Genomic DNA, 241,359 nt, shown 5'->3' on the forward strand with positions numbered 1-241,359 from the left:
ATCACAATTAAACAGTTGGTACTGGTGTTCTCTTTAAAGAAAGAGGAAATTACAGCATGTGAAAAGGAGAAATAACCTATTAAATTAGTTTGTTGAGAACTACACTTCCAGCTAAATTTAGCTTCCTTGAATCCCAGTCAGTCACACATACATACTAAACACAAAACCTCATCAACTTGGATTCAGTATATTGTATGAAAATTAATCTGATTTTCAAAGGAAAACATGCATCTCTCTTGTATTCTCAGGTGCCAGTTGGTTGAGATAAAACCAAGAGTTGACCAGGGCAGGTGGTCATATGTCCCTCTGTCTGCTTGGTTCTTAGAGAAATCTTTTTTGTAAACTCTTGCATTTCCAGTCAGGGAAAGGAGCCTCCAGTCAGCTGAGCCAGTGAAATTGACAGCAGGTGGACTAAACACTGAGGCCACTCAAGGCTCACCCATTACAGAGGGAGTCTTTTGAAATGGCCAGTATTTTGCCCAATTCACTTCCTTGAAAATAGAGGAATTGATGTAATGAGCAGTTCATAACAGTAAGGACAAAACCATCTGCTCTGGGACAGAGTTCTGTAGCAGAATCACACATAAATTATATATTTTAAGATTTGTGGAAGGAAGTATGAGAGGTTGTCGGGGGGGTTTAACAATACATTATTAACATTCAACTACAGAACAAATACGGTATGTGGACAAGGTAAATGATTTTAATAAATGAAGTGACACAAAGTCATCAAGTCCCACTGGTTACACTGCGCCAACACAAGAAACATTTTGGCAGCCTTTTACAAATGTTTTTATAAATGTTTTCGGGATCAGTGGACTTTTTTCCAGAAGAACGCAAGAGGAAATAATTCTCCATCGCAGCAATCTGTACTAACCACCTTTAAAAACAAAAAAAGTAAAAGCAAAATTAGTGCTATTGCCTAAAAAATTACAACCCATTGGGTTTTTGGCTCTTTGAAGTTAACAACTGTTAAAGATCCTTGTCCTGCTATCTCCCTGGTGTAACGCTCCTAACCCACTGGAGTTCAGCCAGGCATGGATTTGGCTCAAGCCCAAATTAAACAACTAAAAAAATGTAGGGATCAGGGCCCAAACTTGCTAAACACAGTATAAGCAGTTATGACAAAAGCTCACAATAAAACATACCAGGTGCATAAAACAATGGGAAATATAAGGGGAGATAAACATACCTAAGTACCACCCACTCACCCACCCTAGCCAACCAATATTTAACAAAGATTTTTGACATGGTCCCAAAGATTTTCTAAAGTCTTTTCAAAAGCCATTTTGCTGCCCAGAAGGCATTTTTAAATGGGGTTCTACATGAGGTCCCTGTGCGCACTCTGCCTTCCCTTTGACTTTCTCCACTCTGCTAAATAAATGCCCATTAATTTTAAACCTTTCCTTGGACCGAACTTGGCTCTAGGTTGCTGTTTAATGGAGAGATTATAACAACAAACCCTGCAGCGAAGGGAATATGTTCATGTTGCACACAATGGGGTTAGATAAGCGAATCCTAACTGTTAATAGCTGTTTATTTTTCACCCCTGCGATTTGCCTCATTGGTGGAATGCAATCCTAAATACAGACTTCCTTTGTGAAGTGCATTGACATCTACTGAAAAGCATTAGACAAGTACCCCAGCTGGCATTATTAAAGGCTATTTAGCTCCAAGAGACTGGTTTTCACTGTACCACTTCCAAAAATATTAGTGAGGGTCCATTACTAGTCTATTAAATCGCTTTTGCAAACTAGCACGCTGGCAATTTTGAAAAGTTTAACCCACAATCATTTCTGCACAATAGGCCAAGATAGTAGCGATTGTGCATGGCCCAGTTCATAGCGTCAGAAGGGACCACTGTGATCACCTAATCTGACCTCCTATATAATGCAGGCTGCAGGATTTCACTGAATTCATTGCTGTACGCGCTAAAACACATTTTTAAGAAAACGCATCCAGTTACGACTTTAAAAGTTTCCACTGCTGGAAAAGCTGCTACACTGCCTGATCAGCTGTTGTTGTCTGATTCCTGACACTCATTCAGCCCACTTATCTCAGGAGCTGTGGCCTGAGTGAGAGAAAGGACATATAGGAATTAGCATGCAAAGGAAATTAATTTGCACCCCCGCATGTTCTGATGCATGAAGAGTCACAAACTGGCTTGTGATTAGCCATCCCTCAATAGCCCCTGCAAGGCCCAGCTAGCTGAGGTTTCATGCAGCTTTATGGTGCATTCAGACCCCAGAAGGCTGCATGTGCTGGCTGTGCTCAGCCGATGCATTGGCCTTGCATGTAAATCCAAGGAGGCAGCTCTAAACTCAGTCATCGCACACCTGCTTTGGGGAGATGCTTGTGTGCATGAGCTCACTTCCACGTTGGCTTGGCATGCTGGTGAGCAGGACCCTGCTCCAAGTCAGCAGATACAACTTGCCTCTCTCCAGTCCCGCTGCGTAGCTGGCACAGGCTCTCCGTCCCGTCACAGAGCTGGGAGGAGGCGAAGAGCTCATGAGAAGACCCTCTGGTCGCTGGCCAAGCACCCATGCAATGCTGCTGGGCACCTTCTGCTCCACAGCCATTTAAAAACACTTTCCTGCCTGCCTGAAATCAACCACCTGCCATCTAATGGCACTACTGGACTGTTGTTTTGTGTCCGCCAGCTGCTCCCACAGCAAGGCACTTCCTCAGAGCAAAGGCACTTAGGCTGCCAGGCATGTTTGTAAGCCCCCAGTCCTACAGCTTGTACTACTGGGGCCTTCCTTTTGCAACCTATAGGTACACAGCAAGAGCCTTAAGCCAGGTCTACACTAAAGCTGAAAGTCAATCCTACGTGCACAATTCCCGCTACGCCATGTGCATCGCTGGAATCAAAGATCAACTTCTCAGGCCACCCCCATGGAGGGCGGGCAATGGGATACATGCGCCCATCAGCCTCCCTTATGCTTTGCAATAAAGAGGGTCAATGGTCAAGCCCTGGTAGTTTGCTGTCACGCCTCCCCACAAGGCACAAGAAATCAAGACCCCAGAAGATCGACCTTGACTGGGTCAAGCTTCAGGTAAGTAGAGAGGTATGGGAAGTTTGGTCAGTACAATTACCCCATGAGCATTCAACTGTGAGCGAACAGCATCTTCGTGACATCTATAGCAGCATTTAAGAAAGAATTAGATAAATTCATGGGGGATAGGTCCATCAATGACTATCAGCCAGGATGGGCATGGAGGGTGTCCCAAGCCTGTTTGCAAGACACTGGAAATGGGCAACAGGGAATTGCTCACTTGATGATTACTGTTCTATTCATTCTCTCTGGGGCACCTGGCATTGGCCACTGTTGGAAAACAGGCTACTGGGCTTGATGAACTATGGTCTGACCCCGTATGGCTGTTCTTATGACATGATCTTATCGTTCCAGCTCTCTTGTGTGTGTTTACATGGAGTAGACTACGCATGTCAGTGACCGGCCAGTCCTCCCTTCACAGCCCTGTCCTGAGGCTCAGTCCTATGTGCAGGCCTCAACTGGCCCAGGCCCAGCTCCTGGGCAGGCAACACAATGAGGCCAATCCCAGAGTCAAAAAGGCCCAAATCCTGGTGCAGGGCAGGGGCAACAAATAAAGATCCACTATAAAGTCCAGAATATACACCCAGGTCCTGGTGCAGGGTAGGGGCAGCAAGCAAGCAGAGAACATAAAGTCAATAAACCCGGGCTCGTTTGCAAGGCAAGGCAGGGCAACAAACAGTCAAGACATAGTAAGCCCTGGCGCAAGGCAGGGCAGCAAACAAAAAGTGCCCCAAAGCCCAGGCACACAGCAGGGCAATAAACCAGCAGCCAAAGTCAATATAAAGTAAGCCCTGGCACAGGCCAGCAAAACAAACAGTCAGCAGAAAGTGAGCCCTGGCTCTCATAAGCAGACAGAGGGCTAGGCAACCCAGGCATATGCCTGGCCCCATGGAGAGAGGCTATGAGCCACAGGTTAAGGGTGGCAAGAGAAGCACAGGCCCACCTACTCCACTGCGCCCCCAGCCCAGGGCTCTGTTAGCAGCAGCAATCTGCTGCCAGGGTCAGCGGGAATCCATACCACAACATACCTTGTTATCCCTGGTGCACTTCCACCTCCCCCATCCTCATACCTGGCCAAGTGCTGGTTGGCCTTCTCTGGTCCAGCAGGGTGTCATGGTGAGTATTTCCCTCTCCAAGTGTTCTGGCAGGGGTCCCGGTGGTCCAAGCCAGTCCTCTGCCTCCTGGAGCAAGGGATCCTCCTCCCAGCCTGAGCGCTCAGAGCCTGTCCAGCTTCTCTGATGGCAGGGCCCCAACTGAAATCTGAGCTGGGGGTTTTATGCTGGTAGCCCCATCCCTTGCCCTCCATCCAGGGAAGGAATTGGGGTTCAATTCTGTCCACCAAATTGCAGAGTGGGGTTCTTCCCCTTCTGGCTCAGGAACCAGCCACTCCTGCTCCCTACACGTGTACATAGAACCCATAAAAATCAGGGTACAACTACACTTATGGGAGGAGCAATGCCCTGGTGGCCCATCTTCCTGAGTTCGAGTTAGTGCACCTAATGGTGATGTGCCAGATTGAACTGCCACAGCACCACCATTGACCCCAGTACTCCTCCCAGTTGCAAGGCGCAAGGGAAGTCAATGGGTGATGACCTGCCACTGTGCGGATAGTGGCGAAAACAGGTTTCTAGCAACATTGACTTCAGCTGCACAGTCCTTGTAGCTGGACTTGCATCTCTAAACCGATTTTTCCGCCGAGTGTAAACCAGGCCTCAGAGAGAAGGGAGAAGCAAGAGGAAGAGAACGTGCAGCTCATGTGGGGACAGAGAGAAAGCTGTTTCCAGCAAGCCAGTGAGCGCATGCCTGAAAGTCACAGGAGCATGTGGGTTTTTCGTCCAGTTGCAATTTCCAGTCGAAAAGTGTGTGGGCAGCTTCTGCTGTGCCTGCACTGGCTCGGACAAATTAAGGGGGTAAGTAATTACTGGTTTCATATCACCATGTCTAGAGTTGTATGTGTTTGGATATAAAGGCAGGAAAACCTCAAATCATTATTTCAGCTCAATCCTCAGCTACTGCAGCGGTTTACGCTACGCAGCACCCCCAGCTGCCGCATAGCAGTTCTTTATTGGACACGTGGAGGGAAGACCGGTCAGCCCCAGGGTTGACAAGCTGAGCACCATGTGCAGGAGAGGGACAAAGTGGCAAAGTGGAGGGACCCAATTTTACACTCCTGGACGGGGCAGGGCCTCGGAAGCAAGGGGTGGAGCCGTGGCCCAGCGTGCTCCCCGCTTCCAGTTCTCAGAAAGACAGAGTGTGGCACACTCTAAAGGCAATTGAAAGGGTTCCAGGCTCTGGCCATTGCCACAGTAGCAGCAGCTGGGAACCCTGGGCCCATTTGAATTGCTGGGCCCTAGGGACCCTGCCCACCCTGTTGATGAGCTTCATCTTAGCTCTTTGCAAGAGGATGCAGCAACTTGAGCGTGCAGCAGCCGTGCCTGCACGCTAATGCTAAAACCAACAACGTCCTGAGTAGCAGGTTTATTCGGTTTCCCTGTAGCCATGCTGGTAAAGCCACACGTGCATTTTATGATCCCGCTAATTTTCTATCTGTTCAGGGAGCTATAAATTTTTCCTGTGTTTGTACGCTACCTTACACAAATAAAAAAGCCTTTAACACACAGAGACGCTTTTCATTCCTTAAATACGCAATTAATATGAGAGGCAAAATGTCCTGGTTTGCAAAGGATGGCAATATTAAATGGGCTCAATCAGCCAAACCTAACAGCCTGAAGGGTGGGTGGTTCTGGGTTTATAAAGGAGTGATTTGATAGGATTTCCTTTCTAAAACAGAGCAAATAATGTTTCATTTGTTAAAGCACCAGAGTCCCTATTTATTACTGTATTCGTTCTGATACCTTTATGCCTGTTGCCTGACACTTTGCTCCAGGAGTAGCCCTGGGATAACTGTGCAGCAAGCCCCAAGCAAATCATAGAATCATAGAATACTAGGACTAGAAGGGACCTCAGGAGGTCATCTAGTCCAGTCCCCTGCTTCAAGCAGGATGAACCCCAACTAAGTCATCCCAGACTAGACTTTGTCAACCCAGGACTTAAAAACCTCTAGGGATGGAGATTCCACCACCTCTCTAGGTAACGCGTTCCAGTGCTTCACCACCCTCCTGGTGAAATAGTTTTTCCTAATATCCAACCTAGACCTCTTCCTTTGTAACTTCAGACCGTTGTTCCTTGTTCTGCCATCTGTCACCACTGACAACAGTCTCTCTCCATCCTCTTTAGAGCCCCCTTTCAGGAAGCTGAAGGCTGCTATCAAATTGTCCCTCAGTCTTCTCTTCTGCAAACTAAATAAGCCCAAATCCCTCAGCTGCTCCTCAGAGGTCATGTGCTCCAGCACCTTAGTAATTTTTGTTGCCCTCCACTGAACCCACTCCAATGCGTACCCCTCCTTTCTATATGGGGGGTGGTGTGGGGGCCAGAACTGGATGCAGTACTCCAGATGTGGCCTCATCAGTGCTGAATAGAGGGGAACAATAACTTCTCTAGCTCTGCTGGAAATGCAGATGGCAGAACATTGTTGTGCTGGCCCTGGAATAAACAAGAAGGCCGATGGTGACTCCCCTTCTTCTGGGCGGAAGTAGAGAATGTTTGCTCTTTTGCCTTTGTTTTGTGTATCTCCCCAACATGCCAGCATAGCTACAGTGGCCTTTTCATTGGCATGTTGAGGTCCTACCCACCCCTCAGCCACAGAAGGTGCTCTCCTTCCTGAACGGTTCAAACAATACAGGTAGTGGATGCAGGAGAGTAATAACTCCTGTTATTTCAAAATAACTTTGCAAGCATCTACTCAACGCAACCGCTATTTTGAAAAAAATTCAAAATAGCAAACAGCTTATTTCAAATGTGGTAAATCTCATTGTACGAGGAATAGCACTTATTCCAAAATAAATATTTTGGGATGGGGCTCTGTAGACAGGGAGTAGGGGCTATTTAAAAATACGCTATTCCAGAATAGCCTATTCCAAAATATTTTTTCTGTGTAGACCTAGTATTTCGGATTTAGGCACCATTGTGTGTAGATATACTGTTTTGGAATAAGCTTTGCTTATTCTGGGGCTTCCTTGTAGTGTAGATGCGTTATTCTGGAAAAGGATATTTTGGAATAACAACTCTGGAATAAATTATTCTGGAATAACTTTGCTGTGAAGACATACCCTAAAGGGCCACAGCACAGCCACAAAAAGGCTGTGTCTACACAAGCCCAAATCTTCGAAATGGCCATGCAAATGAGGTGCTGAAATGCATATTCAGTGCCGCATTAGCATGCTGCCGGCCATAGCTCTTCAAAATTGCTGCTTTTCACTATTGTGTGGCTTGTCCAGATGGGGCTTCTTTTTGAAAGGACCCCGGGAACTTCGAAATCCCCTTATTCCTGTCAGTGACACATTAGTAACCTTCTAAATGGCCATTTGCATGCCCATTTCGAAGATTTGGGCTAGTGTAGACCTAGCCAAACTGTCACAATTTGGCCTAGAATAGGGTTCTAACCTGAAGGGATCTGGATATCCAGACCAGGACTAAAATGGCACCTCTCACAAGAGAACTAGCACAAAGTCTCTTCCCCAGAAGGTCGGCCAGCTGATGCACTGTACTGAGACACATAAGAGGAACAAGGGCACATTTCACATGTCCTGATGACGTCATCAGCCGGGTACACTAAACAGCAATGAGCACTCCACATTTGTTGGCCCTTTATTTCCTAACCACAAGCACCAGGCTTTTCTCTTTGGTAGATGTTTGTAATGGAATGGAATGGAACGCAATGGAATCCAATGCTAGCTGCCAACAGGCTGACAAACAACACAATTGTGTCTTCAGCAAAAGAGAAAGACCTCGGACAATGTGGAGAAGATGTATTGAGATTGAAGGTCAACAACTGGGGTTCTCCTGGAGTCAACTAGAAGGTCTGTCCTGAGAGAGAGTGAAGTGGAGGAGACTTGTAGATGACCTATGCTCCACTCAGAGTACAAGGGTTTCAGTAGTAGTAGCTGCACAAGTGCACAGTTTACAGGGGATGCTGGTTAGGAGATTGTCTAAGAAATTCAGATATGTGGGACTTTATTGTACATTGGAGGAAAGGCTGCCCTGAACTAACCCAGGGTATCAAGGGAGAGATCTTCATTCTCTTCTTTGTGTAATGATTTGCTTTTCCCATCAATAGATATAAGACATTTCAGAGACTGACATGGTGATTCAACCACAGTAAACTGCAAAGGGCATTAGCACCAGAATTTCTTCTTTTCTATGAGCTGTATGAGCAACTTGTGTACAAACAATGATTCAGAGCTTCACTCACTGAATGCCATGGAAAAACCTCTCGTCTTCAGCCAGAGTAGGACTGCATCCAATATGTTGTTTTGGGAAATTATACTCTGACCACACAGCAACAAGCAAACTTTTTCCATTCTCCTCTCCTTTTGGCATGGAACAAGAGTAGCTTGTAAATTGCTTCCAGGGATTTCACATCAACATCAGGGAAACAAGGGAACAAAATGATCAACAGCTATTGTGTCAACTGCTGCATCGGGAAACAGTTAGGAGACTGAAATAAAGGTTCTAAAGTGAACTAGAAACTTTCCTTTTCATGATCATTGCACCGTGTAGATGCATTTTCCACAAATCAGATGCACAACAATAGTTTACCCTTTTCCTTCCACTGTCCCTTTGAAGTAGCTGTTTTATGAATGAGGAACTTGAGGCTCTTAGATTTGCAGATGGTCATGCAAGAGCGTCTAACAGAGAACAGATAAAATTTAACTCTGATGTCTTGACTCCAAAATCTTATGCGTTCACCCGATAGCCACATATGCTACTAGTCCCTTTGTATTTCACTAGTACTTTCATTTAGTTCATCCATGCTTGTTCTGTGCTTGTCCTAGAGATTAGGCTGTTCTTTGTTACAATATGAAAAGAAAGTTCATAATTAAAAAGTATACAAAGATCAGTTGCTAAATTACCTATTGGTCTTGTAAGGGGAAAAAAGGAGATATAGTGTGTTGGTACTCCTGGAAATAAACATTTTGCATAGAGGATCTAGAATGGGTGAGAGTCCACAATCACCCACAGACCACCATTTCAAATCCTGCCCAGGACATTAGTGGTGAAAGGTCGCCAAGTTGTGCCGCATCAGTTCATAGATAGTCACCCACCATCTCAAAAACCACAATTGTAATTGGCCCCATGCAGACAGATTCACCCAAGCACACACACATTGAATGAGCAAGGAAACGGTAGTGCCCTCTAGTGGTCCCACCTGGATCTGGCTGAGGCTTATGAGTAGGTTACTGTGGGGAAACTTGCATTATCATTGCCCAAGGTGTAAAGAGAGACCTTCAGCAGAGTACTGGTGTATAATGAGAGGGCTTCAGGAGTCTGCTAGCTGGTAACCTAACTACTAAGGCCATGGTTTTCAACACTGGAGTGCCGTGAGAACTGTCCAAGTGTGTCACAAAATTTCATCAATTTCCCTTCCCCATGGCTCTCTGCAGAGCCAATGTGCAGTTCGTCAATTTCCTTCCCCCTTCCCCCCTGCCGTGGCTCTATGCAGAGCCACCATAAGGGGAAATGCTGACCCCTTAGGACCCTGTTCACACTGGGAGGCAGCTGAAATGCTGCTTACTGGCCTGAAGAAGCTGGTGAGGAGCCTGCCCTCGGTCCCCACTGTGGCAAGGGGGAGGGCAGGAGGCCAGGAGCCTGTTGGAGCTGGGGATCGGTTGAAATGCTGCGTCCTGGCTCCAATGGGCTGGCAGGAAGGGGAGCTGCTTTCAGTGGTTACCCAGTCACTCAACATCTCTATCACAGCGTTGAGCAGATTTTGAAAATGTGTCTGTGCTCACTGTCTGAGGTGGTGTATTCTGTGGCAGGTCTGAAGCATTAATGCATTTGACCCTTGTTTGGCTTGTTGTATGCACTGCTGTGTTGCAATCCTCTCCAGTGAGACTGTGCCCATAGTAAACGTAAGTAAATGTGGCATTTATGAGCAACGATTCAGCTGAAAAAGGTAGGTGTGCTGTGGAATTGTTTCATTGACGTGCACTGTGTTACTGAAAAGCTTGGGAACCATTGCACTATGGTATAGTATAAATGGTAGAACCTCCGAGTGTAGATGCACTTTCACTGGCACAAAGCTGCTTTATGCTGTCAAAGCTGTTCCCTTACGCTGTGCCTACACTACAAAGTTTTGCCTATAGAAAAGGCCGTTTGGCAACAAAACCAGGGAGCGTCCACACTGCAAACGCATTCTGTCTAGAATCTGTTGACAGAACACAACCTTTTTTCTGGCAGAGTTCTGTCTTGAAAGTTTCAGGCATAGCGCCTTTGATTCTGTAAACAGAAAATTAGTATAGACGCTCCAGGGCCCCTTTGCCCACAGAGAGGGCTTCTGGTTCACCTGGCAGCCCTGTTTGCAGAGCTTCTGGTTGGCTGTTTTGTTGACAGAGGGCTGGGCAGTCTGGCCACTCTTTGTCGACAGAGGGCGTTGACCAGGAGAGCCCCTATTACTTGTGGACGTGTTCTGCATACAGAAGTTCTGTTGGCAAAACTCTGTCAACAGTGACTACTGTAGACTGAACTTTGTAGTGTAGGCCCAGCTTTAGGGGGAATGGAGAATCAGCTATCCAAGTATAAGACATCTTCATATCAGTGTAACTGCACCCACATTAGGAGAGTATAGTATAGCCATTTGCTTAAAATAGTCTACCCCAACCAAAATAGCATCATCACTCAGATCTTGCCAACAACTCTTTGACTGCCAGACCAATACCTTTCATAAGCAATAAATTCTCTCAATGCTTTCCCAAATACTATAGATGGCTGAGGCTGCAGTGTCATCATCTCACAATTAGAACAGTATTCCATTCCAAAAACAGAGGGTCTGTTTGCAATTTTAGCCGGATGGAAATTAGACATGAGCCAGGCCTTTCCACAGATCTGTGTGGAAGGTGATTTCAAGTAACACATCACTGTAAATACCCGCAAAGGCCTACTCTAATACAATTGGTTAGTTTTTTATGTGTCCTCCACTCCGGGGTGCAGCTGCTGACTTTTACTCCTGCTTTTGAGACAAAGAACTGCTTCTGTTAGTCTGTTCAGCACCTCTGTTATAAACCGGAAATGCTCTGTGTTTGTGGCTTCCTAATTTCTTTTAAGAATAAGGGTTCTTTCAAAAACAGGGTTTATTTTCAAAAGAGCCCCATCTACACTGCTTCTTTTCTTTCAAAAGAATCTCTTTCGAAAAGAGATTATGCAAATGAAGTGTGAAATATGTAAATCGGCATTTTCAATTTCTTCCACTTGCATTCCGCTTTTGAAAGGAGGAATGCAAATGTAGACATAGCCTACCAGTAAGAAATTTAAGTTATTTTTACCGCTGCTATAGAGGGATAAATGCTTCTTTCTGACACATGATATACTTGGGATGTAAAGTAAAAGCTCAGGGATTACAGAGAGAGAAAGTCTGAGATGCCCCTGCACCTGGGAATAGTTCAGACCTGCACACTAATGTAGGCTTGCTGATTTATGACCGTACATTTTTGCCAAAGTTATCAACACTTTGCATGCCTCTGTATATGCTACTTAAAAAGGGGGCTAAATGATTTTGGAAATCAACTCAGGAACAAATGCTTCAGGCTTTTAAATACTTGCTGCAGTCCTGGGCCATGATAAAGCGAACAAAGAGCCCAGCTTGACTGGTGCTACATCTCTTTATGGAACGAGCACTGTTCTAGTTTAACAGATGGAGGATGGGACAGAGAAAGAGATTGCATTTGTGTTCTGGATACTGATTATTGCGTGAGATTGAGAAAGATTATCTGTTTCACAGATATTTGTTATCTTTACAATTTGCAGCATCCCATATCCTGGATCTGATTGTTTACTGAGAAGTGTCACAAATGGGAGCACCTGGAGTTGGGCTGTGACTATAAGAAACTAGGAATACACCATTGTACACAAGACAAAAACCGGGAAATGCAGTTGTTTGCAGCCATCTGCCTTTACCAAAAACATGGGAAGAGAGAATATTACTAATGGGCTATTTCAATACTCTTGTGGGGACAGCATTAAGCTGAAAAAACAGCCTGATAAAGTTCCAGTACTCATAAAAATTAGAGTTCATGATAAGGGAATGGCCAAAGTTGATTAAGGCCTCTCACCTTATTACAAGGGACACAGTGAACTTAATGTGCAAGATGGGTGTGCATGATGGGGAACGTTCAGTATCATTCCAAAGCAGAGACAGGAAGTAATGCTGGGCTGGCCGGGATGGCAGGGACTTCACTGAGCATCTGGGACCACCATTCCCGGACGCTTGAGCACCAGCTCTGTAGCCTTGGGTGCACTCTGGCCACACACCCGCAGGATGCCAGCAGCATCCAGAGCCCCACCCCCACAGCCAACCAGTCTCTTACCACTTCACCGCACTGGGTGGAACTGACTTATGTTCACCTTTGCTCACACAATTGATCTCTGCAGTCATTGCTTGCAGAAATGCCATGGATTGCCAATGAAAAGCCGAGTGCAAAATGACCCTTGAGGACACAAGAATGGCTAACCGCAGTTTCCCGCATGCATTGAAATCCAGTTTTTGAAAACTGTTGTGCTTTTTGAACACACAAGCTGACAGAAGAACAGATGAGTGTAAACTGATTTTTCTTTAAAGGTACCCAGGCCTATGTCACTACATCCCAGTGTGTTACATTATGCAGGGTGATAGGAAAATACTTACCTGCTCTGTGACTGGGCAGATGAGTTCTGGAAAAGGTTCAGCCAGTATTGTTTGGACTTCAAACAATAAAATTAAAATAAGATACAGCACATGAGACAACATATGGCTCAACGCATGTCCCAGTGGATACAATCGTCGGTTAGGGAGCATCAACCTTTGCCTATGTGTGGTGCTGATGTAATCCACTGGCCTAATAGGGAGATATCTCTGTAACAGGTCTTGTGGTGGAGTGGGTGGGACTGAGCTGTGTCAGGGTCATTGTTGCTAAGCAGATGCACATTTAACACTCCGCATCCCAAAGCTTCCATAAGCTTGGGTAAGATACTTTTGGGTATGTGCTAGAGCAGCATTTAAAATATTTTTCCATACCTAATTTGTTTTGTGTTTCTTTTTCATAAAAATCTTTTATTAAGCTTTAAGGAAGGACAGTCCTTTTTGAACAATATTGTCCTTTCTATTTTTGTACAAAAGAATGACACTAACCATCCTTCTTTCAGCTGTTATATTGCTGTTCTATTTTGGGTTTGTACTTAATTTTTAATTTTTATACTTAATTATAGGTTTGATAACCATCCTCCTGTCAGAACATTAGTTGTTCATTCAGATGATTTTCTTGTTATTTTTTGGAACCAATCAGAGTCTTTTACAAGTATTTTAATAGGAATCTAGTGTCCCTCTTATGAGTTTTCACCTACGAGCAAAAAGTTAGGAACCAATTGTGCTCATATAGCAAGGGATGAGTTTAATATCCTTCAAAGTCTGTGATTAAAATGGGTTTAAAGCAACCATGTCAAGATGAGGGGACTTGATAAACATGTTTTCTCAAGACAAAGGAAAGATGTCAACTCATCAAACCAGGTGTGGGCCAAATTCAGTGGGCTATCCATTTGTACCAAAGATTGTTGGAGGAGATCACTTACATTGTAAAATTGCAGCACAACACATCACATTAGAACATGTAAGGAAACACCTCCATCAAGAAGTTAGTCCCCTGGATAAGACAGGAGACTGATCCCCAGGAAATCAAACAGCCCCTTGAAACAAAGGCAGACATTAAGATATAAAGATACATAGAAAGACTGGATTATCCTTCACACTAGGAAAACCAGCATGTTCAACTCTGTGCAGATCTGGCTCAGAGTTAGCCAGTTATTGCTAGGAAAGGAAGATTGATGAGGAAATGCTTTTGAACATAGACTGTAGCTTGTAAAGTGAGGGCTTAGTGATTAACAGGCATATAGTGGCTTCTGTTTGTTTATAGCCTTTTCTCTCTTTATTCCTTCTGCTTGGCAAGAATTTACCTATGGTTTTGTATTAATAAACTTGTTTTAGTTTTACTATGAATCAGCTCAGTGCTGTATTTGAAGGGAAGGGTGTATTTGTCCCCACTCATTTCAGAAACTGCAACATACTGAGTCTTTAAGACAGCAGTGAATTAAATATCTCCTGTGAATGTATAGTGATAAAGGCTGTGCACTGCAGAAAAACATATCTATGGAGCTTGAGGGCTGGCGTTCACTGGCTGTTAGTTGATACATAAGCTTTGGGCTGCGAGAGTCTTGAGGAGTTTGGTGGTGAGGGAGACAGACTAGTATGGCAGGGAACTGGTGCACAGTCTAATCTCCAGCAAAGTTCACTTTTGCTGAGGCAGAAAGGGAACGGTGTGACTCACAACTCTGCATATCTCCAGCAGCTTGTTCCAGGCTTATAGGAATTGCTTGGGTTCCAGGATAGCAGCAGTAGGTTGACTGCTTTACCACAGAACACAAATGCTAATGAAGCCAAACAGTGGTGATTTCACACTTCAATGCCCACTGGGAGATGGAACGTACTCAGAAGGCCAGCCGCTCACGTCACGTATGAACTGATGTTGCTCCATTGGTCACAATGGAGTTATCATCATTCACATCCACTGACAATCTGATTCAGGAACTTTCCACTTCAAGGTAAGTACAACTAAAATCGAGAGCTCTCCCTTGGTTTGCATTAGAGAAGTCCAACACACTGCAGAAATGAGGCTCTGAGGCGGAAATCCTCAGATGTAACAAAAACATGTTGTGCTTCATCTACCCGCCCTAAAACATTTTAACAAAGAGACACACAGACAGAAGGATTTTCCTATTGATGACAACACTAATTACGTTCATTGAAGAAAAATACATAGAACAGGAAGATGAATACCTTGTGTGGGAAATAAAATTCATCTGTGCCAACTGCACTGCAGACATTTTTCAAGACTATCTCAGCCATGCAAAAATATGTCCGCCTACTACTGCCAGGATTAGTGACACCTCAAATAATCTGCAGCACAACTGGTAGTTTGGAAGCTAAGGAAACACGGTATATGCTTCATTTCTTCCAAGGTTTCTGTTACAATTAAACTCCTTAAATTGCATGCAATAATTTACTTCTTCACCCCGCCCCCCATCCCAACCCCCAATACTTCAGACTTTTGTGCTAACTTTTATCTAAGACTCTGAAGAACACTGACTTTTATTTGGATTTCAGCAACCTCATCTGAGACCAGATCGCCATGGTGGTTGTCACACTGTGAGATAGTCATTGTCCTGAAGGCCTCAAATCTACTCACATTTACAGACGTGTTCAAATTTACTCAGCTGGATCAAGCCCTAACTTAAGCTTCACAATTATGCATTTGTTTGGTACACATTAGCCTTTTACATGTGTGTAAACTTAAGCACAGAGCCATCAAATGAACTTGCCAAAGAAGAGCTGTGAGTATGGAGGAAATTAACGAGAAGAACACTGGAATCTTGGCGTGCAGACCCTTCCCTCTCACCAGACAACACCATCTCTGTTACACCTGTTCAGATCTCCTTTAAAAAGCTCAGAAAGATGAACAAAAAGCTGGGAATATGTTCTGACCTCTGTTAAAGAGAAAGAACAAAAACAAAAAAAAAAAACCAAAGTGCCATACTAACTGAAGAAGTGCCCAGAATTTATCCAATTAGGAAATTATGAATTCCTCTCACTTTGCTTGACAACCACACATTTTCAGAGCAGAGGAATACGTGGAAGCTTATGTGTTGGCATTATTTCCACCCTTTCAGAAGCTCTTCCTGGCTCTTTTAGGCCATGCACAAACATGACTCCCACATCTGGCAATTTTCTCAAGATGCCCATCAATTTCTTACATGAACATTGCAGCATTTGAATGATGTTTCATGTCCTGTCACTTTCATTAGAATTGCTCAAGACCCCAAGATACATAGGGCATAACCAAAGGCAAAATAGAGCAGTCAGTGTACAAGCTAGAAGTGATACCTTTGGAAAATGATCCCGGAGTTGCAGAACACTGGGGTATTTGTTTGTCCAGACAGAGCACATCAGTTCCACTGGTCCTAAAATTCCCCAGTGCTGTGTTCACTTTTCCCCCTGCAGAGCAGAACAGGGTATTCAGCAGGGTTCAAGACTGTGCCAGTCTCTTCATGTAAAAACACTCAGCTCCCTCTCAACCATTAAAATGAATGAGGAGCAAGAGTGTTTGGATAAACATCAGCCAAGAGAAACCTTGGAGGCAGCTAGAAGGCTACTGCTTCATACAACGTAGGCCATGTTTCCAAAAACAAATATTACACTTGGCAAAGGCTGCCCTTGGCTCCATGAGTTATGTTGCCTGTTTTTGTTATGTTGGAGTTTAGGCAAGAGGTATAAATAGCTAGGCTGGTAGTAAATGGGCTTTTCATTTTTTTTTTCAAAATATTAAATGGGTCCTGATCCCTGGAGCCAAAGCACACGATGCTTTTTTGTGCCTGAGTTTTTGGTGCTGAGTCTCTAACAGTTACAAAAATATTCCACAAAAACCCATGTCCAAAGTGCAAATGTGAAAAATAGAACTTTCCTCTGCAAAATCCTAGCCAGAAACCTGTAGAAAAAAACATATCAGGATCACTATCAAATGTGCATGCGCACACGCATGCCTGCCTGCTTACCTTGCAGAGGTGCAGTTCGTTACAGTTGTTAATGCACCATGGCCTGGTCCACACTGCAGAGTTCTGCTGGCTTAGCTGTGTCACTCAAGGGTAGGATGAGCGTAACACTTCAGGGGTATATAATGTACCAGTGAGCATGAAAGGAATAAAACAAACTGGAGAGCATCTCTGTTGGATTGCTGCACACAGCCATGCAGTCTCCCCACACTCTGTCTTCAGGGCATGTCTCCACTTGTTGGTGCTCATAAAACTCACCCTTCTGAGGGAACCTCTCTAAATTACAATCTTGCGCATACACATGTCTATGGCTGGGGCTACACGGAGGGGTAGCGCTGGCATCGTCATGCTAATGAGCAGTCTCACATTTTCAAATGGCCTCTCATTAGCATAATTGCATGGCTAACTAGAGTAGCCGCATGAGATCTCGGTGCCAGCAGAAGCTGCTGCCACCTGTAAACAGGCATAAGGAGCTGTTGACAGAGGAGGCTTTTGCCGGCAGAGGCACATCTACACGGCCTGTTTACTGCCAGCAGCAGCTTCTGCCAGCACCAAGATCTTGCACAGCTATGCTAATTAGCCATGCATTTATGTTAATGAGTGGACATTTGCAATTGTGAGATCACTCATTAGCATGACGCTGCTGGCGATACCCCTTTTTTGTAGACCCAGCCTATATCTTCCCTCCAGCAGGGCCAACAGCCACCATGGGCCCCAAAACAAGATGGGATGGGTGGTTCTGCTCCCCCAGAAGGGGCAGGACCTCTGGCAGAAGGGGAGGGACCAATGGCAGTCTGCCTGTAGTGCCACCCAGAATATTTCTGCTTCCACTTCTCATTGTCTTTCATCTCCAGCACAGGTTAATTGTTGTGAGCTTTCGGCAAGTAGACCTGAGCCTTCTTCCCATTAACAGCTGAGCTGGAGAAAAGCCATTCTCCAGGATGTACTTCAGCAAACCAAATAACATTTTATATAAATTATCCCCACTTTCAAAAGCCTTTTTTGTCATAAGCTGCTTTATTGTCTGTAGAGCTCTTTCTGCAAGTCTACTTCATTGGGTATAATTTGGACTTGACATGTTGAGATAAAAATCCCAATCTACGGCAAACTGCCTAGAGCCTGCACAGGAAAATTGTGACCTGTTATGGTTAAAGACTTCACCTGGAATTCCATATCTGGAGAAGATCTTTGCTGTCGTCTATCACTGATTTACTGTCAGTACTAAGCAATGCGGTACAGAGAATAGCTGGGTATAGAGAATAATGATCTGTGCCTATTCAATAATCCTTTGATTGCCGGGTAGATAAGTCACTGCCTGTCTTCTCATTACACTTTCATGGAGCTCTGTGAGGTCTCAGTGACCCTGTCTTTGGGCTGGGCATGCATTGCAAACACAAAAATCAGCTTGCTACCACATTAGTGAACTCATGATGGATCAGTGGCCAATACAGCTCCTCTTATGCTTGTTTTCATTTTTCAATTTCTAAATGACTTTTGTGGCTCTTCCATAGCACTGCTTTTCAGAGGCTCCTTGGAATTACAGCCTTATTGCCCTTGAAAATCACCTCATCTATCACAGTAAATTCATGCCTGAAGGTCCAATAGTCTATTCTACTTGGACTTGACTTACTTGACTCAAACTCTTGTACTCCCGAGTGGAGCATAGATCATCTATAAGTCTCCTCCACTTCATTCTTTCTCAAGACATAACTTCTAGCTGACTCCAGGAGTATCACAGTTGTTGTCCTTCAATCTCAGTAAATCTTCTCCACGTTGCCTGAGGTCTTCCTCTTTTGCGCTTTCCTTGCAGGTTCCATTTCAGAGCCGGACAAACTATGATGGATGATGGTTTTCTAGCCATCCCCACTTTCTTCTCTTGATTTGAATGTCAAATGGTTCTTGTCCTGCTCTGTTCTAAAGCTCCTCATTTGTGAAAAAAGTCTTGCCACTTGAGGTGAAGGATGTACCTCAGGCATCTGTTTATGAATGTCTGTAGCTTGTGATTTCAAAGCTTTTTAGTACGCCAGGTCTCACATCCATACAAGAGCACACCCTTCAAAATTGTGTTACAGATCCACAGTTTCGTCTTCACAGATATAACTTGTGAACTCCCTATGGGATGAAGAGTGTTGAATGCGGCTGTTATTTTCCCTATCTTGGCACTGATATCCTTGTCTGTTCCTCTGTCTCTGCCCATAATACTCCCCAGGTAGGTGAACTGCTCCATATCTCCCAGTGTGGATGAGTACTTGGACAGCAACAGCTTATTCGTGCAGGCCACCCTTTATTATTTCTTTAACCTTTCCCAGTGTTACAGCTGTCCCCATTTCCTCTCTTATTTGTTGTAATTTCCTGTTAAAACTTAACATGCAGCAACGGAATGCCCCAGGAGCAAAACAGGCTTGGCCAACAGAAAAAGACTCAGCAGACCATGAATTCGCTCTGAAGTTGAGAAACTATGTTGAATGACTGAAGGGGAGGAGGGAATGACATCAAACCAAATGCCACAAAGGGAGGGAGGTTGCAGACCATCAGCACCTTCTGCCCAACTGGGCCCATGCTACATATACAGCTCCATTTGAGATCAACAGGGATGCTCCAGATGGATTGTCTTTGGCATACAAGGGTACCACTGGCAGAGCATTCTAGTTTTCCTCTGGAATGCTCTCCATCCTCAGTTGTGACATAGCCTGTCTAGATCTTATGGGCCTGATGCAATGCACATCATAGCAGGCACTGGTGTACAGCTGACACAGTTACAGGCTGGACTTTTGCCTGGGTGAAATTGTGGTTGGTATTGAGTTTATGCAGTGTGGAGCAAATAAGGTGTTTTTGGTTCAGTGGCCAAACCTTAAAAATCAATCAATTATTCATTTTAGGTCCACAGGAAAAAATCAGTTTTTCATTTCATTTCCAGGTAGCTTGTTTTTCTTAAATAAGCCAATGATTCTGAATTTTTTTTTGTCCAAAATTATTTGCTGAATTCATCCTAAATGTGCATATAGTTTTGGTTGCTCCAAAACTGCATTTTTCAGCAAATAAATTACTCTTAAAAAATCACCCAGCTCTAGGCTTAAGCTGTTTTGGGAATGAGCAATGATCAGCTGGGAGAAGGAGCAAGAAGCTGATATGTTCAGAGAGTTGTCGGTGGTACTAGAGTTGAACGCTAAAGAAATAAAAATAAATGTAAGACCCTTTCTTACCACACATATTAGCTGCCCAGTTTTTCGGTGCCCACAAACTCATGCGAGGTGATAAGTTGCAAAGGTGTAAAGCTTTGCAGAACTTCGCTTATTATTTTGCAAGTGTCTTCTCTTGCATCAAGTCACAAGAGAGAGAGGAGTACTGACTCTTTTTGATACAGAGCCTAACACAAGAATATAAGGAAGGTTTGACTAATCCCTTCCCCCCAGGGAGGATGGTTAATTTTAGCTCCTTACACCACTGTATGGGTGGTGGTGTGCATTATGTCTAGCCACAATGCTATAGGGTTGTTATTACCGGTCAATCCTAATTAAAAGTCTTCCTTGCATCTTGTAATCAAGTTTCCTTGACCTCCATTTTCCGATCATTTATTTGGCTGTGAGGATCTGCCTGTTTTCCTGTCAGCATGATGATCCCCAGAAAATGTGCTCAGAGAGGGTTAAATAAGAGTCTTTTACTCTGCTCCATGCTCATTTTATATGAAAATAGCCATTCCCAACCGAAGGTGCGAGACAAAGAAAATATTGCCATGGTTCAGGAAAAAGCCACATTCTATGTGAACAACCTACAGACTCCGACCATTTGAAAATGCTTATATTTTTAACGCCACTCAGTTAGTACAGGGTGGTTAGCTTTGGGCTGTCATTAGAGGTTGCCAAACAATTCAACATCTCTTCTGTCAGTAAGTAAATGGGGGTATTAAAGTGTTGAATAAACAAGCAGAGTGACTGGGTGTCTGTTGGACTCCAGTGTGGCCTTGGTCTGGGAATGGGAGTCAAAAGAGGATTTGTGCTCTTTTCTGTTCTGCCATGCTACCAAGTCCCTGGGCAATGGCCCATCAGCACCCCCGGTTCATAGCATGCTCGGCCACAGGCATTTGAAGATGACCAAGGAATCAGCTACTGACTTCACCACCAGTCGAACACCATGAGTTGGCACAGATGCACATGAAGGGAGACCAGCCACTGGATGGACACACCAGTGCTAATGAGTGAGACCACTCAACTGTTTGGGCACCAACTGTCAGGCACAACAAGATACAGAGGTGTACAAGCCAAGAGGGATGTTGAGTGTCCTTTGTTTGTTTTCTGTTCCCTAGTACTATGCTGCCACCAGACCTCTGCACAGGGCCCCTTCTATCCTGACTAGTGGAATGGGCCCAAGGTTGCCCTGTGGCTTGTGAGCCCTGCTGTGCCGAGGAACAAGGCAGGCTGGGGACCAATGAGAACTGCTGATACATTTTGGGAAGGGAGAGGTGAATGGTGTCACGGTGAATGATGTTGGGGAGGGTGAAGAGGTGACAGGGGATACAGCATTACTGGGGGTAAGTTTGTGCACTCAGCTGGCGAGAAGGGTGCAGTAGTAGTGAACAGAGTTACTGTCAAAACAAACAAAGCAGTCAAGTAGATACTTTAAAGACTCTGTGGATCTGGAGTGTTTTTATGTTAGTCAACATTTTAATGGAGTGGGCCATTCTGTTAGTGACTTAAGGGTTTGCGTGTTACTGAAGAAAAATTTTCACACCACTCTTGAAAGGGAGACTGCCAACCTGTCTTTTATATTCAAATTCGCCACATTAACACGTGGTTTGAACCAGGATGGGAATTTTCTGAGTCACTATAGGGGCTCGTTTGCATACTTGGCTTAATCTAATTCTTGACCTTCCCCAACTCTACCCCTCTACTCTCTGATTTGCTCACCTTGATCATTTTTTTCTGATTTGTCCACCTTGATTACTGTTTTTGGTTCCCTGTGCCTTAAATATTGAGTCTGTTCTGGTATGGCTATGGTCTGAAGAAGTGGGTCTGTCCCATGAAAACTCATCTAATAAATTATTTTGTTAGTCTCTCAAGTGCTACTTGATTGCTTTTTTTTAAACTATTGGGGAGCTTTCTTTCATTAAAAAGTACTCCTAGTATGTCTTCCAGCATGAAAACTTTGCTCATAGACAGAGGAAATTTGGATAACATCACATAGCAGAGTTAAAGGTTGTCCTCACTAACCAACCCTAACTCACAGCTTTGTTAATACCTGGGAATCAGGACACTCCAGCTAGGAGTAGGCTCCTGGTTTGCCTGTAGGCCCTGCTGTAGAAGTTCAAGCAGAACTCATCCTGTTCATTCTCTCCCATCTCCATTCCCAACAGGCCTAGTTTATTGACTTTTGTGGCAGGATTCAAGGCCTATATCCCTACCTCCCCTGCCACTGGGAGGACATTGGTGGGAGATAGGAAGACTTTAAGTATGTTTTCGGCTATGGCATTGCGGCATATGTTATTTCTTGGTCAAAGTTGTGTTATTGGAGCAATTTCACAATTTTTTTAACAAGTCAAAGGCTAACCATTCTTACTGAATGAGTGCAGAAATAACACATTCAGCTCTTTTATGACACATCCTAAATGACCGCTACATGCCCTAGAGGATTTGTGACAGTGACTCCCACATAGACTGTAGAGGAAGAAAAAAAAAGGAAGATGGGCTAGAATTCTTGAAGGCATAACTAAAAGGAGTAATAAAGGAAATTGTTATTTCTCAGTTTAAAACCCTGCTGCTGATCACTGTTCTAAAATTACCAGGTCCTCACAAGACAGCCAGTCTTCACCACTCCACACCCTGCCAATATTAATGCCGCCCCGAGTATAAATAAATAGTTGAGCGCAGCACATAGGCCCCTTTTAGCAGAAAGTGGACCCACAGATGAGAACTGGTTACAAGAATTTTGTTCCCTGGTACAGTAAACGCTTTCACATCTGGCAGGCCCAGGGACCAGAAGGTTGCTGGACAGTCAAATATTCTGGATAACAGAGAGGTATACCTAGCAAGGCATAATGCTAAAGAAAAACAAGATTAGATATTAAGAAACTAACAAAAATGCATGTAGAGTACTTTATTTACCAACAACAGTAGTATTTTAAACTCATACTGCACTTGTATTTATTTGTATTTACTTTCACTAGACTGTACTTATGGAAAATATAACTCAATTTTACTCATGGTCAAAATGCCGATTATTTGAGAGTTCTGTATCCTAGAAAGCCAGATGTGAGAGAGTTTACTGTATTTGCAATGGCTGTTGACTTTCAGAGGTGAGATGTTTACTTTGCATGGAGTGGAAGTTTCCCCACCCTCCACATACAGATGTACTTCTGCCCAGAAACTCTGTAAGCAGCGGCTCCTGAGACCACTGTGTGCTGCGTCTATAACTCATGCCCTGGACACCGTTGCAAATTTTGTATAACCTGAGGATGAGTCTAAGGTTCTTGCCTAATGTGACGTTGAAATGATTTATTGCATAGTGCTGCTGAACAATCCAGCCAGGCATGGTTTATTATGCAGCCATGAATCCAGGTTGGCAGGGGACTGAATCATGCCTTTGCTGACTCACATCACTGCATAACTCACTGAGTCCTTCACACACCTGTAAAATGCTTTTTCAGCCTTTTCCTTCCAGCACATCACTCTCCAGTTCAGCCATCTCCCACCAGAACAAGGCCTCTACCCCCCAAAATTCTCACCCTGATTAATCCCCACACTGGTTAATGCCCCCTCTGTTAATCATTAGATGCCTTATTTTGTGAACTTCTTGGAGTAAAGACTGTCCTTAATGAAGTGCTTGGTAAGCACCCAGCAAGTATTGCTGGAACCAATGTAAGTATGATCAGCAAAACTTGCTCCAAGGGCAAGAGAATTTCCCTTATTTCTTTCAGGACTTTTAACTTGTTCCAGCATGCCGTGGAACTCTCATTGCACTTCACACGAATGGCAACCAAGCCTAAATAGGTTAACAGGAGAGAGAACTACTCTAACCACTTGGAACGCTAGGAAATGGTCCAGATGAATTTCCTGAAAGAACCTTTTACCTTGAATGAACAGCGTCGGAGCTCACACAGAGGTGCAGAAGATAAACTGGTTGTTAGTTCTAGAAATTCCATGCATGGGCAAGAAAATTTGTACAAAACTGAGCAAGGGAACGGTTTCCACATCTGGTCACAGTCATGCAAACTGAATGGAGAGCCTGGAGGGCCAATACAGGAGTTCCTCAAAGAAATACAAATTATGAAACCTTTCTTTGTGTAACTGGCCTACAGTCAGGAATGTCTGATAGAATGTTAAGGAGGTCCTCTGAAAATAGATGAAGAACTCAAAGGACTGAAGTACTTTGAAAGAGTTAATCAATATGAACTGATAATATGGGACTGCTGCCAACAAATCATCACTGACTTGTCACAGACTGGCCAGAGTTGTCATCAGGCTCGTGAAAAAAACAAGAAACAGGAGAAAAGCCAAAGGATTAGGAATTAGAAATGGCTCTGCAAAGCTGCAAAAAGCAGGAAGGTTGAGTGGCACATGAAAAATGGCAGAGGTTTCCTGGTAGGACTATGAAAATCCTGAAAAGAAGTCTGTCAGAAAACTAGATTTCGTTCAGAAATGGGTTTCGCAACCAGTTAGTTTAGAGCAGTGCTTCTTAACCTGGGGTAAACGCAACTCCTTGGGGCTGCATGATGCCCTTTCCGGGGGTTCAAGACATGCCAGAATTTTTTGGAAGGTAAATCCTCCCCCACCCCAAAAACATGACTGCTCAGAAAAGGAGCAATTAGTGGTGATGAAATTAGGTTCACACAGCTGTTCTTCAATGACTGCTCACCAGTGAAGAGGGAGGGTGGCTGACAGGCGAGGTGAAGGAGGGCAACTTGAAAATTAATGGAAAGGCTCAGATGATTGAGAGCATACAACCTGTCTGAGCATCAGAGGGAGCCAACTTAGTCTGTATTTTCAAAAACAGCAAGAAGCCCTGTGGCACCGTATAGACTAACAGATATTTTGAGCATAAGCTTTTGTGGGCAAAGACCCACTTTGACAAAGCGGGTCTTTGCCCAAGGAAAATTATGCTCCAAAATGTCTGTTAGTCTATAAGGTGCCGCCTGCCTGAGGTGAATTTTTTTGGCTCAGAAGGATTAAAACTACAAAGAACAAAAAAAAGCCTCTAGTTTAAGTGAAAAATAGTACCCCACCTTTTTGCCACCTCCCCCTCCCTCTCCCCGAGCTTACAAAGGTATCTTATTAAAAGATTGGATTAACCACCTCTGAAACGGCAACACTGCTCCTAGTGGTCCACCCACCCTGCCAGTTGCAAAGATCTTGCTGTGTTGAGCATGACCATCCTACATTCATGCAGTAATAGTTCATGCATTTTCAAGCCTGCTGAAGTAGTTTCACAGTCAGGCAACAAAATGGTGCACTCATAATGCTGACATTTTAGCCATGGATCCCAGCTCTTCTGGCTACCCATTGGAGCTGGCAGGCTCAGACCGTGAGCAACGGGTCCCAGTCAGCAACATCTGCAAAACACTGCTGTCATGGTAAAAAAAGGGTAGGCAGGGCTGTTCTGGCATATGCGAAGGAAAACAGAAAGAAATGTCACTCTCACTGTAAACTCCAGCTAGGGTGGTCTGTTGGCACATGAAGGCTGCCAGTGTGGGCTGGGCAGCTCTGCTGCCTTTGTAAGAAAAGCCATCGGTAGGTGTGATTCAACCAGCACAGGAGGCTGGATTAGACCCCACAGCCTTCTTAAAGGCCAAAGACAGAAGAAGTCTACTGGCACTGCTAGGCTAAACTGCAGCACTGCGTCCTGTTAAAATAAGGCCGTGGTAACACGGAGGGCTGAACTTAACCCCCCTCCCTCAACACACACACACACACTCTCTCTCTCTCTCTCTCTCTCTCTCTCTCTCTCTCTCTCTCTCTCTCTCCTGGCAGATTGGGCCTCACAGCAGTGCCGCCTCATGGAGGCAAAGCCAGGGATAGAAGTACACAGATCCCCCTCAGAGTACCAGGATGTCATAGTAACTGCTACCAAATAGAATGAATCTGAGCCATTTCTGTTTTGTTTTGGGGTTTTTTGCTGTACTTTTATTTTCAAACCCTGGGGGAGTCCGAGCTGCCGTCATGGAACGGGGGTTACAAGAATACATGAGAGGACTGTGGCGTAGACCAACAGATATAAAGACAAGTGAAGACCCTTTCAGGACAGAATTTCCATGACAGCCTGAAAGGGGTTTGGAATGGGGTCCTGTGGGTTTTTTTCTACCTCTCTGTTTTACCAGCCTCTTGGATACGCTTCCAGATGCCTTATTTCACCCCAGTCAGCACAGATCAGCTCTGGCTCATTGTTCCAAAACACCAGCTCCTGCTGATGAATTTTCAACCCCAGAGGCTTTTTAAAGTTCTCCAGATAGCTGGAGACTATTGTGTGGAGATTCTGCAAAGGCAGCTCTGCTAGTGAATTCCTGCCCTGTGCAGCGTAAGGCTCAAATGACACATCGCTACAGAATGGGCAGCATGCACCTTACTGCACATTTGAGGTGCGTTCAGGAATCCCTTTGACCTCAGCTGGGCATGCCAACACTGCCACGTTTTCTCCTCCTACGCCACCTTCCTGCAGACTCGTATTCTCAAAAACACCTCTCTGGGGAGAAAGAAAGGGAGCCTACTTCACCAGGAGGGTGGTGAAGCATTGGAATTCATTGCCTAGCGAGGTGATGGATTCTCCATCCCTTGAGGTTTTTAAGTCCTGGCTGGACAAGGTCCTGGCTGGGATGACTTAGTGGAGGTTGATCCTGCTTGAAGCAAGGGGCTGGACTAGATGACCTCCTGAGGTCCCTTCCAGCCCTGTGATTCTGTGATTGTGAGACTGTAAAACAATGGGAGGGGTGTCTGCCTGATCAGAGAGAGAATGGAGATCCAGAGAAGTTGCCTGCTTCACAGAGCAGAAATGAGCCAATGGGGACAAAACAGGTGTGAGAAACACGTCTCAGAAGAGTGTCGCCTGCTGCAATACAGCTGTGAGAAGTAATTTTTGGTTGATTAGTTTTTAAAAAGAGCCACCTGGTTTGGGAGATTAGGAGGAATAATCTAGTTATTGGTCACAGATTAACAGGTGCTCAAGAACAAAAATCTTTTATAAAGTGAGTTTTCTGGACTTCACTAAACACTCCAGGGAGAAGGCCAGCCTCACGGCCCTAGATTCTCCACATCAGTCATGATTTTATAGACCTCAGATATCAATCCCCTTGGCCATCTTTTTTTCAAGCTGAAAGGTCCCAGTTTTATTAATCTCGCTGTATGTGGCAGCCATTTCGTACCCCTAGTCATTTTTGTTACACTTTTCTGATCTGGGAAAAGGGAGGCGGTGCAGCAATGGACTCAGCAACCTGCCTGGAGGCTTCCTCCAGCTGCTCTGATTGGCTGGAATTCCGGCCAATCAGAGCAGCAGAGGATGGTGCCTGGGAGTGGATAAGCTGCAGCCCCAGTGCCCAGACCTCACGCCCCCTCAACTGCTCCCTCTCCCACCCTGCCTTCCCACCTGCACCGTACTCCTGACCCCCTCACTCCCAGACCCTTCACCCCCACCCTGATACCTCCAGTCCAGACCCCATAAACCAAACCCTCCTGAACCTTTCCTCCCACCTAGTCCCACACCACCAGCCTGCCCCTACGCCCCCCCCTCCTGCCAGATCCTCCAACCACAGCCCACTCATGCAACCCAATCCAACCCAGATCAGCCACCTCAGCCAGCTCCTGCTCCCTCCTGCCTAGATCCCATAGCCACGGCCCCCATACAGTGAGGGACCACATCAGAGAAGTTGGGGGGGGGTTTTCTCAGTTGGTGGCTCCCAAATGATTTGTTTATGGGTCAGTGGCCCCTGAGCCGAAAAAGGTTCCCCACCTTTGGTTTAGAGGAAGAGTGTGGGGATGGGTGGGGCTACATTCACCTAACGTTCCTTAAGCTTCTTTCAGCCAAAATGATCTGATTTTAAAAACATCAAGAAAAGAATATGCTCTACGGGTATAAAAAGAATGCAGACAAGAGCCCAGCAACCGAGTGAGGGCTATCTTATGTATAACTCCCAATATAGCATGTTAGCAAGTAGCAGCTTCAAAACAAACAGAAGGACGTATTCCCTCACACTACTCACAGCCAACCTGTGTAACTCTTTGCTAGAGGATGTTGTGAGGGACTAGATTATAACAGAATTCAAAAAAAGAACTGGATAGATTCATGGATAACAAGTCAATCAATGGCTATTAGCCAAGGTGAGCAGTATGGTGTCCCTAGACTCTGTTTGTCAGACCCTGGGAATGGGCATCAGGGCATGAGTCACTTGGTAATTACCTGTCCTGTTAATTTGCTTGGGGTCACCTGGCACTGGCCACTCTTGGAACTTTGGTCTGACCCCATATGGCCGTTCTTATGTAATAAATGTTGAAAATGGAGAGAAATAAATAGTGGTGTCCCCATGAGTCTGTACTGGTGAAGTGCTGTTTAACGCTTCAATAAATGATCTGGAAGAAAGAGTGAACTGCTGAAATTTTCAGATGATGCAATATTTATTCAGGTTAGTTATAAGTCCAAAGCTGACTGCAAAGAGTTACAGCAATATTTCACATAAATGGGTGATTGGGCAACACAATTATAAATGAAACTCAGGGTTAATAAATGCAGAGTAATGCACATAGCAAAATATAATCCCAAGCAGACACATAAAATTATGGGATCTAAACTAGATGAACCCATCAAGAAAGAGAACTTGGAGTCATTGTGGGTAGTTATCTGAAAATGTCTGCTCCACATGTAATAATCTCCCCCCTAAAAACAAACAATCAAACAAATAAAAGTAACATTATTAGGACTCATTTGGAAAGGGATAGATAAGACAGAAAATATCATTTTGCTTCTATATAAATCCATGATACTCCCACATATTGAAAACTGTACATATTTGATCACCTCATCTCAAAAAATATATTTTGGATTTGAAAAAGGTACCAGAGGATGTTGTGAAGGCCAAGACTATAAGATGGCTATAAAAAAAAAAACTAGAAAAGTTCATGAATGGCTATTAGCCCGTGAAAGGCATAGATCCAACACCATGCTCTTTATGTGCCTCAGCTCTGTTTCCCAGAAGCTGCACTGGTTGAGGGTTCGTGGAGAACTCTGTGAGGATTTGCTTCAGCCTGTATGTTCTGTCCCTGCGGGTTCCCAACTGGAAAGCTTCCCAACTCTTACACTTGTGTGTAAGATGCACCTCCCCCAGGCACTTATGCCCCTTTATGCATAAACTTCTGGCAAGAGATGTGTTTGCCCATGGGTCTGAGGCATGCCCCTGCCCCAGTGAGGGTGGAGGAAGAACAAACACACTCCCCCTAACAACTAGCTAGTAACACCTAATTGTTAACTACCTACTAACAAAGCACCATTTATGCTATAGTAACTATCTACACACGAAAAGAGGAGATGCACTTGCTTGAGCCAAGAGAAGGAGACGTTCCAATGACCACCACATGCAGCAAGAAGGAAATGAGCATGGGCGAGGTGGGGGTGGGGGCAGCTGTGGTATATATATGCTATTACCTTGGCACCAGACTAGGGCTATGTCTACACTAGAGGGTTTTGTTGACAAAAATCCACACCATGTCCAGGTTCACAGGGTGTTTAGACAACAGTAAACTGAAAGGCTGCAGCACTTTTGTCGACAGTCTTATCCCGCTCCCCATGAGGCACAACGTCTCCATCTACAGACAGCTGTCTACAGATAGCCACTCTGGACATTTCAGGGGGCCACTCTGTCAACAGAAAAGGCCTCTAGGGTGCCACGCAGATGTCCCAGGGTACAGCCTGTCCACAGCAAGCAGTGGTCTATGGTGCCTGCCTCCAGCTATCCATAAAGCTGTGGGGAGAGCGGGAAACCCTGTGGCAGGAAGCTGAGTGTGGAAGCAAAAGAGCTACAGCCTGCAGTCTCCCATGCCCTCGCAGCCATTCCCTGAGACCAAGCCTGCCCAGAAGGCAGACAGCCAGGCAACCTGAGACTCCCCCACCAGGCCCTCGAGGGACCAGCCTGAGGGGTCCCAGAAGCCAACCTGAGCCATGGAGTGTCAGACCCCCTCATGGACTGGGGCCAAGGGCCAGGCCCTCCTGGACCTACAGGGTGAGGAGCTGATCCCAGGGCCAAGTGGCGGAATGTCCCCGCCTATGCCTGAATGGCCACTGCGCTAGCTGCTCATGGCGGAGGGCAGGGTCTCAGAGTCTGTGTTGCAAGAATGACTCACCATCGCTCCTTGTCTTCCATACAGCTGGACCTACATTGACTGAGGGCCAGGCCCTCCCCATATCACCACTAGGGTGAGCCAGTCCCACCCCAGCACCAGAATGAGGCAGCCCTGAACCATCATCAGGTAGAACCAGCCCCACTGCACCGAAAGGGCACGTCTGCAGCCAGAGGGGCCATCACTGCGTGTATGAGGACCTCCAGAGGGGTAATAATGCTGCCCTCTGGAAGCTCACGAACCTCCTGGAGCAGCAGCTGCAGGATGAGTGGGAGTGGCAGTTGAGGACCTAAGACCAACTCATGTCCCTCTTCAATGCTGCCACTGGCATCTGCAGGCCATGTTGGCCCAGCCACCAGTGACAGCTGCCCCCTCCGCCCCTGCCACGCTGTCCCTGCTGGCCATCCCACAGGACATCTTCAACCTTTAGCAATGGCTGAGGGCCATGCCCACATCCCCTTGCTCCTGGCCCAACCCAGCACTTACAGGGTCACCGAACCTGTGGCAGGAGGGGATTCAGAGAGCATCACCCCTCAAGGTCCCACTCCCCCCTCAGGTTCACAGCCCACACCCTCTCCATGGACTGAGGCCCCACCACCCCGTCCCAAGGCCCCCGCCAATTTCTGATGCCCCCACCTGTCCAAAGCCCTCCCACTGTACGTAGTTCAATGTTTTTACACTTGCCTTTGATGTACATAGTTCCTTATTGCACCAGTTCCATTTCGCACTGTTTTATATTTGTTTAAGTAAAGTAGTTCTTAAAACATCACTCCTGCATCTCCCTTTATTGGGCAGGGGTTGGGGAGGGATGATGGGATGACAGGAAGGGTCATGGTGTGGATCAGGTAGAGCTGTGGGCCTGAGGCCCCCACTGGAAGAGACCTGGGGAGAGTTATCTGGGACCGTGGAAGAAGCTCTCCCTCATGGCCTCATGGATCTTCAGCCCATCCTGATGGACCTGACAGATCGGAGCTGTGCCCAGCTGCTCACACCGAAGGCTGGCATCTGCCCTCTACCCCAGGAGGAAGGCTCCGTCTTCCCCTCCACAATGTTGTACAGGACACCAACATGTAGCCAGAACTTGGGAGGCCTTGTGATCCTCCACATCCAGGTGGGTGAGCAGGCACCTAAAGAGTGCCTTGAGGAGGATGAAGGTGCACACCCCCTGCATCAGGATGTTTTCTGACCTCTTGTAACACTGCATACAGAGGACAGGAGGAGAAATTACTTATTGCTGAGCAAGGCGAGCAATGTTTCTGTGCCAGACAACAAAATCAAGTTCCATCTTCCTGCCTCAGAATTAGGCCGATTAGCAGCCATAGACTCACAATACTTTTAGCTTACTAAGGGCTGAGAGACGATGTTGTTTATTAATAAAAGTTTTTATGCCTTTTATGGAAAACCCAGAGGCAGACTATTCACTTGTGGCGTCTGCATTCCACATGATTAATTCTATTGCCGGAGAACTCCCATTTTAATGGGACTTGTAAACTAGTTCTAATGGGTACTGAAGTGACACATCCTTTTTTCTTTAAATTTCCTGTTTTTCTCTCTTAAACCTTGGCTCTAGCAGGACACTAATCCTATGCTGAGTTTACCAAGACCAGTTAATGTGTATTGAAGGTGTAAACCAGGGATGCCACTTCACATTTTGGTTGTGGGGAGGGGCAAATTTAACCATTATTCCAGGGGCTAGTTAGACAGCTGGAAACTCTAATTTTCTGACAGATAATTTAACAGTTAGATGAGAGGAGCACTGTAGCTAATTCCTATATAAAAAAAGACACATATTAATCCCACTCTGCTGTAAGTTACTTTCACCTGTTCTGCCCAAAGCTTTGGCTCCCATTTGCTCTCGTTCTCATTTTTAATCTATTTATTTGTGCTGCCTTCTAAACAGAGCTTTGTTTCCTGACTCAGGCACTTTTTAACTAACCTTTCCTTCAATTGATGGCCAGCCAGTCCAGGACCCTTGACTCCCTCGTACAGCATTGCCCTGCCAATACAGTTTGACCAAACAGCAAGATTCTCTCTTGACCTATATGGTCACACAGACCAGTATGAGAAAGCAGTGATTGAAATGTGTTAGTTCCAACTATAGTCACACTTTCCCGGTAGTGATCACTGTGGAGTTGTCACAGCAGGGAATTACAGGTCTAAATTTTGCTACTGTAGGCAAAGACCTTGAGAGCCAGAGGCAGCTTTTTTTTCTTAGTAGAGTTGGGAAGGACGTAATAGTGTACAGTAGGCTCTTGACATTTGCATGTGCCACATTCACAAATTCAACTATTCGCGAGTGGCCTCACTTCCCAGGGGCTCTGGGGCCGGAAGCGCTGTGGCTTCTCCAGGGCTGGAAACACCAGTGGCTGCCATGGGATCCTTGGGACCCAGGGTGGGGAGCACCAGCAGCTGCCTCTTCCCCAGGGCCCCAGGCGGAGAGTGCCAGCAGCTGCAGCTTTCCTGGGGCTCAAGGGCAGGGAGCACCCACACTGCTGCTTCCCAGGCCTCCAAGCCCCGCCCCACCACATTCATGAAAACCAACATTCGCGAGCATTCTGAACACCGAACCCTCATGAATGTCAAGACCCTACTGTATGTGCTATGTGCAAAGCCCAGCTATTTGCAAAAAAGACATAAATCTCCATCCACATAACAGACGGTGATAGATTATCATCAGTCATCTGGGCACACGGTGAGTGGATCTCAGTTTGTCTTGATCTTGAGAGTAGACATGATTGCTAAAGGAACGCAGAATAATTCCACTGAATATTCAAGTTATTTTCCAAAAGTAAATCTTGAATAAAGTTTGTTGACGGCTCTGCCCCCTGGGCTTATAAAAGTCCATTTACTGCACTTATTCACAGCATTTTCATATGCATTCAGTACTTAAACACAGGTGGCATTAAGTAACTGCAGTACTTTTTAAAAATCATGGTTTCAAATTCAGTTCAGATTTACAAAGTTCTCTTCCTTCCCCACCTCCATCCCCCAATCAAACAGAACATTGAAGATCCCTTCCAGAATGCCTTGCACTTCCATACTTATTTCCCCTTTCTCTCACCTTTTGGGATCTTAGCTTTGGGCACCCCAGTTTGAAAATTTTGCACTAAGTTTTTAAATCCATTTTTGCCACCTCAATATATGAATTTCAGAGTACAGCTTAGAGCCCCTGGTTTGGAAGTTTTAACTCTTTAGTCTTCAGTGGCAGCTTTCTTCATAGTGGTCAATCAATCCATTTCAAGACTCTGCTTTTCTCTGGCATACAGCATACATTCCTTTCTCTAATAAGCAAAGCTCCCAGAGTTTCCTATGTTTGATTTTCTTCATGCACAAACTTCCTGCCACCCCCGACAGTAAAATGATTTTTGAACTAAAAGGTACATAACTATTGTGCAGCTACAAGGCATCTTAAAACAGGATGTCTATAAAATGAAAAGCAAGGAGCAGTTGAGAAGTAAGCCCAGGACTGGTTACTGAACTCCATAGCTGTTGTAGATCACAACATCGCAGATCATTCCATTTTCTCCATTGCCTTGTAAGTACCGTTACCAATTACCACTCCAAGAAAAGTGCATGTAATTTCAAGGCAGAGTAAATGATAGTCCTCATTTAACTGGCTTCCCTCACTGTGGTTACAGTCATGCAGCTGTTCCCTCTGCTGAAGTACCAGCCATGGTGGTATTTTTTTCCTTTCAGTAGCTCTCAGTCTGGTCCCAGTGAACCACCTTTGGCTTGGATTTAGGTTTTCAGGATATTGTAAACACTAACATTTTAGTTCTTCACAATCTGGCCAAGCCAATTTTATAGTTAATCCTTTCTTCTGTTGTAGATTTTACAGCCAATGGCATTTTTGTGCTGAATTCCCACAGGGCCAGAGAAGGGGTCTTTGCTTTGTTTTGGCTGGGATCTGGAGGAGTTTAATTGCACTCTTGAAGAAATAAATACTCTGTGACCTATAGGTCTCATCTATATTAGCCCCCTCCTTCGAAGGGGGCATGTAAACAAGCACGGTCAGTGAATAGCAATGAGGTGTTGCACTGCACATACAGCACCTTATTAGCATAATTCTCACCACAGTAACTTTGAAGTTTACGTGGCAAGAATTATGTTAATGACGTGCTGCATATGCAGTGCAGCACCTCATTGCTAATTAGAATCACAGAATCATAGAAGAGTAGGACTGGAAGGGACCTCAAGAGGCCACTGAGTCCAGGCCCCTGCCCTCATGGCAGGACCAAGCACTTTCTAGACCATCCCTGAAAGCCATCTATCTAACCTCTTCTTAAATATCTCCAGTGATGGAGATTCTACCCCCTCCCTTGGCAATTCGTTTCAGTGTTTGATCACCCTGACAGTTAGGAACTTTTTCCTAATGTCTAACCTGAACCTCCCCTGCTGCAATTTAAGTCCATTGCCTCTTGTTCTATCCTCAGAGGCAAGGAAGAACAAGTTCCCTCCCTCTGCCTTATGACACCCTTTTAGATACCTGAAAACTGCTGTCATGTCCCCCCTCAATCTTCTCTTTTCCAAACTAAACAAGCCCAATTCTTTCAGCCTTTCTTCATAGGTCATGTTCTCTAGACCTCTGATCATTCTTGTTGCTCTCTTCTGGACCCTCTCCAATTTCTCCACATCCTTCCTGAACTGCGGTGCCCAGAACTGGACACAATACTCCAGCTGAGGCCTAACCAGCACAGACTAGAACGGGAGAATGACTTCTTGTGTCTTGTTCACAACACACCTGTTAATGCATCCTAGAATCATGTTTACTTTTTTTGCAACAGCATCACACTGATGACTCATATTTAGCTTGTGGTCCACTATAACCCCTAGATCCCCTTCTGCTGTACTCATTCCTAGGCAGTCCTCCCATTCTGTATGTGTGACACTGATTGTTCCTTCCTAAGTGGAGCACTTTGCATTTGTCCTTATTAAACTTCATCCTGTTTACTGACTGGGCTCATTTACACTTCCCCTTCGAAGAAGGGAGCTAGCGTAGACGAGCCCATAGAGTTTCTGTATCGGAAAATTTGGGCCTTTAAGGGTTTGCGGGGGGTGAGGCATTTATTTGAGTTGGATGACAAGACTTTGCTAGACAAAAATAGAACCACAGTCACTTGTCAGCTCAATAGAAAACATGGGTGGCATATTTTGCGTCATGACCAATGTTTCCTCTAATTTTTTCCATCCATGTATCGATTGTTTCCACCCAGCATGGAATAAACTTCTTTAGGTGCACTGAGGCAAGTGCAAATGTGTACACCCAGTGGAAACAAAAAACCTAGACGTGGGCTAAATAGCTGGGCAGCATATGAATCTCTCCTGGGCTCTTGCACAAGCGTACCGCTTACAGGGAACACTGGTCATAACCACCATATTTCAGGGGAACTCCTGTATTTTATCATCTGTGGTCCACTAAGGAAATCTACTCTAAGCTCCCAGCTCCACTGCCAGCATTTCTCTTGGGTAGAGACACATGGCTCCCTGCATCTTGACCATCTTGTTTGTGCATGCTACACTGTTCCATGCCTGTGTTTTGATATTCCCAGTAAACCAGACTGTTCAAATAGATCACTGCTCTCTCTCCAAGGGCTATGATCAACATAACTGCCAGCAGGTAGGAATTCCACACAGCCTTTTCTAAGGAAGCACACGTATTTCCAAGGGGAAAGGACTACGGAACAAGCATGTTGAAAACAATAAAAGAACCCACAGCCACCTTAAGTTTATAAGAAATCCGCCATGATCTTCAAGAGGGCCTCTGCTAGGGGTTGGACCTTCAGACTCCATAAAGAGTTTATTTTATTTTTCTGATGTTACCAGTTCCTAAGAGCCTTAGGTCAGAACAAGCACCAGCATAAATAGTTCCTTTATACTGTATAGGGCCCTAACAAAGTCAATTTTGGTCAATTATATGGTCATGGGATTTTCAGATTAGTCAATTTCACATTTTCAGTTGTTTACATCTGAAATTTCACGGTGTGGTACCTGCAGGGGTCCGGAACCAAAAGATGGTCATGCGGTGAGGGGTCATAACGTTGTTGTTTTTAGAGAGATTGCAGGACTGCCAGCTGCACCTTGTGCTGTCCTCAGCCCAGCTGCACTGTGAAGGTGATATGGATATTGAGCTTCCTGCAGCAATAGAAAGTGCCCAGAGGAGGGGCTGATCTTTCTCCAAAGGCAGCCATGGAGGAGAAGAGGCACTGGACGCATTATCATAATCCAATCTTAAGTACTTAACTACAGACCTGCCCTCAGCCTTTAGATGCATGTGAACCTAAATCTTATTATCAGAGTTAAAGACGACTACAGTCTTTACATCTGTGGTGTCCAGTATGTTCGCCACTTGCCACATGCAGCAAATAGGACACTGCATTGTGGCGAATATGCGGGCAGTCAACCTGCATCTTTTGGAGACTTTGACGGCAGCTCCTCCTAAGAGCCACACGTGGGGAGTGCTGTCTGCCCACTCCACACATGTGCCCCACAGCTTGGTGGGAGAATCATAGAATCATAGAGCTGGAAGGGACCTCAAGAGGTCATTGAGTTCAGCCCTCTGCTTCAAGCAGGATCAACCCCAATTAAGTCATTCCAGCCATGACTATATCAAGCTGGGACCTAAAAACCTCTAGGGATAGAGATTCCACCACATCTCTAGGCAACGCATTCCACTGCTTCACCACCCTTCTGGTGAAATAGTTTTTCCTAATATCCAGCCTGGACCTCCTGTTCTATAACTTGAGAGCATTGCTCCTTATTCTGCCATCTGTCAACACTGAAAACAGTTTCTCTCCATCCTCTTTAGAGAATCTCTTCAGGAAGTTGAAGGCTGCAATTAAATCACCCCTCAGTCTTCTGTTCTGCAAACAAAATCTCTCAGCCTCTCCTCATAGGTCATGTGCTCCAGCCCCTTAATCATTTTCATTGCCCTCTGCTGAACCTGGTCCAGCACATCCACATCCTTTCTATACGGAGGGGGGGGGCCCAAAACTGGATGCAATACTCCAGATGTAGCCTCAGCAGTGCCAAATAGAGGGGAACAACAACTTCTCTAGATCTGCTTGAAATGTTCCTCCTAATGCATCCCAACATGCCATTGGCCTTTTTGACTACAAGGGCACACTGTTTACTCATACGCAGCCTTTCATCCACCGTAATCGGTTATTATTCATAATCTCTAGGTCCCTTTCCACTGTACTGCTGCTTAGCCAGTCGGTCCCCAACCTATAACAATGCTTGAGATTCTTCTGTCCCAAGTGCAGGACTCTACATTTCTCCTTGTTGAACCACATCAGATTTCTTTTGGCACAATCCTCCAATTTAACCAGGTCACTCTGGATCGTATCTCTACCCTCCAATGTATCTACCTCTCCCCCTAGCTTGGTGTCATCCACAAACTTACTGAGGGTGCAATCCAGTCCCTTATCCAGGTCATCAATAAACATGTTGAACAATACTGGCCCCAGAATTGAGCCTTGGGGCACTCCACTTGAAACTGACCGCCATCCAGGTATTGAGCCATTGACCACTACCCATTGGGCCCAACCATCAATAAGTGCATGGTGGCAGTAGTGGTAGCCACAGCAGTGGCTCCAGTGAGTCGCTGGCATTGAATTAGAATGGGGGATAGGGGGGTGCCTGGCTCTGGGGAAGTGGGGGCATTTATTGAGAGGCAGAGGCTGGGAATGCCTGGCACTGGGGAAGCCTGGCTCTTGGAGAGTGGGAGGGCATTTATTTAGAGAGAGTGGAGGAGCCAGGAGTGCAAATAATGTGGTGAATATGGAAATATGACAACCACAAGCACAGCGGTCTTTGAATTCCTATTGGACACCACTGCTTTAGATATATATAACTTAAAACATGTGTCCCAGATGAAGACCATAAGAGAGCATATTTACAGTAAAATATTCAAAACATAGGAAATACAAAAATGAAGGTTGAGTGTTCAGCTGTGATACCTGAAGGCTCCAGTATCAATATTTCTTCATAGTTTAAAGAAAAATAGGTGGAAGGAACATAAGTAATCTCCTCAGGACAGGCCCAAGCCTGCCAAGGTCAGCTGGCGTTTATCTACATCATGTGTAAAACACAGTATAGATTTAAGAAGCGTAAGTCAGCTGAATGGCATTTAAGGCTAAGGTCTTGATCCACCAATGCACTTGGGTAACTTTAAGCACAAATAGTCTAAATTGCTCTTAATAGGACTAACCAGAAGCATAAGTGCTCTGCTGGATAGTGGGAGGGGGTGCTTATACATTGTCACATATACACCATAAAAATGTTGTTTTAAAAAACCCATAAGGTATATTAACCATTTCCTACATCCTTGCCAGCTGTCCGGTCTCCTCATCCCTCCAAGATGTATTTTCTGGAAATGTTTTTTAGCTCTCAGTTTAGCTCAATACAAGGCCATTACAACTTTATTTAAACAGATAAAAACAGAGTAGGAAGGGAGCAAAGGGACAGGAAAGTGAAGGCTAGATAAATAAGTTTCTGAAACTCAGCTGCTGCCTTGTATCCAATTTTGAGACCTATACAGAGCCACATATATATTGTATATCAATCTAAGTACTTTCGTTAATTTGAGGCACATGTTTAGCATAAACGTTCAAAACCAGCCAAACACAGTGCTGCATCTGTTTACAGTTCGAAAATATTCTTCATACCCATAAGTGTCATATATTTTGAAATGAACACAAGTTCTGTAGAAGATGGAGCCCTCAGAGAAATGCTGATTCAGCACGTGTGTCACTGCTTACTGGCTCCATGTGATCCCTTCATAGGTGTTAATTTCTGCTGCCATTGATTCCACAAGGGATTAAGAAAGGGTTGTTTCCTTTTTGTCTTGATAGCAAAATATTTGCCCATATCTGCTCATCTTCCACCTTTATTTCTGAAGCATCCCCTACTGGTCTCCCTGGGATCATGATCGCCCCCTCCAAATCTACCCCAAAATATGATGCTAAAATTATCTTCCTCATCTAATCACACCATCTCACTTTCAGCTTTGAACCTTTCCACCTCTTCTCCCAGCTATCCAGAGCAAGCTTACATTTCTAGTCCTCTCCTTCAATGCCCTGAATAGCTCTAGCCTACAACTGGATAACATTCACATTATCCTATTTAGTCCTCTTCTTGGGGAAGCCTATATGGCAATTAGAAACCCACGCCTGGCCCATATCAAGTGGTTTGGGCTAAGGGGCTGTTTAATTAGAATGTCAAACTTTTTAAAATGCAATTTAAGTTTTACTGCAACTTCAGGTTCTCGGCAACAGCTAAATGACTCTTAAAACTAAACAGGAAACTAAACAGGGAATCATATATATTTTTCTTTTTTTTTTTAAAGATAAAATATTCCGAAAGCAATATTCCCCAATCAGTAAGATGCATATAAAAATATACATCAAAAAGAGCTTAATTCAACATCTTATTTTAATGTAATCCTTTTAAAGGACAGGAACAGTTACTCTTTGAAGAGAAACAGTATAGTTTACCACAATACAAACCCAAAGGAGCACAGAAGCAGCTTATTTGTTTTCATCACATCCCTTCCTGGTCCCTTCGTTGAAATAATATTAGTCTAATGAGAGGTAAATCAGCTGTCAAAAGCAGACATAACCATGACAACCAGAATATAATGGACTCTCACCAAATATGCAGATGAACTGGAAGGATGGAGTGGCTGCTTCTCTCTCAAGTTATAATGCTCAGGAAGCAGCAGGGAGCAATGTGTGTGCATTGTGTGGGGTGAGGGTGAAGAAGAAACAAGATTTTACAGTGGTGAGATTTTCTATAATTGCCCAAAAAACACCACACAAACATAAAATACAGGTTGGAAATAATTCTATATTAATTCATGTCAGAAATCCTTATAGATCTGTGTCTGTACATCTGTCACAATGCAAAAATTATCCCTGAATGTGCAGTGAAATTACCTTCAAAATGAATCAGGCCATTTTTTTAAAAATATATTTATTACGAATTTTTTCCATAAAACGTTGATATCATCAATGCAACCATTTAATGAGAATCAAATATTTCTGTGATAAGCAGGCACAATACAAAAAAAGAGATGAGTACAATGCCGGGTAAACTGTATTTTACTTGACAATATATTTATCCTGTACTTCTGGAAAAAAGTAACGAATATATTCTGTTACCAAATTTGAACAGAAAAGAAGATAAACCTCCCACTGTTTCTCTTTGGCCTATCCACAGGATATTGAACACAAGTTGCTCATGACAAAAATCTTACGTTGTCATCATTGCCAACAGCAAGAAGGCTGTTGAATGGATGTTTGAAATGTAGAAATGTATCTTCAGAACTCAATGATTTGCTAAAATATCAGAACTGGTGTCCAAAGATAACTGACTATTTATACTTACAAGGCAGATGCCTAAATAGTTAAATGAATATGTAGCTCTTTAGCATGCGTAGGGAAAATACTACAGTAAATTTATGCATAATTCATACACATTACATACAGTAACATACACACATGCTGTAAATGAACTTTGAGGAAGTCACTTTTTCAAGAGGAATGCCGCTATCAAGTCTCTCAATAATAATACACATCTTAGCATTCAGTAATATGTTTATTTCTGTACTTTTTTCTTAAAATATATATTTAAACAAGAAACAAAGAATAGTATTGAATCTTTCCATAAACTCTTGTTTTCTTATTTACATGGTAATATTCCATTATACACAAAGTAAAGACTGCATTACGGTACATTATCTTTATATAGCATTTTTTGTTATACATATAGCTTGAAGCTATGTAACATATTAGCTTGGAAAGAGAGATACAACTTATATTATAAGACTATTTAAAACAATTCTGGCCATAATTTTGCTCTATATTGTTTCACTGAAACCATTCTTTGTCAAGAAAAATGCCCCACTTAGGGGATGAAGCAGCAGTGTTTTAAGTCACCACTGGATCCATTTAAACTTAAAAGAAATGTGCAAACCACAATCACTTTTGCATTACTACACAACCACCTCTGAAGCCTGTTACTTTTTAATATAGAACATGAATGTCAGTTACTACCACATCTTTAAATTACTTTTTTTCTGCACTTTCAGGGTATTATTTTTTGAATGGTAAACAATGAAAATGTAAATGCAACATTTATTATATGTTATCTTCACCTGCACAACTAAGAAGGGTTCTGATTTGTTTGGGAGAAAACGAGCATGTACACACCCATTCCACCCAGAATGAGTATAAACAACAGCAGCACATATCTCAAGTTATGGTGCACGTGGTTGCAATAAGGAGTGTAAAATGAGAATAAAATTCCCAACATCTGTTAAAACACAAAAGAGCTTATTGTACAAAATGTCATTCACATTCTCTACATTGAGCTGAGGAGTGAGTTGTTCAGTTTGCCGGGGTCTCCAGCCGACAGACCCCTCCTTCGATTGCCACTGACTGACCTGCCACTGCTCCTGGAGGAAGTCTTGAAATGTGAGTCTGTGGAAAAATTGTGAGAACTTTAGCAACTGTGAAAAAAGAGAAAAACTGAAAAGTAGGTGGAATGGCTGGACATGAAGACATCTTAAAAAGCCCACTGAATGTTTAGCTTGCCAGTATGAACATATATACGTGCAAATTACAACACAGGTGCAAAAGCAACAGTTAGTATAAAGAGGACATTAATAGGAGAGTACATGGTAGATGTATGCAAAATAATAAACAGCACAGAGCAGGTGAATTGGGTGCTGCAGTTTACTTACTGACTAAGACGGGGTGGCTAACCTGTAGCTCTTTATGCAATTAAATGTGGCTCCTTCTTGGAGCTGTGCACCAGGCGTGCTGTCCACCACTGTGGCATGTGTCCCAGGGCTTGGTGAGAGAAGTGCATGGCAGCAGCTCCAGTGAGTCACCAGCAGGGAGTTTGAGTGGGGGACTGGGGGTGGCGATCTCTGGGGGAATGGGAAGATATTGGATTAGAGCCAGAGGACAGGGGGTGCCTGGCTCTGGAGGAGTTGGAGGGCATTGGGTTAGAGTTCTGGGGGTGGCTGGGAGTACCTGGTTCTGGGGAAAGGGAGGGGAATTGGGTTAGAGTGGGGAGCTGATACTGCCTGGTTCCGAGGGACAGGAAGGGCACTGAGTTGCATATTATATATTTATTTTTATCTATCTGTCTACAAAATGAATAAACAAATATATAATACGTGGTTCTTTGCACTCTACCCATGGCTCTTCTTCCCAAACTGGTTGGCCACCCCTTGCCTAAGTGGACAAATCAACTCCAATAACATTGACACAAAGTTAAAACTGACCAAAGGAAAACATTTTTGCTGTTTTTTCACAATATGGAATTTAAACATGCAGCTCTATGCCAGAAGATATTATTAATGACCAAAGCTTAGAGGATTAAAAAAAAGGGTTAAGACTCAATATAAATAAATAAATACACACAGTTACATTAGCGAACAGAAAATGTGCATGGGACAAACTCATGCTTCAGAGCTTAAAGCCTACTCTAACTGATGAAAAAGTTAGGATGAAACTTCTCCAACATGCACTTTTTCAGAAAAAAAATAGTTAAATTGCAAAAATGTTTGAAAAAAATTATGGACATGATAGTATTTTAGCAGGAAAGAGCAAAACATCCATCTAATACACAAAGGGATTGTATCACATGTCAGATTGCTAGATGGATTTAATATATTATTTTCTCTTTACATTGTGGTAATGAACAACAATCCTAGTCATACAGGATGACTCCAACCCTACCACACCGAGCTACTTATTACTGGTTGAAAAACTGCACTAAAGAACACCCAAGTACACTTTCCATCTATTACTTTTCAACTTTAGTAATTGCCAAAAGTTATCAAAGTGACATTGTACAACTGCGAATGGAGGAACAGGTGGCACAACACACCATTAAGTTGTGCTCCAACTATGAAAAAAACAGGGTTTGGTGCAGGAGAGGAGGGTGTCGCTAACAGCTTTCTACAACCATTATGTTCACCCGTGAGGCCGACTGCGGTCTCCAAGGCAAGGTGGGAGGGGTGGCCCAGCTCCACGCCTCAGTAAAGGGTCGGGCCAAGGGTGGAAGGGCAGGGCCTTGGGCAGTCAGCCCTTAGTGCTGCCCAGACCATAGCACTGGGGCTCCCTTCCCCCCGCCTCAGAGCCACGCAGAGCTCAGCAGCTCCGCCGCAGCACTTCCAGGAGGACCGGGAACTCTGAGCACTGCTGCTGCCAAAGCAGCACTGGCGGAGGCCAGAGTTCTTGGCCCCTTTGAAATGCTGGACCCCAGGGCAGCTATCCCTGTTGCCCCACCCCTTTGCCAGCCTGATGCTCACCCATCAACTCTGAGAGCTGCTGTTTAGATTCTGCTGCAACTTAAAATGCTAGTGAGATTTTACTTCCCAGACTTCTGTGCAGCATGGTACTGAGTACAAGGCAATGACCAACAGCTCTGCAACAGTCCTCTTGATTGCAGCTCTTGCTTATGGCACTTCCTAGATTCCATCCACCTCCTTTTTGAGGGAAGCATGCATGCGCTACACTCCTGACTGCACTCAGTTCTGTAAACATTCTGGCTACGTCTACACTAGCACACTACGTCGAAGTAGCCTATTTTGACGTAAGAGCATCGAAATAGGCTACTTCGATGCATATCGTCTACACGTCCTCAGGGCTGGTGCCATCAACGTTCAACGTCGAAGTAGCAACAGAGAACGTCAAAAGGAGCCGCCCTGTAAGGAACTGTGGAGTGTCCACACACACAAGCACTCCCCTTTGAAATAAGGGGCCAGCAAAGCCCCAAGCTGCTCCCTTAAAGGGCCCCTTCCAGGCACACACAGCCTGCATGGCACGAGATCCACAGAGCCAACAACCGGATGCAGACCCCGTGCATGCAGCATGGACCTCCAGCTGCTGCAGAAGGCAGAAGCCCTGGGCTAAGGGCTGCTGCACGCGGTGACCATAGAGCCCCGCAGGGACTGGACAGAGCATCTCTCAACCCCTCAGCTGATGGCTGCCATGGAGGACCCCGCTATTTCGATGCAGTGGGACACGGATCGTCTACACATGCCCTACTTTGACGCTGAACGTTGAAGTAGAGCACTATTCCCATCTTTGGATAAGGAACAGCAATTTCAATGTCTCGCCACTTAACGTCAATTTCAACGTCGAAATAGCACATGGTGCGTGTAGACGCGACGTGTACTATTTCAACGTTGTGCCAGCTACTTCGAAGTAGTCAGCTAGTGTAGACGCACCCTCTCTAATGTGCTCCTCCATGTCACATGGGAGATGGGAACCAGTTACTGTGATGTCATAGGCATCCTGGGGGGAGGTCAGAGACAGCATGTGGGATATCGCTGCTGGGGAAAAGAGGAGGCAAGCTGGATGGTTTGGCAGGTGTCCCCAGTTTGCTTAGTGGGAGACGAGCGGTGTCAAGCTGTGAGTCGATGAGCATTGGAGAAATGTATTTGTATTTGACAATTTTTGAAAGAAAATTGAGGAAAAGGGACAAAATTGCACATATACTTAAAACACTTCCAACGCAGAATTGATCTGAATGGGGCTGGGGAGCAGAGGCTGCTGCTTACCTGAAGGGAAGTAGGCATGGCCACTGTTTGGATAAAGTCAATTTTCTGCAAGACTGCTTTAGCAAGACAGTAACAAAAAGTACAGATCTGAAGCTAAAGTGTTCTTCAACATTGTGAGTGCTGTTTTGTTCCCAGATGTGCACATAAGAACATAAGAACATAAGAATGGCCATACTGGGTCAGACCAAAGGTCCATCAAGCCCAGCATCCCATCTGCCGACGGTGGCCAATGCCAGGTGCCCCAGAGAAGGAGAACAGAAGACAAGTGATTTATCTCCTGCCATCCATCTCCTGCCCTTGTTATGAAGGCTAGGGCACCATACTTTATCCCTGGCTAATAGCCATTTATGGACCTGACCTGCAAAAATTTATCAAGCTCTTTTTTAAACCCTAATAGAGTCCTGGCCTTCACAGCCTCCTCGGGCAAGGAGTTCCACAGGTTGACTGTGCGCTGTGTGAAGAAAAATTTCCTTTTATTAGTTTTGAACCTACTACCCATCAATTTCATTTGGTGTCCCCTAGTTCTTGTATTACGCTTAGTTATTTGTATCCACAGTCATGTCCGTTTAAAAAACTAACTGCCCTGTATATAACAGGGTTCAAAAAGTAACAGAGAGGTAGCCGTGTTAGTCTGTACTCCAACAGAACAAAACAGCAGAAATGTAGCACTTTAAAGACTAACAAAATGATTTATTCGGTGATGAGCCTTTGTGGGACAGACCCACTGCTTAGCTATACCTTGACGAGGATAATCCTTGACAGGATTATGGATGTTGCCGGACAAGAGAGCCCTGCATCAGACAGAGTTAACCCGCATTATGACTGCTACATCCTGACAGGTTAACCTAGTGAATTGAGTGCACTTACTGTTCCACATCAATAAGGTGAAACCTCCTTACAGGAGGATGGCATTCTCTTCCTTTACTCTTCTTTGGTCCACATCTCTGTTCAGGCCCTTCCGCCCTCTTCTTTCTCCAATCACAGATCTCTGATTAGCTGCATGATTGGCATTTCCACACTTCCTCAATTTCCACCTGGCACACCTCCCTTTGTCCTTTCCAGTAAGCAAGGTCAAGTAATTGGTCAAGGTATAGCTAAGCAGAGGGCCTGTCCCACGAAAGCTCATCACCAAATAAATCATTTTGTTAGTCTTTAAAGTGCTACATTTCTGCTACTTCATTTTGTTAGGGTTCAAAAAAGAACTAGATAAGCTTATGAAAGACGGTCCATCAACACCTAGTGGCCAGGAACAGCTGGGATGGTGCCCTTAGCCTCTCTTTGGCAGGAACTGGGAACAGATGACGGGATGGGCCACTTGATGATTACTTGTTCTGTTTGTTCCTTCTGGGGCACCAGGCATCGGCCACTGTTAGAAGACAGGATTCTGGGCTGGAAGGACCTTTGGTCAGACCCAATATAGCTGTTCTTACGTATGTACATGGGAAGGGTGTGTGAAAGGGTGAGGAGTGCAGGCTCCAGTTGGTGCTTACTTCAAGGGCTACCAAGAAGTAGTGACAGGCCACTTTGATTCCTAGGAGTATGCATGGCCAGAAGACTTTGTGCACAGCTCGCTCACAGGAGCTACCCAACCCCCACCCCCTACTCCTACTGGCTGTGGTTCCTGGTCAATGAGAGCTGAAGAGCTGGTGCTAAGAGCGTGATCAGCAAACATAGACCCCTAGTTGTGCTGTGCCTAGGAGCCAGAGGGAAATTCTGGTCACTTCCCAAGGGCTGCATGGAGCTGGATAGGGAGACGGCCAGAATTTTAACAGCCCAGTCAGTGGTGCTGAGCAGAGCTGCTAGGGTCCCTTTTTTGACTGAGTGTTCTGGCCAGAAATCAGATACCTAGTAACCCAATGAATCGGAGGTAGACTGAGATAGCCTATCAACACAGTACATGCCTCACTCTTCCTGTTGGAAATATGCAGATTAAAATATTAACTCCTTGGGAATCATTTAATTTGCTGTCCCCCTGGAAACGAAATCCATTGGTTGAGGTTGGAAGGGCAATAAAGAAGCACAGCTCCCAAAGCAAAGGCTGTTATGTGGACCAGGCAGAAACATAGCTGTCCTTGACCTTGATGGGTTCAAAGTACCAAATCTCATGTATAATCAAAGAGAAGGCACGAACACTACATGAACTATTTTTGTAGGAAACTGAAGCTTGCACTAGTGATTTTATTTATTTATTAATAACTACCTATATCCTGTCTATAAAAGGTAGCATCTGTTATTACTGGGTTGTGAACTATTCCTTTTAAAATCCAACCCAAAAGATGGTCTGAAGAAGTGGGTCTGTCCCACGAAAGCTCACCTAATAAACTATTTTGCTAGTCTTTAAAGTGCTACTTGACTGCTTTTTGTTTTGAACCCAAAAGATAGTCTTTCTGGCTTGGAATAATTGTTAATTATTAAAAGACCATTACAGGAATTCTTCTTTTGGATCAACGGTGTCTGTTCAAATCTGAATTACTTGGTTTTAGAATAATTTTTTAAACTACATATTTTATGCCAAGAGTATTGTTATTTGTGCCTCATTTGATAAAGTATTCTAACATGACTTGAAAAGTGAAATGTACTAGCTAACGTAATAAGCATTTACTAAAGTCTTAAAAGGAAAAAAGCAGTTTAAATGCTCTCCAAAATGATGTCACTTTTTTTTTTTAAAAAAACACACAAAAGTAATAGTTCTTGTCAATGGATTAGACCACTTTTCATTAAAGCCATAAACACAATGTGAAATGAACACGAGTAAGCCAGAAGTGAAACAGTGCTTCATGAGAAAGAGACAGGGCTCATCACACACTGCAAACTGGCATATAGTGTAAGCTAGGACAGTGCATAACGACAACATTTTCAGGACTTGTGCAAATCTAGTGAGTGCCTTGCTTATTTTTCAGATAATTTATCATATAGGGAAAGTGTGTTTTCGTTCCAATTTTTTGTTTCTAGAATCATCATTCTGCTACCCAGTGTATTTTTGAGAGCTAGAACAGTGTCATTAACAACAAATGAAGAATAAAATCACTCAATTTCATTTGCATTCTCCCTTATTACTGATTAGAGAAAAAAAAAACTGTCTCTTCAATGTACTGAATACAAATCATTAGAATTGTAAGTAGACCTTGAGTTGACTTGAAAATCAAGAGAACTCCAACAAGAAAGCTTTAAAATGAACATAGCAACTCTAGACTATTTTTACATTTTAAGCAATTGTTTAAATCTCTCTCCATTAAGTGAACTCCTAACATAGCTGATAGCCTTGTTTGGCTAGTTTAAAAAGACAAATCATAATCTTATCATCCAATGATGATTTGGGACTCAAAATATTAGATAACCCAGATTAGTGAGGTTTATATACCAAACTCAAAAATATACCGAAACTCAAGATTTTCACTATCCTATGTGTTATAAAAGCAGAACCAGATGTACTCATACTTACATTCCACTGTAACTATCTGCTGCAATTATAAATATGTAATGTTTAATGCAGAGGAAAACAGTGCATATAAAAACAAGCCCAAATATACTTGCCTGTTCCTAAAGTGTGGAACATATCTTGTGTCAATGTCGACTTTAATGATCACTCACATTCAAAGAGCTGGAAGGGACCATCAGAAGTCATTGGATCCAGTCCTCTGCACTCACAGCAGGACCTATCACCATCCTTGACAGATGTTTTTTCAATCTAACATGCCCCAGACCCTTGAAGGCTCCCTAAAGGATTGAGCTCACAACCCTGGATTACAAGGCCAATGCTCTAACCACTGAACTATCTCCCACCCCACTCCCAAAGTCAACATCAATATGGAAATGCATCATCCTCTGAGCCATGCAAGTTCTGCTTTTGCCTAGTTGAAACAAATGGTCTTTGAGAACAGGGGCATCTATCCCAAGACAAAGCTCCTTGTATACCATGCAGCAGTTGTTCCAACGCTACTGTAAGCATGTGAACCCTGGACAACATACAAGCATCATTTCATGGCACTTCATCATCATCATCAATGCTGCCTCAGGAGAATCCTAACTATCTCTTGGGTGGATAGGTGCACAAACACTAGCAACCAGGAAGAATCAAACATGGCCACCATTGACACCATTATGATTCATCAACCACTTCGTTGGACGGTCACGTGGCTCGGCTGTCTGATCAGCACCTCTCAAAACAGATTCCGTTTTCCGAGTTGGAGGAAGGAATGTTGGAAGCCAGTAGAAGTGATATAAGGACATGTTGAAGGCACATGAAAAAATGCAGCATTGGTGTCAACATTTTGGAGACCCTTGTCCAAGACCATCCACAGTTGAGAATGTTAATCCATGAGAAGGAGGCACAATTGAAGACGTTCTGCTACAGTGCAGGTGAGGACAGGTGGAGAAGAAAAAACTCCCCCGCACCCCTCCGACAGCTACTAACACCTGCCCCTTCTGTGATAAGATCTGCAGCTCCAGAATCGGGCTGACTAGTTGACTCACAAATTGAAGGGTGTCATGAAGATGTCCTACTCATTACCAAGTGACCACCACGAAGAAGAAAGGAGGATCATCTTGTCTGAAACAAGTACACAATATTGACCAGAAATGTAAATAAGGGGCCAAATTCAACATGCAGAATTTGCCCAAAGCCCAACAAGCATTCCAGCTGGATTCAGAATTTCATCATGCAGTGGAATTTCACTCCAGCTACATTTAAACTGGAGCAAGATTTAGCAGGACTAATACAAAGCAGGCAGCTGCACAATCACACGTGTGTTTCAATCATTTAAGGTATGTCTTAGCTCTGCTATGTGGACAGTTCTAGTTATATCTTAACACAAAATCAAATCCACAGTTTAAGGAACAGCTTGTCAGTAGGTGGACAGCAGGCCAAACCTGGATCACCTGATGCTTTTGAATGGACCTCAAAATCTTAAAATGAATTATTAGTAGTACTATTATTTTTGTGCTGTTTTCTCTAGAGTCTGGATCTGGGCTTTGACTTCATTAAGAAATTTGGACTTCATCAAATAATAATTTATTACCCCAGTCAAAGGCATGGTGATCCAAAGTGGAAAGCCTCCTACATTTCCATCTTTAAAAGCAAAAGAATTGAATATAAAAACCTTGTGGTCCATTTCCAGATCCCAGAACACAGTATTTTCCTGGGGTTCAAATAAATCTGGAAGCTGAAGCTAGGTAAAAATTCAAACTGGAAATACGACACATACTTTTAACTGTGAGAGTACTTAACCATGCAACTGATTTATCAAGGGTCTTTGGAGCGTCTCCATCACTACCAATTTTTAAATCAAGCCTGGATTTTTATAGTTAAAAAGAATTTGTTTTAGGGGAGTCCTATGGCTTATGGTATACAGGAGATCAGACTAGATGATCATAGTGATCCTATTTGGCTTAGGAATCAATAAATCTCTGTTCTATTCAGAAAATATTGTAACCTGTATTTTAGCTTAGGATGATGGTCCTTTCAAACTAAGCTAGAGTGCTGAGCAGAAATTTGGGTGTTCTAGTACATGCACAAAGTTGTTTTCTAGCAAGAATCATAGAAGTCTTCTTCAGTCAAATCCTACATACCTGAGTGCTAATTTAAAAGATGAGCGTGACCTATACGTTTCCTATTTCATGCGTGTAAAACAGCTACTCTGTAGTATGACTAAATAACTAAATATAAGATTACTCAGTAAAATATCTCCACTAATTTCAAATTAGGATTATAATTAAAACATACATCTCTTTCTCCAGTGAAGATTGGTTAGGGGTGTAGAAGAATGGTTACTTTTAAATGTCCAGGGAGGTTAAAGTGTTCCCCTATAGGTTTGTGTGTATCCCAGTTCCTCATGTTGGATTTATGTCTATTCATGCTTCGGCACAGAGACAGTCCAGTTTGTCCAATGTACATGGCAGACAGGCATTGCTGGCACATGATGGTATATACCACATTAGTGGATGTGCAGATGTATGAGCCTCTGATGGTGTGGCTAATGTGGTTAGGTCCAGTAATGGCGTCACTAGTACAGATATGTGGACAGAGTTCACAATGGAGTTTGTTGCATGGATAGGTTCCTGAGTTAGTGTTTCTGCAGCTTCTTCTACAAAAGGATTTTACCACAAGATTACAGGGGAAGACATCTGAATTGGAATTCATTTGCAAATTCGACACATTTAAATTAGGCCTTACGAGAGATCTCAATTATCTAATACGTTACAAGGACAATTTCCCCACCTTTAATATTGGTGGCAATGACCCACGTCTCACTTAATTTACTTTGCTTCGTCTACTGCTCCAACTAGTGATGGGTACCCCTTTTTCTGTCCTCCTTTCCCCCAATCCCTCTCTGCTATATAAACTCTGGATTCTAGCTTTCTACTCCAAAAATCTGAAGAAGTGGGGCTTACCCCTGAAAGCTCATTACCTAATACATTTGTTAGTTTTAAGGTGCTATAGGACTGCTCGTTATTGGAGAAGATAGAGACTAACATGGCTACCCGTTTGAGACTTTTTTACTGAAGCGTCCTACATTAAAACTCAACACCGCTTACTGTAATCTGTACTTGTCAAACACATTACTTCAGACATTTTAAGGGTGATAACTGTTAAATTTAGTAAAAATGTCTAGCATTTTAATAGCAGTAATGAACTATAAATCTGACATTTTGCCTCTGTTTGTTCCATTGCCCATCATATTTTTCAGAGAGATTCTTTTTGTATTGAAGCTACATCACTTCTTGTAGACAGTCACAGCAGCCAGCATTCACTGTACATACAGTAGCACATAATTCCATACCCCCTACCTATTCAATTTTCCTATGCCTTGGGCAGCAACAGAAACCCTATCAATTAGAAAATGGAAAGAATGACACACAGTAGTTTAATATTAAAACCAGCCCCACAATAAGATTTACAAATTCATGTCACAAGCTCTGGGCAAGGGACAGGTTTTAAATTGGCAGTTGATTTCAGAATACAAAAGCGAGAATTAGAGTGATTTTAAATGATCAAGTTGGTCGAAAAATCTAACTCCTACAAAATCAAATTATAGTGTATCAAGGATGTTGAGAACCCAGCACTTCAGGTTCTCAACATCTTGCAACTATGTTCAGTTTACTATTGCAAATTAAATTAAGGAAATTAAAAACATTTATCAATCATGCCTTGATAAAAATGTTAATTTTAAAAGGAAAAATGCTAAATGGGCAAAAATGTAACTTTATTTGTTGGCTATTTTAAACATCTGAGGAAAATAACTAACAGAAGACAGAGTATATTCACCAGATGTGTCTTCTCAAAGAGTTTGGCCTTCTAGCTATCTATTCCAATTGCTGAAACAGATTTCACCTCCAAAATAAGAACACTATTGAATGTAACTAGTTGTAAATGTGATAATCAGTGAATGGAGTAAACCAGTTCAAATCTTTTATACATCCTTCCACCAATGCCCTCGTCTTTACTTCACATATAACTTGTTTGTTTTCACTTTGAAGGCCCTTTACATCCTAACCTCATCCCTACTTGTTTCATTCAGTATCAAGAGGTCATAGACTCATAGAAGACATGGGTTGGAAGAGACCTCAGGGGGCCACCTAGTCCTAGCCCCCTGCTCAAAGCTGGACCAACTCCGAATACATCATTCCAGTCCGGGCTTTGTCAAACTGAGCCTTGAAAACCTCTACGGATGGACTTCCCATTATCTCCCTAGTTAACCCATTGTTGTCTCTGTATACCAGGAAGTAGGATCACAGCAAAGAAGAGTTTTAAGGAGGGATCTGGAGGACAAGTAAGTGGCTTTGTGGAAGTGCTCCACCACCTCCCTTGTGAAATAGGGTGGATTTTTTTGTTTGTTTTCTAATATCCAGGCTAGACCGCCACCATCCATCCTTCTGTCATCCACCGCCACTGAGAACAACCTAGTTCCATCCTCTTTGGAACCCCTCTTCAGGTAGTTGAAGGCTGCTATCAAACCCAACCCTCACTCCCCTCTCCTGAGGACTAAAAAGCCCAGTTTCCTCAGTCTCTCAGAAACCATCAACCCCAGCCTCTAATAATTTTCATTGCCATTGGTTGGGCTCTCTCCAATTTGTCCACATTCCATCTGTAGTTTGGGGCCCAAAACTGGATGCAGTGCTCCAGGTGGAGCCTCACCAGTGTCTGTTAGAGGTAAATAATCATTTTTCTCAATTTTTTGGCAATGCTCATACTTATGCATCCCAATATGCTGTTAGCCTTCCTGGCACCAAAGACATACTGTTGACTCACATGCAACTTCTGGTCTACTGTAATCCCTAGATCTTTTTCTACAGAACTGACACTTAACCAGTCAGTTCCCAGCATATAGCAGTGCATGGGATTCTTCCATCCTAAGTGTAGGATGCTGCACTTGTCCTTGTTGAAGCTCATCAGATTTCATTTGGGCCAGTCCTCCAATTTGGATGGGTCTCTCTGGACTCTGCCCTTCCTTCAACTAGGTCTACCTCTTCCCCATCTTAGTGAGGTACAAGCCAACTCATCATCCAGATCATTAATGAAGATGCTGAGCAAAACCGGCTCCAGGACCAATCCTTAAGGCACTCCACTTATTACTAGCTGTGAACTGGACACTGAGCTACCAATTGAGCCTATTGATTGAGCCTATTAATCTAGCCAACTTCCCATTCACTTTGTAGTCCATTCGTCCAATCTATACTCCTTTAACTTGCTAGCAAGAATACTGTGGAAGACTATATTAAAAGCTTTAATAAAGTTGAGATATATAATGTCCACAGGTTTCCCCCATATCCACACAGCCAGTTACTTCATCAAAGAAGGCTATCAGCTTGGTCATGCATGATTTACCTTTGGTGACTTCATGCTGACTCTTCCTGATCATCTTCCTCTCCTTCAAGTGGTTCAAAATGGATTCCTTGAGAATCCCCTCTACGATGTTTCCAGGGACGAAGGTGAGGCGAACCAGTCTGTAGTCCCCCAATTCACCTTCCATTTTTTAAAGCTGGGCACTATATTCATGTTTTACCAACTGTCCCAGACCATCCCCAATCACCAGGACTTTTCAAAGGTAATGACCAATGGCTCTGTAATCACATCAACCAACTCCCTCAGCTCCGTTGGACACATCTATCTGCTGCCACAGACTTGTGCATGTCATCCCCTGCATCTGCTCAGCCTCTGACGTCGACCTCCACCATCCAATTGCTAAACCTTCACACAAACACAATTTGTGTTTTCTCCCATACTGCCCTTTCACTTTAGAGGAAATTGCCACAAAATTCCACAAAGCCACTTGTCCTCCAGATCCCTCCTTAAAACTCTTCTTTGCTGTGATGCCTACTTCCTGGTATACAGAGACAACAATTTATCAAATCGACCAACATTGTCTCATTGTTTCGTCATGTTTTTGGCAGTGTTTAGAGCATAAGTTACTGAGGGAAAGGGTTATCTTTTTGTTCTGTGTTTATTCAGAGCCTCATAAAATATGGTCTTGATCTATGGCTAAGGCTTCTAGGGGCTACAATAAAAATAATAAATATTGATCTAGTTCAGCTTTCCACATGCAAAGAAAGGGACTGCAGTGATACAACAGAAGAAATTAAAACCTAAATCAACAAGGCCCACTAGAAATGAATAATGAGAACTAAGGAATTCTCTTCCTGAATACCAGTTCCCATATAGAATTTTTCTACAACAAGCTACCACAATTAACACGTACCATCCCCTCCTTCATCCTAATGCGAACCCACAACTACTTCCTGCAGGCTCCAAAGCCATTTCTCAACATTGCATTAAGTCTCTTCTACATGCCTATTTTGATCTTACTTCAAATGAAACAAGATGGGAATAAAGCACCCATTTAGGGCCCCAGCAAAGCTGAAAAGCAGAAACAGCAGGGACAATTGCAGTGTTAAAAGCAGTTGAGTTAGAACCCAAAACAGCCACTTCGGTGAAGAGATGGTTTCCTCTCCACCAGCCCTCTCTCATCCTCTTCAAAAACATATTTTTAACAAAAGGTAAATAAACCTGAAAGAATTCAATGGAAAATAACAGTAGTTACAAGGGTAATGAATTACTAACTTTTACTTAAAGCTCTTCTCATAAGCCAACTGTAAGAAGGCAGTTTCAGTTGAACTCCTTTAAGCCTAGAACTGGGAAATGTCCATCCTGAAAGCATTACATGCCAATGCATAACTCAGACCAGGTAGACAGAGTTTTTGTTTGTTTCTGTTTTTTAAACTGATTTAACTATTTCAGGTATAACTTGTTTTCGTTGGTTTGCTTTTTGAACCAAAATATTTAAACTGGTACAACCACTAATTTTTATGCAGTTATACTGATATAGGACACTTTTATACCCATCTATATGGGTAGACAAATTCATGGAGGTTAGGTCCACTTATGGCTATTAGCCAGGATGGGTAAGGAATGGTGTCCCTAACTTCTGTCGGCAGACAGGATACCGGGCTGGATGAACCTTTGGTCTGACCCAGTATGGCCGTTCTTATGTTCTTAACAAGAATGTAAAGGTGTATGAACCTTACTATTCCTACAGGAGTGTCCCATCTGGCTGAACCTAAGTTACACTTGAACCTGTACAATCTCACAACTCTGGAAACCTGGGCATGCCAGACGAAAGGAATTTTCAGGACAGAGAGGCTGCTGTGAGGTCTGGGAGTAAGGGGGAATGGGGGGGGGGCAATTGCCTGGCACCTCACTCCTGGGGACACCTATGGCTCCACACCGCCCCACCGCTCCCAAGCACCACCCCCTCACTGCTATAGGAGGGGCATGGAAATGGTTCAGATGCTGCATTACCATTCCCCGATGGAGGTGGTGGGGGGAGCACCAACCCACAGAGCTGCTTTCTCCTCTATATCATGGGTGTTCCCAAATTAGGGATACAAGGAATGCAGAGGTTCAAGTGTACTCTGACCCCTGCGTAAAACAGTTGTTATAATGAGCTACAAGAAAGACTGGAATTTACTCAACTGTCCAAATTACTTACTCACCTATAATATGGATTACTTCACTAACTGACAAATCAGGCAGCTCTTACTCAGATATCAAGTACCATCAACTGGAGTTTACCTAAGACAGACATGTGGATGTAGGCATGGATAGTTATTCTTACAGAAGAGAGTAACGTAGCAAGAGTCCATCTGAACCAGGGAACATTTACAAAAAGGACATGTATTAGAATGGATGCAGGCATATGTCTCCACCCATGAAGTTTGATATTTAATAATTCATCTGAAATAACATTCAGTAATAATTTCTTAAATAATGATACTATAATTTGTTGAGCTGTACATACCAAATAGTCCAGAGATTCTATTGGGTTGTTGAGGAAATAGATGAACCAAACTAAATTGTTTGCTAGAACAAAAATATGCCTAGACCCCAAAGCTGCTTTCTATTCTGCAAACCGTAGCTAATGTGTGTTTGGGGACATTTGAACCAAAGTTCTGCAATTCCCTCCTCCCTTTTAAAATAAGCAATTAATAATTCTGCAACCACTGTGGAAGACTGTATTCTTTTTGTTTCAAAAGTTCATTTTTTTCCTCTCTTCAGAAGCAAATGTCTGATTACAAACATCTAACTTGGGTTACAAAAATGCTTCTTTAAAAATTATGGAAGATAATTGTCCTGAATATGAAAGAACTATTTTGAATCTCATAGTAACATATAAAGATTACTCTATCGTTTGACTGAAGTTGCTGATAGCCACGCGAGCAGTGATCATGACCCAAGTACATTCAACATGAGCAGAGAACAATACCAAAATAGTTGGTACTTCAAAACAGTTCATTTCCCAAAGTGTGAAAAATCTGGAGCTAAACTGATGGGGAAGAAAAGTTTAGAGTGAAAAATATGAATGAAAATTGGGAGTCCTTTATGAAAAGTTTGTTAGATGGTCAAAAGACCACAATTCTAGAATCAAGGAGGACATAAAACAGGCTAAAATTGCATCCTGGTTTGGTGGCAAAGTAAAGACCATGGTTAGTAAATATAAAATTAGAAATTAGACACATTTTTAACAGTGAGGGAGATTAACTATTGGAAAAAATAACTAAAAGAAGAGGGCATCCGCCATCTCTTCAAATCAAGACTAGATGCCTTGCTGGAAGGTCTAATTTAACCCAACACACGTTTTGTGGCTCAGTATTGGTGACATCCTAATGCCGATGACATACAGGAGGTCACACTAAGTGATCTCAGGCTAGAAGACATCCTTAAGTTATTAATCTATAAAAACATATAATTATACTTTTAACATTAGTGTGCTCCTTTTACAACTCTTAGGTTGTGTCTACACTAGCTCCCTACTGCAAAGGGAGCATGGTAAGTAGGGTGTCGGGAGACTATTAATGAAGTGCTGCGGTGCATATGCCAGCACTTCATTAAGCTAATTCTCCCCCGCCGGAACTTTGAAGTGTTAAACTTCAAAGTGCCGACTCGTGTCTAGCCACAGCTAACCCGATGGTGCTTCGAAGTGTCTGGGCAACTTCAAAGTCCCTTTACTCCTCAAAATTTGAAGTACCAGCGGGTGAGCCGCAGCTAGACGCGAGCCGGCACTTCAAAGTTTAACACTTCAAAGTTGCCCTGGGTGAGAATTAGCTTAATGAAGTGCTGCATATGCAGCACAGCACTTCATTAATAATCTCCCACACCCTATTTACCATGCTCCCTTCAAAGTAGGGAGCTAGTGTAGACAAGCCCTTAGTATCTTATCATATTATAAGAGGTTACTATCAATGAACTTGCTCTACTAGGTACACTGCCTATGAATTCCTAGACCATTAACAGCCAACCTTTGGCTGACCATGATGAGAACTGCTTGACTTCAGGACGTATTTTAATCCAAGATTAGCGAAGGCTGCAAAACACTAAGAGAAACAGGAAAGAAAGTCAATTTTCTGCTACCCCTATGACTATTTCACTATACATGGAGATCCAGTACTTCCATATCACTAATACAATCATTCTTTTACAACAGCCAGACAATGTCAAAACTGCCAAACATTTACTCTTTTAAAGAAAAAAAAATGTATTTTGCAATATTGTTTTATTTCAAGCCTGGTTTTCCTTCTGTGACTTTGCCTTACTTGCAATACAACAAAATTCCAGCCTTTATGACAGAAGATTATTTTTTGATCAATAGAAGTCGGCAGCCAAAGCATTTGTGGTTTTTCTCTGGAAAGCATTTGCAGCCACAGGCTCAAAGGAGGAAGAAAGGGAGAGGGATTAACTTTCTTCAATGAAGGTCAAAAACATAATTTAAAAGCAAACCAAGAGAAGCAGCTGCGTCTGTCAGCCCAATCAAGACTACCAGCTGGAGAATTTACCAGCAATATGAAAACAATGTACACCAGATGTCAAACGACGCAACTGCGAGTAAGAAAACATCTCTTGGTATGGCACTGTTATGCTAGTGCTTGTTACCAACTAGATTATATCTTAAATACCAAAGGCTTCAGTAGGCCACCACCAACTAGGACCAAAACACTACATCACAATTAGCTCTAAGAGTCTTACTGTGTGAAATATAACCAGTTTTTATTTCTAATACAACAATTTAACATACCACTTCTTTTAAACGACCATATTTCAGGATCAAAATTGTAACGAATGAATCAAGTTACACATTCACTAATGCAGTACGCTGGGGCATCTACAGCCGGGCTTGTTCTAGCTTCACTAACTTGAGTCTGAGAAACTAGATTCTTTTAAAATAGAAATCTAAAGTGAGAACTCAGTGACACTTCACTTTTTTCCAGTAGATTATCCAAAGAAATGAGGAAAATGTGCTGTCAAAAAGCGTGTACCATTGACCACTGTGCCAGTAATCACTGTAACCAGCTGCTTTTCCTCCTTCTCTCAGGCTACTGTCTACATTATGAGTGAAGAGGTGTGACTCCCTTGCTCGTGTACGCTCACTCATGGTAGCTGTCACTGATTCATGTGGGCATGTAATTGGCACAGGTCTCATGTACCTTCACTGCTGGTGCTGCTGCTGTGACTACGCTGCTAATTATACTCAGGCTAGCTCAATGTGAGCTGGCAAGAGTATGTGTATGTGCCACGGGACTACCAACCCTGGGCTATAGTAAAATAGCTTCTATTGGTATCCTTATCTGTCCAGTTCTTCATACCCATTCCTTAGGTAAGCACATCTATGATCATGATCAGAGGGGTAGCTGAGTTAGTCTGTATCTTCAAAAACAACAAGAAGTCCTGTGGCACCTTAAAGATTAACAGATATTTTGGAGCATAAGCTTTCATGGGCAAAGACCCCCTTTGTCAGATGCATGAGAGGGGGTTCCAGAGAAGGGTTTAAACACGTGGGCTTATGAAAAGGAAGGAGTACCAGTCAAGAGGAGGAACAGAGTTGACAAGGTCAATTCATTCACAGAGGATGTGGCCCATTATCAGCAGTTAATGTAGAGTTGTGAACACCAAGAGAGGAGCAATCAGGTCAATTCAATCAAGGAGGATGTGGCCCATTATCAGTAGCTAATGTGGAGGTGTGAACATCTTATAAGTCTGCAAGGTGCCGCAGGACTTCTTGTTGTCTATGACCATGGTTTCAGATGCCACATTTATGCTAATTACTTGTAAATTTACCTCAGATAGAAATGCAGGACTGCACCGAAGGGTGAAATTGCTCTCCTTGATGTCCCGCTAATTAAACATAGCAAAAAGCAAATATCTTTCTGAACCCTCTCCTCCCCTCTTCTAACACTGCTGACAACTGAATGACACTGACCACTCAGGCTCACAACTCTTAGCATAACCTTTCTCACTTCTGCCCAAAGCATCCAGGTGGCTCTCATCAAATCCTCTCATCTTTCAATCTCTAAAACCAATCCAGCCCTGGGCACCAAGTTCCTTCTTTAGTTTGGCGTTTCCACACCCAATTTGTGCTCACCCCCAAGTTCCGATTCTACACAGCTCTGCTCCTGCCTGCATCTCCTCTTGAGGGTATCTTTTTACACTCTCTGCTCTGCACACCCTTCTCTCCAGGAGGCTGCATTTGCCTCTCACAACTTGTCTTCTTCCCACCATCTCATCATGCCTGTAAACAGCTCGTCTCATCCTTGGCATGCCACTCCTACATGGCGTATCCCTTTCTTCTGTTTCACATTCCATCTCTGCACTCAGATGCAGTTTGTTCTTCTCGTCTCAGATCCAAATATGTTGGAAAAAAGCAAAATCTTAAATTAAAAAATCCAAGAACCTGCAAGCTGGTCCAAAATCTTTATCATGAAGTCTCTAGGAATAAGCTTGGATCGTTTGTGTTCTCCCCTCTCCTCCTATTTCCCATCTGTCCTGGAGTATTTCAGCTTTTTATATATCACCTGCCTAAGAACTTGTCGCCACACAAAAGCTGTAGCATCTGACTACACCGGTATAGTCAAACAATCCAGTCCACCTAGGATTACTACAACCACACTGATCAGTCATGCAAGTGGGCTGGTATGGTCCAGTATGCTGTACCAGCAAGTTATTTTTAGCCAGTATGGCATACCACATAGACTCCCTGTTGGCCATTCCCAAACCCTCCACTATCTGCTGTGTGCCTGTTTACAGGGCTGGGATCTGGTGGGCAGGGCAGGGAGTGCTACATCAACTGAAGAAGCTGCCGGCATCCTGTTCCTTTCCCTCTCCCCCTCTCAATGGGGAAAGGAACAAAATTCCCAGCCACACCTGCAGTTTCTCCATGGCGCTCTGCTGGGAGGCGCAGCAGGGAAATGAACAGAACTGGCAGCAGCTCCTGCGGCTGCCACACCACCCCCAGATTTCCCTTTCCTCCAGGTAATGAGGGGTGAGGAGAGGAAGGAGGAGATGAGCATGGGAGTCTTATGATGGGGATGGGGCAAATCCATGGGGGGGAGCCTCACATGCCCCCTCCCCTCGCACTTAGCTGGTGTGTCCTCTTCCTCCCAAGCCAGCAAGAACTTTTGTTTACTTTCTCCACGGACACTACTACAGGTTGAACTTCTCTAACCCGGCACCCTTGGTGCCTGACCATTGCCCAAAGAGACAATTTGTCAGACCACAGGTCAATGTTGTCTAGCACATTACCAAAACTTCCACTGCTTATTGGGCTTTTAGAAGACATTTAGGGGTAAATTACAGCTAAATAACAGTACAGAACACCAAGCACCAGGACTGGTGACTGGAAACAAACTTTATGGGACAACAGGAAACTTAACCACACCAACGATAAATGGTAGTCGAGCTAACTACTATCATTCCAAATTATGGATGTTGCTGGACTACAGAGTTCCAGATTAGAGATGTTCACCTTGTACAGCCTTTCCTGTAAATGAATGGCAACAAACTACAGATACAAGGCACCTCTCTATACCACACACACACTGGCAGTTGTTCCAGTATAGCTACATCTGTCCTCAAAAAAGATCACACCCCAATCAAATCTGTACAAAACCACCACAGACCTTGTGCCTTACGTTTCTGAGAAAGGTGTTACTTCTCCTATCTGTGAGACATTGTGCACACCTATAAAAACCAGAAATAATGGTCACCAGAAACAACAAAGAGAGGAAATTCAATGTGATTGACGATAAAATATCCAACACTATGTGCTATATAGAACAGTATAGATTTAGTAGACTTAGTTAAGCAAGGCTTTAATAGTACAAGAATGTGAAGGACATGTCCTTGTAAAAGTCAAAGTTGTTCGTACCCCCGATGAACAGAAGTAGGGGGGTCTCACCACTATGTGCACAAATCTAAACTATCAAATGAACACAAGGCAACAAATGAACAAGAGTGGCAAACTGACAGACACACACACACAATCTGTATACTCAGATTCAGGAGACACACTAAATTATGCACTGATTCATAATATGCGGGTAGCTTTGTGTGGGTCTACACAGGCACAAATCTTTGAAATGGCCATGCTAATAGCCATTTTGAAGATTGCTAATGAGGCGCTGAACTGAATATTAAATAGCGGCGCGGCTACACAGGGTTTTTTTTCGAAAGGACCCCACACCTTTCAAAATCCCCTTATTCCACTCACCCTCTCTTTTTCATTAATTTATGCTTACAACTTTTCCTTCCAAACCTTTAGAGATGTGTGATCCTAAAGATATTCAAGGAGCAGAAAGTGCTTCATCAATGGCAAGGTTGTACGTAAATGAGCAATTCAAAATAAAACTAAAGCCACTGTAGAAGTTTTTAGGATACAGTCTATTTCTTATGGATTACCTTAGCTTTGCCATCCTGTGCCGACATATATCCTACACACATGCTCTCTGTTGTGTGACTCCACAAGAATTCCACTACAAGGAAAAATATAACAAGTCACCAATGAATGCATTAATTTTAAATGCGGAAAAACTTAATTTTTACCAAAATCAGAAGTTAAAGGGACAACTCAAACCTAACTCACAGTTTAGGTTTGGTGCTTTTATTTACAAGAAATATTTACAAGACAAAAAATTTACTGTAAAAGTAGTGGTTAAGTACTCCCAGTAATATTTGCAAATCAGCACTGTAGCACTAATAACCAGAAATAAACAACATATATAGTGAAAAGTGATATGCATTTTACATACGTATTTAAGATGTTATTTGTAAACTAGGTTTGGGGGTTTTTTTCCCCAAAATGACTAGTAAAACTGACTGTTTCTTTAAAGTTAAAATTCGGACACACTTACAGAATATTACCATGCTTTATTTTTTCTCCCTTAACAAAAATTTTTGACTGTCAAAATGATTTAATCTTAGGACTGGATAATTCCTGTTTATTGTGATAGACTTTTTGCTACTCAATGTATGAAAAAGTATAATTTTTGTGACAAAAATATCCAGTGTTCCTGCTGTTCAGAGCTCAGTTTCACTAATCTCCACTATACCCAATACCTGAAGTACATTGCAGATCCTTTTAGATTACTTACCTGTTATCAAATAATGTTTTAAAACAACTAAATCTTTCTCCATCCCAAAAGAAAAAAAAAAACAGAGATACTACACATTCTTCACCTAACAAATGATGTCTGAGTTCATCAAAATGTAACGTTCAATATTGAAGACTGACTATGCTTGGCCTTGGGGTAGGTATTTAGCTCCTTTTGAACAATTAATTCCATTCCTAACTTTACCTTCCAAAGTGGAAAGAAAGGCTAGACAGGAAATACTTGGAATACAAACAGATGGATTCTGATAATTGTTATAAATAAATGTGCAAAATATTACTAAGTTTTAAGGATGTATTATCCTTTATCGTCCACCATTGTCCACTTATTGTTCAAGTGACAGGTTGTGAATTTTACTATTGCACCTTCACAGATGAGTAGCTCTGTGTTAATAACACTGTTCATTAAAAACAAAAATCCTCAACCTCCCTTGTATGTTTACTGCAGCTCTTTAAAAAAACAGTTCTAACAAAATAGCTTAGGAGAATATCCAGCATGTGACATGTCATTTCTAAAACAACGATTTGTTGCCACCTCCAAGGACAGAGAGTGCATATAAACATCCCAATGAATCTGTTATAATGGGCATCATAATTTATTCTCCATTGAAGACTAAATGTGTACACATTTAAACATACACACACCCACAGGGGAGCTACATGCCATACAGCAAAGCCATTTCCAAAGCCATTTCTCTACAGCACCAAATGGATTTTCCTTCAATAGAAATAAATCAAACCATTTGATGAATCACTGAATTAATCAATACAGAACAGTTACAGTTTACTGGATTTTGCACCTCTTTCAGCAAAAACTATAGTTAAAGTGAAATTCATCCCAGTGTAAAAGGAGCCCTCCCTTGGCACAGGAAACATTTTTAAAGACAAAGAGGCTACTCTCTTAAGTGAGGCAGGACTAACTCTCAGCCTGGGACTGATGGAATTTTAAAGCCTGAAGGAAAATCTGTCTTAGAGCTATCTCCTACATAATACAGCTTTCATTCTTCTAACTTACACATGTGACTATTCACAGTAATGAAGTGAAAAATGTACGTAAGTGTTTGCAGAAGCACTACCTAAAAGGGGATGTACTGTCTATGCTCACTGATTTATACTGAACAATGTTATTTGAATCACGCAGCTTAAAACTCTGGTTCAAAAATTCCCAAGAGCCTTACCTCCATTGATAGAACTCTGAAATATTACAATAGGAAAACTTCTTTGGAAGAATCTTTGACCTGGACTTGAGAAATTCAAGTATATTCATTTTTCCCCTATATCATTTTAAAGAACTTTCCTGAGGTAAGCCTACATACCTTAACCCTATATCCTGAAACACAGACTTACAAAAGCAAGATACATCAGTGCCCTGTGATGGTATTACATTAAGATTTATTTAAAATTGCAGACAGCCAAAGTGATTATTTAGTACCAGCAAATTTACTCCACACTTGCTTGGACAAGATGGGGAGAGGGAGGAGTTTTCATATCTTAAGCACTGATTTAGCTGTGTCAAAACAAAGCGTTCATTCTCCATTTTATCTTTTTTCTGTAAGTTTTATTGAAGGAGTGGCCAACACATGGCCCGTGGGCCAGAATCCAGCCCATGGAGCCAGCAGCAGCACCATTTTGAAAACTGGCTGTGGGACGTGGGGTTGGCAACCTGCGGCTCTGGAGCTGCATGTGGCTCTGGATGCTGCTGCACTGACTCCTACTCCAGCTCCCTGCCCCGCTGCCCTGGAATAATGGAACTCAATTTAATTGATTTAACAGCCAGCAGGAGGGATCCGTCCGTTATACCAATTAAATTGAGTTCCATTATCTCAGTGCAGCAGGGCTGCACATGGGGGAAGGGAGTAGTAGGGCTGAGGGGAGCCATGCTGAGGAGGCAATGGAGGCCTGGCGGAGGTGTAGCGGGGCAGCGCACGGAGCTCCTATGTAAGGTAGGTGAGGGACAGTTTGGGGCTGAGAGAGGTTAAGCTTGGGGGCGAGAAGAAGTGGTTTGGGGCTGAGAGGTGATAAGTCTGGGGATGGGAGCGGCAGTTTTGGGGCTATTTTTGTGTTCGGCCCCTGGAACACATGAAAAAATTGCCATGCGGACCCAATGAATAGAGGTTGGCCACGCCTGGTTTATTGGGAAGCAATCCTATTTCACGTTCATCCTGTTTTTCTGGCTCATCTTTGTTCAGACACTTTCAACATTCACCCAGTTTTGTGAATTTTGAGGTCTGTACTTGATTTAGTGATTTCTCCCTTTTCTGTTTGGTTTTATGATAAGAAAGCCCATTCCAGGCACATCCTGGTTTCCTGGCACAACCAAACCCTCATGTTGCTTTAAGTTATACTAAAAGGAAGCTGTACAGTGAATTTTGTGGTCCTGTATCTTACCATTTAGGATGAGATTTGATCAAGCAGACAAACTCTACAATGTATAGTTGTCAGTCAATGTGTTCATAACAACTCAGTTAATATTGCAGATAATTAGATACGCAGAGGGCAAAATATTCTTAATACAAATCTAAGGCTACATGCTCATCTTGATACAAAGTGAGCTACAGATATAAATTGCCACTAGACACACATGACCAGGGAGTGTATGATTGCTTGGCATTACTGACTTGTAATGTGAAGTATGCCAAGTTCTTACAAACTGCATATAATCCTACTATTAATTCCCTCGGTATTTGTGTTGTGAAGAGTAAACTGCACTTACGAGTCCTTGCATAAGTTCAGCACTGTTCAAGCTTGACTTGCAAATTACACAGTATTTTAACAGCTTTGACTTTTTAATGATTAAATAACAAGTGGCCTGATTATCGAGGGTTCTGAACCTACAGAGGTACCACTGATATCACTGGGAGGGATGATAAGTCATTGGGAAAACTGGGCTATAAATACATTAAAATGGTAAAAATTAAGAAAAATGCCTCCTATTCATTCAATAGCTGTCCACGAATAATATCAACACTAAGGAACTATTATGTGCGAAAAGGCCCTCCTCCCCTCAAAAAACCCTCCCCATGTCCCTGTATGTTCCACTGTTCCTCTACATCCAATACAGTGCCAGAAGAACTGCAAGGATTCATTCGTGGATCTCTGGTTTCCTGGGATAGCAAGGCTTGGAAAATGTGATAAGGGAAGTGTGTTCCGCTGTTACGAAAGTGAGACCTCTTTGGCCGGCTGAAGACTATTAGATGACAACAAATATCTTGGAGCATTCATGGATGAGATAATATCTTCTATGGGACCAACTTCTCTGAGTACCTCATTATCCCTTCTAATCCTCTGATTCTGGGATGCTCTTGGTGAGAGAAACAAGTGTTCAAACCGCACAGAGCTCTTCAGGTCTGGGAAAAGTACTAAGACTATGCCTGTACTAGACAGCGTACAGAGGCAGCTGTGTTGCTGTACGATCCCTCATGTAGCTGTTCTATGGTGATGGAGGGAAGGTTCTCTTGCCAGCACAGCCCTCTGCACATGACCATTAATATGCCAATGAAACTTGTGTTGCTCAGGGTGTATTCAAGGTGAAGTGGCTTGTTATTACCACAGTACTCCCAGGCCAGAAAGGGAATTTAGTGGGTTATGGACTGTTGTAACAATAAACAAACTAGATTTAAATTAAGAATTTTAGCATCTATCAAAAACAACGAGAAGTCCTGTGGTATCTTACAAACTAACATATTTTGGAGCATAAGCTTTCGTGGGCAAAGACCCGCTTCGTCAGCTGAATTTGACAAAGCGGGTCTTTGCCCTCAAAATCTTATGCTCCAAAATATCTGTTACTCTATAAAGGTGCCACAGGACTTCTTGTTGTTTTTGAAGATACAGACTAACACGGCTACCTCTCTGATACTCAGCATCTACCAAAGTGATGAATGAAAGCTACCAGACTCATCTTCTGAGCAAGTTGTACAGGTTCCCTTGCAGCTGTGTGCTATTTATGTTAAATTCTCTTTTCAACTTCGTATTTAGCACCTCTTAGCCCTACAAAATTAGTTTGGTAAAAATATGTTGTTTGTGGTGTGAATAATCCACACTCCTGAGTGATATACTTATATCAGCCTAAGCTCTGGCATAAACAGCACTATCTCAGTGGGAGAACAAATACTGTTCTCACAGATGTGGAGTCATTAAGCCAACAGCAGAGCTCTCTGCTCAGTTTAGAGCATCTTCACTACAAGTGCTACAGCCGCACGGATGTAAATTTGTGGTGAAGGCCTGCTCTCTGTTCCTTTCCCAGATTTGAAGAACAGAATGTCGGGATATTGTTCAGGAGAAGCTGTGGGAAGGCCTATGATGTGTTACAGGCAGAAAATCAAAATGGTGGCTGGAGACAAGGACTACAAGGATGAACAGAGAAGATGGACAGTTAAAAAAACAAACTGCTCATGTTTGCAACAGGAAGTTCCCGTTTGAATCATTGGGAGGCTGGTTATGCCTTGACTATCTTTAATCTCCACTCCATCTTCAGTGTTTAGGTGGCTCCACTTCTTTCTTTTTATCCATATGACTATAGAATCGTTTACCATTAGTTTTAGTTTCCTTTCCAATTCTCTTTGGCTTTGGGAGGTTCTCACTTTTCCCTTACACTTTCTAAGCTCCAAGAGGTAGCACACACCCTGTTGATCCTTCTCTTCTTCCATTCCTTAGAGACTTTTGCTTTCTTTTAATAGCCTGTTTGAGATACTCACTCATCCAGTTTGGTCTGAATTCTTCCAGGCACATGTTCCCCCTCTAACTAATTCCAAGCCTCCTCCATATTCAGATCCTTGAGTTCTTGAGTTCAATTGACTTCTCTAAATAATTCCCTTAATTTTTTTCAAGTTTGTCCTTTTGTAATCAAGGACTCTAGCTGCACACCTATTTTTGTTTATTTTCCCAATTAGTTTAAAGTGAATTAGCTCATGGTACCAAGACCAGTGCAAATTCCCCTACTCAAATGAGTTTTTGATGGGAGAAATGCAGTAATAGCAGAAAGAGAATGACTCATCTTGTCTGTGTGACATCAGCCTGGGGGCACAGCAGGTGTGAAGTTCACAAAGCAGACTGAGTAGTTAGGCATTTCAGGAGCAAGCATGTATTTGCAGTGCGTTTTTTGTGCTGGTACTTGCTGGTACTGAGTACTGGCACCTCAGAAGCTCCAGCTGTAAGACTGGGTGGGGAGGGGCAGGGAGCTGTTTGAGTACCTGCTCCTCTTTACCTTTTTTTTTTTTTTGTTAAAAGAAAAACAAAAACTGTGTAAATGTCAGTTCTGTGGCTTATGAGGATGGATTTTCATAGGAACAGCAAAAGGAATTTCTGACTCTCTAATAATGACTCTCTGCCAAATTGCCAGATTTCAAGTTCATGTTCCAAGTCATCATACAAAGGGGTCTGCAACCAAAATAGCTAGAAGAGTCAATTTTTTCAAACTCAGTTACATACTCAATACTTCAAGAGCTGCGATGCATGTGAGTATGAGACAGTCCTTAATAAATAGTGTCAAGCCGTACTTTTTGTCACCCTATTTTAAGAACAGAGAACACACCATGATTTGTACCAGTTAGAAAGCTGTTACCTCCATCTCCAAGCTTTACCTGCCTCAGCCCCCAAATCCACCCTCCTAACACCAAGCATTACCCTGCCTCCTGCAAACCCACCCCTCATACCCCGGTTTAACCCCTCTCACTCTCAAACCTGTCCCACCTTCCTCCGGTTTAACCCGTATCAGCCCCAAACCTGCCTCTCCTTCCCCAGGTTTAACCTGTATCAGCCCCAAACCCACTCCCCCATCCCCAGGACTAACCTGCCTCAGATGATGAGCTCCACATGCTGCTGCTGCACCTCCATGGTTGTCGCCTCCCCCCACCCTGACCTTCTGAGAGTGGCTGCACAGCTGCAGCAGGGGCAGACTCAGCCACACTTCTCCCCCACTCTCCCGTTCACTTCCCGCACCTGCAGGACAGCTGGCTCCCTGCCCTGCCACCACTGAAATAATGGAACTAGAATTAATTGGTTTAACAGCCATATCCCTCCCCTGCCAGCTGTTAAAGCATTTAAATTTAGTTGCACCATTTCAGCCACAGCAGGGCAGGTAGCCACAAGAGGAGTCAGAGGCAGCAGCATCTGGAGCCACAAGTGGCTCCTTAAGGAGCCTCAGGTTGCTGACCCCTGATCAAACACATTTTGGTCTCCAAGAATGAAGAAGTAAACATTCTTACGTAGCACATCTTGGCATACATTGCACTAAGCAGCTTTTAACTGCAGATGTACACCCATAGATCTTTCTTGACCAGAAATGTGATGCTCTATATTGGGAGAAAGTGTTTAAAATGTTATAAATAAATAATCCGAGCAACTAAAATGAAAATGTGACTATTATCTACACACTGTCTAAAACTGGCTCTGGCTCCATAAACCAATACAGATCATATTTAAGTTCAAAATGACAATTTAAGAGACACAGTCTCGCCTCTACTTTTGAAAATAGAATATTTACAACTTCCATTCTGTCCCTCCGCCTGAGCATTCCTGTATTTCAGTGGTAGAAGTGTATCTTTTATGCTAAATGGACCTACTTATGACTTTCAGTTGACAGTAGTACATGATTTTTATTTCACCCCTTCCTCGATTTGTAAGTTTAGCTCCTCCTGGTCACAAGAAAACTATACAAGATCTTCTTACCTAGTAGAGTCTGCTTTTCTTGTAAAGAACCAGGGTCTGCAGAACATCTGCAAGATCGAAGAACTATCACTCCTCCGAGTACACCATCTTCACTGGCCAGAAAAGGTGAGCCTATGTAAAATTGGGAGGGATGGAGTTGTTACTTACAAAAGGATGTTTTTATAATTTGCCTTCCCCGCCTCCCCCTAAAACTTGCCACCAAGGGCAAAAAAGCCAAGTCATGATAATGATAATGGTTTTATATAAATGTAATAACTGCCAGTATTTCTGATGACTAAACATTGTACTCACTTAACAGGTCAGGCAGACTTAGGGTCTCCCTTGTCTACCTGGAACTGCCAAGGCAGGTTTAGCATAAATGGCTGAATATTCATTTTCTTCTTCAGAATGGAAATACAACCAGATTAAGGGATAAGAACATATATAAAAACACTTGACTGAAAAGTTTTGAACAGCTTCTCAAGGTCATTTTGTATCTTCTTGCTTGACTGTCTGGTGCACAATCACGAAGCTCTTATTTACTGCCACAGAATATATTTAAAAAAGTAATTAGACCCAGCCTTTAATATAAATGTTTTTAGTAATGAAATAGTTTGATTTCAAAGTGTTGATCCTGAAGACCATTGGATTTCAGTGGAAGTTGCAGGTGCTCAGAGGCCCAATTCTCTTCCCCATGAAATTAAAGTTGAGCCATCAATTTCAGTTGGGACAAGGTCATCTCAAATTGTGACACACAGTATCCTGTGGCTTAAGAAGGATTGTCACACCTGAGGAGACCACACAGGCTAAACCAAACTGATATTTGATCGAACTACATTTACTCCAAGAAGTCAGGGAATTCTTAAATTATTAAGTTTATTCTCATTTGTGATTATTCTCACACTGCTGACAACCTGTTCCACCCCCGACTCCCACAAAAAAACAAAAAGCTTCAGTAACATGTAGTTAAGGTGGCAAGCTCTCGAAGGTACCTTCCAGAAAAGGAAAGCTGTGCTGGGAAACCAAGAAATGTGGAATTTTGGTCCCCTTACAGGAAAGTTTTATGATTGCAATAAAATACACCGGTGATACAAAGTTGAGAAACGCAGTGTTCAAGCGACACTTAGGCTACACCACCTTAAGTCTGCCAACTTTCATCCCTGCCCAGAGGAATCTATATGGAGCATGCTTTAATGTGATGCTATTCCAAACAGCACTATACTAATGTATGTTAGGGAACCTTAAGTGTGCACCAAGATGACCAACAACAACCAATTAAAGCGTAACACTTTATTACACCTTAGAAATTACTGCCATAGGGAACACTGCCCCACCATACAGCACGCTCTTAAGTTTCAACATTGGTTCACAATGAGTAGCGTCTATAGTCCCATTCAGACTTCAGGCTCAAATGTGGTAAATGTTGTGCAAAGTCATTGATAATATCTAAACCCTCAAAGTTACCAACTCCTCCACCTCTCCGTTCAATTCATCATAATTGGTTGCTAATTCCTATTCAACATAATTGGCTGCCAATATAATTAAATCATTCAATGTATTCAGATACTCTGTCAGCATTTGTCTTACAAGAATTGACTTAATATGTTCTCTAACTTTCCTTTGAGGTATGTTGCATAAGTCTAATCCACATCAGGTGTGTGCATGCCCAGGAAACAATACTCAGAAATTTCTCCATTAGGGCCTCTTGTCAGGACAGAGCATGCATCTTTAGCACTCTTGTGCTCCAGTGCAATGATATAAATAGCAGAGCTGCCCCCAATCCTCCTTAATTTCTTCTTACTGCTAGGGACTTTGACTCGGAAGGGAAAGACAGTGGGTCATAGAATGGACACGTGCAACATTTCTTGAAGAACGACAGTCATAGAACAGTTTAGTAACCATTTATCTTTCCTTTGTGTGAAGGTACCTGAGCAAGGAAAGCTGAGGAGTTTCAAGGGCTATCAGCACCAAGTGGTTCTCACAATCCAGCAGTTTCTGCATTGAGGATGTTAGCATCTCAGCATGGACGCTCCTGTAGGCTCACAGGGAAGAAGCTGAGGTTGGTGTCAGGGAGCCACACTGACATACTATCTCCTATATCCAATGTTCTGCTAGTAGATGGTGTTGAAGATCTCAGTCCTCCCCCATTTGAGCAATGCCCTATTTCTTTGGCACAGGAGACAGAGATTAGTGCCTTCCCTCTGACAATCTCCTTTGGGGAGGGATGGAGACAACACAATGTCTGTGGGGACATTCCTTGCCAAGGTCAAAATATTAGGTGCCTGCACTAAGCAAGAAAGCACTGGTATTGGATCTGGAGTGGTCTGCAGAAGATTGTGTGCATGTTGTAAAATGAAAGCCTTACTTTGCAGTTCAATAGTTTCTGTAGCGTTAATAAAAGGATGAACTGCTTTTTAATGATGTGTTTGATGTAGTACTAAGCAGGCTGAGAACTCTGAACTACTGCAGAAAGTCCAGTTATGTACTATGCATGCTTATGGGAAAATGTTAAAACTTTTTGTCTACAGTGCCATTTTTTTTTGGTTTGAAAGGAATATTTTCCTACTATTCCCCTGCAGGTATGAAATTCTGATTTTTTTTTTTGGGGGGGGGATGTTATTGTCTAAATGAAACCACTGACGCTCCTCTTAGCTAGAGCAATTCAAAATGCTATAATGTTATAATTCAGTGGAACACAGCAGTCAAACCCAGTTCCGCATGATTATAGCGCCCTGGGTGGTGCTGTAAAATATCAAGCTGCAGGACAAGTGACTTTAATCTGACAAAAGCAACAATACTTTACAAATGTACTGTCGGTGCATCTCATTTTTATGTGACTAACAGAAAGTGGCATTTGCTGGGGACAGAGTTAATGCTAGCACTAGCACAGTTAAGGCACAGCTGGTGTTGTAACAAATCATTCAATATATAACAACATTTCCAAGTTGCTTTACTATGTTTTTAAACTGCCCGTATTGTGAATCACTGACAGGACGGATTTACTCGAAACAGTAAATTTTTGAATATGCACCAGGTAAAGCCCCATTTTGCAATGTAAATGATGTGTTTGCATGTCTGCTTTCTGCACATGCTAATTGACTTACTTTCAAAATTTTTAGAGTCTAGGATTGAAAATTTAGAAAAATAATGGTCATATTTTAAAATGTAACTGTTACGTAGTTTTGCAAAGCCCTCAAAAAATGAAGTGTCAGAAAATGGGTAGCACAACTATGCTCAAATTTTGCTGTTAGATCAATGTGACCACATTACCTTAAATAAAAGTTCCCCGTGAATATCTGACAATCGCGTTTACCTCATTGATATTGATTCTGTCAACAATGCAGCATCCTTAACGACTAACTAAAATGGGAGTTGAAAGTTCAGTAACATGCCAGGAGATGCTCGGTGCCTGCCAGAACTGGACCCTTAATGCAATATGCATTACACAAAAATGTGCTTCCCCTCATCCACCACCCAGTGGCGTTTCACATTGAAATAAAATAGATTGTGTTGTTTCAAATTACTAAAACTGGTTGACACCTCTTCCGTCTAAAGAACAGTTTCATTTACTAGTCATTACAACATTGGTCACTGGACCATCTGCAAACAATTAAAAAAACCTTTTTACACCACATAATTTAACTGGAGTTAAAATACTGTAAAAATACTGTACAATACAACCACATACAAATACCTAGCTAGTCATTACAATTCAATATGGAAGAATTTAGAGTTCTCCTTTTAGAAATCAGAACCTTGTTCGGTTTATTTTGATTTGGCAAAGTAAAAAATGTCTGATATTCACAGACATATTGTTGAACCTTGATTTAAAAGTGGCACAGAAGCAAATATTTAAAAACTGAAGACAGGGCTGGTCAGTGCTAAGTGAAGATTGGTTGGTAGTAAAGTGTTATTGTGATAGTAACAAAGGTTACCTAACCCTGTATAGCATATTAGCAGGGCCAATACAGCACATAACATTCTTGTGCTTTCAGCTGGGAGTTAATCATTCACTGTTGAGAAATTTGCATCCTTCAGCACTAAACCGGTTTTCGAAAGAAATGTTTGCCAATAAAGCCAGCCACACATGCCTTTACTTGCCCACATAATTTCACTGTTATCTGCATATAGAATTGTTATCCATCAGCTAACCAAACTTTGAGAAACATAAATAATTGATAAAAAGTCGTATTCCTGCTTAGTAAGAGCCCCAGTTGTAGATTTCCTTCCTTGTTATAGAATTAGTGCCAAACATTTAATGCTACATTTCCCTAGACCCTTTTTATTTTCATAGGGATTTTCTAGAACTTACTTGGAGCCTCAAAGTTATAATACATTCCTTCACCCCAAGTACACTTATTGGCCTGCAAATTAAGCAGGAAACAGGAGGAGAAATAGTATGTTTAGGTTTTTTTTTTTTCCCCCACAAAAACCTGCACTGAGTTGTCAGAATTTAAAAATATAATGATTACACCATATGAACTATTATAGTACAAGTTCCAAACTGGTTTTCATTAGCTTTTAATTCACTCATGTTGCATTTGAAAAAAATTGCCTTTAGGTTTACAGTTTTCCGTTTTCAATATGTGCCCAAAATATGATATTTAAAAAAAAAGTTTGGCAACAAAATAGGTTAGCTGATTTGGGGTTCTTGGAAAGCAGAACAAAACAAGGAAACAAAACAGTTTTCCTCACTGAGGGGGGAAGAAATTAAAAGATGTCTGAACTTGGAAGCTCCTACATGCTTTATAAATTATTTTAAAATAATACAAAAATATTTAAAAATGGGTACGTGTGGTTGAAAAATTTCCTTTAGCTGAAAGAGCCATTCTAAATTTCTGCCCCACACAGTTATGCATGCCTAGCTATGTTCCAGTCACTATCTTGCAAAATTTCTCTATATGCTTAACTGTAAACATATGGATAGTCTCATTGTCTTAAAGCTAAACTAATAATTGCAAGACCGGGTCCTCCGTGCAGGCTAGTTCAATGATCTTAAATAGGTCAGAGAGCTTTGTTTGAATTTTGTACAAATCCTGAAGTTAACTTCAAATCTGCTCCCTCTGTGCTATTTTCAATTTTCTATTAAGTTTTCTTAAAATCTAGAGAATTAAATACATTAACATGGCTTTTTGCAACAATAAGCTTGGATCCTTAATGTAACAGCAACCAGCAACTACACGATTTACAGTTCAAACAGCAGAAGAAATTGGGCAGCATTATACATAACCTTGCTCTTTTTGCTCTTATGGCTTTACATATTACACACCGACATGCTGCAAAAGACAAAAGATATGCAACTCAGTGTACCAGTAGTTACATGTCAGCTATCCCAGGAAGGCCCTTGGAACGGCTCTACATTTATTCTGTGCAGGTTGAAACTCTCTAGTCTGGCACCTTCTCAGGACCTTACTGATGCCCAACAAGAGAATTCGCTGAACCATGGGAGGTCAGTTTTGTTCAGCAGCATTACCAACACTTCCACTGTTTACTGGGCTCTGAGAAGAGGCAAATTACAGCTAAACAGCAGCACAGAACACTGAGAGCCAGGACTAGTGTGTGTAAACAAACTTTACAGAACTATGGAAAACTTGGCCATGCCCATGGTTAAGTGGTCATCCAGCTAACTAAAATCATGCTGGATTATGGATGCTGACAGACGAGACAGTTCCAGATTAGAGAGATTCAACCCGTATTACAGCGCGGCTTTTTAGAGGCTCCAAACAAAATCAGGGCCCCATTCTAATAGGTGCCGAACAAACGGATTAAGGGACAATTTGAGAAGTTTACAGTATGGACAGACAAGACAAAAGGGAGAGAATAGAAGTACTCTCCCCATTGTGAAAGCTGGGAATGGAGGCAAAATATATTTACTGATTTGTCCAGGGTCACCCAAGTCGTCTCTGGCTAAAGCCAAGAATTGTGGCCAGCTCTCTTCAGTCCAGCATTTAAGTCAGAAGAGGGGGGGAAGGGTTGTACCAATAACACTCCTCCTGTTGATATCCACAACACGTAGCTGCACCCGTAGAAAATTAACGTAAGAAACGCTAGCATACAGGTAAGGCCTGTGTTCAAGTTTCTTCAGTAGAATACATTTCTAGCCAAACTGACAACCCAAAACTGACCAGGACAAGCACTACCACGTACGAAATAAGGGATCACTGAAATATAGTATTTCTGCAGCTAGTAGGAAGTTTAGCATGTTTCACAGTTATTCTGAAAGCTATTCTTTTACAATTTTTGGTAGAGTTTTAAATCTTCAAATCCACTTTATCTGCTGCAAGTTACACATTATTACTGTACATGTCTAAAACAGAAAAACGACCCTCTTTACTGCATCTCATACACGAAAGGAGGGTGAAATAGTTAAAAGTGATTAAGAGTGGAGGTTACTTACTTGTGACACCTCTACATTAGCTGCTGGGAGTGGGCCACATCCTCCCTGATTGAATTTTATCTTCTCAACTCGGGCCTTGCTCTAGACTGGAACTCCCTTCTTTTCATGAGCCTGCATAATTAGACCTGTCTCCGGAACCTCCACTACATTGCATCTGACAAAGCAGGTCTTGGCCCACAAAAGCTTATGCTCTAAAATATCTGTTAGTCTATAAGATGCCACACGACTTCTCATCATTTTTACCTGTTACTGGAGGTTCTTTCATATATGTGGTCCCTATTTGTATTCCTTTGAGTTTAAATCTGAACCATGCTTCCAGAGCCAAAAATTTTCAGAGTCATACCGTCCATTGGCTCATGCATGTGCCCTGATCCACTTCAGGGTTTTGTCCAAGATGGTAAAGGACAAGACAGACCGAACCTGCTCTCATTTCCTTCACCTCTGTGAGGCAAGAAATCTGAAGCAGAGATGAAGGAGGGAAGGATCACACATCTCAAAGAACTCTCAATTACAGACAAGTAACCTCCTCCTCCACTTCCTTGAGTGATGGTCCATATGGTATTCCGCTGAGGATGATTAATAAGCAATAACTAGTTAGGAAAAGGGTCTGAGGAAGATGATACATCCATGGAACAGCCACGCTGAATGAGGCAGCCATCTCAAAGTCTTGTACCAAGGTGCAATGGGAAGAAAAGCTATGTACCAAACTCCACATGACTGCCACAACTATTTCTGGAAGATGCACATTGTGAAGGGCAGTCAAAGTTGATGTTTGCACATGCATGGAGTGGGCTCAGAAACCAAGTACTGTAGAGACTCCTGATAAATCAATAAAACATAAGCTCACTTGGAAATCAGCAGATTGGAGATGTCTTGCCCCTTAATCTTTTCCAATATATCAATAAACAGTCTGGTAGACTTCCTAAATGACCTAATCCTCTGCAGGTGAAAACCAGGGCTCCATGGATGCCTAGGGAGTGAAGGTGCCATTCCTCTGCTAAGATGTATGGCTCTGGAAAGAAGGCAGATCACCATTTGGGTTGGCAGAGGTGAAAGTGGAAAGCAACTTTTGGCAGAAACTTGGGTTGCAAACATAGGGAAATACTGTCCTGATTGACCGTGGTAAAGGGGGTGTGACAGGTTTGGTCATAGAGACCACCTTGAGACTGTCACCTGATGGGCTGGTCATACACTGAGTCTGCATACTTGCCCTCAGGACACCTCACAACCCTTTTCTTCTGGGCAAGAATCTCTGGTCTCCTCCAACAAAGGCAGAGTTTGGGTCACATCCTGCCACAGAGCAACACAGACACTGAGAGCAGCTCTGCTCTGGGAAGTCCACAGGGACCTGATACAGCACCCATAGGCTCAGCTCCAGTGGAATCAGGAGTCCAGATAAATCCATCTGTCTCTGCGTAAAAGTTTTATACAGTACAAGCTCATAAGTTGTTCATTCCCCTTATCAATGAAAGATACACACAGTTCTTTTCTCCACTTCCAGTAACAAGTATTTACATGGATGAAATAATAACAAGATATTTTATTAAACATAAAAAGTAAGGTTTAAGTGGCTGAAAGTAACAAACAGATAAAAGTAAGTTACTTAATAAAACAAAACATACCAGCTGAGCTTAATACTCTAACAATAGTTTTAATTTTCTTTTCTCACAAGCTAGGCAACCTCCTAGCTTGGGCTTGATCCTTTCCCCTAGTCAGTCTTAGGTGTTTCCAGCAATCATCTATGGGGTAAGCATGAGGTGTCTTGGAGTCGGGTCACTGCTAGCTCCTGAATTGTTTGGTTCTATGCCGATAAATAGAATTTGCACAAGGTGGGAATCCTTTGTGTTCGGCTTCAACCCTTTCACCCCTTCCCTCATTGAAAAGTACCATATCCAAAATGAGTTCCAGCATCAAGTGACCTTGCCACTTGTCTTGGCAGAACCAATCACAGTCCAGGCTCCCAGGAAAGCAAGACTATTCACAGATCATCGTATTCAGTAATGGGCCATTAAGTTCCTTGAATACCGATAATGGTATTCACTAGCACATCAAGGTACATAAACAGGTTTATACCTCATATTTCTAACTTCAAATATAGGAATGATACATGCATACAAATAGGATATACACATTCAGGGGATTACAAGCTCCTCCATGCTAAGTTACATGCAATATTTGGCATAAGGCATTTCTGAATTAGACATATTCATATTCAAAATATGTTTCCATGAAAACAAGGGACTGCAAAGTCACAAGTGGTCCACCACCATGCCCCCCCAATTCACTTACACTTCTCACTATAGTAAAAGCTACCAGGAAGGCAACTTTCATGGAGAGAAGAGACCGGGAGCAGGAGGCCAGAGGCTCAAAGGGTGATTTCATGAATGTTGTGAGGATAAGGCTGAACAGCCATGGTTGAGCAGGATGAGAAGTTCCTAGATGATTCTTTCAGATCCTGGCGTATGCAAAGACTAGGACTGTGGCCACACTAGCTCTCACCTTTCAGAAGGAACATGTGAATGAGGGATTTCAGAAGGTGCTAATGAGGCGCTGACATGAATATGCAGCGCCTCATTAGCATAATGGCCACTGTGTGACACTCAAAAGTGCAGCTTTCAAAATGCACACCATGCATGTAGCTGGGGGCCTTTCGAAAGGACCCCCCTGATTTCAAAAGCCCCTTCTTCCTATTTGATTTTAGGAAGCGGCTTTCGAAATCGGGGTCCTTTCGAAAGGCCCCTAGCTACACAGGTGGCATGAGTTTCAAAATCGGCACTTTTGAATTGTGTGCGGCCACCATTATGCTAATGAGATGCTGCATATTCATGTCAGTGTCTCATTAGCCTCTTCCAAAATTCCTCATTAACATGCCCCTTCCAAAAGGAGGAGACTAGTGTGGCCATAGCCTCTGTGTCCCTCCAGAGTGGGGGTGAGAAGTACAAATGGCTACTACATGAATTCTGATAGAGTTGAGAGCAAGTTCCAGCACCTTCAAGAACAGGAGACAGCTCAAGAGGAGAGGACTGCCCAGAGCCTCAGAGGCAAGACACTTCTGCTAAGCTCAGAAGTGAACTATTTCCACTTGGCTCAATAGGATTACCTCACAGATTCTTTCCTGCCACATGGAAGTATGTCTTGTACTGTCACAAAACACTCCCATTCTAGAAAAGATGTCTATCCAAAAAATGGAGTTGCCTGTTTCTGTAACTGGTACTCTTTGAGACAGGTTGCTCATGTCTGTTCAGCACAGGTGCATGCATTCGCCACATGCACTAGTTTTTTTTTCAGATAGAAGAGTGCTTTCAAAAGGAGGGTTTCCTTTCAAAGGAACCCCATGCACACAGCTGCTCTGGCTTATGAAAGTGGCTCTTTCGAAAGCCAGATCATGCAGGAATATGCAAATGAGACATGAGATATTTACATCTGCATATCATTTGCATTTCTAATCAGCTGCATTTGCAGGCTCTTTCAAAAGGGAGGGGTCACACAGCTACAGCTCATGACCGGAACTTAGAGTATGCAGCATCCTTCTTGGGCCTTGAAGAAGACTTAAAGGTATGCTTATGCACATGCTTCCTTGCCTCATGACCAGGCCCTGAACAGGGTCCATAGTATTGGTACCAGTGGAATCAGACTGTTATGAGATGTGCAGTGGGATATGAGCTCCTCAAGTGCAAAGGTTAATGAACAGGCGAGGGAGGAGACTTTCCCTGGCCAGGATCCAACAATGACCTCCAGATAACTCGGTGAGGTCTTCCTTGATGAGAAGAAGCCAGCTTTTCTGTGTACGGGCCAGGAAAGAGGCAGATAACACATCTAGATGTGATGCTGGCTTCCCACAAGCAGTAAAGGCAGTGTTAGTGCTTGCTGTGGATAAAGAATGAGCAAGGACAGGAAATGGAATCTTGAACTCTAGTATCTTTGACATAATCCAATAGCTACCTGTTGGTACTGGGGAAAGAGAGACCAGCAAAACAAAATCCCCAAAAACTTAAAATCCTAAAAACAACTAGTAATACAAAAACTACTATAAAAATTACTACCTACATACAAGAATAAAGCCCTCTTTTTTGTGTGTTAGAAAATGTACCACAAGAGATGAAAGAAAGGTAGAGGCTTTGACTTGGACCCTGAGGTTGCAAATGAGGGAACAGTTGGTCTATCCTGCCCTTTACTGTCTGGGATGAAACCAGGAGGCAGACCAAGGGATACTACTCTCAAAACCTCTGGTTCCACAATATGGACCATCACTCAAAGAACATACCCTTACATGCTATGTCTGTGTACATATATGCTATATACATACGCTAAGGGAACTGGTTTCTCAGAAACTGCATAACAAGCAAGTTCTGTCTAGAAAATGAGACTGGGTAGATAACCAATAAATTTTAAGGAACTCTAATTCTTATGCAAGATTGTTAGACTACAAGAGGGTCAGCAACCTTTTCGAACAGGAATGTCAAAATATGACCTCATGATCTCTATGTACAGTCGGCATGCCAGTGATACTTTTTAAAGTCACTAACAGTCCTATGTACAACAGCTTCATTAGTAAATAATTAAGATGCAGAACTTTACCGTTTAGCTGGTGGTTGATAGCATTAGCTGGTCTTTTATTAATCCACAGGCAGCGCGGATTTGAGCAAGCTCCCAGCTCCATAGGGGAGGAGATGACCCTTCCAGTTTGCTTCTGACTTTAACTACACCCTGGAGGGGCACATATCTGGCATAGACAAGTTGGCTTCCAAGTTCCGAGACTGACAAGAGTACCCAGTTTTTACGGTTATTTGGTGGTGGTGGGGATCTGCTTGTTAGACACCCAGACTTGGTGCCAGGTCTTCATTTAGAGAATTAAAGATCTCATATTGGATGATAGTTGTTAGCTAAATCCAATCTACAGCAAATGTAAAACTCAGCAGAAGTAGTATTCCATTTACTCTTACCAGCTCAGTCCCCCAGCATATTTATAGTACAGTAGGGTTTCAACATTCGTGAGGGTTCCATGTTGAGAACCCTTGCAAATGTTGAATTTCACAAATGCTGTTTGGCAGCCACTCCTGCCCAGAGCCCCAAGGAAGCCGCAGCTGCCAGCACTCTGTGCCCCGGAGAAGCAGCTGTGCATGGCCTCTAGCAAATAATTGAATTTACGAACCTAAGAGACCCTACTGTACCAGTCTACTGTCCGCCATGCTACAGGAACAACTACTAGCTTTCTTATAATTAACTTTTTATGTCTTGAGAATGTGGACATAAACCTTTATTCTGGAAAGATAAGAACTTGAGTGGCAACACTGTTAAGCAGTACTGATACAGTGCAAATGAAGTCATGTTTCCCTGTTTTAAATAATACTTTCACAGTATCTTATTAAAGAAGCGTCGGAGGCCATTAGTCACAAAGATGTGAATTATCTACTGTGCTACTGGACTTACTAAAAGCCTGTGCACACCTGAAATTGAAATGAAGTCATTTGGCTTATGTATGTTGATGCTATACATGACTCTAAACTTTGTGCTACAGCTACAGAGGGTATCTTTGATAAAGATAATTGATATAAGTATAAAATAAATGGAGAGTCAGCTTTTAATTTCATGACTCTTCATTTGTTAAATGGGTGAGCACAAAAAATGTCCGGATCCACAGATGTAGTAATTAAAAATAAAGTGGATTGTTAAAGAAACAAAAACCAAATACTCTGCTTGAGACTTTACATGCTAGTTTTTAAAACATTTATAAAGGTGAATGAAGTACATACCATTAAAACGTGTGTGCATTTAGGACAACATAAGCAGACCATTCTACACAGAAGTACAAGCAAGAACTGCTAAAAGTACCTTCAGAACTGTGTTTTTAAAACGCTCTCCAGTGTTAGCACAAAAAACCCATAGCACAACTCACAAGAGCAGCAAGTGAATCTAGAGACAATTTAAGAAGCCACATGCTCATTGTCTTAAACAAATGATGAATGTTTCAGAAAAGCTTTTTTAATTGTTTTCAGTGTTTTATTCTATTATGTTATATTACATAAAATAACTGGTAGTCTCTACCTGTCCACACATATTACATTAGAAGGATTATTAAAAAAAACAAAACACAAAAAACAGAAAGACATACAAATAAGTAAAACAATGCTGTTTTGATGGTGAAGACCTGTGCACACAAAGGAGAATCTTGACAATTTCAGATTTTCAGTTAAATTTATTAATCAGATTCTGGACTGAAGGAAAGGAGAGATGTTGGCTTCTTTACCAGTTAGATTAGGAGCTCTTCAAGGGTTCCTTGGGCCTCCGTCTGTTTCATTTTCATGGCAGTAAACTGCAGAGCTCAGCTAATAAGGTAGGTTGTGGGCTTTCAGACCAAACTTACCCATACATGGACTAAGTACTGGCAAATCCTGGTCCTCCATTTTAAGGCTTCCTTTCCATATTAATATTGTGACTGCATGCTAGTGTTTCAAGGTCGCCATTAAAAACCAAGTACTTTTTACTAGATTGTTGTAGGATTCCAAATTCCAAAAATGAAACTTTTTAAACCAACTAATGACTTTTATGGAGAAAATGAAAAAAAAGCATTTCAGTTCTCTTTTTAAGAAAAGAATCACTAGGCACCATGATCTGCTTGGAAAGAACCACCTGACTCAGACAGTCCAACCTCCTTCATCAAGCATTAGTTTAATAAGGTGCCAACTGAAGTTTCTCTTGGAGCACACATTCAAAATGCTTTAGTCTACACTGTTTCTATTAACTTTTTAGCCAGTTTCATTCCACAAGAGAGTGTTAACATATTTTAATTGTATGTAAGTTTTTTATTACTTAAGATTGTTAAGTATATTTATGGTTAATATATATAGTATGTTTCTCTCACTGAAGCATGGTACAGCCTGTTTTGAGCAGGATCTCTCCCTGCACACATGGGAAAGGGACAGCAATGCCTCTATGGCTGTTTTCTTCCTTTCCAGAACACCATGTGTGTGCTGCAAAGGTTGTGGGTGTTGGAATGGCCCCATGGCATAGCTAGGAAGTGGCCATGCTGTGTAACTTTGTCCCCTGGCAGTCTGACCACAGACCTTTTCTTCATCAATCACCACAACCTAATGGGGTATTAGGAGAGTTCCCACCCTGGCAGCTCCAAAGAACATTAAACCCTTCTGCCTAGAGCTGGGTTTGCAAGGTCCTCTAGGCAGACTTTCTGCCAGAATTTGGTTGCCTTTTAGAGTTATCCTCCAAAAGTTCTCAGCAACTGAAATGCAAGTATAGACATCAGAATACAGCTGGTCTAGTGGACCTTGACTCTCCATAAACAAATCAGCAACACATCTTCCATTAGCACCGTAGGTTAGTCAATTACATTTAGCGTTCAAGTTTAAGTCTTCAGCCTGCCTTGCTAAATTGTATTTACTACTAGTGTCCCAGGTGCAATCACAGAATGATTACAAAGAAAGATTTCAACTGGATGGTCCACATACATGTAATTTTAGGACACTGAAGACCAGTTTGCTAACACTTGTTAGCCCCTCCCTTAAAAAGTTTACTTTATAGAACAGTTATAATCTAGTATTAGAGACTATTCAAGAATTTTAAAAAGCATGGCAAGCACTTTTTTAAATGGATATATGCCATAATAAATTACAATGCCAAAAAGCAATGTTTAAGTTATGAGCTTGCAAACATCCCAGTATAAATCACAGAAGTGATGTTGTGGGAAGCAGAGAAGGTGAAATTCCTCTTGCTGAAGACAAGTTAGACTTAATGGGGATTTGAGTGGTGTGTAGGCCCTGTGCTGGTCTCTGTGGAGGCATAAATATTTCACTTCGAGTGAAAAACTTGTCTGAACTATAAACAAAAAATTAAAATCTATTTAAGGAACCTGGCATGGGTGTCTAAATTCCCATAAAAAGACTGGAGGCTAGGGGGCAATTTGAATGAGTACGCTAATGAGAAGCTTCATTTTTTCAAAGAAAGATAATTTCTCATAAATCCCTTATGGGATGTTTTCCACCAAGAATCACGAAATATAAGATCATCAGTAACTCAAGTAAATTATATAAAAAAATTCTAAAATACAATTTTTCTAAACATATTTTCCTTGGCAGTTGATACTGCTCCATTAAATAATAGTATCATTATATATTTAATCAACATTCTAAATATGGAAATAAGATTTCAAAACTTGGCCAGCCAGTAATGCATAACCAGCGGCCAGTTTTCCACCTCTCCCCTCCAGCAAAAAGATGGTTTGTACATGAGCGCATAAATGCGAAAGCTCTTGTGAAAGCAAGGTCAACAAAATATACCTTGAATTTGAAACAGAAGGGGGTGAAATTAACATTCTTAGGTCCTGAGAGAGTCTTACCCTTACTATATAAGCCATTACCTTGTACCTGAGGAACGGTATTCACAATTGTGATCTTCATCCCAGCACTTTAGGAGATTTTAGACATCCTGAGCCCAAATCATAAGGCACCTTGAAGATAAACACCAAGATCTTGAATCTAATGTTCTACTCTACAGAAAGCCAACAGAGATCATAGAGGGCAGGTTTGAGGCATGCAGCTGTATTATGTTTCCAAATAGCTGCTGTTTTCATAATCAGAATAAACTGTTTTGCTGCTGTCAAGTCAAGAGCAATAAGGAAGTACAATAACTGAAGTCAAGGTATCATCCACCAGAATGGGGTGCCGTCACACAGCCAGCTATAGAAGGCATGACACTTTACTTGCAGAAGCTACTGTGCAAGAACTTGGTGTACTTAAGGAATTCAAGAGCATTCAGTCCTCAAAGCATTTTCCTTTTCCAGTAAGTATGATCTCCAGCTTCCCAGTGCTCAACTGCAGCCAGCTGGTATTCATTCCTAAACTACTCTCAGACTGGCACCAGATATGTAATAATAGTTTGAAGATTAGGTAGACTTACACATTATCTTGATACTTGGGTTCACGTTCTCTCACCATTTCTGCCCGTGGTTGAAGATAAGTATTGAAGAAGAGCTAAAAGAAAATTGATCCTGTGAGACTCTGCACCCTTGCCAGCAGATGCTATCTCACTTGAAGTTCCCCGTCCACACCCTTTAGGGTCATCCCTCCAGGAAGATCTCAAACAATTTCACTGCCTTTCCCTTGACCTTGACAATCTCCCTCAGACTGGACAGAAGGATCATGGACAAATGCTACACAGAGGTCCACGAAAAAGAGAATAGAGTTCTGCCCTCATCCTCTGACATCAAGAGATTGTACCACAACACCAATAATTCTAATTTTATATTTTGGACTGAATCCAAATTACACAAAGTCACAAATAATGGATTTTTTTTTAAAGAACTTGAGCTGTAACCTCATCTTCATTTAGCTATTTTCTACTGAATTATTTAATGTTCTAGTTAAGTGTATCCAAAATGACACACAAAAGTTTCCCAGTGATAATTAACAAAAGCATATCAGTTCTCTCATGTACAAACAGAACCCTAAAATATGTTAATACAGTAACCTAAGGAAAAAAGACTCGAAAATATTTTCCCCTCCTAGGCCTGAACAGGCATCAGATTCTGTTTGTGGTTTTCAAAGGTTTTTTTTAATACTTTATAAGAAACTCTAAACAACAAGTCATAATATTTCAATGGTTAAAAGTCTGAATCTCTTGCCTGAGAGATGGCACAAGCATTTAGTCTCAAGTCTGCCTTCCACAAACTCAGCCACATTTGAAAGGAATGGATGGGAAACAAAATAACTGTTTTATATGAAATGTATTTGTGTTCACATTCCTATTTGTGCACCAATCTACTGTTCACCCATTCCATTCACAAAGCCTGCATTTAATTTCCCCACCTTCTACTCAACCAGAAATTGTGTTATCTGTAATATTTTGGCTCTAAACAAAGTGATGAAAGAATCACATCTGCCATTTGTTCATCACCTGCTATTTAAACAGCTCCAAGTGTCTAAACCAGGCATTCCCTAAAACTGCAAGAATCTCCAAGGTTCTGTGGAGATTTCAAGAGTTCTGTAGCAGGAAGCAACGATCTGATAGCAAAAGACAAATCACCTACTCATGGGTTCAATACAGCTACGGTACATTTTACCTTTTGACTATCCAACTTCAGTTCTGCTTTACCAAACCATTCTTTTAGGCTTGGTCCAGAAGTATTTCATTAGAAGTATAATGTGATCACGAAACACAGGCTTAAGAAGAGGAACAAAAAATGAAACAAAGTAACAACAACAAAAACACAGGCCTGTTGTCTGTTTTAGGCTATTAATCTGATTTATCTAGGCATTTCACAGTAGAAGGAAAACTTTTGTGGTATATGGTATGATACAGCTTTATGTTAGCGAAAAACAACATCTGTGAAAGTTCACAAGAAAATAAGAGTTACATAGTTTAATATTTAAGCATAAAACTTATTTTCCCCTTGGGTAATGTTTTGCAAGAATTAACTGTGCCTCTCTTTTTCAGAATTACCAAGCACTCTCAAAATTGCCCTGGTAAGTCTGAGACTCCAATGTTGATATGTTACTGGAAGCAGTAAGATTCAGCTGGATTTTCTGTATGTATTCACAGATGCCATTACACATTAATAGTAAGCATGAGTAATGGATCACCATCAAACATGCACCAGTATTTTCTGGAAAGCAGTAACTGAAATACATAATAACGCACATTACAAAATAAGCACACTTTTTTTCTTTATTCTTAACAAAAGGAATGTGCATTTTGACAACGAATGATATTCACCTTGTCTGCTTTTTTCTTTCCAAGAATTTTGGAAACAGGAGTGAGTTAACTCTCTCAACCTTGGTGAATTTGGGTATAAGTCTGACTATTATAAAAGGGGAAAACTAAGGAATACTGAAACAAAATGATCAATTTAAGTTCACAGAGCACGCTGGGACAAAGCCAGAGACTGAACTATGCCTGTAGTCAGAGAATCTTCATCTCCAGGAAGGATGATTGCCTTTAAAAAAAATGTAATCACAGTCCTAGTTCAAAAATTTTGTTCTGTCACACCAAATAAGATTAATCACACTTTTCATTCCACTTTATTCCTACATTGCCAAAACCCGCCTCAGTTAAATAGTCCAAAGTTTGCCACTAGTGAACGGCCTCTCTGTTCCTCCTGCAAACCAGCTTGTTTATCTATGGCTTCTGGCACATCTTTTACACAGTAAGATGTTTTTCCAATTAGTCACTGAAAGGAAGAGCTGCTTTGGAGGTGTCTCCTTAATGTGCAGTCAGTAGAGAAGATCCAGGGTAGACACACAAAAAAACAAAGATGCCCTACCATACAACACTCAAATAAATCTGCCCATCTCTCTCAGATTCTTGGACTGCACCTGTCAGAAGTATCAAGGACTGATATACCCTATGATAAAACTATATGTAAACAGTGTTCTTGAGACGGTTATGTCATAGCTTTACATGTCATAGCTTTTTTTTTTTTTTTTTTTTTTTACCACAAAAAACTATATTAAAAGAACTTTACTGGCTTTCTCAGGATCGTCTCTTTTTACTTTCTGTAACCTGGTATAGCTTTTCAGAACAAACTTAAATTAACAATCATAGCCCTCATTTTTTTCTTCTCAATACTTTTGCTATTTTCTTTCTTATTACTCAGTATTTGCTCCTTGAATATTGCGCTATTCTAACCTATTATTTCACTTGCGTTTCCTCCACAGCGCACCTTCTCTTCTCCTCCCACCCCCTTGCATGTAACAGCAGAGTCATGAAGTCCCAAAGATTATCTAGGCACTTACCACCTGCGTAGACTGTGACTATTATATGATACTGTCCTCTCATTATCTGGTTCTAAATGAACATCCTACTGACAATACATTCCCCAAATCTTCTACAACTTAAGCATGTCTTGATGTTGTGCTTGTGCATGAGAGTCCACTCTGAAAAATGCACAAGCACAGTTTTTAAGGAAAGCCATAATATGAAGAACTGCCTGACAAGAGAGGATGGGTAGGCAGGAAAAGACTTCAGCTCACCAAGTACTCGTAACTGTGTGCCTAAGTCCCATTGACTTGACTGAGGCTCCAGTGCTTTGCTGTATCTGGGATTCAAAGGGCACACCAAGAATTCATCCATCTGGACTCAGGAAAGAAATGCACTCAAAAGGGACAGTCCTGTTTTATGAACAATCCAGTTCTCTTTCTTACTTTGATTCCATTCTTCTCACTCCAGCCTGCCCCGGCATCCTTATTCTAAATATGTGGAGCCTTGTCTTTGGATACAACTCTAAAAGCTTTGCCTGACCTGACAGCCAGCACTGAAAAACTACCAACAAGTAGGAATATTCCAGGGGTTAGAGTTTACTAAAGTTGTCAAGTTCTTTACCAAGCAACACTTTTGTTTTCTCCATTACACTCTTCACTATTAGCTCCGTTTCTGAAGATAAAAGGCTAAGCAGAGTTCAACATAATGATGCCCTTTAACATTGTTTATACCAGATTTAGATTTCATACCAAAGAACACTGAATTTATCTAATACATGGTCACGCTCCCTGGAATCGCTCATGACTACGAGGGCTTAGCTCTGGGCTGACTATCAAAAGCAGAGAAAACAAAACAGTCACGTAGCACCTTATAGACTAACAGATTCTTTAGCCTTTTGAGCTACTACCAGTGTTACAAGATAGACATCCCCAAATGTTATGTTCTGTAAGTGATATAGTGACCTGGGAGTTCACATTTGTTACTGGCTTGGTGAAATCAGTCTTCTCATGGAGTCATAGACTGTTCCCTTAAAAGTTCCTCATGCAAGTTAGACTATGTGACAAATGGTCACTTGCATTAAAAATAAAATAAAATAAAATATTCAAATTGCACACAGTCCCTAGAGACCAATTACAAACACAGGTTGATTTCTCTCCTAGATTTCACACCAAAAGACAACGTTGGCAGCCAATTCTATAGTGCACGGGTCAGCAATCTTTCTGAGGCAGAGCGCCGAAATTTGACCTTTTGGCCTCTCTGCACAACCGAAGTCCCAGTGATACTTTTTAAAGTCACTAGCAGCCCTGTTTACAACAGTTTCATTAATAAATAAATTAAGAAGCAGAACTTTACCATTCAGCTGTGGCTGGTGGCAGGAGGGCGGGCCCTGCAGTGCAGAAGAAGTAGGGCTGGTATGTGCTGGGGGCAAGCAGGCTGAAGGGAAGGAACTGGGAAGCCTTGAGGAAGCAGGACCTCTGCACACCTTACTGGAATGAACCACCTGCCCGAAGCATGAGGGCAGTGATTGGCAAGGTACCAGGACAGAGAAGAAATGGAAAGCAAGAGGGCTCGGTCCCCATGCCAAACCGTGGGCAAAAGGACTGAAAAATCCCCTCCCCAGGGCAGATAGCAAGGCAGGGAGCAGAGGAACTCAATCCTTGTTGCTATGGGTGGGGAGCAGATGGCAGGCATGAAGGGGCAGGGGACTCAGTCCCCATCCCTGGGGGAGGTAGGTGCAGATGGCAGAGCTGGGAAGTTGGGGTCGGGGGGGGCTCAGTCCTGGTCCCTAGGGAATGAGGTGGCAAATGGCAGAGGTGGAGGAGCAGAGGGGACCATCCCCTTCCCCAGAGCAGAGCAGAGTAAATGGCGGGGGGAAGAAGGGGAAATGCAGCAACGGGTGCCGCTCTACCCTTGCCTCACTTTTAGCCTGAAGGCCAAGCCAGACTGGGGAGGGGACTGGGACTCTCTTACTTGGCTGCAGCAGCTATGGCACGCTGGGTCCTTCCCCTGAGGAGCTGGGCACCAGGAGCGGTGGCTGCAGAGGCTGCCTCAGCTGCACTGAGGAGGGCGGAGTGCTGTGCCCAGAGTGCAAGCCAGGAGGCTTTGGCTGTGCCCACAGGAAGCTCCCTAATGCACCAGTATCTTTCACCGTAAGGGGCTTGCAGCCACCAGCTGCCACTGCACTGCAGGCCACCAGGGAGCCAGTGCAGAACCACAAAAGAGCTTTGCAACATGCAGGCAGCTGGCACCATCCACCAGTGACAGGTGCACATCCCTCACCCGCCCTCCGGACATAGGCAGCAACTCCACCCATTTGCATCCCTCACACCCAGGCTGCCAGGCACTCGTGCCTGGCCGGCCAGTCAAAATCAGCTTGAGTGCCACTCCTGGCACATGTGCCAGTGATTGCTGACACCTGCAATAGTAAATTAACTTAAGTTTTATTAGCTAGGAAAAAGGAATGAGAGTTACTGAGAGGGTAAAGCAGGTAAAAATATATGTACGAATGAGTCCATCATTTTAACATGTGCGGAGATGTAGTAATCTGCCTGTTTCCAAAAGCATCTCAGGACTACCCAGAGTAACTCTGGGGATCACAATCTATAATTCAATTATTCTGCCCTGTTACAATCCAAATGGTCCAGAGATTAAGAATTTTTTCTTGTGTCCATACAAAGAGCTTCTTCTCACAGAAAAGAAGCTGGCAGGATGATGACCCATGTGGGCTCTTTTTTGATGATAGAGAAAGGAATGCATTCAGTCTTTCATCTTTGATCATCACACACAATGTACATTGGCCTTCAAATGCTCAAGAATTAGGACTTTTGTGTTCAAGTTCTTCATTTCCATTACACGAGCCTTCTTTCTTGTTAGAAGAGTTACTTAGTTATGTGCGAAATAAATATTTGCTATTACGTTATAACCAGAAACAAGTTAAGTGAAACCATGCAGTATTTGTTTTCATGCCCTTTAGACACTAAATACATTTACATGTTTAACCATTACTTTGAGCTCTACCAATACATGAATGAACTGGCCTGGTTTCCAGCTATGCATTTGTCAGCTGATGCCCAGGCCTTTGTCAGAGCTGGCACTTGGTGTATCTGTATTACATGGGTATATTACCTCCTTAACATTTACAAATAGAGCAGTCTACTATTTAAGACTGGTTCAAAAGCTTTTTATCACCAAGAAACAATAGGTTACTGAAGAATTACTGCATGAGAATTTTTGCACGTAGTAATTAACAAAAAACAAAACCAACATAAAATAATACAGTCTTCCCCCACTTTACGAGGGTAATTCGTTCCTGAAAAACCCCTCGTAGAGCAAATTCTCGTAAGTCGAAAATGTAATTACCATTAATTTCAATGGGAAAAAATTTCATGCATTCCTGAGCCCCAAAATTTACACCCATTTATGCTAAAACAATACCAAATCCCATTAAAATGAACACAATTACTTCAATAGTTAGCATTAGTTATCATAACACAACCTAACAAGGCATTTTCCCTTCATTAATTACTCTATAATATGGCTGTTTACCTGCTCTCGTTAAGCTCTTTTGTAGCTATTATGCACCCTAAACTTAAGACTTACAAACAAAACATACATATGATACTCAATGTTTATGTAATTCAACTTTTAATGCAAAAAAGAACAGAACAGTAAAGATAAAAGAAATCAAGGAAAACAAGGCAAATGATATCACACAGTGAAAAAGTTGACATCGCGTGGAAAGGTGAGAAGATGAGGAGAGTCACTGTTGTTCGTTGGTTGGTGATAGTGGCGTTGGTGAGAATGGAGTAGAAAATGAAGGCAAAGGTGAGGAGGACGAAGAGTGGCTGAGTTCTTCATACTCCATTTCTGGATCGTCACGTTGTCTTCTTCTTCCTCTTCTATTGCAATGGGAGGACGAGAGATGCCAGGATGTTGAAGGTTGAGGCTTGGAAGCAGCAGATGCAGCAGCAGCAGCAGCAGCAGCAGCAAGGGTGGCTGGACAAAAAAAAAAAACAAAACACTTGTCTGCTTGCCTTCTCACACATTTCTATCATACAGTTGTTTGTAACATTCAATCGATTCTCACATGAGAATTTTAGCTTTCCAAGCTCTTTCAAAATTGCCATCGTTTTCATCCACCAAAGCAAAGGCACTATCGATAATGGAGAACAAATTGTGTAACTGTTTCGTGCCAAATTCTTTTACTGGTTCTTCCTCTGTCGAATTTCCCTTCTTTCAAACTTTCAGCCTCCTCCTTCAAACGCTCTTCTTCTCATTGAATTAGCTTGTCATCCGTCAGGTCTTCAGAGTGAGATTCCAACACCTCTTGCACATCTTTAATGTCGACCTCGTCAAAACCTGTTTTTGCTGCCAGCTGTACGTCATCACAGATCGTTTTCTTCACAGATTCAAAACCTTGAAAGTTGTGCACAGCCCCAAGAAAAGGTTTTTTCCAAACAGCATTCATATTGTTCGTTGTCCCAAGCAGTTGCTATGTTTTCAGTGGCCATTTTTATGTTGTAATTTTTCCATAATTCCCTGACTGTCACCTTGTCACACTTGTCCAAACCATCAACGAGATACTTCATCACAAGCTGCACATAGTAAGCCTTAAATGTAACAATGACACTTAGGTCCATCAGCTGTAGCAAAGATGTTGTGTTCGGAAGCAAAAATACAACCTGAACATTGCTACCGTAATCAACAATTGTTGCTGGATGGCCTGGAGCATTGTCGATGATTACAAGTGCTTTGCTGTCTAGCTTATTTTCTTTGCAATATTTTTGGGCGAAAGGACAAAAGTAATTCTGCGTGTAGTCTAGAAACACTTGTTGGGTTACCCATGAGCTTCTACATGAACACCAAATCACTGGAAGGCTTATCTTATTGATACCTTTCAAAGCCCATGGATTTTCCAAATGGTATATGAGCAAAGCTTTGAGCTTTACGTTGCCCTCACCATTGCTACCAAGCAACAACATCAACCTGTCTTTAGAGGCTTTATGTCCTTTGGCTTGCTTTTCGTCTTTGGAGATGTAGGTACGAGACATCATTTGCTTCCAAAACAAGCCAGTCTCGTCCATATTGAAAATCTGCTTGTTAGTGTAGCCACCTTCTTGGATAATTTTCTTCAATTTTTCAGGAAAAGCACTGCCTGCTGCAAGATTGGTGGATGCTGCCTCGCCTGCAACCTTGAGGTTATGCAAGAATCCCCTCTTCCTGAGGCGGTCAAACCATCCATTACTGACTTTAAAGTTCAAATCCTTGGTCTTCTCATCACCCTCCTCAATTGCCTGTGCCTTCAATCACTCAAACTATGATAGTGCCTTTTCTCTTATGAGAAGAAAGCTAAGAGTCATGTGGCATTTCGTCAAAGCCTCTATCCATTGCAACAAAAGTTTCTCAAGTTTCTGCATAACGGGGTGCTTAATCAAAGACAACGTTGTTAAACTTGCACCACCAACAGCAGTCTCAGCAGTTTTCAGTATTTTTTACTTTTGCATGTAGATAGGACGCACAGTAGACGAAGACAAATGGAGTACCTGCATCACATCTTTGTTATGCTGTCCTTCACCAATACGCTTGATCACAACCAATTTTACACTTAAAGGTATGGCTTTTCTGTCTTTTTTTGGCTTTTCTAGCTCCTTACTTAGTTTTTTCTAGCACTTTCTTCATTTTAGGGGGCAAGATGTATGAGATTATCACGGCTATAAACTATCAAACCGTGAGTACTCAGAGAACTCAACGCAACATGCACCAACTATACAACTGCGAAGATGACCTCACAGTCGCACTCAGCTGCTGGCAAGGCATGCAAAAGCCAAATCAGTCCTTGTAAAGGCGAAGAAATGCCTCGTAAGCCCAAGTAGAGATATTAAATTAAACTCCTTGTAAAGCTGAATTCTCGTAACCTGAATGGGCATATCTCAGGGTATGACTGTATTTATATTACCCAACCCCCCCTCCCACACCCATTTGCTTCTTAACCAGTTCCAAAGCTTTTGGTCTATAATCAGCTAGTTAACATAGTATTATTAAAGAACCATTCTTGCAAATCATTTTCTTATGGGTACAGTTTGCTAACATGAAAAGTAGTTAAAAAGACATGAAATGCATTTATCCAGCCTACTGCAAATCAAAACAAAGTTCTGGGTCTAACAATATTCTTATTTAAATTAGTCTCAGAGAGGTAGCCATGTTAGTCTGTATTTGCACAAAACAAAAAATCAGTCCTGTAGCACCTTAAAGGCTAACTATTATTTATTCGATGATCAGTTTTGTGGGACACACCCACAACATTTTTTTTTCTATCTTTCTTTTAAATTCTCTTTGGCTCAATAATCAGGATACTCTGGATCTGAAGAAGTGGGTCTGTCCCACGAAAGCTCATCACCTAATAAATAACATTGCTAGTCTTCAAGGTGCTACAGGACTGATTTTTCGTTTTCTTTAAATTAGTAATGTAAGTATTCTAGAGAGCATATGCCATCTTGAACTGGGCCAGATATAATATTTCCTTTTACTTTTTCTCCCATTAGAATAAATTAGAACTGCCATGAACAGCTTTTCAAGACAAAGATTTGGATTGATCTGACTGGCATTTGCCCAACACCTTCACAAAACTGTTCCGAATTACACAATAATGTTACAAAAATGTGTGAATCCTGGCTACAACATAGCTTCTTTTCTGAAGCAGACTATTGCCCATTCTGTGTCAGTAAGCTCAGGGGTACATGCTTAAATGTACTAAAATATATATTTGTGATACTTAGATAAGCATTTTTATGCAGACACCGTCTTTGTTCTGTCTTTATAATGTGCTTAACACAGCAGGGTGCTGGTGCAGGCACTACTACGTTACAAATATTCCATTGGGACCTGAAAAACTGCGTCTCTCCCGATATCACACGCATGTAGTGGTGGAGACAGTGCTCAGGATGGTGATCAAGCTCTCTAAGTGGAGGAGTTAATAGCAAGACACTTGCAGTGACTATAAAAATTGCTTTCTTTGCCTTCTGAACATACTTATATGTACTTTCTTATCAATACAGGTAACTTCAAGCCTGATACCAGGCACATTACAAAATTTATCAGATTTTCACTGCCCTCTCTTTATCCCGTCTAGCTGCACTAGATTAATGATAATCAGACTGAAGTGGTTCAAGAAACCAACTTAGCAAATATCATATGCTGCCACAATCTGAAGATGACACATTAGAGAGCCACTTGCTGCTAGAACTCAGTTTGAGAATCACTGTGCTAAAGACTCTCACTCTACACATTGTTCTGTGTGAATGTTTAACATGGGATTTATAGATTGACATGAAAATAAATAATTAGTTGCAATGAAGAAGCTTTCCAGGAAAGTGCTGCCTTGACCACATCACCAAGGAGGAAGGTACATGCACTCTTAAGGGACGCATACCCTAAACCCAACTACATAGGAACTGAAACAATTCTCTTATTTCCGAATGCTAGATGATTAGACTACAGCATAGTCTGAAATATTACATATGCCAAAAGTTTCTTGTAACACACAGACTCTAGCAAAACAAAACAGCAGTCCAATAGCACTTTAAAGACTAACAAAATAATTTATGAGATGATCAGCTTTTGTGCGACAGGCCCACTTCTTCAGATCATAGCCATACCAGAACAGACTCAATAGTTGTGCCTTAAATATTGAGTCTGTTCTGATATGGCTACGATCTGAAAAAGTGGGCCTGTCACACAAAAGCTGATCATCTCATAAATTATTTTGTTAGTCTTTAAAGTGCTATTGGACTGCTGTTTTGTTTCAATAGTGTATAGACTAGCATGACTCTCTCTTTGTTACTATTCAGCATAGACTCTAGGTTTATCTAGAATTGCTTAGATGGTGAAAATCTAATGCAATCTTTGGATGCCATTTGTTTTCTTACTTTTATTTTACTTAAGTTTTGTACATACATTTTTTCATCCAACCATAAAACAAAAGTCAAAAATACAAGACACAGAATGACTGACCAAACAGGGTCCACAACCATAATCGTTATGGTGAGAGGGAAGAAGAAAAAACAACGAGCTTTTGCCTTTTCTATGTACTCTCTTCAGTAAAATATATATTTCTTTTTCAAGAAAAAAATTAATTATTTAATTCACAAACTAGTATCTATCCACACACAGGATTTTCAATCAAGAGAAAATGTCTCAACTTCTACTTGATTAAAAAAGGAGGAATAAAAAGTGCATTTTATAACCTCTGTGATTATTAAACCACTATTTCCTAACAAACTCACCCTATACTATAGTCAGTAATTCAGCATAGGAAATTCCTCCCTCTAAACTATCTGTTCCCTGGCACTTAACATTCGATGATTTCCCAACCAATGAATATATTTTCCTTTCCTGCATGTATTTTTCTGTGGTTTAATTTATCATTCATGAATGCATTACACCATACTATTTAATCACGGCCTACAGTTTCAGCACCACTGAGTAGCACCCTGAGGAACTGTAAAAATATATCTGATTATATTTTAATGGATTGTTTTTCTTTTCAAACCAAAATGATAGAACATGTACAGTTAGGCAGTGTTCTGATGAATTACATACTTACTAATAAACTTGTTTTGCATAGTCTCTAGCAGAGCTTGGTGGGCATCTTCTGTTTGCAAAGCACGTGAACATTCTCTGGCCAGTATAGTTCTTATAAGGTGCTCGCCACAACCTATACAAAAACCATTATCAAGAATGATGAGAATATAGTTACCACTGACAGTTATTTTATAACCACATAACAAAGAGCTGTACATGATACATGATTTCACTACTGTATTGAAAGGTCTGACATGGTTCCTCTTCAAGTCCAAATATCAGCAATCCAACCTGACAGTATACGCCATTGAAAGCACCAAGATAAAGATACAGGCAAAAGAGGCAAGGATTAAATACACAGGAAGCAAACAGGTGAGGAGGTTTATGAAGAAAAGGGAAAGTACCATGTTGTATGATCAATCATCTCCCTCTAGATTCTGAAAGTGCAACTCACATGGATAATCTACACCAGCCACGTCAAACATGTGGCCAGATGGCCACATGCATCCCAACAGATTTTTTTTGCAGCCTACGACTAGATGTTCATAAAACATCAAGGTGCAGCCAGCCCAGTCACACCCCCTTCTCTGGGAGCCAAGAGGGTTTTAATATATGTGCTGGACATGGACAGCCTGAGGAGCCGGGATTGGTGTTTGTCCCGCTCCCTGCCGCTCATATGTGGCAGAGAAGAGTGTGTGACCACTAAGGAGAGGGACAGTGAAACCCACATAGGCTAAGGCAAAGAAAGGCACCTGCCCGGGGCAGCTGCAAGTAGGGAGCTGCGGGGGGGGGGGACAGAGCAAGGGGCAGCCAAGGAATGCGAGGCAGTTATATGGGGAGAAAGTAAGGGGTGTGCAGTGCAAGCCTCATAGGTCCTGGAGGGAGTGCTTTGTGGGGCAGTTCAAGCACCAAGGGGTCTGGGAGGTACTCCATGGAGCTGGGGAGAGGAGAAAGGCCCAAAGGGTTGGGAGGGTAGTGCATGGGGGGGTGGTAATACAAGCCACAAGGGGTTAAGGGGGCAGTGCATTGAGGGGGGGGCAGGGCTGTGCAAGGCTCAAGGGGCCTGGGGGTTGGTGCACTGGGGGCTCCACTGCAGTGGGGAGAATACAGGCCCCAAAGAGTGTGAAAGGATGGGAGAACACAGTGCAATGGGGAATTGCAGTGTAAACCCCAGAATGTCCAAGAAGGACGTGCAAAGAAATTGGGGTGAAAGTGCAGTGTAAACTGGGCAGGGGTCACGTGTCTAATGTTTTGTTTATTTATTCCATAATAAAATCACAAAATGTATTGTATTATTTATATCAATAAATGTCCTTTTTTTTTTTTTCTTTGCAATCAAATGAATAATTACAGGTTAAGGCAAAATCTCAACCTTAAAAAGTATCTCAAATTTTCACAGAAGCCTGTTCTATTTGATTAACCACTGTCTATACTTTATTTCAACAAAACCGGTTATGTAGCATATAAAAATTAAGAAGTACCTTAACTTTATATGTAATTAAAAATTATACATGAGCAAATAATTTTATGCATCAAATTTTATGAATTAATAAAATCATAAACTATAAAATTCATATCAAGTATTAAATTCTCAATTTAAATAATTGTATTATATTCAAACAAGACTTGAGAAAATTATACAATATGCCTAAAACAATCTATAATCATAAATAATTACAACTTTCTGATAGAAGTACATTTCATGATAGAAGTACATTTTCTTTGGTGGCTCTGAAAGCTACCAGTTTTCATTTGTGTGGCCCTCACAAGGCTTTGAGTTGGACATGCCTGATCTACACACAAGTAATCATACTGGTCATGTAAACTATTAGATTAGAAGCATAAAGCACAGCTCTGTCTTAAATAGGTGAGCTTCTGGTCATTACCAAAATGATAGAATATTGTTAAATACAGTAATCTGAGTATGTGCTTTAGAGCAAAGAACTTCCAAATTTAATCCTGTCTTTAACACCAAATCCTCCTGTGATTCAGCCTTTCTGCCTCAGTTTTCTACTCACAACATGGGAATAAGGGAAGTTTACTTGCAATTCGTTTTTTGAGGGCATACAGGCTCTTGGTCTGCAGGTTTACTACAACTATATTTTCTTGGGCAGGAGCCTGGATTTGTGATACTTTCTGGACGCAAAACGTTACTATTCTCCTCTATCTTCCATGGGTTGGCAGGTTTCATTCCACTAAGCAGCTAGAAGATCAATCCGATAGTACAGTAAAACCCAGTCTTATACGCTGACTGCATTCCTACATAACTGTGCGTAAGTCGAATTTCACACTAGTTGAAGTGCATGGGTTAGAAACTCCACCAGCTCCACCAGGAAGCCAGATGCTCCATATGCCAACACCAGCCCCCGGTTCCCTCAGGTGGGGGAACCCAGGGAGAAGCCGCACCACCATGGCTGTCTGTCCCATAGCTGGGGGGGCTGGGGGACAGGACTGGCGGGGTTGCAGGGCTTCTCCTCAGTTTCTCCCAGCTGGAGGAGCCGGGGGGAAGATAGCAGCAGTGGCACGGCTTGTCCCTGGCTTCCTCCAGCTGTGGGAGCTGGTGGAGGAGCTGCACACCGGCCAGCTCCCAGCCCCTGGGAATCCCAGGGGTGTGTATTTGCATATACATGGGAAGGAGCAGCCACGGTTTCCCTCCAGATTTTGACTTGTGTTAACCCATGTTACGTGAAAGTCGAAATTGCATATATAGGGGGTTTGCTGTAATGATTTAAAAAGGCCTCAATTATCTCTCTCTAGGGAAACTGAAGTGGGCTATCAACTGTGTTCTAGTTAGCAAAAAACAGAAATAGGTCTTCTACAGAGCCCAGCTGAACTGCTGAGAGATGACAATGATTTAAAGTCATTTACATGTAGGTCACTGGTTACTGGCTTTGGCTGTTTGCAAATCCCATTATCAATCCTCTGATCCAACTTGTGCTTGGCATGGAAGCATCACATATATACTTCAAGAGCAAAGACAGTTACAATTAGGGTTTCTATTCTGAGGAATTTCATTTATTTTTTTCAGGCACGTGAAGGTCCAATGTTCAGTACTGAAAATCAGTTTTTAAAATCTGTATTATTTTCCTTGAATATCAAATTTTTTCATCTAAAACCACCACACAACATGCGCACATGAGAAACTAGCTGTTCTAGTCCATAAATAATTTTCATAAATGAAACAAGTGCAGTCACGCTGGATGGAAAATAGGAAGCATTAAATGAGGCTTAGTTAGGGCACAACTTTACCTTGAAATATCTAGGACTACCACTTCCAGTCCAATTTAGCCAATATTCATACCCCTTCCATAACGAGTACCTCCACTGAAAATTTACACCATTTTTTGTAGTTACTAAATTGACACATTTTAACCTAGCTGCCTGCTTACTTCCCTGGGCCTCAGAGCTGCCGTGGGGATGATGCAAAATCCACCCTGTCGTTCCCTTCTAGCCTCCAAAGAAAAAGAGGACTAGCATAATGCCCACAGTGAATCATGAAGAAACCTGATTCAAGGTGAAGAGGGAAAATGGGCATCATGAGCATCGCTACAGTGAAATTCTCTGGTCACCAGGAAGTACAATCTCTTCTTACTCAGTCCAATCATTTCTTGTATCTCCCCTTTTCTGTCCATACATACCTCCCCCTTCCAACACCAATAGCATAGGGATCCTCCCTTTTCTCCCAGTCAGTAGGACAAAGGAACCACTGCATGTACAAATGAGGACACTGTCCATTGACAGAGCATGGTAACGTTACTTTGACTTGCGGGTACTCCTATGGTTTTCATTACGTATGTTTTTTTTTTTTTAAAGTCCCATTAAACTAAAAATCAAGGAGATCCGGGGTATAGGTCTTGGGGCAGGGGGAGTCTATTATGTATTGCATCAGACTGCAAGAACTAAAAATATTATATACAAGTTTATCTATTTAGCTGAGGTTGTGCTGCAATGTATACCTAGATTTCCAGAAAGCCTTTGACACGGTCCCACACCAAAGGCTTTTATGTAAATTAGGTGGTCATGGGATAGGAGGAAAGGTCCTTTCATGGATCGGGAATTGGTTAAAAGACAGAAAACAAAGGGTTGGAATAAATGGTAAATTTTCACAATGGAGGGGGGTAACTAGTGGTGTTCCCCAGGGCTCAGTCCTGGGACCGATCCTGTTCAACTTGTTCATCAATGATCTAGAAAATGAGGTAAGCAGTGAGGTGGCAAAGTTTGCAGATGACACCAAGTTGTTCAGGACAGTCAAAAGCAAAAGGGATTGTGAAGAACTACAAAAAGATCTCAGCAAACTGAGTGAGTGGGCAGCAAAATGGCAAATGAAATTTAATGTGGGTAAGTGTAAGGTAATGCATGTTGGAAAAAATAACCCAAATTACACGTACTACATGATGGGGTCAAATTTAGCTACGACAGATCAGGAAAGGGATCTTGGAGTTATAGTGGATAGTTCTCTGAAGACATCCATGCAGTGTGCAGCGGCAGTTAGTAAGGCAAATAGGATGTTAGGAATTATTAAAAAAGGGATCGATAATAAGACAAAAGATATCATACTTCCCCTATATAAAACTATGGTACGCCCACATCTCGAGTACTGCGTGCAGATGTGGTCTCCTCACCTCAAAAAAGATATATTGGCATTAGAAAAGGTTCAGAAAAGGGCGACTAAGATGATTAGGGGCTTGGAAAGGGTCCCATATGGGGAGAGGCTAGAGAGACTGGGACTTTTCAGTTTGGAAAAGAGGCGATTGAGGGGCGATATGATAGAGGTATATAAAATCATGAATGGTGTGGAGAAAGTGAATATAGAAAAATTATTTACCTTTTCCCATAATACAAGAACTAGGGGACACCAAATGAAATTGATGGGTAGTAGGTTCAAAACTAATAAAAGGAAATTTTTCTTCACACAGCGCACAGTCAACCTGTGGAACTCCTTGCCCGAGGAGGCTGTGAAGGCCAGGACTCTATTAGGGTTTAAAAAAGAGCTTGATAAATTTTTGCAGGTCAGGTCCATAAATGGCTATTAGCCAGGGATAAAGTATGGTGCCCTAGCCTTCATAACAAGGGCAGGAGATGGATGGCAGGAGATAAATCACTTGTCTTCCGTTCTCCTTCTCTGGGGCACCTGGCATTGGCCACCGTCGGCAGATGGGATGCTGGGCTTGATGGACCTTTGGTCTGACCCAGTATGGCCATTCTTATGTTCTTATGTATGGCAATCTGGAAACAGTGATTTTTAAAACCAGTGCTTAGTATGTATGACTCAAGCATCTGCAAATAAAGTACAATTAATATGTAATCATTAAAAATATGAGGGTATTGCTTCTTACTTTCTATATGCAAAAAAACCGCAATTTTATCTGCTGATTCATTACAGAACCCCTTTAAAACTTTTTCATCTCTCCTGTGAAAAACCTTACACTTTGCACCTTGAGTGCAAAATTAATGACAGCAATTGGATCAACAACTTACTGTTTTTCTTCCCACAAACTCCAAGGACTCTAAAGTTTGGCCACTGCAAAGCCCATGTGTGATTTCAACACAAAAGGCTTCCACTCTGCTGCATCAAAACTTGAAACTCTGGCTTTAGCAAGATGCTCTTCCCTCAGCGGTACATAGAAGTAAGTCTGTCACTTCATAAACTCAGGTAAGTTGACCTACATTAATGTTTTACAAACGGAGAAAACAGCTTCATTGAAATAAATGGATAGAGGAATAGTAACGGCATTTAAGAGAAATAACTCAAATCAGGGCTGGAATTTTTGTGGGCCCCACCTCCTTGCTCTGCCCCAAAGGCTCACCACCATGCAAGTCTCCTCCCCCTGAAGCCTTGCCTGTGGCTTCTAGAGGAGGGAGGGAGCAGGGAGGAACAAATGGCGGGCAGGGCCTTGAGAGGAAGAGACTGAGTAGGGGTTGGGCACCTGGAGCCCTTCTGAGAAGGGGAGCCGGGTGCCCTAAAAACCCAGTACTGACTCAAACCACTGGTCAAATGAATTAACTGTTGATAGTACTTCAGGTTTTTCTTAAATACAGTCACGAACATTCTCATTCTACGATATTTAAAATATTGAACTTAGTACAAGTTACCATTGTTGCTTTGACTCTTCAAAAGGGAGCATAAATTAACGGGCTGAGCACCAGGCTTAATGCCAGAAACTCTTAAGTTTTATTTCCAGCACTGCTATTAACTTGTTCTGGTTATGAGTAAATCACTTTTAGAGTCCAATCCAAAACGTGCTGAAGTAAATGGAAAGACTCCCACTGACTTCACAGGTCCTGATCTGTGCTTCAGTATCCCCCATCATCTGTGTTGGAGGGCAATTAGTAGGTAATATTTTCAAATCAAGTAGAAAGATTAATCCGAAGTATTTTCTCTGCATTTGTATGAAGTGCATAATAGCCATTGAGACCAAATGCTAATGTGCCAGAAAAACAAATACGGTTCAGATCGTAAAGCAAAACGACTGATGGCACTCTCCCAAACTCAGCCTACAAACTGAGTTCTGCAATGTTAAAGTAAGATGCAACTTAAAGTATATTGTGCAGATTTTCATGTGATCAGTTAAACAGTTAAAAGCTAATACTTAATGGTTAGGCTTTAGCATTTCATACTCTGCATCTTTTTTAACCTGAAGGCAAACTCTAGCAGACAGCAGTACATTAGTTTATATTTCGCTCACATTTTTAATGTGTACTTTTACTCCAAAGAGAGAAAATGGAGCATTCTTACTCAGAACCACTGCTCCTTAGGAGTAAATCAGCACAATCTGCAATTGTGCATACAATGCTGGATACCCAAATTAACCCTGAAGATCCAGAGATAAGAATACTGTCTTATACATTCAAAAGATAAGTTGCAGTAATTTAAAGACAAGATTGCTTTTAAATGTCAAATAGTCAAAACACGGAAAACAAATCAATACAAAGCCTTCTGGTCTTTCTTCCTTACTTCTGTTTTGTGGGGGGCACCATGGACGTAACAGTGGGTGGGGTAACCTGGAACACAAATTATCTTGGAAATAAGGTCTGTAGCTCCATTATAGTGCTACAGTCCTGGCAGGTCAGAAAATATATATGCAGTGCCAGCCTGCCAGCATGTTTCCTGTAAGTGAGCCATACAGACTTGGCTTCTTGTTAAGCCAAACAGACAGATTTTGGATATATTCATGCAGATTTTTAAAGCGCTGAACTCATTAGGAATTACCAGCAAAACCTGGAAAAGAAATTTAGTATGGAAAAAAATTCCACTGAGGCCTGGTCCACACTAGGAGATCAGGTCGATCTTTGCTTAGACAATCAACCTACACCAGCTATCAGCCCACACTACAAGGCCCATTCCTGCAATTTTAAAGGCTCCTAAGGTTAACTTTGGTATTCTTGCTTTTCACGAGGAGTAATGCCAAAATCGACCCTGGATTCAATTGACTTCAGAGTGGTGCAAACAGATTGTTGTGAAATTCAATGTTCTTAGCCTCCTGGAGGTGTTCCACAGTGCCCCAATGTGAACACTCAGGCCACTACTTTCAGCTCCACTGCCCTCCAGGTGCACAGAAAATGGCCTGAGAACATTTGAATTTCATTTCCTGTTTGGCCAGTATGGCAAGCGGAGCAGGCAACAAAACTCAGCAGCACATCTGGCCATGAACCCCTAGGTCGAAGATTAGATCCAGCATGGGCATACAGGAGATCCAGAGCCTTATTACTGAGAGGGTGAGGAAGGAGGAGATGGAGCTGTGCTGGTGGAACAATGAAGTAGCAAAAGAAACACAGGCATCTATACCAAGATTTCACAGGGCATAGGGGAAAAGGGATCTACCAGGGATTCCCAGCAGTGTCATGTGAAAATAAAGGAGCTCCGGCTTACCAGAAGACAAAGAAAGCAAACTGACATTCTGTATCATTGTCACAAACATGCTGCTTCTATGCGCAACTGCATGGGATTCTAGGGGGAAATCCAACCACCGTCTCCAAAGAGTCCACAGATACCTTCCAAGACATTCCTCAGGCAGACTCTGGCAACAGCAGGGAAGACTTGGAAGATGAGGAAGAGGAGGATGACTGATCACTAGGTGAGCAAAGCAGCTGATCTCACTGACAGCCAGGAACTTTTTGTAACTTTGGATTTCATCCCCTCTTCCCAGGATGTTTCACAGTCGGACCCTGATGGTGATGAGGGCACCTTTGGCGAGTTCTCACTTTTAATCATACTACAAGTGGGTTAAGGCAGTTGAATGTGATGTGTTGCAAATGCTCCTACACAGTCTGGGGCCCCCAGAACAACTTGTCAATGTGTCTGGGAACAGCGCATCAATCCCCCCTGCACATCTGCATAAAGCTCTCGACAGATACTCTTTAATCCTTCTGATGAAGTTTTTGGGGAGGCCTGCCTTATTCCAACCTCCTCCATAGGACAGAGGACACCTTTCCACACCAAACCAGTAGTAAGTAATCTGCAGTCATAGCACCACACAGCAGTGCAGCGTACCAACCAGCCTTCTGTCCACATTCAGTCAACATCTGTTCCTTACCAATGTGTGTTATTCTAAGCAGGCTAACATCTCCCATGGCAACTGGAGGAAGCAGGGGAAAGCAGTATTAAGCTGTTATGATAGCACAAGCTTGCTCTGCTATGTCTAGACCATTACACCCTCCCTTCCTTTTCCTGGGCTCCTGGAGGAAGGGAAACTTTCACTGTCCCAGCCAAAAGGGGCGGGAAGCACAAAGAGACTGAGAAAGCCGCACAGCCCTGATAGCAAAAGCCACAATGCCATGAGATTCTCTAACCTGGCACCCTTGGGACCTGACCAGTGCTGAACAAGAGAATTTGCCAGACCACAAGAGGTCAAAAATGTTGAGCAGCATTACCAATGCTTCCATTGCTTACTTGGCTCTTAGAAGACACTGAGAGGTAAATTTGAGCGAAATAACAGCACAGATAACTGAGAGCCAGGACTGGTGGCTGAAAACTAATGTTATGGGACCACAGAAAACTTAGCCACACTCATAATATGTGGTCATGCAGCTAACTAAAATCATGCCAGATTACGGGGAGTGCTGGAGTAGAGAGGTTCAACATGGATTAATTCAACTGAAAGTAAGTCGGTTGCATGAATGTGGAATCACATACCAGGTCTACATCAGAAACTCTTGACAGTATAGTAATGTTGCTTAGGGTTGTGATTTTTTATGTGACATTTCCACCCTGGCAAAAGCCCTAGTGTAGAAGTAGTTATATTGGTATAAGAGTGTTTTTGCCAGTATGGCTCATTTTGCTTGCCAAACTGATAAAAGCCATGCCAACAAAAAGACTTGGCTGGTATAAACTGTAAATGCACTCAGAAGGTTATATACCAGTCCAGCTCTACTGGGAAACATTTTGTAGCATAGACAAGGCCACAGTCATAGAACCTTTATTCGATCAGTTTATTTGGTATTCAGAAACAATTTTATATTACATGCAGACGTAACTTGGAAAGTGTGCTAGCAGAAAGAGAAGTTACTCACCGTAGTAACAATGGTTCTTCGAGATGTGTCCCCGTGGGTGCTCCACGATAGGTGTTGGGCTCACCCCGGCGCCACAGGTCGGATCTTTTCAGCAGTTTCTGCCGGACCGCACATGCGCCGGTGCACACCACTCCCTTGCACGCTCCCAGCCACGTGCGTGATCCGGTCCCCGCCAGTTCCTTGACCAACCACCTCAGATGCTCCTGAAAAATACTAAACAGAAATCCGAAGCGGGGAGGATGGGCGGGTGGTGGAGCACCCACGGGGACACATCTCGAAGAACCACCGTTACTACGGTAAGTAACTTCTCTTTCTTCCTCGAGTGTCCCCGCGGGTGCTCCATGATAGGTGACTACCCAGCAGTAACCCAAGATAGGAGGTGGGTAATCGGTTTATGTGCAGCTTGTCCCCGAGAGGACCGCTGTCGAGAGACGGGTATCCTCTTGAAATACCCTGTGAAGGGCATAATGCTTGGCGAAGGTGTCATAGGATGACCAGGTCACCGCTCTGCAAATGTCTTTTAGCGCAACGCCCTTGAAAAAGGCTGTTGATGCCGCCACCGCCCTAGTGGAGTGAGCCCTAGGCGGGGCCAGTAAAGGAGTCTAAGTTCGTAGCACATTTTTATGCAGGATACGATGTGCTTCGAGATTCTCTGCGAAGAGAGACCTTCTCCTTTTGATTTGGGAGCGAGAGAGACTAGGAGTCTATCCGTTTTCCGGAAGGACTTAGTCCTGTCTATATAGAAAGCCAGCACCCTCCTCACGTCCAGGAGGTGTAGGCGCGCCTCTTTGTTGGAATTATGAGGCTTTGGATAAACGAGGGTAAGACTATAGGTTCGTTAATATGAAACTCAGAAGAAACTTTGGGAAACAAAGGCTGGATGCAGCCGTAAGGTTACCAACTCCTTGGAAATTACTGTGCAGGGTGGCGTTGCCATAACTGCTGCAAGCTCGCTCACCCTGCGAGCTGACGTGATTGCAAGAAGGAAGGTCGTCTTTATTGTAAGGAGACAGAGGGAAACCATGGCTAAGGGTTCAAACAGTGGTCCCGTTAGCGCATTAAGCACCAGGTCCAAGTTCCACGAAGGTGGAAGCGGTTTCCAAGGGGGATATAGGTTTACCAGCCCTTTGAGGAACCTGGTAACCATGGGATGGGCGAACACCGTGTGCCCTTCCTCTTCATGTCTGAAAGCCGATATAGCGGCAAGGTGGACCTTCAACAAGGATAGGGAGAGTCCGCCTCTCTTGAGGTCCAGTAAATACTCTAGTATTACAGGTATATGCGCAGCAGGGGGGGCTAATTGCTTGGTAGAACACCATGCAGTGAATTGAGTCCATTTTTGCTTACAGGGCTTCCTGGTGGAAGTCCTCCTGCTCCTTTCTAGGACTTGTTGCACTCCCTCCGTACATGTGCTCTCTAGGGAGCTGAGCCATGGATTAACCATGCTTGCAGTCACAGGCCTCGGGGGTGTGGATGCACTATGGACCCCTGGGCTTGCGTGAGCAGATCCGGCGCCACCGGGAGGGGCATCAGTGGACGGTCCAACATGCGCAGGAGTAAGGGGAACCATTGCTGTCAATCCTACGTTGGGACTACTAGGATTATTCGGGCTCTCTCTCTCCTGGCTTTCTGCAAGACTTTGTGGATAAGCACTGTGGGAGTAAAGACGTAGAGCAGGGGGCCCCTCCACGAGATCGCGAATGCATCCCCCAGGGACCCCCGTCCCAGTCCTGCCCTGGAGCAGTATTGTGGGCACTTCTTGTTGTGTTGAGTGGCAAACAGGTCTACCTGGGGAAATCCCCATGTGTGAAAAATCGGTCGTAGCAGATCGGAACGGATCTGCCACTCGTGTGTGAGTGCAAAGCGCCTGCTCAGCTGGTCTGCCTTCACATTGTGAGCGCCTGGTAAATACAAGGCTTTCAAGGTTATATTGTTGGCGATGCACCAGTTCCACAATCGGACTGCTTCTGCACATAAGGCACGGGACCGAGCTCCTCCTTGCCGATTTATATAAAACATGGTGGAGGTATTGTCTGTACTAATCCCGACTACTTGCCTTGTATATGGTCTCAAAAGTGTTTGCAGGCATTGAACGCTGCTCTGAGCGCCAGTATATTTATGTGCAGTGACTGTTCCGTGGAGGACCACAATCTTTGCGTCACCTTTTCGCCCATGTGTGCTCCCCACTCTACGTGGGAGGCGTCAGTAGTGAGAAAAACAGATATTTGTGGTTGGTGAAAAGGCACCCCTGTTAGCATGTTCTTGGGGTTCACCCACCATTGCAGGGATCTGCACACCTCTGTCGTGGGCGACACCACCCTGTGGACGGTGTGTGCTACCGGTTTGTAGACGCTCGCCAGCCAGTGCTGCATGCTGTGCCTATGCAATCGGGCATTCTGTACCACAAACGTTGCTGCTGCCATGTGGCCCAGCAGCTGTAAGCACGTCAGAACCGGCACCGTAGGGCTGAAGGTGATGACTTGCACAAGGGAACCAATGGCACGAAAGCAGGCATCTGGTAGATAAACCCTTGCTGTGATGGAATTTATACGTGCCCCTATGAACTCTATGTCCTGTGCGGGGTCTATCTTTGATTTTGCCAGATTGATGACCAGGCCCAGCAAAGAGAACGTGTCTGCTGTGACGCGTATCATGCGAAGTACCTCCTCCTTCGAGGCCCCTTTCAGTAGGCAGTCCTTTTTTTTTCCCCAGATATGGGAATATAAACACCCCCTGTCTGTGCAGGTAGGCTGACACCACTGCCAACGTCTTGGAGAAGACGCTGGGGGCCGAGGAGAGGCCGAACGGCAGAACCTTGTACTGAAAATGTTCTTTGCCTACCATAACCAGGAGAAAATGCCTGTGAACCGGGTCAATAGTTATGTGGAAATACACGTCTTGTAAGTCGAGGGCTGCGAACCAATCTCCATCGTCCAGTGCCGTAAGTATAGAGGCGACTGTGATCATCCGAAAGCGTTGCTTGCGCAAGTACCGGTTGAGGCTTCAAAGATCTAGGCTGGGCCTCCAGCCTCCTGTCTTTTTCTCTGTGAGGAAGTATCTTGAGTAGAACCCTTTCCCTCGGAGTTGCTCCAGCACTCTTTCCACTGCCCCTATAAGCATAAGATGGCCTACCTCCTGCCTGAGTCTCGCTTCGTGGGAGGCGTCCTTTAGGTGGGGTCTGGGTGGAGGTCGTGGCGGTGGGAGCGACTGGAAGGGAATCACATAACCCATGGCTATGATCTCCAGTACCCATTTGTCTGTGGTGATCTTTTGCCACTGGTCGTAGAATGGTCGGAGGCGATGGTGGAACAGTAGCTTCGGATGACATTGGGCAATGGTAGTGATAGTGCAGCCCTCGATCTGTGTGTCAAACTTGTGGCCTTTGGCCCTGCCCCGAGGACGCACGGCTCTGTTGAGAATGTCGTCTGGGAGTTCTGTACTGTTGGTGCTGTTGATGTCGCCCTTGCTTGTAGCCCCTGTGGTACTGGGGACGCTGTGGTTGATACTGCAAACAAACAGCTTCTGCGTGTCAAAGGGGAGATCAACGATCTTCGCCTGCAGATCCCTCGGGATACCCGATGTCTGGAGCCAGGACTCCCTGCTCATGACAACTGCCGTAGCTGTTGAGCGTGCTGCCGTATCCGCTACGACTAGGGCGATCTGAACTCCTGTCCTCGAGGCTGCGTAGCCTTCCTGCACGATGGCCTTGAGCACCGGCTTCATGTCCTCTGGAAGCGAGTCCATGAGGGAAGTCAGCCTGGAGTAGTTGTCGAAATTATGGTTCGCTAGATGCACTGCGTAAGTCGCCATTCTCAACAGTAGGGTAGAGGAGGAGTAGACCTTTCTGCCGAACAACTCTAGTTTCTTGGCATCTTGTCCGTTCCCCCTGTCTTGTACTGAGAAGTTTTCAACCTCTGTTGAGACAATTCCACCACCAGAGAATTTGGTTGCAGGTGGCTGAACAGGAACTCCATGCCCTTCGTCGGACAAAGTACTTGTTTATAGGCGGAGTGGACGCAGGGGTCTGCCATATTGTGGTGGCGGACTCCCTGATTGCTTCATCAGCAGAATAGCTATTTTGGAAGAGGCTGGAGGTCTCAGGTTTTTAAGGAGCTTATGGTGTTTCTCCTGCACCTCTGCTGTTTGGATGTCTTGCGTGAAGGCCACCCTTTTAAACAGCTCTTGGAACTGTTTGAGATCATCCGGAGGATGGACGTCCCCTGGGGCCGTGGCCTCGTCAGGGGAAGATAGCGAGGAACCGCTAGGGTACGCCTCTCTGGACCCCTCTGGGTCCTGTTGACGGTGATACATCCTCTCACTAGATACTTGCGAGGGAAAATCTCGGGGTTCCAGAATCAATTCCCCCTGAGATACCTGTGTTTCCGTTCCTGTCTGCGATTGCCCTCGAGGATATTGAAACGTCTGGGGGGATCTGTCCCTGGGAGTATGCCTATGGTGTCTATGCCCTGCATGATAGGGGCGACCATGGCAACACGGGCACTGTTCCGGAGATAGAGACCTGGACCACTCTGGAGACGCACACCCCCTGCGTCTGGGGGAGCGAGATCGTCTGGGTGATTGAGATAATGGAGAGACTGATTTGTGGCAGTACTCCAGGGGTTCAAAGCCCAGGAAGGGCGATGGTGGTCCAAGCCATGGTGATGCTAGCTGTAGGAACAGGAATGGGGGCTCAGGGTATACTGCAGGTGACCCCTGCCGCTTCGTTGGAGTCTGCACCATAAATGGAGGGCTTAGAGCGAGTAGCCCTGCAGCCCTGCCTGGAGAAGGGCTGCGGTGCCGGGTTTTCTGTGCTGCCTTTCCCCTCCCCTGTGGGGCTGGCTCCGCCCCTTTCCGCGTCGGGGATCTCGGCCCCGGTGTCTGCGCCACGCTCGGCACGCTCCGCTGCGGTGCCGCGCGGGTGGTCTCCCCCGGTGCCTGCAGGCCGCATGCCTGCGAGCTCTGCACCGCCGGTTCCTCGGGGGTCGGTGCCGCTAGCTGCGGTGCCGCCGGTTCCAGCGCTTGCCTGGCTGCCGCCCTGCCCACGGTGCGGGGCGGCTGTTTGATTATCGGAGGCTCAGCCTCTGCCACGTGCGTCTCCGCACCACCGCCGCTCAGCTGTGACTGTGGCTGGGGGTTATGCGCTCCACCCGTCCCGCTCGCTGTGGCTGCCAGCAGGGATCGGGTTGGTGAAAGCTTCCTCCGTTTTTGCGCTGATGGGGTTAGGGAAGCAGCTTTCCTTTTATGGGCCCCTGCAGGTCCCTCCTGCTGAGGCCGCTCCGGCGTGTCTGGCTGGAGGGCCTTGTCAAAGAGCAGCATTTTCAGCCGCATCTCTGTTCTTCCTTGCTCTGGCTGTGAGCTCTGCGCAGAAGGAGCATTTCTGTGCCCATCGGAGGCCGGCATTGCTTTGCGGCATGACTCACACTTTTTGAATCCTGAAGAGGACATTGTGGTGCGTCATTGAGTTGTTAATAGGGTACTTAGCACCTTCTCTGTGCCTGTTCCCCTCTCGGACTCAGCCTGCCACGGCAGGAGGCCTAATGGCCTTACGTCCCCGGGCCTCCGCTGCTCCGCTCGCTACTAAGGCTGTAAAACTTTACTTTTTACTCCCTTTTCTTTTTTTTTGAAAAACAACAAGATAACTTAAGCTAAAAACTGAAAAAGAAGCTCTAAACACTTTAAAAACATTAAATACACTAACTCTGACCGTAGCCTGAGCGGATTCCGTCTGCAGCCGATGGCGGTTAAAAAGGAACTGGCGGGGACCAGATCGCGCACGCGGTCGGGAGCGCGCAAGGGAGCAGCGCGCGCCGGCGCACGTGCGGTCTGGCAGAAACTGCTGAAAAGATCTGACCTGCGGCACCAGGGCGAGCCCGCCACCTATCGTGGAGCACCCACGGGGACACTCGAGGAAGAAGTGGTAATTGTGCTTCTTCTGAACAGTGTTATTTTGTTAATCCCCAACTCACCTTACATCTATTAGCTTCATTGCTATCTTCCACATGATGACACAACACACAAAAACAAGAAGTCCTGTGGCACCTTGCAGACTAACATATTTTGGAGCATAAGTTTTCGTGGGCAAAGACCCACCTCATCAGATGCATCAGTTCCTCATGCTTCATGCAACTCTGGCCTGTGCTGGAGGGGGGCACCTTTATCACCTGCTGGGAGCTGGTGGTCGGGGATGTGCACATGCCACTCTGCAATGTGGGGGATGCTGCTGACCCACTCCTGCCCCAGCTTATGAAGCCCTATACAGGGCAGCTGGCTCAAACGGGCATGGATGCAGGCTGAGTGTGCACCTTCAGCACCTCATCCGCCTGGACATGGAGGAGCACAATGTCCCACAAGTAGTGGCAGCATGTTGTGCCTTCCACAACATTATGGAGGGGGAGGGGGAGGCCTTCCTTCTCGGGTGGAGGGAGCGGGGAGGATGCTGGCTGTGACCATGCACAGCTGGGCACAGCTCTGATCCACCAGGCCCAGCAGGACAGGCTGTGGATCCTGAGGGAGAGCTTCTCCCACAGCCTCCTATGACCCTCCCCAGGGCACCCCAGCATGGACCTTGAGTCCACAGTCCCACCTGGTTCTCCCCACAACCCCTCCCTTTGCCCCTTTAACCCATCCCCAATTAAGAGGAGCGTGGGGGTGTGGTTGAATAATTTTTAAACAGCTTGAAAATAAACAAAGCAATAAAAAACTATTTACATACAGTGCAAAAACAGTGAACCATATACAGTGGGGGTGGCTTGGGCCGGGGGCTACATCAGAACTTGGATGGGGAGGCTTAGGACAGGAGATGGGAGGCATCAAGCCATGGATAGGGCGGCCATGACTCCTCAAGGGAGTGGGATCCCAAGTGGTGTTAGCTTCAGGATCTCCTCCCACCCCGGGATTGGGGTCCCTGGGATGGGAGCACAGGAAGATATGGACATGGTGTGGCTGCAGTGGTGTTTGGGTCAGCAAGAGGGGCCTTGGGAGCAAGGGGCAGGCATGGCACTCATACTTGGCAAAAACTGAAGAAAGCTTGGGGTTGGCTGGTGGGGGAGTGGGGCAGGGGTGGGGAGAGCAGGGACAGCAGCAGGTGGCTGGGCCAACAGGTCCCACCAAATGCTGGTAGTGGCATCAAGGTGGGACACATCAGTTGGTCCCAGGCCCGCAACTGCCATTCCTGGTCCCACAACTCCCACTCCTGGTCATTTTGCAACCGTTGCTCAAGGAGGTCAGTCAGCCTCCAGAGGGACCCTTGAATAGCTCTGGGTACACCCTGGAGGTGGCCTGGCTGGAGGGGCCTGAGCCCAGGGTGCTGATGCTGGCCTCAGACCCTGTGTCTGCCTATGGCTCCTGCAGGGGATGGATCCCAGGGTGCTGCTGGTCCCTCCTCAGGCTCTGGCTGAGGGGGTGGTTCCTTTCTGTGTCCATGAGGGAGGTCAGTGGGGAGGAGTTGTCTGCCCCAGGAGCTTGTGCAGCTCCTTGTAGTAGGGGGAAGTTACAAGTCCTGCTGCAACCTCCACCTGGTGTTACGAGCCCAGATGTAGCCCTGGTAGAGTTCTTTCACCTTCGCATGCACCTTCTCCATGGTGCAGGCGGGGTGGCCCCCTGATGCCAGGGTGGTGGCCAGCCGGGTGCATGCAGAGGCTTTCCTCCACTTTGCTGAGTGGCTGATGTTTTATGCTCTGGCATGGCTCCTAGGACTGCTCTAGCTGGTCCCTAGAGAGTCCTGGGGGGTATGGGGTGGGTAGCTCTCTGCCATATTTTATCAATCAGCTGCAAGGAATGGCTGTGAGAGCATGGGGACAAGCAGCCTGCGACTCTGCTGCTTTCATGCTCTCAGCTTCCTGCCATGGGGTTTCCAAGGCTCCCTGCAGCTTTAAGAATGGCTGGAAGCAGTGACCATAGAGTGCCAATTGCTGTGGACAGGGCAGCCCCTGGGGCAGCTGCCTAGGGCCAGGAGGCCTTTTCTGTCAACAGAAGGCCCCCCTGGAATGTCCAGACTGGCTTCCTGTTCACTGAGATCTGTCAAGAGAGGTGTTCTACATCATGGGGGGAACAGCAGAATGCTGTCAATAGAAGTGCTGCATTCTGTCAATTTACTGTCAACAGAATGCCTTGGTAATGTGGATATTCCATGGGTTATGTCGACAAAACTCTCTTGTGTAGTCATAGCCTTTGAATGTAAGCAGATGTTTACTAGTTAAAGATTTTGATGCAACATCTAAAAAGGGCCTCAAACTGAGATTAAGCACCTTTAAACAACATGTGTAAGATCATTCTTCCTCTTGAGAATGACTCCCTTCAAAAGCTCCGACAGTGATTTCGCCTTTTTTTTTTAAAGCATGCATGTCAAGCTATTAATAAAGCAGTAAACTTACAGAGTGTTGCTAATAGTACATTTGGAAATCTTTCAACACATCACATGCTAGTATTCTGTAGGGACAGATAAGTAATGAGAAGAATATTTTCCCAATTTTAAAAGGAAACATTTGTTACTTCAGTTTTCAATACAGCAACATCTATTTTTCAACAGGAGAATTTATTCTACAATACATCATCCACTCTTTGACAGGGCAAACGACGGGGGAAGGATTTACTATATTACTATGGAATGGATTACTTAGAATTTTGAAGGCTTCAAAAATAACAAAATGGGGAATCTAATAAGTATTAGATCATGTATTATTGTAAGCTTTCCACTGTCTCCTTTCTTACCCAAGCCTTGAAACTATTATATGCTGTGTAACAGACAAATACAGCAGCTACAGATGAAATAAGTGATGTAATGGAGAATCTTCTAACATTCTCTAGAACTTACAGTATAAATGTTTTGGATTCTAATTTGTGTCTGACTCACCTGTAATGCAGCTGTCAATATCAGCTCACTTTTGTGGAAGTTAAGCACTGTATTCTCCTACTGGCATTCCAGAAGCCAGATATTACCCACAAAGATCACAGAACAGCATTATAATCTGACCAGTCTCCATGATTTGCTTTATTTTTCCTAGCTGACGGTCAAACATCAGTTAAAAAGTAAATTGTGGATACACAGCACAGCACCACCCTCACTTCTCTGGGGAGGGAGGGAAGGGGAAAACCCAGTACAGAGAAAAGCTCTTGGTGCAAAATCAACAGCTCTAATGTTAAAGTCAGAAGATCTTAAAGTAGAGGCACTCTTCCCCTCACTCTATGAACTTTGCCAAGGACAGAGAGACTTCCTGCCTTAGGGGAGATATTCCCTCAAATACTTATCTGGACTGAGTTTTTAAAGAACACCCACCCACCTCCATCCATGGCAACATAGGTTTACGCTCCAGGTATAAATTGGCAAGTTTGTAATCCATTTCTTGTAACTCCTCTCCCTCCATCCCACATCTGTCACTCAACAAAATATGCCTATGTACTTTACTAGCCCATTCATATTACAAACTTGTGTATACTTGGGGAGATGACGGACACATGTATCTTAGTACTATGTAAATTCAATTCCACACACGACGTAATGTGATCTCATGAAATATGTACAGTGCTTGCATGCACGGATCTCATGCACTATGTACCTGATCCCATGGCATTATGCACGCTGATCCTTCTAATACTTCTCCCACATCCCAAAATTTGTCCACAGATTCCCGATCCCTTTGCTACCTTCTAAATTCTTCCTGTAACTTGACTGAAACATCAGATACAGATTGAATCTCTCTAATCCAGAACTCTCTCATCCAACAACACCCATAATGCAGCATTTTAGCCTGGATGACCACTTCTCATGGGTAAGGCCAAATTTTGTGAAGTCCCATACTGTTTGTTTCCGGCCACCAGCCCTGGTTCTCAGTGTTCTGTGCTGTTATTTAGCTGTAATTTACCCCAAATGTCTTCTCAGAGCCCAGTAAACAGTGGAAGTGTTGGTATACTGCTAGACAATAATGACCTCCCCTAGTCCAGCAAATTTTCTCATCTGGCATTGGTGAGGTCCCAAGGGTGCCAGATTTGAGAGGTTCAACCTTTGTAATAAAATCATTTACCATGAAAAACTGGGCCACAGTATAATCCATTCCTTTTTCAAACACTACCAAATCTTTGTTGTATTAATATATTTTCAAACGTTGATTGAATTCCTGCCTCAGTCTGTCATCCACAAAATTCTCGGCATTTCCTTAAGTTGAAACAAATATGGACAACACTATCACCTTTCTCCAAGAGTCACTGTTCACAGTTAGCACTACCTCTGCAAGATCAACAGCTCATGGGATGAACCTGCTACAGGAGCTGATTAATGAAATTCAGGGGACAGACTCAGACTAGCATTTTGATAGAAATTTAGAACACTTTTTGAAGTTAGAAATTTGTTAAAGATGAGAAGTGCTTCGTTTCTCTTAACATCCATTCACTTTCCTTCATGGAAAGATCTTTTCCTTCAACCACACCCAGCCCCAAAACTCAAGTCTCATGATCTTGCCAACATGCACTCATTTTGCTGCTTAGCTGTCTTCATTGCAACGCTGTATTTCCTGATTTGCAGAATGGCATCTCTATGATACTTACTTATAGTTAGGATTACTTAAAGTGAGGTTTCCTATAGTTACAAACCTCAAGGACTCACCCCACAGCTATTCAGCTGGGGGGGCTAATAGAACCTAGATCTTTAACTCATATTACTCATATATGGCAAAACTAGATAGTGATCTAGATATTTGTGCATTTTCCTGTTCTTCACTGTTAGGGTTATCATCATAAGTTGTGCAATGAGGGTTTTTCTGTTTTTGTTTTTTTCCTCTCTAAGCTTCTAGCTCATGGGCTCATGTGATTAGGACAGCATCTTTGCTTTTCTTATGGAAAAAATTATAGTCCTTGTAGTTAAGGAGAAAAGTTTGAAAATGACCCACTGAAGCATGGGTGAGCAATAAACACCAGCAATTCACCGGGGTAGCCCCGGAAGGCCACCACCACTATATTTACCTACAGCAACCCAGGTATGGGCAATTGCAGCTCCTGTTGGAAGTAAGATTGAAAGACACAGGCACAATACATTTGTCAGGCTAGGTCAGTCTACGTGTGTATTAGTGCTCAGAGAACACTGAAATTCTCAGTACATTCTTGAATAGCCCCCCCGCCCATATCTCTGAGTATTTGACTTCATGAAGTTGATTTTTTGAAATCTTCTCCTCCTGGAGTAGTCAGTTTGTTATTTATACATCAAGATATAAAGTATAAATAATCTGTTCAAGCCCTTCGGATATTTGAATAAAGAATGCCAGGCTCATTTCTTTAAGTTTTTGTATACCTCTGCTGTTATATTTAAGGCTTGGGATGCTTGCAAGTATTCTTCATCATTGTTAGTGGCTGCAGATTTCAAGATTTATTGTTCAGCTGAAAGTCCATTGGATTTCTTATTTAAGATCCACTGTGGCAAGATTCTACTCATGCAAATCCTACAAATGGACTGACCTGGCTTTGGCTCAAAAAAATATAGTGCTCATTCTAAGGATCAGACGTGGGTCTTTTACAATAAAAATAAGATCTGTGGCCCACCTTTTTGATTTGCGCTATTTACACGAGCCTATCTTGTTGAAGACGCACAATATACTGTATAGCTTGCTTTTCACATCTAAAATACTGCATATACTATATCCATTAGTGCAGACTTCTCCTGTCCCATCTCCAAAAGACAGTATAAGGAAAGGTTATGAGGATTAGTCTGTATGTATGACAGTATGAAGGATTAGTCTGTTACAATAACCTGTGCTAAGAAGATTTAACACAACTCACATAACAGCCACAACAGCAGTCATGTGGAAGACCTATACAAGTACTGTTTTTATGGCACTGAAGCTAGTTCAGCATACTTGGAATACTACAAACCTGTGACACTAGTCTTCTGTAAGTAGGTTTTGTCTGGTCTATTTATGTTATAATGCCTATAAAGCATACATTCAACATACATGTAAGCATCTCTTGAGGTTGATTTTTTTCCCCATCTAAACATAGACTTTCCTGTTTTCATTAGTATCCTTCTTTTAAACCATCTGTTTCAGACACACATTGAAATTAAGAAAGATTTTTTTTCTACAATAAAAGGTAAATACTAAAATTAACTGAGACAACATTGAAGACAATAAATATAATACAGTAATGCAATAAAACCATGCTCTACACCAGGAATACACACGCTGGCTGACCTAACATGACAACTGCACTGTGCCTGCTTCTTTCAATCTTACTTCTAAAGAGAAATTAATATTACAATGAAAATTAAGCCTTCTAGCTTAAGCAGCTCTTTGAAATGACTTATTATTTTGTGTTCCAAGACCAACCTAAAGTTATGATATTAAAACTGTCATACAAACTGCATTTGAATAATTGTACCAATTGGCAGTGAATGGAAAATTAAAATGACAGAGTAAATTACGAAAAGATTTCATGATTATCTTTAACCTTAAAGGACAAGATACTGCATTCACAACAGCATGGAATTATATTTCCAAAAGCCCTAATAACTGGCCGTACTGTTCAATGATTTACACGCATGCAGTGCCACTGGGGTTTCATTACAATTTCACACACAAATTAATATATTTTTTCTTTTCAGCAAAGAGTTCCTCCTATCATTCATGAAGTGGAACACACATGTGGACCTCAGGACTTCTATCAGCAAGAAGAAAATATTGCCCTTAAAAAAAAAGCGCACAAGGAGAAAAAGTTAACACAATGCTCAAAACTTCTCTCGGGAGAGCACTGAAAGCAGTAATCACAATATACATCTTCAGAGCACAGCAGTTACAGATAAGTAATTTCCTCTTCTCTAAAAATACTGTGGTGATAACTCTGAAATCCTGGCAAAACATCCATCCTCAATGGGATTTAAACACCCAGGGTCCTTTGAAAATACCAACCCTACATTTCTAAGATAAAAGTGTAGAGAAACAATTAACTGTCACTGGCAGTTAATTTATGTGCTGGGTTAAAAGCCCTTGAAACACATTTTTTCTTCTCTATGAGGACTTAGTATCTTCTACCAGTTTGTGTTTAACATATAAGAAGAGAATTCTCACAGAACAATCAGAGAAAACAAATACTATCCTAGAAAGTTGGCAGGAGATGGAAGAAAAGAAACAATTAAATGAACCACTAAGTTCGAATTATTAGACACAACCTTTTATTTATAAACAAAAAATCTAAGCAAAAGTGAAAACCTAAAGAATGTTTAGGCTGCTTCTTTTTGACCCAAGTGCCTATCCAAAATTCATGGCTAGAAAAAAATTTCATGGTGGATTCAGTTACCACTGATGAAATCCTGCTTTTCGCAAGGAAAGTACAAAGCTGCGTCTTTGACTACAGCCCAAGCACCTTTCAGCCATCACTTAGGAAAGGTCTACACCAGACTTTAAAGTCAATTTCAGGGATGCAATTCTAGGTGCAGCAACTGCATAGCTAGAATCGATGTATCAGAAATCGACTTATTTGATTGCCTTCACTAAGGAAGGTCAACAAGAGTGTTGCTCCCGTCGACCCCCCTCCTTGCGAAACTACTCCTCCCTTACTCGCATGAAATCGAACTCCAGAAGATTGACACTGACCAAGCTGATCTTCACCTAAGTGTAAACAAGCTCTTAGTCTAAAAGCAATCTGTTTTTCCAGGGTCATGTTCCCTCTGAATATTCATGCTACATACAGAAGTTACTTTTCTCTTCTCCCTCTTGTGGTTCTCCCTCGCTCACAGAGACAAAAACCTCCAAAGTATAACCAGCAAAAACTTCCTGCTCACACAGTTCTAATTCTTGGGAGCTGTGAAGGAGGATAATGAGGTAGATTTGCAGATGTTCCCAGGGAGTGCCTCCACAAGTGTGAAGTGCAGCATGGGAGAAAGCACAAAAATGCTTGTTTGAAAATGCAACAAGTGGACAATGGAAACTTATCACAGGCCAGTCAGATGTGTGTCCAAATCTCGACAGTGTGCAAGAGATGACAGGTGAAATTAGAACAGGTTTGGATAATGCTAAAAGTGAAAACAAGCAACTTATCACAGAAACAGAGGTAGAGCTGAAAGGGACCTTGCGTGGACATTTGTTCCACTCTTCCATGCTGAGGCAGAACTAGGGCTTTCTTTGACAGATGTTTGTCTAACCTGTTCTTAAAAACCTTCAGTGATGAGGATTCTAGGACACACCTGTTCCAATATTTAAATATCCTTATAGACAGAAAGGATCTCCCAATAGCTAATTTAAATCTCTCTTGCTACAGATTAAGGCACCTACTTTTTGCCATATATAGAAAACAAATCAATCACCATCTTCTTTATCATATTTGAAAACTTACCATATCTGAAGACTTACCAAGTCTCGCCTTAGTCATCTTCTCTCAAGACCGAACAAGTCTAATTTTTTTAACCTTTCCTCCTACATCAGGTTTTTCAAACCAGTTTTCAATTTTATTGCTCTCTTTTAGTCTCTATCCAATTTGTCCATATTGTAGCAGCCAAAACTAGATACAATATTCCATCTCTGGCAATACCAATCCTGAGTCATCATCATCAAGAACAACCATGGGCTCAATGCCCATTGTTGTCCAATGCCTCCCTCACTATTTCCTTCCATCTTTCCCTGTCCAGTGCAGAGTAGCTTAGTTTCTGTAGACTAGCTTTGCATCAATCTTTTATATCATCCACCCATTCTCTGTGGGGTCAGCTATTTCTATTCAATCCTGAGTAGAACAGGACAATTACCTGTGTTTACATACAACACTCCAATTAATGCATTCCAGATTGAGATTCCCATTGTTGTTTTTTTTTTTTGATACCTCAAGAATACTATTGGCTCACAATCAATTTGTGATTCATTATAACAGTAGTACAGTCTAGCTAGTGAGTTTCCTTTTTCCTTCCTAATCACAGTACTTTTCACTTTCCTTTACTAAATTTAATTTTGTTGATTTCAGATCAATTCTCCAATTTTTCAAAGCTGTCTTGAATTCTAATCTTGGAACATATTTTTAGAGATCAATATTCCCTGTTAAGCTGAGCACTTGAGCAGCAACAAGGGAGACATTCAGGTGCCACCCAACTGATTAGCAGAGAACCCACAGCTAGTAGCATGTATTTCTATGGGGGGAGGTGGGATTGTGCACATCCGCACATGCCTTGGTACGTATAACAAAATTCATTCCATACAGGGATGGAAAAAATTAGAGGAGACACTGGTCTACATGGGGTCTGGAAGCAGGGATGCAGTAGCAGGGTGGTGGGAGCAGGGTGAGGGATCTGGAAAGGGAGTGCAGGAGCAGGCAGGGCTGGGGGTGCAGGGTTGGATGTTTAACTGGATTTCAAGCATGTGCTTTCACCCCAGCCCTTTCTGGAATCTGTGAAACTAACCAGCTTCTTCAAACAAAGCATTTTTATATAATAGTCTGAACAAAGCACTGGGAGAAGAAAAGGCACTTTAAAGCAACAACCTACATGCAAACTCAATGTCCTCTAATTTTAAGCTTTACCATAAGCAAAGTCATAAAGGTTTGCTTCCTAAGTTACAGGAATGGAACAGGACAAAACCCAACTTACTCCTCCTAGCAAGCCCATACCCTCCTTCATCCAAGAGCCTCCATTTTTATTTGGTCTACTCTGCCCTTTCCTAACCTGCAGGTGTATTTACACTGCAGGTGCTGGACTTCTGCTGCTGGGAGTGCCATAATAGAGACACTTCCTACTTCGACAAAAGGGATTTTTTTTTTAATTAATGTAGTTAATTGACTTCTATTAAGCAGCACTAACTTGGTCAACAGAAGAATCTTACCCACATCAACCTCATAGTTCATAGGTCACATTAATTAAAGTAAAACCTCAGAATTACAAACACCTTCAGAAAGGAGGTTGTACCTCTGAAATGTTTGTAGCTCTGACCAAAGCATTATGGTTGTTTTTTCAAAAGTTTATAACTGAACACTGACTTAACCCAGCTTTGAAACTTAACTATGTACAAGAAAAATGCTCCTTTTAACAGTTTTAATTTGAATGAAACAAGCACAGAAACAGTTTCTGTATCTTGTTGTCAAACTTTTTTTTTAAATGTTTAAACCTTTTTTCTTTACTGCTGTGTTCATTTTTTGGGTTTTGGTTTTTTGTTGGGTTTTTTTTTTTTTTTTTTTTGTCTCTGTTGCCTTGTTATGTACTTCCAGTTTCAAATGGGGGTGCGATTGACCAGTCAGTTTGTAACATTGGTGTTCACAGACCACTGTTAGAGCAGAAACCTATGTTTCAACTCTACATAGCTCGGTCAATCTAAATTTTAAGATTAGGTCTAGGTTTTGGTACTCTCTAAAAACAGCAGGCACTAAGTCCACAGTGTCCAATACGTTGGCTACTTGCCACACGTGGCAAAACACCACACTATGGTGTGGCATTTCCAGGCTCTGAAGCCACATGTGGTTCTTGGAGCCTTTAAATGCAGCTCCTCAGAGCCACACATGGAGTGCCCTCTGCCCGCTCTGCACCAATGCCCCATCGCTCGGTGGAACAAGTGTATGACAGCGGTTCCTGCAGACCCAGCATGGCTCCTCTGGCCCCAGGCACCCTGGTGACCTCCACTCCAGTGACTCAGGCCCCAGCCATTCCTCTGGCCCCGGCCCCAGCACAGCTTATCCAGCCCCAGAATGCACTGACAAAATGCAAGTGAACCCACAATTTTCAAAAGGATAATCATTGTGCAGAAAATAAAATATTTATTCATTCAAACACAGTAAATATTTTAACACTCTTACACATCTCACATGGTGTTAGCTGAACACAAAGAACAGGACTAGGAGAAGTTTGCTTTTTGGACAAATTAACTGCACAATACAATGAGACCAGGAGCTGCATTCCTGTGTTGTCTATGCCTTATGTTGCTTCAAACTACTGATTATAAACTGCTTACTTGTTGCAATTCTTATGGCTACACACTTATAAAGCTTTGCTAAGGGTTCACCCTGTTACTATTTACTTACAAGAACAAACGGAGCCAGGGTACTTCAATGGCATAATGTTGGAGGAAAGCATATACTATGACACACCTGTTACAGAGAGGACTGAAATGTTTCATCTACTGGACTGAAAGAGCAGGTAAGCCATATCAGCATGGTCACCTGGAAGCAGTAAGTGTCTCCACTTTTGCAGAACAGCTTGCTAAAAGACCTTCTCTGTAGCAGGTGAATTAGTTATTTAACCACGTCCAACTCTCAGAAATCAAAATTACTGGTTTTCAAAATACTTCCACCATCTTTGACTTGAAGTTACTAAATTAAGCACATACAAATGTGAAGTTACTGGAATTCCCATGACAAACATTTGATCTGCTGCATCAAACAATAACTTTTGCTGTACCTCACAGATCACTTTATAGTATTAGGCTATGTCGACACTATATTCCTCTTTTGAAAGAGGAATACAAATGGGGAAAATCAAAAATGCAAATGAAGTGCTGATTTACAAACCTTGTGTTTTATTTGCATAACCTTGTCTGATCACTTTTTCAGAAGAGATTTTTTCAGAGGGAAAAAAGCAGTGTAGATGTGGGTCATTCGGAAAAAAACCCTTTTTCGAAAGAGCCTTTATTCCTGAAAAAAATTAGGTTTTTGTTTTGGTTTTTTTTTTTCAAATGAACCACGTCTACACTACTTTTTTTCTTTTGAGAAAATGTCTCTTCCAAAAAAGCAATCAGACAAGATTATGCAAATGAAGCATGAGGTTTATAAATCAGCACTTCATTTGTATTTTTGATTTACCTCATTTGCATTCCTCTTTCGAAAGAGGAATGTAGTGTAAACGTCACCTTTGTGACCACTGCTCCTTATTTAAGTTTCATGTTAGAAACCTTGAATTACACTATAGACTTTTCTAGGAAAAAAAACTTTACTAGTAAAATTCTAATGCTTGAAATAACCACAAAATGTACAAAAAAAAAAAACCAGCACGTCGTAAGACGAACAACCCATATTATGTGAGCTCTGTATCTTACAATAATCTTCTATCGATGGAACCAAGATGGCAAAGGAAAGCCTGCTGTAACACAAGGGCCTCTGAACAGCGTGTCAGAAAGAAATTGTTTTTCTACTTCTTTTGATGAGTTACGCTTTCAAGTCAGGAAATTAGAAACAGGTGTGCCAGAGGGCACACACACATCCATGCACCACACTGAAAAACACACGTTTTCAATTTTCAGACATGAAAGAGACTCCTGCTGAATGGAAGGAGAAATGAAAATCCAGCTGTTTCTGCAAGCCATATGCAGAGAGTTTACGCAGCTTTGACAAGCTGCCTAAGTCTATCTAGCTATTGTAAGGTACTGTACCTCAGAAGGAAAGCATAGGAACTTGTTTTAAAGGAACACTTCAGAATGGAAAATTAAACTATTGTGCGCATGTCCACATACATGCGCAGTCCACCCCATTACTCTTGCATGATTATTTTCTTTTCAGAAACTGTTTAGAGACTAAGACATGTTATTTTATTACCTGTTTGGTACATCAGAACCCTGAACCTTTTCTCTTCAGTCATTTAATTTCATTTGTATTTTTAAAAGTTTGAAAAGTAATGCCTGAACAAAAAGTTAGATGATATGATGAAATGTTATTAACAAAGCCTCTCATCTTCAATTTCCAAAAGTGCCAAGCAGTGGCATACAATGGAAGCAGACAGTACTTGGCTTTTATTTTTAAAAACTTTGGTTGTCATGACAAGCATTTCTAGAAAAAAGATTAAGAGCCAGCAAGCCAATGAAGTTTAAAAAAATAAATGTAGAAGTAGTATACTAATATAATTACAAGAACACAAAACTCCATGATAAGAATGTTATAGTTGCAAAGTCTACCATGCGATCATTAGAAAATGCCAGGATTAATGTTGACTGTGCAACTTCAATTCAATTTCCTTATGGATTATGACAGTTTTTGTTAATTGTACTCCTTTCAAAGTCTACCTCCTCCTATCTATATCCTAACAGAAGGAGGAGCTTTGAGGACAAAAGCAAAGCCTCCCTAATCTCCATTCCTGTGTTCAGGACCAAGAGAGCCACTGGCTGCCACAAACAAGGAATGACATGGTATTCCTTCTCAGGTTTTCGTCCTGCGACAGAGCGCTCTCAGGGTAGGTCTACAGCTGAAGTCAATAGATCTTATGACAGAAGTGTAAATTAGAGACCTTCCTCTCCCACCCCCAAGCAATGCAAGTTTCACGCTGTCCACACAGCACTGTGTCCACAGACGATATTTTCCAACCGTTTCCACTTCTTGACAAGGTGGAGTAATTATGCCAACAGGAGAGTGCTCTCCCGTCAGCATAACACGTCTTCACCAAAGATGAAACTGTGCTGATACAGCACTGTAGCGTAGGACTTGCCTTCGGTGAATCTCTTCACCGAATTCAAGTGTCAAACTAAGAAATCTCTACTAAGAGTGTGTGAAGTATATTTTTAGAAAATTTTAACTTGGCCAAATTTGGGCCACTTTTCACATAAATGAATGAAGGCACATCAGACACCAAAGCAACTGTTTGCCAAATTTGAAGCGCCTGCTCAAAAACATGGTAGCGCTAGAGCATTTGCACAAGACAGTTGTAGGAATTTAACATGGTAAAATAACCTGTTTTCTACCATTCTGTTTTAACCATTGTTCTAAAGAACAGATGAACAGATTTTGCTACAACTATTAGAAAGAACTAGAAGTATAATAAAGCCAATTTTTATGAAAGCAGTAAAATTTGTTAATTTCAGCAGAAATAAGTAGGAAAAAGCATTATAGCTCACAGATCTTCAGCTGAACTTTCAGAGGAAAAATATAACTTACCAAGGCTACGTCTACACGTGAACACTACATCGAAATAGCTTATTTCGATGTAGTGATATCGAAATAGGCTATTTCGATGAATAACGTCTACACGTGCTCCAGGGCTGGCAACGTCGACGTTCAACATCGACGTTCCGCAGCACCACATCAAAATAGGCGCTGCGAGGGAACGTCTACACGCCAAAGTAGCACACATCGAAATAAGGGTGCCAGGAACAGCTGCAGACAGGGTCACAGGGCGGACTCAACAGCAAGCCGCTCCCTTAAAGGCCCCCTCCCAGACACAGTTGCACTAAACAACACAAGATCCACAGAGCCAACAACTGGTTGCAGACCCTGTGCATGCAGCATGGATCCCCAGCTGCAGCAGCAGCAGCCAGAAGCCCTGGGCTAAGGGCTGCTGCACACGGTGACCATAGAGCCCCACAGGGGCTGGAGAGAGAGCATCTCTCAACCCCTCAGCTGATGGCTGTCATGGAGGACCCCACAATTTCGATGTTGCGGGACACGCAATGACTACACGGTCCCTACTTTGACGTTGAACGTCAAAGTAGGGCACTATTCCTATCCCCTCATGGGGTTAGCAGCTTCAACGTCTCGCCACTTAACATCGATGTTAACATCGAAATAGCACCCAACACGTATAGCCGTGACGGGCGCTATTTCGAAGTTAGTGCCGCTACTTCGAAGTAGCATGCACGTGTAGACACGGCTCAAATGATATCACTTTTGTCCTATCAGCCCTAAGAAATTAGACTCATTAGTCTGTAGTTTACAGATTATCCAAGCATAAATTAACATTCTCTTCCACCAAAGGATAAGTTTATCTACTAGAAAAAGCAGAGTTTAATTTTAAATTTAGGTTACGATTTTAATCTCATTTTACATTCTTGTTGAAAGCAAACTGTGTAAGGCAGGCCGACAGCAACAGGACTATATCTATCCACTCCTCTCCTGGCTAATGGATGGACAATGCCCCTATTTACCATCTCCCAGCATTGTGAAAGGTATGTCTTTCTAAAGAGCTATATTAGTCAGTAGATGGCCACTCATTTGTTCACAACACATTGTTCAATGAGGTATAATTAAATTCTAGTGCCCAGATCCATCCACTGGTAGCATCTAACCACCACCAAAGATAGCAGACACATACATCTACCATGAACACTCCCCTAAAGTAAGTTCAACCACAGCACTCTGAACAGCATGCACCAAAACTTCCCTATAGGATGGTTCTTCTATTGCATTTCTTCATCTCCTTTCTACAAATCTATAAACTTTATCAGTCTTACAAAACCACCTCCATCTGATACTACATTCTCCTTCTACAGGCAGTGGCCACTACCCTTCTGGGACACCCCAGGGAGGTTGTGTGTGCAAACTCCACAAAAAGGTACCCTTGACAGCAACCGGCTTCACAAGGATGAGAGAATTTGTCTGCAGGCAAATTTTTCAAAGCATAGTGGTGCTGCAGAACACCAAAAGCTGAACAGTCTTCCTCCTACAAGCCCAGTCAGACATCACAGTGCAGCTGAGTCTTTTCCACAGATAGCCTCTTGATTCTCCAAGTAGAAAAAGAGATTGCTTCAGCTCTTTGGAAAGCCAATATGCAGCAGGCCCAATAAATTATTGATGCACCCACATGAATCAGTGCTCTCAAGATCTCACGTTAGCCATCATGCCATCTAGACCACTTGGCAAACTGGGCTTGTTCTGACATGCCCTCTAATATAGCCAAGTATGCAAGGCACTTTATTAAGGAACAAGGAATGAAGGCAAGGACTGAAAATGAGAGCATATTCCCAGAATTCACAGAAAGTTCTTGCTGGTCATAGTGGAGAACCTCTCCAACATGAGCTCCCAAGCACAGGCCTGTGACTCAGAGATTTAACATAATTCTTGGAGGTACAAACAGTCGCTATCCTGTCTGAGCAGGGAAGCAGAGAATAACATTGCCTGGACCATTACCAGATTATTGCTTGTAGCAGTTATGTGCCCCCTTTTAAAAGGCATTGGGGAAAAAAAATAAATCAGGAAAATATTAGGACGACAGCCAAAAGAATAATCAGAAGTCTGGAAAGACTCACTGAGATTTCAGAAACTCAATCTTGTTTATCCAAAAGAAGGTTAAGGGGTGACTTGATCATGGTCTCCGGGAGGTATGTCTTCAATACTGGGAAAAATCAACGCTGCTGTGGTCCATCTTCTGGAGATTGATTTAGCAACTTGGGCGGGTGTGCTAAATCCAACACAGAGAGCCCCTGTCAGAGCCATTACTCCTGCCATTCCCACTGACTTCCTGCAGTGAAGACTGAGCAGAAGTTTGAAGTAAGGTATGTTGACTCCAGCTAGGTAATTAGTGTAGCTGCAGTTGCATATTTTAATTTGACTTTCCCCTTTATTGCAGGTCTGGCATAAGTACCCCAAAATATGCTGATAGTGAGCTCTTTGTAATCTAGCAAAAGCACAAGAAGTTTCAGTGGTTCAAAGCTGAAGCTATACAATGTTTGAAATAGAAATAACTCAAAAATGAAACAGAAGGAAAAATTAACTATTCAAAAATTAGCAAGCGATGCCATAGGTTCTCTTCTACTTGAAGTCTTCAAAACCTGAGTGGATCACTTTCTGGAAGTTATTGACTCCATATAGGAATTACTGGAGGGAGTTCTATGGCCAATGTTATAGGAGAGGTCGGATGAGATCATCATGATGATCCCTTCTGATCACAAACTATGAATTACTCAAAAACGTAAAAGCTCTACACTTACCTGCACTGCATATTATCTTGGATCATTTTTTCAGTACAAGTGATTGTCAGTGATCCAGATCACCTTAGTTTCTCACTGATTTTGACAGTTAAAAGGATAAATTCTTTCATGTAGCCACAACTTTTCTAGCACACTAGTCATAGTACAGGTTTTTCCTCTATATAAAATATGCAAGTTTTCAATTTATACAACAAAGGGAAGAAACATAAAAGATACCTCATGTATTTTTAAAATACATTCAGTCTGGGACCACTGACACAAAAATGTATCGGTTGCCAAGTAGTTTGCCAAAATTCAGGGTTTTGAAGGTTATTTCATTTAGCGGGAGTAACTGATGGAGTCAGAATTTCTTTGGTGCAATCATATCTACAAAGAAAGTATGCAGAGTCCTGTTCTCTTGAACACAGTAGGTTATCAAACAGCAGAAATCAGCATTTGCTCACAGAGCCAAGCCTCTTTCCATTTGACACTCTTCCCAAAAAGCTCCACCTCTGATCGTGACAACAGTTACTTTCTTGCTGAGTGCTTCTGCACACAGACATACAAAGTCCCACACCCAACAATCCCCAGACTCCTGTTTGAATTTAGCCTCCAGCAAAACCCTTCAGTCTGCATAGCTCAGCTTCTGCCTGGCCTTGCACATGCCACGTGTTCTGAGCAGCGGCTCCTATTGTTTCAGGCTCCTGATTCCAAAAAGGAGCTTAACTGCTTCTTAGTTTTATTCTAAATGAAGGGCGGTTATCTATTATGATAACCAGCAGTTTCAGCAAGCTTTCACCTGGCTTCCATCATAACACTGTTTATTAGATAACAATGAGTTAACCTTAATCCTGAGTTTTATAGGCTTATAATTCTTGATTTTGGGATACTTTACAGCATTATTTCAATATTTTTATCCCTAAATTTGTATATACATACTTTCAGTCTTCACTTCATTTTAAAGTAGTTTTCTGGGAATTGGACAAAATGTATATTTTATCTTCTGGAAATCTATAACTACTCTATTTTGCTAAAATACAATGCATCAAAAACAATTATTTTAAATGTCTCTAAGAAAATAGAGTTGAGATTGGAAATCTTCTGTTTATTGTTGTTTTAAGAGTGTAACAGTTGGAAAGGTTACATTCTTACAGGTGTTTTACTTATTAGGGCAGAACCCATAATAAGCAGTGTTTAATATGAAAACCAATGAATAAATTCCCTTCTTGAATCTAAAATGTGCTTAAGGAGCAGCTGAAATTCAAATAATTGTTTTACAAATACTTTCTTTTAAGAACCCAAAAGGCCAAATTGTGGGAAGCATTTTAACAAATTCAACTCCAAAAGAATTCTTGAATAAATTACTTCACAAATTATATATTTCAATATTTTATCACTTACTAATGTTCAATAATCCACAACTATTTTTGACAAAACTGAAATCCGTGATAAATTCAAGAAGCTCAAGAGTATTAATTAATATTTTGCATTTTGTATTAGGAATCCATCATGAGTTCTGTATCCTCACAGCAGGATCCTCACAGAAAAGTCCTACTGTACTACTGGATATAAATTATTTTAAGCTTTTCAATACATTAACAAGAAAATCTCAGTGCCCACTGGATATGTAAATTTTCTGTGAAAATGTGGATGTGGACACAGGCTACAAAATTAATATCAAAGTAAGCAAAAGGTTGATTTTTCATTCTAGTCCAAATCCTTTGGGAGCAAAAATTACAAACATCATCCAATTCCAATTAGAGTGGATGCAATAAGAAATAAGTTAAAAGGTTGCACAATGAACACCTGTGCACAGCCACAGAAATCTCTAAAAATTCATTTTATTGAATCCAGACAAATAATGTTATAGATGTGTTTAAAACCCTTTACATAAAGCTTATAAAGAAAGGAAACCCATTTAAATCAAAAGTCATATGTCCATCTCCTCAAAACACATCCACAAAGGTACAGGACTAAAAATAGTAAGTCAAGTTTGAATGATAAACAGCAAAAAGATCATAAAACAGTACCACAAAATGAGCACTCACTAGTCAATTGCAAGTAAGTAATGAAATCACATTCATAATCTTCAAAATAGCATCAAAACATCGTGGTTGTAATACAGACATATTAGCAACAGTAGAACTGTTACTCTTCTTCATTCACTCCTGTCCTTTTCTCCCTCTTTGTTAAAGGTGGAAGAGGTACTTGCAACTTCTTAGGACTGATTCACTGCAGATGAAGAAATAGTGGTACTAAGAGAGTATAAAGAAAGGTTACTCACCGTAGTAACGGTGGTTCTTCGAAACGTGTCCCCGTGGGTGCTCCACATTAGGTGTCGGGCTCGCGCGGCACCGCAGATCAGATCTTCCAAGCAGTTTCTGCTGGACCGCGCATGCGCCGGTGCACGCCACTCCCCCGCGCGCTCCCGGCCACATGCGCGATCCGATCCCCGCCAGTTCCTTGACCAACCGCCTCGGATGCTCCTGCAAAACACTAAACAGAGATCCGAAGCGGGGAGGATGGGCGGGTAGTGGAGCACCCACGGGGACACATCTCGAAGAACCACCGTTACTACAGTGAGTAACCTTTCTTTCTTCTTCGAGTGTCCCCGTGGGTGCTCCACATTAGGTGACTACCCAGCAGTAACCCAAGATAGGAGGTGGGTAATCGGAGTATGTGCAGCTTGTCCCCGAGAGGACCGCTGTCGAGAGACGGGCATCCTCTTGGAATACCCTATGAAGGGCGTAATGTTTGGCGAAGGTGTCACAGGATGACCAGGTCGCCACTCTGCAAATGTCTTTTAGCGCAACGCCCTTGAAAAAGGGCTGTTGATGCTGCCACCGCCCTAGTGGAATGAGCCCTGGGCATGGCCAGGAAAGGAGTCTTTTTGAGTTTGTAGCACATTTTTATGCAAGATACGATGTGCTTTGAGATTCTCTGCGAAGAGAGACATTCTCCTTTTGATTTGGGAGCGATAGAGACTAGGAGTCTATCCATTCTCTGGAAGGACTTGGTCCTGTCTATATAGAAAGCTAGCGCCTCCTCACGTCCAGGAGGTGTAGGCGCGCCTCTTTATCAGAGTTATGAGGCTTTGGATAAAACGAGGGTAAACAATAGGTTCGTTCGTATGAAACTCAGAAAGAAACTTTAGGAACAAAGGCTGGATGCAGCCGTATGGTTACCGCCTCCTTGGAAAAACAGCGCAGGGTGGCGTTGCCATAACTGCCGCAAGCTCGCTCACCCTGCGAGCTGACGTGATTGCGAGAAGAGAGGTCGTCTTTATCATAAGGAGGCAGAGGGAAACCATGGCCAAAGGCTCGAACGGTGGTCCCCTTTTCGCATTAAGCACCAGGCCCAAGTTCCACGAAGGTGGAAGCGGTTTCCGAGGGGGGGTATAAGTTTACCAGCCCTTTAAGGAACCTGGTAACCACGGGATGGGCGAACACCGTGTGCCCTGTCTCTCCGTGTCTGAATGCCAAAAAGGCGGCAAGGTGGACCTTAAATGAGGATAGCGAGAGTCCTCCTCTCTTGAGGTCCAGTAAATACTCTAATATCACAGCCATAGGCACCGAAAGGGGGGCTAGCTGTTTAGTAGAACACCATGCCGTAAAGCGAGTCCATTTCTGCTTGTAGGTCTTCCTGGTGGAAGTCCTCCTGCTACTTTCTAGGACTTGCTGCACTTCCTCTGTACATGTGCTCTCTAGGGAGCTGAGCCATGGATTAACCACGTTTGTAGTCGCAGGCCTTGGGGGTGCGGATGCACTATGGACCCCTGGGCTTGCGTGAGCAGATCCGGCGCCACCGGAAGGGGCATCGGTGGCCGGTCCGACATGCGCAGGAGTAGGGGGAACCATTGCTGTCGATCCCACGTTGGGACTATCGGGATCATTCAGGCTCCTTCCCTCCTGGCTTTCTGCAACACCTTGTGGATGAGCACTGTGGGAGGGAAAGCGTAAAGCAGGGGGCCCCTCCATGAGATCGCGAAGGCGTCCCTCAGGGACCCCCGTCCCAGTCCTGCCCTGGAGCAGAATCGTGGGCACTTCTTGTTGTGCTGAGTAGCAAACAGGTCTATCTGGGGAAAAACCCCATGCATGAAAAATCGGTTGCAGCAGATCGGGACGGATCTGCCACTCGTGCGTGAGTGCGAAACGCCTGCTCAGCTGGTCTGCCTTCACATTGTGAGCGCCTGGGAAGTACGAGGCTTTCAGGGTCATATTGTTGGCGATGCAGCAGTTTCACGACCGGACTGCTTCTGCACATAAGGCACAGGACCGAGCTCCTCCTTGCCGATTTATATAAAACATGGTGGAGGTATTGTCTATACTGATCCCGACTACTTTGCCTTTTATATGGTCTCGAAAGTGTCTGCAGGCGTTGAACACTGCTCTGAGCTCCAGTATATTTGTGTGCAGTGACTGCTCCGTGGAGGACCACAGCCCTTGCGTCACCTCTTCGCCCATGTGTGCTCCCCACCCGATGAGGGAGGCATCTGTAGTAAGAAAAACCAATGTGTGTGGTTGGTGGAAGGGTACCCCTGTTAGCAGGTTCTCGGGGTTTACCCACCATTGCAGGGATTTTCGCACCTCTGTTGTGGGCGACGCCACCCTGTGAACAGTGTGTGCTGCCGGGTTGTATACGCTCGCCAGCCAGTGCTGCATGCTGCGCATGTGTAACCTGGCGTTCTGTTCTATGAACGTCGCTGCTGCCATGTGGCCCAGCAGCTGTAAGCACGTCAGAACCAGCACCGTAGGGCTGAAGGTGAAGACTTGCACAAGGGAGCCGACGGCCCGAAAGTGAGTCTCTGGTAGATACGCCCTCGCTGTAATAGAATTTATGCGTGCCCCTACGAACTCTATGTCCTGCGTGGGGTCTATCTTTGATTTTGTCAGATTGATAACCAGGCCGAGCGAAGAGAACGTGCCTGCTGTGACGCATATTATGCGTAGTACCTCCTCCTTCGAGGCCCCTTTGAGTAGGCAGTCATCCGAATACTGGAATATAAATACCCCCTGTCTGTGCAGGTAGGCTGACACCACTGCCAAGGTCTTGGTGAAGACTCTGGGGGCCGAGGAGAGGCCAAACGGTAGGACCTTGTATTGAAAATGTTCTTTGCCTACCATGAAAAACCAGAGGAATCGTAGGTGAGCCGGATGAATAGTTATGTGAAAATACGCGTCTTATAAGTCGAGGGCTGCGAACCAATCTCCATCGTCTAGTGCCATAAGGATGGAGGCCATTGTGATCATCCGAAAGCGTTGCTTGCGCAGGTACCGGTTGAGGCCTCGAAAATCTAAGATGGACCTCCCGCCTCCTGTCTTTTTCCCCGTGAGGAAGCACCTCGAGTAGAACCCTCTCCCTTGCAGTTACTCCGGCACTCTTTCCACTGCCCCTATGAGCATGAGATGGTCTACCTCCTGCTTGAGCCTCGCCACGTGGGAGGCCTCCTGGAGGTGGGGCCTGGGTGGAGGTCATGGCGGTGGGAGCGACTGGAAGGGGATGGCGTACCCCGTGGCTATGATCTCCAGCACCCATTTGTCTGTGGTGATCCTTTGCCACTGGTCGTAGGCGATGGTGGAATAACCGCTTCGGATGGCCTTGCGACGGTAGTGATGGCGCAGCCCTGGATCTGTGTGTCAAACTTGTGGCCTTTGGCCCTGCCCCGAGGACGCACGGCTGTGTTGGGAACGACACCTGGGAGTTCTGTACTGCTGGTGCTGTTGATGTCGCCCTTGCTCGTAACCCCTGTGGTACTGGGCACGCTGTTGCTGAGTCCGCAACATCCAGGGCGATCTGAACTCCCGTCCTCGAGGCCGCGTAGCCTTCTTGCATGATGGCCTTGAGCACTGGTTTCTTGCCCTCTGGAAGCGAGTCCATGAGGGAGGTTAACCTAATGTGGTTATCGAAATTATGGTTCGCTAGATGCGCTGCGTAATTTGCCATTCGCAACAGTAGAGTGGAGGAGGAGTAGACCTTTCTGCCCAACAGCTCTAGCTTTTTGGCATGTTTGTCTGTTCCCCCACATTGCGACGACTCCACCACCAAGGAGTTTGGTTGTGGGTGGCTGAACAGGAACTCCGTGCCCTTTGTCGGCACGAAGTTTTTTTGTTTTTTTTTTCGCCCTCTTGTGGACAGGCGGAATAGTCGCAGGAGTCTGCCATATCATAGTGGCAGACTCCAAGATTGCGTCATCAAGCGGTATTGCTATTTTGGAGGAGGCCGGAGGTCTCAGATTTTTGAGGAGCTTATGGTGTTTCTCTTGCGCCTTAGCTGTCTGGATGCCTTGCGTGAAGGCCACCCTCGTAAAACAGCTCTTGGAACTGTTTGAGATCGTCCGGAGGATGGACGTCCCCCGGGGCCGTAGCCTCATCCGGGGAGGAGAGCGAGGAACCGCTGGGGTACGTCTCTCTGGACCCTTCCGGTTCCTGCTGGTGATGGTACACCCTCTCACTAGAGGTTTGCAAGGGAAAATCTCGGGGTTCCATAACCAGTCCCCCCTGAGATGCTTGAGTCTCTGTCCCCGGTCGCAATTGCCCTCGGGGGTACGAGATTGTTTGTGGGGATCTTTCCCTGGTAGATAGCCGATGGTGTCTATGCCCCGCGTGGTAGGGGCGACCATGCCAGTATAGGCACTGTTCTTGGGAAGGTGACCTAGACCACTCCCTTGGTGCATACCCTCTGCGTCTGGGGGAGGGCTGGAAAGAGCGATTTTGCATAATAGTCCAGCGGTTCAAACCCCAGGAAGGGTGAAGGTGGTCCCAGCCAGGGTGAGGCTGGTTGCAAAAAATGGAGAAGGGGGCTCCGGGTAGGCTAGGGGGGACCCCTGCCTTCTGGTTGGAGTCTGCAACATAAGCAGAGGGCTGTGAGAAAGCAACTCCACAGCCCTGTGCGGAGAGGGGCTGCAATGCCTCCTCTTGTGTGCAGCCTTCCCCCTCCCTTGAGGAGGTAACTCCGCCCCCTGACGTACAGGGGATCCCGGCCCCGTCCGCACCGAGCTCAGCACGCTCGAGGGCGGTGCCGCAGGTGCGGTGTCCTCCGGTGCCTGCAGGCTGCGTGCCTGCACGCTCTGCACCGCCGGTTCCCCGGGGGTCGGTGCCGCTGCCTGCGGTGCTGCCGGTACCGGCGCTTGTTTAGCCGCCGCTCTGCCTGCAGTGCGGGGCGGCTGGCTGATTATCGGAGGCTGAGCCGCTTCCACGTGACTCTCCGTGCCGCCGCCGATCAGCTGTTGCTGCGGCTGGGGGCTGCTCGCTCCTCCCGTCCCGCTCGCTATTGTTGCCGGCAGGGATCAGGCTGGGGAGACTTTCCTCCGTTTTTGCGCTGATGGAGTGAGGGAGGCAGCTTTCCTTTTATGGGCCCCGGAGGGTCCCTCCTGCTGCGGCCGCTCCGGCACGTCTGGCTGGAGGGCCTTATGAAAAGCAGTTTTAAGCTGCCGCCCTGCCTGCGGTGCGGGGCGGCTGGCTGATTATCGGAGGCTGAGCCGCTTCCACGTGGCTCTCCGTGCCGCCGCCGGTCAGCTGTTGCTGCGGCTGGGGGCTGCTCGCTCCTCCCGTCCCGCTCGCTGTTGCTGCCGGCAGGGATCGGGTTGGGGAGACTTTCCTCCGTTTTTGCGCTGATGGAGTGAGGGAGGCAGCTTTCCTTTTATGGGCCCCGGAGGGTCCCTCCTGCTGCGGCCGCTCCGGCACGTCTGGCTGGAGGGCCTTATCAAAAGCAGCATTGTAAGCCGCATCTCCCTGTCTCTCCTTAATCGCCTCTCGGCAGGACTCACATTTTTTTAAATCCTGAAGAGGACATTGTTGGTGAGTCTTTCAGTTGTTAAGCAGGTACTTAGCACCTTCCCTGTGCTGTTTTCCCCGTCCGCTGGCCTGCCTCAGCAGGAGGGCTGATGGCCCCATGCTCCTGGCCTCCGGCGCTTGTTACTGGGACTGGATTGAAGCTGTCCCGCTTGTAGTTTGTTTGTTGTTTTGTTTTTGTTTGTTTTTTTTTTTTGAAAAATAACAACCGGCTAACTTGCAGTAGCCTAAAGTACTTGAAAAACTTTAAAGAAAAACAGTTAAAGTCATTGAATACGCTACTTGGCCTTAGCCTAGTTCGGATTCCGTCTGCAGCCGACGGCGGTTAAGAGGAACTGGCGGGGACCGGATCGCGCACATGGCCGGGAGCGCGCGGGGGAGTGGCGCGCACCGGCGCATGCGCGGTCCGGCAGAAACTGCTTGGAAGATCCGATCTGCGGCACCGGGCGAGCCCGACACCTAATGTGGAGCACCCACGGGGACACTCGAAGAAGAAGCTGATTATCATCTTGTCCTCAAAACCATGGTGGGAGGGTGAAAGTGTTGTAAAATAAAGCAAACAAACAAACAAGGACTTCAGTATGGCATTAGAAAAAATGAATGCATGTAAGTCCAGACACATTAGATCTACTTAGTGATAGATTCAACCCACAGTATGTTGCCCTTTCTTGTCCAACATCCTTGGGACCCAACCAGTGCCAAATGAGAGAATTTACTGGACCACATAACGTCAATAATGTCTAGCAGCATTAATGACATTTCCACTGCTTACTGGGCTCTTAGAAGACACTTAGGAGTAAATTACAGTGAAATAACAGCACAGACCACTGAGAGTCAGGACTGGTGGCTAAAAACTAAGTTTACCGGACCACGGAAAAACATGGTAAGAGGTCGTCCAGTTAACTAAAATCATGCCAGATTATGGACGCTGCCCATTGAGAGAGTTCTGGATTATAGACATTATTCTTGAGAGAGATTCTCCACCATCCCCAATCCCCAGTTTTATCTTTGGGAAATCTGGGTGATCTGAGCCCCACTGGGTTTTTTGAAAGGAGGAAAAGCATGCTGAGTTTACAACTCAGCACTGGGGCTGCTACCCTGTCCCTGTGGGAAAAAAAATAGGGAGTTTGACCTAAAAGCAGTTGTTACTGTAGATGGCACTAGAACAGGGCCATAAACTCAGTTGCTGAGACTTCTTTCTACTGTTTGATACCGGGGTCTTTGATGGGTAGCTTCACCCCCAGCTCACATTGGGCTTGTCTACATCAGCTCCCTACTTTGAAGGGAGCAAGGTAAATAGGATGTCAGGAGATTATTAATGAAGTGCTACTCCTCATATGCAGCACTTCATTACGCTAATTCTCCCCCGTGGCAACTTCGAAGTGTTAAACTGCGAAGTGCTGGCTCGCATGTAGCCAAGGCTCACCCGCCAGTACTTTGAAGTGCCTGGGCAACATCAAAGTCCCGGCTTGCATGTAGACGTGGCTAACCTGCCGGTACTTTGAAGTGCCTGGGCAACTTCGAAGTTTAACACTTTGAAGCTGCCACGGGGGAGAATTAGCTTAATGAAGTGCTGCCTATGCAGCACAGCACTTCATTAACAATCTTCCAACACCTTACTTACCATGCTCCCTTCAAAGTAAGGAGCTAGTGTAGACACAACCATTTTGTTCTAACAAATATTTTCAGATAAATGTTTCCAACTCTTTCTGTGCTAGAGACAATCAACACATGGGCTGGAAGAAGGGGAGTTGGGAGCTCAACTGAAAAGCAGGGCACCAAGTGCAGGCTCTAGGTGGTCTGCATAGGGTTGGAACTCCCTGACCAAGGCAGGAGCAGCATTTGTAAAAAGGAACCTAGATACCAGGAGTCTGGTTACAGCAGCTAAAAGAAATTCAAGTGTGGAGGGCTTAGGGCACAAGGTAGAAGTGTGTGTGATGTGGGGGAGCACTCAGGGCAGCAGATGGGGAAGTCTGGGGGAGCTCAGGGCAGGGGATGTGGGGGTGCAGAAGTCAAGGCAGGGATTGGGTGGGTGGGGGTTCAAGCAAGGCACGTGAAGGGAAAGGAATGAGCTGTGAGCCGGGAGCATGGCAACTGCACTGCCCTCGTCACCAGATTTCTGTGGCTGACCCAGATGGAAGGACCATACTGAATGGCCATCAGGTCTCCGAGGCTGGCCCAGCTATCCAACTTATGGGGCTAGAGATCTTCCCACACCCAGCCACTCTCTTACTGATGTGCCTTATCAGGACACACTAGTTTACACTCATGTTTCGTTTTACACATGCTCCTGTGTCCCCTAAAATATTTCCTGCACAAGGAATGCAAAGTGACCAGAATGGGCAGGAGTGGAGTCCACCTGTATATGAACTACAACATACCTGAGAATAACTGAATACAGTCGTACCTCAAGATACATCCATTCGAGTTACGAGAATTCAACTTTATGAGGAGTTTCATTTAATACCCCTACTTCAGCTTACAAGGCATTTCTTCACATTTACGAGGACTGATTTGGAGGCTGGCAGCTCTGGTAAGCAAGCACCAAGTGGATGGAATCGGAGGTGTTGGTCTTGACGAAGAGGCTGTGCAGGGGGGCAGCGGCGCCCTGCGAGAGAGTGGCAGTCTGGTGTGGGGAGGTAGACTTGTCTGAGTCGCAGCAGTATATCATGCCATTCTGCGAGACATGGATGCTGGGCGCACAGCCCATCCCTACCCCGCTGCTGCCGCTCACCCTCCGGGTGGCTACGGGGCCACCGCCACCCACCCTGCACAGCTGTGCCTCGGGCACCACTCACCATCTGTGGCGCTCCCTCCCATTTAGCGCCTGGCTCGCCCGCCACTGCTGCCTCAGCTGCCACCAGCGAGCCCTCTCCGCCATGCAGCCCCGCACGAAAGAGGCATTGCCCCTCACCAGCCGGGGGCCCCCCTGTGTCTGCCTAGCTCCCCACATGGCCAGCCCCAGCAACGCCTCCTCCCCACTTAACCTAAGCTGCGCTCAGGCCGGGCTGCCTCCCAGTGTCCTCCTCTGCCCTGCCCGCCCCCTTGCACCGGATTTAATGGGATTTGGTGGTGTTTTAGCATAAATGGGTGCACATTTTGGGGCTCAGGAACGCATAAAATTTTTCCCTTTGAAATTAATGGCAACTACATTTTCATCTCACGAGAATTCACCCTAAGAGGGGTGTTTCAGGAACGAATTACCCTCGTAAGGCTTTGAGAAGGATGTAAAATGAACCCCTCTTTTAGCCATAGCATACGAAACAGAGACAGCTTTTATTAATGGTAATCTGGTTGTAGCTTTCCCACCAAAAGTGATTCAATCACTAGAGGAAGTGATTATCTCTCTTGGAGAAAAAATGCACAAAAGATCATTCTCCATGTCAATGCAGTTTTAAACCTCTGTGTTTCCAGTCAGTGATTATTTTTGGTTACTGGCTGAATCTCTCTAGTCCGAACCTCTCTTGTCCAGCAACATCTGTAGTGTGGAATGATTTTAATTAAATCATGGGTGTGGTCAAGTTTCCCGGGGTCCCATAAAGTTTGTTTATAGCCACCAGTCCTGGCTCTCAGTGTTCTGTGCTGTTATTTAGCTGTAATTTACCCCATGTATCTTTCATTTCAATAAGTAATTAAAGTGTTGGTAATACGGATAGACCAGGGTGTCCAAAAGGAATTCAAAGCTTGCCACACTTGTGGTTGTGGTCCTTCCATGTTCACCACATATTATACAAAACTTTATTAAATAATATTAGAAAAATAATAATAACCACAGACACGTATGGCAACATGACTTGTTGCAGCAAATAAAGGCCAACTACAGAAAAGCTTTGAACCCCACATAGCCTGTAACCGCCCTCGGTGCGGCTTGTAGTGGTGCGGCTCCAGCTGTTCCCTGCCAGTAGTGCAGACAACAGCACTGCCCCCATGAGTAAAGGCCATGATACCAAACCTCCACCCTTGCCATGCCCTGTAGTGCTCCCTTTCAGCATGGGTGCCCTCAGTGGCCACAGGGGTTCCCCATTGGCTTGCAGGCTGCCTCGCCTGGCGGAGCATGCCTGTGCTAATCATTTTGAGCATGTGTGATGAGATCAAATAATTATTTCTTGTGAGTTAGATATCCATGCATTTGCCACAACACTGTGTTCTATTTGTCACATGTGGCAAGTAGCGAATGTATTAGACACCATGGTGCTAGACAATACTGACCTCCCGTGGACTGGCAAACTCTCTCATCTGGTACCTGTAGCACAGATTGTCACTGGTTCAAATGTGACCATAGAGATGAAATGCTGTATCTTAAAGCAATTGATTTAGTGTCACTGTTCTTACCCCAACAGGCCATTATGATTTTCACCACCTGACTGGGCTCATGGTCAGTTTGTTTCAGAAAAGAAACCTTAGTAAAAGTTTCTAAACATTTCCATATGATGAAATCCGTATGTCGCTATGCTTACTGGCATCTTTAGTGTGATGAAAGGAAAGTATCACACAAAGTTACATTTCTAATGCTATAACCATTGTATAGACAAGAATGGTTAAACAGTCTCTACAGCCCCTAATCAGTTTTGTTGTTGACATTGTCGGATGAGCATATTTTAAACAAGAGTCAGACCTTAATATATTTTAAGTATGTCCTAAAACAAATTACCATTATAAATTAAAGCTTATGAGCTTCTGAAAATGGAAAAAGAATGGTATAAATTACAAGAGTTCTGACTTCCCGTAAACACCTCTCTCTCCCGCTCCCAGAGAGTTTAAAGAAAAACAACAGAAAAAAAGAGAGATTAAATACTACTAGCCTGACTTTCAAATCATTCAGTGTACAGATGGCAAAGGAGCACAGCCCATCAGCAGTCTATTTCCATTAGCTATAATTGATATTAATGTAATGTCACACAAATCAGAACTAACATATTTGAAGCAACAAAAATTTGAGACTTCAACAAGGATTGAACACATAACCCCTGGCTTACAAGGCCAGTGCTCTAACCACTGTAATATACTTACAAATAGCCATTAACATATTTACCACTGTAAAAATGGCACAAATATTAAAAAGAGACCTCTCTTTAAGGTAGTCAAAGCTAGAGATAGTTGCCTGCACTTGCATAGGATTTAACAAAACCACTTGGCCTTTTCTACACAGGCCACTTCTTTGGAAGTGGCATGCTAATACACAGAGTGAAAGATGCTACTGAGGTACAGATGCAAATTCCCCGTGCCTCATTAGCATAACGTCACGTGATATGGAGTCCGGAAGACCGTTCTTCTGGACTCCAAAGTGCCATGAAGAAGCGCGGCCCTTGGGGGGAGCTTCCGGAAGGAAGTCCTTCTTCCAGAGGCCCCTTCTTCCCAAAAATTTTAGCCTCATAAGCATCTTTCACTCCGTGTATTAACATGCCACTTCCAAAGGAAGTGGCCTATCTAGAAACGGCCCTTGACTATTGTAAAACATAATGTAAGAAAATTAACAAAAGCTGCCCTCCAATTTTTTAATCAAACAGCTTTCAACTTCAGGAACATGCTCACTAACGCTTACAGTCCCAATCCTGCAAACACATAAACAAGTGAGAAATTCCATCTAATTCAATGAGACTATTCCTTGCATATGCATTTATTAACTTGAGGTCAACTCCTAGATCCTTCAGCAGAAAAGTCTTCCACTGGGCTTTGCCTTCAGTGGGATGCTTTCTTAAATTTAGGAATACAGTACTATAATTGTTGATACAATAAGTCTGTCCTTTTCCTTCACATTCATGCATTTTTAAATATGACATCTATAGGAAGCCTAATAAAAAGGAGCATAACTAAGAGATTCCATGTTAAGTTTCTTAAAACACCATTTGCAGCATTCCATTATGCTAGATAAAACTAGGATAGATAAACCACAAAATCTGATACCCCATTTGCTTAGTGCAGGGTTCTCACACTGGGGGTTATGACCCCTGAGGGCACTGTGAGGATACTCTGTGAGGGGTCATGAGAAATGTCTCCTCAAATTTTTCCCATGCATGTGCAGAGTGAATTTTGTTATGCTCACCAAAGTGGAGGTCATGTGTGGTGGGGGTGGGGCCGGGGTCAGCATCTGAGCGGGATCTTAAGGCCCTCCACTGAGCAGGCTTTGTTGCCCTCCACTGAACTTGCTTCAACACATACACATCCTTTTTATACCGGGGGACCCAAAATTCCAGTGCCGAATAGAGGGGAACAACCACTTCTCTAGATCGGCTTGAAATGCTCCTCTTAATGCACCCTAATATGCCGTTAGCCTTCTCAGCTACAACGGCACACTGGTTACGCATATCCAGCCTTTCACTCACCATAACCCCTAGGTCCCTTTCTGCTGTACTGCTGTTTCCCAAGCTTTGTTATAGGCTGGGGACCGATTGGCTATTCTTCCATCCCAAGTACAGGACCCTACACTTCTCCTTGTTGAACCGCATCAGATTTCTTTTGGCACAATCCTCCAATTTATCCAGGTCACTCTGGATCCTATCTCTACCCTCCCCTGTATCTACCTCTCCCCCTAGCTTTGTATCATCTGCAAACTTGCTGAGGGTGCAATCCAGTCATTCATCCAGGTCATTAATAAAGATGTTCAACAAGACAGGCCCCAGAACCGAGCCTTGCAGCACTCTGCTTGAAACCAATTGCCATCCAGATATTGAGCCACAGACCACTACCCTTTGGGCCCGATTGTCGAGCCAGCCTTCTATCCATCTTATAGTCCATGTACTCAATCCATACTTCCTTAACTTATGGGCAAGAATGTGGTGGAAGACTGTGTCAAAAGCTCTGCTGAAGTCAAGGTATATCACATCCACTGACTTCCACGTGTCCACAAAGCCTGTTACCTTGTCATAAAAGCTAATCAGATTGGTCAGGCAAGACTTGCCCTTGGTGAATCCATATTGGCTACTTTTGATCACTTTCCCCTCTTCCAAATGCTCCAAAATGGATTCCTTGAGGATCCCCTCCATTATTTTCCCAGGGATTGAGGTAAACTTCTTCCTCTTCTGTTATAAATTGTTGATAGTTTAGCTTCTATCACAAGATCTAATGCTTGCAATCCCAATGTGGGTGTATTCTAATGACAGGTGAAAAGATTTATAGATTTTTTTTGTTTGGTTGATTTACTTGTAAAAATCAAATGTACCGTACATTATACACCAATCAGTGGATACAAGATCTTTGCCTAAACCGGTCCTAGACTTCAGTTGAAAGGGGGAATATTAAAAACGATCAGTTAGATTGGGGTGTCAAGGCCCATGGAACAAGTTGTTGCAGAAAAATGCAATCAGGGATTCCCAATCCAGTGCCTTTACCACAATAGTATACCCTCCCCATTCTCTGGATGTTTCATTATAATCTAACACGTCTGTGTGACAAGTCAGAAGCAGCAGAGGCAAGCCTGGAAGTGATTATCTCAACCTACAGTATCATGAAGGAGGAAAGTGCATGAAAGCAACAAGCTACAAATCCCAGTAAAATTTACGTCTGTGATCAGGGAAACAAACATAGCTGCAAGCCATTGGAGAAGAGACCAACAAGCGGAGAGGAAATGCAGTGACAGCCATCTTGAGAGAGGCCAGACAAGGAGGAAGCACAAAGCACCAAGGAGTTAAAGATTATAGAAGCCACATGTCTGGGAAAGTTAGAAATGGTTTTCCCCTCACAAAGGTCTTTTTGCCTCAAAAAAAGATTATGGAAAAATGTAAAGCTGCCCCTTCACTGGACAAACTGGAAAGAATATAGAGAAATGACTGCTCGGTTCACTAAGACTAACCTGACAGGAGAAATTAAGAATATGAAAGCAAAAGAAGAGCTTCAGACCAACATTACAAGCAATGAAATAGGTGATTAAAAAGATAAAGGTGGAAACATGATTAAATGAGCAGACACTAGCCAATTAGCCTGAAGACTGCAAATAATTTGAGGCAGCAAAAAAAAAAAAAAAAAAAAAAAAAAAAAAGAAAAAAAAAATCAAACTAGAGACTGAAGATGGGGAATACAGAAAATTAAGATTAAAGATATCCTGGAGATTCATGGAAGGAAGAAATCACCTGGGAATACTGAATGGTATTTTCCAAGACATGCTAAAACTGGGCAGCTAGGGAAGCATTTGTGCTGGGAGCACTCAGAATTCTGACCACCACACTTGTTCCCAGTAGGCTGCAGACTCATAGATTTGGATGGCTGGTGATTCTCAATCAATCCATAAAAATGTTCCTAAATCTGGGAATCTCAATCCTTTAAAAATGAAAGGAACGGCTAGAAAAAAAAAGTTGAGTTTCCTGTTGAGACTTTCCTTTAAATAGAAGGCCAGAAAGGTCTTTCAAATTCAAAGGGCTGGGTCTCCAGGTGCCACTTCTTCCGGAATAAGCAGCACGCTAATGAGCTATCCAGAATATGCTAATAAGGCACAGATGTAAATCTTCCATGCCTCATTAGCATATCAGCACCTGGTTCGCAGTCCAGAAGAAGCTCTTCCGGACTCCCAAGTACACATGCAGATGCACGGCCTGCGAGGATCTTCCAGAAGGAGAGTTTCCTTCTGCATGATCCCCACGGGCCATGCATCTGCATGTGTACTTGGGAGTCTGAAAGAGTTTCTTCTGGACTCCAAACCTTGCACTGATATGCTAATGAGGTATGGAAATCTGCATCCATGCCTCATTAGCATATTCCGGATAGCTCATTAGCACGTCGCTTCCGGGAGAAGTGGCACGTGGAGAGACAGCCAAAGGAGAGAAATAGATACTTGCAGATATGGAAACAGACAAATCAGGAACAAAAACTGGACCCATGTCACTGAACAACTGGGAAAATGGACCAAGGGAAGCAATTAAAAATAATGTGTAATCAAGAAAACAGGACTGACCTGAGAGAGACTTAGTAAGCGGTACACCAAATACAGAACAAGACACTGGAATACGGGTTAAGGCATTACTGTACCAATTCTATACAGCTATGAAGGGAAAGTTAAATGGAAACTGGACTACATAGTACCAAAAATACTTTATATCAATACAATACAGCTAGTGAGCACAACAATTTTTTAACGCTCTTGCTCATAGTATTCACTAAAGAAGGTTAGTAATCTAGTAGGGACCCAGCTCTCCCTTTGAGATGAACATTAAGAGATATATCATCTTGAGTTGTACTTTTCCCCATGACAATTGATCCTTTTCCAATGATTATCAAACATTTTAACATATAAGTCACTCTTACAATTCATGCACTTGTAAAAAAAAAAAAAAAAGTCTCCTCACCAACAGTGAACCAGCATACCCTTGGACAAAGAAAGGCAAGCATACGTTATCACAGATAGCAGGATTAGACAATACTAGTGGAAAGAACAGGAATGGATGTAATTCAATATACCACTTCACTTGCAAGATGAAGGAAAAAAAAAAAGTCTACCATCCCAAGACAGCACAGCAAAATTGGAAAGGATAAGTGTGACACACTGTCCTCAAAGCAGCACTCAGGAATCCCCATATTCACTGCCATCATATAATTATGGTAACTCTCAAAGACAATATGCCTAGTAAAAATATATGAAAGGTCATGATCTGCCAAAAAACATACATTCTTAGTGAGCATCAAGTTATGAGATTCTGCTCTGTTACACATGCTGTAAGTTTCCTAATTCACACAAAAAAATCAAACCCCTCACAGGAAGGTGCACAATGACCATTAATCAGCAGAGGAGTTGTAACCAAGGGATTTATAATTCAGTGAGGGCTGTTCAAGCCCCACAAAATGGGAACCGCTCAATTCTATAACTCAGGTGTACAAGACCACACCAGGAGATTACTCAACTTAGGGACTCAGCAAAGCCCAAACAGTAAGTATATGCCTGAGCAAGTGTCTTTCAAGCACATGGACTAAGGATATAAAATAGAGATCAGTGGGAGCATGCCTCCACTTCCAGCATAGGTTGGGGAGGAGAAAGGGAACAAGACGACACAAAAAAATTAAGGCTTCATCTTTGTATCCCAGTCCAGGCTTCAAGGACAAGCCTGTACATCAAGAACTGTAATATCCAGTGGGGTGAGAAAATTGCTACGTCTACACATTGTCTTATGTAATAAGGTTTAAAATTAAATTGCATATTGAATTTTTTATTTTCTGCTGTTAACTATCACTTATAGGCTATGTCTACACTAGCCAAAACCTTCAAAATGGTCATGTAAATGGCCATTTTGAAGTTTACTAATGAAGCGCCGAAATACATATTCAGCACCTCATTAACATGCGGGCAGCCGCAGCACTTCGAAATTGGCGCAGCTCATCCAGACGGGGCTCCTTTTCTAAAGGACCCCGGCTACTTCGAAGTCCCCTTATTTGTATGAGCAGCGTCAACTTCTCTAGGTAACCTACTCCAGTGCTTCACCACCCTCCTGGTGAAACAGTTTTTCCTAATAGGCAACCTAGAACTCCCCCACTGCAACTTGAGGCCATTGCTCCTCATTCTGTCACCTGTCACCACTGAAAAAAATCTTTCTCCATCCCCTCTGTAATCCCTCTTCAGGTGTGGAAGGCTACTTCAAATCAATCTTCTCTTCCGTAGACTAAATAAGCCTAAATCCCTGAGCCTCTCTTCATAAATCACATGCTCCAGTCTCCTAATCATTTTTGTGGTCTTCTGCTGAGTGATAACAGTGACTGACGGGGTTTGCCGCTTGTCACCAGCACAGCACTGGGAGAGACAGCCCCAGGCTGGAAAGTTAAGGAGGCAAGGCATACCCTTTTTCAGATTACAGACCAGGAATCGCATCAAAAGTAAAACTGTAAATGGAGGAGACTCCAACATCCAACTACACCCATCAGTGGGCTGATCAGCTAGTTTAAAAAAAAAAAAAAAAAACCACGTTATTTAATATGTCAAAAAATAGAGGAAATTTAATGCACCAGGATTAATTGCACCCTGGCCTTACCTTTGGAAGCAAACAGAGATTCGGAGGCATCATCCCAAAATATGGGCGGACTACATAATGGTTGTGTACCTATTTAAAAAAAAAATCAGTCACATCAATGACTGACGGTATATAGGAAATTTAGGGTATGTCTGTACTGCGCTATGACCTCAGGCTTGTGGGACCTGGTCTCATGGACTTGGTGTCTGAGCATAAACACTGCTCACAATTGCTGGACCTGGGCATTACAGCTGTGTTAACATGCCCATACTGCATTATGCAGATTTTCTGACTTGAGCCTGCAGCTTGAGCTATATTCAGATTGCAAAAGTGACAGACAAACACAGTGGGATTTGGGCTCTGATCCATTCCCCTTACCAGGATTCTAGGGCCTAAGTCTTAGTACCGAACTAACTCAAAATATTAAAAGAATGCCAAAGGGGTAGTCAGTTTTAAGACCTGAAACACAGAGGAAGACCTCCAGATGTGCTTTACAGTTCTTTATGCCTTCAACTATGATAAGCTCACAGGAAAAAAATACACGTATTAGAGAGGTTAACATGCCAAAGTTAACTCAGTAACACTTAACAGATAGGAAAGATTAGAAGAGAGAACAATTTACAAATCTGATTAAATTAATGTCAAAATCAATCCCCAGGACCAGACAGGTTTTCACTAGAGTTTTATCTGATGAAATCTCAACACTGCGGACAAACCAGACGCAATGATTTTTGAAGGGAGTAAGAACGTTCCCAATATAATGAAATGGGCAGATATCATAATAATAGCCCCTCCATGCAAAAAACAAACTGGTGTGTGGCTTGTTAAGGCCAATCTGCCTCTTTGGAAATATGTTCTTGTCTATCTTAAAGTCTCTTGCCAGAATAGACACAGCCCTTCCTCAATTAATACAAATTGAACAAATGGGTTCCACATGCAATATACAACTGAATAATACTAGAATATCAGGATTATTTAATAATCTGCAGAGTAAAAATCTAAAGGCCTATGGTATTCTCAGGCACAGAAATGGCATTTGATAAAGCAGAGTAGCCTTTCCTAAAAAGCAATGCTATTGGACATGTGTTTCAGAATCAATATAAAAAACAATATGAGTCTCCCTCATATAGAACAGGCGTGAATGGGAGTATATGCCCAGGAATGTCAACTCACTAAAAGGAACCAAATAAGATTGTTGCCCATTTGCTTTGTCGTTTGCTCTTTTTATTTACTCCCAGTTTCAAATATATGTCTAAAAAGAGTAAGTTAAAATGAACAACACTGAACTTATGTTGTGCTGTATGAACACTATGCAATACCATTGCCAATCCAGTACAATCTATGACACATATATTATTAGTCAATACAATTATATTAAATCCAAAATTAAATAATAGAAAAGTAGTATCTATTTTAAGTATTCAGGAGTTAATATTTTTCCCAACTTCAGCTCAGCTACATGACCTTAAACTTTTCTACTATTATTTTGGTTTCAAAAAGTTTACTGGATTGGAAAATACTACATCTTTCTTGGCCGCATGGCAACAGCAACACCAAGAAGAATACAGATATTGAAACAGGAGTTACATTAGCACTGGACAAGAAACTCCTAAGAGTGAATATATATACTTATGGGTTTGGGAACTGGCAATAACAAATTCACTAAAATAATAATGAGGGATTATTTGCATCAAAAACATATCAAAATACATGTAGAAAGTCTGAGTTTCAGGAAATCAGTAATAAGGATACAAAAAATGGTTACTCACCTCGTAACTGTTGTTCTTCGAGATGTGTCACTCCTGCCCTTTCCAATATGTATGCACATGCTGCCTGCATGGCTGTCTGAAGATTCTTCCCAAGACATACCAGTAGGGTTGGCTGTAGCACCCCTACCGGCAATGTTGCTGATGTCACAGAAAATAGCCCTGCCAACCCGACCCCCATTCTTGCCACAGATGATCCAGCAGAGTCAAAGCGCGGGGGGGGGCGCGCACGGAAGAGTCGGAAATAGACAGGAGCTGCACTCCCAGGCACACCGCCAAAAATGGGGTTTAGGCCCCTGTTGCTACTTCGGCACAGGTGGCCCCAGAGAGGAGGAGGACGGACTTTGTCTGCCCCTATGTCTTGATTATCTACCACTGTGGCTGCCCTGGTCCTACCTAATCAAGCCTGCTGCAACTGAGGGGGCTGATAAGGGTGTGCATGCCGATGCTGGGTGCCGGGGTGTGAATACCCAATGACTTTAGGGTGACCTTAGAGTAGTGAAAGCTGTGCAGGTGTGAGTCCATTTTCTCCGTAACAGCCCCTGCCCATCGAGGGTGTACTGGACCTCTTCTGGCAGCCCCGACAGCTGTAGCCAGGCCCCTGTCGCATGGCAATTTGTGTGGCTATTGTGTGGACTACTGAGTGCGACAAACCCAGCACAGCTTACACAGCTGTTAAACATGCTGTGCGCCCCACCTACAAGATGGTGGGCAAGTCCAGTTTATGGTCCGTCGGCAGTCTATCCTGGAACTTGGCCAGGGCTTCCCAGGAGTTAAAGGCACACCAGATGAGCACTGCCTGCTGATTGGACATCCAGAGCTGTAAACAACCCATTAATAAACTTCTCTCCCATACCAGTCAAGGGGTTTGGCCTTCTTATTTTTGGGAGCGGGTGCCAGCTGACCTTGCTGCTCTTGGTGGTGGACAGCATCCACCACTAGCAGCCCCGATGAAGGGTAGGGTATAAAGGTGTTCATGCTCATATTGGGGTACAAAGCAGAGCCTCTCAACTCTCTTAGATGTTGGGGGGATAGAAGCCAGGGTCTGCCACACAGCCTTTGTCGAGGTTGTGATGGACTTGATGAGTGGCAGGGCAACCTCGGCTGAGCCACTACAAGGTCTGCCTCTTCCACCACTCCCTTGTCAGTGAGAATAAGGCCCTAGTGGGCCTTGGTGTCCATAGATGGAGGCGAGAGGGACCTACCTGCCACCACATTGTCCAGTGAGTGCAAGGATGAAACCAGTAAGGGATGGGTACCATCCTGCTCTTCAAGCTCCCCTTCATCAATATGCCCCTCAGGTTGTGATGCTTAGGGTTGAGCTGGCATACCTCTTGTGAAGGGTAGCAGGAGTAAACAGCTGTTCGGTAGGCTCTGGGGGGAGCCCCTGCAGCAGCCAAAGGGGCCCCCAATCCCAAGGATACCACAGAAATGGCCTGAGAAGGGGTACCCTGACCCTGCAGGGGGTCCAGAAGGGTCACCGTGCTGTTGCTTGCCACTGTGGAGGCCATGTCAGCAGTGGGGTCAGGGGAGGCTCCTGATGATGGTGCTGGGAACAGTGCCTGGACCGGTGCCATGACCTGGACCGGTACGGGGAGCTGAGTGACACCAGGGAGTCCGCCTCTGAGTCCGATGCATATTCCGATGCAGACCTGGGAGAAGTAGTGCTGGATGGTGCCAGTGAGTGGTAACGTGGTAAGTGGCTTCAAAATGCCAGGGCCTCCAGTTTGCCCCTTTGCCTGGGAGGGAGCATGGCCGACAATGAGTAAGCTACACTGGATCCTATGCTGAAGGTGGGATTTCTGGTGCCAGGGACCTGCGGTGCAGTCTGCAGTGCCAGGAATGTAGCCTGCAGTGGGAAGACAGACAGACTGCCCCAGTGCCAGCCACACCCATGCTGGGGTGGGAGCTGGCTAGCCGTGAGGTGGTGAAGAGCAGTAGCAGGGAAGAAAAGGAAGAAGTCAGTTCTGGCACTGGTGCTGGTGTCATAGCCATTGTCAGGATGGGTGCCAGCGCTGGTGCTGTACATCCACCAGTGCCAGAATTGGCTGAAAACTTGGTACCAGGGCCCCAAGATGGTAATGGAGGGTTGCTGACAGAGAGGGCACATCTGGAGGAGAGACTGTGGGAGGCTCCAAGCCTGCACCGAGCAGACTGGATGGCACAGCAACTCAGTTAAGTCCTGTGTAGTCTCTAAGGTGTCCAGCATGGAAGGAAGGTCTAAGTCCTCCACAATCACTGGTGTGGGGAAAAACACTGATGCTGAACTCAACAGACCTTCTTGTGGACCTGAAGTCAACAGTGCCAGGCATGCAGCTGCTGCACTCTTGATGGCTTGTGGTGATTCCGGGGCCTTCCTTGGCCTCCTGGACAGAGAGTGGCCTCTCTCCACAACCTTTTTCAGTACCAGTGAACAGAAATGGTGCCAAGCCCCTCCCTTCTGCACTGGGGATTGCAACCAGTGCTGGGGGGGCGGGGTGAGCAGTTTTCAGTGCCAGGGAGCGATGCTGATATTCATTGTCTGGCCCAGGCAATGAGATGTCAGGCACTGAAGCCAGTGGACATCACAACAACTAAGATGAGTCAGCTCTCAGGTCTGTACAGCTGATTCCATTAGGAAAAGCTTCAGTCTCTGATCCTTCTCTTTCTTCACCCTAGGTTAATGTCCTACAAATAGAACACTTGTCCTGCAGGTAACTCTCCCCTAGGCATTTATGGTAAGTGGAGTGAGGGTCACACTTCAGCATAGGTTTCCCATATCTCTTGGGCTGCTTAAAACCCTGGGGCTGCTGCACGTTCCAGAGCATCACTAAGCGAGGGGAAACCCCACTCAAAGACCAGCAAACAACTACTTACTAACAAACAACTCCTAATATAGGGAATGCCACCAACTGCAGAGCAGCGGTAAAACCTCCAATAACTGTCAGTAGGCAGAAAGAAGGAACTAAGCAGTGTCTGGTCAACAGGGGTTGACAACGTTGCCACAGGGGTGCTACAGTCAACCCAACCAACAGCTGTGTACACGGTGTACACAAACACATCACAATGCACAGGCGCAAACACTCAAAGAAGAAACTCTCATTACAAAAAAGGACAACCTGAAGGGTCTGAACACTGGAAGGTGTAACCAATTGTTGTTGATGACTGTCAATATAGATTAGTGGATGACCATCCACAAATGGATTGTTTAAGGTAACAACAAATACAGACTCTGAGTAAGTTTGTCTGAGAAGTTTAACTTTCTATCATTAACTCGCATAAACATGTTTATAAAGGCTCTTTGGTAGTCAATGATGCTGAATTCACTGGCCCAAAGGACACATTCTCTGGTATACTGCCACTGAAGTCTTAAAATTTTAATTCCATATAAAATTATATAACCTGTTTTGAATTTTTAAATTAAAAGTACATTGAACAACTGTTCAAAATATTTACAAAAGTAGCAAATACCTGAAGTACTCACAGCTGTGGAATAAGGGTTATGAATGCCAATATTTTCAGCCCAGCAGCCACATCCATAAAGCGCGGCCTGAGAAGAGAAATGATCTTTTGTCAATTCAAGAATAAAATTAAAACTCCGTTATGGAAAAAAAATAGATTACGACATAAGATAATGGATTAAGATTTAAAACTACTCCTCCAGTAAATTTTGCTACATCCTCTAACAGACACTCAGTCCTGAAGGGGAGCACCTTGGAGGTGCTCTTATCTCTCTTTGAAGGGATGGAGGACTCAATCCTGATGCAAGGGCAAAATGCACATACATTTCACCAGGAACTGGAACAGTTCCTACCACCACAGAGAGAAACATAGTAGTGATGGACCCTAATCCACCACTCTAATGTTTTAAAAGGGTCTTCAAAGAAACACTATTTTTTAACATAAAGAATGATTTAAACTGATATAGCTAAAGATTAAGTCAGCCCAAAGGAAGGTTACCCATGGAATAATGCCAAAAAGTGGCCTAACCAATTGCACGCAAGCAGCAAAGCACATGACCCTTGAAACGTCTTTAAGTTGTTAAACCACATTGCTAGGAGGTCTATCTGTGCTGTGTGTTCTTATAGCATCATGTCTCTATCACCTCCCTCAAAAAATTCTAGCACACAAAAGTTTACCATAGAATCTGAACATGGATACATTCTTCTCACATACTGAGCAAACACTTACACAACTAGTAAGTTTATTTAAAAAGTATCAGAATGGCATTTTTCTTTTAAGTTTGTGGAATGTTTAATGAGCGGGAAAAGCAAGATCCTAATAGTAAAAGCGAAGAATACCAAGAGCAAGCTTTAGCTCTCTCTACTAATGCATTCCAACTGTGACCTGTAATACACATCTTATTCAACAACCCACAACCATGCCAAATTAAAAGAAATTTTGCAACACTAATAAAAATCCACTACACTAAACAAAATTCTCCCATGCAGAGCAATCAAGAACTGAGTCCAGATCTTCAGATCTGAATGACAAGTCACCAATTCGCTATCACCTGGCTCTTGCCTAGTTTACCATTACACATATATAAGCCATTTCTTGGTAATGCTAAGTAATTGTCCCCAGCTGAAAATATAATCACCTGACCAACTCTTCCAGGATGCTTCAAAGCTAAACCTCCACTGGAGACAGCAGCAGCAACATTTCCTTCTTGGTCAACAACAACTGCACCAACAGTATCCAGTGTTCCTGAGTCATTTTCCTGTGAGACATACAAATAGAAGCAACTACTAAAAATAGTATACTAACAAAAGGCTAAAATTAAAATTACATTTTTAGAAGTATACAAAACAGTGCTCAGTCTAATGGCTAGCAGGCAGTCCAACAAAAAGGCTTCTCCACAGCGTCTCTTGTCTGTAATGCTGTCAATTTTCAGTCTAAGTAGAAACTCACTTATTCATGACAACGACTAGTAACAGAATCAAAGAAAAAGAGGGAGAATGACCCACAGGTCATGCTGCCAAAAGTTCTTGGAAGGGTGGCACTCTCACCAGCTCCTCATTTTGTTACTCCAGCCCAAAAATGTTTTCATAGTCCTGGAATGAACTTTCATTTCAACACTACCAAGTATATTGATTTTTTTGGTTTGGTCAAACTATTTGGAGAAAATGACCAATTCACCAATAGTTTCAGGTTAACTAGGACTGCATTTCTTGACCAACAGTTTAAATCCTGGAAAAAATTAGGCTCAGTTCTACTATTAACTTACGTATTTTTTGTCATTAACGCCATGGCACACATTTAAGTTGATATAAAAGCTCAATCCTGCCCACAATCACCTTGGTGAACAGTCCCACTGAATTCAATGAAGCTACTTACATAATAAAGTTACCCACCTGTATGTTTTCAAGACTGCAGCCCTCCCCGTTTCCCCCAAGCTATTCTATTTACCCTATTATCAATGCTTTGAGCAATCCCCTACTACAGTGAACTCTTGTTAAACCAGTATTGGAGTAACTGGCACACTCAAATAACCAGCATATCTCACAGCCAAGTAGCTCTGGTCTGGAGACCCTGGGAAGGAGTGCAGAGAGAGAGAGAGCAGAGGAGCCTGCTAGCTGCACTCACAGGCAGCATACAGGGATGCAGGGCAGCACTGAATGGGCTGGTCCTCCGCTTGACGGGCTCACACTGTGTACAAAAACCTCCACCCTGAAGCCACTTCTTCTCTGCTCGGTGGACACCGGGCAGCAGCACCAACAGAGTAGGGGACCCTGCCAGCTGCACTCACACGCAGCATGGAGGGACATGGGAGCAGAGGAAATCAGTGCTGAACACTGCCCTGCATCCCTCCATTCTGTGTGTGAGTGCAGCTCGGGGGCTTCTCTGGTCTCCCACTCAGTGCGAGCTACTCTCTATTATCCAGAGTATTTGATTATCCGGAAAACTCCTGATCTCATGCATGCTGGATATCCAAGGCTGGGTCTACACTACAGTTTTGTCAACAGCAGGAGCCTTCTGTCGATATAACTCAGGGAACATCCATCCACACACTTAAAGAACTCTCTTGACAGAACTCTGCATTTTCCTCAACAGTATTATCCCTCAAAAATTTGAGGCATAACAATCTCTGGACAGAATACGGTCAATAAAAGTGCTGGCATGTAGGTGCAATCCATCAACAGAATACCGTCAAGATTCTCCTGCCAACAGTAACTTCTGTCGACAGGTGCTTCTAGTTTAGACATAGCCCAAGAGTTTACTGTAATTTAGAACCTCATTCTGTAGGATCAATAAAAATAAACTGGCCTAATCAGTTGACTAGAATTTTTACCACTCTTAGGCTATGTCTACACTAAAAACATCTGTCGACAGAAGTTAGTGTCGACACGGAAATCTCAATGGAATCTCTGTCAACAGATTGCGTCTACACCCAACGTGCTCTATCGACAGAGAACTGCCAGACTGCACTGCCCTCTGGTGCCAGAAAATGGAATGCCAGCTCTGCAAAGAGGGCTGCCTGGGAACCGGAAGCCCTCTGTCGACAGCGGTATGTACACTATACTTTTGTCGACAGTTCTCTGTCAAAATATTGTTATGCTTCAAATTTTTGAGGAATAATACCGTCGAGGCAAATGTGGAGTTCTGTTGAGAATCTGTCAACAGAATGCTTTACATGTGTAGATGGTCCCTGATGTCGACAGACAGCCCCTTCTGTCAACAAAACTCTGTAGTGTAGCCCCAGCCTTAAAGAAAATGGGTATGATACATAGTACTTCAGTTATATATTTTTCTGTGCATTAATTTTCACATAGCATTGTGATATGAACTCAACATCCAAAATATTATTTCTGAACCAGCATCTGAAATTGGCACCAAATACATTCAATGGTACCAATAAATTAACCACCACCTCTCTCAGGTACAGGTTCAACCTCTCTAGTCCAAAACCCTTGGGCCCTGACCACAGCCAAACCAGAGAATTCGCCAAACCACAGAAGGCCAATATTGTCTAGCAGCATTACCAACACTTCCACTGCCTATTGGGCTCACAGACACAGAGGGGTAAATTGCAGTTACACAACAGCACAGAACACAGTCAGGGTTGGTGGTTCTAAACAAACCTTATGGGAGCATGGGAAAGTTGGCCACACCCATGATAAGTGGATGTCCAGCTAACTCAACACACATTGGATGACAGATGTTGCCAGACCAGAGAGAGTGTCACACTAGCGAGGTTCAATGTGTACTTATCTGTCCTTATCAACACAGCATCTGAGTACCTCACTATCTAATGTAATTTATCCTCACAAAATAGCACTTCCCCACTTCTCTTTTTCAGGTGGAGAACTGAGGCAGAGAGTAAATGGCTTGCCCCAGGCCACCAAAGTAACCCGTAGCAGAACAGGCAATTGACCTGTGTCTCTGGATTGCAAGGCTAGCGCCCTAACTATCCACAACCATCCTTCTCCTGTTTGCAACTCCTTCCTACCTACTCATCACCCCTCAATGTCTGTAACAAAACCAACACACATAAGAGCAAGTGAGGATTTCAAGTCTATCTGCTACAATTTTCTTCCAAAGCTCAAACCTGCAGCATTACAGAGGCACTCACTACCCATGCTCCTCCAGTTGACCTGACAGACCACAGTCACCCTGTGCTGGTAATTTAACTTTTTAGAAATTAAGCAAGAAGTGAGGGTCTTCCATAGAACTGAGGGTCTTCCATAGAAGATTCTCCTTAGCGTTCATTAATTTTTTTCTATTTAGAAATGAGATACTGGAGAAAACAGTCTCTCCAAATACATAAATTAGAATTCCCACTTCAATTTTTAGAAAATAAATAATTTACCAACTTAAGTTATGAATAAAAACTTGGACACTATGGCTATGAACTCCAGTAATTAAATAAAACAACTCATGAAACATGTCAGTTTAGACGTTCTAGTACCTTCTCTTAGGAAGCTAAGTTTTCAGACACTCAAAGAGGAATAAGGAAAAAACCTTCAATTATTAGTAACGTTCCAACTATGTATATTTGCAACTGTACCCTACTATTGAACGTCACAGCCTGGGGCTAGAAATGCTACATCTCTATCTGGGTGCTTTATAATATGTTGATGAGAAGATGGCAACCCCATTCATAGGAATTTTTGAGGTTTCTGAAATTTAACTTTATTACAAATTTGAAGGAAACCAAACTGAATTGCTACTTAAATAGATAAATTAACCAAGTATCAAAAAGAACTCTCTCCCCCTCTGGAATTCAGCTTCTTCTGTACTTGCATTAACTCCAGATACAGGAAACAGCTCTCCCACCATCCCATCAGAAAGAGACAGCACAAAACTACAAAGCAAACTAGGGCCCAAACTGAGCTGAATATTCAACCATATTATTATACTTTGTCTCAGTGGGAAAACAAACATTTTACGACTTTCTATCCTTCACGAAATACAGCTAAGTAAACAAAGAATTTTTACTTAAAAAGGAGCATTCTACGTGTTTCATTTATGTCAAAGTTTAAGTAAGCCACTGACGTACAGTCACCAGGAGCCTGCATAAGTAAAAACTGAACTCATGAACTTGAACTAAAGCAATTTACTACAAACGTTTCTACTCAGATGCTGAGTGATTTCTTCAGGTTCATGTTTTCTGGAAGGTTTTGACCAAAATGGTTCACCTGTATCTCAAGAACGAGTATAGTGTAATTTACCTTTCCTCACGTTACAGAAATGATACAGTTACCCAATCAAATTAATAAGCAGCAGGATTAATACAAATAAGAGAATACACTTTTGCATATAAATGTACTCACTCATGAGATATAGTGATAGGCAAAAGTATAACTGGGTTCAAAAATGATCTAGATAAGTTCACAGAGAATAAGCCTGTCGATGATTATTAGCTAAAATAGTCAGGGATGTAACCCTACGCTCATGGTGGCATTAAACCTCTCACTATCAGGCTTGGGATCTTCACAAAATCATATGGACAGAAATTATATGATTGACTAATAAGAATATCATCATCAACAAAATATTTCCAAGAACCTGACCAGGATGCAGACTGTGACAAACACCCCGGCTGCATCTACACTAGCAAGTTCGTTTGAAAGATTTTTTGAAAGAAGCGAGCTCTTTCAAAAGAGCCCATGGAGCGTAAAAAGCTTTCTTTCAAAAGTAAATCAGAAGAATTCAGTGCTCCTTTCGAAATCCCTCCCCCCTTCCCATTTCAGGAAAAACGCCCCCTTTCAAAAGCATCTTTAAAAAGAAAATGTGTGCAGACGCTCCGCAGGGCCCCACTTTCGAAAGCACATTCTTTATTTTCGATCCCTGGCTTGTTCTCTTGAAAGAGTGGGGCTGTGTGGACTACCTTTTTCGAAAGAGCAGATCACTGTTTTGGTCCACTTGCACGTGTGCGTATGCACTCTCTTTCAAAAGAAGCTCTTTTGGAAGAGATCTTCCAGAATTGCTTCTTTTGAAAGATGTCTGTAGTGTAGACGTAGCCTCAGTGACATTACAGAGGATATAAAAAACAGAAACTGATAACAGTGAATTTCAACTCTCCCCATATGGTCTGGGTGCATGTCACCTCAGGATAGGATGCAGACTTTTTTTAAAACCACTATTAATAACTGTTTCTTGGAGCAACTATTCCTGGAACACACACAGAGAGAAAAAAGTCTCTCATCCTGCAGTCCCCATTTCAGTCACTATACCTCTTCAATAAATGAACCAGAGGTTCTACAAAGAGCCTCTTTCACTGCACAACTTGGATTCATTCCTAGATCATCTTTCACCCTCTGCACTGAGGGAGGGTAGGGCACGATAAAAATCGATTCTGTGAATAAAGATGACTGCACTACAAATGCAGAACGGGGCCAAAATAAGGTTGCATGGGACATTCAGTTCTGCCACAAATTAACTTCTGAGTTTCAGTGTTAAAAGAACACTAAGGGTGAAATTCACAAAGTGGATTTTGCCACCAAATTACCACAGTAAGTCCATCATTTAAGTACAGTTATTCACAAAAGCTCTGCTCACTTACCACCTAACTCTGCAGAGTACCTAGAGTCCACAGGGATGTTTCCATCTTTAAAGTCCCTAAGATGCACACATTTCAGCAGCTGGACACATTCAGCGCCCAAGTCCTTATACCCTGTTATTACCCAGCAGCTCCTAAGATATAGGAGGGAACCGAAACTCAACATTCCCCTGCCTATCTAGCCTTCAGACCCAGCCTTGTAGGCATGTCTTCGGAGCACACCTAAACCCACATAAAGATGACCACTCTCCCTTTATATTCTTCAGCACAGCGGTTTTAACACTGACCCAAGCACTGGAAGACTGATTCAATCACACTTGAATTCAAATGCCTGATGTAAAGCAGGGACGTGAATATGCCTCTCTCCTCTTCCAGGTGAGTGCCCTAACTACTAATCTGTAGAGTCATTCTGATTCTCAACTTTCTAGCCCAGTGAATACATGATTACTTACACACAATGGAAATATTTTAACAAGCAGGAGAGATTGAGGCCAGGTCTACACTAGACCTCAAAGTCGATTTCAGATACGCAATTCTAGCTACAGCAATTGCATACCTAGAATTAACATAATGGAAATCGACTTACGCGACTGTCTTCACTAAGGAAAGTCAATGGGAGCGTTTCTCCTGTTGACCTCCCTTGGAGTTGATTGCCAACCCCAAACAGATCAATTTTAGATGTATTTACCAGATGCACAAAATTGAACTCCAGAAGATTGACCCTGATTGGGCTGATCTTCTCAGAAGTATAGACGAACCTTAAGAGAAATCTGTTCCATAAGTGCACAGTGGTAAGGGCACACTCATGGGAAACAGGAGACTCCAGTTCAACTCCCTACTCCACATTAGGTGAGGGGAATGGAATCCAGCTTTTCCATCTCCTGGATGAGTGCTCCACTCACTGCACTAAAAGATAGGTGGGGGTTCTCCTTGAGATTCTTGAAAAACAGCTGATCAGACTTGGGCATCTAACTGCAGAAAAGGCTTCATGGCTGTGAATCACAAGCAGAAGAGTGACTTCCAAGCACTATTCCACATGGAGAAAGGAGCTTTGGAATCCCATTCAGATCTGAAGATAGCATTGCAGAACCACATGACACAGTGGATCTTGCAGTATGGGACAGAGTATAGCATTTTCAAAACGTATGTATAGAAACCTACATAGTGATCCTCAATAGCTCATATTTCACATATTCTTAAGTTACGTCACACAAGTCACCTGTGATCTAGTCAAACATTTAATCATACTTTGTGGGGGGGACGACCACAGGGGCTGAATGACAGCAGCATCATAAGTGATACCTATGCAGAATACCGTAAAAGGCAGGATTAAATATGTCAATGAGGGCCATTACTGGCGCCCCAGAATCTGAACAGCTTGGTGATCAAGTCAACAGCCTTGCTTGTCCTGTGAGCCCAAACTGTGGTTGAGCTTAGAAAGACGTGTGACCATGCTACTTGGTGCTGAAACCCACTTTGAATCTGTATTTTGCCCAGTTAAGGTGAGAAAAGTTTCAACAGAGCATAAAAAAATTCCTGCCTTGGGCAAAATGAACACAAGAGGAGAAAAATCAAGCAATAGGAGCAGTTGCCAGATGCCAAGAGATTTCCCATGCACACACACACGCACACGCACACACACGCCGCCACCACCTAAGATGATGGCTGGAAACATCTAAGACTGAACGAGGGGCCCAAGCTAAGAGCTTGTGGAAAGATGTTTAGAACAACTGTTTAAGGTAAGAATTTGCATGTAACAAGTTTTTTAGTGAATTAGAACTTAGTATTTTTGTTCATTTAGTTTAGTAACTTATTTTGATCCGAGTGTTTTTACTTGCAACTACTTAAATCCTACATTTTGTACTTAATAAAAACACTTCCGTTACCAAGCCAATTGTACTAATTGATATTGGGGGAAGGGGCAAAGGGGAGGGAGAGCATCTAAAAACCATTATGCATCTCTCACTTTCACTAACAGAGAGGGAAGGCATCCTTATAAGCTTTCTGTGTGCAAAACTTTTACACAGAGTCACACAGATTTATTAGGGGATTTGATCCCTTTCGTGGTTGGTTTCCTCGGTGCTGAGCCCTTAGAAGAAGCCTTCCAGAACTCAGCTGGCTCAACATTTGTGATGCTCTGTAAGAGAACACTATCCACAACTCTGTGATTTGGCTAGGAGAAAACAGAGCTTCTGGCCCAGTAGTACAGGGTGGTAGGGAGTCCCAGAAAACAAAAAGGTGAGCATCGGTGGCATGATCAGTACACCAGGGAACAACCCTGAGGGGACTTCTGTGATTCACCCTGTCACAATAGCACAGCAGACCGCACATTGCAATAAATTAAGGTTGAGGTACCCAATGCATAGATGACTGTTGCAAGGTACGCATGAGAAAGAAGGGGCAACAACAAGGAGCATTCAACAATTTAAAAAATAGTCTCAACTGTCAATGCTAACCCCTAATCTAACAGCAGAAGGAAGTCTAATCAAATGTCTCAGATTGCTAATCTGAGCTACAAATGGCGGGTAAATGTACAGGACAGATATTCATATTGCATCTCCTAGTAACACCTTCTTTGCACCAGAAGAAGTATACACATCTTTCATTCGCCATGTGTAAAATGAACGTTTTACAGTGTAGTTTAAAAATCTAGAAAGTCTTGTTAACAGAATGCCATTCTGGCATAGGCACGGAACAGGTGCATTATTTTTCCCTTTAGGGCAGGAATGAGGTTTAAAGCATATCCTTCATTTGTAAGAAACCTAAACAAACAGTGTGCTTGTCTGCATCTGATTACCATATTTGTGACCCATCTTCCTAAGACCACACAACCTGATTTTAGGACTAAAGAAAGTAACTCGAACACACTAAAAATATACAAAATCTGAGCATAGTGTTATTTTTCTACAAATACTATTGACCCACCTCCCACCCAAGAAATGCTGTGATAGAACAGATTTTGGTTAAGAGTTTGCATAAGAGATTTAAGACAGTCAATATGAAAAATTATTTCCCATTACATACTTCAAATATTGCAGTAAGTTTGTGTAGCAGATTAACACCCCATAACTTACCTTCTAAACTGTCCATTTGTTGCCCCATAGGATGCCCTAGGAATGTAAAATTAAAACCCGCATCATCTCTTTAGCTAATGTCTTTCAAGACACCAAGGCTGCGTCTACACTAGCAAGTTCTTTTTAAAAATTTTTCAAAAAAAGAGGGCTCTTTTGAAAGATCCAGCAGAGCATCTATACACAAAAAGCATTCTTTCGAAAGTAAATCAAAAGAATGCAGAACTCCTCTTGAAATCTCTCTTCCTTTCCCATTTCAGGAAGCGCCTCCTTTCAGATGCTTCCTTCGAAAGAAAACGTGTAGACGCTCCGCAGGCCCTTTTTCTTCCCCCCCATAAGAGCAGTCCTCATGGGACCTGATTTTTTGACCCCTGGCCCATTCTTTCAAAAGAGCGGGGGCTGTGTGGACACTCTCTTTCAAAAGAGCAGGTCACGCTTTTGATGCACTTTTTTGTGTGTGGACACACTCTTTCACAAGTTCTTTCGGAAGCAATCTTCCAGAGATCTTCTTTCAAAAGATCTCTGTTGTGTAGACGTAGACTTGGATCAAGGTGGATCAAAGGAGCGATCTGCTCTCTCAAAAGAGAGTGTCCACACAGACCCTGCTCTTTTGAAGGAATGGGCCAGAGATCGAAAATGAGGACTGTTCTTTCGAAAGAAGGGCTCTGCTGAGCTTTTACACAAGTTGTCTTTCAAAAGTGGGGCGCTGTTCCTGAAACAGCAAAAGAAGAGTGATTTCAAAAGGAGCACCACATTCTTTCGATTTACTTTTGAAAGTATACTTTTCATGTGTAGATGCTCCATGGGCTCTTTCGAAAGATCCCCCTTTCTTTCAAAAAATCCCAAGTGTATATGTATTTCTAAAACTCCATAAACCACAGTCAGGAAAAAAAAATATTGTAACTGCACTGTATGTGAATATCTTTAAACTAACTACTACTGTCAGTCAAGTCCAATGAAATTATGCAACTTAGGGCTTTTGTTTTTCAAAACCAGTGGGGCTGAACAAAGACTATTGCATATGTAATGACTCTTAAATCCACTATTACTCAAATCAAGCAGATGGCAACTCTTTAGGCAAGTGTCTTGTTTTAATATAACTGAAAAAAGCTTAAACAGCCAAACCAAAAAAAAGTGCAGATTGAGAACAGGACCTTTTGTCATCCACTAGTACTAATAAACATTTTTAACCATGTTCAAAGCCAGATTTTTTTGAAAACTCGTGCTTAAGAAGGGAATGGTATTTTAGGCTGGAAAGAAGTTAAGAGGGGGAACAGACGTGAACATCTATTCCTCCTAATTATTTGTGCCTGCGGTCAGAACACTCTGAGTGACAGTTAACCAATCAGTCAGTACTCCATACCCAGCTGGGCAATAAATCACTTAGCCCACTTCAACAGAAAAGACTCCATTTATGAACACATTTAAGTTTGACTTGGATGCAAAGGTATATAATTTCTGAAACTCTGTGTTGTCTAATAATTTGGCATGCACCTACAATCTTGAAGATGTGGAAATAAATGTTAGGTCTATTTCTTCAACCCCTAAATGTAGGGAAAGTAAACAGATATTTAACTTTATATTAGAAATCCATGTAAAGACATGTCAAAAAAATATCAAAGATTAGAACTTTTAACTAAGCTGTAGAAATTGTGGGAAGAAAAAAAAAAAATCAATGAAATATTCACTTGAAACTTGTCTAAGCAGTCAAGTGCGGAGCAAATGTACTAGTGATCTGTGTGGATGCTTCTACTGCACAGTAAAAGTTTTATTCTATGGCTACAGTTACACTTTAGCGGGCGACAGAAGTCACCTTTGGAAGAAATTTCCCAACAAAACTTATGTGTGGCCTCACTCTGTCGACAGAAAAGCCAAATCGGAAGACCACTCTGCTCTGTCAACAGAGAGGCCAGACTGCACAGATGCTGTCTTGACTAAACATGCACTTGGAAGCATAGCAGACAGGGCTGCCTATTGTTCTGGATGCCCTTTCTGTCCAGAGAAGGCCCCCCAGAGCATCCATGTAGTATTTTTTGTCAACATTACCAGTTAACAGCAGTGTTATGCCTCATGGTTGAGCAGCAGAATGCTGCCAGTGAAAGTACCGAGCTGGTTCAACAAGCTGCTGACAAAACGCGTTGTGTGTGTGAATGTTCCACCAGTTTTGTCAACAAAAATGGGGTTAGGTCGGCAAAACTCACTAGTGTAACAGTAGCCTACGCTTTGACATGTTGTTGTCTGATAGGAAAACTACTTTGGTCAGTGAAATTGTCTATTTATTATATACAAAGTCTATTCAGCACTATGGAGAAATGCTTCAAAAGTTTGAAGACAGAGTTTGTGAAGTTTGAAAAAATGCTTTGAAGTTATTTCTGATGATATTTAGTAAATATGCTTACTAAATCCTACATGGAGCTTCAATCTCTCTGCTACACGCCTTTACCAGAAACAATACATTTCTTGCTGCTAAAAGACCCTCTTCTGAAGGCTTGTGACCCAAGGAGCACATATAGCTCTTATATAATAAAAATAAATGACCAAATTAGCATATTTCATAGAATTTTGGAGCCCCTAACAACAAATGAAGGAGGGAATTGGAATAATTGCCAAAGTTTGAGACATCCTCAGAATAACAGCTTCTATAATATTGAAGACAGTTTTATAGCTCTTTGTTCAACATTTGACAATTTCTTGACAAACTATTTCAAACAGCACCTCCGTATGGTCGCATCTACACAGGCAGCCTCTGTCAAGAGTTTGTCAACCAAACTCATCTGTTCAGATGGCAGCATTATCCTTGCTCCCGATCAAGTATAACATCTCTGTCGACCATGTTTTGTTGACAGAGTTCCAGTGTAGAAATTTCAATTGACAGAGAGGTCTTCTGGTTCACCGGGAAGCCCTATTTGCAGAGCTTCTAGTCAGCTAGAGGGTAGGGCAGTCTGGCTGCTCTCTGTCCACAGAGTGGATTGCTCTTTCAAGCCACTTTTATGTGTAGACACAACCTATCGACGGAGGTACTGCCGAGGTTTCTCTGTCAACAGGACTTCTGTTGACAAAAGCTGCCCATGTAGACATAGCCTACAAGCACCTATTCTGACCGAAGTAGGAAAACTTGAAAAACGAGACTAATTCTGCTAGCCACAAATCAAGCAATCTACAGCAAATAGAGCAACCCAATAGTGACTTATCCAGGAACTTTGTTAGCCAGAGGAACAACTAGAATGCTTTTCATATCTATTGCAATCCGAAAAACATGGCTATGGTATGATCACAAGAAATAAATTGATTTATAGGTTATTTCATTTAGTAAGTATCAGCCACTAAACAATAAAGAGCACCTCACATTAATAATGGGTGGAAACAATGAATTTTACAAACCTCGGTAAGAAACAACATTCGTGTTTTACACACAAGACAACTGAGGTACATGGAAGTTGAATCGCTTCCCGAGGTGGCATGAATGTTAATACTGAGATTAAAACCAAGACATACAATTCACAGGTCACGCTCCATCCAGTAGAACACAGCCATCTTCGTGATTTTCAGCACAGTTCTACCTTTGTATTGTGATAGCTGGACTCCTATATCTCAACACTTAAATTAAGGACCAACATGAACACCAACTGAAATCAAACAATTTTGACACTGACTAAATCCTAAAACTGTCATCTCTCAGTGCCTAAATCTTAGAAAGGAAGCACTCTTCATTAAGTGAATCAGTCAACCCATGAATAAAGAAGGCCTAGATAAAAACCCTTTAGAAGGGTCAGAACTATCTTATATGGTATGTGCAAGTTTGCCTATGAAGTTTTTTGTGCTTGGTTTTATTAAGTGATGAGGATGTTCCTCGGGTTGACAATCAGGAGGACACTACTTTCAGAGACTAACAAAGTTCTTTCAAAGCTGAATACTTCTTCCCCATTACTTATTTGCCAAAGTCCATTTCTCAGTCCTGGAACCTATATGTCTCCCCTTGGGAACAGCCAAGCAGTGGTTTTACTACAGCTATTCCTACCAATGATTAGGAGCTGTAGGCTACATAGGCTGTCTCTTTCCTCTTCCTCTGTAGTTCTCAGTGGGTACACTGTTTTTACATCTGTTTCTTCCATGCACCAGATAGACAGGTAGTAAAAGAATGTCACAACCATTTCACCTATACTGTCCATCTTTAGCTTTGTGAAAGATGGAAGAGGAAGACCTGGAGGTAAAGATAAGAACCCCCACAACACATGCAGAGAACAGGGGAGCCCCCCACTTAGGTATGGAAAACTCCACACTGCTCAGACGCTTACTCCAAAAATGCTTAAGTATATGAATTCTGAGATTGTACAGTTATGACACCAGATTATATATGATCTGATGAGAGGGGCAGAGGCTAGCGCACACTCAAACAAGGGCAAGATAGTAAAGCTAGGCTAACCTGTAAAGGATTTATGCTTGGATGAGATTATTCAAAAGATGTAATTGATAATGATTCCTGCAGTATGTATTCCACTGAGTCAATGAAATTAGGTCATATTAATAGTGGAGCTTCCAAATGAATTCAAAGAAATGAGCATGCCAGCTTCCTAATGTACAAATACATTGAGGCAAATGTTAATTTCATATAGTCAAGCTGAAATAAGAGAGATATGTAGATGTACAACAGCTGAAGGCCTGGTCCTCTGAAAAAAATAGTTCATGTTGTATTACATGGAACTCATTGACTAACATCAGTGAAATATAAATGTATATGCCTCAAGTGCAACTGCATAAAGCTAGGTCGGGACATTTTCTGAAGAGGATATAGTGAAATTAGGTCAATCATTCTGGCTGTTATTTAAAAATGTTGAGTTAAAACATTCACTTGCCTGGAACAGATTTGTCAAACAAATGAAAGGCACTGCAAGGGAACTTTATTTGGGGAAAAAGAAAAATCAAGTTCTTTAAGATTTTATCCTGTGATGTGCAAGGGCCACATGAAGGCTCCAATCCTTAGATTTTTAGAGATTCACTTTAGGGCATATTTATGGCATATGTATGTTCTACTCCACTTTGTGATTTCTAAAAAATCCACCCACCAAAGACCATAGAGCTCCAAAATGAAATGTGCAATGAGTAAATGCTATCTAAACAAGGCTTTTATATGTGAACTGGCCCTTTTGGCGGCCGGGGGGGGGAGGGTGCCGCGGGAGTCTAGGCTATGAAAAATGTTGTCTTAAGGAAGCTGAAATTCCAATAGCCTTCACAAGACTGCTAAACTAGTCAAGCTATCCACGAAGGACTGATCCAATTGCCACTGTAGTCAAAAGGTGCCTTGACAGAATCGGGCCTAAAATGAGTTCTCCAACTCTGGTTTTAGTGTAATTTTTGTTGAGTGTGCTATATAACTGCTACCGCCAATTATTTAACCCCTCATCTCAAACAAAGGAGGACAGGGACTAAAATTCCTCTCAGCCCTAAAGCATTTCCCTGCAGACCAAATTTCATGCATATTGTAAGTTCTCTCACTGGCCTGCAACAGATTATCTAAGCCCTCAGAATTTTCAGTCTGGTTTCTTTCACAAGAACTGAATTCACTGAAATTTAGAGAAGTGGTGGGATTACTCAAACTACTTACCAGTAAGCAGAGTTCTTATATTTGGTCATCTCCTCTACCTACCATCACTGTCCTATGAGCGCTTTCCCTAACTCCTGCCACATGCCCCTTCACATTTCAAATTGCAGGTTGGTAAACTCAGATACCAGCACATGTCAAGCATCGACTTGCCCCATATTACGCAAATGTCAATACTGTGCACCACATCCCCCGTGCCTTGCCTGGAAATGTGCTGAAGTCTGTAAGCAAAAAAGTGCAGACCCCCATAAATAACCAGCTTTTTCCCTCCTCTAATTCTTATCTCCTCTACTGAGGCTCAGCTTTTCAAAAACTGAGAATTAATACCTTTACGTGAAGAAGATACAACAACATAGAACAAATAGGCCAGAACAAGGGCAAATTTGTTATACCCCTTTCCTATGCAGTATTGTTGTAACTCTGCTGGCCCCAGGATTATAAAGAGACAAGGTAGGTGAAGTTTTCAGTCCAATAAAAGATATTAACTCATCCACCTTGTCATTCTAGTTCTGCAGCATTTACATGCAGTTTAGATGAGGGTAAGTGACTACCAAGCAGTGGAGAATCAGGCCAGATTGTGGAGATCTAGCTGTCCAAGAGAGACATCAAAATGCAGGTAATTTTTTTTTTTTTTTTACACAACAGACTAGCATTCGGTTTCACAACGGTCATCCTTCACCCAAGGGGATATGTTTGGCATAAGCCATCGAGGCTGCCTTGCTGCACCACTTGTAAATCCTTCATAATAGACCAACACTGCAGGTATGAATTACATACACCACCATTAACTGTTCTATTACATAGCAATTTATTCATTAAGTATCCTATTTTAAACAACTATAAATCAATTCTTCTATTATATACCTAAATATCAAGCAACAGAACAATATCATGCTGAAGTGACAACAAAGACTCTAAATTCAAACTAGCAGAGAGGGGAAGAAAGTAAAAAAAGAACTCTGGCAGTTGTAAATGAGTGTAAGTAACATGGGCCAGGTCAATGCTATGTGCATGAACTGATGCATCTATACCGCCCTGATATTTCCAATTTCACCACCTCCTGGTCCACAAAGCAGTGTTCTCAGGAAACATTAAACATGGGAAAATTATAGATCCCAAGCTGGAGAAAAAATGTTTTATTAGATATTTATCTGATCATATTTACACTTGCCATATTTCCTCTTTAAAATATGCAATAGTAAATATATATTTACATCAAAAACAAGACAAAAAGGCATCTTCTTAGTTCTTTTGAAATTCCAAGTAGCAGGAAATTCTATCCCCACAGAGGAACATACACGTTATCTGATATTAGATCAATGCTAACATATAAGATGGCTAAAGATTAGTGGTGTGATACTATAACAGATCATTTCATCTACAAAATCAAAACGTAATTTTCACATTATAAATTACCTTTGTGGTCAGATGAATAAGGTAACATTCTTACAAAACTGCCTACTCACCTTTTCACTTGATTGTCTTCTTTTCTTTAGATGAATAAGATCTGTTTCCACCTTTTCTGCCAACTCCAGCTTCCTTTTATTCCTCTTAAAAGCTGCTAAACTAAACCCTATAAAATATTTTAAAAGCATTTAACCAATGAAGGGTTATTCAAACCAGTAATAGATTAGTAAGGTATTACGCTTCAGAAGTCTCTTCCACCCCACACAATTAGCAGATATAGCTGAAGGCAACATACAGATTAAATTACATAAAATTTCAGTACTGCACATTTTGCAATTTATACTAATTCCAAAGCAGATATGGATAAAATAATACAAACTTGAATGCAATATTTAGCACAAACAAGTCACTGAACACATCTGGAAGCTATGATGCCCTACATATCTTCCTCTTTGGCAGTCATGTAGTAACACGAAAGAAATTGAAAGCAATACGTGGCTTCTTAGAATTATTGTTTTGGACTGCTAATATGTAAGTAGATGCCATGAGATCTTGTTTTTGTGATATCCATAAGCTTATACTGTCTCTTCACTAAGTTACTTACATATCTGCATACTCCCCCACTTATTTAAATCCACATAATATGCAGACAGTATTTTTATGCACAATTCAGCACAGGCTAAAGATCAATACATCTTGGAAGATGCATACATGTGTTTTTCCACATTTAACAATTACATTTAAAAAGGAAATATTTTCTAAATTACAAATAAAAATGTGATGCTTAATAAAACTGACGATGTATTCCTTGTTTGAGGGCTTTGTTTTACAAAAAGCATATTGACAGGAAAACTTTTGTAGTTCAAACTAGTCTTGACTTCGGCTTTTTCAAAAAACTCACTAGTGTAGATACAGATCAGATTTTGATGTAGTTTTTTTTTTTTGTTTTTTTTGTTTTTTTTTTTACTTCAACCTGTGTTGGAAGATGTACTCACTAATAAAAACCGCAAAAAGTCATCCTTAAATATATTTTTCCAAGAGCTATCTGCTGTATGAGATCTAATCAGCAGAAAGGTTTATAGTTTTGTATACAGTGGAAGGAAGAACATAAGGTGGCAGGTAGAATCTGTGGCACATACTCCTCTTGATAATGGTGTTATGGCACTGCACAGCATCAGCAGACTGGCCAACACTCCAGCTATTTTGTGCTGCTCCAGAGCAACACACAGGAGTGTGCAGGGAAAAGGGATAACATTCCGCCCCCAGGGACAGGGCCGAGAGCTCACCTGACTATCTCACTCCCCAGCCCTGAGGAAAGATACAGACCTAATTAGCTGTCCTTCATAAAAAATGGCTGAACCATCCTCTAGGACACGGAAGAGTCTGGGAAATGCTCTCAACTGACTGCCCTTAAGCATTCCAGATGAAAGGAACTGCTCCAGAAACACAAACATACAAGAATGAAAACGTTTGAAGGGCTGAGGCTCTGATGTCAGAGCCAAGAAATCTTTCTTTGGGAATTACCGATGCAATAGTCAGATTTGGGGAAGGGGTTCCTATGCATGCACAGATTTTTGAAGCAAGCATGCCAGAGGTGGGTTTGCATCTGCTACAGGGGCTCCATTCAAGAAAACATTGCAGCTAACAAAAGGAATCCAGGGAAACTAAGAAGCACAGGGAGGATAAGGATACCCGAGGCAGTGAACTGACCCAGAACAATAAAGCCTGATCCAACTAGAGGAGGGCAGTACAAGAGAGGCCTAAACTATTACAAGACAGAGAATACCATGAAATTGTCCACAGATATGATTTAAAGTTGACATTTTTAATTATTTGATATTAATGATCAATTAGGTGTATTTGGCTTTAATTAAAGGTTTCACACATTAAAGAAATTCCTAATGAAAAATGCGAAAGTTTGAACTCCTTGAACCACTTAGGACAAAACATTATAGCAAACGTGAAATACAAAACACAGAAATGCCAAGTTAAATTTAAAACATCTTAAGTTAAGAAAATGCACATTTAAGGCATCAAAACCACTTTAAATCTGACTGGTAAGAACACAAGTAGGCAAGCTAATCTAACTCTGAGAGACAGTTTTCTCTATTGAGGGACCACAAGTAGAAAAAAATGCCTATAATCTTGTCACATGGTATCTCTATCATGCAGAGGTAAGCTTCTTGGGTATCCTACCTTTTCATACATCAACATGTTTGGATTTAATTTAATCTGACCTCAGAATTTCTTCAGCAGTTGTTTGGGGGAGAAACTACAACACGTCTCTAACACATTTACTCAAAACTATGGATATATACTCAACTGTAAATGCATCTTAATACAATCTGCCTAAGACTCTACGGATCTGCTTTACTTTTGAGCTGACCTATGATTTTGCAAAAGTTTTCTGATAAATATTTCAGAGTTTTTGGAATTAGATATTTATAAAACGATAGATATACACTTCTAAACAGAACTTTGGTCTTCAACAGACTTCATAATTTTGGTGATGTATGTGTAGTGCAAGCTGAAGCATCACAAGAAGCTAAGATCTTCAGACAAATTTTAGGGTATTAAACACAAGTCACATTAGAATTTGGGAGCGTAACCTTATGGAATTGTATTTCATGATGACTATTTATTGAGCCAATTATCTGGATACATTTCTCATCCTTGGGGATAATTCTGTGGTTCATATATAAAAATATTCAATATTCTATATTCAAATATATCTTTTTAAGTGTGTAATATTTAGGAAAGTCTACCCTTGTCAAATCACAAATGGATAATAGTTAATCTGATACTTTTCTTCAGTAACTGATACATACAAGTACAAATACAGGTCTTTGTAAATACAATTTGATGTTTCTGTTGAAGTAGATAATCTGGTTCTCTACTGAGGTTACCAATAATGTAATATGTTTGTTAATGACTAAAGACAGTACCAAGATTCATATAAGCTAGAAAAACAAAATATTGGGAGTAACAAGGATATGTTTTCTATCTTTGGAGATCAGGTCTGACTCTGACTAATCATGCAGCACCACCTAGCAGTCAGCTCATGAAGTGGACTGAAAACGTATCATACAGGAAGTTTTTGTACACTTCTTTTTAATGCTGATGGAAAAGAGAATACTGCAGTCAGAGGGAGGGAGAATTACAAAAGGAATATACCAGCAAATTACAGGAATTAAAGTGGCTCAGAACAGCAATCTGCTGAACAGCTGCTCAATAACTACTGCATAACTAAAAACAGAAACAGATGCAAGTAATTAAAAATAGGTATGTTCAAATGAAATTTAACTCTGATATATTACCCTAGCTATGCTTGGGCTAAGCTTCATGACTGCATTAGAGCTAATTTTCCTTCAAACTGCTCCACTTTGACAAAGACAACAGCATGTAAAGCAAAGTAATGCTCAGCTGTAAGTAGTCACAGATTTTAACCCAACACGTGACCAGATAAAGCCATAAGGCCACCGTGATTATGTATGGAGGGAGTGTTTCCATCTGCATGTCCCTGTCTCTGTACAGTTAGCTGAACCCAAGGAAAAGTGATTCATCCCAAAAGGCAAGCAACAGTATATCCATAATCTGCCCTGGGCTTTTATCAAGGCCAGCAATTTTCTTTACTACAGAGCTCCCTCAGAACTCATTAGCAGGTGCCCCACTTCTGCCCAGATGTGGTGACTGAATGCACCTGCCCCACTTTTGCCTGCTATCCTCATACATTGTTTGGGCTGCACCTTTGCTGCTCTAGCATCTGAGGGAATTGTAAGCTTGTATCTCTGTGATCTCTTCCAGATAGGCTTTATACCACTAACAGTCTAGAGTTCTACCAGCAGAACACAGTGAACTGAGAGATAGTTTATTTAACACATGTTAAGGACAGAGGGAACTTCTATAATTAAGATTTGGCAGAGTCTGACAGTTAAGTAACCTTTTCCCCCCAAACGTCCTAAAATCCATTTATATGATCATATTGTCAAAAATAAGAGCTAAACCTGCCCTAAACTTAATTCTTGTTCCTAACCAAAAAACTCCCACCTCCTAGAGATTTTGAATTAATAACCCTTTCATCTTCACCATTAGAAAATCCCCTGGAAAAGAACTTTCAGTGGTTATCCTGGTGTAACAGTGTGTGTGCCACACGGCTAGTTTCACTAGCAGAGCAGTGGAACAGAGGACAGGGAGTGAGCATGGTGATCTCGGAATGCCAGTGCACATTTGGAGATTTGGGTGAGCACTCAGAACACAGAGGGGGGTGTTAGGATGAGATGAAGTGTTCTTGTGCTCCACTTGCCTATACGTTAAGCAGACATGGCATATTATGGTCAATATGACTGTCCAATCAGGAATTAAGTGAAAGTATGCTGAGTCTGCAATGTCTTTATTCACAGTGCCTGTTGTCATATCCAGAGGGTCAAAGTTAAGTCTGGGGCAGATAAGGGAAGAGGGATGTCACCATAACTCTACTTCCTGGTTTATATGTAGGCAGCCTCTGATCTAGACTGGCAGAAGGCAGTGCAAGGCTACCTTAAAGAACACTGAAATAATATTTGTGAGTTAATTTAAATGTTGAAATCCTGAGTTAAGGTTTTAAACAAATATACATTCCATCAGCCTATTTCACAGAAACAGAAGTCTCTTTCCAAACAGTGTCTTCCATCTAGACATACATGGTGTAGGCTATCAGCCAAAATATTCAGTTTTTACTTCAGCACCTGATTCCCTAAAATAATCAGCTGCCCAGTTTGTAGGAAGTGTAGAATATTTTGGGTAGCAATAATTTGGGTAGCATGTCTGTACAATTTATGACTTCTAATTAATGCTATAAAGTTATTAAAAAGATTCTTATATCAGGGAATATAATGGTAAATGTCATATCCACCACTTGGTGACATGGGTGGAAGTGAGTAATTAGCAGACGAACGGCAATAGAGACTTGTTAACTTTAATGACTGTACATTCATCCAAGGAGGTTGCCTGGAGCTGAAAGAACTCTATCTTGTATGCAAAAGGCTGCGGAAGTCAAGAGCGGAAAAGCAGCAGAACAAAGGTATTAAGGGGGGCACATGAAATTCAAAGGCTAGAACAGGAAACTTTGTGCAGGAAATGGTAAGAGAGGGGCAGGCTTTTGAGACAGCATGTCCTGTTTAACTGCAGACCAGCCAAGGTCAGAGAAAACTAGTTAACCTAGGGAAGCTCCACGTTCCCGATAGGAACTCATAAGCTGCAGGGAAAGGATCCCAGACAGCTCTGATCAAGACCTAGGAACTCACCAGAGGACGGAAGAACCTGACATAAGGAAATGTATATAGGTGTGTTTATTTTGTGCTGATCTATTTCTCAGTCTATTAAACAAACAAAGAGTGACGGTGCTTTGGAATCCTGCGCCAACTCTACGTCTCTCGTTGTTGGCTTTCACCATCCTGAAGAAGTGAGCTGTAGAACCAAAATGTCTACACAGCTGGAGTTCTGGTAGAAGGTATGTTTAACCTACAGGGGACCGGAGGGGCCAGCACTAGTTCCAAGGCTGAGGAACTTGGACTGTGGGATCTCTGTCCTCAGAAAAGGAAGTTAGGCAGGGGAGTTGTTCCATGAGGGTGTGCCTAGAGATCCAAGCACAGGTCAGTGCCTGAACTCTTTAATAAGACTCTGCAGGCTAAAGACATGGTCCAGAACATGGAATTCTCATAGCAACAATTTGCGAGTGTCCAACACAGGACCTTAGCCAGATGTGAAACTTTCTGGTCTACCTCCCAATCTGCATTTGGCTTCAAAATGCATTCACTTTAAGGTTGCACGTACAGTACGTCCAAATTATGGTATGTAGTACCATGTATTAAGGTTGCAGACACTTCCCTTCCCATCATAAGATCTTGTTTTTAATTGTGTTTAACTTTGCCAGACTTAAAGCATTTACATTAAACTCTTTTAGATCTGGCATTCTATTATCTGGCACTCTCAAATAACCAACATTTTAACCATAAGTAAATTTTAGTTACATTTTCCATAAGTACACTATAGTGAAAGTAATGAATACAGCAAATACAGTATACAGTACTATTGCTCTTGGTAAATAAAGTACTCTGCATACCTTTTTGTTTGTTTCTTAATATTTAATCTTGTTTTTCTTCAGTGTTATGCACTGTTAGGTATACCTCCCTATTATACAGAATATTTGAATATCTGGAAACCTCCCAGGCCCAGGGCTGCCAGATATGAAAGAGTTTACCGTATACTGAAGGTTTCCTTATTATACACACACATGCATATGAATACTGTGCTGAGGTGATGTGGAATCCCTGATATCTAAGCCTTGCCTCTTTTTAACTTATTATTCTGAAGTTTTTGTAAGCTAAAACAAGGTCAGAATAGCCTTTTAAAATTGTGGCATCTAGATCACCTCTAAGCCATTTTATGAAAGTGCTTAATGCCATTTGGCAGCTGACACTTGAACAATCAGTTGTTTCTACCAACAGTGCTAGCAACAAACAGAAACATTAAGGTAGGGACGAAGGTGCTATATCCTGTGGTTAAGTGGGAGCTGTTGTATATAACATTCCTAAAACCACACTGACTTTAGAAAAAAGAAAACAAGGAGTGTAAAGATATTTTTCAAGGCCCTTGCTTTTTTCAGAAACTGGATAAATTAACTGACTTTCATTCAGCAAGAACTATGAATCAAGTCATCTAAAAATTAAATTTATTGTGGCTCTGTATAAGATTTAATACAATCAAGCATAATGCTGTCATTGTTTTAGGGTATCATTGCTCAGTGACTATCAGCCAGTTTAGACCAGAAACTTCTTGATAGTTACACACAAAGTCAATGATTTGCATCACCTGTTGACCTACAATGGAGCTGAAGTTTTAATTATAAAGGTTAATTATCCAAGTTCTACAGAACATAGCACTTACAACATCCTTATGCACCAAGACTAACACCACAAGGCATTAAACAGTGAAGTATAATACACTTCAAAATATGAAGAAAACATGATAAAAATCAGTCTGATTGTTTCTCCTACTCACACCACCAGTTTACTCACTTGTAGTCATGATACCTGGCGGACATGCTGGTATCCCATGATCAACTGCCCACCTGTAGGCTCCTTCGCCAACCAAAAAGCTAAAAAACACACAGAAGGAGTTTAAACAAACAAGTGCTTCTTCCCCTATAAATTATTTGGTTTGGTGGCTTTTAAATGGCAAGTTATCTGCTTTTAATGAAAGTCCCCACTATCTATTCAGTTAACCCTTTACGTAGTTTTATTATCAGAGGGGACATGAAGTTATGAGACCTGAAATAAGTTTATTTCTTAGAAGCCATCCCTTCCCAAGTTCTATCACATTTACATTAAGTTACCAAATCCCATGCAATGGCTTTTTGTCTTTTTTAAGAAAAAGACAAGGCAAGCAGACTTCTAGTCTTCTGATTTTTTAGACTCCCAATGACTTTGAATACTCACATAAATTAAATTAATAGGCATGAAATATGAACACATTTCCAGATAAGTGGGTTTAAGAATATTTAAGGGCATACAGTAAATGATTTCTGACCATGAAAATCTTTTTTCACCTATATTTCCCAGGATAAAGATCCCATGCAGTTTCATATCCTGTCTGTTTTTGCAAAACATCTGTTGCAATCTTTATTCTAATTTTAAGTTAAAAGATGGCATCACAATAAAGACAGAGAGTAAGATACAGATTTCAAAATCCATTCTTATTATTTAACACGATGTAAACCTTAAGTTGAATGCTTCCAAATCTATATCTTGTCATAAGAAAAAGCAAACTACACAGGTTTCTCGGGCGGGGGGCAGGGAGTCTCTTAACTGACAAGTTTACAGGACTTTTTAAAAATTAAGTTAGGAACAAGAACTTAGCACAAATCTGTGTCAACAGCTACAAGGAAAGAAATTAACACTCAACATAGAATCATCTTCTATCCACAACATTTCACTCTATTCACAGCTGCACCTAGTGTAGAATAATACGTTCCAAGATGGGAGAACAAAGCAAGTCTTCCTTCTCAGGCACGCTATTGCTGATGTGTAACAAACAGAATCAGAATTCTGTGGATAAGAATAACCTTCAGATATTGCATTCATTAAACACCAAACTTTACAGGAAAGTCAAGCAGAACAAAGCAATTACCAAGGTGGAATTCTGCCAGCAGAGAGTTTTCCCTTCTGCCCTTCACACAACAACCGATTTGCAACTGAAACAGGATTTTTGATTCCTGAAAAGAAATAGGAACAAAAACGTTAAGTGTTTCACAACTTTTGCAGGGTTTATTTTGTGCTAATCAAAATTAGGAATTCAACTTCTTTTTGCTATGACATGTTTGCATGACATTTGGAAGGCAAAAGACACTGCCTAAAATATCAGAGATCTCAATATAATGATAAACTGTAACTGCCTATTTGGCTTGGCACTTGCTGTTCAAGTTAGCATTTTCTTTAGGAGTACGCTGAAATGTGACTGCCCCACTATTAGGCTGTGTCTACACTAGCTCCCTGTTTTCGGCTACATGCGAGCCAGAACTTCGAAGTTTAACGCTTCGAAGTTGCCGCGGGGGAGAATTAGCTTAATGAAGTGCTGCATATGCACCGCAGCACTTCATTAATAATCTCCCGACACCCTACTTACCATGCTCCCTTCGAAGTAGGGAACTAGTGTAGACACAACCTTAGAGTTTAGAAATTGAAAGTTAAGAAGGGGGCAAAACACTGCAGTAAGAAAGTGACACTTTTGGGCCTCCTCTAAATCATGAAGCAGAACAAAAAAAAAAAAAAAGAAGAGCTTGTCCATTCTTCCTCAAAGCCTTTTGCAGTCACCTTTAAAATAGTGAAAAGAGAAGACAACTGGTTCAGGGAAGCCCTCTTCCCTATTCTCAGAGGTGGTTGCTCATTTATTTCTCCACTTTATGATTATCAGATATAAAGGAAAAACAAAACAGGGCATTTTGCAGTCCTCAATGACTTCCCCTGGTTTTACGACAGGTATTCATTTTCAACTACAGAAAAATCTATAATATATGGACATCAGTAGCAGCCTTCCTGCAATATTTTTCAACATCTTGCTTGTTTTATGTTTGAGAATTGAACAACTTGGTGTTGTCTCTTTAAAAGTGTGTTTCATAGATTCATAGAAACAGACTTTTTTTTAAATTAACCAGAACAAATATGCTGTGTTAACAGCAAGGTTCATTGCCGTATCACACAGAGAGCTGCACCAGTGTCAGAATGCATTTTGTAAACTACTTTTCTTGTTTATGTCAGAGTTGTCACAAAAAGATAAAACAACATGCCTTAACCAGCAGGGACAACAGCTTTTGCAGGCCTCCAGGCAAAGTGTGTGTGTGGGGAGGTGCCATGCACCCGGAAGGGGCAGGGTCTTGGATGGAAGGGGTGTGGCCAGAGCAGCTAGCCCTCAGCACCACCTAGTTCAGAGCTCTGTGGCCATCTACCAGCCTTCAGAACTGTGTGGAGCCGCCTCCAGCAGTGATTTAAAGGGCCTGGGGCTTCAGGTGCTATCACAGCAGGAGCAGCAGCAGCCAGGAGCCCAGGGCCTCTTTGAATTGCTGGGCCCTGAGTCAACTGTGCTCTTTGCTCCCCATCTTATTGGTAGGCCTGACCCTAACTACTGAGAATAACAACAAATGCCTCCAACTGCTCTGGAAAAGTTGTCATATATTGTACGTTTCAAATTAAATCTACATGTGCACACTTAGATACCATAAAATTGAATTAAATCAAATCTGCAAATAGACTATAAAAGCAGATTAATCCATTTTATTTCAAATAGTCTATTAACATCTCAACACTATTTGTACACCCAAGTCTAAAGGGTTCTTCACTTGAACAAACCTGTACTCCTACAGGAGCACCTCACAGAATCAGAGACCATCTGTATCGAATGAATTACCTTCATGACAAACAAGAGTGCTGAAAAGGACTATTTAAAGCCAAGTACAGTTTTATAATAATTATGGGCCCAACACACCTTCCATTGATTTCAACAAGTGTTTTGGAATGAAATGAGAGGTCTCCTCTCAAGAAAAAACATTAATCATCTTTAAACCTTGATTGTATTTATACTTGATAGTACACAATTAACATACCACTCAGTGCTCCAACTGCACCAAAATTTAATGACTTTCCATCCATTATACTGGCATCACATTCTATCTCACCCAAAAGGTTTAGGTTAGAACCCATTCCTGCATTTGTAAATGGGGAATCCTGAAAAACACAAGGACACACCACAGAGTAAGGGACACATGCACACATCATGACTTCATATATCAGAAATTCAGTATCATTAGACTGACAACACTCACCTATGCAAACAATCTATGGAATATGCTACAACTAGTAACTATATTGCTATAAAAAAGGAAGATCAAGACATTCATATTGGATATGCTACAAAGTATAAAATCAGCATCTGTTACAAAGATGGTACATTTAAAAGGCATTGTACTACCAGAAAGAATGACTCGCTAGAAAAAACTTTTGTTGCTTAACACTAGATTTGTGACAGAAGTACAACTTCTATTTTTTTTCTTTGGAGACCCATGTATTTGGAAACAAGAACCTTACACCAACTAATTCTGATACACGTGCGCCATCTCCATTGTACAAAACCACACACAGTGACTATGGAACTAAGAATTGAATACTAGTAATAGTGATGACTTATTGAGGCAAAATAATGAGCAAATGGAATTGGTACTTTTCCTTAATATGCTAAAATTGGGCAGGATTTGAGCTTTGCCCACCCCACAAATGCCTGCCCGAGAGAATAGAGAGAAGCAGCAGTTCCAAAAAATCACTTTATGAAACTTCTGTTTGACCATTCACCTGGAGATGGCCATTTTTATGAGCACATAATGTCTACCATAGGTGGAAAAGTAAAATTCTATGCTTCGTCTGTATTCTTATAATAAGTTTGCTAGACTAGTAATTATGTCTTATGACTGACTGATAATCTACATTACCACAGCACTTTCATCTCAAGGGTCCCAAACAAACAGTGTCACCTATACAATCACAGATTAAAAGAAGTCCCAGAATTATTCCATGAATGCAGCCTATTTTCACATTACTCACCACTCTATAACTAGGTTCAGTTTTTGCTACACTGAGCCTGAGTCAGCAGCAAGACATTCAGGAAAGGTCAGACTGTCCAACACAAAATGGGGTGGGGCGAGGGGAATACAGAAAGAAAGGTTAAATCCAAATCTTCAGCACATCTTCTCCCTTTAAGTTCTGTATCTCCAGTTCTGTGACCTAAATGAAACTGCCCCTGGGTGGCACAAGAAAGCTGTTTGACTTAGGTACTAAACAACTAATTGTAACTGCACAAGAGGCCCTACCTGAATAAAGATATAAAATTAATTTAACTGAATAATGTTAATCAAGGTTTATTTCAGTTCCTCATGGAGGTACCCTAGAAAAGGATTACATTGCTCTTAATAAACTAAAAGTATGATGTAGAAAAGGCAGCCTAGTCAGAGATGAAAGGTTTAGAGACCAGACTGTGGAAAATGGCAATCCTGAATAAAGATGACAGGGGGTTAATGTTCGGAAATAGAGCTCACACAGTAGGATCTCAAGCGGGCCAGGAGGAGGGAGGTTTTATGTAACTTTCAAAGCAATACTCATTTACAATTGGTAAATATTAATAAACAGCAATTTGACATTACATACACGAACCATGAGAAAATATTTCCACTGATTACTGAAATTTATAGACAGTCAATAAAAGAAAAATGCAGCTTAAGAACTTGAGTCAAAATCCAGTGACTTAAGACATTTGAATTAGGCTGACTGCAAATGGACTAGCCAACAAACATTAAAAAAAACTGATATGAGTTGTTCATTTAAGGATATTTATACTGTATGTTTTGACATGTGCTGTTGCACGTTTTTGTCTTAACAGTTTATGAACCATTTTGCTTTTTGAGTATCAATGTCTACTTTCATAATAATTGTCTAACATCTGTTATTTCCAACAAACAACAAAATTTAAATAAAAATAGCTTCAAAATACATCTAATCATTTCTCAGAATAATTAAAAAATACGCCAAGTCTAATATAAGCAATGTCAACTCACATTCCTGAGGGCAATGTAGCCACACATCTACCATGGACATGTCTCTTGAAGCTACTTGTTTGTACTATGCATACAACACAAATCAGAGAATAAGGTTTCCCCTCCACCACACCCCCATTTACTTAAGGTAACGATTTGTGCCATGTTCATGTATAATCTGAAGTATGGACTGTGTGGGTTTTTTTTTTTTTCCTCCAGATGTCAAGGCTTAGAGAGTCTACAGAGTATGTGCAGAAGACTATGTAGATTTGAACGTAAAATGGATATAAACGCACTACTATTTTATCAGCTGTATAAGTCATGTGACAGACAACCCTCCATCTTTATGGAAAATAGATTACAAATATAAATATGTAAACCTCAGAAATGCTTTGAACAAAAGGTAGCTTGTGACCTAACATTTTTAATGTAATAAGCTGCTGGATCTATAAATCCTATTTTTGTGCACACATCATTTTTGTAGTGATGTTATAAGTATTGTCGGCATATTTGCATTTCAAACGTTGGTCTCTGTGAAGACCTCAGTAGGAGGTCTGGTTATCTGAAAATATGGCTTGGGAGGGGATAGAAGTTTTTTGACAACTTAATGAGTGTCAGTCCACATTTGAGGAACTTAGTTGTGAACATGCAATCCAGCAGACAAGCAATGGCTAATCGCCTGAAAAGGACAGGAGACCCACTCAGTCTCCATCTTGGAGTATATTGTTACACAAAGAACAATGGAATTCTCTCTATAGGGGAAAGGTATAACAGGACTCTGTAATTCCTCCATTCTTTTTTGTCTTCAAGCTTACTATATCCCAGGTGAAAACTGGATCACTTCTGACCCAAAGATTTCACCTGATATAAAAGCAACTATTTAGGTTAAGACCTCACAAGTAATTAGATTTTTAGGGGAATATAATTAGCTGTGCATTTTCCATTTTATTTGATTTGGTAAATCACTTCGATCTGTTTTTCATTATACATAACCACTTAAATCCTATTGTATTGCTTAATAAAACCTTTGTTTAAAATCAAGACCAGTGTAAACTGTTATTGTGGGAGAGCTGCCACTGTACACATTTCCATTTCATTGATAAAGGGGACTTATTTGATGAGCCCCCCCTGCACAAATCTTTTGCACAGAGAGACAAATTTATCTGGGGCTTTGATCCCTTCTTTGTGTCGATTCCCTGAGTGTTCTGCCCTTGAACTGCTTGTACCAAGAGCTGTGGTTAAACAGTGTCTGTATTACTGTGCAGGGGGATGGTAACTCCAACTCCATGCCTTGGCTGGAGGAGACCAGAGGATCGGGCTCAGCAGGACAGAATGGTGTAAAGAGCCTCGGTGAGAAAGAAGGTGGGAGTCAATGGCACGATCAGCACCCTAAAGAATGTCCCAAGGAGTCTTTTGTGACCTCAGCTCGTCAGTCAGTTGTGAAAAATACCCAGCACTTGTGCAGATACAATCATTTTAATTTGTGGGGATTTGAATTCCAGATGTCCTTAGTGCACAGGCAAGGAAAAAATTACTTCAAAGCAATGACAGTGTCTCACCAGCTTTTTGGTGTAACAACCTTACTACAGAATCCTTAGAAAAGAAAGAAAGCACTCATACCACAGGATCCTGTTGTAACACTCACCATTGTATTTCCCTGCCTTCTTCAAGTAAAGCAATGAGAAAGGAGCAAATGGCTCCCATGCTAGAAAAACAGAGCTTCTCCCACATCACACAGAACAGGGGTGTGCAAACTGTGGGGGGGGGCATGAAATTTCGAAAGAGGGGCACAGCATGATTGGCTGCTAGGTCTCAGGCTCATCCATCTCATTAAAATAAGGAAATGTGTTACTGTTTTTGTGTGTGTGTGTATTCACAGTTATATACCGTAAAGATTACATTTACATGCAGTAAAGTTTTTACTTCCTATATACTTATTTTCTTACACGTGTGTAGCCAGACATGAACCCCCCATTTGGCCTTTTATTTTTCTCCCCCCAACCCGGGAGAGACAGCAAGAGAAACAAGCAGGGGAGACAGGTAGCCTTTGATGTCCTGGGAACGCAGGTGTGCTGTCTCGCCCAGCCTCTCTACTATACACAAAAACCAGACAGCGAATGGGCTAGCTAATGGCCGCCCTTCTGGCTGATCTCAGTGATTGACACGCCTGATCGCTTCCCCAGGAAGAACGGGGAACCCCCGCCCATCACCTCCAAAGGTGCCCAATTGTCCACAATTCACAGGTACAAATTGAGCCTTGCACCTTCCCTTGGAAACCTGGGGTTCCAAACACATTCCTCCCAATTGGCCACTTGAGACCAGGAAGAAGCCTACGTGAAAAAAAAAAAAAAGGGTATAAAGGGGCTTGGCAACCCACCCCCCTTTGAGTTTCAATCACCTACACCTGCTGGCCAGGTCTGGAATTGACTCCCGAGACTGGGGACGCCTGGGTCGTATCTACTTCTTCCCGAGGGATTGAGAGAAAGATTCTGGGTCACACTGGATCTAGGAGGCAGGGGTAAGAATTACACCCGTATTACACTTCTCTCCTATAGGAATTGAGGGAAAGACTCTGGTTCCACCAGGTCTAAGAGGCAGGTGTGAAAAATCACACCTGCAACGTGCCTTTCTTGTGTACACATTACTTGTATTAGTTTAAGCTAGCTAGTTTGTCTAAAACTTTTAAGTTAAATTGTGTTGTTTCCCCTTTAAAAACCACGAGTACTAACTTGTACTTCAATCATTTGTCTTAGTTAAATTGTTTCTATCTTTGTATAAATAAAAGGTAACTGTTAAAGCCTCTCTAAGTGGAATCTTCCTCTTGCTGCTGTACCCGAACTAAACACAAACCAAAGAACCCAGCCTGCCCTGGCTGCTTAGCGTGGCTGCTGGTGCGGCATCACCCCCTTTTGCCCCACCGGACCCTTAGCTGGCACCTGGGCATCGGCTCACAACGTGCCAAAAGGGTTTTGTTTTTTTGTTTTGTTTGTTTTTTTTTTTGTTTTGTTTGTGGGGTTTTTTTTTTTTTTTTTATCTTCATATGAAGATGACCAGAATTTTCATGGGTTTGGATTACATTAAATAGGTTGGGAAGGCCCTTCTCATTTGCAGGGATGAAAAGTGGGGCCTGACAGAAAACATTTACTCACCCCAGACAAAGGACATGAATACTATGCCAAGTCAAAAATGTTTAGTCCTACTCCTTTTTAATGAGTCACAACGTGTTCCCTGTAAGCTGAGCGCTTGGACGGTCACCAAGAGGAGATTCACATGCTGCCCCACTGATTAGCAGAGCACCCATAGGTGACACAGCCAGTAGCACGTGTGTCTATAGGTGGTGCACAGCTGCATGAGTTGGTGCACAGAAAAAATGTTTCCATCCATGGGTGGAAAAAAATGTCATAGGGAACGCTGATCACAACCTGTGTTAAAAAGGACTATTTGATTAAGACAGTGGGACATCAGCAGGCATAACTCAGTGCATGGGTGGCCACCATCTCAGTGGAGTTCAGAAAGATGGAAAGAGGATGAACAGCAAAAGACCTTGGCTTAAGTGCCATTATTCTGTACTAAATGGCCAAACATTAAATAGCAATCATACAATTAAACAAGAACATGGAGTTTTAAAATGAAAAGACTTTTGTAAGCCTGGATGGAAGAATTGTCCTTAACATTCACACATAGCCATAGTGAAAAAAAAAAAAAAAAAAAAAAAAAAAAAAAAAATATAATGAACTGACCTGGATGAGGGCAAACAGACTTTTTATAACCTCAGCTCCTACCATTTGATGCTGGCAAGAGGGCAACAGTTTAGTTGCTCAGGCATTGCTTTACAAAACATTTCATCCATGTCAGAGGATGTATGCCTTATGGGGGAGTTGGCAAAGGTCATCTCAAAGAATTTACCTTTCAATTTTTAAATAGAAGCAGAGATCTCCTTTACATTTTTAAGTGGCTTTAACTGACTGGGGAAGGTAAGCAGAGCAGCCATGAGCTTTGCAGATCAAAGCACATGCCCTGTCATCATATAAAAGTAGAAAGGAAGAAGAGAAGAAACACTGTTGAGAGCATTTTAGTCAAAAAGAAGCCTAGCCATATGAAAGGTAGAAGTAGAAAACTGTTTAAGAAACCTACATCTACAGTATTTACAGTGCCACCAAAGTACATCTAACAAGATTCTCACATCAACTGAGATGTGAAATTTTAGCTTCTAAAAATAAAGAAATTGTCAACCAAAAAAAGTTGTACTTCATACTGTAATTTTTCCTAAATTACTGAAGCTAGTGTTTCGGGGGGAGGGATAGCTTAGTGGTTTGAGTATTGGCCTTGTAAACCCAGGATTGTGAGCGCAATCAATGAGGAGGCCATTTGGAAGTCTGGGGCAAATAGATTTAAAAAAAAAAAAAAAAAAAACTATGGGAATTAGTGCTTGGTCCTGCTAAAGGCAGGAGACTAGACTCGATGACCTCTCAAAGACCTTTCCAGTTCTATGAGATATGATAATAAACCAAATTCTTTCTTGATTCCTTCTTTTCTTCAATATGTACTTACAATGTTTGCCAGTTTCACAGCATACTAAAATTTTTATCTGTGGTCAAAGTTGGCGTGGTTGTAAAAGTGACTCATTTTTGACAGTCCTGGAATTACACCTAGCCAAATAGTTTTAGCACTCTGCTTCAACGGGTGTTAAATTAACACTTCAGCTATCTTTGATTTAGTTGGCCAATGTCCATTTATGCACACTTTGTGGACAACTGAATGCTATTCAACGGCGGTATATATAGACTGCTACAATATAAACAGTAACATTATAAAGTTGCTTTCTTCTTGGAAGCTTGATGGCACTGAGAAGTGGCCTCCTTGGATGAATGAAGTCATATTTTATTTAATCAGTTAAAGGCCGTGTCTACACTAGCCCCAAACTTCAAAATGGCCACACAAATGGCCATTTCGAAGTTTACTAATGAAGCACTGAAATGCATATTCAGCGCTTCATTAACATGCGGGTGGCTGCAGCACTTCGAAATTGACGCGGCTCGTCCCGACGGGGCTCCTTTTTGAAAGGACCCCGCCTACTTCCAAGTCCCCTTATTCCCATGAGCTGATGGGAATAAGGGGACTTGAAGTAGGCGGGGTCCTTTCAAAAAGGAGCCCCGTCAGGACGAGCTGCGCGGCGGCGAGGCGTGTCAATTTCGAAGTGCCGCGGCCGCCCGCATGCTAATGAAGCGCTGAATATGCATTTCAGTGCTTCATTAGTAAAGTTCGAAATGGCCATTTGCATGGCCATTTCAAAGTTTGGGGCTAGTGTAGACATAGCCAAAATGTTCTTGAAGAAAACTAACTTAAAGTCAGATTGTTGCACAAAGCACAACACATATGTATGCATCTGTTTTGAGCATTGGCCTGCTAAACCCAGGTTTGAGAGCTCAATCCCTGAGGAGGCCATTTAGGGATTGAGGCAATAGATGCCAGGTATGGTGCTTGGTCCTGCAAAGAGGGCTGAGGATGGAACTAGGTGACCTCCCAAGGTCCCTTCCAGTTCTAGGAGATGTGTATCTCCAATTATATATCACATTATGCAAAGTCAACAAATGGAAGCTGTAAGCAAATAGAGGCAGTTTTTTATTTCCTTTCTTTTAACATGGTATTTAACTATACTTAAAAATTATGAAAAACTATGCCAGCACCTCTTTAACTTTCCAGGTTTACATCAATCCATTTACTGTAGTAATGCTAAGGTTATCATTGCAATTGTTCTCAATTTTAAAAAGGCACTTTAATTTCAGAAGTGCACATCTACAGAAGTTAATCTTTCCCTATTAACATACCCAAGTTAAAGCTCTACCTAGTTCTGTGAAATAGATCATACAGTTCACTTGAGCAGTTAACAACAGATTAGCAGTACAGAAAACCACAAATCTAATACTAATTAGACTTGCATACTTAATAGTTTAGATTCATTATGGTATCTAGTCAGATGTAGTGGATGTATCCTTTCCAGTTCAAATGCAACATTAAAAGACACAGCAACTGAAGCAGTTTCACTAGAAAACACAAATCTGAAGTTAGTTTATCTAGTATTTTCCATGACAGGATGAATAATCAGTTCTGAGCCCTGATTTAAGTACCATTTGTTTATAGTCTTGAAATAGGTCAGAGGAATACAAAGCAATGCTGTTGCACAGACTATGTCCATCATATGTTTAGACAGAAAACAGAGGGCTTGCAACTTTGACCAATATAATATCTGGCTCTGTTTGTGATTATTTTTCCCCTTCTACCACATGATTAAGACAAAATATTTATCTGTGTGTTTCTTAACACCTCTTTCCAGCACGTGGACAGAGGTCCTCTGAAGCACTACAGAAATACATAAATGCTTAATCAGGTGGCATTCTTCAGGCCTTCCATTAAGAAAACAAGCAAGCAAACAAAACCCCATAGCCCCCAGATGGTTACTGTACATGGAAAGTCAACAAGTTAACCCAACTTCTGTGTTCCAAGACAAATTCAGCAGTCATTTATATGTGGCAAATGGTAACAGAAGATTGTAACAGAACTGTCCCAAAGCATTCTGTCATTGGCCATCTCCTTAAAGAATCGTGACAAGTTTTTATGATTACTGTGATGAAGCACTCACTAATTACTGCAGCATATACTGACTTTGGAGTTATATCTTCATTTGTTTTATTTAATTATGCAGCACGCTGCCTTTCTGGGAAACACATTCACCAATGCTGCCATGACCAGGCTGCCAAATATGATTGATGACATGACACAAAATTCAAACGGTGTTATATTGGGTTATATGAACAGCCTTCAAAGTTGGTTGCTGTTCATTCGTTTGTACATGTAAGCTTCTCTGCCCACATAACTGCTAACATTTTATCTTAATCATGGAATTTATTGCACTGGAGATGTTCAGGCAGTCACGGGGAGATTGCCTGTTCTCTCTCCACTAAGAGGCTGCAGAAATATAAAACAGCCAGCATACCACAAGCCAACTGTCATCTCATTCATAAAAGATCAAGAGCAAATCTTGTTCCTCACAAAGTCTTTGAAGTGATGCCGCTTGGACTGGCTGGAATTCAATGCAATAGGGTTGTGTAACTAAGCAGAACTGGGTAAAATCCATCTTCTGTGACACATACCTAAAAAGACAGTTGGGTCTTCCAAAAATCTGAAGAGAAAGTAGTTTGTGAAACACAGAATTTAAAAGAAAAAAAAAGTCTAGACAATTGGGAAATCAGTTATGAACTCTTCTGTAGGCATCAGCATTTGAGAAACAGAATCAGAACTCAGTATTTTATTCTGTCGTTGGGGGGCAAAAAGGTTCTTTGTACTTCAGTTGAAAATATTTACTCAGACTGTCTTAGAATCAAAATCAATACTTTTACAGCTAAGTTCTCCAGAGGAAGAAATGTTTTGGGACGAATGAAAGGAGAGCTCAAGGGTTTGATCATTGGCCTTGTAAACACAGGGTTGAGAGTTCAATCCTTGAGGAGGTCATTTAGAGGTCTGGAGCGCATAGATTGGAGAAAAAAATCCATCAGGAAGGGCGTTTGGCCCTGCCAAGAGGGCAGGGGACTGGACAATCTCTTGAAGTCCCTTCCAGCTCCATGAGATATCGCCATATAGTAAGTTAAGATGATTTAATTTACTTACAGCTCCTCACAGTGCATTCTGGCTAAATCAGAATACTCGCTGTCTTAGGAAATAGTAGTATTCTTTCAACATAAAGAAAAGATGATGGCATTGTGTCATTGAAAGGACAATCAACATGAAAAACTACAGTTTTAATCTACTAAAGTTATAAAATAACTATACATGGAAGATAAAAATAAGTTTCTCTATTCTGTTTATTTTGTTGACTTGCTTTATTCAATATGAATCTCCTATTTGTACAGTAATCCATGCTGATTAAGGAGATAGTGAAAGAAAGCTCAGTATAAAATTGTTTTGGAAGTCCTACAATTTCTTGAATGGTGTGGAAAACACTGACACGTCCCAAGAAGAGGTCACTTTGTAATGAATAGATGATCTCTGGCATCATGCATGGCCAGATGCTGTCCACAGTTTCATGGGATTTGATGCCATTCCTGCTCTTGAGCAAGGAACTGTCAAGTTAGCAAAGGAAGTCATCTTTGAGAAGGTGGAGAAGAAGGCTGCTGGAGTCTCACTCCAAGCACCCAACAAATGAGGAACTGACTGAGCTGGATCAACAACAAATACCCAAAGAAAGCAAGGATGATGATGGATGAGGACACAGGGCAAGAATACAGGGATGCTTCTACACTCGCCCCCTCCCATCGGAGGCAGCATGGCAACGAGGCAATTTGAAGCAGGCAAGTGAGGTACTAACATGCATATTCAGTGACTAATTAGCTAACTAACTAACTAATGGCAGCCTCGCAAACTCAAAGTGCAGACTTTGAATTGCAGATTAAACAGCATAGATGGGAGCAGCTTTGAAGGAAGTGCTCCACTTCAACATTCCCTTACTTCCACAATACTAGATTGGAGTAAGGGAATGTCAAAGTGGGGCACTTATTTTGAAGCTGCCCAGATCTACACTGTCAATCTGTAATTCAAAGTCTGCACTTTGAAATTCACGTGGCCACCATTATGCTAATGAGATGCTGAATATGCATGTTAGCCCCTCATTAGCCTGCTTCCAATTGCCTCATTACCATGGCACCTTTGACAGGTGGGAGTGAGTATAGAAGCAGCCCAGGAGTCTGTTGACAAAGAATCTCTCGTTTCTTTGGACTGCTGAGTCAGATGACTGAAATCAAAAAGAATGGTGATCCTTTTCCTGATTTGTCCGCCAAAGTCTTAAGCACTCTCAGTGATGCAGTGGCTTGCTATAGGGAGATCTAGCATTGAAAGATTCATGCAAGACAGCAGATGTTGAAAAAACTCCTTTAAGACTTATGTAACCAAAAAGCCAAATCTAGAAAAAACAGCCCAAAAAAATGCAGCCATCAACCTACCTAAGTTTAGCATAAATGACACTTTTATACCATATTAGTGTATTGTACATAATCTATTAAAATATTCTGTGGGTTTGAATGGTATTACTAGGATTCTACTTATTTTACTTAAGCTATGTCTACACTAGCCCAAAACTTCAAAATGGCCATGCAAATGGCAGGCAGCCATGGCACTTCAAAATTGCCACAGCTCGCTGCTGCGCGGCTCATCCAAACAGGGGTCCTTTTCGAAAGTACCCCACCAATTTAGGAATAAGGGGATTTCAATCTGCTGATAGGAATTGGTGGAGTCCTTTCAAAAAGGAGCCCCATCTGAACGAGCCACGTGGCAGTGAGACACGGCAATTTCAAAGTGCCGCAGCCACCCACATGCTAATGAGGCGCTGAATATGTATTTCAACGCATCATTACTAATCTTCAAAATTGCCATTTGCATGGCCATTTCAAAGTTTTGGGCTAGTGTAGACACAGCCTTAATGTTTTATGTGTAAAATGTGTACTGTATAAAATGTCATCATAAAAAGGCACATTATTTAGGCAAAAAGAGCGTTGTCATATGCAACTCTGGTGAAACTGTGAAGGCATCCCCACCTTATTTTACTATTTCTTATGGGGAAAAATTTCCTGGTTTTCATCATTTTGGTATCCATTGCCTTTTTCAAGAACCCAATCCTAACATGTACAGGAGACCCCATGCACGGGAATAACTACCAGTCCGGGAGCATTGTTTGGATTTTTTTTTCCCCTTTAAACACAGTTTGCCCTATTTAAGCAGTCTCAGCATGGCCTCCCTGGGAACCTAGTCATATCTTTCAAGTCCAAGGTGAACTTCTGACCTTACCTTATCTAACATAATCATACAGCAGTCTGTATAGTAAACTTAGAAACCCAGTATTAAACCCTACCAAAGCAAATCACTGCACTGTTTTGGATGAGAGAGAATGAAACACACATGAAAGATGCCAGTTATATCCATTACTGCACTGCTACTGGAAGACATTCAGATACTATGCTGAGGACAGTAGCATGATACACACTATAGACTACCATTATAATCTACAGACCATAGGAAATAAAGACTAAACAGCTAGAATTCACAAACATCAACATACTTTGGTAACGGATATCAATACATAACCATAATGTGAAATACACTGATGTATCATGGGAGGTCTAGCGAGCCAACAGGTAAAATTGGGTAGTTGATAGTAAGTCATAAGCCTCTTCCACTTCTACATCATGGAGCATAGGCCATCGAGGACCATTTGCCAGTGTCCAACATCTTTGGCAATCTTTTCCAGTTCTGACCAGGTGTAACCTGTCTTTTAGCATCTGCCTTCAGGTCTCTACCTCAGGTGTTTCTTGGGCAACCTCTTTTCCTTTTTCTGTGTGGGTTCCAACTTAATGCTATTGTGATGGTGGTGGTTGGCTTTCTAAGGGTATGTCCACTCCATCACCATCTTCTCTTCCCGATTTCTTCTTCGGAAGGAAGTTGGTGAGTCAGTTGCCACAGGTCTTGGTGGCTGATGGTGTATGGCCAGTTGACAGGAATCACGAAAACAGCAAAACCAGTCATGCACGGAGGGAAAGGAACCTCTTAATGGAGGCTTGAAGACAAAAATAAGACTTTTCCAGGGGAGTGGAAGGACATTCTATGAAGCATTTATACCAGAAACAATACAGAAGACCTGATGAGGACCTGAGACCTGAAATTAGATCCATTAACCATACTTTAGTGTACAAGAATTTCTTGAATGTGATGAAAGCATGCCATACTGCCACTCCTCTGTATTGTTTAGAGTTTGTTAAAAGACAATGGCCAACACAATCTTGTGCACACAATTACCACTGCCTTGAACATATGATAAACTTGTCAAGTTAAAGCTTATGGGGACTTTCGGCTTTAACTCAATCAGATTAGCAGGTGTTTCACCCTGCTTTGTGAAACACATCATTCTGAATATATTGGTTAACTCATTCAAACTCACACCTCTCATCTTTGTCTAGACAAGGCCAATAAGCAATTTCAATGGTTAGCTCTCTTGTAATACAGATATTAGATTTCCCAACTACAATCACCTTGCAGTGCAACATTTAACATCTTTCCTTTCAGAGCAAGGCAAGGAAAGAAGTTGTGCCTTCTATGAAAGAGGTGGAATCCCTTCTTCTCACTTGATTGCAACTGCTGCTATATGAGAGTAGGAAAACCTCAGTCAGTCTGACTACAACATCTCCCCATTTGAGCAAGATTACTAGTCTGTGTAGGTATAAGTGTCACAACAAGATTGATATGGTCTTCAGATGCCACAGATAGCCTCTTTATTTTATATAAAAATTGCATTTTCCGTATTGTTCTGTATACAATAGCTCATGTTACCTGAAGAAAGCAACTAGAATTCACTATAATCCAATAAGGAAAATGTTTTTATCAAGTTATGAGCAGTTCTTACACAAGAAGCAAGCTTCTCCTACTTGAATGTAGAGCTAGAACAGCCTACTTCTACAGACGAATCCCAAGCATGTTAAAAACATATGGACTGGAACACTGGTCCAGCTGAGAACCCTCAGCAACAGCGTCAAGAATTAATGCCCCATACATTTCTCTAAATTGCTCTGTTAACAGGCTACATTCATTTAAACACAATTGTGTGTCCTGCAATGTACCCATCATATTCTTTTCTTCCTCTGAGTTTCCTTCAGTCTCACTGTTAGGGCTCTACCAAATTCACAGCCATGAAGAACTCATTACGGACTATGAAATCTGGCCTCCTCTCATGACATCTTGTCTTTTGTGTGCATTTACCCTATTCTGTGGCCTTGTAACCCACCCAGCCCTAGCTCTCTTGTGTTCTTCGTGGGTCAGAACCCAACTATTACAATACCATGACATTTCACATTTAAATAGATGAAAGCATTAAATGTATATATATTTTTAAAATCCTATGACCATGAGATGGACCAAAATGGACTGTGAATTTGGTAGGGACCTACTTATTGTATGGCACCTTCACGCTCCACCTATGATAGAGATTGTTTAACAATTAAAATGACATCAAGTTATCATAAAAAGAAAAGTCACTCTCTTCTCTGATGATGCAAAACTCACTGCATACCCTAGAGAGGTTCTTTCAATTGCCTTAAATGTTTACCTTTAATTCTTCTGCTTAAAGATGCTAAAAATGCTAAGATATGTTATCCTAAATCAAGGGAAGAATTTTAAGGAACAGAAGAGTGCTCTGAGAATATTTTATAGCAAAATTCAGTTACACGTAAAGTTAACTGTGGAAGAATCCACTAACAGTCATCCTCACACCTAAATCAAAATCTAATAAAGAATTATTAAGTTTAGCAAACCATGTTAGAGTTAAAACCAATTACTACAAAGTTTATTAATGTGCCATTTTGAAACAGAAGGTAAATGAAGTAATGTCTATCACCTGTTCTCCACTATGCAATACAACTGTTCACCTATTGAGCTCATGACTGTCACAAGAAACAACTTAGCTTTACAGTCGTACAGCACCTTCCAAAATGACACAAAAGTACAAAAAAAAAAAAAAAAAATCACAGAATATCATTCACCCTGATGTGTGTAACTCCAGAGTAGTCTCCATCCACACTACCACTACACAACAGCTTTAAAGTAGAGAGAGTTAAGAGTAGCCTTGGCTGAGTTTGTAGAACTTTGGTAGTAGAGGAAACAAAACCAACCAAAGTGTGTAACTTCACCAAGCAAAATAAGATGAAATTTGGACATCAAGTGTGTTATGGGCTTCTTACTGAACAGAAGTGATCAGATCACCATTTAACCATCAGTGTGTTGTACTCCAATAAGACAGTAAGGACTCAGAAATTAATAAGACCAAAAACAGAATCTATCCTGCGTTCCCAGGCAACACTCTGCTTTTAGAATTATCAGATGTTAGTGAAAGTGGCTGATAAAACAAATCTGATGCATTATTGCTGACATTTCCAATAAATTCATATTGAGTTTGGCTACTGGAAAGCAGCCAGACCTCTTTAATATACTAAGGGAAAGCAAACCAAAGAGTTTGTAAATTATGTTTTACTTTACCACAGATAAGTCTATTTAAAGGAGGGAAATAAATATTCTCTGTAAGTGACAAGTTGAAACATATAGATTTATATAGGTATAAGATATATGGCAACAACATGTTCCTCCAATCTTACTTCCTGAATTAAAAATAAGAAGTACCTCTAATTCAATTAGTGCTGCAGTCACTGCATCAGTTGCAAGAGCACCAGCCTGCAGTTTTTCAATTGCCTGTAAAACAGAAGTTTTAGCTGAGGATTTTGGATTTAATTATTATATGGCTAAGTGCAATGGTTTTCTTGGCATTGTATGAGACAGAATCCGCCCCCCCCCCCCCATATCCCACAAGAAACTTCCAATTTGATACGACAAATAAAACAAAAGCATTGAGAGAGAATAAAATATTTACAACTTGTTAATACAGAATATTATTGTTCTGGCATCATGAAACCACACTGTGCTTAGCAATATATATTAGTTTATTATAGTTAACTATAGTTGATTTTTATTCCATATGCCTCTCCCACACTTGAACCAACAACAGAGCTTTGACATCAAAAGCACAACTCTGAACTATATAGTGTTATATGGAGATGCTGCCATTATAGAGAACAGTTTCATCATTCAGGAAGTTTGTGCAGATGTCAGCAACATACAGATTTGAAAGGGTTAGATTTGTAATCAATAAAATATAAAAAAGTGATTTCCCTATATAACATTGACAAAAGACATTTACTTTGTATATTTTGACATGTGACATTGACAAAATTACAAAGTCTTAACTTTTCAATCTACATCATTAATTGTATGACACCCTGAATTTCCTGATATTTTGAACATTTAAATCTATTTCAAAATTATATAAAGTATTTTAAAAAAATCACTACTGAAATTATTTAAAAAAAAAAATCAAGTTCTGCCAATCTTAGCAACACAAATGCAAAGTAAATTATTTTTTGCTCAAGTTTGATGTTAAAAGTATAAATTTTTTGGAACCATGTACAGGAGTAACTTCCCTGACCCATGCTGGACTAACATCGAGAACAAACTTGTGATCACAGTAAATTCCCTCAGAAAACTCACAGTTAACTAATGTGGGTGACATTTTCAGTCCCAACACAAATCTTAGGCTGTTTGTTCCTACTCAAAACATATTATATTGGCTACCTAGCCCAAGTAACCAAATGAAATCTTTCAAGTTACAATTATCATTAACCTCAACAGCAAGCAAATCTCCCAGGTCTTCACTACCCAAACAGATCAATGGACAGCAATCAATCCAGCAGGGGTCAATTTCTCACATTTATCTAATTGTATAATTTAGATTGACTGCTCACAGTAATGTACAGCAAGCCTCAGGGAAGTACAAAAGTAATAGCACAAAATAAAGATACCAAAGAGGGCTGAAGTTCAAAATTAAACTGCTCAAACTGCATTGATATTGAACCAAAAAAGCAGTAAAGTAGCACTCTAAAGACTAACAAAATAAATTATTAGGTGAGCTTTCGTGGGACAGACCCAATTCTCTGTGGAATTCTTCTAGAGCCTCTGTAGCATGGGTCCAAATCATAAAGATGTCATCAATGTATCTTAAGTAGAGGAGTGGTAATTCCACAGAGACTTTAACAATCTACACCCCCCCATCAACGTATGCCTCGATTACAAAATGCAAGAGATACATTTCCTGGACACTACAGTACTAATCAAGGATGGCCTGATCAGTACCACACTGTACCGAAAACCTACTGATCGCTATACTTATCTACACCCTTCTAGTTTCCATCCTGCACATGTGACTAGATCCATTGTTTACAGTCAAGCTCTTCAGTACAATCGCATTTGCTCTGATCCAGCTGACAGAGACCAAAAACTACAAGAATTTTACCAAATATTCATAAACCTGCATTACCCACCAGGAGAAGTAAAAAAAAAAAAAACAAATCGACAGGGCCAGACGAATACCCAGAGACCAGCTACTCCAAGATCAGCCCAAAAAAGCCAAGAACAGAACACCACTGGTCATCACCTACAGCCCCCAACTCAGACCACTGCAACTAATTTTTAAAGGCCTACAACCTATCCTTAATCAGGATGCTACACTCCAGAAGGCCCTGGGTGACATGCCTGTTCTCTCCTACAGACAACCTTCCAGCCTCATGAGGATCCTCACTAACAGCCACTGTCTATACCCTGGGAATACCAGTCCTGGAACCTTTCCCTGAAACAAAGCCCACTGACAGCTTTGTCCACATATCTTCTCTGGAAATACCATCACTGGACCTAACCCGGTTACTCCCGGAATCACGGGCACTTTCTCATGCTCCTCTACTAACATCATATATGCCATCATGTGCCAACAATGCCCAGATGTTTTGTATATTGGACAGACTTCTGACTCCCTTGGACAAAGGGTCAATGGGCACAAAACAGACATCAAAACACTCCAAATCCACAAACCAGTTAGTCAACATTTTAATGGAATGGGGCATTCTGTCAATGACCTAAAGGTATGTGTGTTACCGAAAAGAAATTATCGCACCGTTCTGGAAAGGGAAACAGCTGAGCTGGCTTTTATATTCAAATTCGGCACATTAACACATGGTTTAAATCGTGATGGGAACTTTCTGAGTCACTATAGGGGCTCATCTGCATACTTGGCTCAATCTAGTTCTTGACCTTCCCCCACACCCCTCCACTCTCTGATTTGCTCACCTTGATTATCTTTTTCTGATTTGTCCTCCTTGCTTACTGTTTTTGGTTCTCTGTGCCTTAAATATTGAGTCTGTTCTGGTCTGGCTATGGTCTGAAGAAGTGGGTCTGTCCCACAAAAGCTCACCTAATAAACCATTTTGCTAGTCTTTAAAGTGCTACTTGACTGCTTTTTGTTTTGATAGTGTATAAACTAGCACGGCTTCCTCTCTGTTATTATTCAACTGAGGGTCCTTTACGTTGCCAGACTGGTGTAAAGGAGCCTTATTGTTAATGACAAGAAGCCCTGTGCAGATTTTTGGGAGCATAAACTTTCATGGGCAAAGACCCACTTCATCAGATGCATGTTAATGACAGAAACTGAATCTTCAGCTAAGCAAGTCGATGGGCTTTCTGGATTTTTTTCTGCCCCAGCTCACAATGGCTGCATCTACACTAGCAAGTTCTTTTGAAAGATTTTTCAAAAGAAGGGGTCTCTTTGAAAGATCCCACGGAGCGTCTACATATAAAAAGTGTTCCGTCCAAAGTAAAGAAAAAGAATGCAGTGCTCCTTTCAAAATCACTCTTCCGTTCCCATTTCTGGAACAGTGCCCCCTTTCACAAGCTTCTTTTAAAAAAAAAAAACCAAAAAAAACCCACGTGTAAATGCTCTATGGGCCCTTTTTTTTTTTTTTTTTTTTTTTGAAAGAGCAGTCCTCATGGGGCCTAATTTTTCAATCCCTGGCCTGTTCTTTCAAAAGGGTGAGGGCTCTGTGGACGCTCTCTTTGGAAAGAGGAGATCACTCTTTTGATCCACTATTTTGTGTTTGGATGAAGTCTTCTGAAAGAAGTTCTTCCGGAAGAGCTTCTTTCAAAAGATCTCTGTAGTTCCGACATAGCCAACAGGGTTAGATTACAGTTCAGGATCTATTTTACTCAACCACTTAAAAAAAAATGCAGGACAATGATTAGCAAAACTGTACAACTTTCTTGCATGAAACTCTGAGCAATTCAAACAGAGCATCAAAATAAATGTAATTTTAATGAAAATCCAGGATTACAAATGGAATGTTGAATCTTGGTTATCAAGTATTTATAACAACTTTCATGTGTTTAGAAAATGCTGAACACTTATTGTGATCTTTTTTGGTACGATAGTTTAAATCCATTACCAAAATAAGTGAAAGTCATAGGATTATATTTCACTATTTTGAAAAATAAAATATGCAGAATTTTGGATTTTTGGACACAGTTACCCAAAGAGTGCTTTGGGGAATTATGCAATAATATTTATTGACCTGTTATTCAAATCACATTTTTCTTGGGCTGGGTCTACACTAGAGCGCTTTATCGACAGAAGGGGTCTCCTGTCAACAAAACTCAGGGAGCGTCTACATGCTTAAAGCATTCTGTTGACCAAGGCTCTACAAGAATTCTACATTCTGCATTTTCTTCAACCGTATTATCCCTCAAAAACTTGAGGCATAACAATCTCTGGACAGACTACTGTTGACAAAAGTGCAGTGGAGACACTTCTGACGACCGAGTTTCTGTCGAGATTACCGTCAGTAACTTCTGTCGACAGATGCTTCTAGCGTAGACGTAGCCTTGAAGTTTTACTATTCTTCTAGGTTTTGATTGCTATTTTTTTTGCCCATAGAAATGTAAATCTTTCGGCGCATAATTATATCCAAGCGGATAGTGTTAAAGAAGCCCAAAATAAACACTTCATGCACTTTATGCACTTCTGAATAATTTCCAATACTCTCACAAAACAAATCAAAACTAGAAATTGGACCCAAAAACCTTTTATAAAATGAACCCTAGTGAAACTCAGTATTTGTTAGAAGCCTCATGATCCTCTGAAGAAAAGAGTTTGGAACTGGGGAAGTCATACCTTTTGACAGGCTCTTTTGCAAACATGTTTGTATTCTTTAGCTTTGGATTCAGAATGATAACCTGCACCTATTATTAAGACAGAAAAGCAAAGTTAAATGGAGATTATGGCAAGCATTCAAACTAATATATTGGGATAGTGTTCTCACCAGGAATTACAATACAGGATGACAACTGTATCTGAAATCAGATGTACATAACCCAGGTCATTTTGTAAACAACAGAAACTACTGATTCACCTTCCTCACGAATTAACACTTTCAAACATTTTAGAATCAATCCATTACAGCCATCGGCAGTCACCTCCACATATTTTATATATATTATATATAGGATGTCAGGGTTACAGGAGAAAATGCAAGCTGTTTCTGGGTGCTGGAAGGGTAGCAGGGTGAAGGGACTGGTACTTGTGGCAGGGACACCATGCAAGAACTGCAGAGAGCTCAGCTCTGAGGCAGCACAGGACTGAAAGTAGAAGTTAGAGGTGCAATAAGGTAAAGAGAGGAACAAAGAGAAAACTATTCTCTACCCAATGCATGAGTATCTGTGGGGTCCTAACAGAACTATGATTTAGCTGCTCTCTCAGCCAGCCTGATACGACCCACCAGATGCACCCTTGCAGTCCATCAAGTAGTATTGAAAGCATGATAGAAACAAGCACTCAAGACAAGTCATGCAGCTCTCTTCCACAGCCCAGTGCCAGCCCTAGACATATAGGTTGTGAAACTGTGTTTGAGGAGGAAACAACTTCACAAGTTCTCATGACATGGACAAGTGCCAAAAAATAGCCTGAAACCCTCTGCATGCTGCACAACAGAAGGATGGGAAAGCACTCTTGCCGCTTTTCACTGTTCCCTGAAAATCCCTCATTATCCCAACCTGCTCTAACCTAAATTCAGCAAACATATAGGAAAGGAAGAAAACTGTACTGAGCCAGAAGTACTGGTCTGCTACATGTTTGCACACTTTCACAGTAACTAAATGAAAACAAAAAGCAGTCAAGTAGCACTTTAAAAAGACTAGCAAAATGGTTTATTAGGTGAGCTTTCGTGGGACAGACCCACGGGTCTGTCCCACGAAAGCTCACCTAATAAACCATTTTGCTAGTCTTTAAAGTGCTACTTGACTGCTCTTTGTTTTCATAGCGTATAGACTAGCACGGCTTCCTCTCTGTTACTAGTAACTAAATGGTTTGTGTTCAAGCTCAGCAAAGACACCAACATGTTCTCTCCTGTACCAAAACCAAGCTGGGAAGTCAGAACAAAAAGGATTTGCAAACAGTTATAAACAACTAGTAAAAAGGAAGGACTAGAATTGAAACGCCTTCTTCGGTTACAGTGCTCATGGCTTTTCAGGATCTAGGCCATGTTTTAATTCCATTATCCCCACAAACTAACTGTACACTCTAGTTCAGTGTTTCCCAATTTTATTTGGCCATGGAACCCTTTTGAACTCAAAAGAATTTTGCAGAACCAATTCCCAGACTCCACTCCCTTCAGCCCCCAAGCCTGCCCCCCATCTCCAGGCTCTACCCACCCCAGACCCCTAATCTGTCCCCTGCATCCCACAACCCACCTGCAGCCCTCAGCTTAAACCCTCTCAGCCCCAAACCTGTTCCCCCACCTCCAGGCTTATCCCCTCTCATCCCCCAACCTGCATCCCCATCCCCAAGCTTCACCCACCTCAGCCCCAAAACTAACCCATCCCTGGCACTGACTGGGGAGCCTATGCCAGGAGGCCAAGTGCACACAGCAGAAGGTAGGCTGGCTCAGCAGTTTTGCACTGGCAGGGGTGACCTGAACCATGCCCACTGGAGGGCTGTGGCCACTTGGGTTGTGGGGTGAGTGAGGGGCTCTCTGTGGCTCCCTGTCCTGCTGCTGCTGAAACAACAGAACTAAATTCAATTGGTTTAGCGGCCGGACCCATCCTGCTGCCCCGCTGGTCTTTAAACCAATTAAATTTACTTCTACTGTTTGCAGGTCGCTGCCCTGCTGCTGCCGAGAGGAGTCAGCTATTTTAATGGAATTTTCTCACAAAACCCTTATTTTCACTTTGTGGAACCCTGGGATTCCGCAGAACACCAGCTGAGAAACACTGCTCTAGTTCCACACCCAATGCTTGAGAACAGCTTAGATTTATGCAGCCCAACCACCTGCAAAGCCCCCACCTCAGCTATCCAAAACACTTACATTATTAAGATTCCCAAACTGATTTCAGAGAGGGTTCCACAAGATGTAGCATCAGCTTGTCAGCTCCAAATCTAAAAACGCAGTAAACCCCCTGGCTTAGAACCTACACAAGGCAATAACTAAAATCTGACATGGATGACACATGCTCACTCTCACAGAAAGGGAGAGACTACTCTGAAGGGTCTCTATGCACATGAATCCTGGAGGCCAATCCAGGCCACCGTGTTAGCATCAGAACTCCCACTCACAGAAACAACCACAAACGTTTACATAACATACTTAGGCCTTTATTAAAAAGGAGGGTGGGAGGGGCACCAACCCACTTCATTTGATTATTTGTAAGCTCTCTGAAAGATACATAAACATTGAGCTTGGAGTCCTCAATGTCTGGGATCTTCCAAACACTGAAAATGACAGTTGTAGTCTCCATACTAAAATGTTGCCAAAACACAAGACCTCTTTGTGAATACACTTGTTGCCTCCATAGCTAATGCTGCATTTCTGTTTCAGTTTTCAAATTGTTGGCATCTTACCTGCATGTACAAGCACAAATCCCACGCGTTTCCCTTTTTGGATCGGTTTTGTTTCATGCTCCTTCACTGTCACCTTTACAGCAGTAACCTGGGATGATTTGGAAGGTAACACTTCTACTGAACTCATCCCCTTCTCCATGATCACGCACCAGGGTCACCATCTTCTACTGGAAAGAGAGCATGCTCTCATCCAAAACTGAACTCAGGACTGGACTCACCCTAAGGTAAAACCATATGCAAATGTCACTATTTTTCCACACTGAACAAAATCCAAGCAAATTCATGCAAAAAATGCGTTTTATGAAAAACAGCAGCAGAGCCATGTCAAAATTAGGGTTTTTCCCCACTTAAGCAGGAATTCGAGTTTTGCATCTTCCATTTGGTAGACCATAATGTAAATAAAAACTTTTCAAAGTATTTACATAACTTTACAATGATAAAGTAGCAAGAAGGCAGTTTTGTAAATTTATGCTGAAACTCTCAGTTTTTCTAGCCCATCTAAATTTCTGATTTGAGGTTTGATGATGATAAATTTAAGTACAGGGAAAGTTACTTAAATTTATAATCTTTTTATTTGACATTGTACCCATAACATATCTACTGTGATTACAATCAATGAATCTGTGCACAACTGATGCTCAGGAATCTCAGCCTCTGCTTTTTAAGGTAGTTTTTCCAGCACTTACGGTTGTGAAGATAACATTAGACAGCAAATAAAACATGCTGTTTATAGTTATCAGAAGTTCCAGTCATAGAAAACTGGACTTTATTAAAAGTTCCCAGCTGCTAAGATGGCAAGGGATTTTCATAAGGAAACTGTCACAAAATGAAGAAATGCTGCAGTGGAGATCCTGTCAAGAATGAACGGACTTGAAAAATTCATGAACTGTCGAATATCAGTTAAGGTTGCTACGTAACATGCCCGACAAAGCCGCAAATGCACAGTAGATGCCCTTTTTTCTTCCACCCAAAGACCCAGACTTTACTAATAACACATTCACCAAACACCATGGCCTTAACTCAGCCCTTACAGGGTTTCGGCACCCTTTCAGTAACTCAGATGTAGATTCTCAGAACTGCCTCTGGTGGTGGGAGTTTAGAGAAGGGGGTGTTGGAAGACGGGCATTCCAACTAAGACAACGATAGGGTGGAGATGTGTGGTCTGTAATATATGGCAGTTATGCATCTCTAAGGATACGACTAAACAGTATGCCTTGTTAGACTGCTTACTCTTTCTTTCATTTTTGAGGTTATGTCAGGCATATGATCTATATAACAGTTTTAACAGACACACAGATACCAAGTTAAAACTTAAAAGCAGTCCAGTAGCACTTTAAAGACTAACAAAATAATTTATTAGGTGATGAGCTTTTGTGGGAGAGACCCATGTCTTCAGATCAAAGCCATACCAGAACAGACTCAATATTTAAGGCACAGAGAACCAAACATAGTAATCAAGGTTGACAAATCAGGAAAATATTACCAAGGTGAGCAAATCAGAGAGCAGAACGGCAGCAGGGGGTAGTCAAGAATTAGATAATTCTCTTGGGAGTAGAAAATTCTTGACTCACCCACCCCTTCTGCCCTGCTGCTCTCTGATTTGTTCACCTTGATAATATTTTCCTGATTTGTCAACCTTGACTACTATTTTTGGTTTCTCTGTGCCTTAAATATTGAGTCTGTTCTGGTAAGGCTATGACCTGAAAAATGGGTCTGTCCCACGAAAGCTCATCACCTAATAAATTATTTTGTTAGTCTTTAAAGTGCTCCTGGACTGCTTTTTCGTTTTGATAGTATATAGTCTAACACGGCTACCTCTCTGTTACTAGATACCTAGTTGTATATCAAATAAATATACCTGTGTTGCTATTTAGGGTGGAATGCAATGAAAGGGTTTCCATGCAGTCCAGAAGTAGCCATACCAAAAGATGAGAACATGCAATTTACTTGTAAACAGGAAGTAATGGTAAAAATTTTAACTGTGTTGCCAAAAACAGATGGATATACAGTCATGTTAAGTGAGCACTCCCAGGAACTAGTAATTCTAAATTATTTCTTTAATTGTTTCCACTTACTTTTACCCTCAGGTTTAGTCCATGAAAGTTTTCTACTCCCAAGAGCCCAAGATACAAAAACAAAACAAACAAGACAGCAAGAGGAGCCTCCACAGTTAGACAACATAGTGTAGAGATGACTTTCACTAACACAGCTATGGCACTGTACCTGTGTTGGAATAATTCCTTCGGGAAGAGGCACAGTTTACAAAGATTGCAGGCATTTTTTTCCCCGTGGATGCAGGAATACCACCTCCCCAAGCAATGGTAACTAAATTTATGGTAACTTTGTTCCACTGACCTAGTTGTGTTTATACTGGGCATTAGCCCACCACACCTTGTCACTGAGGTATGTGACTTTTTCTTACCCCTGTGCTATGTAGCTATGTTGACCTAAATCTGAAGTGTAAACCAAGCCTTAATCGTCAGCATACAGCAGTATCTCCAAGTTCACCTAGCATGGAAGAACCTAGTGTTGGTTATTTTTTGCAATTTCAGAAGATGCATTAACTTTTGATGCTTATAGAATGATTATGAAAAATTTAAAGTGGTTGTTTAGTTACCTAATGAATGGAGCAAAAATTCCACTGACAGCCGGAAATATTTTTCAGGACTCAGGGAGAAAACATCAAAGCTAATCAACACTTACTTCTTTACATCTATAAAGCACTGTATGCATCGATCAACAAGCTACATCTCTAAAAGAATTTAATTTAAAACAGTGGGTAGTTCAAAATGTGGAGGATATATTTGGTATATTCAACAAGGCTATTTTTGTATACATACTTCAAACAAACTTATAGCTTTGGAGTAAGAGTGAAAAGAATAATTACAGCTCAACATGATGTATATGCATAGCTCATATTGGCATAAAAAGGACTACTTGTAGTCTACATACCAAAGTGAATCAGGCCTTCAGAATGAAAACACACAAAAGCTTTAAGCCAGAGAGCAGACAAAAATTGATATTTGGGCAAAACTGATTTCAAGATAAAGGTTTAACAAAATATAAAACACACAATCCAGAGCAAAGATTTAGAACATGCCTGTTTTTCCCACCAAACTTGAAGGCCAGTGGTATACTGAGAGATACTGTACAATCACACTCAGTCCTCAAGGAAGTTTACCATGAATGATGGTGTTAATCATCTCGACACATGCCCACTTTAAACTACACTGATGGCAGTAAAAGACAGGTAGCTGTGTTAGTCCTTATCTTCCCAAAACAAAAAAAACAGTCATTGTTACACTTTAAACACTAACAAAAGACTCTCTCCACTTTTGTTCTATCTGGCTGATTTGTCAGTTTATATTTATTTTTATTTTTCTACCTTTCTGTTCAATTTCCTCTCAGTTTTCATTTATCAGAATTTTCCAGGTCTGAAGAAGTGGGTCTGTCCCACGAAAGCTCATCACCTAATAAATTATTTGGTTAGTCTTTAAAGCGCTTCAGGACTGCTTTTTCATTCTGATAGCACCAAATCATTAGCTAATGAGCAGTCATCATATGGGTAGCTACTAATCAAGTTGGCCATAAAGAAAACAAAAGCTAGGTATTATTATTACCAATCCAGAAGCCATTCAGTTCCATATAGGCCGTGTCTACACGTGCCCCAAACTTCAAAATGGCCACGCAAATGGCCATTTCGAAGTTTACTAATGAAGCGCTGAAATGCATATTCAGTGCTTCATTAGCATGCGGGCGGCAGCGGCGCTTCGAAATTGACGCGGATTGCAGCCGCGCGACTCGTCCTGACGGGGCTCCTTTTCGAAAGGACGCCGCCTACTTCGAAGTCCCCTTATTTCCATGAGCTGATGGGAATAAGGGGACTTCGAAGTAGGCGGCATCCTTTCGAAAAGGAGCCCCGTCGGGACGCACCGCGTGGCGGCAACCCGCATCAATTTCGAAGCGCCGCTGCCGCCCGCATGCTAATGAAGCACTGAATATGCATTTCAGCGCTTCATTAGTAAACTTCGAAATGGCCATTTGCGTGGCCATTTCGAAGTTTGGGGCACGTGTAGACACGGCCATAGTGTGTTTAGCTATGAGATGATCACTACATATGGGGGGGCCCCCACAGTTCAACAAGTCCACTTGCTTGCGAACAGTATTACTGCAAGGCCAAAAGAGCCTCTTGGGTCACGTAGTCTGAAAAGAAAACACTTTTAATAACATGATTTATTCCTCCTGAAGGCTCCCACCAGGATAGTAAAGTTTACAAAAGCTCCCACAAGATCAGAAGCCAAAATCACCTGAAATTGTTAAATTACCCTTGATACTGAAGTATTGTCTTTCAGTGAAAACTCAATATCAAGAACAATTGAGGGAATTATGAGTAGTATGAAAAAGAAGCTTAAAAGGGGAATTCACCTGGCATTTGTTATTTTACACTCCAAGGCCAGAAGGAACCATAAAGTTAAGGATCATCTAACTTGAACTGACCATACCTCTTGGTAATCTGTTTCAGTGGTTGACAGTCCTCACTTAAAATTTTGCACCTTATTACCAGTTTGAATTTGTCTAGCTTCAACTTCCAACCATTGTTGATCTTGTTATGGCCTTTGATTGCTAGACTGACAAGCTCATTCATTATCAAACGTTAATTTTCCAAATGGGCACTACTTTTGGAGTAAGTAATCTTTGTGGTTAAGCTGAACCATCTCACTCTGTAAGGCAACAGCAGAAAGCCTGCAGTCCACTGGGGTTCTAAGTGTGGCCCATGAGATACTTTATTTACTGTTGTCCACACAAGGGGCTGTCAGATTTTGCTGTTTTCCCATCTGCATAGTTTGTTTCTACCACTATTACTGAGGTGACACACATATAAAGAGAGGACACGTAAGTGAAGTGTGTGCTCATTGCATACAACACTGACCACAACAGCATGCTCATTCTGCATCTAATCAAAGCATTGCTGTGGTTCAATCAGCACAACTTGCAAATTCTAGGTACGCAAGCACAGTTAGCAAAACTACACTACCCTGGGAAGCCATCTTGTTTACAATAATCTTTTGGCCCATGAAGATGAAAGAGGGCCTTTCATGCAGCCCACTCACTTGCTCGGGCTGCCCATCACTGCTTTAAGGCAGGTTTTCTAATCCTTTAATTATTCTCACTGGTAGCAACTGAACCCTCTCCAGTTTATCAACATCCTTCTTGAATTGTGGTTACTAGGACAGATGTAGTGTTCCAGCAGCAGCAGCCACACCAGTGCCAAACACAAAGATAAAAATAACCTTTCTATCAATGCAGAGAGAGGTTATAATGCTAACACAGAGGTTGTATTTTCTAAGCACATTTAATTACACACTTCAGTACATAGTCTCTTAAGGTAAGTTGGGAGTGACTGATACGGTGTCAAAAAAAAACAGAAGTCATGTTGTATTTTAAAGACTAACACAAGTTATTAGGTGATGAGCTTTTGTGGGACAGACCCACTCTTCAGACCTATAGCCCTACCAGAACAGACTGACAGTTATACAGCACAGAAGTCTTTTAAAATAATGAAATAAAAACTCACAAATCAGATACATGGAACTGAAGCAGGGTGTAAAGGGGACAGATACTAAGTGTCTTGCCTGAGATCATTACAAATACCAAAGGAAAAGAAAAAGTCCTTGTAACACATGTGATAATTGCTATCGCTATGGAGACCAAGTGTTAATGTATCAAACTCGAGTATGAACCCCAGTTCACACATCTCCCTTTGTAATCGACAGTTAAAGTCTCTTTGTTGTAGGACACATATTCTCATGTCTTTAACAGAATAGCTCCAGTCACATGCTCACTGACAGGTTTATGTATACTGAGGTTCCTAATGATAGGGCCTGAATTTACAGTGACCCAATCGGGGCATGGGTGGCGGCCAGGCCCTTCAATGACATCACAGTGCTTACATCATGCAGTCCCCCGCGAGCAACCGCTACCTCGCTGGTACAACTCACCCCAGGTGACATTAGCAGGCGACCCCATAGCAACGCGCCCCACAACCAGGGAACACGCTCCACGTGGTAACCCCCACACGACCACGGGGGGCTCAGCACCTCGTGATGAGAAACGACGTCCCACTGTCACATGGTGATGTCACAGGGCCACACCCGGCGGAGGACTCGGGGCCGCGCAGGTTCCCCACACGCAGCGGCCCGGTGCCACTGGAGCACGTGCAGGCAAGTGAGCCCCGCCCGGAAGAAAGCAGGGGAAGGACAGGCCCGCGGCCAGAAGGAGCAGGGCGGGAACCACTCACCCGGCACGGTCACCGGCCTCGCGCGCACCCGGAAGCGCTCCGCTGCCCGCAACCCCGGGGAAAAGTGAGCGCCCCGCCCCCTGCAGGCTGTCAGTGGCCAGTTTCTGTCACGTGACCTCAAAGGCCGGCAAGAGCTTGCGTGTTCGTTGGCCGGCGCTCGCTCCCTCAGCGGCAGCTCTGCCAATCGCGAACGGGGGGGCGGGGTTGAAGGGCTGGGCGCTCTCAGAGCCGCTCAGTGCGGCTGGGAATGCCTAGAACCAGAGAGGGGCCCGTGAGGCGTGGCCTGCCGCTTGTTCATCCCACCGGCCGGAGCCGCTCCTCGCGCCCCACCTAGGCCTCGCTTCTCCGGTGGGGCGCCTTGGGCCTCGCTCCTGGACGTGGCCTCGCCTCGCCGCGCCCTCCCTCTGGCCTGTCCCGCCCTGGGCAATCATCTCATGGGGGCCCGGCCGGCTCCGGGGCGAGCTGTTCGGCGCCGAGCGGTGGCCCGGGGCTCCCTGCCGGGGCTTGCGGCCGGGGACTCTGGCAGAAGGGGCCTTATCCTCCCTGTGATGTAGCTACGCCAGAGCCAGCCATGGCCCCGAGCACCGCGAATAGGTGAGAGTCTCCCCAGGCGGAGCCCAGGGCTGGCAGCCTGCTTGTCCCTGGGGGCTCCTCCTGCAAAGGTCCCGCTGGCCTCCTTCTCTCCCGGTCACACGCTGGCGGGATCTCACCCTCGCCCTTGCAGGGTGGCGGGTTCCGGCGGTAGCCCTGTTGGTGGGGTTGAGCAAAAATTGTAGTGGCAGCTGGCGGGTATGTGTATCAGAGTGGGAGCCGTGTTAGGCTGTACCCGCAAAAACAACAAGAAGTCCTGGGGCACCTGATAGACGTAACAGACCTTTTGGAGCATAGGCTTTTGTGGGCAAAGACCCGCTTCATCAGATGCATCGGCTCGAGCAGGTCTTTGCCCGCCATAGCTTATTCGCCAAAAAATCTGTTAGTTTATCAGGTGCCACAGGACTTTGCGTTGTTCTGGCTGGTATGTGCATTCGAACTGGACACCGTGGGAATGGGAGTGTAGAGGAAAGGGGATTGGCTTGCTCATTACAGTAATCATGGAGAGGTAGCTGTATTAGTTTGTATCTTCACAAAACATAAAAGCAGTCCTGTAGAACTTTAAAGACTAACAATGATTTATTAGGTGATGAGCTTTTGTGGGGCAGGCCCACTTCATCAGATTTTTCAGGTCTGAAGAGCTGGGTTTGTCCTGTGAAAACGAATGACCTATTAAAGACTAACAAAATTATTTAAGGTGCTATAAGATGGGTTTTTTATTACAATAAGTAATTTTCTGCTTTAAGTAGTTTCACCTTCTTGTCCACTGAGATTGATTAGCTCTGATGTAACACCTCCCATAACTGTATTCCTGCCATCTGTTACTTTTTCTTTTGCTTCATACATCTGAACAAGTAAGTTGTAATTCATAAACGCTCATGTCATAATAAAATATGGTTAGTCTTCAGCAATCTCGAGCCTGGGAAAAACAAGGCTAACTTCCCTTTGGAGGGACCTTCAAATGCTCAGCATGGTTTAAAATAGATGTGATTTCCTTCCTGAAGGTGGAGCGTCTTTAGCGCTTGATGTGGACAGAAGGAGAGGATCCCAAGCAAACTCACCATCTCCAGCTGTATGTCAAACTTGGTACAGGAAAACCTCAGAATTATGAAGTGGCTGGTCAACCCCAGGCCTTCTTTGGAAACAGAAGTACACAGGCAGCAGCAGAGACAAAAAAAGAGGAAGGGGAGACAAAAAGCAAAGTACAGTACAGTGTTAGATGTAAACTAGTTTAAAAAAAGAGGGAGAAGCAGCATTTTTCTTTTAAATATTAAAATTTCAAAGCTGAATTGAGTTACAGGCACTGATGCTTTAGCCTTTCTTCAGAAATTAAGGGCCCACTCCTTTGTCAAGGGCTCTCACTGTTAAACAAAAGTGTTCTCCATCTTAATCATCTTGTTCATAGAATTTGGACTTTACCACCACCTCTGGATTAGAACAGATTAAACTCAGTCCCATAGGCCCTTTTAGGCTATATTACTGGGTGATTTGGCTGTCAGCACCTTAAAAACAGGGATGTCATACAGGTATATGAAGAGTGGCCTCTCAGGCCTTACACACAGCAGGCCTGCAGCTTGTGTTCCTTTAAAGGCAGAAACATTTTCAAAGTGTGTGCCTCCCAGCATTTTGCTAGTGGCCCATTCAAGCCTTTGGCTCCTGTGGTCTCACGCAGCTATACAAATAAATACACTCTTAACCACGTGCTAGGAGGCGTGAGCTAGGCTGTCATGTCTGCTCTTAGGTTGGATTGGTGGCTAAAGAACTTTTATTTTTGCTCAGAGAATAAATGCAAAGCTGGTCAAACCCATACTTTGTTGGCAGGTTTACTATATTTGGCATTTTTGCTTGGTTTTAAGCTTCTTAAGATCACTGTCACAGCAAGAAAGTTGGCCTCAATCAAGTGGATTGTTTCCAGTTGAATGTGCTCTCCTGAACGTTGTTCTTGTTGACAGGGTAATAGGCATGAAAGGGACAGGGGCTTAGATGAAAATGTGTGTAACATTATATGCTGTCTGTGTAAGTGACAGTACACGCTCACATTACATATGTTTTGCTACCTCATTCCCCAGGATTTCAGGTATGCTTAATGCAGTGCAATATGACATTCATATGCACAGAAAGATTGTCCACTTCCTGGACTCATTGGCTATGTCTACACTAGCCAAAAACTTCCAAATGGCCACTTCGAAGTTTACTAATGAAGCGCTGAAATACATATTCAGCGCCTCATTAGCATGTGGGTGGCCGCAGCACTTTGAAATTGACGCGGCTCACCGCCACGCAGCTCATCCAGACAGAGCTCCTTTTCAAAAGGACCCCGGCTACTTCGAAGTCCCCTTTTTCCTATGAGCAGATGGGAATAATGGGACTTCGAAGTAGGTGGGGTCCTTTCGAAAAGGAGCCGCGTCAATTTCGAAGTGCTGCGGCTGCCCGCATGCTAATGAGGCGCTGAATGTGTATTTCAGCGCTTCATTAGTAAACTTCAAAATGGCCATTTGCATAGCAATTTCAAAATTTTTGGCTAGTGTAGACACGACCCTAGTCTGACTTTTTGCACATTGCAGGCCTCAGGCTTTCAACTACCTTATGTTAGTCCAGTGGTTCTGAACTTTATGATATTGTGGGCCGCATGTGTAGCTCTCTGTGTTATGTGGGCCACAGCCACATGATATATATACAGGCTGAACCTCTCTAATCTGGCACCCTCGGTACTTGACCAGTGTTCAATGAGAGAATTTGCCAGACCATGGGAGGTCAGTATTGTCTAGCAGGATTGCCAACGCTTTCTTTGTTTACTGGGCTCTTAGAAGACATTTAGGGGTAATTTACAACTAAATAACAGCAGAGAATACTGAGAGCCAGGACTGGTGGTTGGAAACAAACTATGGGACCATGAGAAATTTGGCCACATGTAAGTGATCATCCAGCTAACTACAGTCATGCCAGATTACGGATGTTGCCAGATAAGAGTTCTGGACTAGAGAGGTACAACCTGTACTATGTCTATGGTCTTGATGATGTCACGTGGGCCACAGCTGTCTGCTGATGGGTCAGCAAGCAGCCTGTAGGCTGAGAGCCATTGATGACATAAATGGCTTTCATATTTAATTCAGAAATCCAACAATGCTACACTTATGCCAGTGCTTTTTAGCCTTTTTTATAAAATATCCCTTTTTCCAGGAAAAAAAAGTACCCCCACTTGTACAATTTTCAGACAGTTTTTTCTACTATTGCAACACATTTGTTCTGCTGTATCAGAGCAAGTTATACTGCAGTGTAGTGTTACAAGTAGCTTTAGTGTTGCAGAACTTCTGAAAACATTTTCTGAATAATTGCCTAAATATTACAGAGCAGTGGTTCTCAGCCTTTCCAGATAAGTGTAGCCTTTCAGGAGTCTGATGGGAGAATGCAAGACCCAAGTTTCATCGCACTTTTAAAAGCGCCTTGCTTTCAGAATCAGATCGTAAAATACAGATTGCTTATCTTCTCATGTTTACCATAAAATTGTAAAATAAATCAGTGGACTATAAATATTATGTTTAAATCTAGGTATTTAAAACAACTATACAAACAAGTCACTGTATGAAATTTGTACCAAATTTGATAATGCTTTTTATGTAAGCCTGTTGTAAAACTAGGCAAGTAGGTAGATGAGTTGATGTACTCCGTGGAAGACCTCTGAGTACCCCAAGGGTACAGGTACCTCTCATTGAGAACCACTGATCTCTGCCAATCTGACCTTTGAGGAAATTCCTTTATGAGCCAAATATGGCAGTCACCTGTACTCTGAGAATTTCAGCAAGATCCACCGGCCAGACACTTGGGAAGGAATTCTCAGTAGTCATACAGAGCCCTCCATCTAATGTCCCATTACCAGATATTGGGCATGTTTGCTTCTAGCATTCACATGTTGCCCACATACTATTGCAGGAAGTCCCCTCATTAGAGGAGGTTTTCCAAAGCTGGGGGCAGGGAGCCAGCATACAGTGTGCGTTGGTGATTCTGGACTGCTGGAATAGTTCCCATTAGAAGAGATAGGAGGTAACAGCATAGCTGCAGAAAGTGGGGGAAGGGTATGAGCATAGCGTGATGCGATTTCTGGGGTGCAGCATGGGACTGTGTGACTGTGCCCCCTTAATTCTCCAGCCTGAGCTGTCTCTCTCTGTGCTTTGCTAGTGGCAAGCAGAAAAGCCCAGCACAACTGCATGTGGAGTCCCATGCCCAGTTAGATTGCATGACTGCTGTAAGAGCCGCTCATGATTCACAAAGAGGAAGGCACCAGCCAAATCCTCCCAGCCCCTCCAACACATTCCCTCAACAATATGCCATCTTGCACTGCTCACCATGAGCAGCATACATTTATTAATTGGCTCAATGCTTCATCAATGGAAAGTGGATATACGGCCAGCTTTGTCAATTGTTGCAATTTACCAGATACTTCAGACAAACTCACTGATAAAGATAAACAAACAAATTTACTGGCCACAGAAGATTTTGAATTATTATAAGTGATAGGGAAAAAAGTCAGAGTGGGTACCAAAAGAAAATAAAATGTAACCATGAAATCTAAATTCTCAACGAAGGGTCTAACAACTAGACTGAGCAGTTTTTGTCACCCAACTGGATAGGACAGTCCTTAGTACACAGGTTCATTCTCTAAACCTGGGCCAGTCTTCTCTGTTGAAGTCTTTAATCTTCTGAGTCTCTTTGTTGCTTAGCCTAGGTGGCAGTAGGTGAAAAGCCAAGCATGGAGTCATTGTGTTCTCTTTTATACCCTTAGTCTATGTGCTTGAAGAAGACAAGTCCAGGCTTGTCTGGTAGGCACTGCTGAGTCCCAAGGTAAAACCATACCCTGAATTGTAATTCTTCTGCTAGACAATGGTGGTTGATGTCTGTTCAGCACCCACCTGGGTGTTGGTAACCTCCCTTGTCAGTGCCTCTGGAGAGCAAGCCGGGTGAACTTCCCAAACCCACAGTATGTTTTAATGACACTCATATAACACACTTCTCATAACTTCATATGCGTTAATGATATACATATTTAGCTAGAATAATAGCTTTCAGCAGATCATAACCTTTCCCATGATATTTTAAATGACATGCTATATATGCAATACCGCAATCAGAATTATATGTAAATGAGGAATATGGGGATTACAGGGTGCATTCCCAAGGTATAGAATGTCACACTTGAGTAAAAGAGCAGAAGTGACTCAAAGACAGGCAACTAACTGACAGCCACCACATATAGTGAATCAATTTAAGGCAACCACTGGGATTTTCATGGGAGCATGCCTGGGAAAGGACAATAAAATCTGAGTAAGGACATCAGATTTTAGGTCCGTCTGAGCTTAGGTCCCTTATAACTCAATTCCATAGTGAGTGCAAACATAGACTTCATGCACCAAATATAGAGATGGTAAGTTATTTATTAGAACAATCACACTAGAAAGGAGAATGGCACCTGAATGGAGCCTAAAATTTAATAATTTCAGATACTGAACTATGCTCCCTGCTGAAAGGCAAGCTGATCTTTGCAAGTAGCTTTAATAAATCGGCAGTCCTGTACAGGCAAGGTTGCTGCTTCCTCTGCACATGAACGGGCCCTGACATTCAGCCAACTGGAAATACTGTTTCCAGATAATCAGTCTCTTTACAGGAGAAGAATACTCCAACATCCTTTCCTGGATCTGTCTAAATAGCATTCTTTGTACTCTCTGTTGTTCAATACCCATGCTGTTCTTTCCAGTGCATGTTCCATAACATCGCGAAAGGTTATAGCTGAATGTGCTCATGTTCTTTCTGAAGCCAGCTTTCACAGTTGTTACTAGATCAGGGCCAAACCAAAGGCACAAGAAATCTGAGCTTGAAAGCTTTGTTTTTATTGAAATAGTCATCTCTTGCCAAAATGGTCACCAGCAGTAAATATGGTTTTGTTTTTAATCTGTAGAGATTGGAGCTGTACTGGCATCCCTTAACTTTAGGCCAGGGGATTGCAATGAGAGGAGGGATAGCTCAGTGGTTAGCACCTCAGCCCTGTAAACCCAGAGCTGGGAGTTCAGCCTTCCAAGGTTCTGGGGCAGATTAGATTTAAAAGAAAGGGGAAAAAAAGTCTGTAAGGGATGGTGATAGCTCCTGCTGTGAGTGGGGGGAACTGGCCTCAATGAGCCCTAAAGGTCCATTCCAATTCCATGAGATATGGTATGTAACCAACATAGAGAGAAGAGCCATTGCTTCAAATTCAGTTACAAAATCAATACTTTAAGAGCCACAGTGTATGTGTATACAAGACAGTCTTTAATAAATAATATCAAAGTTTTAGGACAAATTTTAGGACAAAATCTGCCCCCATGACAACAAAATAAGGTTTTTTTGCACTGAGGATCTTGGCCCTATCTACCCCATGTTTTTGAAGACATTTGTAGATTCAGGGCTCTAAACATAATTGTGTCTATGGCCATGCTTACTACGCATGGGACAAGTGGTCGCAAATAGTATTTCCCAACCAGTAGAAGATTCAGTTAGCTAGCAGAACTTATTTTCTTGGAGCTGGTGCAAAGCATTAAGAGCTGTTTGGTGGCAGGGTTACGGCTACATTAACTATATGGCCAGTTCTACTATCTAAGTCTTTTGACACCAGGGACTGGCTTGCTGCCTTCTTAAATTGTGTCAGAGAGATTTCAGTGATCAATACCGGTCCATTGCCTGGTCATTGAGAGACACTGTCTTGTAAAACAAGACAACACAGAGTGCACTGCCTGATGCACTGACAGTGATGTTCTCCATGCATATCCTTCATGCACGCCCAGCATTAGGGTCTCTGCTCCACACCCTCCCCCTGCCAGGCAGCAGCAGCAGGCCCAGTGGGCACTCGCTGTTTCGCTGAACCAGCACGCAATGTGCCCAGAGCGGGGTGTGGACAGGATGCTGCTGCATGCCCAGAGAGCCCGGGCTAAAGCGGAGTGGCAAAGACACTGCTAGCCTGGCTCACACAGAGTCATGAGGGAATCACAGAATCGTAGGGCTGGAAGGGACCTCAGGAGGTCATCTAGTCCAGCCCCCTGCCTAAAGCAGGATCAACCCCTTCTAAGTCATCCCAGCCAGGACCTTGTCCAGCCGGGACTTAAAAACCACAAGGGATGGAGAATCCACCACCTCGCTAGGCAATGCATTCCAGAGCACCATGGCAGAGCAGCATGGCAAAGGGGAGGGGTATTCAGGAGGAGCCCAGCTTTGTGGGCAGGAAAAGGAACTGGGGAAGAGAGGAGAGACATCCAAACTTCTATGTATTTGTCTGGAGCAGGACCCCACTCACTGCAGCACCCTCACCACATTCAGCTCAAGCCCTGATGGCACAGCTATAGGGCCAAACCTCCTGCCCCCTACTGCCCTGACCAGTCAAGCAGTGGCCAGCCCCATCCCCTGCTGAGCCCTGACCTGGCCAGATGTGAGAGGGGCAGGAGGGAGACAGCTGCTATTGTTTCAGAAGCAGCAGGAGAGGGTCATTACAGCTTCTGGAGCCACAAATGACTCTTAAAGAGACACATACCACTCTGGAGCTGTAGGCTGCGAACCCCTGGTTTAGGCAATCTCCACAGTTCCAGCAGAATCTACTCACATGTGGTCTCATCACATCAGTGCACAAAAACTAGGAATGTAACCAAGGTAGCTTGGGCAGTGGCAAGTGGCAGCACAGCCTCACCGCCCAGACTATATACCAGCTGGACCCCCTGAGTATGTACTCCAGGCAGTTATTTGTGCTGCTGCTCACCACTGCCTGTGCTGCCATGAAGGATACCATTTTTAGCTTGTTAACTGAATAAGAATCACATCCCCAGCTCTATATGTGACCACGGCCATAGTTATCTTCCCATTGACATCCTACCAGTATAAGTAATTAATTTGATGTGGTAACATATTAGTGGCATTGGAAGCTGCCTATCTTTTCCGCTAGGCTTTGCCTATACACCAATTTGCCCAGGTTTAGCTAAAGCCATTTAAAAATAGTTTCAGATTGGCAATATGGTGTGTAGACAAGATCTTGTTTATGTATCCTCCACTGTTTTTGTTACTCTTGTAATCTCTTTTAATCCCTGCAATTACACAACAATTTAGACCAAGTTCTCCTTATCACATTCAGATGTATTGTACACTTCTACTAGGGTATTCCTCCTTTTGATCATGCTGGTCACAGTATGCTCTTTTTTCTCCTGGTTTTATTGGGGCCAGCATCATATGTTTAAGACCCCCTCCCCCCAAAAATAAAAAAAAAAACCTACACAGAAGCCAAGATATTTGTGGTGTGCAACAGTCAAAACTATTTGTAATGATAGCTATCGGGATAATTTTCACAACAACAAAGTAGTTATAATCTTTTGTGAGATGTAAAATAGTACAAGAGACCACCCTTCTGGGTAACTCAACCTAAACCATGAGACCTCTACCAACCAAAACACAGTTAGAAAAGTTAATCTTGGCAGGTCCGGGGTTGAATACCTAACAGGTTGTTTCAGAGGAATTTGCACTACTTTTAGAAAGTTTGTAGCTGTGATATATTTATATAATCATTAAAGCTTCCTTTTCTCAGATCTAAAAGTACAGTACTGAAAGAACTTGGTTCTCTCTACAAAGAGGCAGTCATTTTTGTTTAATACAAACTGTCACAGACATCTGCACAGATGCACTTACTTAGATTTTTGGTCTCTTGGATTTGGTTTGCCTTTATCTTAAATGAAAAGTAATTTTAGAGTGGAAGCATATGATGCTTCTCTGATAGCAAGCATGTTTGACAGGTTTGCACCTATTTTGTTGTTAAAGTAACAGTCCAGCAATAAGCTCAGTTGACAGACCCTGTGCAGAAGGTCATTGACCTCAGTGGAGCTCTTCATGAGACTGCAAGACTGTAGCCTAAAATGTCATCAGCAGCTAAAGAATGTGTTTCGTATTTAGAGTTATTCATCAGAAGTATCATCTGCACCTAAAGTCAGTTGACAACAGATGTGTTTGATGTGTAATTGTTCCACAGGAAGTAAAAGTAATGAAAAAGTATGAGGACATTTTGCAAGAGTGGGGTGAATTCCTGGCCGTGCTAAGGTCAGTGGCAAAGTTCCCATTGAATTCAACAGAGAGAACATTATACTCACAGTTTTTTGTATTAATGAAATAAAAGATTTCATGTACAATATGAAGAGAGAGGAAAAATGCACTTGAAACATAGCCAGGTGAAGTTCAATGGACAATAACGCTGAAAGCTCGATCTAAAAATCTGAAGACCGTTGAGCCAGGAAGAATCTTGAAACGATCAGGATGTTTTTTCTGAACACTTGTAAAAGAAAGAAATCATCTTGGCTTGGTACTGAGTTCTTAAGCATTCACAGACCACAATGGGGTCATCATAACACTATGTTGAACAAGCTTATTTTTGTAAAGGATGAAAACTATTAAAGTATTTTAAATTGCATGAGACCCTCTTAAAAATGGATGGTAAAAAGAAACTCATTCCAAAACCAAACCTCAGATAGTTTAGGCAATTTAGTTCAAGAGCAGCCTGTCCAAGCTAGAGTTCAATACTCACAGAGAGGTCTTATCTTCTTGTTCCCCTGCCTCTTGTCCTAGTTTTTTCTGTAGTTAAATTTAGTTAGTGTCTTTTCATAAAGACGGTGCGTAAGAATAATTAAAGAAATCTGTACATCTAACTACAGCTGGGCACAGTACAATCTACAGGGCATCGTGCACGGACAGCAGGGTTTACATCAATGTGTTTTATTTTAGTTATGCTACTGGATTACAGTGCACTAAAATAATCCCTGCTTTATATCAGTGCAGCTCATGTAGTGTGCCTATATTAAGGGGGTGCACTGGTGTAACACTAATGCCTGATTCTGCATTCCTGTAGGAGGCAAAATTCCATTTAAAAATGTTCATTGACATCAATGGGAGTGGTGCTTACATATGGGCATCAGTATTAGGCCCATACAAGGATCCTAATAACATTCCTCTACAGACAACTAGAAAAAATTACACTCCGTGGTTTAACAAAGGGGGAGAAGAGGCGCTTTGGGCCAGAATTATCACTATAACTCTAATTTTTCTGATTTCCATTAACTTATGCTTGGGGGAATTCTGCCCCACTATGCAGCCCAGAATTGATGTATCCCACAGAGTTTTCTTCATCTGCAGAGCAATTGACTCACTGTGCAACGAAGCTGCTAGAGGGGTCATGCTGCAATTACTTTTGCCCCTCTTGCCCATCAGGTGGTGATGTGGCAGTAGAGGAGAGGGCAGCTCACTTATGTGCCTGAGCAGCCAGCAGCAGCAGGGTGGGAGGTGGGAGAGGAGGGAGTAGGGGTGCAACAATATGTGGGGATGTGTGTCACTATGCCTGCCTGAATGGGAGAGGTTAGAGGTTAGCCAGGGTCTGCATGGGAGAGGCTCCCCAGCTCTGCAGCAGTCCCTCCCCTATTAAAAAAAAAAAAAAAAAAAAGCTTACCTCTCCCACCCACACCCAACAACTCTCCAGGTTCATTCCCAGGCTCCTTCCGATCAATTACTTCCCTCTACCTTGGCTCCCCCAAGCCTTTGTACTGCTTCAAATAAGTGCAGGAAATACATTTCATATTGTAGCTTAAATGAATTGCTACTCAAAGTTCTGTATTAATACGCCTGATAGGAATCTCTTTGTAAAAAAAAAACCTGGATCTCTTTTGTTGTCTGTATTGTTACAGAGCTACTTGATGACTGATATTTTGAAATAAATCACAAAAGTAATTTAAACTGGGTGTGATTAAATTGTGTTATTTTGGCAAATAAAATGTCTAGCTTTTTTTTTAAATATGGTGTACAGAATTTTTACGTGGATAATTCCTCCAACATAAGAAGTTGCAGCAGAAAGTAACTAGGAAACAGGAATTGACCGACTGGATGAGACCCAAGGTCCATTTTGTCCAGTGATCTGTCTCTGATGCAGGCCAATAGCAGATGCTAGAGAGGAGGATGTAAGAGACGTGTAACAGGCAGATGTAATCTACCCGCCCCATTAGGTTTCATGCTAATCTCTAATAGTGAAGAGATGGTCTGAAATCCTGAAACATGAATTTTCATATCCCTCCCTTCTTCATAACAATTATAGGCAGAGCTGTGGTTAAAGTGGCAAAACAGTTCCTGTTATAAGACTGTTTTTGGTCACTTGTAAGTCTGCCACTCTTCAACCATTTACACCAGGCTGATTTTTTTTTTTTGTCTTTGAAATTTTTGCTTAAAACAAATCAGCTATTTCTCAGATTGAGTTTTGAGAAAAATGTCCTTGTTGCCTATATTTAAAATGTTTACAACTGTTTTATTGAGAAGCTCTATGATTTGGAGAAGGGGCTTTGAATCTGGTGGGGGAAGAAGTGTCGGTGCCACCTGTGCAAAAAATCCTCGCAAATTTGGCTTATTTACAAGTCTCTGAAAACCTCACTTCCATGTGCTTAGTAGAGATTTGCTAGAGTCTGGCAGCTCTCTTCGCTTAATGCTTCATTCGTCCTGGGTTTCCTCCATTCCAGTGTTGAAGGAGATGTGCAGGAACTTTCCTGGACTTTTTCCTTCTAGCAACAGGCGAATGTTGTGTAACTAGGCACTGGAGCTGAAAAAAGGGAGTCCATCACTCCTGTGCTCTCAGTGCTTCGGTAGCTAGCATGTGAGCAACAAGAATGGGGAAGCAGAAGGACGAAGAGCAGATAGTATAGGGAGCAGGAGCTGGACGTGGGGAGCATGTGGATGGGTGCAGAATGGGACGGAGCCAGTTTTGCAGGGGAGAACCCGGCTGTAAAAGAGTATAATCACTAAAGGACACTCCCTTTCAGAACAAAGAATGTAAGGTCAGCTTCTTAAGTCTCAATAGCTTTTGCTGTTAGGAAGCAGCTGTGAAACCCATGGGCGAAGGATATGCCTCATCGGGCTCTAGCGGCTAGTCTGCACAGGATGACACCTTTTCATGGCTATAAGTTACTCCATTAGCCAAAATGGTAAAGGGCCAGTGTTGCAGTTCCATGTTGCAAACCGGCAGCTGACTCATGTAAGGGGAGTATGTGTGTACACACTGCATTTCCTCGTTTCATTTTGCTTTTAAAATTACATTAAAAATATCTTAAAAGAAGAGTAATGTTGCAAAGTTAAAAGACTCAGAATTTAGGAAATACTGACATTAAGATAGCCCATCTGCAAAGGCTTTTCCTTCCAGACCAGTGACAGAGCAGCCAGCAGAGAAAAGCAGACTTTTCATATGGATATGATGGTAAACAAACTCCATACTTGAGTTCACAAACAGGGTTTCTCCCTTTGATACAATTTTGGCCCCATTGTGTTTGTGTATAGTTTGCTCATGCAGAGTTCTGCGATGCACATGATGAGAAACATCCCTTATTAATCTACCAGTTGTTTTGATTAAAATGGAAGTTTCTCCTTGGCTGCAGATGTGTTTCTGGAAGCGCATCATTTGTGGCAATAGTTGTTTTGGGATTCGTAAACCCATTTTCATCCTGCCTTACTATTCAACTATGTGAAATAATTTACTCATTAAACAAACACATTTGTAAAACAACTAATTTTGGTAATACCTTCTGTCAGCCTGCCCATGTTTTATGACAATTGAATTATGAATATGAATACACATAACATAAAGATACTTTATGTGACATGTCATTTAAAAAGTTGTAATCCACTGAATCTGCGTATCCTCTTTACGTGCCTATATCTGTCTTGTATATGAAGTTAAAAATATGAAGTGGGAGTCCATTTTATAACTCCACATGTTCTAGGAAAAGCCATTGGAGATACTTTGGGAACTTAATGGCTTGGTGATCAAGTCAACAAGTTGTGAACAGCTTTCTTTTTCCTGTAGGTCCAAATTGTGATTGGTCCTACAAAGACATGTGGCCAAGCCAGCTGATGCTGGAACCCATTTTGGACCTGGTACTTTTCTACTCCTGGGGAGAAAAGTTTAAACTATATACATATATATATATAATATATATATATATATATATATAAAAAAGGCTCTAGAGGAGATCCTGGCAATTATAGACCGATAAGTTTAACATCAGTACCAGGCAAATTAGTAGAAACACTAGTAAAGAGTAAAATTGCAAGGCACATAGAAGAGCACGAATTGTTGGGCAAAAGTCAGCATGGTTTCTGCAGAGGGAAGTCGTGTCTAACTAATCTGTTAGAATTCTTTGAAGGGGTTAATAAACATGCGGACAAGGGGCACCCAGTGGACATAATATACCTAGATTTCCAGAAAGCCTTTGACACGGTCCCACACCAAAGGCTTTTATGTAAATTAGGTGGTCATGGGATAGGAGGAAAGGTCCTTTCATGGATCAGGAATTGGTTAAAAGACAGAAAACAAAGGGTGGGAATAAATGGTAAATTTTCACAATGGAGGAGGGTAACTAGTGGTGTTCCCCAGGGGTCAGTCCTGGGACCGATCCTGTTCAACTTGTTCATCAATGATCTAGAAAATGAGGTAAGCAGTGAGGTGGCAAAGTTTGCAGATGACACCAAGTTGTTCAGGACAGTCAAAAGCAAAAGGGATTGTGAAGAACTACAAAAAGATCTCAGCAAACTGAGTGATTGGGCAACAAAATGGCAAATGAAATTTAATGTGGGTAAGTGTAAGGTAATGCATGTTGGAAAAAATAACCCAAATTACACGTACTACATGATGGGGTCAACTTTAGCTACGACAGATCAGGAAAGGGATCTTGGAGTTATAGTGGATAGTTCTCTGAAGACATCCACGCAGTGTGCAGCGGCAGTTAGTAAGGCAAATAGGATGTTAGGAATTATTAAAAAAGGGATCGATAGTAAGACAAAAGATATCATACTTCCCCTATATAAAACTATGGTACGCCCACATCTTGAGTACTGCGTGCAGATGTGGTCTCCTCACCTCAAAAAAGATATATTGGCATTGGAAAAGGTTCAGAAAAGGGCGACTAAGATGATTAGGGGCTTGGAAAGGGTCCCATATGGGGAGAGGCTAGAGAGACTGGGACTTTTCAGTTTGGAAAAGAGGCGATTGAGGGGCGATATGATAGAGGTATATAAAATCATGAATGGTGTGGAGAAAGTGAATATAGAAAAATTATTTACCTTTTCCCATAATACAAGAACTAGGGGACACCAAATGAAATTGATGGGTAGTAGGTTCAAAACTAATAAAAGGAAATTTTTCTTCACACAGCGCACAGTCAACCTGTGGAACTCCTTGCCCGAGGAGGCTGTGAAGGCCAGGACTCTATTAGGGTTTAAAAAAGAGCTTGATAAATTTTTGCAGGTTAGGTCCATAAATGGCTATTAGCCAGGGATAAAGTATGGTGCCCTAGCCTTCATAACAAGGGCAGGAGATGGATGGCAGGAGATAAATCACTTGATCATTGTCTTCTGTTCTCCTTCTCTGGGGCACCTGGCATTGGCCACCGTCGGCAGATGGGATGCTGGGCTCGATGGACCTTTGGTCTGACCCAGTATGGCTGTTCTTATGTTCTTATGTTCTTATACAAGGAATTCCCGTTGGGAAACCAAATGTTGGCAGGAGTCGCCTGATGCCAGTAGGCACCCGCCCTACACACAAAAATTACCGCCCACAGTCCCTTCTGGAAACTAAATGGGGACCTGATTGGGCCCATGCTAGGATGCTGCTTAGCTTGTGAAAGAGAGTGTTAGATGAATGGTTTAGGGTAAGATTTTACATGTAACAAGTTTCTTAGTATATTAGAATTAGCTGGTGTGTTTTGTTTATTTTCGCTTAGTAACTTGCTTTGATCTGTTTTCACTTGTAATCACTTCAGTCCTGCTTTTTATACTTAATAAAAACACTTTTGTTTATTGTACAGCCCAGTGTCAATAATTATGGCGGGGTGGCAGGGTCAACCACCTGCATCTTTGTCCTTTATTGATAAAAAGGGTGAACTAATACGCTTTTCCTATGTAGAACTTTTATATAAAGTGAGATGGATTTATGTGCAGTTTTGGTCCTATGGAAGTCTATGTTCCTGTGTGCTGTCAGAGGCCTTCTAGCTGAGCCCTCCCTGAGCAGAGCTGGTTCAGTGTGTGTGGTGCTCTGCTGGGTGGCTGTTACAACTCTGTGCCTTGGCTGGGGAAGACCAGAGCTTCTGGCCCAGCAGGACAAACCGGGGGGAGCATCCTAAAGGGCAGGTTGGTGGGGCCACTTGCATGACCAGCGCACCAACTGACAATCCCAAGGGGACCCCTGTGATCCAACCCATCACACCTTCATTAGCTATCTAGAACTAAGTGTGTGTTTTCCCAGTTATGGGATAGTTATATGGTGTAAGGAATTCTCGACTAGGACTTGGAATGTCTTTATTTAATCCTCAGCTCTACCTTTGACCTTGGGCAGGTCACCTTCTCTACAGTTTCCCAAATGATTTTTTTCTTACCATTTTCGTTGTTTAATTGGGAGTTGTCTGTTTATGCCATTGTGCAATATCTTGGTGTTAGCCGATGGTCTGGTGAGATACCACTATGCCCTTGTATTAATATGAGCTATTAACTGCCAGAGCAGAGCTCACCAGTGTCCAGGCTAAGAGCTGCTGAAAAGCAGATGGGTTCTTCTGTTTTTGTGTTCGAGTTAGCACAGTAACAGGAGGAGTCAGGTTACCACTTAATCAATTACTTTGTTTATTTCCCTAACAAGTTAATCTCTTACTGTTACAATCTTGCTTTATTTGTTACCTAGCGAGTTAAGCTCTTGTGGTTACAATTGTTACAAGGTTTATACTTTGTTTACAATAGCTAGCATGCACTCTAGTTCATAGATCTATACTTGTTACATGCGTGCAAAAGAAATAAAAAGTAAAATACCTAGCAGGTCTTTTCCTCACCCCTGCATTACCAACGTGGCTTGGCCCGTTTCCCTCAATCCCTTGGGAAGAAGTCCTTTGTCCTTTTTTTCCAGGAGTTGAGCATCCTTGAGGACCTGGGGAGACCCCCACTCTCCTGTCTGGCAGGAAAGATGAATGGAGCTCAAATAGGGTGTCTGCCAGACCCCTCTTTATACCCATTGGGTCACATAGGCTTCTTCCTTGGTTTAATTGAATTAAAGTATCTAATACTCATTCTCAAAGGGAGTTCAAGGGTGTAGTTTACACCTGTGAGGTAGAGACAATTAGGGGCATTTGTGTTTTAATGGGCCGGAGATTTTTACTCATGTCTGAGACCTCGTGGGTGAATCAACTAATGGTAATTAGCCAAGGGCAGTCTGAGGCCCAGCTGTTAACTAGCCCATTGTTCTTTGCTCCAGAGCTTCAAAGGCTGTGGCTAAAATAAGTCCATCTGTGCTCTCAGGTATTCCAGGGCTGCGCTATTTCTTTTTTAACCATTTCGTGCTCTGAAGCACCTAGGGAAGGCAAGATGGAGTAGAGCAAAAGGGGGGGGGGGGCTCTGTCTGGCTACACTTGGGCAGAGCATTTGTGCTGACATTTGAGACATGAACATTCTTGATCGAGGTCAGCAACCTTTCCAAGGCAGAGTGCTGAAATCTGACCCTTTGACCTCTCTGTGCGAGCTGAGTGCCTGTGATACTTTTAAAGTCTCTAATAATCCTGTTTACCCAAGCTTCATTAACAAATAAACTAAGATGCAGAGCTTTACCATAAGTGCATGAAAATCAGCCCACGTGCTACTCTTCGCACACATGCTGGGGGCTGCAGACCCCTGCACTAGTGGGTGATGCAGTCCCACAAACTAAGCACGTTGCGTGCACCAAGGTGCCAGTCAGCAGCAGCGTTCCCTGTAAGCTGAACACTTGGGCAGGTGCCACCCAGCTGATTAGCAGAGAGCCCACAGCCAGGAGCATGTATTTCTATTGGTGGTGCACCTCTGCACACGTGCTGGTGCACATGAAATTTATTCCAGCCCTGGATGGAAAAAAAAAATAGAGGGAACACAGGTCTGCACACTGGAGCCTGAGACCTGTGGTGTGCAGGGTCCGTGGTCAGATGTTCATGGTTGGACCCGTTTCCGCCAGCAGTCACACACACACACATACTGAGCACTGACCAGGTGCTCCGTGGCACTCAAAGTGTTTCACCAACAGCAGCTGGTCCAGTACATGATCTTACCTCCTGCAACACACCCAGCTCTGCAAGGACCCTCCCATGGGTAGCACCAGCTGCTGGAAACATGCTCCCCTCCATCTCCAGTGGTAGGGAATCACACCTGAGCAGGATAAGCTGACCCTACTAGATAAGTGAAACCAGAATGGAACCCACCAATGAGCAAGAGAAATTCAGCAGCCCCTTCGCTGGCTGCTAGGACTCTCTGCACTGGTACTGGCGAGGCTGAATTATCCATCTCTTGGCAAAAGAAGAGGCAACATTTGCAAAGTCAGAGCGGTCAGATCAAAGACAACATAGCTGGATGTCCCGGAGGGAGAACCAGCAAGCCACTGGTGCAAGGTAGCAGGGGAATTACTCCCCCCCACCCTTGTGCACGGACTTGGAGGGGGCACCCCCCCAATACAGGTCCCCACCTCCTCAGTCCCCCCATGCAAGCCCCTGAATGAGCCCTTCCCCCAAGTCACCCCCCATCATAAAGCAGTCTCCCACCTTCTGTGCATAGCCCCTTTTTTCATGCCAGCCCTAGCTGGGGCCCTGAGCTGGACTTCACAACTTCCACCCCAGCTCACTGCCCCCAACCCTCTGCTCAGGGCTTGCAAGGTATCTGCTGCCTACGGCCACGTGCCACACATGACCCTGACAAAGGGGGACTCCCACGAAGCTTTGGGGGTCTCCTCTCTCCCCTTGCGGCATTCCCCTAAAATGTACTGAACCCTCTTTGTGGCAACTGTGCCCAGCCCGCCCCTTGAAGGGACAGAGTGGCTGGGAGTGGGCAAAGCAGCTCAAGGTCTGGGGACCACACAGCAGATGGGGTTTGCAGGCTGGGGGTTGGTAGTTGTCTAACTGCAGTGGAGTGGGTGCTGTGGCTGGCAGGCCAGGAGGCTGGGCATAGGCAGGAGAGGGGGCTGCGTATGGGCCTGGCCCTGTGGCTCTGCAAACAGCCTGTCTTCTCCCATTGCAACCCGGATAGGTACAGCAGCCCAGCTGGACAGTGACTTCTGTTTCCCCAGGTAGCTCAAGCCTCCCAGTAACTCTCCGCTTAATTGTACTCCTTAAACGGCAGCACTGCGCGACCATTACCCGGCTTTCCCAGAAATAATCAGTGGCCTCTCAAAGACATCAGAGAGTGGTGGGGCTGGAAGGGACTAAGACGCAAACTCCTCTCCTGGCTCCATACTGAGTTGCATGGAGAAGAAGGGCCCTGGCTGGTCCCCCATCCCCTGGAAAACTGGCCTCTCCCTTTCCCTTCCCACCCCCCGCCCATGCATCAGTCCCTTGAGCCTCTTGCCTGTGACTCCCCTCCAAGAGTTGTGAAACACTTTCAGTGAGTTAAAAACAGGAGAGTTAAGTGCAGCAGCAGAGGCCCCCCGTCTGGAGTGGTGCGTGAGTGGTGCAAGCTCCAGGGTGAGTAAGGGGAAGAGGGGTGGGGCTGAGCACCCAGCTGCCTGGTGGGAGGAGGGATGGGGCTGAGCTCCCCACATATGCCAGTGAAAAGCAGCTGGTGTACCACTCTTGGCACGTGGGCTGGGATTGCTGTCCCCTGTTCTAGATCTACCCAGGATACGTCTCTTCTTAGACTGATACGATGTAGGGCCTGTCACCACTACAACTGAGTTTGTAGCCAGTTAGGGCCATTAAGCTGGGTTCACTTCTCTAACAGTCACAGTAGGCTTACACAAGGGTTCTTTTTAACCTCTGCTTTATTGCCCATTTGTTTGTCGTTCTTTGTTAAACAAAGACATTAACATCAAACCAGTTCCATCACACTAAATGCCAATTGTGGGTTAAAAAAAGCCTAGGCCTCTTGTCATGGGATCAGTTTATGTGGATTTGCTGTTTTTAAGGATGTTCATGAATAGTGGAAATGACTAGTAAACGATCTCCAGTAGGATTATCACCACTGACGTGTCACTCTTTAAAAAGAAAATAAGTTAACGATTTTGCCATAGCTTCATCTAGGCTAGTACAAACCTACAGTTTCTTTTTGCTAAAGAGATATATTAGATGTTGACACTTCTAAAATACAAGCCACTTCAGTGCTGCTGGACAGAATTTATAAAGAAACTACATGCAGCATTTAGAGAAGGGAGACAGGCGTTCCAATACTAATCTGTCATGAACTCACTGTGTGATCTTCACAAGTCACTTACTTTTTAGATCTTTTCATGAGGAGTACAGAACATTATTTTACATACCATAATCATTCAGCTTGTATGGTTTTCTTTTTCTTCACCACTGGGAACCTGTGGAAAAAAGTAGCCACACTAGTCCACATTTGATTTCCTTTTATGGTTAATTATTCCTGCCATAAAATTTATTGTACACAAAAACTTTGTGTACATGTTAATGTTCCCTCTTGCTAATAGTGGATGTCTGCAGTTGTATTTGTATCTGTAGTTGTATCCTAACAAGGCCTAACTGCAATGTGTAAACCTGCAAGATAGCCTATCCCTTTAAGAGGAAGAGTTAACTGCTTTCGAATCAGTGCTGGCCAATAAAACTTAAAACGAGACTAGCCATGTCCTTCCACATTAAAGGTAATCATCAGTTCCCAGGCAAACCTCGTTAGCCAATCCCACTTGCCTGTCTGGACTGGTTGTGGAGTTCTGTATATGCCACCGTACAGATCCCTACGTTAACTCTTATAATCTTAGCTAATTGTCTCAGTTGGCATCTACTTCCTCTTGGAACCCTAGAAAACCATCTTCCCCTCAAGCCACTGCTACTCTTATGAGAGGGATATTTTCACAGATGCACCAACTGATTCCAGTTCAGGGACTTCTTGTAAACTTTGTTACTGCCTGGGTGCATGTGTGTTAGAAATCCCAGCTTCTTCTTCGAGTGTCCCCGTGGGTGCTCCACATTAGGTGTCGGGCTCGCCCGGCGCCGCAGATCGGATCTTCCAAGCAGTTTCTGCCGGACCGCGCATGCGCCGGTGCGCGCCGCTCCCCCGCGCGCTCCCGGCCATGTGCGCGATCCGGTCCCCGCCAGTTCCTCTTAACCGCCGTCGGCTGCAGACGGAATCCAACTAGGCTAAGGCCAAGTAGTGTATTCAACGGCTTTATCTGTTTTTTCTTAAAGTTTTTTCAGGCACTTAGGCTACTATAAGCTAGCCGGTTGTTATTTTGTAAAAAAAAAAAAAAAAAAAAACAACAACGAACAAGCTAGGAGAGGGACAGCTCAGCCAGTCCCAGTAACAAGCGCCGGAGGCCAGGAGCTAGGGCCATCAGCCCTCCTGCTAAGGCAGGCCATCGGACGGGGAAAACGGCACAAAGAAGGTGCTAAGTACCCACTTAAAAACACAAAGACTCACCAACAATGTCCTCTTCAGGCTTTAAAAAAAAAAAAAAAAAAAAAAAAAAAAACAAATGCTGCTTTTCGACAAGGCCCTCCAGCCAGAAGCGCCGGAGCGGCCGCAGCAGGAGGGACCCTCCGGGGCCCTTAAAAGGAAAGCTGCCTCCCTCAACCCATCAGCGCAGAAACGGAGGAAAGTATCTCCAGCCCGATCCCTGCCGGCAGCAACAGCGAGCGGGACGGGAGGAGCAAGCAGCCCCCAGCCGCAGCTACAGCTGATCGGCGGCGGCACGGAGAGCCACGTGGAAGCGGCTCAGCCTCCAATACTCAGCCAGCCGCCCCGCACCGCAGGCAGGGCGGCGGCTAAGCAAACGCCGGTACTGGCGGCACCGCAGGCAGCGGCACCGACCCCCGGGGAACCAGCGGTGCAGAGCGCGCAGGCACGCAGCCTGCCGGCACCGGAGGACACCGCACATGCGGCATCGCCCTCGAGCGTGCCGAGCTCGGTGCGGACGGGGCCGGAATCCCCTGTATGCTCCCCAGCCCGATCCCTGCCGGCAGCAACAGCGAGCGGGACGGGAGGAGCGAGCAGCCCCCAGCCGCAGCAACAGCTGATCGGCGGCGGCACGGAGAGCCACGTGGAAGCAGCTCAGCCTCCGATAATCAGCCAGCCACCCCGCACCGCAGGCAGGGCGGCGGCTAAACAAGCGCTGGTACCAGCGGCACCGCGGGCAGCGGCACCGACCCCTGGGGAACCGGCGGTGCAGAGCGCGCAGGCACGTAGCCTGCCGGCACTGGAGGACACCGCACGTGCGGCACCGCCCTTGAGCGTGCCGAGCTCGGTGCGGACGCTGGAATGCCCTGTATGCCCCCCAGCCCGATCCCTGCCGGCAGCAACAACGAGCGGGACGGGAGGAGCGAGCAGCCCCCAGCCGCAGCAACAGCTGATCGGCGGCGGCACGGAGAGCCACGTGCAAGCGGCTCACCCTTCGATAATCAGCCAGCCGCCCCGCACCGCAGGCAGGGCGGCGGCTAAACAAGCGCCGGTACCACCGACCCCCGGAAAACCGGCGGTGCAGAGCGCGCAGGCACGCAGCCTGCCGGCACCGAAGGACACCGCACATGCGGCACCGACTTCGAGTGTGCCGAGCTCGGTGCGGACGGGGCCGGGATCCCCTGTATGTCAGGGGCGGAGTTACCTCCTCAAGGGAGGGGGAAGACTGCACACAAGAGGAGGCATTGCAGCCCCTCTCCGCACAGGGCTGTGTAGTTGCTTTCTCACAGCCCTCCGCTATGTTGCAGACTCCAACTAGAAGGCAGGGGTCCCCCCCGCCTTGGCCTACCCGGAGCCCCCTTCTCCATTTCTGCAACCAGCCTCACCCTGGCTGGGACCACCTCCACCCTTTCTGGGATTTGAACCGCTGGACTATTAGGCAAAGTCGCTCTCTCCAGGGTCTCGACGGTCTCCCTCCCCCAGACGCAAAGGGTATGCACCAAGGGAGTGGTCTAGGTCACCTTCCCAAGACCAGTGCTTATACTGCCGTGGTCGCCCCTACCACGCAGGGCATAGACACCATCGGCAATCTACTAGGGAAAGATCCCTACGAACGATCTCGTACCCCCGAGGGCAATTGTGACCGGGGACAGAGACTTAAGCATCTCAGGGGGGACTGGTTATGGAACCCCGAGATTTTTCCTCGCACACCTCTAGTGAGAGGGTGTACCATCATCAGCAGGAACCGGAAGGGTCCAGAAAGACGTACCCCAGCGGTTCCTCGCTTTCCTCCCCGGATGAGGCTACGGCCCCGGGGGGCGTCCATCCTCCGGACGATCTCAAACAGTTCCAAGAGCTGTTTTACGAGGGTGGCCTTTACGCAAGGCTTCCAGACAGCAAAGGTGCAAGAGCAACACCATAAGCTCCTCAAAAATCTGAGACCTCCGGCCTCCTCCAAAATAGCAATACCGCTGATGACGCAATCTTGGAGCCTGCCACTATGATATGGCAGACTCCTGCGACTATTCCGCCTGTCCACAAAAGAGCGGAAAAAAAAAAAAAAAAAAAAAAATACTTCGTGCCCACGAAGGGCATGGAGTTCCTGTTCAGCCACCCACAACCAAATTCTTTGGTGGCGGAGTCGTCGCAACGTGGGGGAATAAACAAACATGCCAAAAAGCTAGAGCTGTTGGGCAGAAAGGTCTACTCCTCCTCCACGCTACTGTTGCCAATGGCAAATTACGCAGCGCATCTAGCGAACCATAATTTCAACAACCACATTAGGTTGACCTCCCTCATGGACTCGCTTCCAGAGGGCACGAAACCAGTGCTCAAGGCCATCATCCGACCATTTTATAACCAGTGGCAAGGGATCACCACAGACACATGGGTGCTGGAGATCATAGCCACGGGGTACGCCATCCCCTCCCAGTTGCTCCCACCGCCATGACCTCCACCCGGGGCCCCACCTCCAGGAGACCTCCCATGTAGCGAGGCTCAAGCAGGAGGTAGACCATCTCATGCTCGTAGGGGCAGTGGAAAGAGTGCCGGAGCAACTGCAAGGGAGAGGGTTCTACTCGAGGTACTTCCTCACGGGGAGGTCCATCTTAGATTTTCGAGGCCTCACCGGTACCTGCGCAAGCAACGTTTTCGGATGATCACAAACGCCTCCATCCTTACGGCACTAGACGATGGAGATTGGTTCGCAGCCCTCGACTTACAAGGTCCTACCGTTTGGGCTCTCCTCAGCCCCCAGAGTCTTTACCAAGACCTTGGCAGTGGTGTCAGCCTACCTGCACAGACAGGGGGTATTTATATTCCAGTATCTGAATGACTGCCTACTCAAAGGGGCCTCAAAGGAGGAGGTACTACGCATAATATGTGTCACAGCAGGCACGTTCTCTTCGCTCGGCCTGCTTATCAATCTGACAAAATCAAAGACAGACCCCACACAGGACATAGAGTTCGTAGGGGCACGCATAAATTCTATTACAGCGAGGGCGTATCTACCAGAGACTCGCTTTCGGGCCATCGGCTCCCTCGCGCAAGGCTTCACCTTCAGCCCTATGGTGCCGGTTCTGACGTGCTTACAGCCGCTGGGCCACATGGCAGCAGCAACGTTTCGTAGAACAGAACGCCAGGTTACACATGCGCAGCATGCAGCATTGGCTGGCGAGCATATACAAACCGGCAGCACACACTGTTCACAGGATGGCGTCGCCCACAACGGAGGTGCGCAAATCCCTGCAATGGTGGGTAAACCCCGAGAACCTGCTAACAAGGGTACCCTTCCACCAACCACACGTATTGGTTTTTCTTACTACAGATGCCCCCCTCATAGGGTGGGGAGCACACATGGGCGAAGAGGTGACGCAAGGGCTGTGGTCCTCTATGGAGCAGTCACTGCACACAAATATACTGGAGCTCAAAGCAGTGTTCAACGCCTGCAGACACTTTCGAGACCAACTGAAAGGCAAGGTAGTCGGGATCAGTACAGACGATACCTCCACCATGTTTTATATAAATCGGCAAGGAGGAGCTCGGTCCCGTGCCTTATGTGTAGAAGCGGTCCGGTTGTGGAACTGCTGCATCACCAACAATGTAACCTTGAAAGCCTCGTACTTACCAGGCGCTCGCAATGTGAAGGCAGACCAGCTGAGCAGGCGTTTCGCACTCACGCACGAGTGGCAGATCCGTCCCGATCTGCTGCAACCGATTTTTCCACGCATGGGGTTTTTCCCCAGATAGACCCTGTTTGCTACTCAGCACAACAAGAAGTGCCCACGATTCTGCTCCAGGGCAGGACTGGGACGGGGGTCCCTGAGGGATGCCTTCACGATCTCATGGAGGGGCCCCCTGCTTTACGCTTTCCCTCCCACAGTGCTCATCCACAAAGTGTTGCAGAAAGCCAGGAGGGAAGGAACCTGAATGATCCCGATAGTCCCAACGTGGGATCGACAGCAATGGTTCCCCCTATTCCTGCGCATGTCGGACCGGCCACCGATGTCCCCTCCGGTGGCGCGGGATGTGCTCACGCAAGCCCAGGGGTCCATAGTGCATCCGCACCCCCAAAGCCTGCGACTACAAACGTGGTTAATCCATGGCTCAGCTCCCTAGAGAGCACATGTACGGAGGAAGTGCAGCAAGTCCTAGAAAGTAGCAGGAGGACTTCCACCAGGAAGACCTTCAAGCAGAAATGGACTCGCTTTACGGCATGGTGTTCTACCAAACAGCTAGCCCCCTTTCGGTGCCTATGGCTGTGATATTAGAGTATTTACTGGACCTCAAGAGAGGAGGACTCTCGCTATCCTCGTTTCAGGTCCACCTGGCCGCCATTTTGGTGTTCAGACACGAAGAGGAAGGGCACACGGTGTTCGCCCATCCCATGGTTACCAGGTTCTTCAAAGGGCTGGTAAGCCTATACCCCCCTCAGAAACCGCTTCCACCTCTGTGGAACTCGGACCTGGTGCTTAATGCGAAAAGGGGACCACCGTTTGAGCCTTTGGCCACGGTTTCCCTCCGCCTCCTTATGATGAAGACGACCTTTCTTTTCGCAATCACGTCAGCTCGCAGGGTGAGCGAGCTTGAGGCAGTTATGGCAACGCCGCCCTGCGCTGTTTTTCCAAGGAGGCGGTAACCATACGGCTGCATCCAGCCTTTGTTCCTAAAGTTTCTTTCTGAGTTTCATACTAACGAACCTATTGTTTACCCTTGTTTATCCAAAGCCTCATAACTCTAACAAAGAGGTGCGCCTACACCTCCTGGACGTGAGCAGGCGCTAGCTTTCTATATGGACAGGACCAAGTCCTTCCGGAGAACGGATAGGCTCCTAGTCTCTATCGCTCCCAAATCAAAAGGAGAATGTCTCTCTTCGCAGAGAATCTTAAGCACATCGTATCTTGCATAAAAATGTGCTACAAACTCAAAAAGACTCCTTTACTGGCCACGCCCAGGGCTCATTCCACTAGGGCGGTGGCAGCATCAACAGCCTTTTTTCAAGGGCGTTGCGCTAAAAGACATTTGCAGAGTGGCGACCTGGTCATCCTGTGACACCTGCGCCAAACATTACGCCCTTCACAGGGTATTCCAAGAGGATACCCGTCTCTTGGCAGCGGTCCTCTCGGGGACAAGCTGCACATAATCCGATTACCCACCTCCTATCTTGGGTTACTGCTGGGTAGTCACCTAATGTGGAGCACCCACGGGGACACTCGAAGAAGAAAGAAAGGTTACTCACCGTAGTAACGGTGGTTCTTCGAGATGTGTCCCCGTGGGTGCTCCACTACCCGCCCATCCTCCCCGCTCCGGATCTCTGTTTAGTGTTTTGCAGGAGCATCCGAGGCGGTTGGTCAAGGAACTGGCGGGGACCGGATCGCGCACATGGCCGGGAGCGCGCGGGGGAGCGGCGCGCACCGGCGCATGCGCGGTCCGGCAGAAACTGCTTGGAAGATCCGATCTGCGGCGCCGGGCGAGCCCGACACCTAATGTGGAGCACCCACGGGGACACATCTCGAAGAACCACCGTTACTACGGTGAGTAACCTTTCTATACAGGATGAACCATGTTCATCTGCACCCATTGTGGTCCTCCATTGTCATAAATGGGCAATTTAACTAAAGTCTGTGGATTTTGATACCATGGGGACTGGAGGGGCATTTGGAATATGTTGTTCCTCCTTGGAGTATTGAAAAAGAGGCATGTTTGGCTTGGAACTCATTGGCTACACCTACGCTAGAGAGTTTTGTAGACAAAACTGGGTTTTTGTCAACAAAACTCACAGAGCATCTACACACAAAATGTGTTTTGTCAACAGAAACTGTCAACAAAAAAGCCATGTAGACGCTCTGGGGGCCCTTTTTATCAACAGAGCAGAGCAGATGTGTAGATGCAATCTTTCAACAGAAGTTTTGTCGGAACATCTCTTCCAACAGTAACTTCTGTATACAGATATTTCTAGTGTAGACACAGCCATTTAGTGCAGCATTATCTCATGAGGATATGGGAGTTCAGTCCGTATATGAACAGCATGGCCTGCAGGCAGTTGTGCACGGAGGAAAGCTAACCAGTCTTTAGATCCTGCCAAAGAAAATTTGTGTATCTACATAGTTGAGAGAGGGGTAAGGTTTTCTAGTGCACTCACTAGAAGCTAGCAATAGGGCAGTTCAAGTAGCCCTGCTAGTACAGAACAACTTGGTTGCAGACCTAATAGTCAAGATAAGGAACTAGGGCTGTTCTGAGTAGAAATTAGAAGTGAACGGTTGAAGTGGAGGCACAAAAAGCATTGCCAACCTTACAGGACCCTGTTCTGTGGGTGATGTAGGGCCATTGCTCAGTGAATAGGGCCATTGCTCAGTGAGGAGGGAGAAACAGTAATGGGGAACTTGGAAATGGCAGAGATGCTTAATGACTTCTTTGTTTCGGTCTTCACAGAGAAATCTGAAGGAATGCCTGACATAGTGAATGCTGGTGGAAAAGGGGTGGAGTTAGTTTTTCAAATAAAAAAAGAACAAGTTAAAAACCATTTGGAAAAAATAGATGTCTGCAAGTCACCAGGGCCTGATGAAATGCATCCTAGAATCCTCAAGGAGCTGATAGAAGAGGTAGCTGAGCCGTTAGCTCTCATTTTTGCAAAGTCATGGGAGACAGGAGAGATTCCAGAAGACTGGAAGAGGGCAAATATAGTGCCCATCTACAAAAAGGGGAATAAGAACAACCCAGGAAATTACAGGCCAGTCAGCTTAACTTCTGTGCCAGGAAAGATAATGGAGCAGGTAGTTAAGGAAGTCATCTGCAAGCACTTGGAAGGTAGTAAAGTGATAGGGAACAGCCAGCATGGTTTTGTAAAAAACAAATCATGTCAAACCAACCTGATAGCTTTTTTTGACACGATAACAAGACTCGTAGATAAGGGAGAAGCAGTGGATGTGGTATACCTAGACTTTAGTAAAGCATTTGATACTGTCTCGCATAATATTCTTATCGACAAACTAGGCAAGTCCAACTTAAATCATGCTGCAATAAGGTGGGTGCATAACTGGCTGGCTAATCGCACCCAGAGTGTAGTTGTTAATGGTGCTCAATCCAGATGGAAAAGCATAACAAGTGGGGTTCCACAGGGGTCTGTTTTGGGACAAGTTCTGTTCAATATCTTCATTAATGATTTGGATATTGACATAGAAAGTACGCTTATTAAGTTTGCAGATGATACCAAGCTGGGAGGGGTTGCAACTACCTTGGAGGATAGGGTCATAATTCAGAACGATCTAGATAAATTAGAGAAATGGTCTGAAGTAAACAGGATGAAGTTTAATAAAGATAAATGTAAGGTGCTGCACTTAGGAAGGAATAATCTGTTTCACACGTACAGAATGGGAAAAGACTGTCTAGGAATGAGTACAGCAGAAAGGGACCTAGGGGTTCTAGTAGATCACAAGTTAAATATGAGTCAACAGTGTGATGCTGTTGCAAAAAAAGCAAACATGATTCTGGGATGCATTAGCAGGTGTGTTGTGAACAAGACATGAGAAATCATTCTACCGCTCTACTCTGCGCTGGTTAGACCTCAGCTGGAATATTGTGTCCAGTTCTGGGCACCCCAGTTCAAGAAAGATGTGGAGAAATTAGAGAAGGTCCAGAGAAGAGCAACTAGAATGATAAAAGGCCTGGAGAACATGACTTATGAAGAAAGGCTGAAAGAATTGGGCTTCTTTAGCTTGGAAAAAAGAAGATTGAGGGGGGACATGATAGCGGTTTTCAGATATCTTAAAGGGTGTCATAAGGAGGAGGGAGAAAACTTGTTCTTCTTGGCCTCTGAAGAGAGAACAAGAGGCAATGGACTTAAACTGCAGCAAGGGAAGTTTAGGTTGGACATTAGGAAAAAGTTCCTAACTGTCAGGGTGGTCAAGTACTGGAATAAGTTGCCAAGGGAGGTTGTGGAATCTCCCTCACTGGAGATATTTAAGAACAGATTAGATAGATGTCTATCAGAGATGGTGTAGATAGTGGTCGGTCCCGCCGTCAGGGCAGAGGACTGGACTCGATGGCCTCTTGAGGCCCCTTCCGGTCCTAGTGTTCTATGATTCTATGTAGACCAGATGAAAACTTTACCAGATCTGTAGTACTATGTTCCAGGCATACAGGAAGTACAAGAGGCAATAGATTTGTCCTATTTGCATTACTATTTACAGAACTACAGCATCCTGGAACAGCATGTGATATAGAGTTCAAACATTTGTATCTGGCTGCAAATTATGAATGGAATATGTTGCAAAATAAAAGGGTAATGAAAATCATTCAATCAGGGCTAGTACCGTACTTGCCTTTATTACTATCTCAGCTACAAGTATTTGGGCTTATGTTTTAAGGCAAATGTGTAAAAGTGTAACTAATCATTTCAAATACATATATTGAAGGTTTCTGAGATTTTATCTTTAATGTAGTGTATGTAACATTTTGGTTGCTTGTTTTGTTCTTCAGTAAGGAGTTATTTAAAATATGTCAGCATGGCTTAGGAATGTTATCTTTGGATATTTTAGGAATAAGAAAGGAGACCAAAAGCCAACAGTCACCATTAATTGAAAATAATACATTAAAATTTGGAAGGCAGGAATAATAGAAAACATGCCTGGGTGTTTATCTCTGGTCATCTGATCTTTTTCTGTTATTATATAAATCAAAATCTCATGTGGTTTCAACCTGTAATGTTAGATTTCTAAATATCTGACTTAACAATTCCTTAATCACTCTAATGACTGCCAACCCTAGAGAACTGTTTTATACTAGCTCTTCCTGTACTGTTGGAAGAACTGTCTGCCTCCTTTTTAACAAGGTTTGGTGTTTGTTTTAAACATATAGTTCCACTAAAGACAGTGGATAAAATCTTGACCCTTTTGAAGTCCATAGTATTTTGCCATGGAGTTCAGTGCAGCTAGTTCACTCAGTGGGTCTCCGCATGGATGATGAGTGCTGCCTGCATAGGTCAGCCTCAGAATTGGTGTGTTAGTCAGCATCTGTAAAAACAATGAGGAATCCTGTAGCACCTTACAGCAGGGGTCAGCAACCCCCAGCATGGGTGCCAAGAGTGGTATTTTAGCCAATTTTCATTGGCACACAAGGCAGGAGCTCAGCCCCACTCCTCCTCCCCGATGCAGCCAGGAGCTTAGTCAAAGCCATGCCACCTGTGGAGTAACAAAAGGCCTGCTAATGCTACCAACCACTACCTAAATGGTCAAGTTCTGCATCTTTATTTGTTTATTGATGAAATTGTTGTAAGTAGGATAATTAGTGACTTTAAAAAGTATCACTGGCACTCAGACCATCCATAGAGGTCAAAAGGTCAAAATTCAACAATCCACCTTGGAAAGGTTGCTGACCCCTGCCTTAGAGACTAATGGATTTATTACGGCATAGGGCAGATTACAGACCAGGGCCTAATAATAGTAACCAATGGTCTTTAGGTTGCTACATTAATAAAAGAAAGAAAAAAAATCAGAGCACTGTCCTATAGGACCAAGCATATTGTTAGCATTTAGGCCTCAGTTGTAGAAAGCACTTAAACAAATATCAGGATCAGTATTGAGGGAGCATTGAGCACATGCTTAGGTCTGATGGACTTCAGTGGCATGTATGTCCCTGCCTGTGTGCTTTTCTGAATAGGGATGTTTTCCTGAAAAAGTATTTTCATAAATAATGACTGATGGATACAGCTGTTTGAGTATAGATGCAATTTTTCTAAAAGTGAGGGTAATTAACCATTTCACCCAATTGTGGATGTAAAGTCTCCATCACTTGTTGCCTTTAAGTTACAATTGGAGGTCTTTCTAAAAGATAGGCTTGAGTTCAGCCACAAGTTATTGGGCATGATGCATGAGTGATTTATTTTTGTTCAGAGGTACCAGTCGTGACCATAATGGTCACATCCACCCTTAATCTGGAAAAAAAGATATTTGCATATCAGAGGTACCTGAAAAATATGCAGGATATGTAGACTGCCACATCTCCTTCTTGGTAATACTTTAGGATATTCATCACCAACAGTGTTTATTCTTGAGAGGTTGCCGCGTTAGTCGGTATCTTCACAATACAAAAATGCAGTCATATAGTGCTTCAAAGACTAATAAAATAATTTATTAGGTGATGAGCTTTTGTGTGGTAGACCCACTATCTCCAGATCTCTCCAGAGTTTGTTTCAGGAGGAAGGGTCCTGTCAAAGATGGGAGTTTATTTTTGAAAAAGCCCTGTCCACATTGCTTTTTTTCCTTTGAAAGAATCTCTTCCAAAAAGAGATTATGCAAATGAAGCATAAGGTATGTAAATCAGCACCTAACTTGCATTTTTGATTTGCCTCATTTGCATTCCTCCTTCAAAAGAGGAATGCAAGTGTAGACACAGCCAAAGTAATCCTTTTCATTGTCCATTTCCAGCTTTTGGCAAAACAGGTATGGGCTAATAGCCACTGATAGACCTAACCTCCATGTATTTTTCTAGCTTTTTTTTTTGAACCCTGAAGAGTGAAGATTTGGTTCAGAAGCTGCTGTTTGCCTTTCAAGCTTTCATTTGGAAAAAACGTGCATAATTTGGAACAAGTATTTTAGGGCTGGATGTGTGGGGATCTGACATCTGGCACCAAATCCTGTGAAGGAATGTATTGCTGCTCCCAGAGATAGGATAATTTGCTCACTGCATAGCATAACCTAACTGTTGAAAAACCATTAGTGTTAACTGGGCCACATTTTTAAAGGTTGTTTCTAAGACCTCTTTTCCTGGCACTTTTCATAGTCAATAAAACACAGGCAAAATATGATCTCAGATACCCAAACCTCTTGCTCCAATTCTAGAAATCCTATTTTTCCCCTTTTTAAAATACAGCTTGTCCAGTCATAATTCCCACTTCAGATTAAGCAGACTCTTCACTTGTGTATCATTTATGCCCTACCATTTTTCAGTATGCCTTCTCCAATGATCAGGGATCCTAGTCCTCTTGTTTCCATTTCTTTTCATTCAGTTTATGTTTAGCCCTTTTCACATGCTCTACCATTGTCTACCTTTCAGAAGCATCTATAGACAGAACAGAATGTAAAATGTACAATGTAAAAGCTATGCTTGCCAAATTCACTGACAGTCATTAGGGGTGAGTTTTAAAGCTTTCAGCAGCTTTTCATTAACTTAATTACATCTGGAAGCTGCAGAAAAAATTGAGATGTATTAAAACAGGAACGAATGTATTGTTGAGTAACACCTTTATACCAGAAGCAGCTTATTGGATTATTATTTAGTAAATTTAAAGCATATTCAGAAATCAACCACAAGAGGGGGAGGTTACATGTATTGGACATGTGAAACTGGTACTTTCAATTAAATGTAGTCAATATAGTTTCTTTTCCCACACAAAATATAAAAATGAAAGATTTTCTGTAAAAATGAAAATTCTGCATTTTTCCATGGCATATAGATTTCTAGACTCTGCTAATAATTCAAATTTGAGCCATCTACAATTCTTATGCATTTCAGGCCCCATCTTCATTCAATAGCTACACATTTATTCAGCAGTACAGACCATAAACATTTCCTGTACAGCCAAGCAGCTACCGTCTCTAGCTTTGTGTCAGCTCATTTTCCTGATTTGGGTGAGGGACAGTCCTTGAAAACACGTCACACTCCTCTTGCTTTGGACAATGGTTTCATAGCACTCCCTTAGGTGGGCAGTCTTTTCACTGCACCGATGTTTAATTGAACAGCTACCTTCATTTTTTACATTATTGCTATTTTTTTCATTTTACAACCCAATATAACTTCTTGAACAGTAAGGATTACATATTAAGCTAGAATCACCTTTTTCATCAGGCATATTAGATGTAGATTGTACTGACAACACTCAGGGCTGATAGCTACTACAGATTGAACATCTCTAGTTCAACAACATCCATAATCCAGCATGACTTTAGTCAGCTGGATGGCCACATATCACAGATGTGGCCAAGTTTCCTGCGGTCTCATAAAGTTTGTTTCCAGCCATCAGTTCTGGCTCTCAGTGTTCTGTGCTGTTATTTAGCTGTAATTTACCCCTAACATCTTCTAAGAGTTTTGCATGCAGTGGAAGTGGTGGTAATGCTGCTAGACAATATTGACCTCCCATGGTCCAGCATATTCCCATGTTTGGCAGTGGTCAAGTCCCAAGGGTGCCAGACTAAAGAGGTTCAATGTGCACCTGTATTTGGCAGCTGCCTCCACTTCTGCTGTGCTGCTGCATGAACCTTGGGACAAGTCCCTTGTCAACCCCCCTCAGGGTCCTGCGCTTCCTGGTGGAGTCTAGTGTGTCTCAGATTCACAGTGGCCCTTTTGCTGCCTTGGGTCATTCCAAAGGCAAGGGTCTCTGCTTACCAAGCCATTCTCATCACAGGCAAGTCCCAAGTCAGGGGAAGCAAGCCCCCTTCAGCAGGTTTGGACACTTCTGTCCTTCCAGTAGGCAGCAGTTGGTAGGGCTTTACCCCTGTCCAAAACACAGTGGCCTTTTTCCCTAGCCCGCTGCTCCCCACTACTTTCTTCAGTACCCAGCTGCACCACCTTGGTCTTGCGAACATCTAATCTCTGACCATTTTTCCTTGTCCGCCTCTCAAATCCTTCCCTCTTTCTGCCTGGACGGAAGCCTTTGATAGGGAGCCAGGGGGGTGGGCCTTAGCTGGCAACAGGTGCCTGGTTAGCCTTTGTTGCAGGCTGCTCCTTAACGAGCCCCAGCTGTCTGCACTGGCTGCAGAGCTGCACACTCTGTCAGCCTAGGTGGGGAACAGAAAGGAGCTAATCCAACTCCTAGCATACAGCCCTTCTACCTGGCTCTTGCAGTATGCAGCCTCTGGTCTGCCACAATCTGCAATTTCTGCAAGAAATTCTGTTACAGTATAAATTGATATGTTTCTTTTTTAATTTTCAAGTTCACATCCAGCTGAACTTCAGTAAGTTGGGCCATCCTGTGCACTGAAATCCTGGTGGGGTCTCTCTCTCTTTGCTCATGGCAGTTAGCTGAGTCCTGACTAGTTCAAATAGTGGGCAAAAATCATGCATCAAGAGTTTGTTTGCTCTGGGTCAATGCTGTAGCCACCCCCAG

At 43.0% G+C, this 241,359-nt stretch overlaps 1 protein-coding gene across 4 annotated transcripts; it reads right to left on the reverse strand.

The window, feature by feature from the left end:
- Positions 1-39,936: 39,936 nt before the first annotated feature.
- Positions 39,937-207,280, reverse strand: TASP1 (taspase 1). 4 transcript variants are annotated; one of them, XM_074989363.1, is made up of 15 exons: positions 206,956-207,280; positions 200,957-201,175; positions 198,236-198,303; positions 193,813-193,881; positions 178,627-178,747; positions 176,658-176,742; positions 175,547-175,626; positions 168,551-168,657; positions 153,012-153,131; positions 151,883-151,961; positions 146,688-146,756; positions 95,914-96,024; positions 69,227-69,337; positions 61,852-61,925; positions 39,937-41,532 (listed from the first exon to the last, which is right to left on the reverse strand). In XM_074989363.1, the coding sequence occupies exons 2-15, from the start codon at positions 201,093-201,095 to the stop codon at positions 41,440-41,442; spliced, it is 1,326 nt and encodes a 441-aa protein (XP_074845464.1). In that variant the 5' UTR covers positions 201,096-201,175; positions 206,956-207,280; the 3' UTR covers positions 39,937-41,439. The 4 variants fall into 4 exon arrangements, with proteins under 4 accessions (XP_074845464.1, XP_074845466.1, XP_074845467.1 ...); XM_074989365.1 differs by lacking the exon at positions 146,688-146,756; XM_074989366.1 differs by lacking the exons at positions 95,914-96,024; positions 146,688-146,756.
- Between the last annotated feature and the right edge of the window lie 34,079 nt (positions 207,281-241,359).

Source organism: Carettochelys insculpta, chromosome 3 (genome assembly GCF_033958435.1).
Source record: "Carettochelys insculpta isolate YL-2023 chromosome 3, ASM3395843v1, whole genome shotgun sequence".
In the NCBI taxonomy this organism is placed as follows: domain Eukaryota; kingdom Metazoa; phylum Chordata; order Testudines; family Carettochelyidae; genus Carettochelys; species Carettochelys insculpta.

Bases quoted from the DNA above. Each gene is read 5' to 3' on its own strand.
- TASP1 (XM_074989363.1), bottom strand. From the start codon at position 201,095: ATGGAGAAGGGGATGAGTTCAGTAGAAGTGTTACCTTCCAAATCATCC. The intron at 198,304-200,956 runs GTAAGATGCCAA...TCTTAATAATAG, and splicing joins ATTTGTGCTTGTACATGCAG to GTGCAGGTTATCATTCTGAA. The intron at 153,132-168,550 runs GTGAGTAGGCAG...TATGTCTCACAG, and splicing joins GAAGACAATCAAGTGAAAAG to GAAAATGACTCAGGAACACT.